At 43.3% G+C, this 288,358-nt stretch overlaps 4 protein-coding genes across 10 annotated transcripts; 3 read left to right on the forward strand and 1 right to left on the reverse strand.

Annotated features, from left to right (window-relative positions):
• Window positions 1-17,957: 17,957 nt before the first annotated feature.
• On the forward strand, window positions 17,958-43,931 carry SLC25A30 (solute carrier family 25 member 30). Of its 4 annotated transcripts, none has more exons than XM_032873996.1 (10): window positions 17,958-18,045; window positions 27,370-27,490; window positions 28,851-28,998; window positions 31,557-31,651; window positions 32,804-32,889; window positions 35,573-35,668; window positions 36,348-36,472; window positions 38,569-38,707; window positions 40,300-40,380; window positions 41,301-43,931. In XM_032873996.1, exons 2-10 carry the CDS (start codon window positions 27,427-27,429, stop codon window positions 41,340-41,342), a joined length of 876 nt encoding a protein of 291 aa, XP_032729887.1. In that variant the 5' UTR covers window positions 17,958-18,045; window positions 27,370-27,426; the 3' UTR covers window positions 41,343-43,931. The 4 variants fall into 4 exon arrangements, with proteins under 4 accessions (XP_032729887.1, XP_032729888.1, XP_032729885.1 ...); XM_032873994.1 differs by lacking the exon at window positions 17,958-18,045 and adding an exon at window positions 18,638-18,657; XM_032873995.1 differs by lacking the exon at window positions 17,958-18,045 and adding an exon at window positions 21,259-21,263.
• A 17,891-nt stretch (window positions 43,932-61,822) lies between these two features.
• COG3 (component of oligomeric golgi complex 3) lies at window positions 61,823-136,082 on the forward strand. 2 transcript variants are annotated; one of them, XM_032873998.1, is made up of 23 exons: window positions 61,823-62,131; window positions 73,501-73,647; window positions 75,372-75,433; window positions 76,443-76,608; window positions 77,459-77,533; window positions 78,801-78,893; window positions 79,611-79,736; window positions 81,457-81,537; window positions 91,934-91,977; window positions 92,426-92,552; window positions 93,206-93,297; window positions 94,382-94,521; window positions 95,773-95,933; window positions 104,848-104,953; window positions 109,205-109,329; window positions 112,556-112,645; window positions 115,910-116,030; window positions 118,850-118,938; window positions 119,048-119,182; window positions 124,554-124,629; window positions 129,310-129,437; window positions 130,481-130,579; window positions 134,128-136,082. In XM_032873998.1, the coding sequence occupies exons 1-23, from the start codon at window positions 61,958-61,960 to the stop codon at window positions 134,155-134,157; spliced, it is 2,487 nt and encodes an 828-aa protein (XP_032729889.1). In that variant the 5' UTR covers window positions 61,823-61,957; the 3' UTR covers window positions 134,158-136,082. The 2 variants fall into 2 exon arrangements, with proteins under 2 accessions (XP_032729889.1, XP_032729891.1); XM_032874000.1 differs by lacking the exon at window positions 73,501-73,647 and having other exon boundaries at window positions 61,824-62,131.
• A 4,222-nt stretch (window positions 136,083-140,304) lies between these two features.
• ERICH6B (glutamate rich 6B) lies at window positions 140,305-186,828 on the reverse strand. The gene is made up of 13 exons (XM_032873897.1): window positions 186,453-186,828; window positions 177,349-177,397; window positions 174,246-174,424; window positions 169,191-169,268; window positions 168,201-168,239; window positions 164,478-164,569; window positions 160,720-160,856; window positions 158,295-158,356; window positions 152,930-153,108; window positions 145,163-145,248; window positions 144,848-145,000; window positions 143,009-143,234; window positions 140,305-140,517 (listed from the first exon to the last, which is right to left on the reverse strand). Exons 1-13 carry the CDS (start codon window positions 186,781-186,783, stop codon window positions 140,305-140,307), a joined length of 1,824 nt encoding a protein of 607 aa, XP_032729788.1. The 5' UTR covers window positions 186,784-186,828.
• Window positions 186,829-237,522: 50,694 nt separating this feature from the next.
• On the forward strand, window positions 237,523-250,039 carry CBY2 (chibby family member 2). Of its 3 annotated transcripts, XM_032873899.1 has the most exons (3): window positions 237,523-237,685; window positions 237,988-238,068; window positions 248,628-250,039. In XM_032873899.1, exons 1-3 carry the CDS (start codon window positions 237,611-237,613, stop codon window positions 249,843-249,845), a joined length of 1,374 nt encoding a protein of 457 aa, XP_032729790.1. In that variant the 5' UTR covers window positions 237,523-237,610; the 3' UTR covers window positions 249,846-250,039. The 3 variants fall into 3 exon arrangements, with proteins under 3 accessions (XP_032729790.1, XP_032729791.1, XP_032729792.1); XM_032873900.1 differs by lacking the exon at window positions 237,988-238,068 and having other exon boundaries at window positions 237,524-237,685; XM_032873901.1 differs by lacking the exons at window positions 237,523-237,685; window positions 237,988-238,068 and adding an exon at window positions 238,629-238,714.
• The last annotated feature ends 38,319 nt before the right edge of the window (window positions 250,040-288,358 follow it).

Below are 288,358 nucleotides of genomic sequence, written 5' to 3' on the forward strand. Positions count from 1 at the left end.
TAGAAACCATGGGAAGTTATTGCCTCAGAACCAGTTGGGTCTAGCCAGCACAAAGGGAAGGAGAGATTGAACACCTATCCAGATAAAATTAGGGGGCATCTGACATCCAAACTGGCCAAATTATTTAGGTAATTGCCAAGTGTTTGTTTTATGCTGTGACAACCAAATGCAGTTAAACTCTCAAAGGCATCCTTTATTTAAGCAGTGAGAAAATGGGCTAGAATATCTGTCCAAATTATGAATTATGTTATACACTTGGCCTTTCATTTAAAAATGAAATGAGGGCCTGAAACTTTGGTAGAAATTAAGTCCTGAGGACTCTGCGAGGTAACTGTTTTGTCACACTCGGGGGTGAATTTATGGGGGCAGAGGGACTCATTGTGCTGCGCTAGGCTGAGTCATGGCCCCCACAGATATCCAGGTCTGAATTCCCAGAACTTGGGATGGTAACTTATGTGGCAAAAGAGACTTTGCCGTTGTGGTTAAAGGTCCTGAGATGGACAGTTATCCTGGATTATCTGGGCATGCCCACAGGGTCCTTGTAAGAGGGAGGCCAAGGGAGATTTGAAGGCGAAGTGACATGGAAGCAGAGATGAGAGTAATGGGCTTTGAAGAGGGAGGAGGGGCCGTAGGCCAGAGAGCAGAGGCCACCACTAGAAGCTGAAAAAGGCAGGCAAACAAAGTCAGCTCTCAGAGCCTGCAAGAGGCACCAGCCCTGCAAACAACTCGGTTCTGGCTCAGTGAAACTGATTTCAAACTTAGGACCTAAAGAACATTCACAGACTTTTGTGTTGCTCTAAGCCACTAAGCTGGCGATGACTTGTTACGGAAGCAACAGGAAACGAGGACCTATACTTGCTGAGAAGTCTTGGCTTCTTGCCCAGAGCATCTGAATGAGGAATGAGCTTCCTAGCTGTGATCTGTGTACCTTGGCTGCTGCCATAGCCTTATCTTCTAGAAACCAGAACCTGAGACAAAGGTTAGGATGCTCACTCTTTCTTCAGGTGTGCAAGCCTGGGGCAAGGATGGTGAAAGAAAAGGGACAGGAAGCAAGGAAAGATGCCCAGATTTGCTCTGAGATAGGCTGTTGCAGTGAGCAGTAAAGACACTCTTCAATGGCATATTGGCTCATGTAGAAGGTTCCAGAGAGGGGCCGTACCTCAGAGTAGTCCCGGAAACAGAAAGGAGGGAGGACGTACCTGTCTGCCTCCCTCCTGTTTCTCCTTTCCAACTGGTTGAGGTTCATCCGGGGTGGGGTTGTAATGCCCTGAACTTCTAGTTTATTCCACCCAGTTCCCCAAAGGCGGCTTAGGAAATCATACCCCAAAGTCTCACGTCGTGGTGTTTCATTTACAACCAGAAGTGAAGTTTAGGTTCACACAGTGGCTGGGTAAGTATCCAAGAGGGTGAATGTAAGCTGGAAGTCTCTTGAGTTTTAAGCTCAGAAACCACACAGTATGCTTCCAGAACATTCTAATGGTCAAAGCAAATCACAGGCCAGTTCAGCTTCAGTGGTTGTGGAAATAGATGCCAATGCTTGATCAGAGACACTGCAAGGGCATTTTGCAGGGGAAATGGATGTTAAGAGGGGAATGACTGGGGCAGTTTTTGCAAACAATCTACCACAGGTTGTTAGCAAAACAAAGCAGAAGAAGCACTGAGCACCAAGACGGGGAGGCATAGGAACTGCACAAGGGCAAACCTCTTCTTCTTTACCAGAGCCAAAGCTCAGTACGCCTTGGCGTGGAAAAGAGGGGCTGAAGCCAAGAGCTGGATGAACAAAGGCTTTGGGTGTCATACCCAGGCATTTGGACTTTGTTCTGAAGGCAGCAGGGAACCATGAAGGAGAGGGAGATGGGCAGGCTTTCTGTTTTGAAAGCCCTACTGACTGGGATACCGAGAATAGATGAGGTCATCTGGGCAGGCATTTGGGAGGTGATCAGGGCGTGACGATGGAGGCCTCGTGAATAAGATGAGTGCCCTTATAAATGGGCCCCCACAGAGCTGTCTTGCCCTCTTTCTGCCATGTGAGGACTCAGCCGGAAGATGGCTCTGCCAGCCCCCTGACCTTGGACTTCTTCTGGCCTCCAGAACTGGGAGAAATGAATTTCCGTTGTAAGCCACCTACCCAGTCTGTGGTGTTTTGTGATAGCAGCCCACACTGACCAAGACTTTTACCCAACTTGATTCTAAAGTAGCTCACAAAGACCGCACATAAAATAGAGGATGGTGAATGCTGTCAATCCAAGCTGTCCTGTAAAACCCTCCTCCGAGTAATATTTTCCCTCGCTATAGTGTTTGTATTCTTGGTCTCCCACCTTTAAAAGTATATGCTCTGGGGAGTGCCTGGGTGGCTCTGTGGGTTAGGCCTCTGCCTTCCGCTCAGGTCATGGTCTCAGGGTTCTAGGATCAAGCCCCACGTTGGGCTCTCTGCTCAGTGGGGAGCCTGCTTTCCCCCACCTTTCTGCCTGCCTTCCTGCCTTCGTGTGATCTCTGTCTCTCTCTGTCAAATAAATAAATAAAAATCTTTAAAAAGATGTATGCTCTGGGACATCTGGATGGCTCAGTCGGTTATACGTCTGCCTTCAGCTCAGGTCATGTTCTCAGGGTCCTGGGATCCAGCCCTGTCTCCCTCTGCCTCTCTCTTTCTCTCTCATCAATCAATAAAATCTTAAAAAAAAAAAAAAAAGAATAGCTTGATTAGATGGGTCCCACTATAGCTTTTGCATTTTACTGCCATTTTCAGCTCTAACTATGTCCTCTGTCAAGGTCACTTCCCAATTAATAGTGCCTCATGATTCAGTTCACAGTACAAAGTAGTTATTTGGCCTCGGGACTTTTTCGGCTTGGAAGAATTATTCTCAGCATGTTTGCTTCAGTCATTTGGAATGTTTTCCCAGGGAACTTAACTCCATTTAATTGCCCTCCATGAATCTTGCTGTTTTCTCTGACCATTCAGGGTTTTTCTGGAGAGGAGAAATTGTACTAGAGTGCAGTGTGTAGAGTCAGAGGGTAAACAGGTACAGAATAAGGATGAGCCCAGAGGGAGTCGAGGGGAAAGAAGCCCTTTGGCGAAACTCTGGATTCTCAGTCAAACGTCTACCAAGCAGCCATTATGTACACAATGTTGTGTGCGCTGATGCTAATGAGAAGCTTAAAGACACTAGATTTGGAAGATAAGGTATGTACCTGTGAAAAGTTGCATAATACAAGACAAATACCAAGATAGGTTGATTGTTAATGCTATTAATTAGTGAAGTAATAACATCAACAGAACCTTTTATGAGGTCAGAGTCATTCATTTCTAAGGTGCAACATCCAGGCAACCGGAATGTGGCAGTGAACAAGTCACTTAGGCTTCTTAGAGGACCTGGGTTTCAATTCTAACTCAAGAGAGGAAAGACAAAATGATGGTGTAAACAGAGACACCAAAATCCAGGAGAGATTTATGGGGCCGTGACTAAATCACCGGAATTATTTCTTCCAAAGCTATCAGCTGGTTGTGGTTCCCTTCAACAGCTGACATAAAAGGAAATTGTTAAGAGGCTTAATCTTTTTAAAAGATTTATTTATTTATTTGGGGGGGAGGGGCAAAGGGGCAGAGAAAGGGAGAGAGTCTCAAGCAGACTCCCCACCGAGCATGGAGCCCCGCTTGAGGCTCAATCCCACAACCCTGAGATCATGACCTGAGTGGAAATCAAGAGTCAGCCACTCAGCTGACTGGGCCACCCAGGTGCCCCAAGGCTTAGTTTTTGGTAGAGCTGCTCTGAGCTCTCCAAAATGAGATCTGTCACTTTCACTTTCTGGTTGGAAAGGCCCCTGTTGCGCTGGAACCTGGCATGACATAGGGGATAAAGGTCTGGGACAAGCTTGGGGCACAGTTACGAAAAGCCAAAAGGACTGTGGGAACAGATGTGCTTCTGCGTGAGCTAGACCCCTCTGCAGTGTTGCAGACCCACAGGCACGGGACCTGCGCCAGCATCCTGTCACCCTCTGGAGTGGCCGTGGCCCTGATGAGCAGGCACTTCCTGTTCTTTTTTTTTTTTTTTTAAGATCTTATTTTTTTATTTGTCAGAGAGAAAGAGAGTACAAGCAAGGGAGCAGCATGTAGAGGGAGAAGCAGGATCCCTGCTGAGCAAGGAGCCCAATGTGGGACTCGATCCCAGGACCCTGGGATCACGTGTGACCTGAACTGAAGGCAGACGCCTAACCGACTGAGCCACCCAGGTGCCCCGGCCCTTCCTGTTCTAACCAGGATGCCAGGAGCTCCAGCTCTTGTTAGGGGTGGGAGACCCCAGTGATCAGACTCATTGCACCCTCCAGCACACCTGGTATGACTCCATTGCCTGGGGCTCAGAAGGGGCCTTTGAGAAGGGACCAGAGAGAGGGCCCAGCACCATTTGAGTTATGGGAGCCCCTCTTCAAGGAAGAAGGAAACTTTGGCTTCCTTTACCCAGGTTCACCTCTTTGCTACAAGATGGTGGAATGCACAAGATCACCTGGCTTGTTAGTAACAGAGCCAGCCCAGATCTCTACCACACTTTTTGCCTTTTGTAGAAATGTGACGTTGTTGAACTCCTAAGCTAACGTGTGCCACATTCTAGGTGATCTCAACTTCCACATGTTGCTGACACGATAATTTGTCTTTTTCTTCCTCTTCAAATCGTGCCTCCTTTGGTCCTTCACTTTTTTTCACGGAAGAAAAGGTAGTATCCCCCACCCCTGAGTTTATCTCATTTGTCCCTTTGGCAAGTGACATGTCGGCCACTACCCCCCCTCCGGTCCTGCCTCCCAGCCGGCATCTCATGTGTTGGGTCCTTAGCCACTGCTCCCCTCCCCGACCCTAGAGATGTCAGCCAGATCTACAGACTCGCCTACTGCTCATGGAACTTCAGTCATCCAGCGTTCATTTCCAGCTCCTACCTATTTCCGGGGCTCTAGACCCTATAGCAAACTGACTCTTAGACACTCCCATGTGAAGGCTCTCAGACACTTTAAACGGGTATGTCTCAGAATCACCACCTTAATGTCTAACCCAGCTCCTTTCCAGCAGTCTCTGTGCTGTGAGTGGCACCACCAGATATGTTTTGGTATAAGCCAGGTATCTGCCTCACCCACGTCACCTCCAGCCCTGCGGCAGACCAGTCAGGTTCTCTGGATTCTACCTCCTTCATCTCTCTGGACTCTACTCTCCCCATTCCTTCTATCGCCATCTTAATTTAGCTCTTCGACTGAGAACCTATACTCCTGCTTCAAAACTTGTTCAGCTCAAGTGTCATCTCCCCCAGGAAGCCTTCCAAAAGTCTGTTCAGACTGTTCTGTAATTGATGGATTATCTTTTTTTTTTTCCTCTTCCACCAGACCATAAATCTCTAAAGGCAAAGACTCCCCCACCTTGTACCCAGCATGGCACTTAATCAGTGACAGTTAGTTGCATGAATGCAGAAATATACAAATGAATGAAGTGAGGTAATAATATTTATTTTCCACATGTGGGACTCAGTCAAATATGGGTATTTCCATTACAATTACCACACCCCACAGATTTTATCGGGTTTTTTCCCTGGGCATATTTTCTCTGGTTCTGTTTCCTTCTCTACCAAACACAAAAGGAAACCAGACTCAAAACTCAGGATATACACCAGCGGCTGGAAATTCAATCTAGTTTCCTGGACCAGGAAAGTAAGCAAAAAAGCGTTTTCAAAGGAAGTTAAATTTGTAAACTACAGCGGGCAAAATTAGCCATCGGAGATTCCATTGTCCTGCCTAGGAGAGTCATTTTACAACCCCCCCACCCCCATGGTTAGCTGTGGAAACACCACAGTCAGACACCTTATCTCCCTCCTGTTCTTACGGGAGAGTCAGCTGCTGTGGTTCATTTTAAGGTAAAGTGTTGTTAGTGGGTGAGCGCAAGTAATGAAGTACAAACTTGGAGACATTCATCATGGCATTCTCGGAAGGAAATGAAGGACAAGGAATCATTCTCAGCCTAATCTTATAAATTTCCAGGTTGTAAAATCCCAGATTACAATTCCTAACATTGAAAAAAAATCGTAACTTTGTAGAGTGACGGATGGTAACTAGACTTATTGTGGTGATCATTTCACGATGTATATACCTGTAACATCATTATGCTCTAAGCCTGAAACTAATATGTTGCATGTCCATTGCAATTCAGTTAAAAAACATTACCCAACACTTATTCAGCACTCATGGCATTTGTGCCATGGCATCTGGCCATCCCTCCAAGGTTTTTATCTTTAGAGCCTAAATGGAAAGAAGACAACGAATACCACATGCAAACCAATTTGCCAAATCATCCTAAGCCTTAATTTTTCTTTGAACTCTGATTAAGGGAAACGTATCTGGGGAAAGGGTCATCCTGTTTGTTTACGTAGGACTTTTTTTTTCTCAGCTTGCGAGAGATACCGTGTCAAAGTGTGGAGGGCATCCTCTTGAATAGATCAATATGCCCCAGCCAAAGTCTAGTTTTCCCTTTTTTGGGAAGCAGGTGAAAGGGTGTTGGTGGTAATGTGGGTCCTTACAGCTCTGGCTGTGGCATTTTTCCCAGGCTGCTGGAAATTCCGGATTAAGGGCAGGGCTCCTGGTCATATAGAGACCTCTGTCAATTCAAAACCCTTCCATGGTGTCAGTACAACATGCTTGTTGTTCTTGGCATTTCTCCCCTCTAAGAGGAATGCATGTTCACGTGACTCAAGCCATCAAGGGAGAACTGGCCTTGACCTATGGAGAAGGACAGTGGTGATAAAAGAAACCCAAACAGGACATTGTTATCAGTCCCCACACAAGCACGGGGTTGAAATATGGCTGCTACTTGTTCTCCCTTCTGCCAAGGAATTCATTAGTTAACCTGTATTCGCTGAGTGTCCGATTTGGAGCTGGTGTTACGTGAGTTAGCTAAGCATGTGCTCCTAAGCTCATGAATTTATTGAGCACTGGGGGAAAAGGTTTAGTATGTGTATGGCTGTGTATTTCTCCAAGAACCAACCACTTTATGTAGGGCTGCCTCGGTTCTACAATAACTGTGTCACAGAGCAGGGATGTAGTACACTTAATTGGGGATGTAACTCAGTTTTTCACATTCTTAGTGAGTGCATGAAACTCTGTTCAGCAACGGCGTCAGTGTGAAAGGAGGCACGGCCTCATACCAACCCTTCTCTTTTAGGTGCTGCGGCAAAGGCCAGGCACTGACCCATGTGGAGCTGGGGCCCTTGAGTTTCTCTCCTTAACAAAACCCAAAGTGATTTTTTAAATTGGAGATTTTATGAGAAGTAGGTGGAATGACCAGATTCTACTGTGGAATGACTACTGTGAGGCCTCCTGGAAAGTTGACTTAAGGAAATGATAGATCTGTAAGCCTTATTTTGTTGTCCATTTTACATGGACAGTGTTGTCGGTTAGGAAAACCTCAAGTAACAATACTCAAAGTGGTATTTTTTTCATAGAACAAGAAGTCTGGGGGCACTGGGGTGGCTCAGTCGGTTAAGTGTCTGCCTTCAGCTCAGGTCAGGATCCTGTCTAGAGGCAGGAAGCTGCTGGCCTTGGTTTAGCTGCCTGACAATGCCTTAAGGACTCTTTCTGTCTTTGTCTTTTGGTTCCGTCCTTCTTAGCATGGGGGGCTTTTGTTACACTGGCTGGTTTGTGATGGTAAGATGACTGTCACAGCTCTGGGCACCCCTCTCTGTACTATAGGTATGAGGATGGGAAGGGGCAGGGCCAGTGGCCACTACTCCTGGACCTGGCCCTTTTACATAGAAATAAAAGCTTCCCAGAGGTAACTCTCCTGGCCCCCAAGAGTTCCCTCTTTGTCTCATTGGCCAGAACTGGTCACGTGGTCATGCTTTGCTGCAGTGGGGCTGGGCAAGATGTATCTGACTTTCTCAGCTGGGTAGTGGAGGCCAGCAAAGCAGAAGAGGTTTAGGCATAAGCCGCCCTACCAATAGAGGAAGAGGAGTTACCACTCCTCCTTTAGGGAAGCAAGGAGTAGTCAGAATCCATTTGATGGCTCCCCTAGTGGCACTTTCATGTGAATTAGATTCTTCTCGGTTTCATGACATAGTCATCTGCTCTGGTTCTCCCACTATTAGGAGGGCTAGTTATAAGGCTGCAGAAAGAAAGAAAGGAGACAGGAGGTTGTCTCAGGCCACATGGTCCGACCTTTGTGGTCAGGCCATGTGGGACAGTCTGGACTGTGGTCAGTGCTCCAGCTCTGGGGACACTGTCACAACAGTACCCAGTAGGTAGCTCTTCAGAATCGGACACTTGTGGATGCCGTGACTCAGATCTTTTGTCTCTAAACCTATGGCTCCTGCCTTAACTGGCAGACTTTCTCTTTGTATCTTATAACAAATGTCCTGAGGGAGCATCTGTTGGATGGCCTTCCCTGTCCACTGGAGGTGCTGCTGTGGCGCAGGGCGCCAGCCAACAGCCACCCCAGGCCTCTGGCTGGCCTAGCAATGGCTTCCTTGGCCTATAAGTGTGAGCAGGGTGATGGGTCATGGACTCCCACTCTTGGTCACACCTGAATACATTCAGAAGGGCCGGGAGAACAGGTGAGGTAGGCTCCCTGAGGCAACAGAGGAAGTCATGAAACAGCATCCACTCCTGGATCCCTCTTTCCAGGCCATCTGCCGCGTGGTGTCAAACTGCCTATTTGGGGGAGGGGGTGGTGTGAGCTATTTTGCTCTTATCAAGGATTCTCTCATTTACTCAAAGTTAAAGCCCTGAAGGTTTTTTGCTTTGATGGTCCAGAATGCCAGAAAAGTAGAATAAAAAACCCCAAACCCCTACATTTTCATTGTTTTGGTGGTATGTGTTCCTATATATTGTTTTTTTTTCTTTTTTTGGTTTTGTTTCTGTTTTTTAGAAACTGAGGTAAAATTCACCTCAGATGGACTCATTTGAGGTTGTCTTCAGCTCATGAGTTCACCGACCATTGTAATACTGTGTAACTGTGTAACTGTCGCCTCTGTCCAGACCCAAATGACCTGTTTTTGAACAAGTGTGTGTGAGTGTCAGGATGAGCTGGTCCTCCGTGATGAAAAGAAAGATTGACCCCAGGAGCTATGGAGTTCACATAAGAAGACACCCTCCTGACTAGTGTTATGAGACAGCTCTCCCAGTTCTCAGAAACCTCCCTGCCCTCTCTCAAATATCCCTCAGCTGCAGAAGACACAGTGAGAAGCTTGTTGGCTGAGGATTTATTGTTTAATCATTTTATGGTGGCTTAGATAGCACTTAAGTTCACACAAAAGCAAACAAATGATGACCAAATGAGTCAGGTACAAGGTCGTGGGTGGCTTGGTTCTTACATGAAAATAGAGTCTCTCCTCCCATTCACTCACTGGGAGAGGAATTTTCCAAATTAAGGCCTCAGGATGACTTATCAGTGGGTCAGTCCACTATTCAACCTCAACAACAAGTTTTACAGCAGAGCCCTTTCCCCTCCTTGGCACGGACACAGAATCAGCTCGTTGGATCCTCACAACAGGCCCATGAAGGAGGCAGGCAGGTATGGCCATCATATGAGACCAGAGACTCTGAGGGCATTGCCTGCCTCTCTCCTGACCTCCCACCTCCTCTAACTGTACAAGGATAAAGGGGAGAGCCACACAGTTCCCTCCAATTACAGGATAGCTTGGATTTGACTTTTAACACTAGTGTTTTTTAAACTAATGTATTTCAATTTGGGGGCCTATGACGACAACAAATGAGAGAGAACAGAGGAATAAATATCAGAATACACGGTGCTGGTAGGAAGCATTTTCTCCTGGAATGTTTGCTTTAGTTGTGTGTGTGCGTGTGTGTGTGTGTGTGTGTGTGTGTGTGTGTACTGGGTCGTGAGGTAAAATGTGTTTCCTCGTGTAGGTTATAGTTTAACAAGTTTGAAAGCTACGGACATAAATGACTATGGTCCTGTCAAAACTGCTCACATTAGGCATGGGCAGCCTCAGGCCTCACTTGCTGCCCTGACCCTTCAAATACCAGGATGATAATGGGGGTGTTTAGAGTCCTTGCGCCAAGTTCATGGGCACTGTATCAGAGGCAAAACTGGAGCCTGACAGTCTGCCCTGAGGGCAAGTTGTAAGAACTGAGAACACAGCCCTCAGAGGGCTGTATAACTTTTCAACTTGTAGGAACAGGGTTGGCCCTGGCTTTGCTGTCCCCAGTTACTTTGAGAACGTACTTGAACATTCTAGGGCATTTCTGGAGCCACAGGCCAGGGTACTGACCTCCCTTACACTCCTAAGAAGCAGGCTGCAGAGTGCTCTGGCTAAAATTATCCCGCAGAAGCCACCTGTTTAGTTCCTTTTATACTTGTGCCTCTCAGCATTAGTTGTCCCAGATCACTTGTCCCAAATTCTTTTTCATGGAAAAAGCCACTATTCCATCTGGTGGAGTTTGTTGTTGTTGTTGTTGTTGTTGTTTTTAAAGATCGAATTATTTATTTTAAGGGGGGAGGGGCAGAGGGAGAGGAAGAGGGGAACTCAACGCTCAGTGCTGAGCCTGAGGTGGGGCTCGATCTCAGGACTCTGAGGTCACAACCTGAGCCAAAACCAAGAGTCAGACCCTTAACTGACTGTGCCACCCAGGTGCCCCTCCATTTGTTGGAATTATATTTTGCCTTTTTAAATTTTGTTTCAGATAAACTTAAATCTGGTCATTTTCTTAGGCAAGGTCTACATGAAGGTAACCCAGAAAATTAGAGGTAAAATATTTAGTCAAATGAATGACTATAAAAAAATGCAGACAATTCCAATCAAAGCTCGGCTTGATTTTTTTTTAACATGTCGAATTGGTTAATTTTCTTAGCGTCGCATAGATATAACTAGCCATTATAGCAAGTAAGTAACCATTTTGGTTTCTGTTCCTATTGTATTTTTAATTTTTTTTTAGAAAAGTAATCTCTACACCCAACCTGGGGCTTGAACCCACAATCCTGAGATGAAGAGTCGCCTGCTCTCCTGATTGAGCCCGCCAGTCATCCCATGTTCCTATTGTAGTTTTGAAACTGTATTACTCAATAAAAGTTCATTGAAAGTACTGAGTAGGAGCCTCGGGACAAAACCACTAGGAAATGTTAAAGGCTGGACTTTGAGACTCTTAACTATCTAGCAATACTGGTTTTACCTAAAGGCAGGGAGCCTTTTGTGTATAAGCTGCAAGAGAATATTCAGACAGATGGCGATTGTGATGACACTAAGGACAGTGGTGATAGCAATGTTCAGTATATGCTGAACCATACACTGGCACCATATTCATTATTTCATTTATTTCCTTTAATTACTCCAAAAATACTCTGAGGAAAGCATGACATTGATTTTACTTTTGAGGACACTGAGAATTATACAGAAGATATGTAACTCTTTCAGTTCTCACTAATAAGATGCCAGATCTTCAGGCACTCTCTGTGGAGGGAGAGGAGTTAGCCAAGAGGAGCCCTGTCAGCCATATTTCTGGTGGCGGGAGGGGACAGGTGTACCTTTTCTTCTCCCCTCCTGTGTGATCATGCTGCCCATCAGCTCAACAGGCGCAAATTAAGAGAAGGGGGTGGTGAAAACTCAACCTATTCCTGAGTGTTTACAGGGAGACCACAGGAAGTGAAGGTCAAGTTCCCAGGAGCACGCCCCGGGAGACCCAGGCAAGGGCCTGCCTGAGATGTGGGGCTGCCAGCGGAGAACTAGGGGCTTGTGTGAGAGAAGTTCGGTGCAGACCCAGTTAGGATAGCAGGGAGATGGGGCAGCCAGGGAGGCAGGGAGGTGCAATAGTGTCCTCTAGCTTCTAGAACAAAGGACCACGGACTCGGGGACCTAAAGCAGCACACATTTATTAGCTTGTAGCTCTAGAGGTCGGAAGTCTGAGATGGGACTCACTGTGCCAAAATAAGATGTTGGGCAGGGTGGTGCTTCTTTCTGGAGGCTCTGGAAGAGAATCCATTTCTGTGACTTTGCCAGCTCCTTTCATCTTCAAAGCCAACAATGGAGGGTTGAGTTCTTATATCAGATCCCTCTAAACTGTCTTCACAGTCTATCTCCTTCTCTGACTTTTCTGCCTCCTTTTTCCACTAATAAGGACTCCAGTGATTACATTGGGCCTTCTGGATAATCCAAGAGACCCCCCCGCCATCTAAAAGTCAGCTGGTTAGTAACATTAATTCCACATGTAATCTAATTCTCCTCTACTGTGTAACTTAACGTGTTCACAGATTCCAGGGATTAGGACATAGACCTTTTTCGGGGGTTATCGTTTTGCCCGTCACAGCGGCCTCTTAGAGAAAGGAAGGATTAGAAGAGACTTCCTGGAGGAGATGACCCCCAAGCTGAGGCTGGAAGGAGAAGAGGGAATGAGAAAGGGGAAGAGTTTAGCTCGTACAAGTTCCCAGCGGTGAAAGGGAGCCCTGGTGTGTTTGGGGAGCAGCAAGGGTCTCATACAAATAACCCCCATGGAAGCCAACCCCACAGATGTAGTTCTCAGAAAAGCTCCTGTGACCAAGAAAAACCTATGCCAAAAGCACAGTCCTACAAAACGGAATTTCTTAAACCTCAACGCTATTGCCATTTTGATGACTTTTTGTTGCTGGAGGGCTTTCCTGGGCATTGTAGGAAGTTTGGCAGCATCCTTGGTCCCTACCCAATAGATGCCAGTCACAACTGTGCAGTTGTAACAACCAGAAATGTCTCCAGACATTGCCGAGTGTCTCCTGAGGTGACAGAATCTGGTTGAGAACCAGTGGCATAAGATACAATGATAAAAGGGGAGCCTGGGTGGCTCAGTGGGTTCAAGCCTCTGCCTTTGGCTCAGGTCATGATCCCAGGGTCCTGGAATCAATCCCCGCATCAGGCTCTCTGCTCAGCCGGGAGCCTGCTTCCTCCTCTCTCTCTGCCTGCCTCTCTGCCTACTTGTGATCTCTGTCAAATAAATAAATAAAATCTTAAAAAAAAAAAAAAGATAAAACGATAAAGAATTGTACTGGCTCACTCCCTGTGTCCCAGCTGGGAACGCTTGCCGGTCCTGGTGTTCCTATTGGGAGGAGCATTACTGCTTCTCTTTGCAAAGACGGGTGGGGAGGTAACAAGATGTCTCAAATACAACCTCCCCCTCTTCCTCCTCCTCCTCCTCTCTGCCTCCCCCACAACACCCCCCTGCCGCCAACCACTGAAGGCTATCCCTAAAAATGGTTTGGTTTGGTGCCAAGCATGCAGAAGAAACTGGGAGACTCTTTCCTGACAAGATCTAAGGCCACAGAACAATGTCTCAGCGCCATTCTGATTATTCAGTGTCGTTGCACACACATTTGTTAAATTCCAGATGATTCTACAGCCTTTGTTCCTCATTAGGACACAGTGCAAACACAATTGCCAAGATGATGAGAAACACGATGTGGGTAGGAGATGGACCCTCCTGCCCGGCTCTTCATGGGGACTGGGACAGTCCCCTCATGGAGTGCCCTGCTGGCTTGGGAGCACCTTACTGCTCTGAACAGCGACAAACCCAGTGTGCTAATAAAAGTCCTAATTGGAAATAAGGATAAAAGTCCAGCTACTTAAGATGACTGGTTGGGAGGCAGGCAAACAGGTGAGGGGAAGGAGGAACCAGATTCCTGGACTGGCAAGCAGTGAGAACCACACAGTGAGGGGCCTCTGTGCCAGACTGAGGGTTTTGTCCTTAATCCTGAAGACTCTGGGGAGCTGAGAAGAGTTGTAAGCTGGTAAGTGACATAGCCAGATGAATTTAGAATATATTTCTAGAGCACTTACATTTTACAAAGTGCATCTGGAAACACTTCACCTCATTTAATGTTCTGCAGGTAGGGATTGTTTCCATTTGGCAAATAAAGACTTAGAGATGTTATTGATTAATCAAGGGCAGACAGCTAATAAAGTTGTGGCCGGGACTGAGTAGAACCTAGGTCTCCGTTTCCACACTGCCCTGTGGGTGTGTTTACTGTAGAGAGAAAAACACCGTCCACGAAGAGCTGGTAAGGGGAAGTGAAGGCAAAGAACAGAAGAAAAGTTAGTTGTGCACTGAGTAGTTAGTAGATTTTTTTCGAGGCTTACCACTTCTTTTTTTGCTATTCTTGTTTTTAGATGGTGGAGGAGGGGCAGTAAAGTAGCCTCAGAACTGAGAAGGCATTTTGCGATTGAATAACAAAGCAGGCAACTCCATGCAATTTACATAAGAGTTGTATTCAGGGTAACTTACTGATGGGGACATCAGGTGGGTGACAATCCAAACACTGTGCAGATGTTCTCCACCAAGTCCAGACTGTTATCTACAGATTGTATAGAGCAAGGGAATGTACAGAGGGCATTGTGATGAAGTCAGGGGGTCTGCATACACCTAAACTGATAATTAGCATTTAACAGACCTCGTGGTACTATCTGTGCATGGTGTGGGGATGGGGGTGGTGAGTTATATCATCTCTATTAGTTATCTAAACAACTCTAGGGAAGAACAGAAGAAGTCTTTCCACATTCTAGCCAGGGCATACATTAACCTCCAATGGATCTAGAACATGAAGCCCCAAGGGAGGTCATCACACGGACATGAACAAGATGGAGGGCCAAAGATGGAGTCAGTATTGTCAACACCGTATACTTGTTTCTAAACTAATCATAATTATGTAACCAAGTTACTGCTCTCCAGAGTAGTGATTTCCAACCTGTGGATCAAGACACTTTGGGGGACCCATGATTATTTGGAGGGTCCTCAAGTTCAGTGTGCATTTTCTTAATGGAAGCTGAAAATACTACCATCTATATGATAGGGACTCCAAAGTTTTTAAAAATTTAGTTTACTTGACAAAAGAATTCTTGGAAGGTTGGGAATTATGTACCACTAAATATTAAATATAAATTACTAGATGCTTTGTGTGTGTTTCTAAGGATTAGATGTGTATCAATAGAGGCTGATGGGGCATAGGGTAACAGTGGAGTTTGGGCTATAAAGATCACTACGAAGGGGGAAATCTGATAACTTTGTATTCAGATGCCATACAGTTGTGAGTCTGGAGGGACTAGACATGGTGAGATGCACGTGTGGGTAGCAAAAGTCATGCACTTCTTTCTCTGCCCTAGGAAAAAAAAGCATTTCAATGACTTTCCCCCACAGGCTGGGGACTTCATTTGATTTTATGTCAGGATTCAGGTGATACCTGAAGCATGTCCCAACTGTATCAGTAACAGAACTGTGTCTGGACAAAACTCCAAGGATTCATGTAGAGTTCAAGCTGGAGAGTAAAAAAAAGACTGTGTGAGCCTAAGCCTGGGGCTGCTGGAGAAACAGGAGAAGGGAAAGAGAGGCTGGTAGCCCTGGGCCCTGGCATATAAGCCAGTTACCTCTGGGAGTCTCATTCCCTCATCTGTAAATGGAAGTGATGCCTCTTTGGCCCGAATAAACCCATGAATGTAAAGATCGTTGCCAGGGCTCTTTGCAGCAATAAATAAAAGGAAAGACTTCTTCTGTTCTTCCCTAGAGTTGTTTAGATAACTAATAGAGATGATATAACTCACCACCCCCATCCCCACACCATGCACAGCAATAAATAAATGTACATACGTGTTTACTCTTTGACCCAATGATTTTCCCAGAAGTTTACCTTGAAGCTCTGTCTCCTCCAGTTAAAACAATACATGCAAAAGTTTATTCACTACACCTGCACGTCTTATGTATTCATTTTCTGTGGCTGCCTGATATATTTCTAGACATTTAGCTGAAAGCAACACCTCTTATTAGCTCATAACCATGTCCATCAGAAGCCTGACATGGTGGCTGAGTTCTCTGCTCAGGGTATCACAGGGCAAAATCAAGGTGTTTCTTGTGGCGGCAGGACCGAGGATCCCACTTCCTTGCTAGTGTCAGCCAGGGGCCACTCTCAGCTCCTCCAGGCAACCTCCATTTTTTGCCACACACCTCTTTCACCTTCAAACCAATCCATCAAATCCTTCTTGTGATTCGAAGCTCTCACGTTCCTTCTAAGAGTAGCTAGAGAAAACTCTGCTTTTTTTTTTTTTTTTAAGATTTTATCTATTTATTTGACAGACAGAGATCACAGGTAGGCAGAGCAGCAGGCAGAGAGAGAGGGGGAAGGAAGCAGGCTCCCTGCTGAGCAGAGAGCCCGACGCGGGGCCCGATTCCAGGACCCTGGGATCATGACCTGAGCCAAAGGCAGAGGCTTAACCCACTGAGCCACCCAGGCGCCCCGAGAAAACCCTGCTTTTAAAGGGCCTGAGTGATTAGCTCAGCCACCTGGACAATCTCACTATCATGGGATCAGCTGATTTGGGACTTTCTTTACATGCATGCAAAATCCTTTCACTGCCATACCTAGAGGAGTGTTTGATCAATCGGCTGGGAGAAGGTGTGTGTGTACCAGTGGCCAAGAATCCTGAAGCCCGTCTTAGGACCCTGCCCATCACACACAGGAAACTGAGTACATATGCTGTGTCCATCCACACGACAAAGAACGATGCTGTAATGAGGTGATGAGAGAGGCCTCTGTGAGCTACTCTAGCATGATTTCCAGGATACATTATATACTAGTACCTGAAAAAAGCAAGGTTAAATAAAGTGTGCTACCTTTCACATAAGGAAGAAGGGGAAATAGGAAAAACAATACATATATTGTGGAAGCCAGCCTTGAAGATAGTCCCCAGTGATCCTTGCCTCTTTTGTATAATCTTATATAATCTTTTCCCTTTGAGTCTGGTCTGGACTTAACAACTGGTTCCAGCAGACAGAATCTAGCAGAAGTGTTAAATTGGGTTCCAAAGAGATGATTGGCTTCCATCTTGGAGTCGATTCCCCTGACTCTTCCTGCTCTCTCCCTCTCCAGGGCAAAGCATGTTGTGAGTAGTTACATGGAGGGGCCACAATGCAAGAAACAGAATTCTGGCTCTTGCGGGTTGAATTGTGCCCTCCAGAAAGATATGTTGATGTCCTAACCCAACTGGTACCTATGAATATGATCATATTGGAAATAGGGTCTTTGCAGAGATAATCAAGGTTTTTTTTCCCATTTAAAAAAAAAAAAGATTTTATTTATTTATTTGACAGAGAAAGACACAGCAAGAGAGGGAACACAGGCAGGGGGAGTGGGAGAGGGAGAAGCAGGCTTCCTGCAGACCAGGGCTCTGTCCCAGGACCCCGGGATCATGACTTGAGTTGAAGACAGACACTTAATGACTCAGCCACCCAGGCGCCCCTCAGATATAATCAAGTTAAGATGAGGCCATGTTGGCTTAGGGTGGGCCCTATTCCCATGACTTATGTCAGTATAAGAAGGAAACTGGGAAGGCACCTTGGTGGCTCAGTTGGTTGAGCAACTGCCTTCGACTCAGGTCATGATCCCAGAGTCCTGGGATCGAGTCCCACATTGGACTCCCAGCTCTGTGGGGAGTCTGCTTCTCCCTCTGATCTTCTTCTACCCTCTCATGCTCTCTCTCTCTCTCTCTCTCTCAAATAAATAAATAAAATCTTAAAAAAAAAAAAAAGGAAACTGGGACACAGAGACACATACACCAACGGAAGAACATCATGTAAAAGTAGACGCAGAAACTGAAGTTATACAGTTGCAAGCCAGGGAATGCCAAGGGTGGCTGGCAATGGCTCAGAGTTAGGAGAGAGATAAGGAAGGACTTTCCTTTGGAGCCTGCAGAGAGAACATGGCCAGGCCTTCATCTCGATTTTGGATTCCTAGCCTTCAGAACTGTGAGAAAGAGAATGGATTCTTGTTTCTCAAAGCCATCTAGTTTCTGGTTTTCTGGTCATTTGTTATGGCAGCCCCAGGAAACAAATACACTGGCCAGTGGCCAGTGAGGACCTGAGGCCTGCCAATAGCCATGTGAGTGAGCTTGAAACAGGATCTCCTGAGGCCTGCCAACGGCCAGGCTGTGCGCACTCGGGAGCAGATTCTTCCTCAAGCCCTGATGTGCCTGGAGCCCCAGGTGCCACTCTGACTGCAATCTTGGGAGGCCTGGTACACTGCCTACGGGAGACCCTCTGGACTTTTGACCGACCGAAACTGTGAGCTGATATGTGCTTGTTGTTTTAAGCTGGCAAGCTTAGTTATACAGCAATAGAAAACTAACAAATACATATAGTTCTATTTATTTTTAACTTGGGGACAGTGGAAGAATATACTAGAAACTGAGGAACAGGGTTATCGCTAGGAGGTGAGTGGGACCAGAGTGTAGGGAATGGGGAGGGAGTTACACCTTTGTAAGATTTTATTTTGAACCATGTGGATGCTTTTTAAATTCAAAAAATGAAATTGAATAAAAAAAGATGAAAACAAAAATCTAAAATTGATGAAAATGACCAACCTGACAATACATCAAAGAGAGAACATAACTATAGCAAAAAGCAATGAATTCAAGTAAACTTTGAACACAGTGCTCTACCTGCACACTATTTAGAAGGATGTATGATCAAGATATGAGGAACTGCCAAGAAATCTTGAGTTTAGATGGTTTGTTGCGGTGGTAGTACTGGTATGTGATTCTCATCTGGTTTCTGTATATTATAGAATAAATGATCAAATACATTGATGCTATTGTGAACTAGGGTTTTCACTGAGGGAGAAGGAAGATATAAATATGGAAAGAAGACTCTCTGATATTGGATTTTGACATGGAGGTATGAATTCATGATTTAAAACTATATCTGGGTGAAAGGTATACTGTTTACTGTATTACATCTATATCTCCATAGATATATTTATGCAAATATATATATGCTTTGTCCACTGTAAGGGCCTGGAAGAATGACATCTCAGTGACAGTGAGCGCAAGAACGCTGATCTAATTTTCTAAGTGCCATTTCCTCCTAAAAGCAGCTAGGGTTTTCCTGCCAAGAGCAGAGAAGATTCAATGAAATGTTAGTAGGTCTTGGGTCAGAAAACAACGAAGAGCTCAAAGATTGATAGGGTATTATATAGGTAAGATCAAAGGAACCAGGTGAGGGGGCTTCTACTGATCAAATATCGGCAATTTGAGCACCAAAAGTAATAATAGTGATATAGTAATAGTAATAGTAATTATAGTAAGTGAATTAAGTTGGATTTTAAAATGCAGGAGTCCACGCTGAGTTGACACTGTTACTCAAAAAGGAGAAGGTCAGGAAGGGGAGCTGGGAAGGGAAGAAGGATGAGAAGCAGGGGGAAAAAAATGAGAAAAGGAGAAAAAAGGGGGTACTCTTCTTTAGATGAGTAGAAGAAAGATAGCATTAGAAAATCACCATTTTAGGGGTGCCTGGGTGGCTCAGTGGGTTAAGCCACTGCCTTCGGCTTAGGTCATGATCTCAAGGTCCTGAGATCAAGCCCCGCATCGGGCTCTCTGCTCAGCGGGGAGCCTGCTTCTCCCTCTCTCTCTGCCTGCCTCTCTGCCTACTTGTGATCTCTGTCTGTCAAATGAATAAATAAAATCTTAAAAAAAAATTAAAAAAAAAAAGAAAATCACCATTTTATAAACAATTCAATAAGCATTCATTGGTGTGTGCTTATACCCCTGGGGCAAAACAATTCATGTGGTTCAGCCTATCGCTACAGACAGCCTCTGCTGCAGTAGGAGAGAGGTATGGTTGAAATAAAAAAGAAAGGGAGGCCAGGCTTGAAAATTCTCTGAATGGACAAAAAAACCAAACCAAACCAAAACAAAACGAAAAAACAGTTTAATCATACAAAACTTAATTTGCAAGACTAACTTCACCTGGATAATGTCTTGCTTATGCCGATGAAAATCCTAAGCAAGGCTTGAGCTGTTTGTTAAGGTTGATATGAGGTAATCACTGACCAGCTCCCTGTTGTTTAAGAAAATTCTAATATTATAACCAGTCACTGTGAAGAATAGCCACCGCTTTCTGGCTATAGAAGCTGTTTATAACGTAATTCTGAGCCTCCTTCCGTGTTCTGGTTTGAGTGCTCCCAGTTTGCAAACTGTCTTTCTGATGTGTGCACAATAAACTTTTACTGATTACTGGCTTATGGATTCCTTGGTGTTACCTCTATCATTTCTGAGCTTCTGACAGTATCTTTGTGGAGACATTGGCCAGCCCAAGCCTTGATCAAGTGATCCAACTTGGTGGTACAGATGATGGGACAAAAGAACATGGAAATACACATCACCTCCCACTTCTACTAAAATGTTTAGTCTGAATCTGATCATAAGGGAGCAATTCAAAAGATCCAAAATGATGCAGTCTACAAGACATTTGGCCTGGACTTTTCAAATATGTGGAAGTTACGAAAGATTTTGACAAAGTGAAAGTCCTAGTAGATAAAAGGAGTTTCTAGAGAGGCACGGTGTTAAACGGAACGGGTGAATCTTGGGTAGATCCCGAGTGTGCAATTGTATGACATTTTGGGACAATAAAGGAAATTTAAATATAGACAGTATGTTGAATGATATGACAGAAATGGTATTAAATTTCGTATACATGATAATAGTGATATGTTTAGGGGTGAGGCAGGGTTGTGTGTGACTTTCCAAAGGTTGGGGGTGGCGCCTACATTGTGAGAGAGGACGCAAATGTGAAATGGTGGTCTTGAGTGAAGGTTATACGCTTCATAGTACTATTTTTGCAACTCTTTTAATTTTTTTAAAAGATTTTATTTATTTATTTGAAGACGGAAATTACAAGTAGACAGAGAGGCAGGCGGAGGGGGGAAGCAGGCTCCCCACTGAACAGAGAGTCCCATGCGGGGCTGGATCCCAGGACTCTGGGATCATGACCTGAGACAGAGGCAGAGGCTTTAACCCATTGAGCCACCCAGGCGCCCCTATTTTTGCAACTCTTCAGTCGGTCCGTAAATTTTCAAATTAAAAAACTGGGATTAAAAAAAAAAATTAGTGAGCTCTCCCTTTCTCCGACTGCTGAGGTTCACATAGGGAACCAGCACCGCAAGAAGCCTCCAGTTCCGAAGCTCCCGGTGCGTTCCCTAAAGTTTCTCTTGCACTGCGGAGTGGAGCCCGGAGGCCGTGGGAGTCACCGAGTTCCCACAGCTCCCCGCCTGGTCAGCCGGGAGCAGGCTACTCAGTGCCCGGTCCCTCCGTGGTCAGCCAGTCGCCGGCTGTCATGGGCGTGGCCGCGGCCCGAGCGGCCAATGGGAGCCGCGGCAGAGGGCGGGGCCGCGCGGGGTGGAATGGGCGGGGCCGCGCGCGGCTCCGGAGCCGCCTCCGTGGCTCGGGAGCTTTTTCTCCAGCTCCGGTGCGGGTTGGCTCCGCGCGCGCTTGAGCCGCCGCCGGGTAAGTGTCTGAGCACTGGGCTGCGGTCGCGCTGACCGCTCCGTGCCTGCTCCCGGTCGTCCCTTCACTGGCCCGTCCCTCTTTCGCCGCGGCGTCCTGAACCGGTCGGCGTGGGACTCCTGCCCGGCCGAGGGCGGTGCTGCCCCTCCGGTCGGCCTCGGCCAGGGCTGGGACTGGGGTCGGATTGCGGCCCGGGAGAGCGCCGACGGGGCCGGGCGTGCTCAGCGTCTGCCGCTGCTCCCCGGTTCGCTTGCGGAGCCCGGCTCCCTGGGGCTCGAGGTTCCGGGGCTGGGCCGCACTCTTCCGGCAGAGGCGCCGGCGGCGGGAGCGCCGGCTGCAGGGCCTCATCACTTGGCGGCGTGGGGTGACTTTGGCTCCCGCGTCATAGGTCCCAACTGTGCGGCCCGGTCCCCACGGTGTGTTTCTCCTGCCTCTGCATCCTTCCCACTCGCGGTTCACTCGGAGTGTGCGGCACCGGTGCCCGACAGCGTCCTACTCTGGGAGAGGGCACATTGGGCTTTTAATTGCTCCTGCAGGTTGGCTCACGTTTGTAGGGACGGGTGCAATTCATTTGCTTGGAAGGTTACTGTAGGTCTGGATCATAGAGTCTTTCTAAGTGTAAATTCGTGTAAAGGATTTGCGGTGTTCATCATTGCTGCTCCTGCGCCAGAAGAGCAGAACAGTGTTGGGACTGTCCTATAGATTCTAGTTTTCGTCTTCCTCTAGTTGAAAGGCCTGAACGGTGGTCTTGGCTTTGCCGCTGACAAATTTTGTGATCGTGGGTTCAGTTAATTCGTATGAAATGAGTAATGACTTCTAAGATTCCTTTTAAATTCCACGTTTCATAAGGCTGTGATGAGCTTATTTTCCATACTCTACCTTGAAAGAGAATGGGAAATGAGAGTCTATGAAAGGCAAACATATGAGGAACAAAGATTTAAGAGGGCACAGAAGTTTAGAGACTGATTCCAGTTTAAGACTGCAGACTGAAAAGGAAACCCAAGTAAATCTGAAAGAACTTATCCAGAATTATTATAAAACAGAAACTTGGAAAGCTTTCAGAAGTTCCAGAAGCAATTACTGTCGTATATTTTACCTCTTTTTGCAGCTGCGCAAATGAGGTAAGGAGAAAATAAGTACTAAGTAAGAGAGAATATAGGAGAGAGGATATAGTAATTTAGTACATATCTAAAGATTTGGAATCCTTAATTTGTGTAGGCATTTCCATTCAGGAAACACTTTAAAAAATAGGTGGAAAAGTTTGTATGTCTTTTGCAGAAAAATCATACATTTATTCTGATTGTGCAGAATTTCAGCACTGCCACCTGCTAATATTTTTTTAACAGCCTTTGGAAAATAACATCTGGCTTTGTAGTACAGAGAGGAGAAAGATCATGTGTTCTTCAGAGAGAACTTAGTTTGCATATTTGGTAGCTGTGTGACTAGGAAAACTCACTTTTCTGTCTGAGGCTGTCTTTCCTCAATTGTGAAATGTGGCTAACGTTCCCTATTTCATAGGGTTGTAAGGATTAAATGAAATTATTTGTGTGGAAAATCTATAGCAATGCCTGGCATGGAAGATACTCATTAAAGATGGCTGTGGTTATTAGCATGGTGTTTAAAACGCAGCAGAGAAGTGGTCCTGAGGTTTAGTCGGGCTAAAGGTATGCCCTAAAGAGGAGTGCAGAGTGGGAAGTGATCACAGGCACTGATATGCCCGACACTGGAGTTTTTCCAAAGTTGTAATCCCTTCCCTGGGTCTCAGGCTGAGATGTCGTCCAGACTCTAGTGACTGCTAAGGACAGAAGGCTCCCTGACTGTGCTGGCCTGTTGTGCTTGGGGCTTGAGTAGATTTGGGATTTTCGCAAAGAATTGTGCTAGGAAGTTAAGCAATGTATGTAAGAAAAACCCTTCCAAAGAGCGCTCCAAAACAAAGAAATGGTTCAGTTTACTGAAAAGAGATTTCAGCTTGAGATAGCCGCAACCCTGTCTCTGCCTGCGGTGGCCAGCACACTGTACTGGACATAATGTCTCCTATTCCAGCTTTAGCTAGAACCTTCTCTTGTTGGATCAACAACTGATACTCCCTGATTAGCCAAAGTAGTCTTTATTTTCTTTTCTTTTTTTTTAAGAGTCTATTTGCTTATTTGTCAGAGAGAGAGAACACAAGCAGGGGGAGCAGCAGGCAGAGGGAGAAGCAGTCTCCCTGCTAAGCAAGGAGCCCAATGCGGGACTCATCCCAGAACCCTGAGATCATGACCTGAGCCGAAGGCAGCTGCTTGACTGAGCCACCCAGGCATCCCTAAAGTATTCTTTCTTTGACACAGCAAACATTAACCTGGGAAGGCAGGCAGTAGGCTTAACTGCCCAGTAATCTAGTCCTAGCATTAGGAAAGTGAAAGAGAAGAGCCCGAAGGTAATTTTTACCCTATTCCTAGCTAACTTTTAAAAATTGTAACTGAATAGAAAGTAAGTGCTGTCTCAGAGTTTAACCTGGGGATGCAGGAATGGACACTCATTTGGGGAAGATGAGTTTATGGCCCAGGCGCATCTGAATGGGAACAGCTGGGTGTGTGCCCCGCCCACTTGATTCAAAACCCTGGAGAGGCACTTCTACAGCAGTTTTGAGTTCTAGTTGAGTATTTGCATTTGAACCCAGAGCTTTTGGGTTTTGATCTAACCGAAAAGTTAATATCAAAACTGACAGAAGATGGGGGGGGGGGGGGGGGGGGGGGGGGGCACCTGGGTGGCTTAGTTGGTAAAGCGTCTGGTTCGGCTCAGGTCGTGATCGTGATCCCTGCTCAGGTCCTGGTCCTGGCCCGGCTTCTGCTCAGCAGGGAGCCTGCTTCTTTTCCTCCTCTGCCCTCTGCCCCTCCCCTCTCCCCCACCCCAGCTCGTGCTTTCTTGCTCACTCACTTGCTCTCCCTCTCTCTCAAGTAAATAAAATGTTGGGAAAAAATGACGGAAGACAAAGTTGCTGAAAGTAGTCATTAAAACTAAGCTAGTAAAACAAATAAGTAGTGGTAGGAAACCAGAAGGTTAATCGGTGAGATGGCATGAGGCCATATGGCAATAGAGTCTTTAAAAATTTTTTTTTGTTTTGCTTCTAAATTCAAGATTAGTTATGATTCCATTTTCTATAAAGTTTTGCTGACAGTTTGCAGGAAACTTTCTACACATAAAAGAGTCGCTACTAAATAAGATGAGTAAGGGGGTGCCTGGGTGGCTCAGTCGTTAAGCGTCTGCCTTCCACTCAGGTCATGATCCCAGAGTCCTGGGATCGAGTCCCACATTGAGCTCCCTGCTCAGCAGGAAGCCTGCTTATCCCTCTCCCACTCCCTCTGCTTGTGTTCCCTCTGTGGCTGTCTCTCTGTCAAATAAGTAAATTAAAATAAATAAATAAAAGAGTAAGGAGGAGGATAAGCTCTAACATCATCACTGAGAATTAACTACGTAAAGTGGGCATTTAAGTGGTAAGTGTTCCAGGGTGCGAATTGGGCACCACGTATTTAACTCACTGATTTTCAGTAACAGCACAGATGCTTTGGATGTCCCCCACGTCCTCATTCCTTCTGTAGGTGGGGCCCCAGGGTCTGTACTTTTCAGAAACTCTGTAGTCAGCTTAGTAACTCCTAATAAGGAGTTCTGTGTGCCACACAGATGCTTACCGCATACACAGTATCACAGACCGAACCGGGGTGTTGGGGGGAGGGGCAGTGGGGATCAACTGGTTAATGGTTTTCTTTTCTGGGGATGAGATTTTGGAACTAGATAACCCCAGGCGCTCACCACCACCACCAGCATCCTGAATGTGTGACGTGCCTCTGAATTGTTCACCAAAATGGCTTATTTTATAGTGTGAGAATTTTCACCACCGTGAACAACTCCCAAAATTTATTTGAACACTATCTTCGTATACTGTGTATTGGGAAAAAAAAAAAAAACAAAAAACTATTGCTGTTTAGATTGCCTACCTTCTGAATATTATAGTCTCTCTTAAGACTTTTAATTTAAGCACATTTTGGTTTTTTATAAGATGCTGCTTAGCGTTATTTTCTCCTTAATTAAAACACCATCGCTCCTTTATGATTGCATACAGCCTCAAGTTGTAGCGGAAGGAATGCTGTATTTGGAATCAGAACCCTTGGGTTGGAGGCCCAATTCTACACCGTCAGCTGTGTGCCCTTGGGAAGGCATCTTGCTTGAGACTCTGTTTCCTAGTCTGTTTTTCTGTTCTTCCATCCCAAACTTGTTGGGGGATCCACTGATATCGTTTGTATCAGACACTTTTCTAATGGCAAATTATAGTGCTTCCGCGTGTCACTGTTACATAGTTACTGCTTTGTTTTTCTTAATTTGAATTCAGCAGAATCCTAGAATGGATTAAGAATGGTACTACTGGACTGTTAATGAGTTATTGAATTTATTATTAACGTGTTCTGACAGGGTATATAGTTTAGAGTATTAATCATTATATTATTAATATCATTAGGTTAAGAATTAGTTATGTACAGATATTATTAAATGTTTATAAGGATGATAGGGAGCTGAGATGAGCTTTTGTGGGCAGGACTTGTTCTTGGTCCTGAAACATAAAACAAATGATGATTTTTCAGGTTCCATGCTTATAGAGCCCTTTATCTTACTTTTTTTTTTTTTTTTTTTTTTTTTTTAAGATTTTACTTATTTAACAGAGAGAGAGACTGCAGGAGAGGGAACACAAGCAGGAGGAGTGGGAGTGGGAGAAGCAGGCTTCCCTTCTGACAATCAGAGAGCTCGATGTGGGACTCGATCCCAGAACCCTGGGATCATGCATGACCTGAGCCCAAGGCAGATGCTTAAGGACTGAGCCACCCAGGCGCCCCTATCTTACTCACTTGTAACCAGTCTGAATTCGGCTAATGTCTGTAAATGTAGATGTATTTAGAGTCTCCTTTGGGTTCCTTGTGCTTTTTCTTAGTTTAAGCAAGTCCCTGGGCCTTGTTGCAAACTGCCATTTTTGGCAATAATGACTTGTGGCAGGCCTTTCTTGAGAAATGTAGTCTTAGGAAACTTGTAAAACATGCAGAGTAAAAACCGTGGGCGTATCGCTCACCAATAATGACTATAATAAATTAGGAATTTTATTTCAAACCACAACAATTATGGCTGATGGTATACATGCAAATATGTGTTAATTTGCATGTTTCTCCTGTTACTGGCAGAGGCCAGATTTACCAACTGAAAGTTCATAAAACTGCAGAATGTGTAATGAATGTGTGTGGGACCGGGCATGGCAGGTGTGTAAATATGTATCACAGCGTGTGAGCACCTTTTAAGTGAAAGGAAGATGGAAGGCAACAATTGTTGACTGTATTTTTTGTGCTAGTTTGAAGGTGTATATTTATTCCCCACTATGGGAGTACAAGCTAGGCATTTTACTTAGCATAGACAATAAAAGTATGGGCCCCACCTCTAATTGGTTGTGTTCGCTGCTTGGAAGTTGATGACGTTGTTGAGGAAAAACCCTAGAGGTTAATAGGAACTTCCCTAGGAAGGATGATGTGTGACTCTGACCCCAGAATCCACCTCTTTCCTTCAAACCAAGACACCTCCCAGCTCTTAACGTGATACGGCTAAGAAAAGAAAACTAACATTTATGGAGTGTGAACTAGAAGTTCACTGTGGTACTTTGGAGTAATTGTCATTTTATCTTGGGACACTGGGTTGCAACATTTTTTTGCTCTAGTGGACCTAAGGGACTAAGACCGTGGCGACAAATGGCAAATGGTTGTTGAGTGAAAGTGAGTGGATTTTAGATAAAATGGACTACCCAAAAAATAGTCCCCCACGTGTTCCACTAAATACATTCACTATGTCGTGGGAACAGCACATTGCATTACTTAAGGCCTGAATGCGATTTAAGGCAACTGATAAAATGAGATTTGTAGGTAGCTGAGCTTCGCTTTCTGAAGGCGAGGCTGCCCTGAGCTACTGGGGTGGGGGTGGGGATGGAGGGGTGTGGTTCACATACAGCATCTGACGGCAATCTCCAGGTGGAACACAGGTTTAAAGAAGAAACTGCTTGTGCGTGGAGTTATGACTTTGACATGCCTTTTGTGTCCAGGGAAGACCCTATCGGAGGCTATGTTTCTCTGATCCAGGAGAAGGGACGGTGGTGAAGATGTCGGCCCTCAACTGGAAGCCCTTTGTGTACGGAGGGCTGGCCTCCATTACAGCGGAATGCGGTAAGGAAACCCCCAGGGTGGGGGGGCCCCTCAGGTCCCTTGCTTGCTGCTCTGTGTGGTTGATGGGACCTTAGTGCCAGCACAGCATGTGAGAGTATAAAACATTAATCTCCGATTTCAAAATGGCCTTCTTTCGGTATGTTATTCCGACACATGGTCATCTGGCTGCCGGGAGTTTAGAGTTCAGAGTTCAGTGTGGAGAAAGTGGAACTTGTTAATCAAACAGCAGATCTTATAAGTCATTTGTAGATTACATCTGTCTGGGTGTGCCTTGTCCTTCCCCACTGTGCCCCTGTGAGTGCCTGGGGCTAGCGACTGTGCTGAGCGCCCCTGGTCTTCCCCAAGCCCATTAGCCACACTGTGTCTGGGACTTCCTCCTCCGCTGAGCTCCACGTCACATCCTGGTTAGTGCCGTCTGCGTCCTGGCATAATTCAATCAGCATATCCTGAGCCGTTCCTGAGTGCCAGGTGCTGGGCTGGACACGTGGTTGGCTCCCAAGGTGTGGTTGCTGCTGTCCTGGGACAGGGGCTGCCCCTGAGGGGCCTGTGAGGACCAGGGCTGGGGGGTGAAGGTGTTTGAACCATCCGCCCACTTGGCTGCCTGTGTGGGCGGGCTCTCCCATGGCCACGGTGGGTCACCTTTGCTGAGAATGAGTGTTACATGTTTCCGTGGACTCTCCGTGGGGCACTGGGTTAAATTTTTTTTTTTAAGATTTTATTTATTTGACAAATGGAGATCACAAGAAGGCAGAGAGGCAGGCAGAGAGAGAGGGGGAAGCAGCTCCCTGCTGAGCAGAGAGCCCAATGCAAGGCTCAAGCCCAGGACCCTGAGATCATGAAGGCAGAGGCTTAACCCACTGAGCCACCCAGGCATCTCTGGGTTAAACATTTTTACCTGTGTGAAACAGATTGGCTTTTACACTACAGAACACAAAGTGAGATGTTCCTTTAGAAAGGAACTTCTCTCTCTTCATTCATATTGAACCCGATTTTAGCTTTTGGAGATGCAAAAAAATAGTAACATATTTTAAAATTTCCTGCTCGTGTAAATCATTCCGCGTACCTACCTTTCACAGCAGTGCAGCTTCTCAAATCCTAGGTCGAATAATATGGAAACTACATAAAAATGTAAAGAAAGGAAGGTATGTTTATGAATCTTTGAGGTCTTTCTTAATCTTTTGGTTCCTAGTTTTTTCCCCAAATAGAGAAAAGATTGCAGAGTATTTGCTATTTCTTAATTCTGTTTCTTTGTTTATGTTGTAGTCGAAATGTTTCCTCAGTAATAGGTCACCATGTATCCTTTATTGAGTGGAATTTCTTTTTATTGAGTGAAATATTCCTTTTTTAAAAAAATTTTAAGGTACTTTTCCAATTGACTTAACCAAGACCCGGCTCCAGATTCAAGGCCAGACGAATGATGCAAACTTCAAAGAAATCAGGTATCGAGGAATGTTGCACGCGTTAGTGCGGATAGGCAAAGAAGAAGGGCTGAAAGCTCTGTACTCAGGGTAAGTAGACTTCTGTACGTTTATATTTGACTATTGATCTTCCAAATGAAATAGACTGAAAAGTAAGATATCATAGAGAAAAAATAGAAATTTGAGATCTATTTGAAAAGAGCAAGTAGTTTGGGAGATTTTTCATGTTTCATTTCAATTTTATTTTCTGTGTGTCTCTTAAGTAGTGAACATTGTAGTGAAAGTGTGTTTTTATTATTTTCTTTTCCTTTTTTTTTTTTTTTAAGATTTTATTTACTTATTTGAGGGAGAATGAGTGAGAGAGAGCATGAGAGAGGAGAAGGTCAGAGGGAGAAGCAGACTCCCCAAGGAGCTGGGAGCCCGATGCGGGACTCGATCCTGGAAGTCCGGGATCATGACCTGAGCTGAAGGCAGTTGCTCAACCAACTGAGCCACCCAGGCGCCCTTTTTATTATTTTCAAATACAGATACTAATGCAAAAATTGCATTTGTTTCAAAAAAATTCCATAATTCAGTGTTTCACTCTGAGAAAAGCCCTTCCCCTTGGCTATTCTGAATTACCGAGGTTTTTGCTCTAAGGAAAATGATGGCGTGTTCTCTGTGGGTAAGGGTTGTGAACAACGTTTCTTTAGTCCAACATTTGGGGAACAGTGTGCTAAAGGCGTGGGATAGGAAAGTGAGTAAGACAGGTGCCTATGTCAGCCCGAGTTCTGGAGAAAACAGAATTCACTTGGGTGGTTTCGGTGAGGAGACTTTAATGGAGGGGCCACTTGAGGGTTAAGGGAACAAAAAGGAAGAATATTGAAGTACCTAGAAATGATCAAAGTGAGAAGTTGTTACCAACCCTAGGACCAAAAGGACAAGGACAGGAATGGTGTTAGCAGAGCCTGTTAGGACGAGAGCCTTGAAGGAGCAAACAGTAGTTGTGGGCGGATGGTGCTTCAGTAGCACCCAGGGAGAGGAGAATCCCTCTTCTTCCTGCTCCCTCCATCCCACTGTCTGCTGGTGGAATCCACCTGGAAGTCAGAGAGCCTGAATGACTCATCTGTGAGCACCTCCCTCTCAGGGTGCAGAGCATTACTGAGAAGGCTGAGACTGGATCTGGGAGCTCAGAAGGAGATCAGCAGCAACACACAGTCGAGAACGAGCTGTTGTTTAGTTGGGGCTGCAGATGTGTGAAGAGGGGGTATGATGGAGCCTGATAATGAGTACTGGGGTCTGGTAGAGGCAGGCCGTCAAGCCCAGACTACGAGGACAGGGGAGAGTGTGTTTTGGGAAGGCTGCTTGATCCAGGTAGCGCCCAGTGTGAACTTAAAGGATCAAGAAGAGTGCGTTAGCCTGGTGAAGTTATAAGGGAACTGTGTTTCTACAGAGCCGGTAGAATGTGCAAGAAAGCTTGGTACATTCAAGGAACTGCAAGTAAGGTGGGGTGGGTATGGTGTGGGAGGCAGTGAGCAGAAAGAGCTGGAGCCATAGTAAAGGGTCAGGGCGTGGACAGCCTCGGGATGGGCTAGGCATCCTGATTTCATCTGGTCCACCAGAGGGCCCAAATCCCTTCCCTGGTCCGGGAAATAGAGAGGAGAGCTGATCAGTTGGAGTGGAAGAACATTGAATCCACTGTGGGATTCTGGATCTGGAGATGGGCTGAGGGTAGGATGTGCACTGAGAAATCTGCGAAGTGGTTGGAAATGCATGGTTGGATCAGTGTTGGAAACAGGAATTAGGCATCCTGAGTCTGTATGGTGCTGGAAACGTGGGAGTAGATGAGATCACCCGGGGAGTGTGTGGAGCGGGGAGAGAAGAAAGCACAGGATGGAATTCTGGGGATCCCCCAGAGGACAGAAGTAGGAGGCAGTGGAGAAAAGGAAATAAACGAGAAGGGGACGCTGTGGAGCTCAGGGAGGAGACAGCTGCACGGAGGGCAAGGTGGACAGTAGCAGATACCACAGAGAGGTCATGTAAGGTACTGAGTGGAACACCTGATTAATTTAGTGGCAGAGATGTCAGCTGGTCACCTTGCTGAGGGCGGTTTTAATGGAGAGCGGAGAGGGAAGGGGGACTGCATTTTGAGGAGGAGCTGGGAAATTCAGGGACAGCTGGGGTGGACAACTGCCCCCGGGTGGTTCTGGGGTCCAGAAGGCTAAGAGAGGGAAAGGACTAGAACAGGGCCTCCAACGAGGTGGGAGAGGCGCTCCAGAGAAGCACTGAAGAATGCTGGCTGCTTGCAGAGGGTGGGTTTCACCAGGACGTTGGTCCCGAGAGAGGGGAGAGAGCCATTTCCCTTGAACACCTGTGAGCAAACAGAACTCCACGGTCACTTACCTTTTCAGGAAGGATAACTACAAGGGCTTGAGCTTTCACTTAGTGAACTAATAATTTGCACAAATTTAACTGAACACAACTATATTTTTGTTGGATTTTGAATTGTGAGAAACCTGGTTTAGTGTAGTTTGATTGTAGAAGGCAAACACATGGTTGCATCTGTGTGTGTGTGTGTGTGTGTGTGTGTGTGTGTCTAGTGTGTGTCTTCTAGAGGATTTAAAGTGATTTTTAGGATCTCTTTGTCCTTTTGTATGTTGGTTTGACAGGATTGCCCCTGCGATGTTACGCCAGGCTTCCTATGGCACTATCAAGATAGGCACTTACCAGAGCTTGAAGCGACTGTTTGTGGAACACCAAGAAGGTGAGTGGGGAGTCTTTTTTCCACTTGTGGATAGGAGTTAGGTGGGTTGTGTGTCTTTAGTCAAGGTGAGATCAGATTTTCTTGAGCCTAATTGTGACTCTACTACTGCTGAGGAAAACTCTGGGTGGAAAGTCTAAATGAACAGTGCTTAAAGCCAGTCTGTTCTTACCTGAACTTAGGGGAGTGATGGTTAAAAAAGGAGCAATCCTAACAAATTTTTAGTGGTCCTCATCTCCAAGACACCCAGACTAGAGGGTATGTTGTTGTAGTTAAAAATTTCCAAAATCAGGAGTTATTGCCGATTTTTCAGAAAAGCAGTGAATACCCCTCCTTAGTATCATGAACTGAATTCTAATACTCTATTGCTTGTTGACTCTGTGACTTTGCTTTAATCCATAGAACTTTTTCTGTTTTTTTTTTTTTTTTTTACGACTTTATCTTCTGGGTATCTTCTAGGAGTTTATTTATTTATTTTTTTTAAAGATTTATTTATTTACTTGAGAGAGAAAGAGTGTGTGCTCACATGCCCTAGTGGGGGAAGGGGCAGAGGGACAGGGAGAATCTCAAGCAGACTTTGCTCAGCTGAGCATGGAGCCTGACTTGGGGTTCGATCCAGGACCTTTAGATCATAACCTGAGCCGGAATCAAGAGTTGGATGCTTAACCAGCTGAACCACCTAGGGGCCCCAGGAATGTATCTTTTTTATTCTCCTATGAGATATATCTCATCTTAATTACTAGAGTGGTCTGCATTTAACACAAGAGTGTATTGGTATATGGTTGTCCACTTTGCATGAGAATTCACATTCCTTTTTTGGTATCAAGTCATTTTGCTAGGCAAAATCCCATTAAGCCAGCAAAATTCCTAATACTTTAAAAATTGCTCGATTCAGGGGCTACTGGCTGGCTCAGTCACTGGAACATGTGACTCTTGATCTTAGGGTCATAAGTTCAAGACCCACACTGGGTATAGAGATTCTTAAAAAAAAATTAAAAATCTTTAAAAAATTTGCTTTATTTGTAAAGCAGAAATTTTACTATTCTTTGAAGATGTACAAGCAGTATGTAAACGAGTTACACCTATATTTGAGCGACTGATACGAAGAGCTCTGTGTATAGGAAAAGCTGAATAATAATATGTGCTTGTTTATAGATGAAACTCTACTGATAAATGTGGTGTGTGGAATTCTCTCTGGAGTCATATCCTCAACCATCGCTAATCCAACTGATGTTTTGAAAGTAAGCAGTGCTATCCATTATCTTTTTTTTTTTAAGATTTTATTTATTTATTTGACAGAGATCACAAGTAGGCAGAGAGACAGGCAGAGACAGAGGAGAAAGCAGCTCTCTTCTGAGCCGAGAGCCTGATACTGGACTCGATCCCAGGACCCTGGGATCATGACCTGAGCTGAAGACGGAGGCTTTAACCCACTGAGCCACCCAGGTGCCCCGCAATCCATATCTTATGGGCATACTCCATGTTTTCTTATTGACAACAGTGTTCAGATAATGAAAAGCTGTGAATATAACATAATGTATGTGTGAACTTGTTTATAATTTAAATGCCATGAATATTGTAACTTCGAAATCTCCACTGGGTGGATTTCCCACTGATACAGAAGGAACTCAAAAGTAGAGCTCATGGAGACAAGGTTTTTGGTGATTAAGCAGAGAAAGAATTTGGGCTTGGATATATTTGAATTTCATTTTTCACCGAAAATCTTCCAGGTTTTATTGGTTCATTAAAAATGGATGGGCTGCAGGTTCTACACAAGTTGGCTCACTGATGACCATTTCTTTTTCTTTTTTTTTTTTAACATTTTTATTTATTTGAGAGAGACTGAGAGGAAGAGAGATCACAGAGGCAGAGGGAGAAGCAGGCTCCCCGCTGAGCAGAGAGCCCAATGTGGGGCTCGATCCCAGGACCCTGAGATCATGACCCGAGCTGAAGGCAGAGGCTTAACCCATTGAGCCACCCAGGCGCCCTGATGACCATTTCTGAATGTGTGATGTTATCCGTTAACTTGATTTCAGGAAATACGAATGGAAGTATTTCCTTATGGCAGTTAGACATTATGTATTGGTTGACCTTGTTGCCAACACCAGGGTACAGCCTCCTTAAATTCTTTCTGGAATAAGACGAGGGAATAAACTAGTTAAACAAAATAGAAATTTGTCAGGACTTCCTTTTTCTTTTCTTTTTTTTTTGATTTTTGTTTTTTGTTTTTTGTTTTTTTTTTTTAGGATTTTTATTTATTTGAGAGAAAGAGAGCATGAGCAGTGGGGAGAGGGAAAGGAAGGCTCCCCGCTGAGCCAAGAGCCTGATGCAGGGCTTGATCCCAGGACCCTGGGATCATGACCTGAGCCGAAGGCTGATGCTTAACCTGAGCCACCTAGGTGCCCCAGGACTTACTTTGTCAATGGTCTCAGGATGTTTGTCTTTGTCCCTCTCTCTCCTTTTTTGTTCCTATTAGCTAACCAGTGTTCACTGCTTCTGCCTTCTACTAGTTGACATACTACGTGCTTAGAATCCAAAATCAAATAAGATAAGGACCCTGCCCTCAGAGCCTTCACTCTAATTAGAGATTCTGATAGACATCAGAGTTTTGTGCAGCAGTGTGTAGAGTACAGCATGTGTGAAGGTGCTTTTGCTGGGATTTTGTTGGGAAAAAGTGGAGAGAAATATCTGTACGTCCCTTAATCTCTCAAACATATGTACGGGCTTATAGAAAGGCAGTTCCTGTATTTTGGTTTATTTTCCCATGTTAACATGGCAGTAACACTTTCCTTTAGAAGTTAGAGATAATTGCTGCCTAAACAAAAATAAGGAACAAGTTTTTAGTGGGAAATCCCTCTTAATTTTAAAAAAGTTTAGAGAGCTACATCAAACATTATTATTATTTTTTAAAAGATTATTATTATTATTTAAGATTTTATTTATTTATTTTGACAGACAGAGATCACAAGCAGGCAGAGAGGCAGGCAGAGAGAGAGAGGTGGAAGCAGGCTCCCTGCTGAGCAGAGAGCCCGATGTGGGGCTCGATCACAGGACCCTGGGACCATGACCTGAGCCGAAGGCAGAGGCTTTAACCCACTGAGCCAGCCAGGTGCCCCTAAAGATTATTTTTATTTATTTATTTGACAAGCAAAGATCATAAGTAGGCAGAGAGGCAGGCAGAGAGAGAGAGGGGGAAGCAGGCTCCCTGCTGAGCAGAGAGCCTGATGTGGGGCTCGATCCCAGGACCCTGGGATCATGACCTGAGCCAAAGGCAGAGGCTTTAACCCACTGAGCCACCCAGGAGCCCCTCAAACATTATTTTTATGTTGGAATCTTGGTCATACAAATTCTGTGGCTGTTGTCAAGGTTATTTGTACGTTCAAGTGTAACCGAGTGTGACGGGCATCATGTGGTCATCTCGTGCTCAGCTTGCTTGCATACCTTTTGGTTCAGCTGGTTGGAAATACTAGAGGCTTGAAGTAACTGATTTAAGAAATACCCTTGCCCGTGCTTAGTGTTGCCAAGTATGCTGGATACTCTTACCAGTTACATGAAATCTTAGCATACCGTCACATTTGCTTTCCTGTTCAGTAACTTATAAGAAAATAGGTCATTTTTTTTTCCTTTTCAAAAGACTACTTTCAAAAATCCATTTTTTGGGACACTTAATGAGCTCTGGACTCCACTCGAAATGGCATTTTGTTGATTCCAGAGTGTCTCAGAACCAATCCTTATGAATGTTAAATCCTCATAATTATAAATCCTTATAAATCCTACCGGGGCATTTTAAACTAGCATTACAGTCCTATGTATACTGCAGTTCTTTTAATGGTTAGTAAACAACAGATTGAGTGGTTTTGAGAAGTCTACATTTGGAGAGAAATGTGCTTTCCTTCTCATGTTCGTCTTTAAAATAATCTCCAGATTCGGATGCAGGCACAGAGCAGCACGATTCAAGGTGGAATGATAGGCAACTTCATTAACATTTACCAGCAAGAGGGAGCAAGGGGCCTGTGGAAGGTAAGTCCGTGAAACAGAGCCATCTTCCTTACTTAGTTCTTCCCTGTTTTCCTTCTTTGAATTTATTTTTCCTATTTCCATCCTCTTCTTTAATCCGCATGGCAAAATGACATATAGGAAGAAGAGTGACGTCTGCCCTCAAAATTACTTTCTTCCTTAATTTTATTGTCTGTAGAATGGGAATTACAAGGTATATGTCATAGTTTTAAAGTACCTTTTGAATAATTAATGGATAAGAAATTCTGTGAAGATGGAGCATTTTTTTGTTTGTTTACTTAAAAAAAAATTCTTATAGAGAAGGGTTTTCTAGGTTATAGTTACGATGGATTTTTTGATCTGTGTGATTTCTTGGTCCTTAAGTGAAGACCGTGAATGGGCAAGTGGTGGTATGGGCTGCTGCTCCCTGGTATTCTAGTGACCCGTCAGTTCACAGAGTAGACCCTAAAGGTCATCCAGTAGGGTTCTCGGTATGTACTTGGAAACCGGAGCCTCTGTGAGGCGACTTGACCTGGCCAAGTTCCGGCCAAAGTCGTATGGTTAGTGCCAGAATCAGAACCGGGCGTGGGACTTCTGACTTCTTTACTGTCTGGACTTTTCTACTGTGTCACTGTGTAGTTTTTTCCCAAAGCTGGTTCCACGGAGAGCGGTCTAAATCTTGGTTGTTCATATTTTTATGCAGGGCGTGTCCCTTACAGCCCAGAGGGCTGCCATCGTTGTTGGCGTGGAGCTGCCGGTCTATGACCTCACCAAGAAGCATCTGATTCTCTCGGGCCTCATGGGAGACACTGTGTATACCCACTTTCTGTATGTTTAGAGATTTTTTTTTTTTTTTAAGATTTTGTTTATTTATTTGACAGACAGAGATCACAAGTAGGCAGAGAAGCAGGCAGAGAGAGAGGAGGAAGCAGGCTCCCTGCTGAGCAGAGAGCCCGATCCAGGACCCTGGATCATGACCTGAGCTGAAGGCAGTGGCTTTAACCCACTGAGCCACTTAGGCCCCCTAGAGACTTTTTTTTAAAGTTTTTTTTTTTTTCTTTTAAGATTTTATTTATTTGAGAGAGAGAGAGAGAGCATGAGAGGGAAGGTCAGAGGGAGAAGCAGACTCCCCATGGAGCTGGGAGCCTGATATGGGACTCGATCCCAAGACTCCGGGATCATGACCTGAGCCAAAGGCAGTCGCTCAACCAACTGAGCCACCCAGGTGCCCCAGATGTTTTTTCTTGAAATGGTCTTTTAGGGATGCATTAATTCAGGGTGGCAGTTTGCTATAAATGTATAGAAATTTTAAAGAGGGTTTATGATAAAAGTATTTTATCCTCATATTTGAAAAGTTACAATTCAAAGTGAACCAAGAAAAAGTAAAAGTCCTTATTATCTGTTTACATAGGTAACCACGGTCAACAGCTTGGTTTTGAGGCACATGCAGATATGTCTATAAATGTATATCATGTGTACTTACTACACAAGCAAGATCATGCTTAGCATTCTCTTACTTTTTATTATTTTAATTTTTTAGCTTTATTAAGCTATAACTGACAAATCTGTGAGCTATTAAAAGCATATGACATAATGATTGATATGCATACACAATGTGAAAGGCTCTGCCCCCAGAGTTCATTGACATTATCTTACATGTTTATCCGTGTGTGTGTGTGTGTGAAAACATTTAACTTTTACTCTCCTGGCAAATTTCAGTTATATGATAGTGTTCTCAGCTATGGTCACCCTATTATATATTAGATCCTCAGACCTTGTGCATTTTTTTTTTTTTTTTAAAGATTTAAAACATCACAAGTAGGCAGAGAGGCAGGCAGGGAGAGAGAGGAGGAAGCAGGCTCCCTGCTGAGCAGAGAGCCTGATGCGGGGCTCGAACCCAGGACCCTGGGATCATGACCTGAGCCGAAGGCAGAGGCTTTAACCCACTGAGCCACCCAGGTGCCCCGACCTTGTTCATTTTAGAGCTGAAGATTATGCCCCTTCACCGGCCTCTCCCTATTTCCTCCATCCCTCGCCCCTTGCAACACTTTTCTACTCTGTTTCTAGGGTTCTATGTTTTTTGTTTGTTTGTAGATTCCACATATAAGTGGTACCATGCAGTATTTGCTGTTCTCCCTTTTTTAAATTTAATAATATGCTCTAATTATCTTTCCATATACGTACAGTCAGACTTCATGAATTTATAATAGCTGCAGGTTAGTATGGATGTATCATGGTTTCATCCACTGAGGGCTGATTTTGCCCCTCGAGGGACCTTTGGCCATTTCTGGAGACTGTTCAGATGGTTAGGATTAGGGAATACTGTTGGCATCTGCTTCATGGAGGCCAGGGAGCTGGTCAGCAGCTTACAGTGCACAGGACAGCCCCCCACGACACAGACTTGCCTGATCCCCAAAATGTCAGGTGTGTGGAAGTTGAGACACCCTGCCGTGAGTTGATTGATACCAAGTACGGTCTTAGTCTTGTGAGACGGAAAGTTTCATAGACCCGGAGACCACTTGGGGGTGGGGGTGGGGAGGCATTACAATGAGGACTTTTTCTCTGCTCTCCCAGAACGGTATGGTTATGATAGGGCTAAAATTACTTTGATGCCTGCTTATAGCAAACAGATGTGATAAATCATCATTGGAGGACATTCCTTCATGTTTCTATGATACTTTGACATTCCGGAACCTCAAAGGTATTCTTAGCTGGGGCCAGAATTTAGAAGCCACTATAGTCAGTGCCATATTTAAGAAGTTGATGCAGCGCTCTAGTGATAGGCCTCCTCCTGGGGACCTTGCCTCCTGTTACATGTCACTTTGGCGATGTTGGGGAGGAGGCTGTTTCCTGCCTCTGCTAGTGATGGTTGCGGCTCAGTGGTGGTGAACTGTTTGTTTTTCCATTGGTATCTTTTTTCACAGCTCAAGTTTCACCTGTGGTCTGGCCGGGGCCCTGGCCTCCAACCCCGTGGATGTTGTGAGAACACGTATGATGAATCAGAGAGTCCTTCGGGATGGCACGTGCTCTGGCTACACAGGTACCCTGGACTGCTTGTTACAGGTGAGAGTGGATGTGCCCTAGGGCAGGGTCATGTGGTCCTTGCATGGCTTATTAGCTTCCTTGCTCCCCTCTGAAGAGTTTTCTTATCACCATAAAAAAAACAAGGGTTAGGGGCTCCTGGGTGGCTCAGTGGGTTAAGCCTCTGCCTTCGGCTCAGGTTATGGTCTCAGGGTCCTGGGATCGAGCCCCACATCGGGCTCTCTGCTCAGCAGGGAGCCTGCTTCCCTTCCTCTCTCTCTCTGCCTGCCTCTCTGCCTAGTTGTGATCTCTGTCTGTCAAATAAATAAATAAATAATCTTAAAAAAAACAAACAAACAAGGGTTAGAGCAAGACAAACCTGTGGGTTGGTCACTTGTGACTGTCTGACTTTGGTGGAGATTCAGACTCTACCTCAGTTTCCTCATAAGTGAAATGGGACAATAATAGCATGTGTGTCATAGAGTTCTTGTAAAAATCATTGAGATGATGCCTACAAAATAGGACAGTGCCTGGATTCATGCGTAGTAGTAAGCCTTGTTAGTATAATTAATAATAATAAGGGACACTTATGAAATAAGCTAATCTATTTTACCTACTCTTTACTATTCTAGTGGTTTGTTTCGCTCATTGGAACTGCCCCCCAAATATGTGTGTGTATGTGTGTGTGTGTGTGTGTGTGTGTGAATATAGACCTACATATTCACACACACATATTTGCATACATGTGTTTAACTGAAGAAGTGACTAAATTTTGAGGGTGTTATAACGAACATGAATGATGCTCCAAAGCCCTGAGAAAGTGCCCAGTTTAGGCCACACTGGGGCTAATTTTATAAATACAAAATCTCGATGAATCTTTAGAAATGAAAGTTCATTTCCTTTATACCGCTGCTCTGCTGTAAAGGGAGAGAAAATAGTCAGATTTTCTGCCATCACAGTAGAACTGTGTCTCCCAAAGTGTGTATCCCTCCTCTCGAGTCCTGCTGGAATGAATATCCCGCATTCAGACATCTCTCAAAAGAACACGTCGCTCTTACTGTACTTTTCAGTGTGAACAGTGGGGCCTCCTGTTCACGAGAGGATGCAGGTTCGCAGCTGTCTCCCGACGAGATTGCCAGCAGCCCAGCATCCGGGCCTGCTTTGCTGTTCCTTTTCTCTGGCGTGACGCGGGCACAGCCTAGGCTTTGAGTGCTGCTGCAGCAGAGCAGAGATGCGTGTCTTTATCCACCTAGAGACGCGAAGTATCGGTGCTCTGAATTAGGTCTTTACCGCCATCGTTTCGCTTCTTTCTTTCCCACCTGCTCGTGAGCCCAGGTGGCCAGGGGACAGGAGACTCCAGCTGGGCCTCAGTCTCCCTTCTCCCTCCTCCAGCTGCTCTCTGCCTGCTGGGGCGTGGGCGAGTTTGACACAGAGCCTTCGTCTTCTCTGATGCAGAAGCCTTTAAAGAACAAAAAGGGGCAGAGGGCAGTGAGGTTTTAAACAGTCTTTTCGAACAGGATTTTATTTTTAAGAAAAATAGATCATTTGGTCTGGCTCCTAATGAATTATTAACACATTTGACCTAATTGGAAAGTTGGAAGTTAACTTGTTTTTCTCCCCCCTCCTTGTAACAGACATGGAAGAATGAAGGGTTTTTTGCTCTGTATAAAGGATTTTGGCCAAATTGGTTGAGACTTGGTCCTTGGAATATCATTGTATCCTTTTCTGTCACAGTACATCTGAAGAAAGATGGAGCTTGAAGAAGATTGTATAAACTGTCGTGTTATTCATGATAATTTAGAAGTGGCTTCTTTTGAGTTCCTCTGATTCTGAGAGCTAATGATTCAGTTTTTATCTCAGCAGGTATAAAATCTCTGGGCTGGGCTATATGAATCTTGATTTAGTGCTGGTATTATTGAAAGGGAATGACATCAATACAAATTTCTATTCAGACTCTGTTGTAGAAGCTGAGAATACTTACGAGTACAAGGAGAGACAGGGATTGACTTGATATCCCAAGCCACCCTGGGGAAGGATGTGATTTGACAGCGGTGTTCTAGAATGCTTAATTTTAGAGAGTGCCTGAGGATAAATGGGAATTAGCTCCTGAGTTATTGGGCCAATTAGCACTGTTTCCTGTATGCCAAGTGGGAGGCAGGTTCATCAGACAGGGAAGGGCAGAATTACAAAGAAGGGAATGTGGTTTTCACCATCCCATTTCTCTTTATCTGTGCCTCCCCCCTGCTGAAGGCCTGCCTCACCGTGACCCTTGAGGAGAGCTTCCCAGGGCTTGCTGTCTCTGTTCCACACAGAATTTACTATCCTAGAAAGTCTGCCCACCTCAGCGGTCGCCAGAGCTAGCCAGGGGGGATGTCATGTACAGAGGGGCTCTGGGAGCTGGTGCTAAGGGATTTGGATATCTCCGCTGTGGTGGTTCTGTTCCAGGCTGACCTTGGGGAGGCCAGTGGGACGACCTTATGGGATAGATAAGGGTGGAGTCCCTCATGTTCAATCCTGCCCATGGCACATGGTTTGCCCAGGCATATCTGTTAAAGGTGCTGTCTGTGAGCCTGTTTTTAGAGGTCCGGGTTGTTAAGATGGCGTCTCTTCTGTCAGCCTTAACCAGTAACCGCAGTTCTTTGTGACCTATGAGCAGTTGAAGAAATTGGACTTGTGACAAATCAAGGCTGCATGAGACAGCGCTCTGAAAACACTCCCTTTCGAAACAATAAAGCTTCCTGCGTGTCACGCTGCTTCTCACTGCTTGGTTCACCACAGATTCTGAAGCGTGAGCAACAGATGAAGATGGGGTTAGTTCAGATTGCTGTGTGTTGGCAGTGGACGCTGCGCATCGACTGTTTCATGCTAGAAACTAACATCCAAACACGAGTCCTTACCATGCAAGTGCCCTTCAACATCAAAGACCGCATGTGGAACATACGTTTCTTGATAAAAAGAACTTTCGAGAAGATCAGGAACTGTGTTGTTTTCTTCAGGGGAGAGCTGAGAATGCCAGGCTGCTCTAGAGAAGCTCATCAGAACCATGGAATAGAGCCTCCGAGAGGATGTTGTTATTCCTGAACTGGGGACTGTCCCTTCTCGTCAGCTGAAGGAACTTCACACGTGGAGACCTGGCCCTTTCAACTCCAGATGGAAACAGTGCAGGAAACAGAGCCCTGGAACATTGCCCTGCTTTATAATTTCCTATTTTGGCAGGATCCTTCACTTACAATAAGTGATTTTCAGCCTTCGAAGGCTTGACCTTTGTGAGGAATTGTTACGAAGTATTAATCTCTAAATCCATGACGGTGGGTTGTGTTGGCTTTTGAACATGGCAGGGTCCACGTTGATGGAAGATCTTTGAGGCAGCTGGGATTCAGTCTTAGGTAATGTTAGCAGTTTGCTCCGATTTTTAGCAAAGTTTATTATTTCTATAAAATGGGGATGATAACCTGTATTGATATGGAGGGTCAAATGACAAGAGTAGCTTCTAGTTGCCTGCCTGGTGGGGAGGCGATAGACCTCAGCCCTGCTATCGTCCCGCCAGAATCCCAGTATCAACAGGCTGGTGTAAAGAAGAGAGAGTGGTTTCATGACGGGACTCTCACTGGAATCCCTAGGAAAGCCCCTCGCCAAGGCCTTGTGAAAAGAGAGAACATGGTCTAAGTTACAGTTTTATTATGTTTTCCGTAGCAAGATGTTGGGAGGGAATCGGTTGATTTTTCCAGATTTCTCAGATTTTACTTTAGTTCAGGTTATCTATCAAGGTATGTCCTGTCTCAGACTTCCTGTTCAGTTTGGTTGGAAAACACTTGCTTGAAAATTTAGAAACTATCTCTTTAGTGCTGCACCTGTTTTCCAGTTTCTGAAAAAAGTATATAGTATCTTCCTTTCTTTCCCTAAGACAACAAAAATCGTTCTCCCTCTTCTTTCTCACCTTCATCTTGTTCTTTTCAAACTACAAAGTGACTCTGAGAACCCAAAGAACTTTACACTTCTAGAAGACAGCCCAGGGAAGGGGACGTATTTACTTGCGTACCTTCAGTTATTCCGTTCGAGAACATGACACACTGACGGGGGCTATGGGATGGACCCTGCTAAAGTATTTGCGGGGCAGGTTCTCAGTTTGTTCCCGCCCTGGGTCACCACCTTCCTTGAACCCAGCATTGAAGGTGTGTAGGTTTCTCTTGGGATGGGGCCGTTTTCCTGCCAATCACTTTCACGTTGCCTTCTCTATTAACGTTTACTTTGAAAAAGATTTCGTGAGGCAGAATTGCTATTTCCAAACTCGAGACAAAGTCATTAAGAAGAGAAGAAGTGGTGGAGTGGCGTGTAGGTGTTAATTGGTTAAAGACTTAGTTGAAAGTCCAGATCCCCTCGCCCATTCTAGACGTGACTGCAGAGCAAGTGCACGGGGCCCGGCTCCTGGTACTGAACCATTATCTTTAGACAGAGATTTTTTTTCTTCTTACCAAAACATTCCATTGACCTGGTCAGGGCTTTCTCAGAAAGGCTTTCACTTTTGGGTTCCTCTAGTTCAAAGGATTACTTTTTTAAGAACCGCTTTTTTTTTTTTTTTTAATGAAGAAAACATTGTATTTTTAAAGTGTACATTAAATTTCTAAAATAGTAGAAGCAAGTTCATTTTGAAGACCAAGAGTCAACGTCATGCAGTGTTGATTGTATCAATTTATTCAAATTATGTACATGTTCATACCAGGATGAAAAGAGACGGAAACCTCACCATAAAAGTCGAGCACATTTTTTAAGACAAAAATGAAGTATTTCTCCAGGGTAGATTTATAAAACACGTTACATAGAGCAGGATCTTCACCTGTTCTGGTTTTTGTGCTTCCTGAAGGAGTTCATGCAATCGTTAAGCTTCTAACCAAGAGAGAACTTAAGGACTTGGAGACTCAGTGCCCTTATTTTCAGGGGTGTGACTACCCCCAGCTCCCTTGGATATTGCTTAAATGTGGCAAAAGGATTTTTAGCTTTTATAACTAAAATGAAGATCATGGATTTTTTTTTTTTTTGTCTGCTCGTGGATTTGTATAATCATCAATGCTGAATGTTGCCGATGTGTGATATAAAAATGGCTCCTGTTCTCCATATTTATTCATGAGCTAGAAATAGTATGTATTATGTAAAGACTATACATTTTTCATAAGCCTTTATATCTCAAGCTTTTTATTTAAGCATTGTTGGAATATGTGGCATAAGCTTTGTTTCATTGTTTAATAAACTGGAATAATACATAACAATCTAAATGATTTGTGTTTATTTTGGATAAATAGAAACCTTTAAACAAAGATGAGAAGAGCTCCAAAGAGTTCAGAAGGTTGGAGTAAAAATAAATGGCACTTGTGAAAGTGGCTACAGACATTTCTCCTCATGGAGAAGTTGTTGGGGGTCATCTTTTTTTTTTTTTTTTTTTTAAATTTTTAAATTATCTCTACACTCAATGTGGGGCTTGAACTTACAACATGAGATCAAGAGTTTCACGCTCTTATCACGTGAGCCAGCCAGGTACCACAGGATCACTCTCTTTATTGCCTGAACATCTGTGCGACCTCCCACTATATGAAATCCTCTGTAGCCCAGCAGAGGCCAGTGACTTTGATTCATGGACTGGCTGGGTAAGGTCCCCTGGAGATGCGGAACACCAGGGTGATGGCATGGGTGCCTTGCGCCTTCAGGTACCCTCAGTCCTCCCGGCATTTGGCATTGGCTAGAGACAGGCTGGGATGTTTGATTAACTGTGGATCAGGCAAAGGCACCTGTGTTCGGCTTAGAAGAGCCATGCATTGGAACGCAAACCTAGTTCATTAAATTTTTCACCTAAAAATATTCTTAGGGCACCTGGCTGGTGCAGTCGGTGGAGCATGTGACTCTTGATCTCAGGGTCGTGAGTTCAGCCGCATGCTGGGCGTAAAGCTTACTTAAAAATAAAAATTAAAAAATAAAAAGACCTCTATAAGATTATAAAAAACATCACATGTATTTTTTTCTAGGTGCCTGTCTTACATTTGAATTAAAGATGGTGGTTTATTGAAAAAAAAATAGAGCCGGGAAAAATGGGCACTTTTTAGTTCTCTTACCTGAGAGATTAAATGACACACACAATTGACTTGATATGAAGGTTAGCGAGAACCACTGGCTGTTGGTGTTTCTCAAAGGCCTGTGGACAGTAGAACCGTCATGCGCATTATGGTACCTGTTAAGACATATTTGACTTTTAGGGGCTCCTGGGTGGATCAGTGGGTTAAAGCCTCTGCCTTCGGCTCGGGTCATGATCCCAGGGTCCTGAGATCGAGCCCCTCGTAGGACTCTCTGCTCAATGGGGAGCCTGCTTCCCTCTCTCTCTGCCTGCCTCCCTGCCTACTTATGATCTCTGCCAAATAAGTAAATAAAAATCTAAAAAAAAAAAAAAAGACCTATTTGGCTTTTAATCCAGACTATTTATTTCTAAATTGGCAACTGGGAAAAGAAGACACTAAATTTTTGGTAGAGTATAAGTAGATCCATTCTGAAGCAAAGCAGTAATACAAGACAAGTACAGTGTGTATAAATAGGTTTCTTGAAAGCTTGATGCAAATAATAGAATGAAGAGCAGAAAACCTGGGAACTTCTATGTCTGTATATCCTCTGCTTAAATAATAATCCATACAATGGCTTACTGTATTGCTCTTGAGAAGAATGAATTAGATCTCAGCTGGCTGACTTGGAAAGATATCCATGATACATTATTAAGTAGGAAAAACTTAAGGTGCTGCAGGCTCCTGTGTATACCATGAACTCACTTCTTAGGGAGAAAGCAAACTTAGGTTTGTAGGGAATGGATTTAAAGGGTATGTATTAGAGTTCTCCAGAGAAACAGAACCAACAGGGCGTGTGTGTCTATGTCTGTATGTGTATATACATGATTTATTTTAAGAGATAGGCTCATGCAACTGTGGGGGATTGCCAAGTCTGAAATCAGGAGGACAGGCCAGCAGACTGTGGTGATTGTACCATTTTAGTGGCATTTTAGCACAGTCAAGCAGACTGTGGTGATTGTACCATTTTAATGTTGCTACCAGTAGTGCACAAGGGTTCTAATTTCTCCAGATCCTGGCTAACGCTTGTTATTTTTTGTGTTTTTGAGATCAGCCATCCTACTGTGTATGAGGTGATATCTTCTTGTGGTTGTGATGTGCATTTCTCGGCCGATTAGTGACATTGAATATCATGGCTTGATGGCCATTTGCATACCCTCTTTGAAGAAATGTTTATTCAGGTCCTTTATTTTTGAATTATGTTGTTTTTTGTTGTGTTTTAGGAGTTCTTTATATATTCTGAATATTGTTCTATCAGGTACATGATTTGCAGGTATTTTCTCCCAATCTGTGAGTTGCCTTTTTGCTTTATTGCCAGTGTCTTTTGATACACAAAGTTTTAAAATTTTCATGAAATCTAATTTGGCTATTTTTATTGTTACCTGTGCCTTTGCTGTTCTATCTAAGAAATCATTTCTGAATCCAATGTGGTAAAGCTTTTGTACTTTTTTTAAAAATTTTTTTTTGTTTGTTTATTTATTTGACAGAGATCACAAGTAGGCAGAGAGGCAGGCGGGGGCGGGGGGGGGGGAAGCAGGCTCCCCGCTGACCCTGAGATCATGACCTGAGCCAAAGGCAGAGGCTTTAACCCACTGAGCCACCCAGGTGCCCCTGTACTGTTTCTTTTAAGAGTCTTACTGTTTTAGTCTTTATTGTGTTAGATTTAGGCCGGTGGTTCATTTTGAATTAATTTTTTAAATTTTATTATTATTCTTCTTGTTAAAAGATTTTATTAATTTATTTGACACAGAGAGAGACAGCAAGAGAGGAACACAAGCTGGGGGAGTGGGAGAGGGAGAAGCAGGCTTCCCGCAGAGTAGGGAGCCCAACACCAGGCTCAGTCCTAAGGTCCTGGGATCATGACCTGAGCCAAAGGCAGTTGCTTAACCAACTGAGCCACCCAGGTGCCCCTTAAATTTTATTTTTAAGCAATCTGTCCGCCCACTGTGGAGCTCAGACTTAACCCTGAGATCAAGAGTCGAATGTTCCAACAACTAAGCCAGGCTGGTGCCCCATTTTCTAGTCTCAGTTTCATTGATCTCTGCTGGAGTCTTTATTATTTCCTTCATTTTGCTAGCTTTGAGTTTAGTTCTTTCTTCTTTTTCTAGTTCTCTAAGTTATAAAGTTAGGTTGTTGATCTGAGATTTTTCTTGTTTTTGAATGTGTTTATAGCTATAAATTTCTCCTTTTGCACTGTTTTCACTGCAACCCATATGTTTTGGCAAATTGTATTTTCACTTTCATTTATCTCTAAGTCCTTCCCTTCCCCCATACTCCCTTCCTTTCTGCTTTTCTCCCTTCCTCCATCCCTTCTACCTTCCTTCCGTCCTTTTGAGAGAAAGAGTGAACGTGTGCACGAGCAGAGGGAGAGGAGCAAAAGAGAGGGGCAGAGGGAGAGAGAGAATCCAAAGCAGGCTCCCTGTCAGCATGGAGCCTGACACGGGGCTTGATCCCGTGACCCTGAGATCAGGACCTGAGCCGAAATCATGAGTCAGTTGCTTAACCGACTGAACCCTCATTTGTCTCTAAGTATTTCCAATTTCCTTTCTGATTTCTTTGATCCATTGGTTGCTTAAAAGTGTGTTGTTTAATTTCTATAATTTTGGGGAATTTTTCTGTTTTCCTTTCTTTCTTTCTTTTAAAAGATTTTATGTAGTCTCTACACTCAACCTGGGGATTGAATTTGCAGCTCTAACATCAAGAGTTACATGCTCCATTGACTAAGGCAGCCAGGCACCCCTTGTTATTGGTTTGTAATTTCATCCTACTATGGCCACTTATTTTTTTTAATCTATTGAGACTTAATTTGTGACTAACATGGTTTTCCTAGAAAATGTTTCATGTGCACTTAAATAGAATGTGTATTCTGTTGTTGGTTAGAGTGTTCTGTATATGCCTGTTAGATCTAGTGCTTTATTGTGTTATGTTCTTTATTTCCTTATTTATCTTCTGTTTAGTTGTTTTATCTATTATCATGAGTGGGGTATTGAAATCTCCAACTATTACTGGAGAACTCTCTCTTTCTCCCTTCAGTTCTGTCAGTTTTTGCTTCAAAAATTTTGATGGCTTGTCATTAGGTGTGTAAATGTTTATAATTGTTACGTATTGTCTCACTAAATTGAACCTTATATTAATATTCAATGTTTCTCTTTCTCTCTTGTAAGCTCTTCTGACTTAAGTCTATTTTGTCTGATGTTAGTACAGTTATTCTTGCTCTCTTGGTTACTATTCCTATGGAATGTCTTCTTCCTTTTATTTTCGGCTTGTTTGGTCTTTGGATCTCCATGAATCTCTTATATATAGCATATATTTGGATCTTGTGTGTGTGGTTTTTTTTTTTTTTAAAGATTTTATTTATTTATTTGACAGAGCAGGGGGAGCAGCATGCAGAGGCAGAGGGAGAAGCAGGCTCCCCGCTGACCAGGGAGCCTGATGCAGGACTCGATCCCAGAACCCTGGGATCATGACCTAAGCCAAAGGCAGATGCTTAACCACCTGAGCCAGGCAGGTGCCCTGGATCTTGTGTTTTCAATCCATTCTTCCAATCTTTGTCCTTTTCTTTTTTCTTAAAGATTTATTTATTTATTTATTTGAAAGAGAGAGAATGAGAGAGAGAGAGAGAGAGCACGAGAAGGGAAGGTTTGGAAGCAGAAGCAGACTCCCCACCAAGCAGGGAGCCCAATTCGGGACTCAATCCCGGGAACTCCAGGATCATGACCTGAGCTGAAGGCAGTCGCTTAACCAACTGAGCCACCCAGGTGTCCCTCTTCCAATCTTTGTCTTTTAAGTGGAGAGTTTAATCCATTTACATTTAAAGCAATTATTAATAAGGAAGGACTTCTGTCATTATGTTGTTTTCTGTATGCCTTATAATTTTTTGTCCCTCATTTCTCACATGACTGTCTTATGTTTACTTGACTTTTTGCAGTAATATGTTCAATTTCTTTTCTTGTTTCCTTTTCTGTATATTCTACAGAAATTTTCTTTGTGGTTACCATGGGGATTACATTTAACATTCTAAAATTACAACACTTTAATTTGAATTTGTACCAGCTTAAATTCAATAATGTACAAAAACTCTGCTTCTTTACAGCTCTGTCCTCAGCCTTTTGGTTGTTTATGTCACAAATTACTTTATACATTGTGTGGCCAAAACAAACTAAAGCTTTTTTTTTTTTTATTTTATTTTTAAGATTTTATTTATGTGTCAGAGAGAGAGAGCACACAAGCAAGGGGAGTAGCAGGCAGAGGGAGAAGCAGACTCCCCACTGAGTGAGGAGCCCAGTTCAAGACTTGATCCCAGGACCCTGAGATCATGAGCTGAGCCAAAGGCAGCTGCTTAACTGGCTGAGCCATCCAGGTGTCCCAGTAATTGCCATTTAAAAAAAAAAAAAAAAGATTCATTTATTTATTTGAGGCAGAAGGAGAATGAGTGGGGAGAGAGGCAGAGGGAGGGGGAGAAAGAATCCCAAGTAGACCCCCAGCTGAGTGTGGAGTCCCACATGGGGCTTGATCTAACCACTCTGAGATCATGACCTGATGAACTGATACCAAAAGTCAGACATTCAACCAACTGAGCCACCCAGGAACCCCTGGAAACCTGATTAAAAGACATTTTTTCAAATACAGCGTGACACAAGGAGATGGAAAAGATCTGGGGATACCAATGAAGACTAACCACCTGGGCTGTGGTCGTGGATTCAAGACCTCCAGGCCTGGTGGTACAGAGGTGCTGTTGGAAGTCTGAGCGGTCGGAAGATTTTCTTCCCCAGTTCTTTTCCAGCAACATTCCTGACTGGGGCCAACACACGGTAGCTATTCACTTCTAGCTGGTGCCTGTGTGTGGCTCAAAACCATCTATAAGCAGACCTAGGTCTTTCCTTCTTCTGGCCATAGGGAGATCCCAGTGATGCTGCAGGTGTGGCTTGAGGGGAAGGAAGCCATGCAGCAGAACCCCATGCCGCAGGAGTCTGAGCCACCTCCTCACACCTCCAGCAAGTGCCTGTGCTCGATCCTGTGGAAACCACAGTGCCCCCGTGTACTGCGTTCCACTGCCAGGCCCCCTGTCCTCCTGTCCATTTTACTTCACGCTCAGTGAAACCTCAAGCCCTGTGGATTTTATCCTAAAATGTCTTCTAGGCATCTGCCTTTCTCCACGGACTTTCCTGTATTCAGGTCTTCTAGACAACTGACAGTCTCTGCTGCGTCCCTACCTCCCGACTGGCCTCCTGTCATTGCATGTGTCCTTCTGTCCGGGACCCTTCCACATGGTGCATCTGGCAATGTCCTTCCTGCTCATTCTCTTCAGCGTAGAGGCCAGACTCCTTAGCATGACATCCAGGGTTTTATAGATTTGTCTCTATGCACTCCTTGGGCTTCATCTCTTGTCACTTTTCTAAACTCAACTCCATTTTCCCGCCATATTGGACAATTTGTGACTTCCTGAAAGTGTTCTATACTCTCGCTTCTGGGCATGAGCATGTGATGTTTCCTTTGTCTTGAAAGGGTTTCTCCTTCTCTGTTTGCCCCTATTGCCCTTCTGATACCAATTCATTCAAAATGCATTTATTGAGCATCTACTGTATGCCAAGCACGGTGCTTAGATGTTCTTTCCTGCAGGAAATAAACCTACCTTCCAAGAATGGATTAGATGCTTTTCTTCGGTGCCTTATATAATATCATCTCATGTTTACTCCAATGATATATTGGAATAATATATATGATCTATACAATCATATATTGTATTGAACTTTCCAGTACTTCTCTGTCTCTCTTACTAGATTGTAAGGTCCTTGAAGGCAGGGAATGTTCTTTAGTATTGACTACTCAGACTCACTAACACAACACCTGACACATAGTAGGTACACACTAAATGTTTAATAAGTGGTTGAGTTCATGAATGAATTGGTTATGGTTTGAGATCCCTAACACTATAACACACACCTATAAAACACCCACACAACCCACACACACATAAAAATATATAGGAGTAAATAATACATGCACACTGTGACAAATAATATACACATTTAACAATATTAAAAAACATAAAATACAAGTAAAATGGAAGCAGTTTAAAATGACTGTCTAATAGACCATCAAACAGGTTTACTATAGTTCTGACTTAAATTGCTTCCAAATGTTTGTTGGTGTCCCATGATGAACATCTTTGTATATAAAGATTTTTTTTTTAAATATTTAAGATTACCAGTTGTTTAAAAAGCCCAAAGAGGGACATCTGAGTGTCTCAGTCAGTTGGGCAGCTGCCTTTGGCTCAGGTCATGATCTTGGGGTCCTGGGAATGAGTCCCCACATCAGGTTCCCTGCTCAGTGAGGAGTCTGCTTCTCCCCCTGCCTGCTGCTCCCCCTACTTGTGCTATGACAAATAAATACATAAAATCTTTTAAAAAACACAAAAAACCCAGAAGAAGTAATTTAAAAAAACTGCCACTGACAGATGTTTCCAAAGATGTTTTATCAATGTTTATTCTCCTCACCAGCATGTGATAATGACTTTATTGCACTTGTTTTAATTTTATGACTAGCCAAGTTGCACCTCATAGGTTTTTGAGGTTGAAATATTGGAAGGCAATTATGTGTATCTTCAAATATGAATTGACTCTAAACATTGATTCTAAATTCTAAGCTGGGGGACCATTTGTCTGGTCCAGGACAGCAATTCTTCTCTTAGCATGAAATAAAGTCTTAGCTATGTTTAAATAAATTGTCAAAGTTTAAGGTGATTTGTCCAGTTCACTGATGTGTAAAAGAAATTGATAAAGTGAGTCAGCAAGGAAATAACTTGCAAAAGCAAGCAGATCTTCAAACACTTGATAAAACTACAAATACTAACCCAGGAGAAGTGGTTCTAGTGATTATACATGAAGAAATTCAGCAATTCCAAATTAACATGCTCTGAAAATTCAAGATGGAGTTGCAGGTGTGCATAAGAATATTTTCTTTTTAAATTATTCCATTTTGCAACTTTATGGTAAGTGAAGACGGCAAATGGAGCATGATCCGAGAAGCCTCCTGTTTTATCTTACCTCCTCTACGATGCCATGATTTAGTGTTTTGGGACTTGAACTACTCCTGCCTTATTATAGATAGAACAGAACATACCAAAGCTTTAAGCCCTTTCCTCCTGGAGGTGTTTCTTCGAATTTGTAACAGTCACCCTTAAGACCCATTCTTGCTAGAATGTCCCGTTACAGAAAAGGACTAACTGGTTCCAATGTACGTCCCTGTGTCACTCACTTTCCTACTGTTAGTGTAGAGGGGAGAGAGAAGGCCTTGTCGGGCATCCGAGTTCTAGTGATAATTCTGCCCTCTGCTGATCATTTGCTTAAGTAGGTCACAAACCTGCCTGGGGTTCAGTTCTTCATTCATTCACTAGGGATGGATGATATCCACCAACTCTTTCCTAGAGTTAAAGTGGGAAGCAGATGGGAGATACTTTGTAACTATAACATGGGCTAGTTTTGCAATGTTGCTTTATGAGCAGAGCCCTGAAGTGTTCGGATCTTAATAATTGAGTGGGGTTGACCAAGGTGAATTTTCACAGTACCCACTTTAAGAAGGTTTTTGGATCCCTATGTCCTATCTCTTCTGCTTTCCCACCATTTCCTGACCTGGTACAACCCTGCTGCTTTTCCCTTACACATTTTTCCATCACCAGTGCCCCATCCTAAGATCCTAATGGATGGAAAATCTTAAGAAGCAAAGGCATGGTTCTGGAATGTGGAGTTTCAGATTCTTGTAGCAGGTGACAGGGACTGTCTTTACCTGTAGGACAGCAGGACATGGTGCAGCATTTCTCAAACTAGAGTCTGTGAACAAAGTTTTAAAATGTGGGTTTTTTTTCATATATTTAGACAAGTATACACATATTCTGGATCACCAGCATGACTATCTTACAGCTTAGTATTGCCGCGTGATTTCAGCCTGCACCTTCCTTGTTTGTATATATAGATTATTATAGTTAAGCTACTAAAAAACGGGGTGCCTGGGTGGCTCCGTGTATGTTAAGCAGCTGCCTTCAGCTCAGGTCATGATTTCAGGGTCCTGGGATGTTGGGGGGCTCTGTTCAGTGGGGAGTCTACTTCTCCCTCTCACTCTCCCTCTATGGGTACTCTCTCTTTCTCTCTCTCTCTCTCAAATAAATAAATAAAATCTTTAAAAAAAAGGCTACTAAAAAAGAACAGGGATTCATTTTGTATGCACATGGTAGATCCAAGTCAGTTAATGGCAATATGGATATTAGGGATCTAGCCTGACTGAAGGCTTCTTGGTGATGCAAATGGCAGGGGAATGGAGCATGCGGCTGGTATGACATAAGCATGGGAACCCCAAAACAGCTGTGTGGCAGTGGTCCACACCATCTTCATGTTGCCAGTGGCAATTCTGTTTCGTAGTAAGACCATAGCGTCCCTCTCATTAGTGTTGTTACATGGACTGTTACCAGTTTTATACTTTTATTGGCATGAGACTGGTAAGTCTAATTTGATGTAAACACAAAGTTCATGTCAGGTTTTCTTCTTGTGCATACTTAAGAAACATCCCACAGATCTTTACATAAACGTTGGGAATCTAATTTTCTTTAAAGGGCTTTGCACATCACTTAACTTGGAGAAGCTCTGAGGTAGTATGAGACCATCAGCCGAACAAGTCAGGGTATCTGAGTTCTAGCTGGCCTTTGACATTAATCACCTGGAGGACTTTGGGCTCGTCATCTCACCTCTGTACACCTCGGTCTGCTCCTCTGTGGAACAGAGGGGTTTGATGATATCTTTAGACTCTCTTCCAGCTCTAACTTCTATTCTTTAAGAAGTCAAAGCCCTCATTTGGGAACACAGCCAAGTACTGGCTGGTGCTATTTGTACTCTGAGAATGAAGGCTGAAGTCACTATGCATTTAGCCAGAAACTGCGAAGACTGCCAGGAGGCTGCTTCGGGCTGCCCTGACCCCGTGGAGGAAGGAAGGCCTCCACCAGTGTTGCCGACTCAGGTGCAAGGCACTCACCTGGGATCACCCTGGTGTATGATGATGACTCCTTATGGGGAGGGGTGGTCGTCAAAATCAGGGCTTCCCTGTCTGGAGCCCTACCCTGCTTGAGAACCAGGTTGAAATAGACCTCTCCCCCCTCCCCACTTTTGCTTTTGGGACTGCATCAGCTCTCCCTGGGGTGTGACACAGAAGAATGCCTGGAAAGCAGCTGAGGAATTTATCCTTGGAATGTGCACAGTGCATTTCTGGAAGATGCTCACAGGCAGAGGTACAGCTGTGACCCTGTCCTGGAGGCTTTGGAGGGTCAGCCTAGAGAATTCCAGAGGGAATAAAATCTAAACAACTAGGCAGTTTCTCCTCCCTCCTCTCCTCCCTCTTCTCTTTCTTCTTCCTTTGCCTCTCCTCTCCCTTCTTCAGCAGCTAAATCTTACTAAGCACCTCCCATGTTTGATTCTAAGGCTTTCATATATATATATATATATATATATATATATATATATATATAATCTCCATATCCTAATTTCCTAAATTCCTGAGAGAGAGAGAGATATATATATATACATATATATATATATATATATATATTTTTTTTTTTAATTATTTTTATTTAGTGCACATTTTCCTACCAGGACACAGAGGCGCAGAGGTTCAATTTGCCCATATTCATGTGTAGAAGAGATCCAGGGTTCACCCTTGGGTGGTGGGGCTGTGAAGCATGGTGTGAGCACAGAGGCAAGGACAGGCAAAAGCTGGCGAACACCCCGGGCTGCAGACCCTGGGGTAGACCTGGCAGCTCTGAATGATAGCGCTCAAGCAGCAATCAGGATAAATAAAGAGACCCGAGGCCTGCGTTCTCTAGCAGGGAGCTGAGCGGTGGCTGCCTCGAATCTTCCAAGAATGGACAGGGGTGTCCCCAAGCAGCCCATTGCTGATTGGCAAGGGCTGTCTCGGCGCTCCTCACCCGGAGCTGGCAGGATTTCCCTGGACCGGAGTCGCAGCCCCGGTCCGGGGAGAGTGCGGGCTCTTTCCCGCAGCTGTCGCGAGTGGAAGGTCGGGCGGGCCGGGGCGCACAACCCCGGGCGCCCGAGGATCAGCAGCCGCCACCTGGGGGCGCCCCTGAGCGCAGCGGCCGCCGTCTCTGCCAGAGCAGCTAACCCCAAGTATGCGGAATTGGGGCTCAGGAGCGGGCGAGGGAGGGGAAGCCAGGACCCAGCACCGCAGACACAGCTGTTCACAGCAAGCTCACATCCCGGTAAGGAAGTGAAAATAAATACATAAAAAATTTAGAAAATGTTTCTCTCCTCCTTCCCCTGTTTAGGGTTGTCAGTTGTGTACAACAAAATGCCAGCCACACTTAATGAAATCTGCAGACGAAAATGTTAAAATACAGCCTAGAGATGAGGCTGGTCGCCTACCTGCCTGTTACGCCATGCTGCAATCGTGAAAGTTCTTTCATTCGAAAAAGAACACATATGTTTCTTGCTTTTTTTGTTGTGTTTTTATTCACACACACAAAATTCACATACCAGGCTTTAGTTTTAAAACTGAGAGCTCCAAGCCCAATCTTCACCCGGAGAAGGCCTTCACAGATCACCAGGACCTCCGGTCCCCACCGTCCCTGCTGATAGGAACAAGGAGGGGACCTCCTTTGGTGTGTGTTGGGGGAGGAGGGCCCCCCATTTCAGACCTTGGACCAGGGCTCATTTGTCTGAGATTTCCCACAGGTGCATGTGAACAACTTTTACAGATTTTATACTTGTAACCGCTCGGGGTCCTGGCAGTGGAAATGCAAGCTGAGTGAGTACTGTTTGCGGGATTAAGAGGAGCAGAGGCCACTGGAGATGGGTTTCCAGCACTTGGTCAGTCCCTCGAAGGCCTAACGTGCCTCCACTTCCCCAGCTGTCGCTGAATTCCCAGGCTGCCGTGATGTCTATGCCAACGTTCTTCATGTCAGAGGGCAGCCGTAGATCTCTTTTCCTCGACCCTTTTCTGAAAGGCTCCTCAAACCACTGAAAAATACATATTTTAATAACCATCAGGTGAACTCTTTCCTTATGATAGTTTTGCAATAATGGTTGCTCACAGGTTGTAGAACATTAGGGATGAACACAGCCCCCAGAACACAAATGAGGTAGCCTGAAAAGAGGCCCCAGCAGAGTGGAAAACAGGCATTGCCTCGCACCCTCTATTCACGTCAGAACAGCTGCTCCCAGCCGGCCAGCTGCAGGCGACTGCTTGTGCTCCCTGGCCCAGAGAGGCCCTCCTCCTCATGAGCTCGGCGATGGGAGACACGGGGAGTGGTTGTGTGATTTGGGTGGGTGTGGGTGTGAAGATTGGACTTGTTGGAGTATTGCTGTGAACAAGTACATGTTGTTTTAGGAAACGAAGATACGGGCTCAGAGCTAGTTAGCAGCAGAGCTCAAACTACAATTCACTTTTGTCTCATCCCCAGTGTATGTTCATTCTTTAACAGTTCTTTTTTTTTTTTTAAGATTTTATTTATTTATTTGACAGACAGAGATCACAAGTAGGCAGAGAGGCAGGCAGTGCGGGGCTGGGGGAAGCTGGCTCCCTGCTTGAGCAGGGAACCCCATGCGGGGCTCAATTCCAGGACTCTGGGATCCTGACCTGAGCCTAAGGCAGAGGCTTTAACCCACTGAGCCACCCAGATGCCCCTAACAATTCTTTTTCAAAAACAATCTTAAAGGGGCACCTGGGTGGCTCAGTGGGTTAAGTGTTTGCCTTTGGCTCAGGTCATGATCTCAGGGTCCTATCGAGACCCTCATTGGGCTTTCTGCTGGGTGGGGAATCTGCTTCTCCCTCTGCGGTCTATCTCTCTCAAATAAATAAATAAAATCTTAAGAAAAAAATCTTAGAATAATGAAGCCCTTGTCCTATATCCTTCTATCTGCTCTGCCAATCCAACTCATAGGGGATAGCTACTATATATATATATATATATATACACATATATAACTACTATATATATATAACATACATAGCTACTATATATATATATGTATACATACATATATATATATAACAAGTTGCTATACTTATCTTTTCAAACCTTTTTTTTCCTTCTGTGTACGTGTGTGATTTTTAAACTAAATGTGGGATTATATTTATATTGTTTCACAGCTTGCTTTCTTGCTTGCTTGGTTTCTTCCTTTTTTAGAGAGGGAGAGAGAAAGTGGATGGGGAGGGACAGAGGGAGAGAGAGAATCTTAAGCAGGTTCTATGCCCGGGGTAGAGCCCGACATGGGGCTCGATCTCAGAACCCTGAGATCACAGCCTGAGCTGACATCCAGAGTTGGATGTTTAATCGACTGAGCCACCCAAGTGCTCTGGAAGCTTGCGTTCTTCATTCAATAATATATGACGAATCTTCTTCCATGTCATTTCTTACGGATCTGCTTCATTCCCCCTCGCCCCAGTTTTACCGAGTTGTAATGAATGCGTTGCATGTGCAAACATATACTATTTAACTGCACAGTTTGACCTGTTCTGACCCATGTGTACAGTTGTGAGACCACGACCACCTCAGAGATGGGACATTTAATAGATACAAGATAAAATTTGATAAAACCAGGACATTTCCATCACTTTCAGAAGCTTCCTTGTGCCCCTAGGTAATCCCTAGGGTTGCATGGAAGCAGAATTGATAAAACATTTCATTCTTTTCAATGGTTACCAAATTTGGCCCCGTGTGGTAGATTCAGAATGCTGCCTGTTCTTTGCAACTCCTTCCACTAGGAAGTGGAATCATTTGCCTCCTAGATCTGGCATGCCCGTTGAGACTCTCCTGACAGAGTGCAGTGGAAGTGACCCATGACTTTGAAGGGGAGGTCAGAAGCCTCTGGGAACAGTCTCTCCAAGCCTCGAGCCGCTGTAAGAAGTCCAGATACTCTTCATGCTGGAGAAGGCCCATGGAGAGACCCGTGAGGGTGCAGAGATGTGCAGACAGCCCCCGGAGGTCCAGGCTGTAGCCATTCGAGTCACCCCAGCTGTGGTTCCAGATGTGGTGGGCAGACATGTGTCTTCTCTGCTGTGCCCTATAGACTTTTCTGATGCGTGCAATTATGAAAGATAACAAAATGGTGGGCTTTTTTAGGCCACAAAGTTTTGGTTTGGTCGGCTAGGTAGCAGTAGATAACAGGAGCAAGACTTCTTTTAACCGAAAAATATTTAGGTTGTGTCCATTTTCTCTCCATGTCTGCTTAGAGGTTCTCCCACTTTGCTCCCCGCTCCCACCCCCACTCTTGGGCACCTGCACTCTCTCTCTCTCAAATAAATAAATTAAAAAGAGAGAGAGAGATCTCTCTTCTTTCTCCCCATTTCTTCAGCTTTGATAGGAGTTGGCAAATTTCCCTCTAGAAAGAGCATATAAAAGTGGCCTTTTCCCTTCACCTCCCCAAATGTCGTTGACAACTTTCTTCACCATCTTGTGTGAAGTAAATGAGAGTAACTGCCATGCTGATTTACTCATAGGATTTTTGATCAAGAGATTAAAAGTGAAATCTGAAAAACACAAAATGTCATCTATTGTGATATGGGACCTTGATCATTTGGGTATGAAGCTCCTCTGATCTCATCTTTGTCATTTTCCCAAGATAGCCTATACAATCAATCCTGTCTATTTCCTCTTGCACACCAACACCCACACATGCACGCAGTATGTACACATATGTGTATCTTACATGTATATATGTACAGGTTTTTGCAATATGAGCTTTCATTATATCAGTTTGAATGATTTTATGGGAAAGGGTAGCAATCCTTGACTCAAATACATTGTAAGAATTATAGCAGAGAATTAAAACTAATTGTATTTGTCATGGCCTCTAGAGCTTCTGGGAATAAGTTAATCACCAGCTGAAAACAGGAGATAACTTGACTTGTAATACAAAGTATCAAAGTGGATTCATTTTAGGAAATTTGTACTTTTTTTGGTGGGGGGGGACCAGACAATACTTGTCCATACAGAAAAGAGCATTATTGCCTGAAGCAGAAGAATTAGTATATTGTACACCACATTTCTAGTATACCTAGAACAACCTAGAGCAACCTCTGCCTTGTTTGCAGGTATATATTTCTATGCCAGTGCTCCACAAGATTAAAATACCCCAGGCAAACTGCTGTTACTCTGTTTCCTTGTTCTTATCTCCCTCCCATCCTTGCAGGGCCAGCTGCTGACTGCTGGATCTCCCAGGCACTTCTTCCTTAGCTCTCTCAGTTCTTGGATTCCAGAACAGACCAGGCATTATTGTGTTGCATATCTATGGTCCTTTCCCCTCATTTGATCTCACAGCAGCTGGTTAAACATTCAGCCTTGACCCGAATCTTTGCCATGGGTACCATGACCCACATTGCATCCCTTTATGTCGGCTTGAAGCCTTGGAAATTCCCAGGTGAAATTAGAAACTGGCAGCCACACTTGGAAGGTAATGGAGAGACCGAAGAAGGTAGCAGGCCACTCCAATACAGAGGACTTCAGTGGGTTTAGTCATATATTCAGTCCAGATGGTCTCAACAACATATTATTCTCTCAAGGCTGTGTCCTTGAAAATAGCTCCCCCCAGCCCCCGTGGGAGCAGTGGGCAAAAGTTACATTCTAAGGACAGGAGAAGACGTGAGGAGGCTTGATGGTCCCAAGTCCAGCTCTCAGGTCAACTGGTGGTCTTGTCTTCTCAATGACCTCCTCCAACACTTTAGCATCACGAATCACCAGTTATTAAAAATATGTTAAGGAATTAGACATAATATTTAGAAGAAAGTAGACTGATTATGGATTTAGGAGAAGCTGCAATAGAAACACATTTGGGAGGGAAAAATGCTTATATTTGGATAAATATAAAAGGATGATGTTTGGTGAGGAATTGACATCACAAAACTCAACAGCATTAATTTTATTTCTGAGATTTTTGGAACTAGAGACCAGTCTGGCAAGAAGAGAAAGTGTTCTAAGTACTTGGTGGGTTTAGGTACTTTGACAAATAAATCCACATGTCTCTATGGATCTACAAGAAGACTTTTTTTTTTTTTTAAGATTTATTTGACAGAGAGAGAGATCACAAGTAGACAGAGAGGCAGGCAGAGAGAGAGGAAAGGAAGCAGGCTCCCCGCTGAGCAGAGAGCCCGATTCGGGGCTCCATCCCAGGACCCTGAGATCATGACCTGAGCTTAAGGCAGAGGCTTAATCCACTGAGCCACCCAGGTGCCCCTACAAGAAGACTTTCTTTAGGAAATAGCAGTGGAGTGGTTTGATGGGGAAACAATGCTCTGAAGCTGGGTTGAATGGTTAAAAAAAATACGAAAAGAAAATAAAACCATAATTAGTAATCCCAACCACCTACATTTAGGTAGATAAATGTTTTCTATAGCATGAGAGTTTTAACTCTTGACTTTGACGTAATTTTAGACTTCAGAAGAGTTGCAAAAGTAATACAGAGTTCAGGTGTGCCCTTTGTTCAGCTTCCTCCACTTTATCATCTTACAAAATCATGTACAAGAATCAAAATGGAAATTAACATTGGTATAATAGTATAATCTAAACTGCAGGCCTTATTCAAATATCTATATTTTATTCTATAGTTTTCCCTTTTTGTGTACCAGGATCTAACCCTGATTCCTGTACTGTATCTAGCTGTAACAGTTCTGTGGTTTTACCTTGTCTTTTATGATCTTAACACTTTTGAAGAATACTGGTCAGTTGCTGTATAGGATGTCCCTCAATTTGAGTTTGTCTAATGTTTCCTTACAATTAGAATGTAGTTTTGCATTTTTGTCAGGAATACCTGCATTATCACCACAGAAGTGATACTGTGTCCTTCTCAACTTATCATGTTGGGAGTTTCATGATGATGACATTGACCTCTGTGGCTTAGTTAAGGTGATACTTGTCAGGTTTCTCCACTGTAAAGTTAATATCCGCCTCCCTCATTGCTATTAATAAATACCTTGGGGAGATCATTTGATACAATGTGACTTTATCTCCTCAAACTTTCACCCACTAATTTTAGAATCCATTCTTAGATTTTGTCCATCAATTATTACTATTTTCCTCACTCTATTTATTTATTATTTTTTTTAAATTTAGTTTTATTTTTCAGTGCTCGTTCTATATTTATTGATTGGAACTCCTCTGTAGAATTATCCCTTCTCCCCCATTTACTTAATCATTTATTTATATCAGTATGGACTCACAGATATTTATTTATTCTGTAAGTTATAGAATATAGAACTTTTATTTTATAAATTATCCAATATAATTGTTTTTAATTATTTGTCAAAGCTACATGATTAAAACTGCAACATGATTTAAAAGAAGAGTATTTTTAAAAAATTTTTATGTATTTTAGAGAGGGAGAGTGCATGAAAGCAGGGGGGAGGGGTAGAGAGAGGGAGATAGAGAAGCCCAAACCTGGGTGAGCATGGAGCCCCACCCCTGGACCCTGAGATCACGACCCCAGCCGAATTCAAGGGTCTGCCGCTTGCAGGGGCTTAACGGACTGAGCCACCCTGGACAGAATAGGACCTTAATTACGTGTCAATGCCATGAATTAATCCAGTTCTTCAATGTTGGATATTTGTTTCCAGTTATTTAATATTAAGGATTTTTGATATACAGAAATCTTTGAAATTTTGTTTTCATAACTTGGTTTTCTAACAGCAGATTTACTGGACATTGGAAAAGTTTATACTGGTGGTTGTGATCTAGGCTCTGGAAACTGTCTACATGTCTACACGGAAATCACACGGTCCACGCACTCCACGCAGACTATTCAGCTGTGAGCAGAGGCAGGAGATCCTGTAGCTCAGGAGGACCCCTGCCGGCAGGGTCAGGTAGCTCAACTGTCAATAATCTGAAGAACACGTAAAAATAAAGTTATTGAAGTTGAGAAAGAGGCTTCCGGTAGGGGCATTTCTATTTCCGTCAGGGCCTGTCTTCTTCGCCCGCTTCTTCTATATCCTAACCGGAAATATTTGTACTCTGTTTAGAGCCACGTCTATCCTAGACTCGGTCCCGCCCACACACACTGGGGAAGCATTTCCGGGGTCAGGTTATTACGCTCCGCCCTGCCGCCGGTGCCTCGCTGGAAGCCCTGGCTCCCCCGGAAGTGGCCCGGGCCTCTCTGTCGGGGTCCCCACTACCCCGGTGTTGCTGAGGCCCACAGGGGCGGCGGCAATGGCAGAGGCGGCGCTCCTGCTGCCGCCTGAGGCGGCGGCAGAGCGGGACGCTCGGGAAAAGCTGGCTCTGTGGGATCGGCGACCCGACACGACGGCGCCGCTGACCGACAGGCAGATGGACTCGGTGTTGGAGCTGAAGGCGGCGGCAGAGAACCTGCCCATTCCGTTCGAGGTGAGGTGACCTGCTGGAACCGGGCTGGGGCGGCAAGGAGGCGGGACTGGGATGCTTCTCGGGCGCGCCTGCGAACCGCGGCCTTGCAGACTCCTGCATGGGGGCTTTCCTCGCTCCTCCCCAGCCATGGTGACGGCTTGGGTGGGAGAGGCCCCCTCACACTCCCGGGCTGTCAGGCCTTGCACTGCCGGCGACCGCCGACTCTACTCTCGCGCGGGGACGTCTGCGGGGGCGTCCAGTGGCTGGTGTTGGCTGGCACCCAGCACTCCGGGACGGTTGGCTCGGAGTCTTGCCCTGAGCGTCTTGCCCCCGGTGTCCCTGCTATCAGCTGAGACCCATTCCTGCTGCCCACCATCTCCCAGGAGAGGGCACCGAACCCGAAGAGCTTTGCTTCAGGACAACCTTCTTCCTACTGGTAATCGTTTACCACCGTGATGAGTAACCCAGCTTCCTTCTTCCACGGGGGCACTTGGAGAGACAAAACTTGATCCCGAGTGACGGTTTCATCCATCGCACATTGAGCAATAAGCTCTCCAAGTGCGGGTTATGGGAGATCGATTGATCTGACCTATAACGAAGCCATAAAAACGAATTTTCTTTGAAAGCTGGGTCAGTACCTTATTAGGTAACGCTGGTTTTCGGTGTTAGTGTCAACATTTTTAATCTTCATTAAAATATTATGTATATTACCGCTTGTGTGATTCAGTTCAAGTAGTTGCAATACCAAGAAGTACATCTTATGAATTGTCAGATGCTTGACAGACACAGACTTTTTTCTGGTTTCGAGGGCCAGGTTTGGGATTATCATTTTATTAATAATGATGGTTATTTTTTTATGTTGGAAGCACTCCTTGTACACGATTTGGAATTGTGTCCAAAGGCAGATTGTTATTAGAGACTTCAGGTTTTTCTTTTTTACCCTCAACTATTAGAGGTTGAGAACTTGGATTTGAAAGTTCACTTTCACTGTTATGTGCTGCTCGATAAAGTACAGGTGTTCTTTCTTGTATTCCTCTGTCCACCTATAGGATGCTGTGCTGTAATAAAGGAGGAAACAGGTGGAAATTTCTTTGGCTTGGCTATCAAAGTCTTTTATGCTCTGGATAATAGAAGTTGTTTGCTCTATAAATGTTCCAGTCTGTTTGTAATTGATTTGGCCTGTTACAGAAGCAGGATGCTTGGACATTGCCTCACCTGGGGGAACACAGTCCACAAGAATAGTAACCCAATTTGTTTTTATTATCTTAGCTTATAAACTGTTACTACTGAGCATGAAGGAAAGGGGTTTGGAGGAGGTAAATGGAATCTTTCATTTTCACCCCATTTTTTTTCATATTTATGCAGTATAATGCCCACATTCTCCTTATGCAGTCGTTTAATATATATTATGTGCCTTCTCTGGGCTAGGAATTGAGGCTAGAAGGGTAGGAAAATCAAGATCCTAGTCTCATGGAGGTGACATAATTGTGATCATGAACTTGTATAAAAGAATAAGGTAAGTTCAGACAGTGATCCATGATACAAGGAAAATAAAACAAGATAGTGTGACACAAAGGGATGAGATGTGCTCTGGACAAGGAAGGAAGCCTAATAAAGTGAGAGTCTAAGGTGAGAACTCATGGTGGAAAACAAGATGCCAGCCTTGCAAAGACTAGAGAAATAACCTTCCAGGTGGAGGAAAAAGCAATGCAAAGTCATGGGTAGGAGATGAGCTTGACAAGTTCAGGGATTCAGTGAAGGTGTTCTTGTACACAAAGCATAGATACCGGATTCCTACGAGAATGAAATGACCTTTATTTACCTGTCTGGGATCCTTCAGAGGGATCATTGTTTTGCAGCTCTCTACAGTCTTCATTTACCTTTACTAAAGTATTTATATGTCTGGTAGGAACATTGAAATTGAATTCTTTATCTCTTACCACTCTTAACACTGGTGCTGAAAAAGAATGCCTCAATTTTTATTTCATCAAGTGTTTCTGTAAAGGATTTTCTGTAGTGTTTCACAATTTTCATAAGATTAATTACTTCCTGAACAACTGGAACTAAGCAGGTTCGTTGAACAGCAAAAGACCAGGTAACGCTTCAGTAAATATCATAAAGCTGTTAACTTCTCTAGAAAATAGCTTTCTCTTTTATGAAGGGGAACTGGTCTTATCTTGGAAAGAAGTTTTATCTTTTTTTTTTTTTTTTTTTTTTTGGTGTTAGAGTTTGCAGTAGTTAGGTAGACTGTTTTTTTGTAGCCAGGGCAAATTTTTTAGTAGTGAGGGCCTTTTTCTTTTTGCTGAACTTAGTAGTTCTTGATAAATGCTACAATAATTGATCCTGAAATGTACTGCAACAGTGTTTTCCTAAAGGCTGTGTGTTCTTACATATTTAACCTGTTTTTTTTCTTTATAAAATGGGGATCATAATAGTACCTTACTTGTCTGATGGGGAATTGTGAGAATTCAGTGAAATCATGTATGTAAACTGCACACAGCAAGTGTCCTGGTAGTATTATATTTTATGCTTTTGTCCTCCAAATGATTAATAACTTGAGAGAATAGATTAGAATCTAATGATCCTGAGCTGGTACAGGTGTCATTCAGACCAAAGGTAAAAAAAAAGAAGAGGTTAAGTGCCTTGAGGAAGGTTCTGGGATTCCATCTATACCTCTTCAGTGATTTGCTCCAAAGAGAGAAAGTAACAGGGTTCCTTTAGGGAATGAAGTGTTTAGATTATGAAAGTGATATTGTCTAACCCAGAACTGTGCAAGAAGTAAAGTTTGGGCAAGAAAGGTGTACTTATTTATTTATTTTTCCTGGACCTGCTTAGCTGGTCAGGTAAGGTTGATAGTTTATTGTAATTATTATTTAAGATGTTAATGTACCATTTGCGTAAACTATACGGTAACTCTCCAGGACTGCCAATTAGGAACCTAGATCTGTGTTCTTCTCTCTCTGGTGGTAAATGTCAGTTCTCTCTAGCAGCCAATACAGTGTGAGTGAGCCAGAGGACTCAGGAGTGATTGAGAGCCAGTTTATTTATTTATTTATTTATTTATTTTTAAAGTAATTTCTACACCCAGTGTAGGACTCGAACTCACAGCTCCCAGATGCAGAGTTGCATGCCCTACTGACTGAGCCAGGAGTGAATGGGAGGTCAGAACAGGAAAGTTTGTGACCACCACACCTCTTCTTGATTTTCCTTTCTGTTCCAGGTGCTTTGAGAAAAGAAGACAGCTGAGCAAATGTACCTAATGGGGGCATTTTCTCACACTCTTTAAAAAGCAACTTGTTTTGTTTCTATTAAAAATTACTTCTTAGAAGTGGTCAGTGTGGCTTCTCTCTTGCTTGGTTTGAGAGAAATTGGTTTTGTGTTAGTGAGAACAAGGAAACAGGACAGGAAGCCTCCTTCTGTTTCTGGTATTTAAAAGTTCTTACGCAAGGCACCTGGGTGGCTCATTTGGCTCAGGTCATGATGTCAGGGTCCTAGGATTGAGCCCCACATGGGGCTCCCTGCTCAGCTGGGAGCCTGCTTCTCCTTCTCCCTCTGCCTGCCACTCCCTCTGCTTTTGCTCTGTTGAATAAATAAATAAAATCTTTAAAAATAAAATGAAAGTCCTTATGCATGAAAAGTAGTATTTGTACATAAAGTAATCACATAGAATGCTTTTTCATGTATTTAAGTTATCATGTTTACTCACAGCATCTAGACTATAGACTATATCTGGAATATCTGCATTACCTTCTCAAGTATCTAGAGTTTTTCATATGATTTTGTTTCTGGAGTAAATTAGAAGATAAATTTTTTTTTAGATTTTATTTATTTATTTGACACAGAGAGATCACAAGTAGGCAGACGGTGGGCAGAGAGAGAGGGGGGAAGCAGGCTCCCCGCTGAACAGAGAGCCCGATGCGGGGCTCGATCTCCGGACCCTGAGATCATGACCTGAGGCGATGGCAGAGGCTTAACCCACTGAGCCCCCCCAGGCGCTGCTAGAGGATAAATATTTTTTGGTTCAAGATGACAGAGTGGCCACATTTCTATGACACCTTCGGTCCTTTTGACATGACAGTAATATTTGTGGCACCCCAAGAAGAAAGACATTATCAGTGAACTTCTAGTTCTGGTAAATTTATGGAAGTCAGGAAGTATGTACATTTTAAAAATCTAAAGATTTAATTACAGAACAAAGTATAAATATTATTAATTTTGAAGAGCTAAAAAGAGACGATATAAATGACAGGATTTGAGATTAAACATAGAGGAAAATATTAGGGATACTCATTTCTTCGTTTTACTTAGTGGGAACCTCAGATTGTCAAATTGAGTGAAGACTTGTGTAAATCTGTTTAGAGTTATGGGATAACCATCAAAAATATTGAAAATGGTTAAATTGGCTAAAAGTGGGGATTGGGGGAAGGATCTTTTCTATTGTAATTCTTTTGATGATTTATTTATTTATTTATTTTTAAAGATTTTATTTGACAGACACAGCGAGAGAGGGAAGACAAGCAGGGGAAATGGAAGAAGGAGACAACAGGCTTTCTGCTGAGTAGGGAGCCAGATGTGGGACTCCATCCCAGGAATCTGGGATCATGACCTGAGCTGAAGGCAGATGCCTAATGACTGAGCCACCCAGGCACCCTTTTTTGATGATTTAGAATAAAATTATGTTTTTGTGTTTTGAATAATTTCTGTAAGGGAAGATTGATTAAAAATTGTAAATTATCTCTTTCATTCTTTCTTAAGTTCTTCATTCTGCCCTCAAATTCCTTAGCAGAATTTCTCGATTATAAACACTGGTATTGCCTTAGAGAAGAACAACTGGGAGGGCAGGAGAAGAAGACTTGATTTTTACTTAAATAATCATTCTGTACCCCTGACTTCTAAAATAATCGGCCTGTTACAGTTTAGTGACAGTTACGAATTTAAAGTGAGAGAGTGAAATCCATACTCTGTTGAAAAACAGTTGAAAATGATGCATATTAATTGGAAAAGGCAAAGTGTGTATAGCATACTATTATTCAGGTTACAAAGGTACACTTACCTTGTGTGTACATAGGCTATTGTAGGAGAGAGTCATGAGAAAATTGTAAAGAATAGCTTCTGAAGAAGGAACTGGATGGTTGAAGGATGGGTCCACAGGAAGGGGACTTTCACTAAATGTCCTTTAAATTTTGTACCATGTGAATTTATTATCTTTTCAAGTTACTATGTTTAAAAGGACTGCTATGGATATTATAAATGATTCTGGAACAAGTGGAATTTTACTTTTCATTTGTAATTTGTGATATATTGTCAAGTGGTGTCAAAATTATGTCATTTAAGACCTCATAAACTCTGATAAGAGAATATGACTACATTTTCATTTTGCAAAACCATGTATAACGTGTTTTCTGGTATCACAACCAGAATTTTGACATTGATTTATATGATTTTTAAAGATACATTTAAGATCTTTTTCTCAAAGGGATTGAATTAAAGGTGGATATAGGTCTTAGTGGTATTGAAAGACTGAATTTTGCTAGGTTCTCTATGGATTTTCTATATTTCAAATGATTGCCCTAGTGTTTACAACATATTTCTTTAATTAGGCACAGTCTACTTTTAAATACTATAGTACTTCATGTGCGAATAAGAACCTCATATGAGTATGCTCCCAATTCTTCCTTTTTCTCTTTTGTGCTATTGTTATGTATTTTACTTTTACATATGTTTTAAACCCATGATACATTGATACTATCTTTGCTTTTGACCTTTGAATCTTTGAGTGATTAAACATTTTAAAAATTGTCATATTTATCTTTATTTTACCCACTTCTGGAGAGCTTTAGTTTTTTGTTGTTTATTTGATTTTGTTTTTTTTTAAGATTGAGGTTCCCATCTGGTATTTATGTTCTGTCTGCTTTTGGAGAACTGCCTTTAACATTTCTTGTAGTACAGGTCTGCTAGAAATGCATTTTCTTAGCTTTGTTTAAACAGTCTCTATTTCCCTTTCATTTAAAAAAGATATTCTAGATAAAGAACTCTGGATCAAAAGGTTTTTCCTTTTATCACTTAAAAGATTTGCATAATTTATGATGAGAAGTCTGCTGTAATTCTTATCTTCATTCTTCTTCATGTGAAGTCTTTTCTCCTTGGTCTGCCAAGATTTTCTTTTTAATTTTGTTTTTCAGGAGTCTGAATTTCATGTGTCTAGATGTGCATTTGTGTGTGTGTGTATTCCATTTGGAATTCTCTGAGTTTAGAACTGAAGTTTGATGTCTTACTATTTTTGGAAAATTCTCAACTAAAATTTTTTTCTACCCTATTCGCTCTCCTTTTGGGATTCAAATTATGCATATACTAGATAATTTGATGTCATCCCACTGTTCTTGGATAGTGTGTTCAGTTTGTATTTTCTCACTCTCTTTTCCCTGGGTATGTTTACTGTTGGGTGATTGTATCGACTGTCTTTAATTTCACTGATTCTTTAGCTGTGTGGAGTCCACTATGAATCCACCGCAGCAGCCCTCTGTCCAGCTTTCTTTTACCTTAGCCTAGTATCCCTGTGCTTTTTAGTATGTTTTTCAAATCTGAGCCTGATCCACATCTCCCTCGGAGCCCTTTTCCCTTTTAGGTATCGTATGTTTTAATTTTTTTTAAAGATTTTATTTATTTGTCAGAGGAAAGAGAGCACATGAGGGAGCAGCAGAGTCCCCATAGATCAGGGAGCCTGATGTGGGACTTGATCTCAGGACTCTGGGATCACGACCAAAGCCGAAGGCAGACGCTTAACCCACTGAGCCACCCAGGCGTCCCGTATTTTTGAATTTTGTCACAGTCTGTTCATTTAGAGCTAAGTTTTACTCCTAATGAGGTATAATTTTATAAAAATAGCGTATGGACTGTTCTGTTCCCAAGAATTACTCCAGATTCTGATTTATAGATTTATGCTAAATACACCTAGTGTTGCCTCTGGTGGGTCACCTCCCCCTCTCCAAAGAGATTGGGCTGGTTCCACAGAGCAGGAGCAGTGTGGATGCACAGCTTCTCTGCCTCCAGACTCAAAACTGGAATTGAAATGAAGGAAGGCCCTTTACCCTTGGTGGCAGCACACAGTTGCTGGTGACGCTTCAGATTCAAGGTAGAGTCTCACTGGGTTTGAGAATCTTAGTGCTTACTGTGTCCTTTTGTACTGAGGTCTTATGTCACCATTCAGGAAGTTTCCATGAATTAGTGATGCTCTTAATAAGATGTATTTACATGTACCCACGACCTCCTGGCTCTTGAGTTAGACTCATTTGTGGGGAGAAGACAGATCAAGGACCTTCCTAAGCAGTTTTGTTTTTCTTTTTTGGCCTGCAGCTTCCCAGGAGTTTAAGAAGCCTGTTTTCCCACACCTGTGTTTTCTTTTTTTCACAATGGCTTCATGATAGAGATACAAGGGTTCTTTTTCTTTTCTTTTTTTTTTTTTTGAAGATTTAAAATTTTTTTTTAATTTATTATTAACATATAATGTATTATTAGCCCCAGGAGTACAGGTCTGTGAATTTCCAGGTTTACACACTTGACAGCACTCACCATAGTAGATACCCTTCCCAATGTCCATAACCCAACCACTGTCTCCCTGCCTTCCTCCCCCCAGACCCTCAGTTTGTTTTGTGAGATTAAGAGTCTCTTATGGTTTGTCTCCCTCCCAGTCCCATCTTGTTTCATTTTTTCCTCCCCTACCCACCAAACCCCCCACGTTGCCTCTCAAATTCTTCATACCAGGGAGACCATATGATAATTGTCTTTCTCTGATTGACTTATTTCACTCAGCATAATACCCTCTAGTTCCATCCACGTTGTTGAAAAAGGAAGATTTCATTTCTTTTGATGGCTGCATAGTATTCCATTGTATATACATACCACATTTTCTTTATTCATTCATCTGTTGATGGACATCTAGGTTCTTTCCATAGTTTGGCTGTTGTAGACATTGCTGCTATAAACATTCGGGTGCACGTGCCCCTTCAGATCACTACGTTTGTATCTTTAGGGTAAATACCCAGTAGTGTGATTGCTGGGTCGTAGGGTAGCTCTACTTTCAACTTTTTGAGGAACCTCCATGCTATTTTCCAGAGTGGCTGCACCAGCTTGCATTCCCACCAGCAGTGTAGAAGGGTTATACTCGCCAGCGTCTGTCATTTCCTGACTTGTTAATTTTAGCCATTCTGACTGGTGTGAGGTGGTATCTCATTGTGGTTTTGATTTGTATTTCCCTGATGCCAAGAGATGTGGAGCACTTTTTCATGTGTCGGTTGGCCATCTGGATGTCTTCTTTGCAGAAATGTCTGTTCATGTCCTCTGCCCATTTCTTGATTGGATTATTTTTTCTTTCGGTGTTGAGTTTGAGAAGTTCTTTATAGATTTTGGATACTAGCCCTTTATCTGATATGTCGTTTGCTAATATCTTCTCCCATTCTGTCATTTGTCTTTTGGTTTTGTTGGCTGTTTCCTTTGCTGTGCAAAAGCTTTTGATCTTGATGAAGTCCCAGTAGTTCATCTTTGCCCTTGCTTCCCTTGCGTTTGGCAGTGTTCCTAGGAAGAAGTTGCTGCGGCTGAGGTCGAGGCTGCTGCCTGTGTTCTCCTCAAGGATTTTGATGGATTTCTTTCTCACATTGAGGTCCTTCATCCATTTGGAGTCTATTTTTGTGTGTGGTGTAAGGAAATGGTCCATGTGGCTGTACAATTTCCCCAGCACCATTTGTTGAAGAGACTGTCTTTTCTCCATTGGACATTCTTTCCTGCTTTGTTGAAGATTAGTTGACCATAGAGTTGAGGGTCTATTTCTGGGCTCTCTATTCTGTTCCATTGATCTATGTGTCTGTTTTTGTGCCAGTACCATGCTGTCTTGATGATGACAGCTTTGTAATAGAGCTTGAAGTCTGGAATTGTGATGCCACCAACTTTGACTTTCTTTTTGAACATTCCTCTGGCTATTCGAGATCTTTTCTGGTTGCATATAAATTTTAGGATTATTTGTTCCATTTCTTTGAAAAAAATGGATGGTATTTTGATAGGGATTACATTAAACGTGTAGATTGCTTTAAGTAGCATAGACATTTTCACAATATTTGCTCTTCCAGTCCATGAACATGGAACATTTTTCCATTTCTTTGTGTCTTCCTCAATTTCTTTCATGAGTACTTTATGGTTTTCTGAGTACAGATTCTTTGCCTCTTTGGTTAGGTTTATTCTTAGGTATCTTATGGTTTTGGGTGCAGTTGTAAATGGGATTGACTCCTTAATTTCTCTTTCTTCTGTCTTGTTGTTGGTGTAGAGAAATGCAGCTGATTTCTGTGCATTGATTTTACATCCTAATACTTTACTGAATTCCTGTACAAGTTCTGGCAGATTTGGAGTGGAGTCTTTTGGGTTTTCCACATAAAGTATCATCTCATCTGCAGAGAGTGAGTTTGACTTCTTCTTTGCTGATTTGGATGTCTTTAATTTCTTTTTGTTGTCTGATTGCTGAGGCTAGGACTTCTAGTACTATGTTGAATAGCATTGGTGATAATGGACATCCCTGCCGTCTTCCTGACCTTATTGGAAAAGCTCTTAGTTTTTCTCCATTGAGAATGATATTTGCTGTGGGTTTTTCCATAGATGGCTTTGATGATATTGAGGTATGTACCCTCTATCCCTACACTTTGCAGAGTTTTGATCAAGAAAGGATGCTGTGCTTTGTCAAATGCTTTTTCAGCATCAATTAAGAGTATCCTATGGTTTTTATTCTTTCTTTTATTAATGTATTGAATCACATGGATTGATTTGTGGATGTTGAACCAACCTTGCAGCCCAGGAATAAATCCCACTTGGTTGTGGTGAATAATCCTTTGAATGTGCTGTTGGATCCTATAGGCTAGTATTTTGGTGAGAATTTTCGCATTTGTGTTCTTCAAGGATATTGGTCTGTAATTCTCTTTTTTGATGGGGTCTTTGTCTGGCTTTGGGATCAAGGTAATGCTGGCCTCATAAAATGAGTTTGGAAGTTTTCCTTCCATTTTTATTTCTTGGAACAGTTTCAGGAGAATAGGCATTAATTCTTCTTTAAATGTTTGGTAGAATTCCCCTGGGAAGCCATCTGTTTTTTAAAGATTTTATTTGAGAGAGAGCATGAGCCAGGGGAAGTGGCATGGGGGAGGGAGAAGCAGACTCACCACTGAGCCAGGAGCCCCATGTGGGGCTTAATCTCATGATCCTGAGATAATGACCTCAGCCAGAGGCAGACACATAACTGAGCCACCCAGGCGCCCTGATACTGTAATTTTTATTTTATAGAAAAAAAATTGAGGATATTTTACAGAAAAGAAATTGAGCATTAAGTAATTTGCCCATGGTCTCACAGCTTATACAGGATCAGGACAAACCAGGTGTCCTGCTGTAAGATGCTTTACTATACCAGAAGGTATCACTCAACTTGAACTCAGGTACAAAAAAGCCTATTTTTAAAGGGTTGTTTTTCTAAATTAGTGATGGTGCATTGTGCATCTAGCCTTTTTTTTTTTTTTAAAGCTTTGAAGATCAAAATCCTATCTTCAGATGAAAGTTTTATATCTAGAAAAACAGATGGGGACAATTTCCTAAAGCCCTGGGTCAAGGTTTTATATAAGTGGGCCTTAAATGTTGCGCCCTAAGGACTAAAAACTGGAACTGAAATGAAACAGCCCTGTTTACTTTACCCTGCATCCACACTCCATTTATTATAGGCCTAAAAATAGTATGTCTGTGTGACTATAGGAGAATTAGAAACTGCTGTAGGTCTGAGGGCGTCAAAGTGAGGCCTTCTAGGTGGGGCTCTTCTGAAACTGATGGGGAACTCTGAGATTCTTTCTACTCAGTTGAAATTTCAAAATAGTCACTAAGAAGGTGTGTGTGAAGTGTGCCAGGGGTAGACATGGCAGAAGGAGATAATTGATAATTGATAATTTTGATAGTTAATTCTTGGGTGTGATTTATTTTCTATTGGTGGATTAATCAGGCCAAGTTCTTTTGTTAGATCTGGGAAAGGCAAGCTACTTTCAACAACACACAGGTTTTTGCCTTTGGGGCCAGTTCACAAGATGTTCAAGTAAGAAAATGTGTATTGATTGTCATAGATTAATGGCCAGTTTTAGAAAGGTAACTCAACAGTCATACTTTACTAGTGGTGTGATACCAGTATCACGTTTATACTTTGAGACTAGCATTTACTAGAAAGAGCCTAGTTGTATTATTATATGGCATTTATTTACCTCTAATGATTTAACAGAAAACATTCCTTTCTCTTTCAAAACAGTGAGATGGAATAACTTGAGTTTAGAGAATTTTCAAGTTATTTAAACATTTTGGGGGCTCTTTTTTTTTTTTTTTTGAAGCTTCCGGTTGAAGATTTGTGTAGCATAACATCCCAGTCGCTGCCCGTTGTACAGACTTTGGTAGTACCTGAATCTACAGAAGACATTCTCTCCAAGGGTTTTACTTCCTTAGAAATGGAAGAAGAAAGAATTGAAACTGCGCAGCAGGTGAATGGTAGTGTTGTTTCTAAGGACGTTTGATTATTCTGAATATCTCAAGACAGGGCTAATAAAAATGTCCTAATTAAAAGTTCTGAACATTTGAAACTATAGTTAACATCAGATCTTCCTAGAACAATCTTGATTTGGTGTTAACTGTGGCTGTTTTGTAAGTGTTTTAAATTAACCTTTTGCCCAATTATACTTGAAATACAGATAAAGATATGATATTCCAAGTTTGGACGTTGATAGCTAGTCATTAGGGTTTTAATATTTCACGCACTTTTGACTTCCCCCAGTGTATGTTTATGTTAATGCCCCCAGCACGCGTGTGTGCGTGTGTGCGTGTGTGCGGGCACATACTCCCACATGTGCAGACACACCCTTTGCTTGTTGCTTTGTAATTTCTTTTTTTAAGAACTTAAGTATTCTCTTTAGATGAATCCTTATAGTTACTTTTCAGTAATTTACATGTGTAATCTTCCCTTGATTTTTATTTATTCCTAATTTTAAACCTAAATGTGCAGCAGTTTCTTCTGCTACTTCCTCTGGCTCTTCTTCCGCCTTGTAAAAATCAGAGCCTAGTCATTTACCAAGTAAAACAAAAAGGAAGCCTCCTGAATTACATATGTAGTAAGTAAATCAAGAGGCAGTGCTGCAGAGTGAAAAAGAGCTCCACATCTTAAGTCGGGCCAACCTGGATCTGAAAGTCTCCTCCATGACTTACCATCTTTGTGAGTTTAGCCAAATTACTTATATCTTAGGCTTTTTAGTTTTCTGATCTATAAAACAAGGATGATTGTATACCCATTCATGGGATTTTTCTGAAAATTAAGTAAGATAATGAATACAGTGTATGGCAGGCACACAGTCAATGTTCAATAAATGATAGCTAAGGTACTTGACAAGCCTTATATTTTGAGAGCATAAAGCATACCCTTGACTTCAAATCCCACTTGAGAATTATAGAAGATAATCTTGCACCGTGTCAATGAACTTATTTGGGCTGTTTAAAAAAAAAGTCATCTGGGCTAAATTTGTACTTATATCTCTCTCTTTAAGATAAAAAAACTAGTATATTGAGTTATAATTTATACCCAATAAAAAGTACTTGTTTTAAGTATATCACCTGATGAGTTTTGACAAGTGTAACTACCAGTATGATTGAGATATAAAACATTTTCATCATCCTTCATGTTTCCTTAAGGTCAGTCTTCTCCATCTTTTTTTAATAATAGATATTTTTCATGACATAAGTGGTAGGGCCAGAACTCAAACCCAGGTTTAGCTGTTAAAAAAATCCATGTTCTTAAGCCACTCTATTATATTATTTCAGTTTATATTTTTACGTTTCTTATTAGAAAACATCAATATTAACATTTACCCCAAAACCCTAAGTTACCTACTCAAATTGAGCAAAGTAGCAAATAGGCATTAGCCTCTTAGGAAAGAATATATATTTTTTACATATTGTATCTTTACTACTCCTCCTTGTTTGACTCTGGATATGGATATGGCCAGTGTTTTTAATATCCTTTGCTTTTCCTAGCATGTAGATAATGACTATGGAATTAAATTGTTATCTCTTGGTTAAAAGTAATTATTAATATCTTAGCCCCAAACAATAAGACTTAGATAGTGTCTACCCTTTTGACTTGCTGTTTAACATATAGCCACTTTGCATTTTGTCTGTTTTAGTTTTGTTGACAATATAATACTCTTTATTTTTCCAGTTTTTCTCATGGTTTGCAAAGCTACAGACTCAGATGGATCAGGATGAAGGAACTAAATACAGGTATGTGGTTCTTTAGTTTGTTGGCTATCCTGATTTTTAAATCACAGTCCTCTGCAGCATTTCATAATCTGTGTCTTCAAATAAAATTAAGGCACAAACAAAATTCCAACAGCAATATTTTCTTTAAAAAGAGCTAGAGAGAAATTGTGTGATTTAAAAAAAATAGTTATAATTAATAGGTGGAGAGGTACAGACATTAGTTTTTAGATAACCCTAGAAAGATTTGGGTCCAAGTGGGAATTTTACAGGCACTATAAGAGATATTTGTTGCTTTCTTTAGAAGTAGAGACCCAAGAGATTTTAGGAATGCTCCCCTAGACTGTATATAACCATGTTGTTCTGTTTGTGTGTATTGATAGCATGGAAGAAATGATGGTGCATAGTTTCCAGCTGATTTGGGGACTGTGGGTTGAATAACTGCATTTATTTAACATTTATTAAGTGACCGTTGTTGCTAGGCAATATGTTAGGCTCTTTGATAAATGATTCCACTTAATCTTTAGAGCAGCTGTGTGAAGAAAGGTATTATTTTTCCTATTTTACAAATGCGCAAACTGAGGCATAACTTGCCTAATGTGATAGAGACTTGGGCAGAGCTGGGACTTGTACTCAGGTCTTCTAATTCCAAGTCCAAAATTCTTTCCATGGCATCACACCATCATGGGATTTTTGGCATAAGTGACCCGAGGGATTGACCTCTTCCATACCTTGGAATGGCCCTAGTGTCCTAGTTTTTGAAAGTTGAGCTGTTGATTTGTTACCTTATATGTGAAAAGCCAGCTTGTGACTTCAAGGCTGATTCCTTTTGTTGTTTATAGTTGCAGTGATTTCCCTCTAAATTATTGAAAAAGGTGTTAACATAGTTTTTGCATATAATTAGCTTTAGTGAATGGTCAGACTTCTTTCCTGAAATTCAAGCATTTGGGGAAAAATGAGACTTTGTTGTTTATTGACTCTGCTTATTGGGGGAAAATATTATTGCCAATCCCCTTTTGGTTCTGTTTTCTAGACAGATGAGGGATTACTTGTCTGGGTTTCAGGAGCAGTGTGATGCTATATTGAATGATGTAAACAGTGCTCTTCAGCATCTGGAATCATTGCAGAAACAGTATCTCTTTGTGTCCAATAAGACAGGAACCCTTCATGAAGCCTGTGAACAGCTCCTAAAAGAACAGGTAATTTGGAGTATGGGAGAGGATTAGTGATCGTATTTAATATTTTATTTTTAAGTAGATAAATAGAATTTAATTGTAATTTCTTTAATTTCTCTAAGTATATATTGAACTGTGCTGTATGAGGCCTTGTGCTAAATAAGCATGCAAATTGTTACATTGTCAGACTGTTTTGTATTTTAAATAAGTTTACATGAGGGAACGGGGCAAAGCAAGCTTTCCTATGTTTTTGAGTTGTTATATCAGCACAATTTCAGAGTGAAGAGGGTACATTAGTTTGCTCTGTGTACTCTTTACTAATCACATTTTTCAAACAAGCTCAGTGATTGTAGTAATGGTGGGGTTTATGAAAAGATGATCTAATCTAGATTGCAGTTATATTTATGATTTAAAGATAGAACATTTAGGGGCGCCTGGGTGGCTCAGTGGGTTAAAGCCTCTGCTTTCGGCTCGAGTCATGATCTCAGGGTCCTGGAGTCAAGCCCCACATCGGGCTCTCTGCCTGCTTCCCCCTGTCTCTCTGCCTGCCTCTGCCTACTTGTGATCTCTCTCTGCCAAATAAATAAATAAAATCTTAAAAAAAAAGAACATTGAAGCTATTTTACTGTGTTTTCTCTGTGTCTGTTGTGTGTTTTTTAAAAAGGCATTTAATGTTTTATGAAAGAGCATATGTAAGTTGCTGTATTAATCATCGCTTTAGTCCATAATTACAGAAATCTTTGAGCATTAGTCTGAAATCTTATGTCAAACATAAACCTATCTGTCTGGTATAAATCTATTCAATGTAATTTTGAAACTGGAGTGTTGATTCTTATGTTCTTACACTGATTTTTTCTCTTTTAAAAAATGCAAGTCGGAACTTGTTGATCTGGCTGAAAACATTCAACAGAAGCTTTCCTATTTTAATGAATTGGAAACTATTAACACAGTAAGCATGGTTTTTTACTTTTTGTAAAGTTAATGACCTTATTTTATATTTCCCTTTTGAATATAATCTTTAGATTTCTAAATTAGACTGACTGATATTTGAACTTGATAGTTTGCTTGCTGATAGGTATTCCTCTTTGTACCTGATGGAGATATCACCAGTTCAGATTTTTTCAAATATGATTTAAGTAGTAGTTCTAAAATTATATTATTATTATTAAACTCTCTTTGTCAGTTACCACTTACAGTGTCTCATTTGTAAGCTGTGAAGATTGTAAGAAGGAATATTAAATTTTAAATCTTGCTGTGTTTGTGCTATTATTAGTAATCGAAATATTTTTTAAGTTAATCTCATGTTTAGTTTGAAGTATAATCCTTATAATGCATGCTTGTATCCCAAAATAATAGTCTCAGTTAAAACTGCTGTGTAAATTATATCCCTATGTCTTTCTGGCTCATAAATTCATCATACTTACTATATATAAGTTAGTAAACTTATTAAATTAATCATAATTATTGTGGTTTACTACAAAGATAAAAGCTAGGAGCTAGTTAACAGTGGAATATAAGGAAATTGTTCATTGCCAAGCTATCAAGATAAGAAATAATTGACTTTTTTTTTTACATTTTAACATAAATTATTTATATTTTTGTATAATTATATTAAAGATGTATGTTATATAGTTTTATATATTCTAATGTGTAATTTTATATATTAAGTATATATATAACATTTATGTTATATATATTTGTACTTACATTATTATATTTGTACTTACATTATTATTACTTGTATATATTTTTATATGTGTTTACTTATATTTTACTTATATATGTTTTACTTTTGTAATATGACTGCTAAACATGGTATGACTGCTAGTTAATCCTTTAACCTTAAGAAAATCACCAGTGTTTGAAAGTACAAAATTTGTGTATGTTACAAAGTACTAGAAAATGGGAAATCTAGGTAGTTGATGTGTTATTTTAGTATAACATTGTACAACGGGGTAATATAAATACTTGTTAATTTATGAAGAGCCCTCTTAAAGCTAATTAGGAATAAACTGAATTAAATCAGTATTTTTTTTTGTCCTTTCATTATTAATTCACATGGGCTATATTTGAGGATATTTTGGTGATTCTTAAAATGTAAAGATACTAGTATAACTGGGTTATAGCCCAATGAGAAATATGCTAATTCTAATACATAATTTTCAACTTTTGCCTGTATATTTTTTGTGAATTAAGTTTTTTTTCTTTCCTTAAAGAAATTGAATTCTCCTACATTGTCTGTTAATAGTGAAGGATTTATACCTATGCTGGCCAAGTTAGATGATTGTATAACCTATATCTCATCACATGTAAGTCATGGGATTTCTTTATGTTTTTAAGAAATCTTAACATCCCTGTTACATCATTTCTTATGCTATAAAGTTATTATTTCTTCTGAAGGGAAAAATAGATCTGTAATATACTTGAAGAAAGACTGTAGTAAATTCTTAGACATTGTCAGTAGTGATATAAAAAAGTACTTCAGTTGCTGAGGCAATCTCTGGAGTAGAAAGAGATCCTAGCTAACACTGCTATCCCACCTAAAAGGATGAGTGATTTTCAGGCTGTTGACTTCCTATTGTTTTAGATACTTCTTTGACAAACAAAAAATATTACTTGGGAGGAAATAAAGTAACAGGCCCTTTGATTTAATTAGCCTTTTCCTGTGCCCCAAGGATTTATAGCTGTTTAGGTTTCCCCCGTTGTATGAAAGTAGAATGTTCCTATGAAACCTTTTGTAAGCCAAAGTGGCATAAAGTGAAGAAGTAGTTACCATTTCAGAAAAGTGAAAATCCTCTGTGGATTTCTTTTGGTTAGTGAAAACAGGTACTATTGTAGGTCTTTTGTAAAAGCCATATGGCTTAAAGTGAACTTTGGGTTGGGCCGGTATGAGGGAAGGGGCAGTGTGTATTTGTCTTTGCCGAGCTTACGATCTGTATAAGACCATATAAAGGACAGGTTTGTTTTCATTGTTTACTTTGCCTGTGTTTGTTTCCTCTTTGTAAATCTTTCCCTTTCCTTTACAGCCAAATTTTAAAGATTATCCTGTATATTTGCTGAAGTTTAAGCAATGTCTTTCTAAAGCTTTGCACCTTATGAAGACATACACTGTGAACATACTACAAAACCTCACAAATCAGTTATTAAAAAGGGTGAGTTAACTGGTGAAGTGTTTTTTCTCTTCTTTTCCTTTTTAAATTCATTTATCTTTCATAATCTAAGTGTGAGATTAGTACTCAGTACTCTAAAAACATTTTGTTACCTTTGTTAAATAATATCTCTCAGTTTTATTTATAATAGAAAAAATGGCTGTATTATATCTGTCCATCAGAATCTTATTTTCAAAGAATATTTAGTAGTGTGAGAAGTACTCAGTACTGTATGGTAAATAATAAGATTTAAACTATTTGTCACTTAAAACATTTTCTTATCTAATTCATAAAAATATTGGAAGGAAATACACCAAAATGATAAAAAGTGGTTCTGTCTTAGAGGTGGGATTACATACGATGGAGACTTTGAATTTTTTTCTTTATGTATGATAGCTAATTTTCTGTGTTTAGTAAATATATTTTTATTGAGTAACTTCTCAAGGCTTGGCATTGTACTGGGAACCATACAGTAGCGAGAGGGAGCCAGCAAGGTCCCTGTGTTCATGGAGCTTATATTTGGGAGAAGTAATCAGTGAAGAAGGAAACAAACAAATTAGTCAATTACAGATGGAAGGAGCAAGCTAGGTGGAAATTGAGCAGAGTGTTATGTTAGAAAATTAAGAGTAGAGGGGCGTGGGGGTGGCTTGGTGGGTTAAGCCACTGCCTTCGGCTCAGATCATGAATTCAGGGTCCTGGGATCAAGCCCTACATCGGGCTCTCTGCTCAGCGGGGAGCCTGCTCCCCCCGCCCCATCTGCCTGCCTCTCTGCCTACTTGTGATCTCTCTCTCTGTCAAATAATTAAAATCTTAAAAAAAAAAAAAAGAATTAAGAGTAGAGCTGGTTAAGATGGTCATTAAACACATTTCTTTCATAAGAAAATAAAAACAAAGATTATGCATTCTATTTTTTAAGCTCACTTTCTAAAGAACATGTAATCTTTTCTTGAACTTTCAGTTCAAAGCCACTGATTTTGGGGTTGCAGTTTATAGTTCACATTGCTCTTAGCTGATATGAAGGCCAGACTATATAATTTTTCTATTTTGTAAAAATTTTAAAAAGTTTAGGAAATTAATACCTAATCAGTACTAGTACCTACTCTGTACTAGTAGCTAGTACTTTACTATTGAGCTGCATAAAACCTTTATGAATACACACACACACACACACACACACACATATACTTAAAGATTTTATTTATTTATTTGACAGAGCACAGCAGAGGGAGTGGGAGAGGTAGAAGCAGGCTCCCACTGAGCTGGGAGCCTGATGCAGGGCTCAATCCCAGGACCCTGGGATTATGACCTGAGCCGAAGGCAGACGCTTAACCACCTGAGCCACCCAGTAGCCCTTTATGAGTTTATATTATCACCATTTAATGGATGCACTGAATCTCAGAGAGGACCAGTAATTTGACCAATATCCTACTGTCAGCAAGTGACTGAGCATGAGTCTGAATTCAAGTCTGTTTACTACCAAAAATCATGGAACATCGGGTAGATTTTAATGATAAAGAGGAAGGAGGTGACAGCTCCACATAAGTATTTCTCATTTGTAGCAATAATACTAATATGTAATTTCTTTTTGAGATTTTTCTCTCTAAGCTTTTGGTTGGTATATAGGACAAGCAGTAGCTGTTTGGAATGTTTGATGTCACATTTTCTGAATAATTATTTGTTTGCTAATTATCTTCCTTCCTTCCCCTCCCCCATGTCTCTTTAGGATCCTGCATCCATACCTAGTGCAGACAATGCCTTCACATTATTTTATGTGAAATTTCGAGCTGCTGCTCCCAAAGTCAGAGTAAGTCTATTGACATAAATAGGATATTGCTATGAGGTTTATTTAGCCAGCCCTTTTGAAGTTCTACTGTATGTTAGACCCTTTGCTTATACCAGGAAATGAACACTAATGAAAGGTAGGCATTGCCCTTCTACAGTGTGATGTCTTAAGGGCACGGAGCAGGAAACACCTAGCTCTTCTATGATGCTTAGGGAAGGAGTCTAGATGGATGTGATATTTGAGCTTAAAAAGTTCAGATTTATAGTGGGCTTGAGGGGATTGATAAGGTGTTTTATACAGAGAGAACAATATGTATAGGGACAGTTGTAGACATGTATTTTGAGAGAACTTGTAACTTGTTATGATCAAAACACAGGACATTAATGGCATCCATTTGGGAAAAAAGACAGGAAAGACTGTAGACATTATTTCACAAGGGGTATCACATGTCATGCAAATTCAGGAAAAGTGGACAACTAGTGAAGTATTTTATTGTATTTATTTATTTATTTTAAAGATTTATTTAGTTAGAGTGAGCAGTCTGGGGGGTAGGGACAGAGGGGGAGAGAGTGTCCATCAGATTCCCTGCTGAGTGTGGAGCTTGATGTGGGTCTCCAATAAGTGAAAATTTTTAAACAGAATGATTTGGTCAGATTTACCATTTCTTTTGATTTAATGATGCGCTATGAAGAATAGATTATGGTGAAAAGAGTTTTGAGACAGGGAGGTCTGATGAACAAGGAAGATTTTTCAGTAGTCCATGGGAAATAGGGGTTGATCAGGCGTTGGTAGTGTGTTCTTGAGGCAGGGAACATGTGCCTTATTTATTCTCCTTAGCACAGTGCCTGGTACATAAAGGAATGCACTAAATATTTATCTTGATTGATTGGAAATGGAGGGTACAGAAAGTAGGTATATGTGTTAATATTTACACATTTAAGATATCCAAGATACAGCTGACTGGAGCTGGCACATTTATCTTTTTTCTACTCATTGTGAAGATACTAGAAAGAGTAGTCTACTTTTGTTGCTTCTGACTTTCTTGCTATTTCTCTCAAGAGTCAGTTGAAGGATTTTTTTTCTTTAATTTAAATTTTAGTTAACATATAGTGCAGTGTTGGTTTCTGGAGTAAAACTTACATATGTGCTCATCACAAGTGCCCTTTTTAATACCCATCACTTGCCTAGCTCTTTCCCCATCCACCTCCCTCCCATCAACTGTCTATTTGTTCTCTATCATTAAGAGTCTCTTATGTTTCCCTCTCTCTCTCTCTTTTCCCCCTTCCCATATATGCATCTGTTTTCTTTCTTCTATTCCACATATGAGTGAGATTATACAGTATTTGTCTTTCTCTGACTGACTGACTTCGCTTGGCATTATTTCACTCTAGCTCCAATCATGTCATTGTAAATGGCAAGATTTCATTTCTTTTGGTGGCTGAGTGGTACTCCATTGTATGTATATACCACATCTTCTTTATCCATTCATCAGTCGGTGGACATCTGGGCTCTTTCCATAGTTTGGCTATCGTTGATAATGCTGCTGTAAACATCAGGGTGCATGTATCCCTTTGAATCTGTATTTTTGTATCCTTTGGGTAAATACCCAATAGTGCAATTGCTGGATCGGAAGGTAGTTCTATTTTTAATTTTTTGAGGAACCTCCATACTACTCACCGAGTGGCTGTACCAGTTTGCATTCCCACCAACAGTGTAAGAGGGTTCCTCTTTCTCTACATCTTTGTGTCTCTTCGCCATCTGGGTGTCTTCTTTGGAAAAATGTCTGTTCATGTCTTCTGCCCATTTCTTATCTGGTTTATTGGTTTTTTTGTGTGTGTTGAGTTTGATAAGTTCTTTATAGATTTTGGAACTAACCCTTTGTCAGATACGTGGTTTACAAATGTCTTCTCCCATTCCATAGGCTGCCTTTTAGTTTTGTTGATTGTTTCCTTCACTGTGCAGAAGCTTTTTATCTTTTTTTTTTTTAAAGATTTTATTTTATATTTATTTGACAGAGAGAGAGTCGGCAAGAGAAGGAATACAGGCAGGGAATACAGGCGAGGGAGAAGCAGGCTCCCCACTGAGCAAGGAGTCAGATGTGGGGCTTGATTCTAGGACCCTGGGATCATGACCTGAGCCGAAACCAGACGCTTGACAACTGAGACACCCAGGTGCCCCCAGAAGCTTTTTATCTTAATGAAGTCCTATTAATTCATTTTTGCTTTTTTACCCCTTGTCTCCAGAGATGTATCTAGTAGGAAGTCGCTATGGCTGAGGTCAGGGAGGTTGCTGCCTGTGTTCTCCTCTAGGATTTTGATGGTTTCCTGTCTCACATTTAGGTCTTTCATCCATTTTGAATTTATTTTTCTGTATGATGTAAGAAAGTGGTCTACTTTCATTCTTCTGCATGTTGCTGTCCAGTTTTCCTAGCACCAATTGTTGTAGAGACTGTCTTTTATCCAGTAGATACTCTTTCCTGCTTTTTTGAAGATTAGTTGACCATAATAGTTATGGATCCAGTTCTGGGTTCTCTATTCTGTTCCATTGATCTATGTGTCTGTTTTTGTGCCAGTCCCATACTATCTTGATGACTACAGCTTTATAATATAGCTTGATCCAGAATTGTGATGCCTCCAGTTTTGTTTTTCAGAATTGCTTTGGCTATTTGGGGTCTTTGGTGATTTCATACAAATTTTAGGATTGTTTGTTCTAGCTCTGTGAAAAATGTTGTTGGAATTTTTTTTTTTTAAAGATTTTATTTATTTGACAGAGAGAGATCACAAGTAGACGGAGAGGTAGGCAGAGAGAGAGAGAGAGGGAAGCAGGCTCCCCGCTGAGCAGAGAGCCCGATTCGGGACTTGATCCCAGGACCCTGAGATCATGACCTGAGCCGAAGGCAGCGGCTTAACCCACTGAGCCACTCAGGTGCCCCTGATGTTGGAATTTTGATAGGGATTGCATTAAATGTGTAGATTCCTTTGGGTAGTAAAGATATTTTAGCAATGTTTTTTCTTCTAATCCATGAGAATGGAATGCTTTTCCATTTTTTGGTGTCCTCTTCGGTGTCTTTAGTAAGTGTTCTGTAGTTTTCAAAGTACAGATCTTTTACCTCTTTGTTTAGGTTTATTCCTAGGTATCTTACTGTTTATGGTACAGTTGCAAGTTGGATTGATCCTTGATTTCTTCTTCTGCTGTTTCATTAGTGGTGTATAAAAATGCAACAGATTTCTGCACATTGATTTTACATCCTGCAGCTTTGCTGAATTCATGTATACCTAGCAATTTTTTGGCGGTCTTTCAGGTTTTCTACGTAGGGTATCATGTTGTCTACAGATAGTGAAAGTTTGAGTTCTTCCTACTGATTTGGATGCCTTTTATTTCTTTTTGTTGTCTGATTGCTGAGACTAAGACTTCCTTTACTATGTAAGATAGTAATGGTGAGAGTGGACATCGTTGTCTTGTTCCTGATCATAGGGGGAAAGGCTCTCAGTTTTCCCCACTGAGGATGATATTAGCCGTGGGTCTTTCATGTACGGTCTTTATGATGTTGCGGTATATTCCATTTATTCCTGCTTGTTGAGGTTTTTATCAGGAAAGGATGCTATATTTTGTCAAATCTTTTTCAGGATCATATGGTTCTTATTCTTTGTTTCATTAATGTGGTGTATCACAATGATTCATTTGTGAATATTGAATCACTGCTGGAGCCCAGGAATAAATCCCACTTAATTGTGGTGAATAGTTCTTTTAATATACTGTTGAATTTGATTTGCTAGTATTTATTGAAATTTTTTACATCTGTGTTCATTAAGGATATTGGGATCATCAGGGATATTCTCCTTTTTAGTTGGGTATTTGTCTGGTTTAATATCACACTAATGCTGGCTTTGTAGAATGAGTTTGGAACTTTTCCTTCCATTTCTATTTTTGGAACAGTTTGAGAAGAATAGGTAGATATTAGCTTTTCTTCACATGCCTGGTAGGATTCCCCTGGGAAGCCATTTGGCCCAGGACTTTTGTTCGTTGGGAGATTTTTTTTTTTTTTAAGATTATTTATTTATTTATTTATTTGACAGACAGAGATCACAAGTAGGCAGAGAGGCAGGCAGAGAGAGAGGAGGAAGCAGGCTCCCCGCTGAGCAGAGAGCCCGATGTGGGGCTCGATCCCAGGACCCTGGGATCATGACCTGAGCCGAAGGCAGAGGCTTTAACCCACTGAGCCACTCAGGCACCACTGTTGGGAGATTTTTGATTACAGATTCAATTTCTTTGCTGGTTATGGGGTCTGTTCTAATTTTCTACTTCTTCCTGTTTCAGTTTACTAGTTTGTAAGTTTCCAGGAATTTACCCATTTCTTCCTGGTTGCCCGGGAAGATACTTTTTCATAGTATTCTCTTATAATTGTTTGTATTTATGTGGTGTTGGTTGCTATCTCTTCTCTTTCATTCATGATTTTATCTATTTGGTTTATTTCTGTCTCTCTTTTCTTTTTTTTTTTTTTTTTTTTTTGGTAAGTCTGGCTAGGGATTTATCAGTTTTCTTAATTAGGAACCAGTTCTTAATTTTGTCCATACATTCTACTGTTTTGTTTGTTTGTTTGTTTCTGTTGAATTATTTATTTCTGCTCCAGTCTCCTTATTACCCTTCTTCTGCTGGCTTTAGGCTTTATTTGCTGTTCCTTTTCTAGCTCCTTTGGGTGTAATATTAGGTTGTGTATTTGAGACTTCTCTTGCTTCTTGAGATAGGCCTGTATTGCATTGTACTTCCCTCTTAGGACTGCCTTTGCTGCTTCCCAAAGGTTTTGGACTGTTGTGTCTTCATTTTCATTTGCTTCTATGTGCTTTTTTATTTCTTATTTAATTTTCTGGGTAACACATTCATTCTTTAGTAGGATGTTCTTTAACCTCCATGTGTTTGAGGTCTTTCTAAATTTTTCCTTGTGGTTGACTTCATGTTTCATAGCTTTGTGGTCTGAAAATATGCATGGTATGATCTTGATTTTTTTGTACTTGTTGAGGGCTGATTTGTGGCTGAGTATGTGATCTGTTCTGGAGAATGTTCCATGTGTACTTGAAAAGAATGTGTACTCTGCTGCTTTAGGATGAAATGTTCTGAAACTGTCTGTTAAGTCCATCTGTCCAGTGTGTCATTCAAAGCCTTTGTTTCCTTGTTGATTTTCTGCTTAGATGATTAGTCCAATTCTGTAAATGGGTTGTTAAGTTCCCTACTCTTATTATATTATTATCAAAGAGTTTCTTTATATTTATCATTAATTGATTCATATATTTGGGTGCTCCCAAGTTGGGGGCATAAATATTTACAGTTGGTAGATCTTCTTGATGGATAGACCTCTTAATTATGATGTAACACCCTTCTTCATCTCTCATCATAGTTTTTATTGTAAAATCTACTTTGTTTGATGTAAGTATGGCTACTCTGGCTTTCTTTTGATGTCCATTAGCATGATAGAAGGTTCTCTATCCCCCTACTTTCAAACTGCAGGTATCTTTAGGTCTAAAATGAGTCTCTTGGAGACAGCATATAGATAGGTCTTGGTTATTTTTTTTTACCCATTCTGATACACTGTGTCTTTTGATTGGAGCATTTAGTCCATTTACATTCAGAGTGATCATTTTTTATTTTTTATTTATTTTTAAAGATTTTATTTATTTGAGAGAGAGAGAATAACCAGTATGGGGGGGCATAGGGAAATAGAGCAAGAGAGAGAGGCAGACTTCCTGCTAAGCAGGAAGCCTGACACGGGGCTTGATCCTAGGACCTGGAGATCATGACCCGAGCCCAATGCAAACACTAAACCGACTGAGCCACCCAGTGCCCCTAAATTCACAGTTATTATTGAAAGATAGGAATTTAATGCCATTGTGTTACTTGTAGAGTTGGTGTTTCTGGTGATGTTCTCTGGTCCTTTATAGAGTTTGTTGCTTTTGGTCTTCTTTTCCTCTACTCAAAGAGTCCCTTAAACTTTCTTGCAGGGCTGATTTATTGGTTATGAACTCCTTTAGTTTTTGTTTGCATGGGACACTCTTTATGTCTCCTATTGTGAATGACAGCCTTGTTGGATAAAGAATTCTTGGCTGCATATTTTTCCTATTTCAGCACATTGAATATTTTCTGCAACTCTTCTGGTCTGCTAAGTTTCTGTGGACAGATCTGCTATGAACTTGAGCTGTCCTCCCTTGTAGGTTAAGGATTTTTTTCCTGTTGCTGCTTTCAGGATTCTTTCCTTGTCTGTGTATTTTGTGAATTTGAGTATAATATACCTTGGCAATGGCCAGCTTTTGTTGAATTTAATGGGAGTTTTCTGTGCTGCTTAGATTTTGATGTCTGTGTCCTTCCCCAGATTAGGGAAGTTTTCAGCTATAATTTATTTGAATAAACATCCTCCTCTTTTTTCTCCCGCTTTGTCTTCTGGGACTCCTAGGATATGAATGTTAATATGTTTTAATAAGTTGCTGAATTTCCTCAGTCTGCCTTTCTTTCCTCCTTTTCAGCTTCATTATTTTTCATAATTTTTTTTTCTCTGTCACTGTGTCACTCCTCTGATTCGTCCATCCTTGTTTTTATCTTTTAATTTTAATTTTGGTCTGACTAGATTTTAGTTCTTTATTTCTGCAGGAAGGGATTCTCTGGTGTCTTCTATGCTTTTTTCAAGGGCAGCTGTATTCTTATAATCGTAGTTTTAAATTATAGTTCAAACATCTTACTTATATTTGTGTTGATTAAATCCTTGGCCTTGAGTTCTATTTCCTATTCTTTCTTTTGGAGTGGATTTCTCCATCTTGTCATTTTGTCCAGAAAAGAAAAGAAGAAAGGAAAAAAAAAAAAAAAAACCCAAACAAAGAAAAAAAACAAAAAAAACAAATAAACTAGATCCTGTGTGTGTTTTGGTCTGTTTGTAAAAGAATCTATGTCCCAAAATAAAAAAATAAAGAAAGTGAAAATAAACAAAAAATTAGAAATATATGTATAAATAAAAATTAAAAAATTAACAATAAAAGATAAGGACTTGAAAAAGAAAAGAAATGAAAAATAAATAAATAAAGAATAAAAGTGAAAAAAGAAGCGAGATTCTATTTCCGCAAGAGCTGAAGCTTTGCAGTCCTCTATGATCAGTAGACTTGGGCAGTGAGTTTGTGCTTGTCGTCTGGGGGTGGTGGGCCGGGGCCTCCTGCCCTGCTTCTCAAATGGACTTGTTTCAAAGGAAATGTGCATCCAGGGTGCAGGAGGCTTGGTGTATGCCGCTCCAGCCTCCTCTAGGTGTGCTATTTTGCTCCCTGAAGGCACTGATGGAAAGGATGAATACAGTGGTGCCGGGTCTTGGCTGAAAGTCTGTGCTCTTATTCTTCAGTGAGCCCTCACAGAAGAGTAGCCAGTCACCACTCTTTGTGTTTGGTTTCCCTCTGAACTCTGTGTTCACCATGCCTGTGTCTGAGCTTTTTTATCTCGGGAGTGTGACTCAGTTTCAAAACTCCAAAATTTTAAGAACTCTCCTGGTGTATACCTGTGCTGTTCTCCTGGGAGGGTCTTGCCCTGCTTTTGTCATTTGCTGGCAGGTCCCAAGAAAGTGGTCACATGACTGCGCAGTTGGTCACAGTTTATGGCAAAACAGAGTGGAAAGCTGATACCAAGACCCACTGCTCTTGCTCCTTTTCCTGGTAACAGTGGTGCCACCCCTTCTTCTTGTGACCCAGGCGATCTTCAGACCAAGATGTCACCACTGGGATTCTGCCCATTTTGCCACCTGAGCACCTTGAAGCCAGTCACGTCCCCCATGGTAGAGGACTTCTAAAAGTTCAGATTTTGTGCTGTGCTGCTTCTAATACTTTGCAGTAGGCACGGTAAACAGGCTCCCTCCTTACCAACAGCTGTATCTTCCCCAAGTCAACTCTCTGCACCTCCTGCCTTTCAAGAGGAGGTTGCTTTTCTTCTTGTAGATTTGCAGTGTTTGTTCTCTCAGACCTCCAGTTGATTTCTTGGGTGTTCAGAATGACTTGATGACTATTAAGCTGTGTTTGAGGGTTGAGACAAGCTTAGGGTCTCCCTACTCCTTAACATCTTGACATCTTAACTCCTCCCTCAGTTTTTTGTTTTTTTGAAATAAGAGACACTTGGTCTTATTTATAGAAGATACAGGAGAATAGTGGTTCATTGATGGTATAAGGTTTTAGCTTATGCCTGATTGGTGCTTTTGCTTAGTAGTCAAATACCAGTGATAAAAATTTGATTAGAAAAGAAGTGGTATAGATAAGTGTGATACAGCTCAGTGTGGTAGATGAATATAAAGTTATTATATAATTATCAGTGGCTTTCCTACGTGCCATTTACCAATGGTAGTCAATGAATACATGCAATGGAGTCCTATTTGTATTAGTGACAGCATGAAATACTTACCTAGAAATAACTCTACTGGAAATTCAAGCATGAAGAAAATGACAAAACTAGACAGAAAATTTTAAGAGATTGAATAAATGATAAGCTTCTCCTGTTCCTGATCAAGGAGACTTAATTTTTTTTTTTTAAGTTTTTATTTGTTTATTTGTCAGAGCGAGTGAGAGCAGGCGCAAGGAGGGGGAACCGCAGGCAGAGGGAGAAGCAGGCTCCCCCCTGATCAAGGAGCCCAATGAGGGGCTCGATCCCAGGGCCCTGGGATCATGACCTGAGCTGAAGGCAGAGGCTTAGCTGACTGAACCACCCAGGCATCCCGAGACTTAATTTTTTAAATGTCAGTTCCTCCTAATATAATTTATCATCAAATATAATCTTAACAGAAATTCCAGTGGAATTTCTTTCTGGATGTTGCAAAAATTTATCTGGTATACTAAATAAGCAAGACTAATTATACAAGTAAATTTGAAAAATACATTGATACTGATTCAAGAATTCATTGATGGATCATTGGGGTGAGAAATTCTACAACTTGATACAAAAAGAAATCAGTCTTAAAGAGGAAGGGTTAGAGTTTTCTACATAGTATTGAGAAGATTTGCTGAGTATTTGGGGGAAAAAAGTAAACTCTATAAATTTTATAACATTACCAAAATACATTCTAAGTGAACTAAAGAGTTAAATGTAAAAATTCGCAGGAAAAAAAAAAAAAAACCCTAGCAGAAATTACTGGGAAAAAATTAGAGTAAAAGATTCAGGATATAAAACTTACATTTTCTGAATTTTAGAAAGCCAAAGAAAAGCAGAAAGTAGGATGTTTGCAACAGATAAGTGAGAAGGTAAATATTTTTTAATGTACTAAGAGTACTTCTAACTCAGTAAGAAAGATGAATATCTGATATATAAACGACCAGATTTTGCAAAGAAAATGCAGATGGTTCATTAAATACGAGTGCATCTGTAGCCTCAGTGGAGAATGCGTGCAGTTTAAGGTTCAATGCCTTTTTTTTTTTTTTTTGGTCAAGACAATGGCAGATTAAGTTGTAGCAGTCAGTCCTTTTGAGGTTTTGGTGAGGGAGACAATACTGCGGACAGGGAGGTAAATCAATTCATTTTTCAAAAAACATTTTAGGAGAATGGAGCAAAAGCCCCTATAAGTATTTATCTCTTTTGTTGGGGATCCCCAGCTGGGAAGTGGGTACTGTTATTATACCTGCTTTATGTGGTATGAAGTGGCGCCTCAGAGAAGTGAGCCCACTCTCCTGGGCTCATACAGCTCCTGGGGAGCTGACACCCAGACTCTCTAGTTTCACTCCAGGCCCAGAGCTCCTAACCACTGGACTTTTCTTCTCAGGAAACAGTGTAGATGTCTAACACAATATTTGACTTATGGTACATTTGCCCAAGGGTTTATTATGTAGCCATTTAAAATAATGTTTTAAATAATAATAATAATAATAATAATAATAATAATAATAATAATTCATCAAGTGTTTACTAGGTGCCAGGCACTGTGCTGAGGCTTTCCATATGTTTTCATCTGATATTGAGTAGGATGATGTTTTGGAATGTAATTTTTTGAAAGCAGATAATCATGTTGAATGTATAATTCCAGGGTTTTTTTTTTTTTTAATATAGTAACTATAGTGTGTATACAAAAAACTGAAAGAATATTCTAAAATATTAGTTGTGGTTATTTTATGGTATTATAGGTGACTTTTTAAAAAAAAAAGATTTTATTTATTTATTTGACAGAGATCACAAGTAGGCAGAGAGGCAGGCAGAGAGAGGAGGAAGCCAGCTCCCTGCTGAGCGGAGAGCCCGATGCAGGACTCGATCCCAGGACCCTGGGATCATGCCCTGAGCTGAAAGCAGAGGCTTTAACCCACTGAGCCACCCAGGCGCCCCTGTATTTACAGGTTTTCCAACATTAGCATGTATTAATTAAAATCAGGAAGTAATTAAAAGTATAACTAAAACAGATATATTTTAATATACTTTTATTTTGCAGACTCTTATCGAACAAATAGAACAGCGATCTGAAAAAATACCTGAGTGAGTACCTAGAAGTTCTTCAAACTACCTTCTTCTTGATGTGGTCCTGATATTTTCTGAGCAATTATCTTTCATACTACGCAGGCTTTTTCTTGTAGCACATAACTTACTTTGGGGAAAGGTTGTAGACCTGACTTTGAGTTTGCAAGGCATCTTTTTTTTCCCCATAGCAGTATTTTCTTTTAATTTCAAAGTTGTAAGATCTTTCTGTACTCTTGGGAGATAAATCTTTCTTTAAAAAAATAAAAATTACAGTTTTTGAATCACACTTCATTATGTTTTGTTTTTTCTTTTCATACATAAATATTTCTAGTATTTAATGTGGGCAAATGAGAGGTGACCTTATCGCTTTAGAGTTTTTGAAATCTTTTCTGAAATTTAAGATCAGATATAATTTCCATACCTGAAATCAGAAATTTATACTCTAATCTCATTCACTTTTCATCAGATACCAACAACTGCTAAATGACATCCATCAGTGTTACCTTGACCAGCGGGAGCTCCTTTTGGGACCTAGCATCACTTGTACTGTAACAGAGTTAACAAGCCAGAATAACAGAGATCATTGTGCCTTGGTAAGCTTCAGCTAGTTTTGATTGATGTTAAACCTTCTTCTAAAATATTTTGGTCTTTGAAGCTGTATTTGGGTAGATAAGTTTGGATCCCATATCAACAAGCTTTTAGAGAATTTTTCTTTCAGTTATGAGGAATCCAGTAATTAGCATTCAGCTTATCAAGATATTCTCATTTTGATCTTGTTTTTGAAGAATGAAGATTCACGAACAAGTATTACTCCTTGAAAGATGAAGTTTCAGAGTTTGTGGATTTATACTGATGATTTAATTTAGCTTTTGCTGAAGAAGTGCTTTCACTTTTAATTTTCATTAAAATGAAAATTTTAATTAATTTAATTTAATTTAATTAGTGTTTTCAATTTTAATTCATACTATAGAAAAATACATAAAGATTGTTTTATTAAATACCCCCTCTTAAACTAGATGAGTATTTTCACTGTCAAAAGTTTAGAAAATAAAAGAAGAAAATAAAAATGAGCCATATTTACATTTTGCTGTAAACCATTGTAAACCAAGCAATTTCCGTTTATCAGTGGGTTGTTTTATGAATATATGTGCATAATCTCAGTTCAAATAGAGTATTTGTTTTATTCATAAATGCTGGAATCATTGTGTGTCTTTAACTGTAAGTAATGTGTGTTTATTTCCTGCAGATTCGCAGTGGCTGTGCCTTTATGGTCCATGTGTGCCAGGATGAGCACCAACTTTACAATGAATTTTTCACGAAGCCAACATCGAAATTAGAGTAGGTGGTACACAAACTCTTGTTTTTAAGATTTAATATGCTAATGATCATTGTGGCTTGTTATATTATAGGAGTATTTTAAAATTAACTGCAAAGTGTTTTAACTTTTATGAGTGTGTGAACAGAATATTATTGGATGGAACAGTGATTATTTTAAAATAAATGTGCAATTTAAAGGCCAACATGCTTTTATATTATTTATAATATATCTTTGGACACAATGTGGTATGATAGTAAGAAGCCTGTATTGGAAACTAAGTCTTGGCAATGTATATCCCTTTATCTCCAGCTAGTATTCTAATTCCTTATAGTTAAAAAATTGTTCTAATTAATGAAAGATACTTAAAAATACAGACACTATTTAATACCTTTTCCTTATTTTTCTCAAAGTGTCTCTTCAGCTCCTGTGTTAGTCACTTTTGATTTCTTCATGTTGGTGATTTTGACTCATAGAGAGATTCCAAGATTAGAACTTTTATAATGAAGAGTCAAGTGTATCTTATAGTTTTGATTAGGTTGATCATTTTTGATGAAATGCTATGTATAGAAGAGTACTATGGACAGTATGAAGAACATAGACAACTTAAGTCTTTCTTTTCAAATGTTTAAAATTGTCAAAAATACTTGTATGTCCAAGTACTTTGAGTTTTATCTAAGTCCAAGTATTAAAGAATTTTCAGTTCATCTTTCCTAGGGACAATGGTACATTTGATTCACAAATGATGTAGAACATAAAACGATAATTATATCAACCAAAATATTTGTTACTATGTTTTAAAGGACATATATAAAGTATGGCTGAAATAAGTAAAGTTGTAATAAATTGACATAAATTGATTTTTGGCCACAGCAGCTGCTTTGGAGTGGCTGCTGAAGACTGCTTATGGATTTTGCGCTTTTAAAGCAAAGAAAAATCTACAGTATTATTTTCACCCTTTGATTTCTCATTAAATAGTGTTCCCATGCATGATTTTCCAGTAGATTTTTATTTTTATTTGCTAGAAGAAATCAATGATGCCTTTTAAACCATTAGAAAAATCCTGAAGATTACTACTTATAACCATGTTTTATTCTTTCATTTTAGTGAACTTTTGGAGAAACTGTGTGTGTCATTGTATGATGTCTTCAGGCCATTGATCATTCATGTTATTCACTTAGAAACTCTGTCAGAACTTTGTGGGATTCTTAAAAATGAGGTGCTTGAAGATCATGTACAGAACAATGGTAAATAATTAGAAATGATAATTTCAAAAGTTTTAAAAATTATATCTGTGGCTCAATGAATTTCAAAACCCTCTATTCTTTATCCCATTCACCTATAGTAATTTATTATTTTTATAGCCTGGTTTGATGCCTTTTAAAATCAAGATACACCTTATTTTTTGACTAAAGGTTCAAATTAAATGGGAAAAGAATTTTAAGATCTGGGCAAAATTGGTAATAAAATTATAGTTCACTTTTCTTTCTGGCATCTGTCAGAGAGGACTGTCAGTTTTGAGCTAGACATTTCTAATACATTCTTACCAAAATACCTGAAGTCATTGACTATATTGCATACTCTTAATTTAGAAATGAGAATTATTTTAGTGTACGTACATAATAATGACTTATCTTTTTTGAAATTACAAATAAAATGAATTCTCTGGAAAACTCTAACCATCTGATACATTCTTTAATATTCGATTCGATTGTCATAGAAAACCTGACTTAAGTAACTTTAAAACCCTTCAAGTAATTATTTTACTGGCAGAAATTATTGTTCTCACTTTGACTTTCTTTAGGAGACACTAGGTTTGTTATGCTTCCAGAGTTTCTTATTCTGCTGCATTTAGTTCATTCTAAGATGTGTATTTTCTTACATATTAATGCCTCTGAATTAAATTAATTTGAATGTTTATTTTGTTATATCGTGTCTCCAACTCCCCAGCCCTTGGAAAGTTGTTACGGAATTAATGGTTTGTCTTACCACTGATGGCATCTTAGGAATGTAGACATTCTATATGAACTCATACTTTGTTTTAATTTTTTACTCATATTTCTTCGTGAAAACCTTAATAAGTCATTTAATATTTGTGGGACTCAATTTATTTGTAAAATTGGGATGATAACCCAACGAATAAGCTGCCCTAGCTGTCTCTCAGGATTGGTCTGAAGCTGAATGAGATAACTTTTAATAAGCACAAACACTTTAAAATTCAGACTTTATTATTCATGTTAATAATAAAAATAATATCACAGTGTGTCAGAAAAAAGGTATAAGGGCAAATTTATTTCCTAATTTTAAATTTGAGGAAATTGAAAGACATTTATTAAGTTTTTCTGAGGTCATTGAGTCATACTGAAATAGAATGCAACCACAGTCCCAGAGGCAAAAGTGCTTCCTACTACTGCTGGACACTTGAGTAATATTTTTGCTTGTTTATAGAAAATATTTTTCTAAATATAAAGGAATGGATGATTATACTTTTTTATCAGCTGAACAACTGGGAGCATTTGCAGCTGGAGTAAAGCAGATGTTAGAAGATGTACAAGAGCGCCTTGTCTATAGAACCCACATCTACATTCAGACAGACATCACGGGGTACAAACCTGCTCCTGGAGATCTGGCATATCCTGATAAGTTGGTGATGATGGAGGTAGGGTTCTCTTATTTGATCTTGATCTCTCCCATACACCTTTTGGATGTTTGGTACTAGTAAAAATAGGATTTTTCTTTTTAATTCTCATTCAAGATGTAAACTCAAGATCAACTTGCCATAAAGTCACAGGAAATAAAATTTTAAAAAATTGAACAGCATAATCTGTTAGGTTCTTTTTCCTTCAAGTTATTTTGTAATTCATTTCCCTCCCCTTTTGTAGGAAATATGTGTTCTCAGGTTTTTTTTTGGTTGTTTTTTGTTTTTAAGATTTATTTATTTACTTTAGAGAGAGAGAGAGTGTGTGCTCGTGCATGAGCATGGGGCAAAAGGGCAGAGGGAGAAGGAAAGGGAGAATCTCAAGCGGACTCCCTCCTGATCATGGAGCATGACATCAGGCTTAATCTCACGACTCTGAGGTCACAACCTGATTCGAAATCCAGAGACGGACACTTAACTGACTGAGCCACCCAGGTGTCTTGTGTTCTCAATTTTTTTTGTTTTTTAATTTTTTAATTTTTTTTTTTTTATAAACATATAATATATTTTTATCCCCAGGGATACAGGTCTGTGAATCACCAGGTTTACACACTTCACAGCACTCACCATAGCACATACCCTCCCCAGTGTCCATAACCCCACCCCCCTTCTCCCAACCCCCCTCCCCCCAGCAACCCTCAGTTTGTTTTGTGAGATTAAGAGTCACTTATGGTTTGTCATGTTCTCAGTTTTTAAATTGAATTTGTGCTCCCTGTGATTTCTCTTTTTTAAAATAAATGGCACAGAAGAGGGTCTTGATAACATAGGAGCCAGCATAGTTGATTGTCATAGAACCATGTGTCATGCTGTCTCATAAAAACCCTGCGGGCCATCTCCTCAAAATTCTGCAGTACTGATGTCCAGTTTATGGTTTGAAGAGCTAGAGTTACCTCACTGATCATTTAGCTCACTGATTCAGTTACATTGAATCTTTATTTTCTTTTAGTGCTGGACAGAGTTTAAATAATGCTGAGGGTATTAGTACTAAACCAGAATTAGAACCTAGAACCTTTTTTTCTTTTTAAGTAGGCTCCATTCCCAGTGTGGAGCTCAACATGGGGCTTGAATCAAGATCAAGATGGGCTCACATCAAGAGTCAGACACTTAACCACCTAGTTACCCAGGCACCCTAGAACCTAGAACTTTTTTAATCGAAGTTTCAAATATAAGCGAAAGGTAGAGGGAACTATATAATGACTCTTGCATATTATTACGACAGCTTCCTCATGGCCAGTCTTACTTCACTTAGAGCTCCATTACTCCCTTCCACACCATTAATTATTTTGGAGCAAATTCTAAACATTTCATCAGTAAATACTTTAGTATTTACTTTAGATTCAAAAGGTAAGGCACATTTTATTTTTTGTAGTGAAGTCTTTTTCTAGTTTTATTGAGAAATAATTGACATATATCAGTAAGTTTAAGGCATAGAGCATGATGATTTGATTTACATACATTATAAAATGATTACCACAATAGCTTTAGTTAATACCCATCATCTTATATAGATAACAATCCAAAGAAAGGAAATTTCTCTTTGTGACAAGCTCTTAGGATCTACCTCCGAACAACTTTCCTATCTGTATACAGTGTTTATTGTTAACTATAGTCATCATGTATATTACATTCCTAGTGTTTATCTTGTAACTGGAAGTTTGTATTTTTTTTTTTTTTTTTTTTTTTTAGATTCACATATAAGTGAACTCATACAGTATTTGTCTTTCCCTAACTTATGTCATTTAGCATAATGTCTTTAGGGTCCGACCATGTTTTTGGACATGGTAGGATTTCCTTGTTTTTTTTTTTTTTTTATGGCCAAATAATATTCCACTGTCTGTATATACCACAACTTGGTGGACACTTAGGTTGTTTTCATGTCTTAGCTATCGTGAGTAATGCTGCAGTGTACGTAAGGGTGCAGATATCCTTTGAGTTAGTGTTTTCATTTCCTTTGGATATATTCCCAGAAGTGGAATTGCTGGATCATATGGTAGTTCTATTTTTAATTTTTTGAAGATCCTCCATACTGTTTTCCAGAGTGGCTGCATCAATTTACAGTTCTGCCAATAGAGCACAAGGGTTCTCTTTTCTCCATGTCTTTGCCAACACTTGTTACCTTTTTTTTTAAAAAATATTTTGTCAGAGAGAGGGAGAGAGAGTACTTGCATGCATGAGTGGAGGAGGGGTAGAGGGAGAAGCAGGCTTCCTGCTGAGCAGGGAGCCTGATGTGGGACTCGATCCTAGGACCCTGGGATCATGACCTGGGCTAAAGGCAGACGCTTAACTGACTGAGCCATTCAGACGTCCCAACACTTGTTACCTCTTGTCTTTTAGTAGCCATTCTAATAGGCGTGAGATGGTATCTCATTATGTGCGTTTCCCTGATGATTATTGATGTTGAGCATTTTCATTACCTGTTGGCCATTTGTATATCCTCTTTGGAAAAAATGTTGATTCAGGTCCTTCGTCAATTTTAAATTGCATTGTTTGTTTTTTATGCTGTTGAGTTATATGATATGAGTTCTTTATACCCTTTGTATATGAATTCCTTATCATCAAGCTTTGTAGTTTGATGGTAGTCCTACTTTCTTATTTTGGTGAGGGCACTTTTCATTTTAACACAACCATGATATAGTTATCACATTTAAAAACATTATTATAGTTACTTAATATCACTGAATATTCAATTAAGTCTGGAATTTTTTCAGATTTACTAGTTGTTAGTGTTTTGTCCCACTTACTTTCTTTATGTGTATGTTTTATTGCTGAACCATTTGAAAGTAAATCATAGATATTGTGATACTTCATTTCTGAATACTTTAGTTCTTACTCCTAAGAATAAAACATTCTTCACATAATCACATGCCATTTTTTACATATATAAAAATTAATATTAATTCAGCATATTATTTATATGTAGGACATATTCAAATTTTTCCAGTTGTCCTTCAGCTATCTATAAAACAGGATCAGAAAGTTAAAAAGTGGGATCCAGTCAAGGTTACTGTTTCTCCCCACTTGTTTTTTTGTTTGTTTTTTGTTTTTATCACCTGGCTTTTTTGAAGAGACCAAACCAGTTTTATGAATATGCCACATTCTGGATTTGTCTGATTGTTTTTCTCACATTTAGATTCAGATTAAGCTTCTTTCTTTCTTTTTTCTTTTCTTTTCTTTCTCTCTTTTTTTCTTTCTTTCTTTCTTTCGGCAAGAATACTACACAGCTGATGTGTACTTACCTCATCACATCAAAGGCATGTAATGTCAGGATGTTCCACAATTGGTTAAGGTAGTAATTGCTAATTTTCTTCATTATAAAAGTATATTCCCTTCTTTGTATAGTGAGTACTGATGAAATGGTACTTTGGGATTATGTGAGTTGCCCAGCATCTTTTTACCCAGTGGTTATTACAACCATTAATGATCTGTGCCTGAACCAGTTATTATGTTGGGAGTAGCAAATTTCATACCTGCCATTTTCATATCTGCCTTTTCTTCTGCATTCATTAGTTGGCATTCTGCTGTAAAGAATTAATTTCTCCTTCTTCCTCCCTTTTGCCCATCTCTGACCTTAGTAGACTAGTGGAATTTTTAAAAAAGTCATTATAATCTATTGGCATTGCTCTTTTTGAAGCTCAGAATTGTCCCAGATTTGACTAGTGGAAGATGGCTTCTTTGTCCTTTAGATGGCTTCTTTGTCATTTTGACATGTCCCTGTAATCTTTGAGGACTTCTTTCTTTTTTCTTAAACAGTTTTATTGAGTTATAGTTTACAAACCCCACAATTCACCCATTTAGAGTTTATAATTTAGTGGTTTTTAATATATTCATGGATAGGTTCAGTCATCAGCACAGTTGGTTATAGACCATTTTCACCATCTCAGAAAGCAACCCTGGACCTTTAGCTGTCACTCTCTGACCCCAGTCTGAGGGGTCAGAGAACTTATAGAGAGTTCTGTGAACTCTATAAATGTGTCTATATATATGTCTATATAATGTATATGTATGTATATATATGTCTATAAAATATATATGTGTCTGTAAATTACCCAGTTTTAAACATTTCATATGAATAGAATTATATAACATGTGGTTTTTTGTGATGTCTTTCACGTAGCATGTTTTCACAGTTCATCCAAGTTATAGCATGTGTTAGACTTCTTTCCTTTTTATGCTGGGTAATATGCCATTGTATGGATATATCACATCTTGTTTATTTATTCTTCTGCTGATGGATACTTGGGTTGCTTACCCTGTTGGGTGTTATAAATAATAATGCTACAAACATTCACGTGTTTTTATTTCTCTTGTGTATATGCCTAGGATTGGAATTTTTGCACTGTATAATAACTCTATGTTTAATCATTTGAGGAACGGCCAGATTGTTTCCCAAAGTGGCTGTACCCGTTTACATTCTCACCAGCAGCATACGAGGGTTCTGATTTCTCCACCTACTTGCCAACTCTTGTTAATATTTGACTTTTTGACTTCAGGCATCTAGTGGGTATGGAGTGGTGTCTCATTGTGGTTTTAATGTGGATATTGTCCCTGCATCATTTGTTATCCCAGCATTCTGTCCAGTTGTCCCAGCATCATTTATTGAAAGGCTATTCTTTCCTGCTGGATGGTCTTGGCACCCTTGTTGAAGTCAGTTGCTAATAAATTTTTGGGTTTCCTCCCTCCCTCCCTTCCTTCCTTTCTTCTTTCCTCCCTTCCTTCCTTTCTTCTTTCCTTCCTTCCTTCCTGTTGATTTATTTGAGAGAGAGAGAACACGAGTGGGGGGAGAAGCCGAGGGAGAGAGAACATCCTTAAGCAGACTCCGTGCTGAGCACAGACCCTAACTCAGGGTTCAGTCCCAGGACCCTGAGATCATGACCTGAGTTGAAATCAAGAGTCACATGCTCAACTGACTGAGCCAGCCAGGCACCCCTGGGTTTGTTTCTGAACTCTCAGTTTTATTACATTGATCTTTATGTCTCTTTTTATGTCAATATCAGACTGATTTGATTGTTTTGTAATAAATTTTACAATCATGAAGTATGAATTCTAATTTCTTCTTCTTTTTTAAGATTGTTTTGTCTATTCTTGGTCCCTTGCAAGTCTATATGAATTTTAGAATCAGCTTGTCACTTTCTACAAAGAAGTCAGCTGGGATTTGTTAGGGATTATATCTGTTGATGAGTTTGGGGATCATTGCCATCTTAACAAATGTTAACCCTTCCAGTTCAAGAACATGGGATATTTTGAAATTCTTTAGATCTTTTTCGGTTTCTTTCAGTGATATATTGTAGTTTTCAGAGGATAAATTTTATACTTTTTTTTTTTTTTTAAAGATTTTATTTCTTTATTTGACAGAGAGAGATCACAAGTAGGCAGAGAGGGAGAGAGAGAGAGAGAGAGAGAGAGAGAGAGAGAAGCAGGCCCCCTGCTGAGCAGAGAGCCCGATGCGGGACTCGATCCCAGGACTCCGGGATCATGACCTGAGCTGAAGGCAGAGGCTTAACACACTGAGCCACCCAGGCGCCCTAAATTTTATACTTTTTAAAGTTCTTCCTAAGTATTTTATTCTTTTTGAAGCTAATGTAAATGGAACTATTTTCTTAATTCTGTTTTTTGATTGTTCATTGCAAGTGTATAGAAATATTTTTGATTTTTATATATTGATCTTCTATCCTGTTACCTTGTTGGGCTAGCTTATTCTAATAGATTTTAGTGGATTCCTTAGGATTTTCTATATGTGTAACTGTGTATGTATGCATGTATATAAGATCATGTTGTCTGCAAATAGAGATAGTTTTACTTTTTGATTTCCAATCTTTATGCCTTTTATGTATCTCTCTTGCCTAATTGCTTAGCTAGAAACTCTAAGACAATGTTGAATAGAAATGATGAGACCATATATCCTGTTTTATTCTGATATTAAGGGGAAAGCTTCTAGCCTTTCCTATTTAGTATGATGTTAACTGTGAGTTATTCATACAATGCCCTTTATCAGGTTGAAGAGGTTCCCATCTATTCCTGGTTTGTTGAGTGCTTTTATCATTAAACAATGTTGGTTTTTATTAGATGCTTTGTTTGCATCTATTGGGATGATCTAGTAAAATTTTGATTCTAGTGAATTTGAAAATATCCCCTGAAATAATTTTGCTAAGTCATTACATGTTTCTAATGTATTTTCAAAAATGTAGTCTAATTTTTTCAAGGTTGGCAAATTAGGCTTCCAGCAGGAATGCTGACTTAAATTTATTTGTCTATGAAAAATAGGTTTAAAGTCCATTTCTTCATAAGTGTATCCTATATTCATCAACATACCTTTTGATACCAAGTGGGAATCGCTTTTGTTAAGTTATAAATGTGGCTCAGATATTACCCAGTTTCTGTGTAGACTGCTTCTCCTGGATGTCACACATCCTGATTTTCTTTTCTTTCTTTTTTTTAAATAGATTTAATTTTTTGGAACAGTTTTAGATTTATAGAAAAATTGAGAAGGTCTTACAGAGAGTTCCTATGTACGCCACATCCAGTTTTCTCTGTTATTTAACATCTTATATTATTGTGGTGCAATTGTGGTGGTGAATGAGTCTCTAATGATGCATTGGTATTAACTAGAGGCCATAGTTTATTCACATTTCCTTAGTTTTTATATAATGTCTTTTCCTGTTCCAGGATCCCGTTATCCATTTGAAGTTACTACCTTGCATTTTTTTTTTTTTCTTCCATATCTTCTTAGGCTCTTCTTGGCTCTGAGAGTTTCTCAGACTTTCCTTGTTTTTGCTGATTTTAATTTAACATTTTTGAGGAGAATTTGTTAAGTATTTTATAGGGTGCCTCCCTATTGGGATTTGTTTGATGCTTTTCACATGGTTAGACTGGTATTACGTGTTTTTTGGAAGGAAACCCAAAAGTACCATATTTATCACATCATACCCAGGGTAGATACATCAATATGACTTACACTGACATAGATCACTTAGTTGAGGTGGCATTGTTAGGTTTCTTCATTGAAAAGTTGCTCTTTTCCCCCAAGCTATGCTACTTGCTTGAGACAAAGTATTTACATACATTATTTGGAATTTTTCTGCAAGGCAGATCTTTTTCCTTCTATATATGTAAGTATGTATGTATGTATGTATTCACTTATTGATATCAGTATGAACTCATGGATATTTATTTCATATTTATGGCTATTGCCCACTGTCTTATGAGCACTTCCTTATCTCTTGGTTCTGTAAGACATTTTAGGCTCATTTTGTCTATTTCCTGTCTTAGCCCTAGAATCAGCCATTTCTCCAAGGAGTCCTGGCTTCTTTTATTGGAGAATGGTATTAGAAAACAAGGTCTAGGTGCTAGGTGTGCTCATAGCTATGGAGTGTTCTTGATTTTGGTCCTCTCAGCTAACAGCAAAGAAGTATGTGTATGTATAACCTATTCCTGTTGCTACACCTCCTCACCAGCATTTTAACTTAACCTAACTTATTTTAGTTCCTGGACTGATAAACATGTTGTAATAGGTGTGTTTGTTTTAAAGCTAACAGGTTTGAAATACACCAGGCTGTGTAATTTACTGCCCTTATCTAAGAATGTTTTTCTCAACTTTCATCCTTCTCCTGTCTTCTATTTAAATTTATATTTTGGGTAGTTATATTAATTATTTGTATAGTACTTTAAAAAAATAATATGTAAAATCAACCTTGCTGGAATCAGGTATATGTAGGGCATATAGTTTGGGGGCTGTTTGTTTATTGCCCTGCTTTCATTATTCTGCAGGCTCATAGTAGGAATGTTGCTAATAATTCCAGGAAACAGATAGATAATCCATTTGCAGGAGTTACCTTGGATTTGAAGGCCACAAAGTGGGTATGATGAAGACAAGATCTATTTCTCAGTCCAGTCTAGGGAATTGTGTTCTCCTTCTTTCTTCCTTTTATTTCCTTAATTTCTTTATGAATATTGGTTTTATATTAGGTAGAATGCCTGTTTTAATAGTTCTGATAAGATGTTAGGTGATGAAGTTTACTGAATTCGCTCTCCCAGTATAATTTAGTGATATATTTAGTATGTTTATTTAGTCATCACATAGCCAGTGTCCTCGTGCCTTCTTGTGTGGACCTTTTGGTTTAAGGATACCACTTTCAGTAAATATGCTGGCTTTGCTTTTCTTTTGGTGAGGGGCACAGGGGCATCAGGTGATCCTGCTATGATGTCTGTGTGCCATTTAGGGGTTGGCTATACTTTCTGGTTTCTGCATGCAGAGTTAGGACTGGCCCAAGTGATATGGAGACTGACTGTCTCCCAAACGGTTCTCTGGGCCATTACTTTTGGCAGTAATTACATGTTTGTTAGTCCTTCATTTTTATTTCTACCTTTATAAAACTATAAATGTAAATTAGTGAGATCTTCATCACTAACTTAGTAGTTAGTGACTTGTGTATATTTGATGTTATTCTTTAGGCAGTGAAGAAGGCTTTCAAAAATAGCTTACCGTAGCTATTCTCACATAAAGAGAAAAGCAGTTGTTTAGATTGGCCGGTTACTTGATAAAAGCATTTCTGATATTCCGAATGTATCCTGTCCAATCTTAAATTTTGTTTCTAAACAGAAGTTGAAAATTAGCTTCCTAGAGGAGCCTTGTGTATTATATGAACCTTCAGCAGATACCTGGTAATGGTTCTGAAATTAGTGGTTCACGAAAGACTATGGATGTGTTTATGGGAGTAGGGACGCTCCATACTAATTTAACTTTTTCATTTCCATGGGTTGTTTTGGACCATTTATTTATTAACTAGTTTTTTTTTTAACTTTATAGAAAGAGTATGTTCATATTACAAACACAGCTGAAAACTACACTTTAATCTTTCTTCTGATTTCTTTATAATAGCAAATTGCACAGAGTTTAAAAGATGAACAGAAGAAGGTACCTTCAGAAGCTTCGTTTTCAGATGTTCGGTTAGAGGAAACGGAGTCTAACAATCTAAGAAAATCCGGTATGTTATGATGCTTAACTCCAAATTTATTCATTCGTTTAAACTTCTGTTGAGGACTTGTCATGTTCTGAGCATGAGAAACAACTTGTGCATTTGAAGAGCCCAGACTTGGGTGGGGGTAGATTGATAAGCCACAGATGTAACTGTGTGGCCATGTCCTAAAGGTATGGACAGTGCACTCTTGGACCATGGTAGAAAGGCATCAGAATTATGAAGGGAGGTGAGCTTTGAGTGCAGGAAGGTGGGTTCAGTGAGAGACGTGGTGTCTGAATCTATACTGTTTATAAAGGTGGGAATGAATGAGTCAAGTGAAGTAAGGTTGTTTAAGATAGAATTGCATGGAGGAGGCCAGGCAGGAATGTTAGACCATGCTTTGGGGAAGTCAAGTGGTTTGGTATGTTTGGGCATAGGTTATTTGGAGGGAGGAAGAGATAAAGCCGGCCAGATAGGCGATAGTCTCAGAGACTTTGAACTTCTTGCTAATACAGTGTATTGGAATAATTGTATTACCAGATTTGCATTTTGTAAATATATGGAGTGCCAGCGACCAGGGTAAGATAACGATAAAAATGTTTGGGCTGGGGTGCCTGGGTGGCTCAGTGGGTTGAGCCCCTGCCTTCGGCTCAGGTCATGATCTCAGGGTCCTGGGATCGAGTCCCGCATCGGGCTCTCTGCTCAGCGGGGAGCCTGCTTCTCTCTCTCTCTCTGCCTGCCTCTCTGCCTACTTGTGATCTCTGTCTGTCAAATAAATAAATAAAATCTTAAAAAAAAAATGTTTGGGCTGGCTTGGACTAGGGTACGTGTTATGCAAGGAGTGAAATTGTCCAAGAAGCATCCTGGATATTTATGAGTTATGTAGACAAAAAGCTAGATGGGAAACAGGGTATCCCCTTTCCTCTCCTCCTAGCTGTAAGGGAGACACTGAAGCTCAGGTTTTTGGGGAGCTGGGATTGGCTGGGAGTTGGGGTAGTGAGAATGGGAGGCTTTAAATAGCCCCAGTTGTCCCTAAGTCCCCATGCTTAGGGCATCTCCAGGAATTGTGTGTTACTGTATGAACAGTTGATACCTCAAACCCACACTGCCAAGCAAACTGGGTATTCCTTATCTGGCAAAGCCAATTTTATCACATTTGCTTCATAGGAAGATAGAGCCATAGGGGGTTAAAGTTTCCTCCTTTGAAATAGAACCTGTGCCATGTCTTTGTATACCTTTTGTTTCTAGTATATACCTTGGTCCTAATAAATCTCTTCAAGAGTTAGTGGAAAGACTAGAGTACTTTTCTGTCTTACTGACCCTGGTCTTACATTTTCCCTTTGCCCAGTAAAGTCTATTCTTTCACCCTTGCTTGACCTTAAAATAAATAAGGTATTGTTGGCAGAACTGTAGAGCCTAGTTAGGAGATGGTTTTGTTTTCCATTTGAAAGCTAAAGGTTTGAGCCAGGGTACTGACAGGGTATGGAGAAAACTGAATAGATGAGGCATCTGGTGCAAAGCTTGAATCAATAGAATTTGATGACACACTAGATGTGGGGCTGAGAAAGACTTAACAGCGTCCACATGGAACAACTGAGAAGATCGATGTATATTGATCTAGAGCTGTGCTGTTCAGTATGGTAGCCACCTGCCATCGAACAGGTGAAGTGCGGCTATCCGAATATGCTGTTAGCATCTAAAATACAAGTCAGATTTCAAAGACTTAATATGAAATAAAGAATGAAAAAACCTTATTAGTAATTTCTGTCTTGATTACATGTTAAAATGGTGGTATTTTAGATATATTAGGTTAAGTACATTAAAATTCATTCCACTTGTTTCTTCTTACCTTTTTTAATGGGGCATTTTAATGTGTTACACTTATGGCTCACATTGTATTTCTGTTGGACAGTACTGTTCTAGAGCTATAAAGTGGACTGATTTAGAGATAAAGATTGTAGAGTAATTGACGCTTTGGGCTTGTGTAGGGTCACCCTAGGACAGAGAGTACAGTGACAATAGCAGAAATGTGGGGAGAGAACCTCAGCAGATGCTGACATGAAAGAACAATGGAGGTAGAGGAGAGTCAACCTCATATAAAGTAGACATTTTGGTTTAAAGTGAGGCCTTATAGAAGAGCTTTTAAAATTACACAAATATCACATGCTTTTGAAAAGCAAAAAAAATAAGCTTACAGAATTATAGAGTGAAAGCACTAACCCACAGTGTTCTCTTCTTTCTTTTTCCCCATAAATCTGTACCATAAACTCTAAGCCTCCTTCTAAGCAGAGGCCGTTCTGGCTTTTTTTTTTTTTTTTTTTTTTTAAAAATTTTTTTTTTTTTGTTTGCTTTTTTTTTTTTTTTTTAAGTATTGGCTATTTCTTTTTTTTTTTTTTTTTAAGATTTTATTTATTCATTAGAGAGAGAGAGAGATTGCAAGTAGGCAGAGAGGCAGGCAGAGAGGTCGGGGGAAGCAGGCTCCCGCTGAGCAGAGAGCCTGATGCAGGGCTAGATCCCAGGACCCTGAGATCATGACCTGAGCCGAAGGCAGAGGCTTAGCCCACTGATCCACCCAGGTGCCCCTATGGAAAAAAGTTTCAAATACAAAGAAAAGTAGAAAGAATGATATGATGAACAGTGAACACCACTACCCACCATATGGATTTAAGACTTAACATTTTATCACATTATATATACATATATTCTTTGGCTAATCATTTTATTTTTATTTTTTTAAATTTATTTATTTATTAAGTAATCTCTACACCCAATGTGCGGCTCGAACTCACAACCCCAAGATTAAGAGCCACATGCTCCTCTGGTTGAGCCAGCCAGGCGCCTCAATCTTCTGCTAATCATTTTAAAATAAATTATTGACATCATTGCCAGTTTACTCTTGAGTATTTCATCATCTCTCCAAAATATAAGGACATCTCCTATATAACCCTAAAACCTATTGCACTAGGGGCGCCTGGGTGGCTCAGTGGGTTAAAGCCTCTGCCTTCGGCTCAGGTCATGATCTCAGGGTCCTGGGATCGAGCCCCGCATCGGGCTGTCTGCTCAGCGGGGAACCTGCTTCTTCCTCCCTCTCTGCCTGCTTCTCTGCCTACTTGTGATCTCTGTCTTTCAAATAAATAAATAAATAAATAATATTAAGAAAACTATTAAAACATTTAATAGAGTTTCCTAATGTCCTCTAATACCCAGTTCATATTTCACTATCCCCTCTTGTTCCAAAGTATTATCTTAGCTGTGATGTTGTGGCTCATTTGAACTCTTGTCCATTGAGCTGAAATGATCGTGCTTCCCTCACAGAGATGTCTTTGCTCAACCAAGCTCCTCACTTGCTCCTCCTCACCCTCACCAGAGTGTCTGCCCTGTCTCGGAGATTCCAATTGTCTTCACTTGGGAATTGGATAGACTGAGTAGGCCTATAAGTAATACAGCTAAGAGCATGGAAGGCAGGCAGTCAAGTAAACCAGCTTTGATTAATTTTCCTGTTTAGCATAGCTTTATTTTCTTGTCATTTCCTTACCTCCATTGGCTTCCACTAGCTTCCACACGACTACTTACAGATCTACCTCCTTATTGTATAAGGCGTATATACTATTTATTCATTCCATAAAGATTGTTTTGTTTTAAAGATTTTATCTATTTATTTATTTATGATTTTATTTATTTGAGAGGGAGTGAACGAGCAGTGGGGAGGGGCAGAGGGAGAGAGCAGGAGAAGCAGACTCCCCTCTGAGCAGGAAGCTTGATATGGGCTCCATCCCAAGACCTGGAGATCATGACCTGAGCTGAAGGCATATCCTTAACCAACTGAGTGACCCTGGCACCCCAGATTTTATTTATCTGAGAGAGAGAGAGAGAGAGAGAGAGACCATGAAGAGGGAGGCAGAGGGAGAGGCGGGAGCAGACTCCCTGCTGAGCAGGGAGCATGATGCAGGGCTTGATCCCAGGACCCTGGGACCACTGTCTGAGCCACCTAGGTAGACATTATTGATCACAGTTTTGGAATAGCTTTTGAATTAAGCATATATATATGAGGGTGGGATGTATGTATGTATTTATGTGTAGTCTCACTAATTGTGTTGAATATCAGCTGTCACAATTCCTGTGGGTTCCTGTGGCATTATTGATTAAAGGTGAAAATACTTGGGAAAAAAATGGATGCCTCTAGCTACTGATAACTAAAAGAACAGTTTATGTTTACCGTGCAAATAAGACAAACCTCCAGGTATGTGAAGTGTGTCTTTTTTCCATTTGGGTTTTTAGATTCAACAGAATCCCTCAATCCTAGACCACAGACCACAATTTCTCCAGCAGATCTTCATGGAATGTGGTATCCTACAGTTCGAAGAACTCTTGTGTGTCTCTCCAAATTGTACAGATGTATAGATGTATGTATATCAATTCTTCTATCTTTACTGTAAATTGCTTGCTCTTTCATGTGAAATTTTTAAAATTTAAATTTTATTTTAAGATCTTGGTGTAGTATTTTGTTTGGTATTTAATTAGAATCCTATGATTTTTAGATACAGAGGTAAGTTTAAGATCAGTCTAATTTAGGGATTTTTTTTTTTTAAAGATTTTATTTATTTATTTATTAGAGAGAGTGAAAGCATGAGCAGAGGGGAGGGGCAGAGGGAGAAGGAGATGCTGATTCTCTGCTGAGCAGGGAGCCCAATATGGGACTCTTGATCTCAGGACCCTGGGATCATGACCCAAGCCAAAGGCAGCTGCTTAATTGACTGAGCCACTCAAATGCCCTTAATGTAGGGATTCTTAACCTGTGCGTTCTGTAGAACCTTAGAATTCACTAGTGGCCTTTGGGGAGTCTATGGATACCTTGAAATTTTGAGTAAAATTGTGTTTGTATGTTTATATTTGTGTCTTTCTGAGAAGGATTAGAGCTTTTATTTCATTTACTATGACCACATAAAAGTTTAAATACTACTGGTTAATTCATCTGTTTTAGTTTATAGGTAAGGAAAAAGACATGCAGAAAAGTTAAGTGATAATGTCCAGTGTCACATGGCTATAGTACACATTTAGTATAAATTTGTTATTAAATGCATTTACTTTAGTTTCTTTTTTTTAACTTTAGTTTAGTTTTTTTTTTTTTTAAAAGGTTATTTATTTTAGAGAGAGGGTGCATGTATGGGATTGACGGGAGGGCCAGAGGGAGTGGGAGAGGAAGAGAATCTTAAGTAGACTCCCTGCTACGCCCAACATGGGGCTTGATGTTACAACCCTGAGATCATGACCTAAGGCAAACCTTAGGACATTTAAGTGACTGAACCACCTGGGCACCCCATTAATTTAGTTTTGTACTCCATTTTAATCAATATATTTTTTTAAAGATTTATTTATTTGAGAGCAAAATTGCAGGGTGGGGAGGCAGGGAGAAGGCCAGAGGGAGAGAGAGAATCTCAAGCAGACTCCGCACTGAGCACAGAGCTCATCATGGGGCTCTTTCCATCTCACAACCCTGAAATCATGACCTGAGCTGAAATTAAGAGTCGAATACTTAACTGACTGAGCCATCCAGGTGCCCCTAAGTCACTAAGAAACCATGGACTAATTTTAGTTATTGTTGAAATTGTAGTACCTTTTGTTTTGAAGCATGACTCTAAACATAATGTATTGATTTTAGGTCAGAGCTATTGTAAGCATTCAAGAATGTTTAATGATATGATTATCAATCTTGAAAGATTAGAGTTGTCTATACTTACTATTAGGAGTTTGCTGCTGAAATAGTTTATAAGATTAAATTTTTTAAAAAATTTATTTAAGTAATCTCTATACCCAACATGGGACTTGAACTTACAACCCCAAGATCAAGAGTGCTCCTCCAACAGAGCCAGCCAGGCGCCCCTGAAATTCAGTGAATTTAACTTAAAATTTGATTGTTACAACTTAAATAGCATATAAAATGTGACAAAATAATAACAGCAATGTAATTGTCCTGAAGCTGTTGTTTAAGAATAGAGACCAAAGGGGGTATGTGTATGTTCCCCAGCCCCCCACCGCCCCCTCACTCCCCCCCCACCACAGAGATGTTCTGTATCTCAGAGGCCTAGGGGCTGAACAAGGTGGCACAGTTTCATTGGTTCAGTAGAGTGCACAGTACTTAGTGTATCTATCTTAAGCTACATAGTTATCGGAGTTTGTACTTGGAGAGATTTTGAAATTTAACCGAAAATACCTTTTGGCCTGTTCTGGGACTTTTAGGATGCAGCCAGATCACCTCTACAGTTAGAGGTCTCAGCCTTTTTGCCCAGCTAATGAGCTGTCTTCTAGAGGGAAGTTTGGACTTTGGAATCTCCTCTTCCCCAGGTTCCCCAGCAGGTGTACTGAATGACGGTATGAGGCTAGGATTAGGAAGCTCCCTAGAGTAGAGCCGGGATCCCAGGGGGACACATGGGGGCATATTCCACATAGAACCCATTGTCATCACAGACCCTAGTGAAGCCTTTTCAGTGCTTAAGAGGGATTTGAGCCAAACAGTAGGGTAGACCTGAGGATGCAACTCTGCCTGTTTTTATTTTATCTCCTGGGACTGCCTGTTCTTTTTTTTAAACCTAGCTATGTCTGAATCTTATTCCTCTCTCTTTTAACCATCTAAGGTGAGGAAAGCCAAGTCTAGTGAAAAACGCATTAAAACTGAGCTGGGGAAGAGTGGGTCTTAGTCGAGGCTGCTGATCTTTAGTCTTCCTCAGGCAGGAGCAGTGACCTAGCAAGAGGCATCCCTAATCTTTTCTTACTACAGAAGCTGCATAGGAGACAACTGAGAGGGAAGCAGTACAAAAGGAGAACAGCATCAAGTAGAGATCAGGACCCAGGATTGTGGCCTCATAATAAATATTTTGCTCATATTCCTCCATGTTAATTCCATCTCCAGTGGAATGGAGGCAGGGAGGGAAGCAAGGGACCGGCAGGCGACCCTGCCCAGACTGACACGCCATACTTCTGACAAGATATAGAAATGACAGAATTAAGAATCATACTTCACATGCTGTTTATAACCCAATTATTTTGTTTTTACCTAATTATATTTTACAAAAATTTTACCACCTCCTTCGGCATTCCTATGTTTCATGCACAGTATCCTGTAATTTGGATTTACTAGTATTTTATTGCTTGACTCCCCCATCACTGAACATTTATTTGCTTTTTTTTTTTGCTGTTTTAAATAATGTAGTAAGATCCATGTGCATGAATTTTATATTATAATACTGATTATTTGGGATACATTTTTAGAAGTGGGTTTACTGAGGCTTTGTCTTAAAGTTGGTGAGGTCAGAACCACATCTGCCTTGTCCAACCACCACTGGGCATCCAGCATTTAGCACAGAGCCTAGCCTGAAATAGGTGCTAAGGAAATATTGTTGAAAGGTCACAGGAGAGTTTTGAGAGATGCAAATTACAGAACTATCTGTTGGTCTAGACAGGTTGCATGGGAATAGGAAACTCTAGGAGGAATGTTTGCCAGTAATATAAGTCCATCCAGTGGATGAGGGCAAGCAAGCATTCATTGTTGAATTGCTTGTACTCCGTTTATATAATTTCTCTGTTCCTGTGTTGTGAAGCACTTCAGTTAATGTTTTTCTTTTATTTCACCAGAGGGCAGTGTTCCAAGGATTATCACAGGAAGCCTTGTCTGCCTGTATTCAGTCGTTACTTGGAGCATCAGAGTCTATCAGCAAAAACAAGGTTTGATGAAGTGTTAGGTGAAATCTTGTTACCTATAATAATATTGTGGAATATAGCATTTATTTGTAGACACAGAAATTTAAAGCCATTTTGACGGTAGGATTTGTTTAATATGATTTAATTGAGGCCCTTTAAGAGAAGCTAAAACTGTTGACCCTTGAACAAGACAGGGGCTCAGATCCTTTCCCCCATAGTTTGAAATCCTTGTAGAACTTTTGATTCCTCGAATACTGAACTACTAATAGCCTGCTGTTGACTGAAAGCCTTACTGATAACATAAACAGTCAGTTAACACCTATTTTGTCTGTTATGTGTATTACGTACTATATTCTTACAATAAAGTAAGCTAGAGAAAGAAAATGTTATTAAGAAAATCACAGGGAAGAGAAAATACATTTATAGTACGATGCTATAAAAATTACCATACAAGTGGACCAGTGTAGTTCAAACCATGTTGTTGAAGGCTCAGTTGTATTTTATTATAGTGCTAAATAACGACCACACTGTATGAAGGAGTGCCAGCTTTGCTGAAAAGTACTGAAAATGCCACTTTGGTTCTAAATCCTATAGAGTAGAGGTCTCTTACTATAGCCTTAGCAGCTGGGAAGGTAGTAGACTCCTGTTTCCCTGAAAGACCAAAACAGTGTTTATAAGGGAACATAGCAATTTATAATCATCCCTTCAGTGATGGTTTTAAATAGTTGCATGGCCTCACTTGGAGGAAATCAGCCAAGTCAATTTAGAAGACAGGGAACTGTGGCCCATGGGTTGCATGACTAGAAGTAGTTGCCATGACTTCGTGACTTACAGTTTTTTAATCAAGAAGCGATCTGGGGCTGAACGCTGCTCCCGGGGGCCCTGAGAATTTTTTAATAGCATCATCAAAAATGTTGCTTCATTTAACTGTCCATTAATATGCCTGTCGCCTAAAGGGTCTAAGCTATCGGGGCTGTTTCCAGGGAAATTTTTTTTTGCTTGTTTGGCGTATTCAAACTTGTGAACCTTTCTGGACTTCCAGATTTATAAACTTGATTTCTTACTTCAAGGCTTTAGATAAATTAGGGTAAGACAAAAGAAAGCAAAAAAAAAAAAAAAATGACAAAAAAAACTTCCCTCAAAAGAATTTGGGATTCGTCGCTAGGAGAGCTGTACCCCTAATTGTGACTGCTGCATTCTCCCAGTCATGGAATGGAAGGTTGCAATGACATTTTTAGATGTTGGAAAGAAGATGGAAAGTTAGTTGTAGACAGGCAGATTTAATTTTTAAAAAGTATTTCTAAGCCTGAGCTCTCACATTTCTTACAATACATGAAATCAGGAAACATGTCTAATGTTAGGCAAATGGTTAAGTAAATTATGGCATACTTCATAAAGTAGACTATTACACAGGCATTGATTTTTTTAATGAAGCAGTAACATTTAACTTAAACATGTTAAGGCAAAAAAAAAAAAAAAAGGATACAAACCAGATATACATTATGACTTTATGTAATGAAAACACTCAATAAAACATTAACATTGAAAGCTTTTGGGTGAATTTGGATGATTTTCCCTTCTTTTCACTACACTCTTCTTTATTTTCCAGTTTTCTAGAATGAGCATGTAGTTCTTAGATGATAAGGAGGAAAAAAAAGACCTAATTTAAAAATAAGTTTATATGCTTATGTCTTCATGCACCACCTCCTTTTTTTAAAGGAAGGAGTGAAGGGCTTTTTGATTATTTCATCCTTACCCTATGAGGCTGTCCTATTTTATGTAACTCTGCTTCCTGCATATTAGAAGGGGTTTAAGTTTGTATGGGGAAGCCCTCGATTTGGCAAACATTAGCTCATTTATTTTTGTTGCTGAGTTTGTGTACTTTTGCCTTTCAAGAAAAAAGTGATTAATGAAAATGACCACTTAATGTCTTAGCTTCTTAAGGCAGGAAGTTGTTGCCATACTTAATTGAACACCTAATATGTTTGCTGGATTATAGCAGCTTTAGTAAAGTGAATCTATATTATACTGTTTTTTCCCCTTGGAGTTGTTAGTTTTTTTTTTTTTTTAAGATTTTATTTATTTATTTGACAGACAGAGATCACAAGTAGGCAGAGAGAGAGAGGAAGGGAAGCAGGCTCCCTGATGAGCAGAGAGCCCGACGCGGGGCTCGATCCTAGGACCCTGCAATCATGACCTGAGCCGAAGGCAGAGGCTTTAACCCACTGAGCCACCCAGGCGCCCCTGGAGTTGTTAGTTTTTTAAAAAATAGAGCAAGTATTTAAAATGTGTAGTGCTTCCTACTTATTTAATGTTCTATGTTCCAGAGTGCAAAGTGAGTTTCCATCAAATAAATCATACTTGCATATTGATTATTTATTTATTTAGAAGGAGGGAGGAGAGAGAGAGACACTAGAAAGGAGTTTGTTTAATAACCCCTTTAAAATTATTGCTGTGTACTGAAGGACAGTTTTACTCTTTTCCTAATATAGTATGATGTTACTAGAAATATTTTCAAAGTAAGATTCTGTCTTGATTCAGCAGCAAGAATGAGCAGATGCAACCTTGCTCTTGTTAATATACAGACTTTTTTGGAAGTGAAAGTTACAGTTATTCACTGTTTTAGGATTGGGTCAGAGCTTTGAGAACTAAACTTAAATCATAAGACTCTTGTAGATGGGTCCTGCCCGGGCAGATGCAAGTGTAGTGACTCAGGGTATAGACAGTCAGTGCTCTGTTGGTGGCAGGATGATCCAAAATGGTAACCCCAAATCATTTTTGGATTTGGAAGCTCCTTTTGTGTAAATATGAATATTTCTGATATTCTGGATATTGAAACCACTTTGGCCAAATAGAGCCATGGTACTTGAAGAGAAACTGAAAAAGGAGAGGTCAGAGTTGTGTTTATGCTTTGACCTTTTTTTTTATTTCCTGCTCTGTGCCAAGATTAGGTCACTTTATCTCTTCTGTTTCTAAATCAAGTTAAAAGAGATTTGATTTCTTTTTCTAAATGTGTTACTTTATAACCTTTTATCTGATTTACTTTCTTGGACTGACAAAGTGTGAGTGGGTGACAATGTTAGTAAGAGTTTGCAGCAAGATTTTTCCAGATAATTCTAACATGGGTAACGTGGGGAGAGTTCATTGCACCACAAGAGGAGTATTGGTACATACAGTTAGGTTAAGGGCCATACACCTCAGTAGATTAATGTTGATTAATAACACTGTATGTTTTACATGTTTTTATTTAATCTTTGATAATACCCATTTTTCTGTCTTATAATTTAGACTCAGATTGATGGACAACTTTTCTTAATTAAGCATCTTTTGATTCTTCGTGAACAAATTGCTCCATTTCATACTGAATTCACCATTAAGGAAATTTCCCTGGACCTCAAGAAAACTAGAGGTACTTCATTGTCCTGGCTGACACAGTTGGGTGTGTTTGACCTGTCCAAATGTGTCAGCAAAGGTTATAGGTTTATTTTATGTTCATCTGCAATTTTTTTTGCATGCTGTGCTTGCTAAGCATGTTACTTGTTCATACTGAGCTGAGTTTTCAGCGTCCTAATTACATCTAACTTCCTGTATTTTCTTTATGAAGGGAACTGTTTCTGAGCATTTCAATTTGTAATATAGCATTACTTCTCTTAGACTCTGCCACATATTACCATAACCAGTTAAAAAATGAAAAATCAGTGTAACAGCTACTTACAGTGTCAGCCAATTGGGGTGATTTTAAACATTGAGTAGAGTTTGTCAGTTCATGAAAATTCAGGAAGCCAGCTGGGTAAAATGGTAAAATGGGAGTACTTAGATATCTAAGAGTGAAAGATTTGGGTTCTGTTCCTGGCCCATCATTTCCTGGCTCTTGTGTGATCTTGGGTGGGTGTTTTAGTTTTCCTATCCCAGGTGAAATGAGCAGAATCAACTTGTCACGATAACTTCTCAATAACCAGGTTATTGAGATCATTAAGCATGAAAATGTACGTTGAAGAGCTTTGTGAGTGTTAGGTGCTCAACTAAGCCTAATTGGTATTATTAAATCAGCTGGTTGTTAAGTAATCATGTGGCTAGGATCTTTGAGTTGTTAATAGACACTGAATCATATCCGTCCTAATGATTTGCCTCTGACTGAATTAATAGATGATTTCTAAAATATCAGAATAGTTATTTTCTAAGATGTTGATTGTGAGCAGTTAAGGATACACTATGAATATACCTAGTTTCCCTTACTTACTTACAAATTTATCTAAACTTTATCTTTTCTTAACCATTTCTGAGAGAATTAAGCTCTAATGCCTTAAGCCATTGTTTATATAATGGAACTTCTCTCTGAGGTATTGGGGGAATTGAGAAAATAGTCACTCAAATTATTTCCTGTACTCTGGTTCAGAGGAACTCCAAATACGGTATTTCCAAGGGTAGCTGGTTATTAGTTCCCTAGTGACTGGGCTTGACTTAACTCACCTGAGAGGCATCATGAGTCATAATTAGAACAGTTTACTCTTTCTTTTCTTAATGCTGTCTTCTTTCTGCCAAGGAGAATACCTTTTGGTTCTGTTGGAATTTGAATAGTAAACCTGTATGTTACTCGTATTTTGTGATTTAAAAAAAAAGATTTTGTTTTATTTTAGAGGGTGGGGGAAGAGCAGGGTGGGAGCAAGAGGGACAAGGAGACTCCTTGCTGAGTGTGGAGCCTGAGAATGAGGGGCTAGGTTTGATCTCAGGACCCAGAGATCATGACCTGAGCTGAAACCAAGAGTCAGATGCTCAGCTGACTGTGCCTCCCAGGCGCCCTGTGATTTTTTTTTTTTTTTTAAACAGCAGCCACATATCCTGGTTTTTGCCTTTATAGAATGCATATATATTTTTTAAGCTTATTCTTATCAGAGGCTTCCATCCCCCAACCAGTCTAGTTGATTTCCTTCTGTCCTTTTGGTGTGAGGTGTGGGAGTAGTGCCCTAATCTTGAAGACTGCCAGAGGCTGATAGTCCTTAACTTTATTTACGTGATGGGACAAAGTAAGGCTGATCTACTTTCTTCCATTTTTTTCTAATTCATAATTTGTTGCTGCTTAGTTTTTTTTTTTTTTAATTTTATTTATTTATTTATTTATTTGACAGAAATCACAAATAGGCAGAGAGGCAGGCAGAGAGAGAGAGGAAGGGAAGCAGGCTCCCTGCTGAGCAGAGAGCCTGATGCGGGGCTCGATCCCAGGACCCTGAGACCATGATCTGAGCCGAAGGCAGAGGCCTAACCCACTGAGCCACCCAGGCGCCCCTGTTGCTGCTTACTTAGTTCTTATATAGATCCATCGAAGTGTGAGAAAATGAAATGCCCTAAAATTTTGGCAAATACTGGTTTAAAGTCTGTTTTCCCTAAAACATCATAAAGCCTGTATAATCCTACTGTATGCTGTCGCAGACAGTCTTTTAAGTTATCTTGTAGAAAAGACAGCAGAAACAAAGCTTTACTCTCAATACTGAGTCTGATAGGTGTTTTACAATAAGATCAGGGTCAAGGTAGTAAGTACTGTTGTGGTGTGTACTTGTAAAAACCAGGGTTGGAAGCATTTCATACTTGGCTTCTGCGGTGTGGCAAAGCAAAGAAATCGTCTTTTGTGACTATCACTTAAGAATACTTGCTCTCTGTACTTTTAAACCTCTAACCTCTCATAACTAACATTATATCTTAATTGCATTTGAACATCAATGAGACCTCAGTTAGTACTTTGTCTGGATTCTAGTTAGTCTGGAGGTTAAGGGGTAAATACGTCCTTTTGGTGTTTTCTTTCTGGCTGACACAGTAGTTTATTCATTCTGCTTCCAATGAATAAGTTTCTGTGCCAGCCAGGGACTCAACAAACGAAGCTGGGTAAGTATATGGATGTTTTTTGGAAAATCTATTTAGCAGCATAAAAATAAGGCAGTGAAATTTTCAGGTATCAGTTACCATTTATCTTTTTTTTTTTTCCTGTAAGTGGATAATTGAGATTAATAGTCATTTCTCAAGTCTGACTTCTAGAAAATAACTATGTGTGGGTACTACAGCCATGGTTGGCACTAATCCCACCCGCTTCCATTCATGGAGGTGAGTTGGTGGAAATGAAACCGCTTTTGCTTTTGTGGTAATAGGTAACTAGTGTACATTAACACACTGAAATGGTAACTCGTCTTTTCTTTTAAAACTGTACCTGTTCACTGGATGAGTAATTTTGTTTCACAGATGCAGCATTTAAAATCCTGAACCCTATGACTGTTCCAAGATTTTTTAGGCTGAATAGCAACAATGCCTTGATAGAGTTCTTGTTGGAGGTGAGAAGGAGTCTGTTTCATTGGTGGTGGGAGATAAACAGCATTCTTTACATGTCTGGTAATTTCTAGGCACATAAAAACAGGAGGAAAATGTCATCTTCTTTTTAAGGGTACTCCTGAGATAAGAGAACATTATCTCGACTCTAAAAAAGATGTGGACCGTCATCTGAAATCGGCCTGTGAGCAGTTTATTCAGCAGCAGACCAAGCTGTTTGTAGAGCAGCTGGAGGAGTTCCTGACAAAGGTATAGACCTTGGCGCATATTTGGTAAAGTAATTTTGAATTCTTCCTTAGTTTTCCTTTTGAACGAACCTCTTGTGAAAACTCTGGCAGGAGACAGTAAATAGTAAGCCCAAATCTTAATGATTCCATCTAGGAAATCACTGTGTTTCCTATAATGGAAGCTTTTTGATTTGGACTTTTAGATATGCTTGCACAGTTTTCAGTTTTTAAGAGAAAAAGTGCAGATATTGTCTCCTTGCTAAAATCCATCCAACTGGCTAATGCCAGCAATGCAAAAATGAGATCATAGCTATTTTGACTTTTCCGTTTCAACCTAATCTTTTTTTTTTTAAATGCTTAAGTACCATTGCTAAGGATTTTACTTCATAAAAATGTTTAAAAAGTCTTGAAATTAAAAAAAAAATTCTTGAAATTAGCTTTCATTTATTTAGACTCTACTGTCTGTCCAGAATTAGAGTACATTATAAAAAGAGTAAAAATATGACAGCCCTTTCTCTCAAATTTACTTACCCCTAACTGGGGAGACAAGCTGTATCTCTGAAATGACCAGGAGACAGCTAAGCAGATTATCTGTTAGTAATTTTTTGCTGGGGCCATTGATGCTGGTATGCCTGAAGCCTGTGATATTTGTTCAAAAGATAGAAGGTACTTGTTTCTGAAAATAGTAATAAATACCCAAAAAAGCAGATATAGAAATGTTAAAGCAGTCAAACTGCTCTTTTATTTATCACTGGCATATAGTACTTGTTTACTGGGTTGTAGTCCATTCAAACAAGATTTGGAGTGTGTGTGTTTTTTTTCCTCTGCCACATCAATTTAAAAGGGGGGAATGGTAGAAAGGTTTCTACTGGGTTTTGATTTTAAAAAATGGTGCAACTATTGATACTTTGTAATTTACAGATAAGCCCGGTTACAGTTTTTACTGAAATTGTCCTTACGGGAAGCCAGTCTGTAGATTGTAGTATGTATTTTTGGGAGAGCATCCACATTAGTACTGGTAGGAAATATTGTAGATGAGTATTCTGCAATAGCAGAGCTGCAGAATGAATCTTCTGACATAAGCAAGTTGATTATAGTGAAATCTAGGACTAAAGGCTTTTTCTGGAAAAGCACAGTCTTTGTAAAAGTCAAGAGAATGAAAATTCACTGATGTAGCTATCTAAATTGATGGTAGTGTTAGTTTGGTAAATCTGGTATAACTCTGTAATTGTGCATTTTGGAAGGCTCTGGACACTATGAGCATTTTTTAAAAAATTAGAGATACATGTAGGAAACATGTATTCCAAATCTGAATTATATAGTGGTTTTCCTTGGAATGCTACACCTGTGCACCGGAGACTCCTGTATAGCCAGTCATGCATCTCTCTTTCTACACTCCTCCCTGAGGGATCGGAGAGGGAAAGGCCCTGTCTCTTGACGTTATTGAGAAGTCAGTCCTGTCCTCCCTGCTTAGTCTGTGTAGTCTTTGCTCAGGTCATTCACTGTTGCCTCGTTTTCTTTTTTCAGCCTTGGTCCCTAAGTGTTCTCCAGAGTCTGTTCAAAATATTTAGTAGATAGTACAGCTGAGAGGGCTGTATCCTATTCCAAATTCAGTCCCTTCCCCCATCCCGTTGGAGTGGAGTGAGTCAGAGACAAAGATGCACGCGTGCACAGGGCATACAGCATAAGCACTAGAGTTCACACAGATAATATGTGATCGTTTAAGACATTGCTTGTTAGACTTTGTGGACCAGACATGTTTCACTTTTTATCTGGTGGATGTTACTAGTATTCTGAATAGCAGACACAGAATAAATGATTTTAAAACTTTAAATTGATTTTCTTTAAAGGTAAATCTGCAAGTGCAGAATCTTGTGCCTCTTTTATTATCGTTGGTGTCTTATAAGGCAGCCCGTGATTGTACCTTCATAAATGATTGCAAGAGAAGCAGCATCCATAGGTGCAGAAAGGGAACAGTATTTCATCTTCAATTTGGACGTATGCTTGTAGGTCTCAGTATTTTACCATTTGGATGTAAGCCTCATCAACAAATGTTCTCAGCTGAGAACAGTTTGGGCTGATTTTTAGAATACATGTGGGTTTGCATAAAAAAACAAACTGTGTGAGTGTAGAGAACATTCTTAGGCTCTTTGAAGACTTGTTTTTTTGGGTTTTTTTTTGTATTTTTTTTTAAATTTTTTATAAACATATAATATATTTTTATCCCCAGGGGTACAGGTCTGTAAATCGCCAGGTTTACACACTTCGCAGCACTCACCATAGCACAGACCCTCCCCAATGTCCATAACCCCACCCCCCCTCCCAACCCCCCTACCCCCAGCAACCCTCAGTTTGTTTTGTGAGATTAAGAGTCACTTATGGTTTGTCTCCCTCCCAATCCCATCTTGTTTCATTTATTTCAAGACTTGTTTTTGAGCGTAAAGATTTGGGGTGTGATTCTAGTCCTTTTTTTACTTGCTGTGAATTGGTCTTTTTTGTTATGTAGCTCCTTCCTTGACTCTCCTTGTTGAGATGCTTTGTTTTCATTAATTCTCATTACATCTTTGGCACCTAGAGTAAGTAAAACATCTTCATTTCACAGAATGAGAAACTGAAGTTATCCAGAGTGACCCAATATACATAAGACAATCATTTCTACAAACTTAATCTGACTAGTATAAACATCTTCCCTGATATTTTGGTACAACTAATGAAGTTTCTTAAGAAAAAGAAATAAATTCTAAAAGAACATATCCTATTTCCTGCTCCTTGAAAAATAATCTTTTCTCTAAGTATTTGGTGGCCCTAGGGAGTATAACACTGTTCTAAGTGTTGGGGGTAGAAGTTCATATGAAAATAATTTGGGTCAAATATCTTCTGTTAAACACAAAAACTGTTGATACTTCTTTTTCTTTCCTTTTTTTTTTTCCCCCAAAGTTTTTATTTATTTATTTGACAGAGAGAGAGAGAGCACGCACAAACTGGGGGTGGCGGGGGAGGGGGGAGAGGGAGAAGCAGACTCCCCACCGAGCAGGAAGGCCAAGGCAGGACTTGATCCCAGGACCCTGGGATCATGACCTGAGCCAAAGGCAGACACTTAATTCACTGAGCCACCCAGGCACACCAAAAAACTGTTGATACTTTCTGTTGTCTTAGAATTTCATTATACTGGATATTGCATGAAACGAACCCTTAAGTAGGGGTTCTGGACTGGTCATGGGTGTGGTAGAAAAAGCATAGAGTTTTGACTCCAGAAAGCTGAGCTCTAGCCCCGCTTTGTCACCTCCTGAGTAAAATGGTAGCAAGGTGTATTCTCCAAGCCTTGCTTTTCTAATCTCTTCAGCAGAGATAGCTACGGTATCCCTCTTCCCAACTTAAGGTTATTATAAGGACCAAAAGAAGATCATATATGTAATAGTACTTTAAATCCTGCAGAAATGTTACAGGAAAATACGACAAATTTGAAGTGCAGGTTTTGCTTCAGGAAAAATTCTGAATAAACGCATTTTAAAGGAAGTACATTTCAAGTTCATAACTAAGCTCAAAGTGTTTCCCCCTAGTGGGACCAGTTTTTGCTGAAAAACTCAAGACTTGTATTTAGCAATATTCATTTTTTCCCCAAGCAATTTATTGAAGTATTTCGAGTTTATTTGGGGGGAGGGGGTAGCAGGGCAGAGGGGAGAGAGACTCTCAAGCAGGCTCAGTGCTTAGTCTCACAACCCTGACATGACATGAGCCAAAAACCAAGAGTCAGACGCTTAACCATCTGAGCCACTCAGGTGCCCTACGAGTTTATTCTTAATATTCCCTCTGAAGTGTTATTAATTCCTCAGCAACACTGTAAATGTAATTTTTTTTTTCTTGATTGTAGTGCATGTAACAGAATTTGACCTATAAATTTAATTTTTGTTCTCAAGGACTTAATAACCTAATGGGAAATCAAGATAGAAAATATGTAAACATTATGAAGTGTAAAGCAGTGTCATGAGACTATGGGTCTGTGTTCATCTCGTAGGGTTTTTGAAAAAGATAGGGCTAGTTGGGGAAAACTTTTCAAGAAAATACTCCCTGCAGTTTGACTTAAAGGTAAGTATGTTACCTAGATAGTAAATAGAGTTGGATATGTAAGTTTGTCTTTGTCCTTAATATAAAAATAATACAGTCTAAACAGACAGCATATATATCATTCTGAACTTGGTTAAATTCTGGAACAATCAATGGAATAATAGGCAGCCATTACTAATAAAACATAACTGTTGGACACGGAAAAATGTCCAGAATTTAGAGTTAGGTGGGGAAAAAAGATGTCAGAACACTATGTTCCTGTTTTGTAAATGGAGACACGGTAGTATGTTTATTTATGTTGGAGAAGATTTCGGATAATACATACTAAATGAACATGTTTTTCTTTTAGCATTGTCTAATCTATAATATGTATGATTTGTTTTTTAAAGCTGCGTCTCACAATAAAAAAGTAAAGATATCAAGAGGGATAGATAGTAGGAAAGGGGTGATTTTATACACATGTACAGCATGAGCAAAGGCCTGTGAGCTTACTTAACTTTGTATTCTGTCTGTGCCTGTCTTCTGCCTAAATATTTTTGTGGCCTTCTTTAATCGAAAGTGTTGGTTCTCAGATTTTTCTAATGAGACTCTCTGGTGAGGCCAAGGTCACAGCCTGCACCTTTGGCACCTAACAATCCGTTTAAAAAAATGTTTTATGCAGTTTCTGTCTTCATCTTCCCCATTTACACCTTAGTTACCATATACCCCACCATGGTTTTCCATCTTGAGAACATCTTAAGAGCAGTCTTGTCTAAGCAGCCAAATGTACATTTTTTCGTTTGCTGCTCTGTACTAATGGCTGAGGAATTAAAGGGGCATGAACAAAGGGTGGGCATCTGAGTCTGCCTATAGCACTGGTTGGTCTGCCTCTAGCACTTTGATGCTATTTGAAAATCTTGTTTGTTTTCGTAACATTCTCTCTGCCTGAGATATAATAAAGAAAAGGAATCTCTAGGTATGTAAAGGAGATTTTGTCCTGCTGGGGTGACATTTTCCTAACAGCATACAATAATAATTAAATGTTGACATAACAGTTCACTTGAAGAGGGACCTGTTTTGTCCTCAGTTTTGTTTTCCTTCTCTAAAATGTTTCAGGCAGAATACCTCAGGACATCGGTGGTGTTTTTTTTTGCAAGACAGCAGATGCCTTGAAATCACAAAAGTTTTCTAAAATATGTTATTAGTTGGAAGGATTATGAGTTATGATGCAGTTTTTTAGGATTGCACATTTGACTATCATTATGTTTTAATACGTCCAGATGGTGTTGTATGTCCTCGGAGAGCCGTGAAATGAAAAGAAACGTTTTTCTTTTTGTCTTTTCTCACAGGTTTCAGCATTAAAGACGATGGCCAGTCAGGGAGGACCCAAGTATAGGCTTTCACAGCAGCCTTGGGCACAGCCAGGTATTCACGTTTTACTCCCGGGGATTTCTTTTTTTAGCTGTTGATTAATTTGCATTTATATAGTCTCTGACAGCTTGGAGTTGGTTTCCTACTTCTGCTGTGGTTTGTGTTGATGCTAGGTGCAGTTTGGAGCTGACAGGTCTTAATGGTCTAGCACTACTTGCATTTCAAAAAAGCATTTTCAAGGAAAGAAGAATTAAAAAGAAAAAATACATGCAGAGTTAGAAATAAAACGTGGTTTAGACGGAAACCCTTTGATTCTGTTCATCTGCTCTTTGTTGTTATTAGAGCTTTGATGAAAGTACCGTGTTTAATAGTCTGAAATTAGGGAGGGAATGCTGCTGTTCTCAAGTATTAGATGAAGGATGTTGGTCATTACTTTGTTTGACATTTTATGCAAGTTATATCCTCTGTTAACGTTTTTAGAGTGTTCAAAAAAATTATAAAAATTGTGGTGTCATTGGGGAGTTGGTAGACAGTATCCCTGTCTGATTGGCGGATGTGCTTGAGATGCTCCTAGTTTTACTCTTTCCTAAACGTAAATTTTTCTGTGCCAAAGGGTTTTTTCTTTTTTTTTTAATTTTTAGCATTAGACCTCAGACATTTAGAATCAGAACTTTGTGGGTTACTTTTGGTTCATTTTGTGGCATTTTAAGTTGCCGTTAAGCCAGAATAAATCATTGTAGAGGATTAGTATTTCTGGCTGGTCCCTGGCCTACATCAGGATAGAGATCTTTTGAAACCAAAAAGGGCAAAGTGGTGAAAGAATTCGTGTTTTAATTATGGATAAGCTGTGTTAAGTTGGTAGGGCAGCTTTTTGCTAAAAGTGAGAGAGATCCAAATTCAGGTTTAGCATCCATAAGAAATTGACTGTCTACAGGCACCCAATCTAGTATTAGGTTTTTTTTGTTTTTGTTTTTTTTTAAGATTGTATTTATTTATTTGAGAGTGAGAGAGAGAATGAGAGAGACACACCATGAGAGGGGAGAGGTCAGAGGGAGAAGCAGACTCCCCGCCGAGCAGGGAGCCTGATGTGGAACTCAATCCTGGGACTCCAGGTTCATGACCTGAACCGGAGGCTGTTGCTTAACCAACTGAGCCACACAGGTGCCGCTAGTGTTGGGATTTTAATATGATTGGTTTTCCTTATTGACAGAATGATATGTTTGTCAGGTACTTATTTCTTTTGGGGAAAAGAATTGAGGCCGTTCTAAAAATTTTTGGTTATTCTTAATAATGGCTCAGGATAATTTGAAGTTGAACTAGAACTGAGAAGCTAAAAGAGTAGCTGTGCATCTCGGAGGAGGATTTGTAAATATACTGAATTATCAGTTGTATTTGAATGGAAGAGAGGATTTTATTTCAACAGTTTGTCATAAGAACTTTGATGATGTCAATATGGGTTTGCATTGATTTGCTTTATTGCATATGAACTTTGTCAATGCTTTAGGTCTTTTGTTTACCTGTGATGGAGACAGTAACTGTTTCACTGTTTACAAGGGTTATTAAACCTTTGTATCATGTGAGATTGAAATAACATCTTACCAAACTGAGATCATACTTGATGCAGTAGTACATTCTGTCAGACGAAGGAAAAACAGTTTATTTTACTGATAACACTGGAAGTTCTTTTTAAAATGGATTTTATTTATTTTTAGAGAAAGAGTGCAAAAGCATGCGGGTAGAGAGGGGTGGTGGGGAGGGAGAGAGAGAGAGAATCTTGAGCAGGCTCCTCACGGAGCCGGACAGGCCTTGACCTCATGGCTCTGAGCCACCCAGGTGCCCCCACCCTGGAAACTCTAATCATAGTTGGCTGTGGTAGTAGCCGCGGGTTCTGACCTCTCACAGTCAGGAGCACACTTGTCACTCCATAACTCAGCACAATTCTAGAAGGAATTCTGACCACCTTTGGATTAATTGGGACTTTGGCTCAAGGTTTCAGTCTTTGATAGAACTTATGTAGAAATAGGAGCTGACTTTATTTTGAATGTTTATGTAAATGAAACTCTTGGGTGCAATAAATCTTTCTTAAAATAGGTAGAAACCAACAAACAGGCCTAGGTGTACTTAATACAGCTAAGCCCAGGGGCTTGATGCATTATTAATGTATTTTTCTTTCCTCTTTGGAAAGATCCCCTTTCACTCAAAACAGGGGCTGTCATTTTCTCAAGTGGGATCTGAGTGGAGCTCCCAGTGTTAGGTGTATTGTGCTCTCCAGCATTACAAGCGCAGTCATTAGTAAAGCAGGAGTGGATGAGAGGAAGCTGACGACAGGACAGATTGCAGCAGGGCTTGCTGCTTTGTCATTAACCCCTTCCCTGTCTTTCTAAGGGGGGAGGGCTTGGCAGAGAGAGCAGTGGCACTCCAGTTCACTCCATTCTTGTATCTTCTGTCCCGTGTAGTCACGAGGAGCTGTGGAGTTGCTTTTTCTTCATCTCTAGGACAAGACGCCCACACTGCAATGTCAGGGATGTCTGGGCCTTTGGGTGGGAGCATCAGGAACAACCTAGGGACTTGTCTAGGGCCCTAGAAACCCAAGGTGACTGGTTCATGCAGTCTTGATCAGGTTCCTGGGGATCATTTCATGATAAACTCAGAGGAAATTGAGTTGTAAGGTAGGGTGCTGATTTGTTAATTTACTCTGAGAAATATACCTTCATTAAGAGCCCTCAGAGGGCTGTGTTTGCTAGGCTTCACACCCACCATTTGGTGATCAAGGCCTCTGGAAACTGACTTAGGGATTCTTGAAGTGTGTTAGTGAGGATGGAACCAGAGCCCATGGAATTAAGTGCCCTAAAGAAGCTTTCATCTATTTTATGAAAAATAACTCCTTGTTTGTTCTTTCTTGAGAGCGTTGGTATTTTCTTACCCTGCTATACCACAACCCTTCTTAATTAAAAAAAAAAAAAAAAGTTTTTAATATAGTATAAAATTTGGGCTATGAAAAATTATAAAATTAAAAGTAAGTCTATTTTTCATCGCCAACCAGCCGTCTCAAAGGTAGCCACCATTAATAGTGTCTTTTCCCGAACTGGCATATCTGGACTTTAAAAATTTTGTACAGTTAAGATTAGACCATATTCCTTGTTGTTGTCGTTGTTTTTTTTTTTTTAACTTGGTGTCTTGGAGCCCTTTCTGTACTGGCATATCTGGCTCTCTGCATTCTCTTTAATGGTGCATGGCACGCATCACTCTAGCATAATTTCTTTATTTTATTTTTTTTTAAAGATTTTTTTTTTTTTGACAGACAGAGATCACAAGTAGGCAGAGACGCAGGCAGAGAGAGAGGAGGAAGCAGGCTCCCCGCTGAGCAGAAAGCCCAATGTGGGGCTCGATCCCAGAACCCTGGGATCATGACCTGAGCTGAAGGCAGAGGCTTTAACCCACTGAGCCACCCAGGCACCCCTCTAGCATAATTTCTTTAATAATTCTGTTAATCGTTAAAATATTTTTAGTTTTTTCCCCCCATCCATTATTTAATAGATGTCCCTGTATACATGTATTCAGGAAGTATTATCTGATAAGGCTTAGTTGGGTTGTGTTAGCCTGTGAATTATTGTGAATTGGTATTTTGTAAGTATATCTATAAGGTAAATTTCTAGCAGCGGCACTGTTAAGTGATAGAATATATTTGTAGTTTCAGTTTTGCTAAACATTGCCCGGTTTATACTCCAAGCAGCAGTGAGTGAGAAGGCCTATTTCTGCACACCCTTACCAAATGTGGGTACTCACAGTCTTAGTGATTTTTACCAATATGAAAATACCTCAGTTGTTTTAATATATATTTTTTTAACTATGAATGAAGTTGAAGGTCTTTGTAATTATGAATCAGTCTTTTTCTTCATAGCTTTCTAGGTAGTTTCCTCTTTTAAATGACCTCATAAAGATAACTATTCTTCTTTTCCATTTGTACTTCTTTTCAGACACTACACTTAGCCTACATAATTATTTCAGTTACAGTTTTCTGGAATTCTGTCCCCTTTCTAATAATACAGTGTAAGATTGTAACAGATGGGGGCACCTGGGTGGCTCAGTCAGTTAGTTGAGTGTGTGATCTTGGTTTTGGCCCAGGTCATGATCTCAGGGTCCTGGGATAGAGCCCTATGTTAGGCTCCACACTTAGCAGAGTCTCCTTGTCCCTCTCCCTCTCCTCCTCCCCTTACTCATGTGTGAGTGTGCGTGCTAGGTCTCTCAAATAAATAAATAAAATCTTAAAAAAAAAAAATGTAACAGATGGATTTTTAGTTACCGTTAAATATGTGTGGATGTTTCCAGAATCATCCAAGACAAGAGAGCATCTCTTGCTGTGAATCGGTTCTGTAAATGAATAAGCTCATTCATAATGAAGTGATTCTTACTGGTGTCTCTCTGTAGATAATTTTTTATTTTATCGTAACTATCTCTGAATTCCAAAGGCTCCACATTATAGCCCCTATGAATGTCCTGGAGGGTATTGGAGGAGTTCTTTTACTGCCTTACCCTTGGGGAGTAGAGTTTTGTATGTAGAAGATAATGAATGTTTATAGGACTTGTGAGTAAACAGGAAAAATGAAAGAAAATTTTGGGAGAAATTGAGTCCTTTCTTCTGCCGTTTTTCTCTCCCCTTATTCCCTTCTTAATGAAAATGGAAGTGTTTCTTCTCTTTTTCTTTGTAACACTAATGAGGTTTATTCTTTCCAGCAAAGGTTAGTGACCTTGTAGCAAATGCCTACAAGACAATAAAAGCGAAGCTGCCTCTGACTTTGAGAAGTATGTCATTGTACCTATCCAATAAAGACACAGAGTTCATCTTGTTTAAACCTGTGAGGGTGAGTATTGTGATATTTTACTTGAATGTTGTCCAGTCTCGTCAAGTTTTCATTTCTTGCCTTGTCTACCATTTTCCTCTTCCTGTAGACATTTAAAAGTGTTAGTATACTGTTCTAGTAAAGTTGGTTAATAATCACTGTAGTTCCTGAGAGGCTTACAAAGCCAGCACTGGCCTGATCATATCCGCCCCAGCCTTTGTCTTAAGGTCTTTATGTTACCTTTGGCGACAAGGTAATTTTGACCTTAAAGTACAAATTAGTAAATAAATAAGTCATCAGACCCTAACACTGAATGTGGCCCAGTACTTGAGAAAGCAGCATTTCAGGAATTATGCTTCATTTTACTGGTGAGTAGTGGAAATAAATGGCTTGCGGTGGCTGCCAAGGGATTAAATGTCAGAGCAGATTTAGTGCTCGTAACTTCCAGCTCCGTGTTGAGCTCACATCTTTACTGAAGGCACTGGTTGGTTTTTAAAGTACGTTTTATGTGTCTGGGAACTTTATTATCTTTTGTGTAAGAAATTGCTGCTGAAGGCTCTTATTATTCTCTGGGGGGCCAAGGCTTACTTGAGTTTAGCTTTTCCAGGAAGTATTCTCTGATAAGGCTTAGTTGGGTTGTGCTAGCATGTGAATTATTAAGTGTGAATTATATGTCTTTGGTAATCCAGTGAAAGATACATTTCCTCCACTTGTTTGGCAAATACCATTAAGATTTAACATTCTTAGAGAGAGAGAGAGGCAAACCAAGAAACAGACTCTTAACTATAGAGAATAAACTGATGATTACCAGAGGTGAGGTGGGTGGGGAGATGGATGAAATTGGTGATGGGGTTTAAGGAGGGCACTTGTGGTGAGCACCCACTAATGTATGAAAGTGCTAAATTACCATATTGTACACCTGAAACTAATATAACACTGTATGTTAACTAACTGGAATTTAAATGAAAACTTAAAAAAAGATTTAACAGTCTTAGTGCTTTATGTTTAAGATGACCACATATGTTTCTAGTAACTCATTTAATGGGATTGCCTTTTTTTCTAAGAATAATGTTCAGCAAGTCTTCCAGAAGTTCCATGTTTTGTTAAAGGAAGAGTTTAGCCCTGAAGATGTCCACATCATTGCTTGTCCTTCTATGGAACAGGTAATCCATCACCTGAAGATCCTTGTTACTTTTTATTCTTGGTTATTTGGTTATTTTACTTGAGTAGGTAATGTCTTTGTGTAACCATGTTTTTAATTTTAATTTTAAAATTGTACCTTATTTTATTCTGATGAGCAACAATTCAGACTTTGAATTGCTCTCTCAAATTTTTAGTGATGACTTTATAAATTTTGATTGCTTTTTTTAATCCTTTCTGATATTGAAAATTGCTGTGTTTAACATGAGTGAACTGTTTGTGAAAAGTTCAAATAATGGTGTTTAGGATGCTGAATAATTTTATTTACAGTATGCATGATAGGAGGCCCACATTGCACATGAAATAGAGTTACTTCACGGATTTGATGTTAGAAGTGTTTCTGTTTTCTCTCTTCTTCCTAAATTTGAAAAATGGAATATAGAGCTTAGTCTGTATTTATCATTCAGTACAGCCAGCAGGTTTTTTTGAGCATGTATTATGTATTAGGAGTAGGCTGGTGCTATGGAGGGTATTTTATTTCTGGTTTTAAGTTTGGTATAGCTTAGGAGTTTTATATATGTCAGGACTAGAGGGTGTGGGAGAGAGTAGTAAGGTATGGGAGCCTGAGCAGAGTGGGTGGAGAGTTGGGGAAGGGACTAGAGGCAGTGAGTGAGGGTGAGTCTTTGGGGGTTTTACCACTTTGGGAGAGAAAAGGTGTAGCTGGAAGGGAAATGGAGTCTTTTTTTTTTTTTTTTTTTTTTTTTAAAGATTTTATTTATTTATTTGACAGACAGAGATCACAAGTAGGCAGAGAAGCAGGCAGAGAGAGAGGAGGAAGCAGGTTCCCTGCTGAGCAGAGAGCCCGATGCGGGGCTCTATCCCAGGACTCTGGGATCATGACCTGAGCCGAAGGCAGAGGCTTTAACCCACTGAGCCACCCAGGTGCCCCATGGAGTCTTTTTTTAATTGACATAGAACTCATATGCCATAAAATTTCATTGGTTTTTAGTATATTCACTAAGTTGTGCAACATCACCACTATCTAATTCCAGAACATTTTTTTGCCCCACTCAAAAGAAACCTCATACCCTTTAGCAGGTTCCCCATTCCTCCATCTTCTGTAATTTACTTTTTGTCTCTATGGATTTGTTCACTGTGGACATTTCATTAAATGGAATCATATAATACATGGCCTTTTATGACTGGCTTCTTTCTCTTATCAGACTGTTTTTAAGGCTCTTCCATATTGTAGCATGAATCAGAATTTTATTCTTTTTTATGGCTTTATATATTCCTTTGTACGGATAGATGGTTCATACTTTAAAAAGATGTATTTGTGGTTCCAGGATTATAATTAAAATACTTTATTTATTTGTTTGTTTGTTTGTTTATTACAGAGAGGGGTAGCGAGAGAGGGAACACAAGCATAGGGGAGCTGGAGAGGGAGAAACTGGCTCCTCGCTGAGCAGCGAGCCCAGTATGGGATTTGATCCCAGGATGCTGGGATCATGACTTGAGCCCAAGGTAGACGCTTAACAATTGAGCCACCCAGGTGCCCCTAAAATGCTTTTTATAAGAGTCATTTGAAGTCATTGTATTCTCTGTGATTATACCACTAACTTGATATATAGTTAGGTTTGTTTCAGTGTTTAGAGACTTTTTCCCCACCATTTTGATTTAGTTTTTTTTTATATAAAGTATTAACATGCTTCCCAAGTCAGCATTCTAGAACAAGATAGAATTGGAGGTGTTTTGCTCTCTTTTCAGACCCCTCCAGCCTTTTCCTTCCTTTGTTATATAAATAACTATTACTTTTATTTGTTATTGGATTATCTTTCCTTTTTTTTTTTTCTTTTAAAGATAGGAGAAAATACATGTTTTTATATTCATGAGGAGGATCCAGAGAGAGGGAAAAATTGATGCTGGAAAATGATCTTGAGTAGCAAAGGGGGGATGGAATCTCAGGGGCAGTCGGAAGGAGGATGGAGCCTTTGTTAGGTGCATGTGTTCAGTTGCAAAAGGAAAGAAGGCCCAGTGTTTGGGCATGTGTATGGGGAGGTGGTGAACACGATAGGACAATAGAAGCTCTCATCTGATTGCTTCATGTCTGTGAGTGAAACAGGAAGAGGTCATCACAAAAACGGGGTGGGGGTACTAAAGATTTGGGGAGCAAGGCTCAGTTGAGTTCAGTGGTTATGAATCCAAGAGAGGCCAGTCAGCACGGTTGTCTGTTTTCTTCAGTCATATATAGTCAGTTGCAGGAGTGTAGACGTGGGGTAGCCAAGCAGGGCTTGCCAAGAACATGCAGAGTTCCTGGGCCCTGCTGGACTCCTGCCAGCAAGATACATGTTTTGTGTGTGTGTGTGTGTGTGTGTGTTTGTGTGTTTGTAACTTAAAAGTTTGACAGTAATCGGTCACATTGCGTATAACTCAGATTGCTCTGCTCTGCCTCTCTTCCCTGTTCACTTGATGAGCCAGTACATTGTTCTCATGACGCACCAGTGGGTCACAGCCTGTAGTTTGAAAACCAGTGACAGAGCCCGTCATTCTGTGCGGCTTGGTGTTTGTTTCGTCATGATTAGATTGAGGTTTTGTATTTTGGGCAGGAAAAACACAGAGGTGATGGTGTGTCCCTCTCATTGGGGATACAATTTTATAGAAGAGATGAGGGGGCAATTATTTTGATTACCAGAATAGTTTGTGCTGTGTCAAAGGGCTCCCTGCCAGGTTCATGTGGCTGCATGTCTTCTAGGGCTTGGGCTCCAGATTGGCCATGGGCAGACTGAGTTCCCCTGCTCTCTCCCAGGTGGGTTTCTCTGCTTCTCCTGGGGGCTGGCTCCATGTCCTGCCCTCCTTCACAAGTGGGCGGGGTCTCTAGGGCTCAGAGTTCGGGTTTGTGCTGAAATTCACTCTTCACGCCTGTTTTTATGCATCTAAAATGGTCATTCAAGGAATTCAGCACGCCTGTTTTTATGCATCTAAAATGGTCATTCAAGGAATTCAGCTTATACACGATTCTTCCACAACACACTCTGCACAGAAAAAGGTGAAATTGATAATTTAGATCTATTTCTGTCCCTTCTCAGTGTTGGTATGTAGTTTTTTTTTTTTTTTCTCCTGTTATTTTCATTGGATTCTAAATAAGTTGAGGGCGTCAATTCAGTGATAAGAGCGTGGCATCCTCCCCCTGCCACAGACCACCACAAAGCCCACTGCCCAATGGCCGTGTGGTGACTCAGACCAGCATTGCGGGTGCAGCTGTGTTCATTTGGCTTCTTAAAAAATCTTAGACTTTGGGATGCCTGGATAGCTCATTTGGTTGGGCCACTGCCTTTGGCTCAGGTCATGATCCTGGAGTCCTGGGATCGAGTCCCACATCGGGCTTCCCCTGTGTTGTGGGGAGCCTGCTTTTCCCTCCCCTCTCCCACTCCCCCTGCTTGTGCTCGCTCTCTCTCTGTCAAATAAATAAATAAAATCTTTAAAAAAAAATCGTAGACTTTTTCTATTCTTCTGTGTTTGAGGACTGGTATTCCACGGTAGAACTAACATAGCCCTTCACTTTGCTTTTCAGGTGAACCTCCTACTGTCCGTTTCTAAATAACCAGGCTGGCCGGGCTCTGCACGTCAGCGTCTGTGCAGTCGGAGTGGGCTGGGAGGTCCGGCAGCCTGCAGGACGCCGAGGAACCGTATGTGGGAGTGTCCTCGAGAGCCACCCCGGTGTGCTGCTCGGTGCTGACTGCAGCATGAAATACAAGCAAAGTGGAAGATTGGTGTTTCTCTTTTAAAAACATCAAAATGCCAAAGATTAATCTAGGAGTGTGAGAACTGCCTTCTTGAAAAGGTCACGAGAAATGTGAGTTTTTTAGAGGTAGCTATGGTGGGCATACAGGGAGATGGTTCTTAGCAAAAGATGTGCAATGAAACTAGGTTACAAGAAGTAGTGCAAAGAAGAGCTTTACACAGAAGCGCTGTTAATTAGAAAGCTTCTACGAGTACGGTTTGTTAAAGCGCGAAACACTACAACACTTTGAGCCACAGAGATTCCACGGGGGCTATTTTTGACTTCTAGAAATCTTACTCCTACACTCTATTTAATGTAATGTTTCTCCTAGCACTTTGAAGTTTCGTTTGGAGTAGATTGGGTGCATCTGAGAACACATTCTGCTTTCCTGGGAATATGGGGTGTTCTCTTTCTATGTGTTTGATGATGTGAGGTAGTTTGAAGATGGCAAGGACCCCGTGTAAGGTTCCAGCCTCTGTACTCCCTGAATTGCTTAGGTGCAGAATGTTCAAACGCAGGACCTAGAGCCTCCTCATAATAGATACGTGCGGTATGTTTAATGAGCATCTTCATGGTACAATAGTTCGTGTTTGTGAGTGGGAAGCACCAATTAGGTTGTTTTAAATCTGGCATGTAAGGGAGAGGAGGCAGCCTGCTGAATCGTGTATCTCACGTATGAAGGTGAGAGTTACCAGCTTTCTGTACACTGCCTTCGGTATGAATAGTTCTTTAAACAGTGAACACTTTCATGTCCCATGTATTCGTTCATTGGCTGTGCTATGTATCAGTGTCATGGAGGTGCAGCCCTGTCACAGCAGGATACATTTTACCAACAAAGGTGAGGAGGATGAAGATGGCCCACCCCTTAAAATCTACTGTATTATTCAGGGATCATCAGATAAATTATGCACATCTATGAGTTTTCCTACAAACAACTATTTTCTGAGCGGATGGGTTTTGCCTCACATAAGCTGCTTTTTTGGTTCAGAAGGAATTTTCAGTTATTCAAACACTATCCAGAGATGGAACACTGGAGAAGGTTCTGGAATGTAGCCAGCAGACCTCCTTCTACAGGACTTGTCCTGTTGCAGCAGACTCTTGTAGTGTGTAGTTAGGTTACATGTCCTGATGTCTCATTTTAAACAGGTCACTTGTTTTTCAACTCCATTTAAATTGGTGATGAATGTGGCTTGAGAGAGCTTAATAGTCTATTTTGGGAAGGTAGAAGGGAAAGAGGGTCCATATTCATTCTTTGACATGAAATGAATGAATCAGGAAGATTGTATTTACTTCCACTTAACTATTTTAAATACATGTTTAATGAAATAAACTGTAAAATATCCTGTTTTCTGTATTATATGTACATTTGATTTTTTTAATAGCCTTTCCAAAGAAATGAGGGCATGATTATTGTACAGTACTGTGACTGATTTAATTTGATGTACAGAGCAGGCTGCGTTCTTAAGGATAAAAATATTTGATGGCATTCATTCTTGTGTTTTGAATCTTTTCTTTCTGAAACACTCAAACATCTTACAAAGTGCTGAATAGGTGATAGTGATCCAACTTGTTGGCTAAATGAATATTTGTTTAAATCTGTACAGTTTCCGGTGTTTACTTATACAAAACGTGTACATACTTTCAAATAATTTAAAATGCTTTATATTATTTGGCTAGAAATTGCAGTTTTTAATAAATGTGAATTTTTTAAAAAATAAAGATTTTTGCTTCCTACTTTGTCCTCACATGTCTGTTGTATGGATTCTTTTTAAAAATAAATTTTTAATTGAAATTTTTATTGAGCTAGCTTGTGATTCACATGCGGTTGTCTAAGATGTAATACAGGGAGACTCTGTGTACCTTTCCCTGGATTTCTCCCAGTGGTAACATCTTGCGAAAGTAGAACCGGTTATCACAAGCAGGAAATGGACAAAAGTACACCCCACCAGTCTGTTCACACTTCCCCAGTTTTACCTGTACTGTGTGGATTTTTTTTTTTTTTTGGTAAGATAATTATTGTGGGAAGACATTTTTTGAAGCCTCTTAATGCTTCATTAGTTGAAAGATAATTTTTTCTTTGTTTGTAAAAACTGCCAATTTCCTGTGTACCTTCAGCACATAGTCGTGTTGAAATTTAATGTTATGTAAGTAGCAATAAAAATGAGTTTGTATTTTCCCCCTGGTTTAACAATCCCATATCTTTAAATTCTCTTCTGCAATTTATTACCTTACAAGAAAGAACAGTCAACCTTCATTTTTAAAAAGGGGCCATTTGTACTGGAAACCGTGGTGTGTTGGTGAAAGAATGGTGCTTCTCAGAAAGGAGAGGAGGAACTTAATTGTTCCCTCTTGGGAGCACTTTTCTCCTGGTGGTGGCTCGTCTTCCCACTTGTCCACCTTTTCTGACGGCAGGTGGGTCTCCTCGGCTCCTCCCTGCTCATCTCTCCCGGCCGGTCTGGGTCAGTGAGCGCATGCGCCAGATGACGTCACTGTCTCACGTGGGCAGGAAAGGGCTTTGTTGGAAGGAGATGGGGCACTGGCCAGGGACATACCAGAGGCTCCGGGAGCAGAGGGATAAGGGCAGAAAATACCACTGATGTAGCTATTCCTTCAACGCGGAAGGAGTGGGTGTGGACTCCGCTGCTGTGGTCCTGGACTGAGCGTCCCCACAACCGCGTTCATCTCGGGCAGCCTCGGAAGACAGTCTCTGTGCCAGGTACTGATTTATGGCCTCTCGGCTCCAAATCCTCCTTTTTGGGCCCTCCTTGGACACTCTGGAACTGGGCCCTGAGAATATTCCTCCTCCCCCAGCGGGTGCAAGGTTAGGCTTTGTGGGGTGCTGGAGGTACACTGCAAGGCGCAGGGGAAGGGGCCTCCTGTTGCTGGCCCGTCTGTTTTTCCTTCTACGTGGTTACCGTTGCAGTGTGGGGGGTTCTGGGGGGGGCTCTCCCTCTCTAGGGAGTTCTCCTGATCCGAGTGAAAGCTGGCAGCTCCCCAGCACTCCAGTGAAGTACCCCCACCCCCCCAAAGCCAGTGGACTGTGCTTCCATCCCTAGCTTTGGTGCTGGTGGGGGCTCTTCGAGGTTCTTCTTTCCCTTCCGAGCAGCCCAGCATGCGCCTTCACCCCCACGCTTCATTCCACAACCCCTTCCCTCTCACACAGGGTCCTTGCTGGGCTGGGCTCCTCCCCAAAGCCACAGTTGGATTGTTTTTGCTGTTGCTGGCTTCGCTGATCCCCAGTCTGTAACCCCCCCCCACGCCCCCGGGCGGGCAACCTGTACCTTCCTCTTCAGACCTTGAGCACATGGTGGAAGCTCAGTGTGTATTTGTTGGATGGCCTAATTAGTTACTGAATTTGTTAGTAATTTTGTGGGCACTGCACGAGGCCCCATGTGCCTTGGGGCAGTCACTGATTGTTACTCTTCAGGGGACCCTTGTGTGTAACTGAAGAGGTTGGTATTCATAAACAGCCCAGCTTCGTTCATTTTTGTTTCCAGGAGAAGCCAAGTCACTGAAGAGAGAATGGAGGTCAGGCAGGATTTGTCCCCTTAGGTAGGTGAGGGCCTGGCAAGGGCCCAGGGTGTGAGGCAGAGAGTGTTACAGGTTGAATTAGGCGCCCCCGTCTCTGCCCCACATTCCTGTGTTGGAGTCCTAACCCCCAGTGCCTAGAAATGTGACCTGGTTTGGAAATAGGCTGTTGGAGATGCAATTAGTCCAGATGAGGCCATACCAGCATAGAGCAGCTCCCATCCAATGTGATTGGTGTCCATATAAAAACGAGGACTGTGACTCAGAGACACACACCCACAGACAAGGCCGGGTGAGGCCTGGAGTGTGTTGTCTCAAGCCCAGGACCCAGAAGTCGGTCAGGGCTGGAACACACACTCCCCTCGGGCCTTTGGAGGGAAGCCCTTGATCTCGGCCTTCCAGGCTCTGGAAGTGTGGACAGTAAGTTTCTGCGGTGGACGGCACCCAGTGTCGGTGTCGGGGGGAGGGGTCCTTGATCTCTGCAGTTCCCGGCCATCTATCTGGTTGGCGACTTTACTTCCTTACCAGTCTGTGAGGTGATACACCTTCCCTCATGAGGACAGTCCCTGAGTCCAATCTCTGGTGACCATGGCACTGAGCCATGGTTCCCAGAGGACCAGGAACCCCGTGCAGCTATGTGAGATTTCTGGTCTTTTGAAAGATTGGCCAATGGGGCAGGACTGACTGGGCAAAACACCCCGGTGAGGCGGCCTGTTCACAAGCTCTGCGTGAGTAGCAGGATGATTGTGGGTTGGTGGGAAGTGGATGAGCAGGGACGGAGGGGAGTTGGCTGATGATGGTGGGAATCCACTCGGGAAGCAGGGAGCACAGTGTCTTCTCCATGCCACTGCCTCTGACCCCTGGCGTGTGGCTCTGTGAGGTGAGCTCCAGGACTGCCCTGCTATTCCAGGTGAGGAAACAGGGGCTCCCTGCTCTGGGGGGGACTTGCTTGTTGCTGAAACCCAATCAGAAGCTTCTGCCTCTTGTGGCGGGTGAGGAAAAGGGCTTCTGTGCGCTCAGCATGAGTGTGGAGCCCACAGGTGCACTGAAGCTCTGCCGTGGGCTTGTGAGGGTGGGCTGCTGTGGTGGTTATCTGTCATTTATGGCTCATGGCCTTGCCCCACAGTGACTGTTGTTCTAGCTGAGGACAGCAAGGTGTGGCAAACAGTGGGGGTGACTGTGGACACCCCACCCCCCACCCCCACTCCCTGCCTTCACCTCCAGGGCTCCCCCAGCTGCTGGGTTGTCATGGTTCGGGGTCATGATGACTTCCAGTGAGGTTTGGTCGCAGGCAGTGTGAGATCAGCAAGGGGGGAGGGCCACGAAGGTGGGACTCTGGTGTCATTGTCACAGCAGGGAATGGCCAGCTGCCAGGCTGGGCTGGCTGGCTGGAAGGGGTTTCCTATCCCATCTCAGTTTAGGCTGCAGTGGAGGTCATCCCAGGAAGTTGCCATGCCCTGGGGTCTATAAAAGGCACACTGGAGGGGGCTGCCCAGCTCCTGAGTCCTCCTTTTCTAGAAACTCCTGCCCCTCCCGGTGCATAGGCGTCAAGACATAGCTCGAACCTCCTTACCACATGGGGCTGCACCAAGAGTGGCCTCCCAATTAAGCCAGGCCAATCAGACACCTCTGGTGTCTTTTGAGACATGGGGAGGCAAAGCCACATGAAGTGAGGGGCATAGACCACAAGTCTTCAGGACATGAAGAATGTCACAGAGATGGGAACGGAAGTCATCTAGCTTCTGGGGACTTCCCATGCTCTGATCCTTTTCTGAGACCCACTGCACCTTCTGTCCATATGACTCATTTCCCTTTTTGCTTTACCTCCTTGAATTAGTGACTGTTACCAGAAGTGTCCCAGCTAGTGGTGGGGGTTTGAGTGTGTGTGCTTCCGGGCTCCCGATGGGCTCCTGGGTTAGGGGACCTGCAGCAGTCTGGCGTTGGGTCACTGTCTGGGTCTCCCTGTGTCTTGGCAGGCGTGGGAGATGGGTGTTTGTGATGACGTTAGGGTTAGTGAGAACTTCCCGGGTATCTAGACCCACTTTGCTGGCAAGGAAATTGAGGCATAAAGCGACTTGCCCCAGGTCACACAGCCAACGACAGGCAGAGGTATGCTTTGAGACCATCTCCGTACTGAGTCAACCCATGTACACAGGAAGGCTGCCGAAGGCCTGCATTCAGGTGACCAGTGAGGGCGCACGGGACGTTGACGGATATTGCCTACTGAAACAACTTGCTCCTCGTGCTGTTGGGTAGGGTTTTTCTGTGCCCAGCCACAGATTCTTTTTTCAAACCAAGGAGCTGTGGTAAGTCCCAAATGACAAATCAACTCTCAAGGGACATCCACAGGGCTCTGGGGTTTTCCTCGGCGCTCCTGGTAACTTTCCTGAGACAGTCCTCTGTGGCAGGAAAAGGCCCCGGCACGACATGGTGACCACCCTACTCTGGGAGGTGAGAGTTCTTCAGTTCCACGTTGTCGATTGGCAAGATCCTGGCATTATTGATGAAGTTTTCCAAATCAGGGATGGTCAGGAAATTCAGGATCCTACTCATTTTCCCCAGGAGGACCTGCATCTTCCGAGCTGTTGAAATAATTTCTACCTCCAGGATGGCCTTCTGCTTCATTTCAGTCAGCGCCTCTGGGGTTACGAACTGTGGGGATCCACAGAGAGCTCGGTGAGGATGAATGCTGCCCAGACACCATGCTTTCCACCCCAGGATTAGGCCCCTTGGACCAGGACCGAGTGTTCTCTGGAGACTTGCTCCAGGGCGAATTTGTGCTCCCAGCCTTGTTACTGGCAACACGTCCCTTTTATGGCCCAGGCCTGTGACCACACAGCCACAGGGATATAGGCTGAGACTGCACTCAAGCCTGACCCCAAACCAATGGGTTACCAGCTCGGGGGCCCTCGGGCAGCCTGCCTGGCCAAGGCTGTCTTCCTGGGGCTGTTCGGCTCCTCCCTATGGATTCCCACCATGGAAGTGGGGTTGGGGAGACAAGCTCTATCGCAGGTGGGAAACTCTCCACAGTGTCTCCCTGTCAGTCCCACTTCTGGCTCCAGCTCTCCTGAGTGGGTCTGGTTTTGCTGGGGGACGAGGCACTGTCCCAGGAAGCCAGCTCCAGGCCAGCTTCTGCCTTGGTTTGTAGCCTACAGAGGCTGAGTAAAGGGTCTCCCGGAGGGGGAAATAATAAAGGAGCATAGCAGTGTGTTCTGTTTCTGCGAGGTACCCAGCTTATGAAATGTTCTCACACTAGTACTTTATTTAAGCCTTACAACAATGTGGTGTCCCTTTTGCAGGCAATAACGGACACAGGAAGTACATGAGGCCTGCCTGGTGTCTCATGGCAAGTGGAGGGGCTAGTATGTTCTTCCTAGGGTGCCCTGGCTCCTGGCCTCGGTGGACCTGCTGACTAGTCACATGTGTGCTGATTTGCTTCATTTGCCCCTGACCCCCTGCCCCTGCACTGGCCCAGATACTGGGGCTGCCAGGCCTCTTGGGTTTTCTGCCTGCACCAGCCCTTCACCTGCCCTTCCTGGGCACTGGCTCCCTTTCCTGGCCCCCTCCATCAGTGGGACCCCACTGTCATCCAAAGTCCAGGGGCCCAGGGCCTCATACCCTCTCCACCCCAGCTGCTCCCTTAGCTCATCACTGCTGTGCAGGGGGAGGCTAGTGGATCATTGGGGATGGTGCTGTGTACCTACATTCCTCCTCTCTACTGGGTTGGCTGCTCCAGGGGATCCAGGGTAGGTAAGGAGGTTGGACGTGGTTACTTAGGATATAAAATGGCAGGCCTTGCTGGGCCAGGGGATCAGCTGTCCAGATCTGTTTGGAACTTTCCCAGTTTGAGCACTCAGAGTCATATGTCCAGGAAAACACCTCAGTCCTGGGTAGGCTGAACGTTCCATGTTCTCTATTTTCCTTCCCAGAATTTCATATGGCTTAATTTTGGCAGAGTCTGCTGTTTGGTTCTTGCCTCCATCAACCTACTTCTCCATCTGCTCACCTCCCAGGAAACATGTCTGTCTGTCTGTCTCCCAGATAGGCCATCCTACTTGCAGAGATCTTGAATACTTCTCTGGTGGGTCTGTAAACAGAGCCTTCCATGAACAGGAAAGGGGAGCCAGAGCAGGAGCAGGGTCTTTGGTGGGTCTCAAAGGGGGGCCAAGGACACCCTATTCCCCTCTTGAACTCTGGAGAGAGAAGGGTCTCAGGAGCCCACCTTCTTTCCCACTCACAGTCAGAACTCCAGGGTGCAGACTCCCCATTTTTAGGGGGTTGAACTGTGACCTCCAAAAGATATGTCTGACTCCTAATCCCTAGGACTTGTGATGGTCACTGTATTTGGAGAGAGGGTTTTAGCCGATATAATTAAGTGAACGATCTCAGGATGAGGTCATTCTGGACTTAGGGTGGGCTCTGAATCTGCTGTCTGGTGTCCTTACAAGAGAAGGGAGAGGGAGATTGGATACAGAGAAGGAGGCTGCATGAAGGTAGAAGATTGGAGGGATGCCGCCCCAAGCCAGGGGACACCCAGGGCCCCCAGAAGCTGGGAGAGGCAAGGAAGGATTCTCCCCCAAGCTCTTTGGAAGGAGTGTGGCCCTGCTGACGCCTGGAGTTCAGACTTCTAGCCTCCAGAGCTGTGAGAGCTGAAGTTTCTGTTTTACGCCAACCAGTTTGTGGTCATTTGTCATGGTAGCCATAGGACATGAACACACCTTTGCTACTTTCTTGCTCAGCCCAGGCTGAGCCCCCTGAAACTCTAGGTGCTCCTTGAGTGATTTGGGGGAGAAGAGGACACCAAGGGCAGGCGTGGGAACACAGATTTCCCCCATGGTTTCTGTCCCTGCCAACTGACAGGGTTGATGTGAGTGTCAGGTGAGAAGATGTATGTTGACATCTTCGCTTTATTGTCTGGCTTGTGTCTGGGCTCTTTGAGGCTGTCTGTTTCCTCAGCTGGGAATCTCTAGGTACTGGGAGTCCTGAGGGACTCGGAAGGTAAATGAACACCTCTGTCAAGCATCAGGTCAATAAAGGTGGCCAGGTTTCTCTCTGGGTCGCAGTGATGTAGAACATGGCCCAGAGAGAGGCCCGTGGCATGGCCCAGTGGGCACCTGCCTGGCGGAGGGAGTTGAGACCTTACCTTGTACTTGGTGCCCAGGTTTAAGCAGATTTGCTTCTTTTGGTGGCTGAAGCAGAAGATGATCTTATCCTGGCTCCTTATTTGTACCTTGATGTACTGGTTGATTTTCAAGGAGATGGACTGGAAAGGGGGTGCATGGACGTGGAGGCTCAGGTCCCACCAGTTCCAGGCCTTCTGGTGTTTGCCTTTGGGGAAGTAGTAGCCCAGGTTTTGGCTCAGGCTCACCCTAGACCAAGAAGGGATCAGACAACGCTTTTTAAAAAGATTTATTTATTTACTTATTTATTTGAGAGAGAGCACAAGTAGGGGGAGGGCAGACTCCCCACTGAGCAGGGAGCTCAATGCGGGACTTGATCCCAGGATTCTGGGATCATGACTTGAGCCCAAGATGATTAACTAACTGAGCCACCTAGGAGACCCTTTTGCCTGTAATTTTATGTATACTTTGGGTAAGTCACTTATATTCTCTAAGTTTCTTTGTCAAGAAAATAAAAGTTGTTCCTAGATTTCCCTAAGGTCTTTTCTGGCCCTAAAAGGAAGTGTCATTATGGAGAAGAGGCCCTACAGAAAGTAGCCAGATACTATTTGAAATAATTGGCTGAGTTTCTTGCCCACTGGCCACCTGGTACTTCTTACACCTTTCAGACATCAGTTTCTATACAAAAGGTCCTCAGGGCAGGGCAGGTACCTCTGAGAACAAAGTTGTCAATTAGGAAATAGCGTTTTAAAAAACTCAAAGAAAAAAAAGAAAAATTTAAGAAAAAAGCAAAAAACACACAAAATTAAAAACTCAGAGAATATTTAAGAAACTGTTCTTAAGGGGTGCCTGGGTGGCACAGCTGGTTAAGTGTCTGACCCTTGGATCCAGCTCAGGTCATGATTTCAGGGTTGTGGGATCAAGCCCTACGGCTTAAGACTCTCTTTTCCTCTGTCTTGCCCAGCCCTTCCTGCCGCTCTCAAAAAAATAAATCTTAAAAAAGAAAGAAAGAAAGAAAGAAAGAAAGAAAGAAAGAGAGAGAGAAAGAAAGAGAGAGAGAAAGAAAGAAAGAGAGAGAGAGAGAAAGAAAGAAAGAAAAAATAGTCTTAAAAACCAGGACTGGTGGAGTAAAAATATTTTTTTGGGATTAAAAGCCAAAGTCTGGTTTTGACTACCAAGAAGAAAGGAAGTAGAAAGTTGATATAAGATGGTAGGCCTTTCCTACTCCATGACCACTTAGTGGGGAAGGGAAGAGGGAAATCCTGAAAAAAACAAAAACCAAAAAATGGAGTACTTACCCTCAAAAGATGGAGAAAGATTCTGAAGTTTGATTTGGTAAGATGAAGTTTCCCACCATGGCCAGAGATGGGAACTTAAGAACTAAGTTCGAGTGATCATGAAATACTTAGAAGTTTGTTTTTTGGGCATGATAGATGTGTCTCCAAAGCCCTCACCACACCCTCCTCTCTGAGGCACCTGGGACAGAGGGGCCCTGGGTCCTTCTAAGCTAATTCTCACCGGGCTTGACTCTCAGGAGGTGTAGAGGACACGGAACCAAGAGAAGTAGTCACCGTGAGTCTCTGATGGCTATTTTACCCTTGGGAAAAGCTATGGCGACAAGGACAGAATGCCTTCCTGTAGGTCAGGGACCTGTCTTGCTGCCACCATGATACCCATCTCCCCATTTGCAACATGTGTGGGTCGGAGAAACAAATTCACAAGCGAATGAGGGAGAGAGAGAGAGAAAGAGAGACCGAGACCTAACCCAATGAGGGAGGATGGCTGTGTGGACTGGGAATCAACCCTTAACCACACTGCCTCTCTGTGGAGAGGTGTGTTTGGGACTCCCAACCCAAACTTACCAGATTTCTCTGTTTTCATCATAGAAGGTGGCATGGCCAGAGTTGTTGATAAGGGCCTGGACACACCTTTCTTCACTGTCTTCCAGAATGATGAATGTTAACTCCCTCTGTTTTGTACTGAGGATGAGCAGAGCCAGCTTTCCTGACGGATAGCTGCAAGACAGTTAAGGCACATGCAGCCCCTTGTGGTCCCCTGGGAAAGGCAGAGCCCTGCGGAGGACATGGGCCTCAGGAAGATCACACCCCAGCCCTGACCCACACACTTCTCAGGCCCCATGTGTGTCAATGTGAGTGGCCCTTCGCTTCGGTGGATACTGTATCTGGCCTGATCCATCAGGAAAGAGAATTTGGAAGATCGTCTCACTGGGGTAGAGGGTTAATTTTACATCATGGTGAGGCACCTGGGAAGAAGAGATGAGCTTATTATAAAAAGTGCACAGGGGCTGATTGTCCCCAATTCAGAGTCTGGTGTTGTCACTAGAGTGCTCGGGATTGGTTTACTCTCCGAATGTCCACATTGCCACTCCATCATCACTACCCCACCCATCACTACCGCCACCTTGCTGAGGATTCTGGGTAGGAAACCTCTCAGGGCCTCCTTGGTTTACTCATCTGTGTGACCAGGAGCCAGAGAGGGACCACTTTGTATGCTTGAATGTGCGCGTGCAGATTTTACTATCATTTCAATTCTCTGATGGTTCTTGGTTGTTTTTCTTTCTTTTTTCTTTAAGAGACTTTATTTATTTATCTGAGAGGGAGAGAGAACACAAACTGGGGGGAGAGGCGGGGAGAGGAGCAGATGGACAAGCAGACTCCCTGTTGACAGGGACACGAGACTTGATCCCAGGACCCCGAGATCATACCTGAGCCAAAGTCCAGACACTTAACCAACTGAGCCACCCAGGGGCCCTGGTTATTGGTTGTTTTAGTTATCTAGGGCTGCTGTAACAAAATAAACCAAGGATGCACCTTAAAACTACAGAAATTTATTTTCTTACAGAGGTGGAGGCCAGAAGTCTGAAATGAAGGTATCCACAGGGTTAGCTCTTTTTGGAGTCTCCAAGAAGAATTTCTTCTGTGCCTCTATCCTGGGTTGTGGTGATGACCTGCAATCCTTGTTCTGTGGCCTGTCTGTGCATGGTGGCAATGTCTACCTTTATCACCATGTGCCATCCTCCCTGCCTCTGTGTCTTCACATGGACATCTTCTTGAAAGAACACCCATCACACTGGATCAGGGGCCCACCTTGCTTCAGCATGACCTCGTCTTAACCACATCCTTAAAGACTAATTTTCCAAAGAAGGTTCTGTTCTGAGGCACCGGGGCTTAGGACTTAAATACATCTCTTTAGGGGGATGCAATTCAACCCATAACACTGGCAATATTCAGGGTTTTTAAAGTTTCTTCTTGATTCGGTTTTAGTGAATTCTATTTTTCTAGGACATTGTTCATTTTATTTATTTATTATTTATTATTTTTTAAAAGATTTTATCTATTTAGTTGCCACAGAGAGAGATCACAAGTAGGCAGAGAGGCAGTCAGAGAGAGAGGGGGAAGCAGGCTCCCCGCCCGGCAGAGAGCCCAATGTGGGGCTCGAACCCAGGATCGTGAGATCATGACCTGAGCTGAAGGCAGAGGCTCAAACCACCGAGCTACCCAGGTGCCCTTAGGACATTGTTCAATTTAGGTAAATTTTGAAATTTATTGTCCTAAAACTATTGTCATATGATATTTAAAAAAAAAAAACAAACCCTCTACTGTCTCCGTAGTTATGACTTTGTCTTCATTCTTTTTATCATGACTATCTTCTCTCTCTCTCTCTTTTTTTCCTGGATAAACCTCACCTGAAGATTTGCCTATTTTACTAGTATTTTCAGAGAGCTTGCTTTTGGTTTGTTTATTCTATTTGTTTCCCATTGTATCAATTTTTAGTCTTAATGTTATCATTTATATACTTGTACCTTCTGTAGTTTTTTATATTATTCTATTTTATAATTCCTTGAATTGAATATTGAGCTCATTGGTTTTCATCTTTCTTCTTCTCGATCCTCCTACTCTTTTTTTTTTTTTTAAGATTTTATTTATTTCTTTGACAGAGAGAGATCACAAGTAGGCAGAGAGGCAGGCAGAGAGAGAGAGAGAGAGGAGGAAGCAGGCTCCCTGCCAAGCAGAGAGCCCAATGCGGGACTCGATCCTAGGACCTTGAGATCATGACCTGAGCCACCCAGGAGCCCAGTCGTTCTTAACATATATTTTTATTATGTTATGTTAGTCACCATACAGTACATTATTAGTTTTTGATGTAGTGTTCCACGATTCAAGAGAACATATTTCATGGAACACCCAGTGCTCCATGCAATACATGCTCTCCTTAATACCCATCACCAGGCTTCATCAAGATAAAAAGCTTCTGCACAGCAAAGGAAACAGTCAACAAAACAAGAGACAACCCACAGACTGGGAGAAGATATTTGCAAATGACACTACAGATAAAGGGCTGGTATCCAAGATCTATAAAGAACTTCTCAAACTCAGCACCCAAAAAACAATCAAGTCAAAAAATGGGCAGAAGATATGAAGAGACACTTATCCAAAGAAGACATACAAATGGCTAACAGACACACGAAAAAATGTTCAACATCATTAGCCATCAGGGAAATTCGAATCAATGCTCCTTCTTAATATTAGCATTAAAAGTTATAGCACTGCTCTCAACATACCATTTTAGCTATTTCCCACGCAAATAGAAATGTTTACCTTTCATTCCATTCTAAATATTTCTGAATTACCAGTGCGATCTCTTCTTTGACACACAATTTATTTGCAAACGGGTTTTTAAATTTGCAAATGCATGGTGTGCATTTGGGTGATGTTATTATGACTAATTAAAACTCACTGGGCTGGGTGCATGGGTGGCTCAGTCGCGAGGCATCTGCCTTCGGCTCAGGTCATAATCCCAGAGTCCTGGGATCGAGTCCTGCATCGGGCTCCCCGCTCAGTGGGAGGCCTGCTTCTCCCTCTCCCATTCCTCCTGCTTGTGTTCCCTCTCTTGCTGCGTCTGTCAAAAAAGTGAAATCTTTAAAAAACAAAACAAAACAAAACACCCCACTGGGGTAAGAGGACATAGTCTATATGATATCAGCTGTTGAGCATTTGCTGAGGCTTGTTTTGTGGCCCAGGGTGTCCTCAGTTATTGGAGGTGTGTCACATGTGGCTATTTCCTTGTGAAGGACACATGTCCTTGTCTTGCGTTTCCATGTGGGCACGAACACCCAAGCCCCTGGCTAATTCGGATGAGCTGTTCTCCCACGTCTCGCCCTCCACTCCCAGCACACCGCCTCACCTCACCACCCCCTGCTCACACGCTCACTCCTCCGGTGTCTCGGTTTCTCTCTCCTGGTGTTGACTCTGCCTCTTGCTTTCTTACACACTCTTCTCTGTATTTCTGACACTTTTTATGTGTCATCTACATTTCCCAGATGTTTGCAGTAGCAAAGCTTTCCTGGTCATCTAGTGTCCCACATCGCTCTAAATGGGTCAGTGGTTCCCCAGCTATTATTTTTAACTGTTGAAGCCGCTTTGTTCAAGAAAGCTTACAGTGGAATGCCCAGATCCGAGATGATCAAAGACAAAGCTGCAGCTCACTGAGGAGCTTCGGGCATGCCTTGGAATGCCATAATCCGGGCATCCGGGTGAGAACCACTTGAGGTGACAAAGGTCTGCAAACTGACTCTATCCCTACACCCAGCACTGTGCCGACCACTTTCTTCCACAACACAAGGACCCTACTAGGTAGACATGATCATTGGCTCCCCTGAAGATGAGGGCAGATGACATACACAAAGCTGTCCGGTGAGGGGAGAGCCAGAGGCCTGCGACCTGCCCCTTGCCTACAGGCTCATCCATTGGAACACACTGCCTCCAACCATTCATCTCCCAGCTACTTCCCACATTCAGTCTACACATCACTGCTCTTTTCTGTTTTAACCTAAAAAAAGTGCTTTGTAAAGACACCCAGGGTTGGTTTGTTCCTGATGGCCCTGAAGGAGCTTCTAGCTGTTGCTCAGAAGAGGGTATTTGTATTTTAGGTCTTATTTTCATGCACCCCCTGAAAGTCTGACTTCCTTGAGATGCTGTCTGCCTGTCAAATTCAATTGTCATGGAATGATGTTTTCCTGCAAGGAGGACCCCACGGGCAAAGCAAAATCTCTGACCTGGAGGTGGACTTGTCACATTTTCTCTCACTGGGAATTATGTAATGTATAAGTGGCTTCTCTAAAAGCCGATGCCTCATCACAATTTGCGTGGGGACAGAGTCTGAGACTAGGAGCTACCTAGTCTTACCTAGTCTTACCTACCTAAGAGAGGAGGGACTACATCTCTGGCCCATCCTTCATTTCTGCTAGAGTGGAAACTCTGCCTATGGGGCCGGGCCCTGTGTTGTGAGAGATGTCTGTCTGGCCCTGAGTTCTCCCTGCCTGCTGGGTGGCTGCTGGCTTCTGGGGTGGCCAAGCTGCTCTCTGCTGGTAGGCTAGCACACACTTAGAAACAGGGCTGCCTGGAATTTAGTGCCCATTTGTAAAAACAAAAAACCACCCAATGTCCCACTCCTCACGAGCCTTTTGGTCAGTCCAAAGTGTGTGGTGGTTTAGGAAGGAACCCCAGCTTAGAGGTCTTGGTGAGAACCTTCCCTTGGCTGTAGGGAGGGCATTTAAGATTGGTCTGGGGGAGTGCCTGGGTGGCTCAGTGGGTTAAAGCCTCTGCCTTCGGCTCAGGTCATGATCCCACGGTCCTGGGATCAAGTCCCGAACTGGGCTGTCTGCTCAGCAGGGAGCCTGCTTCTCCTTCTCTCTCTCTGTGCCTGCCTCTCTGAGGCTTCCCACACCCTCACCATTCCATGTTTGGTACTGTTAGGGTCTGTGATCAAAGGAGCGAGACTGATACAAAGCGAAGGTCAAGCAAAGCTTTATTTCGCGCCAGCACCGAGAATCAAACTGACCGGTCGGGGCGCTCTCTTACAGAGAGGCGACCCCTCCCAGCCTCACAGACTAACTTTTATAGAGCAAAGGCCATGTGGTTGAGCCTGGCCACACACAGGTGGCCAATGAGATTGTAAAACACAGAGAGAGTTGCATAGTCATGCTAGGTCACACATGGGTGGCCAAGTGAATTACAGTTCACTCCATAGTAGCTATTTGAACTAGCCTATCACCTTGGTCAGGATTGGCACCTAAATTTGGTGCCCAAAAGGCGGGGCCCACATTCTTTGGTAGTTAGGGAGACAGTATGTGCTCTTAACTGATTGGATGTCTCCACCTGGCCTGACTCGTCCTTGTATTCTGTCTTTTACTGGTTTCCTGGACTTGCTTCTAAGTAAGTTCCTCTGGGGAGCCAGGGTCAGGTTAAGTTTTACTGCACAAACAACAAAATGGCTATTTAACTGAGATGGATTCGCTCTGGCTAAGTAGGCCCTTACAGTATAACCGAGAGAGTCCCTTGGCTTTCCCTTGATTTCTCCATCTACAGGAGTTCTGGCTGGTCCCCTGAATTCTCTTCTTCATGTAGGCCCAAGAGATGAAAGGATATTGAACTTTCCATTCCTTTCTGGAGTGTAAAAGACTCCTACCTTGGTTGAGAGTGTTGGTTTCTGGTTCTCTTCTATTTTGCCACAAGGTGAGGCCAGCCTCATCACTTTAAGATGTTTGGTTATTTTTCTGCTTAGTGCAAACTGTTTTTCATTTTCCTCTGGACATACAACAGAAATCCATTTCCCAGCTCTCTTGTATCTCGGTGGCATCATGTGACTTCTTTGGGTTGATAGGATTTAAGCCTAGACCATGACTTCACTTCCTGTCCATGTAGCAGGACACAAAGGACTCCAAGATGGCAGAGATCCCTAATGAAAGAACCCAGATCCCTAGGAGCCAGCCTCAAGGAGAGCCACTCCAGAGAGCCAGGAGACTCAAATCAGATGTGACATGAGCAAGAAACATACATCTGGTTATTAAGCTCCTTAGCTTTGGGAACTGTTTCAGAAGGAGGCTCTGTGTCTGTGTGGCAGTCATTTTTAAGATTTTTTGGGTCTCACTAGTAGAGATGGCAATATCATACTTATCCCATAAGATTGTTGGGAAAAGCTCAGCTTACGTGACACAGAGAAGTGCTTTATTACTTGCATGGTGTTACACAAATGTGGGGTTCCATGAGGCTTTCTTGTGTTCTTCAATTTAGTAAATAGTAATGTACATTTACTCAGCTGCCCAAGCCAAAAGTCTTAGATTTGTCCTTTCATCCTCTCTTTCTCTCACATGTATTCAGTGTAACATAAAGCCTTTTTGATTCTTCCTTCAAAAAATATCCCAAATCAGACTGCTTTCCACCACCTCTCCTGCCTTCGTCCTAGTTGAGATGTTCCTCATCTTTCACCTGAATCCATGCCCCGGCTCTCAGCTGACCTTCCCGCCTCCATTCTTGCCTCATTAAATCTATTCTCCCTACATAGCCAGAAACGTTCTTCTGCACATTAATCAGATGATGTTCCTCCCTTGCTCCAGATCCTCGTGGCTTCATCTCATCCTTAGGATAAAACCTAAAGTCTTCCTATGACCCACGAGGCTCTACCTGACCAGGGCAACTCAGCTCATTCCCTATCCTTCTCTCACTTGCCCACAGCTGTCCTTGAGCTCTTTGCTCCGGCCCTCATTTCATACATGCCTAGACTCAAAGGGCACTTCCCCACCTGCCCCGTGGGTATGAAAGCAACTCACACCCTCCTGGGCCAACAACTCGCGAGCCCCTCATGCTGCCTTATCCATGGTTCCTAAAAATACATGACGTGGCACTCAATAGTTTATTACACGTTGGCTGTCTCCTCACCTGGAATGTAAATTCTATGGGCACAGGGGATTTTTTGGTTCACCCTTGTATCTCCAGCCCCTAGATGAGGACCCGGGGCATAGTCGATTCTTACTTGATGTGTTCAGAAGCATAGAGCCCATCACACCTTCCTCATTCCCACTTCAGTGACTCTTTTTTGAGCTTCAGACCTGGTTGTTTGCTCACTCTGAATGACTCTCCTTTGAGAGGTGTTTACTTATGGATAGTATCCGAATACTATAATAAATATTTTTTAAATGTACCATGTGTGTGTGTTTTTTTTTAATAAGCTTTATTTTTTAGAGTAGATTGCAGCAAAATTGAGCAGACACTACAGAGATTTCCATATATCCTTTGTCCCTACACCCATGCACAGCCTCCCCCACATTCTACACCCTGCACCACAGTGTCCATTACACTCAAGGAGCGTACACTGACACATCATTATGCCCAGCGTCCATAGGTTACATTAAGGTCCCCTCTTGGTGTTACATATCTTATGGGTTTGGAAAATGTATAATGGCATGTGTCCACCATTACTGTATCATACAGACTATTTTTACTGCCCTAAAAATTCTCCATGCTCAACCTATTCATTCCTCCTTTACATTGTTTCTGTAGTTTTGTCTTATAGTTGGAGTGACTCTATAGTACTCATATAGTTGTGACTCTATAGTCACTACTATAGTGACTCTATAATAGTCATATAGTGACTTATATAGTAGGAACCCTACTGTATGTAGACTTTTCAGATTAGCCTCCTTGACGTAGTGATATGAAGTTAAGTCTCCTCCATGTCTTTCTATGGCTTGATAGCTCATTTCCTTTTAGCACTGGGTAATATTCTATTGGGTATACCAGTTTACCCATTTATTATGTGATTGATTTTTGATACAGATTTTTAATTTATTATGGGATGGAATTTATGTATTGTAATATATATTTCCCTTATTCTCCTCCCAATCCCATCCAGTTGCCTAAGTCAGGCCCTGCAGGGAGAGGAGTCTCAATGAACCCAAGTGAAAGCCCCACTTAATCTGCCCATAACCCGCACACTCAAGTGTGCCTCTCTATGTGGAGCACAGTTTTCTTGTTTGATTTCACGTTGCATGTTAATTCTGATGGCTCCCTGATGGTGTGTGTGTATGTCTCATCTGAGCAAAAACCCCACACAAAGCGAAAACCCCAAGGCACTGCCCTACCTACCTCAGTCTTGCTCTGTACCCATTCTGTATCTATTTCTAATTTCTTCTTAGGATGAACAACACGACGGCGTTTTTTTACTTCTGTCACAGACTCCTGGACTTCGGGTGGCTGATTCCATAATTGAAATGTGAAAGTTGAAATATCTGGGCCTGCTGCAGAGGTTTTGGGGTTGAGTAAGTCTGAGAGAGAAGAGAAAGAAAGTTTAGCTCAATCTTTCTCAGGGCACCAAAGAGAGGGCGAGGGTTTGAGATATTGACCCTATTTGCCCAAGTAACGAAGGCTGCCCGGTAAGTAGAAAGAGTAAACCTTTGGAGAGAAATGTAGGCGTTGAATTTCCAGCTTTCTCATTTTCTGCATTCATTCATTCAACATATATTTATCAAGACCTACCGTGTGCCAACCACACCGTGCTGAAGACCAACCAGGCCAGACCTGGGGATCCTGGGGGTGATATGCCAACCCCATGCCACTAACTGGACTGGCTGCTAAACTGTTCATTTAAAAAATAGGCGAAAGTGGGACATCATTAAAAAAAAAAGGGAAACATACTCTAAACATGCTATTTTACCTTAAAACCTAAGTGTGTATTAGCACGCCATTTTGAAATGAGGGCAAGGTCTTTCCTTTGTGGGTGGATCTGATGATGGGCTCTGTGGTCATTTTTGCCCAAAGCATGTTCATAATTTATTATCTATAATTTTCAGTTTTGGTAGTTTCTAAATAGTCTGAATGCAGAATCATGGACTTTTAAAAGTTCTAGCTATTCCTCAATCTTTTTTTTTTGTTGTTAAATCTTCATGCTTAGAAATTTCTGAACTTTTTTTTTTTTTTTTAGATTTTATTTATTTATTTGACAGAGAGAGATCACAAGCAGGCAGAGAGGCAGGCAGAGAGAGAGGAGGAAGCAGGCTCCCCGCTGAGCAGAGAGCCCGATGCGGGACTCGATCCCAGGACCCCGAGATCACGACCCGAGCCGAAGGCAGCGGCTTAACCCACTGAGCCACCCAGGCGCCCCAGCTGAACTTTTTTTTTTTAAAGGATTTTATCTACTTATTTTGACAGAGAGAGATCACAAGTAGGCAGAGAGGCAGGCAGAGAGAGAGGGGGAAGCAGGCTCCCTGCTGAGCAGAGAGCCCAATGTGGGGCTTGATCCCGGGACCCTGAGATCATGACCTGAGCCGAAGGCAGAGGCTTTAACCCACTGAACCACCCAGGCGCCCCTTTTTCTCAATCTTTAATGTATGTTTTGTCTATATCTAATTTAAATTTTTTTTTTATAAACATATATTTTTATCCCCAGGGGTACAGGTCTGTGAATCCCCAGGTTTACACACTTCACCGTGTCTACATCTAATTTAAAGCAGGTTTTTAAAAAAGCTATTTTCCTATTGAGGTTTTTTTTAAGCATTCAGCTTTTTTTTCACAGCATAAAGTTTCCTTTTATCATCATTTCTGTCCATTTTGATAACCGTTGAATTCTGGAACTAAATGAGGAGGGCCGCTGAGGAACAACCCCGCTCCCAGTGACTGTCCACAGGCATCAGACAAACAGCCAGAACTGAGGGGCCAGAGCGGCCCTGTTCCCTTGGCAGCTAACTGGGCCAGGGGGAGTGGGGGGGGTGTGTCAGTTAAGAGAGCTTCCTTGTCCCACCACTGGGGTCAGCACTGTTGGAGGAGGTCAATGGGAGCATGTGATCACCAGTTGACCTCTGACATAGAGCCAGGCAATCAGAAACTCCTCTTGGAATGTGCCTTCTGCCTGCCAGCCCTTCCCACAGCCAGAGCCATTTTCAAGGCTTTTCAAGGCCTTGAGAGAGCTGCATGGAGTTGAGACCCAGTGCAGGCCTCTAGGTCAACTTGCAAGATCCTGGCGGGCAGGTGTGGACATCTACTTGTCTCTCCGCTGCCCAAGATGAGCCTGAGAAGTAAGTTCTCTTGCTTATTGAGACGGCCACCGACCAGTCTGGAGAGGGCTTTCTTGAGTCCCTCCTTGGCCTCCCGTTTCTAATTTCACCCAGAGCCCTGCCAAGGTGTCCCCCAGGGGCCAGGAGCGCTCCCTGGAGGGGACCCAAGGAGGCCTGGAGGCTGAGGAGACAGCCAGGTAAGTAAGCTTCTGACAGGTGAGGGGAATTCACAGTATAAGCACAGTGCCGTGGACAGTTAGAGGTGACAGGTGACTCCAGGGAGTCAGGCAGGGCGTTCCCTTGATCACTCATTTAGTAAAGATCTGTGTACCTGGGGCCCAGAACTCTCCTTGGTATTGGGGATTGCTCTAGTCCCTGCTTTCCATTCTAGTAGAGGAGGTTGATGCTAAACAAGTGAGCAGATAAGCTTAACATGCCAAATGGCTGGGAGCGCTTTGAAGAAAAGTCAGGCGGGGTGAGAAGGGTGGAAAATGATGTGTGTGTGTGTGTGTGTGTGTGTGTGTGTGTGCAGGCGTGTAGGTGTATGCACACTGGCTTATAAAGGGTAGCCATGGAAACTATTTCTGAGAAGGTGACAGTTAAGCAGAGACCTGAATAAAGTGAGGGAGCAAGCCACAGGGATATTGGAGCCAAGAGTGCTCTAGACAGAGGAACAGCAAGTACAAAGGCCCTGTGGCAGGGGATGCCTGGCCCATTCCATGAAGAACAGAAAACCCAATGTGTCTGGAGAGGAAGAACTGAGGGCTTTCTAAGCCATATGAGGAAGGTGGGCATTTTCCTGGAGGCAATGGAGGGCCAATGAGGAGTTTTAAAAAGATTATTCAGAAAACAGTGCAAAGGAAGGACTAAGAGAGGAGAAGAAGGGAATCAGGGAGACTAGGGAGAGCTCCTTCCCAGGAGAGATGAAGGTTCTTGAGCTAGAGTCAGTGAGAATGGGGGGAGGGGTGGCTGGGGGATGGGAGGAGAATCTAGAACCATGGCATGTCTGAGGAACTAAAGTGCCCACCAAGTAAGCTCAGAGAGGCAGAAACAGGGGTGGCAGGGCAGGGTCATTTGGAGACCTGTGTAGGAAGTGTGGAAGCAGGTCTCGGTCTCCCTGTGAGGAGCACCTTCCTGCTCTAGTACCTGCTTACAAATGATAATGATTTGTCAGAGGGGAAAAGCGACGTGAGCCCAGCTGTGGTTCCTGAGTGTCCATTAGAAATTAATGGAAAGCATTTCAGAAAAAGGTGAAGGTAAAAGAAGACATTTATATGTTCATTTTGTTTCCCTGTCAGAATGCTAAAATCATGGACACTCTGGTCTGAGCTGTACTCCAGCTCTGCCATGATGAGGGCGAGGCTTTAGACCACCCTTCCGAGCCTCGGTTCCCTTAAAATAGGATGATGCTTTCTGTAGAACCTATGGAGTTGCTGTGAATATTGCCTGCTGGGCGCCAGCCGCCCGGGGAACGTCCATAGATCTGTGGACTTCACGCAGGAAGCTTTGAATTTTGACAGTTCATGAATCAGGCTGTATAGTACTCTCCCACCTCTTTTCCCAGATGAGATGGTTCTGAACAAGAAAGGCTACATAATTTGAGAGGCCCCATGCAAAATGAAAATGCAGGGGATTTTAGATTTTAATTTTTTAATTTTAATTTTTTAAATTTTAATTTTTTTAATTTAATTTTTAATTTTAGATTTTAACTTTTAGAACAAAATTCTTTGTTCTAAAATTATTAAGAATTTCAAGACAGTGATAGCAGCGGACATTAAACCAAGCATAGGGCATCTCTAAGTATGGGGCCCCAAGGGACTGATCACAGGTCCCACACCCATGCACCTAGCCTGGGCTCAGAAATCGGTGTGTACAGAGACTTGGGGCTGTGTGCCTACAATAGAAAGGGTCTGCCTACTGGAAGTAAATGAGTTTATATCTCAAAGAGGCTGGGAGGTTTCTTTGGAACTGGTTACAACAAGAGCATGAAGGGGTTGCCTTTTATCTATTTGAAATGTTGCTTTTTTTTTTTTTTTTTTTTTTTGGTCTAAAAAGCTCAAACCTTCTAGGCTTCAGCTATCCAGAGGAGCAGGGAGTGGGCAGGAGTGGTGGTGAGGCACTATGGGAATCCGGCCGTATCAAATCTCATTTGCCAGTTGGAAGTCCTACCCTGGCCATGTGACAATGGAGTATCCTGGTAGGCCTTAATTTCCCACAGGAACAGACAAACAAAATCATGCATGCCTACACCATCAAACAAAACACTTATTGAGTGCCTACTGTGTGCTTTGCTTGAAGGTGCCAAGGGATGAAAGACACAGTTGTCTGTAGCCCAGAGGGAACAGAGCTATGAGCAGTAGACAAGTATAGCATTGGAAGTGGAAGATTTTTGTTGTGTTTTGGCAGCTGAGCATCTGAACCCCCCTCCTTGTTTTGGGGGCACCCCACTGTGTGAGTCTTGGTGAAAGGCAGGGGCTTCTTACTAAAGAAATTGAAGGTAGCCACTCTTCTCCTTGCCTCCTAACCCCAGTGAGGAGATGAGAGCTAGGCTTAGAAGGCCCCCACTTTTTCTTCTCCAGACACACTGGCCTTTTGTTGTTCATTGAATATGCCAAGGGGATGAGCCCCAGGTTTGGCCTGAGAGGTCTTGGGCAGAATGTGGCTTGTGCCCACACAATGGCTGGATGATCTCAGGTTAAGTCTCCTCCTCACCTCCCTGAGCCTTAGCTGCTTTATCCTGCTTCACGTGGTTAGGAAGATTATTCGAATCATATGGAATACGTGAGAGAACCTAGTTCACAGCTGTTACTCCTGAAGAGTGAGGTCAGGGGCATAAATCGGTGTTGGGGGACGGGAACACAGTCTTGGGAAGGAATCTGAGGCCCAGTGAGAAACTGGTTAGGACTGGTTAGCTATGTCTGCCATGGGTATTCTTGCCATTTCCACGTTAGTTGTATCTAGTCATCTGAAAGGTAAGTGGTGGCTTTGAGTTTCTGAATGAAGTAGGCTCACAGCTTAGGCTCTTGGCCCAAGTTTTCACAATGAGACTTAAAGACATTGACAACCTCCATGATTGGCAAATCTTAACAGCTGGACATAGATGCATTCAGTATCTGATCTAGGTAGCCCCTCAAATCTAGGTTAAATCCTTTCCTATGGGCTGCATAGGCTCTTCTTCCCACTCTAGTACTTAACCCTTGCATATGTGAATGCCCCTGCTTTCTTATCTATCCTCATCCAGGCCCCCCAACCCACCCCAAAAAGGGTAAGCTAGCTCCAGACTGTGTCCATCTTGCTTGATGTTTTATCCCTGGCAGCTAGGACCTTGCAAACCCAGTAGGTGCTCAAGCTAGGCAAGGAGCATTTCTGCCTCCTTTAGGATACATGGCAGAAGGTGAGAGGCAGCCAGATTCCCACAGGAGAGCTGATCACAGGATGGAAAATGGGAGAGTGGTCCTTACTTTCACGTTTCTTCATAATCCAGAGGATCGTTGTTCTGTATTTTTCAAAATTTTTCTTCAACCTAAAAGGAATGTGAATTACCTTTAAAAGCTGGGACTATCAGGCTCTCTGCTCAGCAGGAAGCTTGCTTCCCTTTCTCTCTCTCTGCCTGCCTCTCTGCCTACTTGTGATCTCTGTCTGTCAAATGAATAAATAAAATCTTAAAAAAAAAAAAAGCTGGGACTAAACTCATGTGTTGTACATGTCATGCTATGCATTGTAGACAATGCTAGAGCCTCCCGGGTGTTTTTCATCGCTGAAAAATTGGGCCCATGGCTCTGCTTTCAGACTCTGTTTTTCTTCCAGTCGGGACTCAGGAATAAAGGGACAGCACATGGTATAGACTCAGTGCTTGCCTCCTGGACTCTAAGCTGACCCCCAAACCATTCATAATGAATTTAACAAGGGTCCTCAGGAGCTGGGACAGGGCTGGGAAGTCGAAATGCAAGGCTCTATGAGTTAAGCTCACACAGGTCTGATCTTTCAATGGCTTGTGCATACCCCAGGGAAGGTTACATTTGCAAATAGCTGGGAGGAACAGCCCTACAGAGTCACTCAAGACCCCTCTGCATGGAGTGGAAACATTTCCAATAATCTTATTCAAAATGACTTATCATGAAAGCCACACTGAGCTACAGCTCTTCAGAGTGATCAAGCCCTTACCCCCTTCGCGCGTCCATATACAAAGCAAGTCATCTTGGGACTGCAATGGCTGGGACTATTTTACTTCTAAATAAGGGTAGTCTCCAGGAGGTTTCCTGGTTCTCCGATCACAGCTCCTTTGAAAGGGAATGTGTTGGAAGGAGTGAGCTTCCCAGGCTTAACTGGATCTGAGAAAGAAGAAGGCTTTTGACAGGACAGATTTTAAGTTCTCAGTTTGGATTCCTCGAGGGGAGAGGAATAATTTAACCTCAAGTAACTCCAGGAAGCAAATGCCTTTTGCTGGGAAGGGCTGAGCTGCTTTCCCTGGCAGGGAACAGGTTTCCTGTTTGTACTTTGGAAGCAATGGTGGAACTTGAGAACGAGCTCTTCATGGCCCATTTGTATCGAACATTTTTTGTTTTATCTATGAGCACTTTGAGTGGAATTAAAGCAGTTACCTAGCCCGCCATCCTCTGTGGAAGAATAAGGACCGAACTGGGGGTGGGGTGAAGCCTGACGTACGGGCTGAGAGCAGGAGGCCAAAGGTATGCAAGAGTAAACTCCAGTGAGGGGACCCAGCCAGAGGCACCCAAGGCCCTCTGGGAGATGTTGCTCCCTTGGCTCCTCGCCCACCTTTCCAAGCTGATGGAATTCTTGCCAGCTAGCTCCTCAACAGCAGAGACTCTGAGATACACACTGCTCTATTGATCAGCATCCAGTAGATCAGCACGTAGTAGGTGCTCAGGAAATACGTGTTGAGTGCAGTAAGATTAGCATGAACCTTGGTTATGGACTTCAATGGGATGGAACTAGTTGGGGAAATGTCACATAGGAGGCAAGATAACTTACATGGAGGTTACTTTGCATTTGTTTTTGTAGCTGTGTAAGGATCTGAAAGCTTGGATGGTCCTTGTGTTTTGCTTCCTAGAGAAGCCTCAGGGGTCTCTGGCTCCAGGAGTCTACTGAACCCAAAGCAGAAGTCTTGGTCTTTGTGAAAGCTTCAACTCCTCAAGGAGGTTATGTGGGGCACCCTGTGTCCCTACAGCCTGTTCCTTGGTACCATTGCCAGAGTCTGAAATAGATGCACAGGAGGCCTGAATGTTCTTCTTGCTTGCTAAGGTTTCTGGTAGTTGAATAAATGAAAATTCAGGTTTCTACGCATCACAGACTGGAAGTACAAACAGAGTTTGGGAGCATTTTGTGACCTGGGACCATGAAAACTAGGAAGACTTGGTGCCAGGAAGTGTGGAATAACCTTATTTTTCCCCACTCTGGTTGGAGATTCTGGCCATGACTCCCACGTCGGTGCAGCTCATGGCTTTTCCCACTCCAGTGGGCATGGAAGAGCATTGGCTAACCTATGATGCAGATACCTTGATCCCCCATTGTCCCCTCTCTTACAAGGCCAGGTCTCTGAGCCTTGCTCCCTAGACTTCTGTATAAACTCATGGTCCCTCTAAGACTTTTCTAACCCTGGATTTCCATCTCCTGTCACTGCCAGCCTTTGATACTATCCTGAACCTTCCACACTTGTAAATTTCCTTGTTCTTGGCTTTTGGCAGCCAGATCATTCTGTTCCCCTGCCTGCTGAACTTGCCCTTGCTCTTGCGCCTGCTCTTTGACTCAGGGGACCCGCCTGGCCCTGCTCTTTTCTCTATGCTGGCCCAATTTAGACTTTCCCTGCTGCTACTGCCAGCCTGCCTGAACCCACAGACCCATAGCTTGATCCCTCCTGTCACTTACAGAATTCCCAGTTTCCTTCTGGTTTCACTCTCCAGAAGTCCGGTCAGGGGGACGTCAATATCCTCTTCCTGTTCTTTGCGAGCCGCCATTTCTTTGAGCATGGTCCTAAACACTGCCTGATAGGAGGTGCTGTGACGCTACAGAAAGGACAGAATGAAAGACCCAGAAAAGGGGAATTAGCTTATCAGTGAAGCCCTTTTCTGACTCCCAAAGGCGCCATGTGAGATTTCAACATGCTACTAGAAAAACGCGAACAGTGGGAGTAGTAGGGTGGTTGGCAAGATTTGTTTTAAAGAATATTTCCATTATCCTTAGACTCTTCACTCCCCAATTCACTCAAGGTTGGTTTGTTTGTTTTTCAACAACAGCATGCCAAGAAATCTTTTCAGAGCATAAAACTACCTTTTTTCCGAATGTGGAGATGGGTATAGAGCATAAAAACACCTTCGCGATTTAACAGTGTAACAGGCTTTCTGAGTCGCAGGAAAGGCCTGCCAGGAACGGTTCCTTCCCTAGGAAGGTTGGCAGTCTCGGGAAGGCGGGGTAGGATCTAGCATGTTCTAGAAGTGAACAATTCTGTATTTAGAGAGTCTTCCAAAGCAATGACGTTGCCAGCTGCCTTTTGATTTTGTAAATTGGAGCATTTTGTCCCAAGTCTGGGAAGCTACCGACCATGACTGACTCATAGGTGGGTCCTCACTGGAGTTTCTTTTCTGGATCCCTTTGGACAGAGGGGAAATCCAGCTCACTGTTGAAGAAAACCAGGGCGCTTTCATGTTGCCCTGCTCGCCTACAGGCTGAGGCTTTATGGTGGTTGGTCAACACTTGATCATGTATAGCAGACCATTAACTTATCAGCCTCCTGTCAGAAGCGGAAGGCAGACAGAGCCAAAATTGTGTGTGGGCTGGGACAAAGATAAGAAAGTAGCCTGTGGTTGACCAGATTATCTAGGTTCGGGGAAAAACTGAGGTGCCTCCGGTCTGGCTTGCCCAATTCCCAGCCTCTGCATGTGCCTCTCCCATCGCTGGTGTTAATTAAATTAGCAGGCTATTCCACAGAGGTGGCTCAAAGCGGCAGGGCCTAGGTGAGCAAACCAAACTCTTAGCCTACAGATGTCTCAATGTTATGAATCAAAACTTAAGGACAACCAATTCCAAGCAGCCAATTAGGTCTTAAGCAATGGCCAATCAAAAACGTACTTGCTCCACTTCTGCCACTTCTTGATAAACACTTCTCCCCCCAGCTCCTGCCAGTGGAGCACTCCTAACCACTTCCAGTTTGGGGATGCACAGTTCCGATCAATATATGCTCAATAAAAATGTTTTATATGCCTCAGTTTATCTTTTAACACTGGAGTCAGCGCTTCAGAGCAGGGCAAGTTTAAGGCCCAGGGTGCTAGTATGTCTGCCCCTAAACTCCTCATGGTTGACAACTCAGCCCATGGGATGGAAAGACTCCCTATTTGCCTAGACCAGTGATCTCTCACCATCCCCTTCGGATTCAAAATTTGAAAATATGATGAGAAAATATGATGCCCACCATGGTCCAGCAGGCAACAGACCCATTGGATGGGCCTCGTTGAAGTTCTCGTCCCATCTAGGCATTGCCACCCCATTCAATTTAGCCAGCACACATGGCATCTTCGAGGTTTGCCCCATTTGCGTCCCCTGCCTGTAGAGTAGAACTGTCCTCCTCATCATGGTAGGTGTATCGAGTACCCCAGTGATGAGTTCTCCAGGCCCAGAGACTCCTCCAGGGGGAATCTCTGGTTCTTAACAAAAAGCATTTGCACAACAAGGTTTGTGACACATGGGCATGTCATAGAACTAAAGCATGTATAGTGAACTAAAAAGAGCAAAGCCGTTGAACTGTCAGAATAACCCAAAGTATAGGTTGATAGCATCTATCCAAAGAGAAGGACTTCAGCTCCCTCTCTTTAGTTTGTACCTCCGTGGTTTCTGGTATTCCTCCAAAAGGGCCTCAAAAGGCCACGCAAACAAGTCGTTGAGCTGCAGGGACCATGTGGCATTTATTCCGATCTTTCTGTCCTGCTCTGGGCCCACTTGTCCACATCTGCCACCTATGATGTTTCTCGAAGTACTGCTTTCCAAGCTGGACAGCTGCCTATCATAAGAACGCCAGCATCTGGGCAGGGGGCTGTATAGCCCAGCGATCACTGAGCCCTCCCAGGGCACCATGTACAAGCACACAGGCCATGTCTCTCCTCTGCCTGGGACTGCAGCTCCGGCCGCCACAGCAAACCTCTGTTGACAGGCACGCTGACAGGTTCTGAATAATTTAAGTTTCTAATTAAAACAATTCCTTGAGATTTCAGCTCTTGCTGAACAACCTTTCGAAAATGCCTGAGCTTACTTTCCTATCTTAGTAAATCCAGTGAGGTGAACTTGAGTTCCAGAAATTGTTTTTTCTCCCTTTAATGTGGTTTTCCAGTATTTGAAAAACAATTCTTACTAATATGATGTATACAGAAGCAGCTGTGGACAACAAGAAATTTAGGGCTAAATACAAACTGAGACCAGAAATTTTCCTAATTAAAAAAAAAAAACCCAAATACCTGCCTTTTCTTTTCTTTTCTTTTCTTTTTCTATTGTAAATTTAGAAAAATAGATCTTCTCAATTTTGAGTTCCGTGGACACAAGATTTTACTCTTGTGATTGTAATTAATACTGAGAAATTTTCTCAGAGAAACTTTCCTGAGAAAGTTTCTTAGCCATAATGGAAAGGGTGCATATTAATGTTTCCGTCTGCATCAACATGCATTGTAAGTCTTAGAAGTAAGTTGACACAGGAAGTTAGAGCCACCAGGCTGCACCAGCAGATAAAATATTCATGCAGGAAAGACTGTGTAGCATGCTGTAGACATAAGGCTTATTTAAATTATTATGACTTCCCATCTCCCGTCTGGTTATGGGCTCCAGCTGGGGAAAGGACGTCCCTTGACGCTGGGGGATGGTTCTGCACCCCTCTGCAGGTGGTAGCGGCAGGTGACAGATCTGGGGAAGGTCATCTGCTGCTAGTTGCCGGGGTGTCCACTTGGGTGGCAGCGGCTGTTGTCTCCAGCGTCTGTCTTGCCAGGCTGCCCCATTCCTGGCTCTTTGGTCAGAGATAGTAGGTGTTTCTTGGGGCTTTTGTCGTCTGTGCCTGTTGGGGTTTCCGAGTTGCTGTCTTGCAGCTCTTCACTGCCGGGGAGAGATGAAGCAGAACGAAAACCCAGGGAACTCACTGCCATGTCATCCCTTGGGTCCTGCGGTTCCTAGCCAGTCTGATTTCTGTTCACTTTCCAGAAGCTTCTTCTCTTTGTTTTATAGGTAATGTCGCAGGGTTTTAAGCTGTGCTAAGTGGGAAAAGTACATCTATTGCCTCTTTCTGGAATTGAACTTCATTTTTACTGAGGGTTTCTACAAAGACGAATTTGCCTTGATAGCTAGATAAATTAAATGTTTTGTTTTGTGCTTTGCCACCTTCAGATATGATCTGGACAAACACACAGGAGTGTGTTTCTGTTATCAGGGAGGCTCTGGAAGTAGGGCTGTGGAATACTCCATTTGGTTTTCCTCTGACCCACTTTGATGTAATATGTATCATTTAAACTTACTTCTGTTTTAAGAAAAGCTCTCTTGGGCTGTGCTAATAACAGAGAGAAGCTAGGAATCCCTGTGCTCTTGGGACAGCTCCCGCCGGGCCTCAGGCCACCCTGCCCCATTTGGAGGATGGTGGTCTTGAGTTTTTGACTTACCTTCTCACCTGGAGCCTCAGCTTCCAATGAGTCAACGGGCTCATTTAATAAATCGTTCAAAAAGTTCTCTTTAGTAACAAAATCCAAGACTTCTGATTTTGGAAGGCACAGCAGAAAGAAAGGCATTTGGAAAAAGAATCACAACAAGAAACAGACAAAAACAAAACCAAAACGAAACAGAGTTATGGCATTTATCCTTGCCTGTTTAAATAAAAATGCATGCATCATTGTTAAGACTTGAAGTAAATTGACCAAATAACCCAAAATTTAATGGGGGGTGGTATTATTAAAATAGGAACAAAAGGGTCAGTTTCTGTGGCTGACTTTAGAAAATGTGTGTTCCTGATGGACGGCAAAGGTTCACCTGAGGAAGTAACATTTGAGTGGGTCCTGAATGAAGGAAAGCAATGAGCAAGGAGGCAGATAGCTGGGAAAGAATATTCCTGGCAGGGGGCTAGGAGGTGCAAAGTCCCAGTGGTGACAGTGGGTGGGAGTGTGGTTGACATAATTGACAAACTGTAAGAGGCAGAGTATTCCTGGAGAGGAGGGAGTGTGGAGAGTAGCAGGAGTGGAAATGGGATGAGGTATAGGGCCATCTGTAGTGTGGCAAAATCCCACCTTATACCTGCAGACGACCCCGCAGACTATGGGAAGGATTTTAGATTTATTATGGAAGAGGTCTATTCTGAGTGTGATTTTCTCTTGGAAATCCTGAGAAATTTTCCTATCTCTTGCCAGTTTTGTAAAAAATTGCCCATTTCTACACTTGCATATGGGTTCATAATTGTGAATTAAAGCATATGAGATATATTCTCAACCCAGTGAGCTCATGAAGAACCCTCCAGAGAGTAAATGCCTTTGTTCTCAAGGTCAGCTACAGCCTGCTATCTCTGGGCCAGGAGAGGGCCTTCGAGCCTCCAGAGTTGATGGGGTGCAAATTGAATCAAGGAGTTGATAATTACAACTTGGATCCCATCTCCTGCTCCCGGGAAGGTGTGGCTCCTGAGGCGGGAGCTCGAGGACTGGCTCTCATGCGGTAATGGGATCCCTGGGGAAATTTCATCTTTAGGATGACAGCAGCCCCTTCAAGCTGGCCCATCCAGATAGCCCTGAAAATCCACCAGGCTGGTGCAGGGCGGATGTATTCTTTCTGATTTTGTGTGTCCGTGACACCTTTGGAGGTAGAGAAGAGACATTCCTCAGGATCCCTCTACACGTGAACTTCGCGTTTGTCCCCAGTTTTGGTTCAGTAATAAAAACTCTGTTGGGATAGAGAACGCCACATGGCTAGATCTGCCTGCAGCCCCCTTACCCCAGCTTCGGTATGTCTCTGACAGAAACCTGACACTTCTGTGATAGACCCTGTGTGGGGAGAACCCTTCTGGCAATTCCTTCTGTTAGTTCTTGCATGCACACTGGGGTCCTCCGAGCTGGCGAGGCACCAGGGCCCTTTCATCTAGATTCCAAGAACACCGTGCGTCCCTGGACTGCCTGCCCTGGAAACAGCGGAGAAGAGTTTGGAAAAAACATCCGGGAAAACCTGACAAGAATCCTTGGGAATTCCAGTGAGCTCTGAGGAGGAAGCTCCTTTTGAGTGTCACCAGGGAGGAGAGGGGAAGGAACTGGGAGAACGGATCTGGACAGGCTGAGGGGCAGCACCTCCCATGTGAGATTTTTTCGAGTAAGGGCCTGCCCTCAATTGGGATCAAGAGTCTGGCTCTGGATCTAGTAGCTCAGCAGACCCCCATCATTTGTGATTGCCTGTCTTAATAGGCTTTATTGAATAATACATAGTTAATTGGAGGGAACCCAGACTAGGTGTTTTTCAAGGGAAGAAGGTGACCCAGCAGTCCTGGATACTGAAGAGCACCCGTGAGAAGTGTTTGATTCAACATCATGATTAACCTTATTACATCAGTGGGCACTGTCTACATGTTAAGACAAGCACAGTAAATATGCAGTAATTGTCATAACTGGGGCTGAACGAAAAGGAAAAGCTTTCTGCCTAATTAATTTTTCCTTTGGTGATTTCTCTCAACCTCTTCCTTTGTTCTAGTGAGATCGTTATCTTCCCATGAAGTGACTCTACAGGTGGGGGAAGTGACAGGCCCTTGAGTGGTGTCCCCCAGCCCCTTGGCACTCTGGGCCCCTTGTCTGTGTCATGGGAGCAGTCAGGCTCGTCTTCAGGGTGGCGCGCCAGAGCACTACCATAGGTAAACGCCAGGCGTCCCCCATTCCCTCTTATACAGTGTGTCTTCTCTGCATCTGATCAAGAACAAATCTTAAATTTTTCTCCATCCAATCAGTGCCTCTCTTCTAATGGTTCTTCCTGGCAGAACCGTAGTTCCCGAATTTGGGAGAGGTGTTTGAACAGTGTGTGTCAGCCCTGTGGGGCAGATAAGGAAAGGGCGGGGAGAGGGAGTATTGAACTGGCGTCAGGGCCAGCTCTGAAGAACGGGCAAGCCAGCGCCGTTGACAAATAGGCACACAGTGGCGACTGTCCGTTTCACCTCCTCCACCTTTCCTGTAGTAAATTCCTTTTTAGCCTCCACAGGTGGGTGGAAGTCTTGGCTGGTCTGGTGCTTGTTATGGACACAGATCTATTAAACTGTTCTCAAATCTTACTACTCAAATTGTGGTTCATGGTTCAGCAACAGTAGAAGCTGCTGCTGGGAGCTTGTGAGAAATGCAGACCTACTGAGTTAGAATCTGCATTTCAACAAGATCCCCAGGTGGTCATTCTTTTTTTTTTTAAGATTTTATTTATTTGTTTGAGAGAGAGAGAGCACAAGCAGAGCAAGCTGCAGGCAGGGGGAGAAGCAGAGAACCTGATGTGGGATTCGATCCCAGGACCCTGGGCTCATGACCTGAGCCAAAAACAGATGCTTAACCCACTGAGCCACCCAGGTGTCCCCCCTAGGTGATCATTCTATACATTAAAGTTTGAGCAGCATGGCTCTAAACTCTCCCTGGGAATGGGATAAGATGAAGAAAATTCTCTTGATGAGTTCCCATCTGGAGGTGGTGGGCACTGGGTGGGACGCATTATCTAGAATCTGAGAGCTCATTTATTCAGCCACCTGTGTGTGTGAGACTTGATCCTCCCCTTGGCTCCCACCATGCTGAAAGACAAGAGACAGTAGTCCCTAAGTTGTCTTCTAATAAGATGGGCCTGGTTTATCGTGCGGCTTTTGGTTTATGGAATGATAGGTGTAAGATGGGATTTTGCCACCATAAGGATTCTCTCTTTTCTTTTCATAGGATTCATTTAGGCCCTCCTTAATAAAGAATTAAAAGTCACTAAAGTGCCATTTGTAGAGGTGCCATTTTATTCCTTTCCAAGGTGCTGTTGGATAAGTCTGTGTGGAAGGGCCCTTGCATCCCAGTCAAGCCCTGTTGCCTAGACCTTAGGTAGCCCAGACCCTCTTCAAATGTGGGGCTCCCTAGACCAGAACTCTTGAATATAGAGATGGATTTCTGTCCCAGGTCATTCCGTCTTGCTCCAGAGACCCTCTCTCTTTCTTATCCTATCCCTCTTCTTCAGGAAAGGACAGCGAAGTGCATCCAAGTTCAGAGGCTACGTGCCCAGCACGTCCCTAATTCCTCTCTAGGACTCGGTGCGAGCTGGACCAGCAAGAGACCCACCCACCTGGGCCACTATCCCCAGCCCAGGACACTCTGCAGGGAACAGGGATCTTTGGATATATTATGTAGGGTGCTTACCATTTTCTTCCCTGTGAGACACGTCAGGGGTAACATACACTAAAAAATAATAAGAGCAATTATTAATAGGATATGGTATGGTGAAATTATGGGGACTCTTAAGAGTTTATTTATTTATTTGTCAGAGAGAAAGAGCACAAGTGGCGGGGGCGGAGGGCAGGGTGAGGGGCAGAGGGAGAGGGAGAAACAGGTTCCCTGCTGAGCAGGGAGCTCGATATGGGACTTAATCCCAGGACCCTGGGGCTCATGACCGAAGCAGAAGGCAGAGGCTCAACTGACTGAGCCACCCAGGCGCCCCTTATCTGAACCTTTTAGTGCCCAAGGGAATCAATTTAAAAAGGACGTCCTAAATAGTGGGGGGACAAGGTGGAGATCATGTATTTTGGGATAAGTAGCTTCCATAATCTTGAGCAGTCTGAGGCTTGTTGCTTAACACTCAACAAATATTGATTTCCCTCCTTTTGTTCATATTTCATCTTGCGCATTAGAATTTAAGTCTGAATACAACATAGGACTCTGTATGTTCTGCTCTGCTCACTACAGGCGTGGCTACCCTCTGTCAGATGGTATGATGGTTTTGTCCATCTTATGTTCTGCCCCATATGCAGTAGATGTACAATAAATGTCAGTAGGTATACAGTAAGTATACCTTGGAATAAACTGAGTATGGGTAACCTATTATCTTTCCTTCTATAATTCCAGTGGTGAATACTGTTTCCTCCTTCTCCAAAATTCAATTTTAATTCACATTTGAAAGCCCACTGACCCTTTGACTCAGTTTCTTCCCTGAGGCCTAAGCCCTGTGTGAAGCCCTGGAAATAATACCTTAACCACAGGCCTTAGTTAAGATGGCTTTAGTCTAAAATGGTCAAAAGGAGGTCTCTCTCTGGCTGGGAGCAGGCTGATTCTGTTTTGCTTACCTTCTCGTGGGTAGATCGGCAACTTTCACAAGTCATTTAAAATCATCATCAAATTATAAAATGTAAATACCTTCTGAACTGGACTTTAAAGAGGGGAACGTGGTTATTGACATTTCTTGTCCAGTTTTCGTTTTTGGTTTTACAGGTGCTGTTAGAAGACAGAAGAAGGAGCCCACTTAGCGATTTTAACCTCCCCTTTTCCAGGGGATTCATAGCAGACATTTTGGACCTGAGGGTCTTCCTTGGTGCCCAAGGCTGATCCACAGAGGCGAGGAGCACCTTAGAGGTCACCGAGGCCAAGTACTGGGTGGGTCCCTTGGCTTTCCTCTTTAGTTTTGTTAACTTACTGGAATTTTGTAGTCCTTGTTCCTTTCTGTACCTCCCCCCATTTCCCCCTCTCCCTAAATGCATGTGTGCACACACCCTAGGGACACCAGTCTTCAGAGCAGAGAGTGGCAGACCAGTGGTGAAAAAGCAGAGGCAAACCATGCCATCCTCTCCTGGGGGTGGCAGGATTCAAGCCTGGCCTGAGGTGCCCAGATGAGAATTCTCCCACACATGAGCTGTGTCATGGGCTGCTGGTTCCTCAGCTGGGGCTGAGCCCCATGCAGACAAGGAGCTTTCTGGCTTTTAAGAAGATTCATCCCACTGTGGCAGTAGGAACCATTTCATTTTCTTAACATAGTTCCCTGAAGGTGATGGTCTTAGTCTAACCATTTAGGACACACGCGGAAAGTCAGGTCTCATTTTCATGTGGCAGATCGTCAGCTACGTGAAGGCAGTCCTACCTCAGAGCCATGGATCTTCCAGGCTTACCATCCCTCCCCCACCCGCCCTAGCAGTGCCTGATTTATTCTCTAGGTTGCCTCCGCCACTCTCTCCCCCCTGAGCCCGCTCCCAACTCTCTGGAGCACAGCAGCCTCCACACTGACAGGTGTCCTGGGGCAGGCCTCCCAGTGCAGGCTAAAGCATGGATAGAACCTTTGAATTGTATCTGCTTACTTTAGCTTTTCTGGCACTCAGCTCAGTGATGCCACTGAGCTGTTGAGCTTGTGGATGGGTAAAGTATCTACAACAAACAGGGATTCCCTACCCTGTTCTTTTCTATCCTATTATTTGTGTGGGCCCAAGAACACGATCTAATAGAGGTTATCCTTGTCTTGTATCTAGCTAGTTCCTGTTCAGTGTTTCCGCCTGTCAAGATCTTCTAGGATCTGATGACATTATTCCCATCAACCAACAGCTTCAGGTCACCTGAAAATATAAATACTCCTCCTACGTCTGTGTCCAGGTCTATGGAAAAAAATGTTGTGCCGGACAGAGCCCTGGGTCTTCCCACTGGAAACAGCATTGACTCTGATCTTTCAGCAGCGTCTCTGGGTGGTTATTCAACAGTTATCCTTCTAGCATCTTCCACAAGCATCCACCTAATATTTCCCTATCTTGTCCACAGCAGCATCAGGAAGGCTTTGAAAATGAAACCCATTGTGGAATTTGGGTCTACTGGGTTATCACCGTTCCTTTATCTATGAACTTTGTCCAAAAAAGTGACCTAAAGCCAGTATGACTTGATTTGTTCTTATTGACCTTACACTGGTTTCTTGTGGCCCTTCTGCTCTCAATATTTGCCCCGAATTGGCCCCAGACTAATTTCCCAATTCCCCAGAAACCATGAACGTGGTTAAGCTTCTCTTGCTCTCTGGATACTCTGGTGGGTATTTTATCCAAGGCAGGACACAGCAGTTAACCATTCCCTTCTATCTTCTCATCAGTCTTTGGTTTTGGCTATTTCTTACCTAATTTAGTTGCACCCATTTTAGTCTGGAGATCATTTTCCTTCACAGTAAAGTCAAAATTAAATAGCAACCGGAGAACCTGACTTTCTCTGAATCATTCCTCTGCACTTTAAGATTTTATTTATTTATTTAGAGAGCGTGCATGAGCAGGGGGGAGGGGCAGAAGGAGAGGGAGAGAGAGAATCCCAAGCTGACTCCTGGCTGAGCTCGGAGCCTGCCTTGGGACCCCATCTCACAGCCCTGAGATCATGACCTGAACCAAAATCAAGAGTCGGATGCTTAACGGACTGAGTCACCCAGGTGCCCCTCTCCTGGCACTATTCTTAAGGTTTGAGCCATTTTCCTACCTTTATCACAGGTAACTTTATCATTTTTTTCTTAACTTCTGTGTGTGATCTTTTAAAATCCGAGTCCATGGCAGGAAACTGCATGAACATCAGTTTGCACTGTTGGGAGTCCTCCAACACTCTCCTCCATCTGGCCAGGTGACTCGAAGCAAACTGTGCCCCCGACAGCACTTCCTCCCTCTGTCTATCCTCACCAAATTTCTAGACATGTAGTGTCTCTTTGTGGGTGTATTTCTATACGCAGCCCTCTTCCCAACCAGACTTGGGAGTAGGATACGCCCTCTCATCCCCATGCCGATCTCGAATCCGATGACGGTTCAACAACAAGTTCACAAGTATTTAATAAATATTTATAGGCACTTACTATGTGCCCGGCACTGAGTCTTGAGGATTTTTACAGCCATGGGTAGAATGCTCTGTGTTAGAACTTCTGTAGTTCTTTATGACCCTGCTCTGTGCCTGGATAGGTAGACCCCTGAGGCCATAAATAGTCTTTCTGGTCCTCCTTCAGAAGACTTCCTTACGCAGGTCACGAGGTATTTCTGGTGCCTTTAGCATTCCTTCCGTATCAGAGCTGCCTCTCTGTATAGTAATAGGTTTCAAGGATTTATCTGGGTGTTTTCCCTCCAGATTCAGTTCAAAGTCTTATTGGTTGAGAAGGACGTTGCCATGTAAAATGCTGTTTCTGGCCCCCTGGGGTTGAACAATCCCATAATTTACAAATGCTTTAAAAATAAGACACCAAGGACCCATGAAATTCATCCTACACTCGAGGTTCTCTGGTTCTCCAACGTTCCTGTGCCTAGGAGTCCTCTGGGGATGGTATTAAGCATGTAGACAGGAGCCCTGGTAAGGCTGGAAATCTGCATCCTTACAGGCAATGAGGGTGCGCGGCAATATCTATGCCTACTCTCATCGCTGCTATTCTCACGGGCCCTCAACCCCCCACAGCCAGCGTCTTGGATTGCTTTTGCCTTGATTGTCTGTGTTTCTCCACCAAGTGGATGGGTTGCTTCTGCCCTGGGCTGAAAGCAGATTCCTTTTTGCATCTCTCCTGCTGGGAAATCTTCAGGGTTCTGTATTCCAGCTGCAGAAGGACTGGCTTTCCTCCATCCCCACCCCCCTTCATATCGCTTTCCCCACGTCCCCTTCGTCTCTCGCCTCTGGATGTGGTTTTGAGACCTTCTACCTTCCCGGAGCTCCATCCTTCCTGGGTTTTTCTCTTACAACTCTTTAACACTCAGATGGAAGTATCTTTGTCATCTGTTTGCCCCATTCTGTTGCCCAGACGCAATCATGTATATGTCAGAGGCAAGGTTTGCCCGACTATTACCAATGCCCTCCAAAGGACAGACTGCAAACCAAATGCAGAAAAGGAAAGAAAAACCTCCATGAATTTTAGAGAATTGTTTGTTTTTCCTTGTGTTTCAGTCTCTTCTCTACCCACCATCCCCTCACATAACTGCAGGACCCTGGGGTGTGACGGTGTCTCAGAGGCTCTGACAGAGCACACCTTCAGTCCAGGCCACCCCTGTCGCGATATTTGATCAGTAGGCATTTTCTGCGGGTGGCTAGACTTTTACTAAGCACTAACCATGTGTTGGCTCCAAGGAACTCAGGCCTAGAAAGACACTTAGCTGCAAAACACGCCCCCCCAGACCAAATATGCAGAGTGCTTAAAACCCCAGTGAGCTGCAGACATGACCTGCTTTGGAAATTAAGCTTAGGGACCAAAAGGATCGTGAACAAACAGGTCAAATGAAACTGACCGTTGGAGGCTGCCTCTCTGGAGGTGGGCCCACAGGGGGATAAATGGGCTCTGGGGCCCCCCATTCCCTCACTCCAGCCTTCTTCTCTCTATCCCCTCCCCTCCCACATCCTTTCAAGCTTAACACCAGCACTTTACAGGCTATTACCCGCTAAATGACTTTTAGAATCCTGCTTATGAATATTTAGATAAATGCTCGGATTTTTCCCAGCTGTCATGCTTATTGACTTTGAAATGGTTCCAGTTCTCAGGGCCCCACCGGAACGCACATGCTGACAAAAGTCCCACATGAACTGATTTCGCCTGTAAAGTCCTTCTCCTGGGCTGCCCATGCAGCTGAGCTCTGGGCTTGTGCGGGCCTGCCCTCTGCCTTTCCACCCTCCCTCATTGGGTTTCTGGCACCTAATTCCATGGAACCACATTCGAGCTACAAAATAGAGCAGGCACGGGTGTGGGCAGGGAAGTGAGTTGTTGCGGGGCACTCTAATTTACCGCTGCCATGACTACAGCTGTGAAATGAATCCGTGAACCCGTGATGGATCAATCTTACAAAGGCAGGATTTAAATTATTAATAATGGTAAGCAATGCTGCTCTGTCTTGCATCCCAGGGTCTGAGGGTGAGGGGACTTTGGGCTTAATTGGGGAGAGGACTAAGATTTTCAATGCAATCTTGCCACACTCTCTCTTGAGTGCCTCCCAGTTGTGGCTCCAAAAGTTCAAACTACAGATGGTTTTGGCCTGTTCGGAATCGGGGCCGGCTTTGACTGCCTGCTGAGACACAGTCCCGCTTGCAACCATCCACGTGACCATCTGGATACAGCCCATCACTCCAAGGAACCCGTCTGTAATCTGGGAAGGTAATGGCCTGTGTCCCTGAGGGAAATGGGGCCCATGTTCCCATAGAGCAGGAACAAGAAGACTAATGAAAAGAGAAGGAAAGACTGGAAAAGGTATTTGTTTCAGCCCTTTGCTGATGTTTCCCTGAGGGGGGCTCTGGGGTGGAGGAAGGGGGGAGCAGGGCTAGGAGAGGAGCTTAACTTCTTACCTAAAATACCACTTCGAATGGCACAGGAAGTCGTTGTATAGCATTAACATGAGAAGCAATAGACAAGCTGTGATATTTCACACCCATGGAATGCATCCCCCCCCCCCCCCCCCCCCCCCCCCCCCCATGTGATGGCCGGCAGGGTGTAGTTCCCCATCCCCCACTTACTTTCATAGATCCATTTTGTCTGCGTGCTCTGGTCTTGCCAGGCCAGAAGTTCTCTGTCTTGCTGCATGTACGAGGTAGAAGGCCTTGTGTCATCGTACGGAATCTCATAGGGAAGTTCAGAGATGGAAGGTGGGACAGAGAAGAGCATGGTCTCCTCGTAAGGGTTGGTTGCTGAGCTCCTGTCAGAGGTGAGCACATGGGTAGCTCAACTTCCAGGCAGGGACCAGGTTAGGCCCTGGGGCTCTGGGCTGTGGGGATGGTGGGGTGGCTACTCTCCAGCTCCTGCACTCTGCCTGCCCCAGATGGTGGATGTCATAGGTGAGAAGGGACTGCAAGTCTGGTGGTGAATAGGTCCCTGCGCCATTTCGGGCAGCAGAACCCCACATTGCCAACTGCCACTTCGTTTACTGGAAAAGGCTCTCTGGATGCCTTCAAAGGTCAATGGCCCAGGCTTCCATAACTGACAGTCTAATGTTCTGGAACATTCTCCATCCTTTGTGGTGCACGACCCTGCCCATCCCAGTGGCCCTTCCTACCTTACTGCTGCCTCAGGTAGAGTGGGAAAAATACCAGAGTAGATGGTGCAGCAGCTTAAAATCAAGCACCGAGGTCTGTCCCCTCTAGTCTGCCCACTACAAATACCACCGTTATCGAGAAAGGTTTCCACAGGGCCTGATGACAGAGTATTGGCTCTGAGGCAGACGCCCTGCCATCTGGTAGCTTAAGATCCAAAGGGACGACCCCAACACACAGACCCGCACTGTGTTCTTCTTCAGGAATTTCTGGCTTTTAGCTGGGGGCAAAAACCTGTCATTCAAAGGGATGAGAGCAGTCTTTGGGGTGTTTCAGCCCTGAAGTCCTCTCATGTAAACTGGCCGAAATGGCAGAGACAGGGTAAGGGAAAATGTCTGCCATATAAATGGGCACTGACTATGTTTGGTAGAAAAAACACAGACTTTGGTGTCAAGTGACACCAGCTGAAATCTTGGCTCCTGCACTGTAGAGGAGTAACTTTGGGTAACTGTTGAACGTTTCTGCACCTTTTTGATAATCATACCTCCCTTACAGGTCCCTGCCAGGGAGGACAAAGTGAGAGCGGGCAAGTGCATTCTTGGCTTCTGCTGTTCTTACTGGTGAGGGGAGCAGTGCAGTGGCCCTTCAGAGATGGGCCTGTTCCCTGCATGGGTCTCTGGGACCCAAAGAGGTCATGCAAGTCTCCATGAAAGGACTTTGAGAAGTCAGAGCTGCCAAACACACTGAGAGATCACATTTAAGGTAACAGTGGGCCTATCTGGTCATTGCCATCTTCATGCACATTTACTCAGCATCCTCCCCATCACATCTACCTTGGGCTGGTACATGGCGGGGTTTTCTGGGGGCACCTATGAAAGCAGGACTGGGGTTCTGGTCTACCTGGGCCAGGTTCCAACTCCCTGCCCCATCTGCAATGGAAGGGTGTGGGATCCTGGGGAGATTGGATGGTTCCAGGCCTGCTTCTTCAGCTGTTTCACAGAGGGGAAGGGGTCTGGTGTGTGCTGGGGGATCTTCTGTGCATGTGTGTGAGAGTGGGAGAGGGAGCCTTCCTGTTGATAAGGGACCCATGAAATGCTTGACCTGAACCTGTTCCCTTTTCCCGCTCCCTGCCTAACAAACAAATAGGAGTGTACACTTCTTGCCTAAAGTGGTTTGTAGGTTCAGTCTCTCAGCAACCTGGTGTCAGGAAAATCCAGGGCCTCTCTGATCCCCATGAACTCCTCCGTGACAGGAAAGCCACTCAGCTGGAATGTGGATAAAGGATTGGATGGGTGCCTACGTTTAGAATGAAGCCGACCTGGAATCATGACTCCTGTTCTCTGCCTACTAAGTTTCCATGTGGTGGCTTGCGGGGAGCAGGAAGCAGGAACGGGACTAACAGTGACCCACAGCATGTCTGAACCCCTGCTCTTAGGGAGCCCCACAAGCTAATACTCATCGAGTCCCCACCACAGCCTCATGAGGCTGAAACTCTTCCTGTCCCTGTTTCAGCAATGAAGAACCTGGGGCACAGAGAGTGTATGTGGCTGCCCGATGGCATGCCGCTGGCTGAGATTCAAACCCGAGTGGTCTGGCTCCCGAGCCCCTGTTCTCAGTCACGGACCTTCCCGCGCTCACGGCCTGTTGCTTCCTGTGCTGTGGGTGTCCATGACTGAGGTGAAGGGGCCTCCAGAGAGCCATTGCCTCTTATGTGTTGGCTCAGTGGGGGCAGTGCCATCTGATCCATGTTGCTGAGCCCTCAGGACTGTGAAGCATGGAGCTCAGGGGCTGGTGGAGAGCAGCGATGGGGGTTGGCCTCACCGGGCTGAGGGGTGGCCCTCAAGTAGTAGCCTGTCGCTTGCCTATGCAGCAGAGAAGGGATCTCATCCCATCTTCTCACCATAACCAAACTGGCCTTGTGCTTTCTTCATATCCAGTGCCAACCCGCCTCACCAGTGGATACAAATACTCCGCAGTCACTCTCAGGGGACGGATTGTAGGGGATGACACACAAGGATGAGGTCTGTGAGTTGGAAGTCTAGGGTACCGCTCACCTTGGTTTCTACAGAGCTGAGCACATAGGAGGCACTGACTCATTTACTCCATAGGTTTGTTAGTGACTGTCTTGCATGCACCAAACCCTGTATGAGTGCTCACTGAAGGGTGACTGAGACCTTGGGAACATAACTGAGTAAGGAAGATGGCAACTCTCCTTTGGGCATTCATCCCTCTGTTCACTGCGAGCATGGCCACAAGCCCCTTGCTCTCTTTCCCTGGTTGAGACCTTCTGTGCAGACTCAGATAGCTCTTATTCTTTCATCTCTATAGTCCTGGGTGCCCCAGACTTGGATCTTGGGACCTGTCCCTCACCCTGTGAGTAGCTGAGTGGCAGAGGGGACAATGGCAGGAGGTCCTTTCTGTGTGACTCCTGGAGATACCCCAACCTGAATCGCTCCTTCCTCAGGGAGCCTGAACCCTGTACCTCCACACCACCCACCCCCCTATTCCCATCCTGGGTCTGCAAAGGCTCCTGCAGCATCATCCTCAAGCATGGATTTCCACCTGATTTGTCAAAAAACGAAACCATTACCTTGAGATAAGATGAGGCAGGGTTTGATATGAAGAAGTAATCTTGAATTCTATTGGAAAAAGAACAGAAAGACAATATTGGGGGAAAAAAGAAGGTATCTTTTTTTTCTCTTTAAAAATATGTTGTTAAGTACGTGATGCTGGACTTGGGGTAGAGAGGCCCCAGTTTATAGAATTCCTTTATTTTTACTTTTTATTAGTGTTCTCTCTAGATGGTTTCCCTTAGAAATTACAAGGTTAAGTTTTATAAAGTCAACAAGAACTCAAGAGGTAATTTTTCATAAAATCATGGATTTTGGAAATTCAAGTTTGCTTTGTTAATCTTTGGGTTATCACAGAAGCCTTGCTGTGTCATGAGATGAAGAATATCTGTACAGAAGAGGTAACAGAGGTTCAGAGGATCTAAATATTTTTAAATGAGTTTTAATTTCAAAAACTCTGTTTGTGTCATTTAATCATCTATTTGCCTTGAATGATACATCAAGAATTTAATGTACATTTGGGAGAGAATAAGCCATCAATTCTAATAATAGAGCCCAGCCCAGTGGAAGTAGCCAAGAAATGAGAACCACAAATTGAAATTTGGAACTTAAATGTTCAACACTTATACTTATCCACAGTTTACCCATGACACAGAATATTATTGAGGAATATTACTTGGCTCTTAAAATGATATCTACAAAGGTTAACCAATATGGGCAAATATTGAAGTCACAATTCTGTTACAAAAGTAAAATACAGAAGATGGTGGAGGAGTAGGAGACCTAAATTTCGTCTGGTCCCAGGAGTTCAGCTAGATAGTTAACAAACCATTCTGAACACCTACAAACTCAACAGGAGATCAAAGAGAAGAATAGCAGCCATTCTGTGAACAAAAGTGACCACTCTCTGGAAGGTAGGATGTACAGAGAAGTGAATCTGAGGTGATATACCAGAAGATAGACTGCAGGGGGTAGAGCCTCCATGAGCCAGCTCCTGGCAATGGCTAGAGCAGCGGAGCACAAAATCAGAACTTTTAGAAGTCTTCTCCATGAAGGGACGTTGCTCCGGGGCTAAGTGGAGGGTGGAACCCTTGCTGGGACAGTGTGGTCTCAGGACCCTTGGAGTCACAAAAAAAGTAGGGGAGCCTGAGTGCGGCGGAGCTGCCACATTTTGGAGCAGGGAAGCTGGCTGCAGAGACGGAGCTGAGGAGTGGGCTCTCAGCTCAGGGTTACCATAGACTGTGATCTGAGGCACAGTCAACCACTGCTTTTTGATCCGGGACCCCACAACTGGCAGATCTGGGGAGACACCCCTCTTCTTTCACCAGAAGGAGTGGTGCAGGAGCATGCAGCAGGAATCTGCTGGGTTTGGAGACTCCAAACCGGGCCATGCATCAGAGATAGAAACGCTCAGTCACAGGCTGGGTGAGCTTGGAGTGTGGCTGGAGACCAGGGAGACAGGAGTGATTGACTGCTTTTCTCTGAGGGCATATTGAGGTGTGGGGCCCTGAGCTCTTGGCTCATATGGGCCAGAGATTGGGAGGCCACCATCTTCATTCCTATCCTCCAAAGCTCTATGGAAAGCATTCAGGGAACAAAAGCTTCTGAGAGAAAAACCGAGCAGATTACTTAGCCTGGCCCTTGGCAAGGGCGGTGCAATTCCTCCTCAGGCAAAGATACTTGAGAATCACTGCAAGAGCCCCTCACCCCAGAAGATCAGCAAGGACATCCAGCCAAGACCAAGTTCACTGATCAGCAAGGACATCCAGCCAAGACCAAGTTCACTGATCAATGAGAACTGTGGAATTCCAGAGCTAGAGGAATACAGCACATAGAATTCTTGCCTTTTTCCCATAATTCTTTAGTTTTTCAAAGTTAAATTTTTGAATTTTCTTTATGTTTTTCTTTTTCAATTTCTTTTGTTTTTCCTCTTTCCTATTTTAACCAATATCTTATCTTATCAATACCTTTTAAAAAATCTTTTTAATTTTCATTTTTATAGTCCTATTCTATCCCTTCATTGTATTTAACCTTATGTTTTATATATCTATAAGTTTTTCTTTCTTTAAAATTTTGGGATACAGTTTCTTCTAACAGACCAAAATATACCTAAATCTAGCATATGGCTCTGTTCTAGTCTCCTGCCTGGTCACATTCTGTTTTGTTGTTGTTTTTTGTTTGTTTATTTGCAGTTTCTTCTAACAGATCAAAATACACCCAAAATCTAGTGTGTGGCTCTGCCCTATTCATCAGCTTGATCATACTCTTTTTTCCCCATTTCTTTTCCCCCGGTTTTGGGTCTCTTCTGATTGGTTTAGTGTGTTTTTTCTGGGGTTGTTGTTACCCTTTTAGCATTTTGTGCTCTCATTCCTCTATTCTTCTCTGACAAAATGACAATATGGAAAAACTCACCTCAAAAAAAAAAAAAAAAAAAAAGAACAAGAACAAGAAGCAGTACCGACTGCCAGGAACCTAGTCAATATGGACATTAGTAAGATGTCAGAACTAGAGTTCAGAATGACAATTATAAAGATACGAGCTGGGCTTGAAAAAAGCATAGAAGACACTAGAGAATCCCTTTCTGGAGAAATAAAATCTGACCAAGTCGAAATCAGAAAGGCCATTAATAAGGTGCAATAAAAAATGGGAGGCTCTAAATGCTAGGATAAATGAGGCAGAAGAGAGAATTAGTGATATAGAAGACCAAATGATGGAGAATAAAGAAGCTGAGCAAAAGATAAACAACTACTGGATCATGAAGGGAGAATCTGAGAGATAAGTGATACTATAAGATAATACAATGTTAGAATAATTGAGATCCCAGAAGAAGAAGAAAGAGAGGGGGGCAGAAGGTATAATAGGACAAATTATAGTAGAGAACTTCCTTAATTTGGGGAAGGAAACAGGCATCAAAATCCAGGAGGCACAGAGAACCCCCCCCTCAAAATCAACAAAAGTAGGTCCACACCCTGTCATCTAATAGTAAAACTTACAAGTAAAACTTACAAGAGAAAATCCTGAAAGCAGCTCAGGACAAGAGGTCTGTAACATACAATGGTAGAAGTGTTAGATTGACAGCAGACTTGTCCACAGAGACCTGGCCAGCCAGAAAGGACTGGCATGATATATTCAGCACTAAATGTGAAAAATATGCAGCCAAGAATACTATATCCAGCTAGGCTGTCATTGAAAATAGAAGGAGAGATAAAAAATTTCCAGGACAAACAAAAACTAAAAGAATTTCCAAACACCAAACCAGCCCTACAGGAAGTATTGAAAGGGGTCCTCTAAGCAAAGAGAGACTCTAAAAGTAACATAGACAAGAAAAGAACAGAGACAATATACACTAACAGTCACCTTATAGGCAATACAATGGCACTAAATTCATATCTTTTAATAGTTACCCTGAATGTAAATGAGCTACTACTCCAATCAAAAGACACAGGGTAACAGATTGGATAAAAAAAACAAGAACCATTGATATGTTGTCTGCAAGAGACTCATTTTAGACCCAAAGACACCTCCAGATTTAAAGTGAAGGGGTGGAAAACCATTTACCATGCTAATGGACATCAAAAGAAAGCTGGGGTGGCAATCTTTATGTCAGATAAATTAGATTTTAAGCTGGTCTATAATAAGAGATGAGGAAGGACACTATATCATACTTAAAGGATCTGTCCAAGAAGAAGATCTAACAATTTTAAATATTTATGCCCCTAACATGGGAGCAGCCAATTATATAAACCAATAAATAACAAAATCAAAGAAGCACATAGACAATAATACGATAATAGGGGACTTTAACACCCCTCTCACTGAAATGGACAGATCATCTAAGCAAAAGATCAGCAAGGAAATAAGGGCTTTAAATGACACACAGGACCAGAGAGACATCACAGATATATTCAGAACATTCTATCCCAAAACAACAGAATACACATTCTTCTCTAGTGCATGTGGAACATTCTGCAGAATAGATCACATCCTGGGTCACAGATCAGGTCTCAACCAGTACCAAAAGCCTGGGATCATTTCCTGCATATTTTCAGACCACAGTACTTTGAAACTAGGACTCAACCACAAGAGGAAAGTTGGAAAGAGCTCAAATACATGGAGGCTAAAGGAATACTAAGGAATGAATGGTCAACCAGGAAATTAAAGAAGAATTTAAAAAATTCATGGAAACAAATGAAAATGAAAACACAACTGTTCAAAATCTTTGGTATGCAGCAAAGGCAGTCCTGAGAGGGAAGTATATAGCAATACAAACCTTTCTCAAATAACAAGAAGGGTCTCAAATATACAACCTAACCTTATACCTAAAGGAACTGCAGAAAGAACAGCAAAGAAAGCCTAAACCCAGCAGGAGAAGAGAAATGATAAAATTCAAAGCAGAAAGCAATGAAATAGAACCAAAAGAACAGTAGAACAGATCAATGAAACTAGGAGATGGTTCTTTGAAAGAATTGACAAGATTGATAAACCCCTGGCCAGACTTATCAAAAAAACAGAGAAAGGACTCTAATTAATAAAATCATGAATGAAAGAAGAGAGATCACAACCAACACCAAAGAAATACAAACAATTTAAGAACATATTATGAGCAACTATACACCAGCAAATTTGGCAGTCTGCAAGGAATGGATGCATTCCTAGAGACCTATAAACTACCAAAACTGAACCAGGAAGAAATAGAAAATCTGAACAGACCCATAACCAGTAAGGAGATTGAAGCAGTCATCAAAAAAATCTCCTAACAAACAAGAGCCCAGGGCTAGACAGCTTCCCAGGGGAATTCTACCAAACATTTAAAGAAGAATTAATATCTATTCTCCTGAAACTGTTCCAAAAAATAGAAATGGAAGGAAAACTTCCAAACTCATTTTATGAGGCCAGCATTACCTTGATCCCCAAACCAGAGACTCCAACAAAAAGGAGAATTACAGACCAATATCCCTGATGAATATGGATGCAAAAATTCTCACCAAAATACTAACCAGTAGGATCTAATAGCACATTAAAAGGATTATTCACCAAAACCAAGTGGGATTTATTTTTGGGCTGCAAGGTTGGTTCACCACCCAAAAATCAATTGATGTGATACAATACATTAATAAAAGAAAGAACAAGAACCATAAGATACTCTCAATAGATGCTGAAAAAGCATTTGAGAAAGTAGAGCATCCCTTTTTGATCAAAACTCTTCACAGTGTAGGGATAGAGGGTACATACCTCAAAATCATCAAAGGCATCTATGAAAAACCCACAGTGAATATCATTCTCATTGGGGAAAATTGAGAGCCTTTCTCCTAAGGTCAGGAACTCTCCTTAGGCAGGGCTATCCACTATCACCACTGCTATTCAACATAGTACTAGAAGTCCTAGCTTCAGCAATCAGACAAAAAAAGAAATAAAAGGCATCTGAATCAGCAAAGAAGTAGTCAGACTCTCTCTTTGTAGATGATATGATACGATACTTTATGTGGAAAAGTCAAAAGACTCCACTCCAAAACTGCTAGAACTCATACAAGAATTCAATAAAGTGTCAGGATATAAAATAAATATTTTATATTTCTATTTAATTATATTAAATTTATATTAAAAATTATTTTAAATATTAAATTAAATATTTATAAAATAAATTAAAAAACCAGCAACAAGACAGAAGAAAGAGAAATTAAGGAGTCAGTCCCATTTACAATCACACCCAAAACTATAAAATACCTCAGAATAAATCTAACCAAAGAGGCAAAGAATCTGTACTCAGAAAACTATAAAATACTCATGAAAGAAATTGAAGAAGACACAAAGAAATGGAAAAACGTTCTGTGCCTATGGATTGGAAGAACAAATATTGTGAAAATGTATATGTTGCCTAGAACAATCTACACATTTAATGCAATCCCTATCCAAATACCATCAACTTTTTCCCAAAGAAATGGAAAAAATAATCCTAAAATTTATATGGAACCAGAAAAGACCCCAAATAGCCAGAAGAATGTTGAGAAAGAAAACCAAAGTTGGCAGCATCACAACTCTAGACTTCAAGCTCTATTACAAAGCTGTAATCCTCAAGACAGTATGGTACTGGCACAAAAACAGATACATAGATCAATGGAATAGAAGAGAGAACCCAGAAATGGACCCTCAACTCTATGGTCAACTAATCTTCAACAAAGCAGGAAAGAATCTCCAATGGTAAAAGCAGTCTCTTCAACAAATGGTGTTGGGAAAACTGGACAGCCACATGCAGAAGAATGAAACTGGATCATTTCCTTATACTGTACACAAAAATAGACTCAACATAGATAAAAGACCTCAGTGTAAGACAGGAGTTCATCAAAATCCTTGAGGAGAACACAGGCAGCAACCTCTTCGACCTCAGCCGCAGCAACTTCTTCCTAGAAACATCGCCAAAGGCAAGGGAAGCAAGGGCAAAAATGAACTATTGGGACTTCATCAAGATCAAAAGTTTTGCACAACAAAGGAAACAGTCAACAAAACCAGAAGACAATAGACAGAATGGGAGAAGATATTTGCAAATGACATATCAGATAAAGGGCTAGTATCCAAAAATCTATAAAGAACTTCTCAAACTCAACACCCAAAGAACAAATCATCCAATCAAGAAATGTGCAGAAGACATGAACAGACATTTCCCTGATAGTTAAGAAAACCATGCAGAGGGGTTAAGTGACTTGACCAAGGTTGTGCCCTAAGAAGTGGGAGAGAAGTGACCCTCAAACTCAGGTAGGTAAGCTCCTGAGAGGGGAAGGAAAGAGTGTTCTTTGTGATATACTCACATCTACCTCCAAACAGACAAATACATGGCATTCCCGCTCCTCAGTCCCCATTTGATCCTGTGGCAGGCATCACTAGTTGCTCATGACTCTCTTTCTTGCTGAGGCGAAATTGGCCCTCAACAATCTTCCTTTATATAGTGCTCCCCCACTAGTCTCTAGCAATTAATCCATCAACCCAAGCAATAAAAGCCCATTTGTCATTTCTAGGGCCCATTTCCAATTAGTTCCTAAGAGATGTTTCTAAAAATAAATGCAGGTGCATGCATGCATGTGTGCATGTGTGCCTGACTTTATGAAATGAATGAAATTGAACTTGACTCCGTTTGCATGTCCTGAGCATTTGCTAGGGGTCAGGAAGTCACTCCTGTGCGCAGGGCTTAACAAATTTCAGTCTTAAACGTATTGGCAAAATGTTCCACATTAAGAAATCTTGATGTAAATTCTTTTAAAAATTTCCGAATCCTATTGTAGACCCCTTCTTAATTTAATACTTAATTTAATGTTTTGTGAAGTGTGGCTTGGTACCCTGGGTTTTCACATACCAAGACATTCTTCCGTGTGCCTTTAAAGGCATTTTAGCATTCCTCCACAGTTTTCTCAGTGCCTTTCCAAATTTTGCTAGCAGGGCATTTATTTTCAAAGCTTTTGCTTTATACACAGTTCCATTCACTTGACAGCATTGTATTTGTCCCACTGTCATGGGTAATATATTTACAAAGGCCCAGTGCATACAGGGGACATGTTAAGAATGCTTGATTCATACTGTGCAAAAGAAATGGCCCGAATGCTATTTTTCAGAATTAGAATTACACTTGGTATTTCAACAGCAGGGATACTAGGATTCTGAGAGGCAGCTTTATGGCAGAGGCACATACCAAAGAGAGTCTCCCAGCGATAGAGGCATTACCTCTCCAGTGCCCCAGCGAAACTTCCACAAGAGTAGGAAGAACCTTGGTTGATGTATCTGGTTTGAGGAAGAGGGGCGTAAACGCCTGTGTTGAGTGCTAAGAACAGACAGCTCTTAGGATGTAGGTGGTATGTAATGAGATTGGGATTTAAAAATTCAAGCTGCCTGAGTGGCTTGCAGGTGGTAATGGAATCAGATCCAGAAAAATAATGTTGTCCTATTTCTAGGTCAATGTCGAGATGATGCAGATGACCGGGATTTTTAACTTTCTGAACCTAGTTGGTTATGGCCCTGCAGTCATGTCAGCAAGGGAAGACACTACATGGACCTCAGAGAACGTGAGAATCAGCCACCTCTAACAACGGCACAAGGAGGCCACAGTCAAATAATAAAACCCAACTTCAGGAAAAGGTGGCAATCGCAGGAATGGTATTGGAAAAATGTCAGCCCTAGGGTGAGAGAAATCACTCCAAATACTCACAGCCAGGGAAAGATGAGGCCTGCCAGGGGCCTGGTGGGCACCGGGAGAAGCATGCTAGTGTTTATTGACCTAGCAACAGATTGCGGGATGGATTCTGGGAAATAATTAGAGGTCACTGATAAAATTGAGCCCTAAGGATGTTTAGCAAAGTGCTGTTTGAAAAAGTAACAAAAACCACATCAGAAACAATGAATGATTGATAATAATCAGGAATTGATTAACAATATTAGGGCTTGCAAATACAATACGGAGTGATGTAGCTATTAAAATGATCTGCAGAAAATTTAATAATATGAAATGTATTCCTATAAGTATGAATTCTTACATGTGTTCATGTAAGAATGTAATATATGTATTATATGTCAACTGCTTTTTATGATATATTTATTTATAGTTTTATGTATATATAAATTATTATATGTAAAGCATATATAAAAAGCAGGTGACTTTAAAGCCTAGGGAGGATATATATATGTATCTCCCCACATATATAAAGTGTGAAAGTGAATCCCCCTCTGGGTGGTAGTGATGGTTACTTTCTTCATTTTTCTTACATACAGTTTAGATAAACATGTATTACTTGTGCAGTAAGGAAAAGACACAAATTATAAGGTCTGTTCGGTTTGTTTTGTGCATGAGTAGGGGCTTTCTGTTCAGTGGGCCTCTCTGCTCTGTGGGTGCACTGCCTGGAGGCCTGGCCATTGAGGCTGGGCGGAGAGCTCAGTCAGTCCTGAGTGGGCCTACACCTTCCGCCGGGGGTTTGGCAGACTGAGCTGCGGCTTTATTCCAAGTTAGATCTTTGTTCTTGGGCGCTGCGGTGAACTAGAGTTGCTGTCTTTTAGGGCCCTCACCTCCCCAAGTCCCCTCCCTGACACTTTCCTCCATACACATCCTCTTTTCCTTTCAGGTACCCTCCCTCGTCCAGACACTCACCATCTTCCAGATACTCTTCCAACAGATCCTCTGTTTCTTTCAGATGCTTTTTCTTCCGCAGATGCTTTCTCTCCTTCAGAAACCCCGGAATCTCATACAGATAGGGGTTCTCTTTCAGAAACCTTTCCTCCTCTAGGTACTCCTCTTCCTCAGAATAGATTTCCTCTCCCAGATACTCACTGTCTTTGGGAGATAGATACTCTCTCTCTGAATTCTTATCCTCCTCGTTACCTCCTTCCTCGGAACTTAAGGTCTGTGTGGAGTACTGGGAGGTTGTGGGAAGGGAAAGAGGGGACGTTCCTCCCGAGGACTGATTATTTCCAGCAGACATTGGGGCAGCATTAAGCAGAAGAGACCCTTCAGCAAACAGCAGCAGGCAGTCACTTTACTGTCCTGGGAACCAAGAAAGGAATAGCATCCCATTAGTCGGTAATTCCCACCGCACATCGCTTTAAATCCATTTTTGTTCACTCATTTCAGTCAGTAGTGGTTGGAGGGCCCTTTGAGTGTGCAGACCAGCACATGGTGGCCCATGAGAAGGCACATACAAGCAGGAACAGGGTTTTACCCTCAAGGAGCTGGTAGGAGAGATCACACCCTACGACAACACCTTTGCAATTACTGCACAATATGAAACGAAGGAGTGATTGTGTGTCTGGTGGTAATGTCATCAGGGAAGACTTTAAGTGATCCTTCAAGAACGATTTATCGCCACAGTAAGCAAGACAGAGGATGTTTTGCAGGAGCTTGAAATCTGGCGTGCAAACAGGTTTCTAGCCACAAAATACCAGGCGCAGTGCGAGAGGTACCAGTGGGTGGTACAGGCACCGGGACCTGGGCCTCCGCGGGTGGTCAGCAAAGGGCCGCGTCGCTGGAGGTCTGCCAGGCGCATGCTCGAGGCCAAGCGGGCACCACCCTCACCCCCACCTCGCCCGAAGCCCCACCCACTGTTCGTTCCCTCGGCAAACGCTTATTTTTACTTCCCAGCTCCATACAGCTGGGAGTGCCTAGGCTTCCCCAGGAAGTCTTCTGCTCCACCCTAAGCTCCCTCTACACTCTATATTTTCAGGAAAGTTACTGTTTTGCGATATGACGTGGTTTGCTTGCACAACTGTCTTTCCAACAGAGTGTGAAGGTTCTGAGGGCCAGAAGGATGGATTCTTGTTTAAAAATACACTTGAATCTTTCTACTCTTCTCCATCGCCACTGACTACCCGCAGTGAGCCGTGTCATCAGCCAGCGGGATTCCTGCAGCCCTTTCCAGACTGGCCTTCCTGTGACCGTGGCTACCATGCCCCTAACATTCTCCATGGAGAGTGTTCATGGGAACTAGAAATCAGACCATGATCTCCCGTGCTTCAGCTTCCTCCAGTGGTTTTCTTCTGTACTTGGAATACACTGTAAACACCATTCCATGTCCCCATAGGCCCTGTGAGATCTGGCACGTGCCCAGGCTCTCTGACTTTATCTCCTGCCATCTCTCCTCTGTTCTCCCACCCCGTGAGTTTCTCTTGTAGCACTTACAGTATTCCTGATCATGTTTTTTGTTTACTCGTCCAGTCTTTCTTTTCTACAAGACTGTCAGTGTCTCAGTGACCGTGTCTCATGCTTAATAAATGTCCAATAAATTTATGTTTGGTGACTGAGCGAAGGGCAGAAGGAGTTGGCTCTAGAGCACTGGGTCCCAAAGTTTTAAAAAGGATGAAACTTAGTCTGCACAAGGGGATAGGTTGAAGAGGCTGCTCATTGTGGAGGCCAGTGGTCCAGAATCTTCCTGTTTGCTCCAAGGACTTCATGGGTCAATATCTTGGCCTGCCTTTTCTTTCAGATCTTAGACCAGGAAGCTGTTTTATGGAACTGGCCGGATGAGATCATAGGCTCTCTTGCCGTCATGTGGTCAACATGATGCCCAACGTGAGAAGTGTAAGGTGTGAAAACACTCACAGTGGGTCGGTGGGCTTATCTGTCCACCTGCAGCGCTGCTAGAACCCTTGGATTATCGGATTCTGATAGGATTAGCCTGGGGCAGTGTGGTGATCCGACGGGGTGCTGCCCAGCTGGGGAGACTGTGGTCTACAGACAGCCTCTAGCCACCAGTTCCTTCAGGAACTGCCCTGGCTGCAGAGCCACCTTCCAGAAGTTGTGCCCTTCTCAGGGCAGCCCGCATCTGGTGACTGAGCAAGGTGGGGCCGGGGGGCGGGGGGCTTTGGAGAGTGAAAGTCCGGCAGATTCAAGTAGGTCAGCTTTGACAGGCGGGTCTGCTGATCCTGTTCCATAAGACCCTTCTCTCTGCCAGTCCTTCCCCTCCTTTCTCAGGCCTTGGTCCCAAATCTGATATGCCACTGATGGCATGTCAAAGGTCTGCATTTGTGAGTCCATTTCCAGGCCACCCACCCTGTGACAGGCAGCGTCACAAAGCATAAACTGACTGTGGGATTGGGGAAGTGAAGGGGAAAGGCCTCAGAGGTAGTTTGGGGTTTTAGAAGGTGGGAGGCTGGGGAGTTAGCTGAGCTGCCTGGGGCAGGGTAGAATGTCCTGGCAGAGAGAGGACTAGGTGGGAAAAGTCAAGGCAGAGTCAGTGAGTGGAGCGCTATAGAACCCATTATGAAACATTTTGTGCTGGGTGCTGACTGGGGAGGTGAGAGGATTAAAAACTCCCCAGGAGGGGACTCTTGTAGCCATCTACCAGAAACAGCAGGGACCTCTGTCACTCACAGCTCTGGGGTCTGTGCATGTGTTTTTGGTAGGCTACCTCAAACGGAGCACTGTGAGCCGTAAATCCCACGCGTGAGGGGGAGGAGATCACTGGCGAGGCAAAGGGTGAGCTATGGGCAAGTGTGGGGGCCTACAGTTCTGTCTACGGGAGCCTCCTCTGCTTTAAAGGGGCCACTCCAGGCTTATTTTGACTTAAAATCTGAACGTGCCTGTTACTATAGCTGTCTACTCCTGATCCCCCACTCGCTCCTGAGCCTGGCTTCCTAAGCCACTGGGAGAAGGAAGGAGCTGGGGAAGATGGTCCTCCTCTGCTCTCACTATCCTCCCCCTTTGCGTTCTCTCTCCAGCCCTGCCCCGGGAACAGTGATAGCAGGGGTGGGCACAAGTCCTGCCATCAAAGGCATGCTTACACTTTAGGGTTCTCCTGTCTTTCATATTTTCTAGCTGCTTGAGATAAAAGGTCAGAATCCCTTGGTCCCTGGAACTTCCCTGAATGCATTTATCATCAGCACGCTGTCATTCAGTGTTAGGGACCATTTTTTTACCCCCGGTTTCTCACCAGGCCCTGTGAAAAGGCTTGGTCCGCTGCATTCTCATTTCAAAGATCAGAAAAGAAACTGCACTCTCGACATTCTCCCTTTAATTCTGCTAGACACTTGTGAGAAAAACCATCGGGCAGAAATAAATAAATATTAAGGCAACTTGATATCCAGTGTCTCGAGGAAACATCCAGGTTTTGTTTGACTTGTGATTCGGACCACGACTCATTTTGACCCTGCTTTCTGAGACATTGCGGCTCAATTTCTGTGGTCACAACAGGAAACACCCACTCAATAACGGCCGATTATAGGTCATTACATTTTAGGCTGACTTCACAAAATAGCTGCGTCAATCAAAGCCGGCTGGCAGACATTCTACTCAGCTTAAGTCATTTTAAAAAATTTAGAGTGAGTATTTAGAATTGGCAGAATTCACAAAAAAGCAAAGAATCCAACTTCTCCTGGAGACAGGACTCTCGGGCAACCCGGCACTGGCTTTCCCATGTGGAGACGGTGCTGCTGAGGCGAGGCTACCTTCCTCCAACGGGGCTGAATGTTCCATTTCTGCTTCCATCCCCACCACTACCTGTCATCTGCTCAGACACCAAGGCAGCCTCCTCCTAACGTAGGTCCTGTTGTTTTGTTTAGAGTAGAGCCATGGCTCTCTGTCTCTAGCAAAAGTTGGAAACTGGGGCACCTGGGTAGCTCAGTGGGTTAAGTCTCTGCCTTCGGCTTAGGTCATGATCTCAGGGTCCTGGGATCAAGGCCCACATCGGGCTCTCTGCTCAGCAAGCAGCCTGCTCCCCACCGCCCCGCCCTCGCCTGCCTCTCTGCCTACTTGTGTGCTCTGTGTCAAATAAATAAAATCTTGAAAACAAAACAAAACAAAACACAGAGTTCAGACTACATGAAGGTTTAACTGTAGCTTTGCCACCTTAAAAAAAAAAAAAGTTGGAAACCAAAAGATATACTAAAAGGACAGATGTTTCTCCCACTTTGCCTACTCAGGCACTGGCTTTATCTTTCTGGCCCCAGAGGGAGATGGGGTCTTTGCTCCAGGCTCTTTGGTGCCATCATTACACAGGTCAGCACCGAACGCCCTGCCTACCATGACTGGCATGTAATAGGCACTTCGTAATACTTGTTGAGTGAAGAAATGAAAGGGCAGAGCAAAGTCTTAATAATAGACTATGTGCTTTGCCAAGTATATTTACTGATTATGTGCATACGCTCATTTAATGAAGAGGGGTAGAACTTTATATCAGAGGTCACCGTAGGACCACAGTCTTGGAGACTTAGATCATCGTAACCCTTTCCACACTGCACTGTAAGTAAGAGGCCAGCTGATTTCTCTATAGTGATTTTTGGGGATCTCAGTTTTCCTTCTGAGAGGTTGAGGCCAGGATCCCCAAACATTCTTGGTTTGAAATATATGAGGAAGACGTAACTGGCTGATCTCATGAAAAATAACCACCACCTCTGGCTTCCAAGTGAGTGACCCAAAGAAAGGCTCTGTGTTCTGGTTCTGGTTCTTTAGATAAAGGGATTAGTAGGGTTTCCCCACTGGTTTCTAAGAGGGGAGGGTGGTGTTGCTCCTAAGTTGTTTTTTGTCCCTCTGCCTGGGGCCATGGCCCTACAGACTTGCTGCTGGTCTTCATGCTTTGGAAATCAAGTGCAAGCAAAGGAATTTGCCATTGGGTGGGAGCAAAGTCCTTGGGGCAGGAAAATGGGCTGCTCTGTGAGAATGAGCATATTTGCTTTGTACAGCTCTTGAGGCCCTATGTGATGGCCCTGGGCAGTGAGAGGATGGAAGGATATACTTGGACATGATTTTCCAGTTTGACCAACACAGGTCTCCTCCCCGCATGCCTCCTTCTGGTCCTCCTCTGCTCTCGGGACATCAGTACTGCGATGTTTCTGGGGAAGCCATCCAAGGACCTCAATGGACCCTTGGTCTGCTAGCACCAAATGGCGGTTCTTTGTCATCACTATCCTCCCCCTTTGCGTTCTCAAAATAAAGGAAGGCTCTGCCTTCTCTGACAGGGAAGGCAGTTGGAGGTCCAGGCGCCCTCTGGTCCCTGGACAGGGTCCCTAGAGGGACCTTGGTCCCAGTGTCCAGCTCCCTATCTCAGCCAGGTCTCCCTTGCCAGACCTCTCCTCCCCCAGGGTCCTGTGCACACCCGTGGATGGACCCTTCCAGGTCCAGCCCTGCCAGCCCCTCTGTACTCCAGCAGGGGGTGCAGCTTTATAGACTGGCCATTTCCTGGTCAAAGACTCAACACTGTTTTCCACAGAACTGCTGCAGAGGATCAGCAGAGGAGGGGTCTGAGTGGAAATGGAAAGGGAGAATTGAAGCAGGAATGAGAAACTTCTAGAAGAGCAGGGGGCATGGTGGTCAGGATCTGGGGCCAGGTTTCCTGGGGTCAAATCCAGCCTGGCCACTTACATGTGACTTCAAGTGAGTTTCTGAACTCTCCTCTGACATAATTTCCTAACCAGCACTGAATATAAGTGTGTGTGTGTGTGTGTGTGTGTGTGTGTGTGTGTGTGTGGTGTCCGTGCCTTATTTAGTTCGTGGTATTGGGAGAGAGTAAAGAGACTGCTTTCCGCTTCCCTACTCCCTGATAGTGACTGACAGCGAGAGGGTGGGGGATTAGAGTCTGTCTGTCGTTCAGTCCAGGTCCTGGCGTCTGGGCCCTGGAGGAAAGATGGCCGCACGCATTGCCAGAAGCACCCTTACCCTCCGAGGCTGGAACCCTTCCTGGAAGACTGCCTGGCCCATGGGAATTTTATGGTGATGTCTTTCTTGGCCAGGACATAACTTTCTGCGTTGTGCGTCAGTCCGCTTCCTGACTCTCAGCCCTGATCTCAGCAAGCTGTTATCTAGAAACAGGAGACGGCCTGGCCGAGGCTGCTCGTTGGGCTTTCACAGGGCTGTGATTCAGCAGGGCTCGGACTTCGTCGGGGCCTTTCCCACTCTGACTTCCACTCTGTCGTTCATCCTTTTCATCCCTGGGGGAGCCACAATGAAGGGTTCTCACTCCTCTTCCCCCTCGACGGCCTTTGAAGTGTATGGAGGTAGCAGGCAGACCTTTCTCCAGGGCCCCGGGCTCAGATCTCCCACTCCTTCTCGACATCTCTGCTTGACGTCAGCCAGACCACCCAGACTTGCTGGGCCCAACCTGCAATCCTGCTCTTCCTCCCTGGGCCCCTCAGCTGCCGACAGAGTCCTGGGGTCATCCCCTCTCTCCTCCTCACCCTGCAGCCTGGCCACCAAGAAGTGAGGCTGGCTCCTCCTTCAAAGGGTCTCCCACTTCCCACCCCCCCACCCCCGGGCTAATCAGCACCCCATCTTGCCTTAACTGCCCTAGCCCTCTGCTAGTGGCTGATTCTCTGCAGGTAAAACCACGGTCCCCTCACCTCACCGTCCGCATAAAACCCTGCAATTGCTCACATCTTGCACTGAAAGGCAAAGCCCTTTCAGGCCTGCAGGTCTTTCCCGCCTGGCCCCCATCACCTCTCCCACCTGCCTCCTCCTGCCCTCTCCCTCCTTCCATTCCTGCCACCCTGGTCTCAGTGTTGTCCCAAACATTGCCAGGCACTGTTCTACCCGAGGCCTTCTCTCTACTGTCCCCTAAGCCCCGTTCCCCGGGAACCCTGGCCCTTCTGCTCTTTCCTTACTTGCTCTAATTTTTTCTTTTTCTTCCAGAGCATTTATCACTTTCTAACATACTGAGAACTTGATTCATTAATATGCGCATTGCCTGTCTCTTCTCACTGAAATGTGAATTTCCTGAGGACAGGGATCTTTGTTTTTGTCACTGATTTGCCCAAGTGCCTTGAACTGTGCCCCACATGGAGTAAGGAAATAATAAACATTGAATGAATGTGCGAAGCCTGATCCCTCCCATTCCAGAGCCCAGGCCCAGTGTGAGCGTAGCCATCTCCCCGACACCATGTGCCATGCCTGAGAACACTTAGCCTGTGGCTCTGTTAGTGCATTCGGAGCTCTGACTCCAGTAGGATGATGGGTCCCTTTCCTCTCTTACCAGGACTTAACATCTTCTTCAGCTCCTTCCCGCTATTTTTTTTTTTTTTTTTGGACTGCCATTCATTTCTGAATTCTCCCAGCTTCCTAGTATGTGTGTCTTCATGAAATCATTGATACAAATGTCAAACCAGAGAGCCCCACGGACACCAGCCAAATCTGTCCTGCCATCTTCATCCATCAGTCAGGAGAGGTTGGGGGAAGGGAATGAACATCTCCACGTCAGCCACTGCTCTGACTCCTTAGTCTTCATAACAACCCCTAATGTAGGCACAGTCATCTCCTCTTTATAGATGGGTGAATGGGGCTCTGCGTTTAAGGGAATCACAAGGGCTTACAATCTTTAGAGGGTCACAGTGCCAAAATATAGTTTACAGAAAGAAATTGGTTTTTTTCCTGAGCATCAAAAATGAGCTGAAGTGGGGAGAAAGATCTTACTACATTGTTTGCTGGAGAAAAAAAAAAAAAAAAAGGAGAGCGAGAGAGAGGGCCTTTTTGAGGAATAAGGCAGCTTTCTCTCGGCAGCTGGCAGGACCTAGTCTTTGAGGCTCCTCCCCCCCCGCCCTGGGAGCCCACCTGCCTGAGGCTCCCCCCCTTGGCCCCCAGAGCCCCCCCCCCCCCCCCCCCCCCCCCCCCCCCGTGTTCCCTGAAGCTTACCCCCTCCTTCTTCTCTCTCTGACGCCCCTTTTCTCTCTACTTTCTTGAGGGGGGGGTCCTCTTCTTTGGCTCCCTGGGACTTGCCCTCCCTCAAGATTTCCCTACTGCGCTAAGGCATGGTCAGAGAAATCCAGTTCCATGTGACTTGCTCTTTAGAAATCCAGTTCCATGTGACTTGCTCTATCACCTCTCCCAAGTGCTTCCAAACTCGTACAGGAAATGTTCTAGAATTGTGCCCGGCATCAATATCAGACTCACTGGGACTTAATTTGCCACATCTGCCTTTTCTTCTCCTTTTGTCTACATCAGGACAATGTTCTCCTGTTTCTAGATTTGGGGTTCTACTTCCATTCTCTAAGCTCCAGCTATTTGTATAATCCTTTAATTATGCCAGTAAATGGGCCTGATTGAATTTGTTCATTATGGCATCCTTGAGAGACAAACACAATTATCACCATTTTACAGTCAATAGTCAGATTCTGAGAAATCAAATGATTTGGTTGGTTAAAGTCAGACAAGTAAAAAGTGAACAAACTAGCATCTGGACAAAGGTGTGCCATTGCGGAGTGGTCCCCCCCTCACCCCCCACCCACTATCTTGTGGGTTGAGGGACTGTGTTCTTGGGAGGGCAGCACTTCCTGGGGCACTGGCTTCAGTTCACAGCACCCTCCTACCACCCCAGGTTAAACAATCAAATTCTGTGATAAAGTATGCAGGATGAGGTGAGGGGGGGCAGGGGAAATAAGGTTTGTGTCATTACTGAGAATTTCCTATGTGCCTGAACAGAATAAGGTATTTTACTTTTTTATTTTTAAACTTAAAGATTCATAAAAATCAAGTAAAGTGTTACTATCCTAATTTTTTCAACTTAGAAAACCAGAACTCACATATTTGGGATTCCACCCTGTCGAATTCCAAGTCAAAACCATGCTGCAAAGAGGTGAGAAAGATATGTCATCTTTCCCGTCTTGACCACTCAACTTCTTAGTGATTCCCTTAAGCAGAGAGGCCCGAATGGCAATTATTTAGAAGACCCAAAAGATATTATTTAGGGTTTCTATTTGCTAAAGGAAAATTCATTTAGATGGGAAAACATCCCCAGTTACGAGTTTGCTGGACTAATCTTGAAGAGTCATAGAGAAGGCCTTTGAATTGACTTCCCTCAGATCTTCAAAATTATATGAAATGAAGTGGGATTATTGAGAACTGTTCTAATAGATGATATATTCATTTTCAGGTAGTTCAATTTAGGCTCTCAGTAGACGTGTATTTTGGGTGTGCCCTGTGGACACTAGCCGTGTACTGAGGTATTATGTTTTCAGCTCATGGGAGCGCCCATGGAGGCGCCTGACGGGGCGTGGGCAGCAGATGACAGGATATGTGACACTGTCTTAGTTGAACTTCAAGCTGAATGTGGGATTTTGAGTGTGTTCCCTGCGCCTCCCCCTTGTGTCTAGGCTTCTTGTCTCATTTGTAATCTCAGCGGGTTGACCTAGAAGGGCTCTGGTTTCCTTCTGGGCCTACAAATCTAAGGACTGTCTCTTATTTAAAACCCTTGGGGCAAGTTGGGTTGTGGCATTCAGGTTTGTTTCTGATTTAGGCTGTCCTTATGGTGATTGTGGCCTGAATACATGTCAACCCTAGAGGGGTCTGGGGCAGCACCCTGTGGTAAATCTTACTAGTATTTCTATAGCCAAACATGTACATTTTCACAGTAAGTGGGATAAAGAGAAACTTTAAATGGCTCCACATCAGTGTAGGTTGGATTTTGCTTTGAACCGAGTTCTAGCAGTTCAGGTTTTGTGGCCAAACGGGTTGGCCACAAACTTACCAAGAAGACTCTCAGTTGTCAGGAAAATCTTTTGGATTTCAAAATTGGTGGACATTTGGCTCTTGCATTTATATTTCTTATTGGTGGTCACATCTGGGAATTACCTAATGTAGTGTTCTTGATGGGAAATGCAAGGAGCTTAAAAATTACTGGAGGAAAATAAAATCCACTTTGTGGAGCTCCATTGTTATTTCTGGGATTACAGGGTGTCTAACTGGGAGGACAGTGTGAATTATTTGCAGTCATGACCATGCAGCCTTCAAGACCTGGGAACAACAGGGGTTATGACCAATTATGCTCATGGCTCCATACTTACGATGTCAGGGAGTGAACTGAGTCCAAGCCAAGAGATTTTTCAATAATAACAGCTGAAAGAAAAACGTTTTCTGGTTAGCTCTTAGTTATGCGAAAAATTAGCCAGAGAATACCTTAATCCCTAAGAATATTAGAAAATGGCTATTTTTCCTATGCTAATTTGGAATGGTTTACTTTTGTGTTACAGTGCATTTCTTCATTAACCTTCCTTGGTCAGTAGCTCTCCTTGAATGTTCACCATGGAAATCAAACCTAAGCAGGCCTCACTTACAGAACCTCCCTTTCCATCCCCCCGCTCCTCTCCATCTCTAAACGGTTCGACCCATCTGAGCACTGACGCTCCCTGGGCACTGCAGAGAACTCACAGGATGCTGTAGTAGATTTTAAATTTTTGAAGAAAATAGCAATACTCAACATCTGTTGGATAGTGTATGAAAACCTAATTTTTGATTATGCTGTCTTCCTTTTAATGATGGCATATTTTGCAAAGCTAGGTTTTTGGCAGTTGTTGAGATAAAAAGCAAGTAACACGCAGAAATCAGTGTGGAGTAGAAAATGAGGGTGGCCATGTGCAATCAGCTTCCAAGATTGGAGAAATCACGCAATGCCCAATGAGCACACACATTCTGTTAGAAGGTCATGTGGCTATTCAAGAATGAAATTAGAGTGTAATTTATTCTTTCAGCTTCTATAGTAAGTTGTGACATAAATCTGTGACATAAAGATGCAACACAGTATTTATTATTTAGATATAACTAATAAATGAAAACTGTACAGATTTCTTTGGGTGTAGGGGGGTGCCATGAAAAATTCACTGAGCCACTAAGGATGCCATGAACTGAGAAAGTTTGGGAACCTCTTATATAATTCATATACTTGCTCAGATATAGAAATTTGGAGTAATCCTTGATTCCTCCTTATTTCGTCCTCCCAAATCTACTAACCAATCATTAAGTTTTCTTGGCACTGTCTTCCAAAAAATGTTCTGAATCCTTCCTTCGGTCCTCTACTGCTGTACTCATCCTTGTCTAGCCCACCACTTCTACATCTACTTCTGTGCTTTGGTTCTTGCTCCCTGATAATCCGTTATTCAGAGGCAAGCTTATTATTATTTTTTTTTGGAAAAGATTTATTCATTTATTTTAGGGGGATAGAATGTGTTGCATGTGTGTAAGCAAGCGCTCATGGGGGAGGGGCAGAGGGAGAGAGAGAGAATCCCAAGCAGACTCCCTGCTGAGTGTGGAGCCTGACACGGGGGTCGATCTCACAACACTGAGATCATGACCTGAGCCGAAGTCAAGAGTTGGACATTTAACTGACGGAGTCACCCAGGCACCATTCTATTCCTGCCACCTAGAATGATGCCTGGCACATAGGAGGAGGTTAATAAATATTTGTTAAAGTGAATAAGTGGGTGATTATTTCACATAGTTGTAACTTTGGATCACTCACTGATGACTCTTAATGGAAGAGATCCAGAATTTGTGTCCAGAGCGAGGAAGTCAGTAATTTCATTTACTGATATGTTTGTATGTAAAAATACATTTATATACAAAATATATTTTGTATATATTTTACAAACCAGGTAATCTAATCAAGAATTTCCTATATTTTCCAGAAAGAGACAACTGATTGTTATCCTATATGAACTCCATTTTTCTTAGCGGTACTGATGGTTTATCATAAATTTATATGGAATTGGATAATTAATGAACAGCTCCATCATTTCATTTGTAATCTTTTGTAATAGGCAAGCTCCTCCTACCCCTTCTTTTTCTTTCCTCTTTTCAAATTAGGAAAATGAGATAGAGACGTATAAGGGAACATTTCTACAACGACAGCATTAAAAAAAAATTATTTGAGAGAGAGTGAGCAAGAGCACACATGCAGGGGGGAGAGGCAGAAGCATGTTCCCTGATGAGAGGGAGCCTCATGCAGGACTCCATCCCAGGACCCTGGGATCTTGACCTGAGCCGAAGGCAGACGCTTTAACCAACTAAACTACCCGGGTGCCCTCTATAATGACAGCGTTAAACAAAACATGGGAATGACATGATCTGGCCTACACCCACCAATGTGTTTTCTTAGACAACCCCAAATCCAGGAAGGGGGCACAGGCAGAGACAGCAGGATCAGGTGTGGAATTATTCAACATCTCTGGCAAACAGCAGTGGGATTAAACCGAGATTTCTTTAATGAGATTAATTCTGAAATACTAAGAGCAGTTTGGCATATCCCCCAAGGCACAAAGCATTTGTAGCTATATAAGATTAAAGGAGTTTTCACACAAAGCAATTTTCTTTTTCAACATCAAAGCGATGCTTCAGAGGGGTTGCTTGAAGGAGGCACACTGCAAGAAATGTGTTTCTTTATAAAAAAGATGGTTAGCTCAGCCAGGAATTGTATCTGAGGCTTTTGCTACCCGGGACAGACAGAGCATTGTTCTTCAAATCACAGGATTATGGAAAAAAGGAGACCAGGGGTTAGGAATCAGGTTGACAAACATCCCAGACAGGTGGTTACCCAGTGATAACCTTGGATTTCCAGGGATGGGAGCTCAGTGCTTCCCAGAGTTGGACAGCTCTTATAAATAATAAATAATGGCGATGATGCCAGTAATAATGATAAGAAAGATCACAGCCACCATTTCTATGTGTGAGATGGTGTATTTAGCACTTAACGCATTACACAGACTTCTGTTAAATCTTCCTCCCTTGGGCTTTCAACCAGCCTTCCCGGGTCTGTTCTCTGGAGCTACTCACAACAGATTTGCTCTACAGAGAGCTACAAATATCCAAAGGTAGCTCTTATGTACTGTACCTTTTGTTTTTTGGGGGGTTTTGTTGTTATCTGTTTTGTTTTGCTAAACTTATTTTTGAAACTGATAACCAGTATTCATGTGGGTCAGTATTAAATTTCATCTTGCTGGCCCCTGCCTCACCCTTCCAGGCTGCTCAAATATTTGTGAATCTGAGTCTATCATTCAGTGTATATTAATCAGACCTCATAAAATGTGCCAGTGAAAATGATAAGCTTGCAAGGATCCCTCCTATCCCTTTTTCCTTTCTTCTTTTCCTCTTTCTTCCACAAATAATCGACTTTGTACGTGCCACATACTGTCAGGCATTGGGACTGCAAGATTGCGTAACGCATATTTGTAGACCTCAAGATCTTGCTTAAGCAGGGAAACAAAAATAAAAGTACAGTATAGTATGATTATGTCATGAATGAAAACAGAGGAGGAGCATGTCAGTTGGACGAGTGTCTGTAAGGGGAGAGAATAGGGAGTGAGAAGGCCAGCACTATGCCTGGCTTCTAGGGTGTGGGGCCCGCGAGGGAAACAGGCAGTCCCCACTTAATTCAAAGTGAGCCAAAGGATGTTCTGGGGTTGGGAGTGCAGGGGGTAGGCTTTAGCCACCATAAAGACATGGAAAGAGGATTCTTTGTAGAGGGAGGAGGTGAGGGGAGCTTATTTATGAAGCGGCTATGCCACTACTGCTCAGCAATACAGACCCTTCTCTCTCCTACCTGCCTAACCAGGGTGTCTCCTCCCTTCCCCTGGTGGACCTCCCTACAAAATTAAGTTCAGCTGGCTTGGCTAGTGGGTCTAAGTTTTCACACGGTAGACTGGAGAAGCAGGGAGCATTCTAGATTTCAATGAGAGACCAGGGAGACACAATATGAAAGAGGAAGAGGGTCATTTGTGACCTGAAAATGCCGTTAGTCACTGGAAAAGCTGTTAAGACTGAGACCTAAGGGACTTTTTATTATGATTGCTTGTGGGGTTCTAACAAGAGTAATTACCCAATCATTTAGAATGTAACTATGAAGACTGAAATTCTCAGGAATCAAGTTCAGAGTCCAGGTGGTGCTGGGAGCCTGCAAGCTCCCAGGTGTTAGGAATTTTATAGGACAGAGAACAGGTGCCCTTGGCAGACCTATTATCCCATGTTGGCCTCTCGGCCTGTTTGAAGAGGGATACCTCTGAGACAGTGAGCCCTTTCTAAGGAAAGAAACCTCAGCAGCCAAGAGGCGATGAGGTCGCATGAATTAGTGGGTTCTGGCCATTGTTAGGTGCTGAATCTCTCCTCAGTGCCTCCTGGAATTACTGCAACTGTAGATGGTTGGTGGCCCAGATGGGTTTGATTAGGGCTGAGGAGCTCCACCTGTTGTCAGTTCAGAAAATTATGGCCTGGGTGAAGAGTGTCCGTAGTGTTAATTACCCGAGACGGTGTCTGTGAACACGGTTTGGTGTAGCTCTCCCGGCAGAGTGCAAGGCTGTAGGCGCACGCATAGACCTGAGCGCTAAAAGCATGGCTCAAAGCTGGGGACAGACATAGAGCTGAAGTTTATCACAGTCACTCCTGAAAACAGGACTCGGGGGTTTCAGTGGATTTGGAGCCCAGAAGGAAGTTCAGGACCTGGGGTGTGCTGCTTAAGCCTCCCTTTGTTCTAAAAAGGTAAAGGCATCAGTCAAGAAGGGGAAGGATCTTTGGAGTTGGGGGGGATGAAGTACCAAAAGGAAACAAACTCTTTGTTATTAGGCCAGCACGCCCTGGTTTTGGTGGGACGGGAAGAACAGAGGTAGGTTGTTTGTCCACTGGGAGATTCTAAGTCACACAACCTGAAGTGAAGAGGCCAGGTAAACCCTTAAGATCCCAGGAGAGGGCCAGCAAGTGCTAGATGAGGACTCATGGCTGCCAAGGCCTTGCCTAATTGTCTATTTCAGTCCAGCAGAGCAGAGTGGGGAGAGCTGGGCTTCACTCGTCTTACGGGGCAGGAGAAGCCTCGGGCTTTGGTAGACAGTTGTATGTGTTCCTTTCAAGAAGATAATGAAGAGAGATTTGATTTTAGAACAGTCCGGCTTATTCCGAGCACTCCCTGAAGGCTGGTGCATTTCCTGTCAATCCTCCATGTTCCTAGCAGGCGGCCCTGTTAACAGTGTTTTATTACTGAACATGAAGAATCAACTCTGGAGAAGGCCAGGGGTTTGGCTGGTCACGGAGTGTCCCTAGTCCCAGTGGGAGCGGCCAATATCTCAGGAGCTGGGACTGAGCGATCAGTCTAGTGACCTGTCCTCCTGGGCGGGGCGTCCTCCTGGGCGGGGCGTCCTCCTGGGCGGGGCGTCCTCCTGGGCGGGGCGTCCTCCTGGGCGGGGCGTCCTCCTGGGCGGGGCTTCTGTCTCCTCTTGGTTTTGTACTTCAGTATATTCATAGTCCCACTTTCTTTTCTGGAGGACGCGGTACACATTGACGCCAACTCGAACAGAGCGGGATTTCTTTTTGGGGGTTCTAGCTGGCTTTTGAATTTCCTAAAGCACGTTGAAGTCTGTTCATCCTCCAAAACCCAACTCCTTAAAGTCACCTCCTCTGTGAAGACGAGCAAGCTCCTCTGTAAGGACTGTAACCCCCTCCACGCCCCCCCCCCCCCAAGTTCTCTCATGCCCTTTCCTTCCCACACTGTTGGCGTTTGTGTGCAAGTCTGCCTCAGCCACGGGGTTGGCAGCCTCGCACAACTCCTGGCATGTGGCAGGATTTCCACAGAAGTCCATGGTTGGGATAGATGCTCCCTAGGAAGAAAAAGCACACAGGAGCCTGGGGGCACATGCAGTTTCTGGTTTGCAGCCTGGAGCTGGGCTGGGGGGGCGGGTGGCCGTGCTCAGACAGCAAAACCGCCGCTGTGGGAGAGAACGGAGTGGGTCATGGGAGCTTGGGTATGACTGGGGTGCTGCCCCCAGAGGCTCGGGAACTCTGGCTGCGGCCAGCGGAGAAGCCTCGTTTCTGTGAAGGAACCGGGCAAATGCAAGCCCTTTTGTTGCCGTGGCGGTTTCTAACCTCTCTAACTGGCAGGATTCTTGGCTGAAGGCAACTGCCTTCCCTCTTGGGGGAACAACTGGATGGCCCGCTTTGGTGAGTTCCGTGATGCCATGCCCAGGCTGATCTGGATCACATTTGAACATGCCAGGGGACAGGCACAGAAGTCAAACAAGTCTTTTGACCTCCTTTCGACCAATCAGCGCAATTTTTAGCAGTATAGACACCCCAGTGTACTCATTAAAACATCATTTCCTAAGGCCCTTTTTATAAATAGAATTTCAAATATATTCAGGTTTGAACTTGCAAGGAGGGTGGCCTCGAGCAGGCACTGGACGGAGAACACCTGTGGGACACCAGTCGGGGCCGTGCCTCACCATCTCCCTGCAAGGTTAGGACCACTGTTTCTCTCCCATTTTAGAGGTGGGGGAAGGGGACGCTGGGAAACCAAATGAATGGTTTGCTTTGGGCCACAGGAACAGGTTTGTGGGCAAGGCTGGATTTTTCTATCTCGGGAATTCTTTTTCTGTTTAGCTGGCCGGGCTATGCTGGCCGGAAAGGAAGAAGTTATACCATCCACAGCCATAGTTTTTCCTTAAAACGCAGAGCCAGAAGGCTCCTTGGAGTGGCAGGGGCCCAGTCCTCCTCTGTTTGTAGTAATATCAGGAGCCAACACCGCCCTTTACAGAGGGAGGAAAAGGGGAGCAGGGGCAGAAAGGCCAACGGAGGGAGGGGCAGAAAAAGGGGAGAGACACAAAGAAGGTTGCCTGTGGATGCTTCTTTGTTTTCCGGACCCCCTCCCCACTTCACACCGCTCCCAGTCCCCACCGGCCGGGCGGGGGCTGGAGGAGGGAGTCCGGGCTCCTACACACCCGTTGGCTAAGGTGCAAAGCCTTACCCAAGCCCGACAGCCGCGCAGATCCCCACAAAGTCCCGGGGCTGCTCGCGTTTGTTTTAGCTCCTGGTTACCATGGGAACGGTGCCCCCACGCCTCCCGGCGTGGGGGGAGGGAGGGCGGAGGGGGTGGTGGCGGGTTGGTTCCCAGCCTCTTGGCTTCCCTCTTCCAGCCTCTCTGCCCCTGGGGAGGTGCCCGGGCCACGGGGCAGTAGCTGGCCAGAAAGTTGTGCTCGTTATTTGCGCCAAGGCCCACTGCGTCAGGTGTCCCCCTAATGGAACATGCAGCCCACTAACGTTTGCGGGATGCTGGCGGCTGCCCTATTGCCAAAACACCCTGGGCTCCTGGGCCGGAGAGGGCCGGCAAGCACTGGGTGCAGTTTTCTTTTGTTGTGTTATTTATTTAATGGTACGTAACTTTTATAGCTTTGTTTTCCTAATTACAAAATCCATGCTGCATGGTTAACTTTCCTGAATCCTGGGGCCCAGGGCTGGGCTTGGTGGGCTGCTGTTTAGATGGAAGGAGGGATGGGACCGGGGAGTGGGAGGGTGGTCTGTGGCTCTCGGAGCTGACAGCTTTGAACTCAGGTCTGCCTGTGGGCTGCAGGGTGGGTTGGAGGGGAGGGCAGGTGGGCGTATTCCCAGGAGACACCCTGAGTAGATTCATCTGGGCTGGTCCCCAGGCCAAAGACCTCCAAGAAGCCTTGAGGACAGCAGCTCCTCTGCTCTCTCTGGGATACTTTTGGGAGGTCTGGTCTGGGGAGGTTGGTCACTATCTGAAGAGGACAGAGTCTGTAAGAGGAAGCCAGTGACGTTCACATGTTCTGGCCACTCTGAGTGGATTTGTGGGGAGTTGCAGAGTGGCCCAGTGGGGCAAGGAGGCCTGGTCAGTTGTCACAGACAGTTTGGAAGAAAAGGTCCTGGATCTTTGAAATGTTAGTTATTTCCTGTGATTTCTTTTCCCATTCTAAACAAATAATCACATTTGCGCCTACATTTATAATTTTAATTTCTTTTTTCGAAGAGGGTTCATCATATCATGTAAGTTCAGGTATCCCCAATCCTGAAGAATCATGAGCACCCCATGCATACCAGCTGTGTTGTGGGTTTCTTCCTGTGTTTTCGCAGGGGCCTGTGTCAGGCTTTTGGGAAGGAGGTGGGAATGACAGAAAAGGGGATTCCAGTGTGAGGGCTTGGTTGTTCTTGGTGGTTCAACCTCTGTTTGGTGGTTGCATAGGAGATAAACTTGTGAAAGGTGACCAGCTAATTATTTATGCCTCTCCTCTTCCGTGGTGGAGAAAGTTGGAGAAAAGCAGAGGAGAGGTCAAGTCCATACCAGTATTATGGGGTGACAGCAGGAGCCTCAGGGAGTTGGGGAAAAGTGTAGGAGAAACAGGAAGACAGAGGATGTTACTTAGGTGTCCAAAGAGTTCTTTGGATCTTCTGTTCCCAAGGATCTCTTGAAGCACAGAGGAAGAATTTGAGTCAAGGTTATACAACAGTTTTTAGTGAGGGAAGACTGGTCAAGGACTACTTCGGAGAGCTACACCTCTCAGTTTTCTCAGGACCAGTGTCAAAGGCTGGCTTGGGGGAACTTTTGTAGACCCCTGTAATGTCTACCTAGCTCACCTGAATCTAAGTAAAGAGCATACTTGGTTTTCAAACACAGCTTCAAGGCATTTTCCTAGCCCACTACTCCCAATAGTCCACAGCCCCTCAGGTTCTGTCACGGAAATTTCAGTGGCCTGCCCAGACTATAATCTTGGTGTCATGGTAAGGCCTTCCACAAGATGGCGCTCATAGGCTTGTTTTAATTTTTTGATGTTGACTGATTCATTACTTTGTCAGTATCTTATGAATGCCTACTATGTGCTGGTTTTGTTCTAGGACTTATTGGGAATACGGACTGAATCTCTGGTTTCAAGGAATTTAAAAAGGCTGTGATTTTTATACTTTAAGAGGTAAAACCCAACTGCGATATAGGTTTCCCATTTATGTTGCTGATACATGTTTTTGAAAGCTCTGCTACATTTCTGACAGTTGCACAACTTTTTTTTCCTCCAGACTACTGTGGCTTGGGGGAATTATAGACACTTTTATAATTTGGCTGGGGAAAGGATTAACTGATACCTGCCTGTGTAAGCTACAGTCTGAGATCCATCCTTTTGCCAGGAAAAACAGTACATCTTAACTTGGACAATACCAAATTGTTGCAAGCACCAGCTTCTCATTCTGAGGTCTCAGCTTGGGATTTGTCTGCCCATTTGAGTAAATATACAACTCCTTTAAAATAAAATTTTGAGTAGGTCTTTCAGGTATTCCGATGACCTGCCTACAAGTAAGAATGAGACAGGCTTTGATCTGGTAGGAATTTACCAGGCTCCTTTTTTGCTTTTCATAGCAAAACGTCAACCCTACCACTTAACCATCTACCCCAGAGAATAAGTAAAATCAAAGAGCTCGCTCTTTCCAAAGGCAAATCTGAAACACAGTTGAGAGAAAACATATAGCATCCATGTAAACTTTCTATTCCGACAGCTTCGGTAAAGCTGTATCTTTGTTCTAAGATTCCCAAAGGCAACATGTTTTAGGACATTTACTATACTAATTTGGCTGTTTCCAGAAATACTTTCACTTAGCTATGATTGAAGAATATGACCTTGATTTTTATCTCAGACTGAAAGAAAATGGTCATAAGACAAGTGTTTCTGTATTTCAGCAAAAACTAATTGTTAAATACCTTGCTCATTTTACCATTCCATATCCTTTATGTGAGGATTCATGAGGATCCCAGACTCATATCTGACCACCTGCCTAACTTGACATTTCTACCTGGGTGTCCAGTAGGTGTATCTTATTTAACAGAGCCCAAATCAAACTCCCAGTCTTCCTCTACCATCTGCTCTACCCTCAGTCATCTCAGTAAACAGCGACTCCACTGCTTGGATGAGCATCTTGGAACCTTCTTGGCCTTTCTCTTTCTCTCACTCAACCTCACATGTAACCAGTTATCAAATTCTGTTGCCTTTACCTTTAACACACACCCAGAATCTGGTCACTTCTCACTGCCCTCTCTTGTCTAGAAAATTCCACAGACTCTTTCGCTGGCCTCTGTACTTCTGCATATTGTTCCTCTACATCTATACTTGACATAGCATCCAGAATGATCCTTTAAAATATGTCAGGTCATGACCCTTCTCTGCTCAACATCATCCCATGACTTTCTGTCTTATTGGGAGGAAAAACCCAAGATCTCCACTTCCGGTCCCCCTCCCACCTTCCTATCTCTGACTTGATATTCTCATAATCTGTTCCTGATTCACCTCACGTGCTTCTGTATCGAGGCTTCTGTCTGGAGGGCTCCTCCCCAGAGAGCCGCATGATCCCTCCCTCTTCCCCTAATGTCTCATCTTTCCTTGGATGTTACCTTCTGCAGGGAAGAGGGGTGAGTGTTTCCTCTTAGAACTGCAGGCCCCTCCCTGACCTCTCTTTATTCTCTGTTCTGGATTCATTTCTCTCTATAGCACTTATTACTGTCTGATACACTGTATATTTTATTTATTGTCTGTTTTGCTCTTGGGAATGGAAGTTCCTTGAGGGCAGAGATTTTTGTCTCTCTGCTCTGTTTTATTCACTTCTGTATCTCACCACCTAGAACACTGCCTGGGACAAAGTAAGTACTCAATAGCTATTTACTGAATGAATGATTAAATTCTATAAGAATTAGTGTCAGAAGAAAAAGCATCTTTTTTTTTTTTTTTTTTTTTGGTCAAAGTCCTACTTCCTTAGGCGATGTGATTGATGTTATATATTGTAATTTACTTTTTGGTTTTACTGCTGGGAAGCTCAAAGTCAAATACAGAAGGAATTACAAGTACTGTTTCCCCCATAGTCTCTAGTGCAGTAACCTCCTCCGTGTGTTTTTCATTGCCCTCACTTTTAACTTTTATCTGAACAACTTTGTGCATATCTATCCCTTCGGGTAGTGTTTGTGGGACTTCAGGCTTCCACGAAATATTTGCCAAGTGAATGCATTGTATTCTGTTTTAATCCTTTTTGGAAGTAAGTGGGATATCCATAATAAATTATTCATGATGTCTGGGATGACTAAAAAGTAATGAGCTAGAGAGAAAGAGGTGATGATGAGGAGAGAGAAGAGGAGAGGACAAGAGAGGAGAGGCACTGCCCATGTCACCCTCTGGCTGGGGCAAGCACATGATGGGTCATCCATGCTGGGACCCCCTGTCAGTGAGAAGGGAGAGATGAATAATTTTGCCAGCACAACAGACATGAACTGGGCTGTCTGGGCAAATGAGGACAAATGGCCACTTTAGCAATGGTTAATATTTATTAAATAGTAAATATTTAATTTAGGTTCAGGTTCAGAAAAGCGCGCATCAGGAAAGTTGACTCCTTTGCCAGGATCCACAAAAGCCACCAGAAGTGTCACCAGCACCTAATGAAGACATGTTCCTGTGTGTTTGAAAAGAGTTAAATAAGCAGATTGAGTCTTTTTTTTTTTTCTTTTCAAGATTTCATTTATTTATTTGACGGAGAGAGATCACAAGTAGGCAGAGAGGCAGGCAGAGAGAGAGAGGAAGGGAAGCAGGCTCCCTGCTGAGCAGAGAGCCCGATTCGGGGCTCAATCCCAGGACCCTGAGACCATGACCTGAGCTGAAGGCAGAGGCTTAACCCACTGAGCCACCCAGGCACTCCAGCAGGTTAAGTCTTGTTGCTACTTCTCAACATGGGCTTTGACAGAGCAGTTCGAAACCCTGGAAAGGAGAAAGCAGTGAGTCCCTTAGGATTAAGGGGGACCATCCAGATGATACCAAAGAGAGTAGCTTACAGGGGCCCAGAGAAATCCTGCTGCTGTTCACCTCCCCTGAAGCAGGGATGGAGGTGAACGGGCCTCTCTTGCACCTGGTGGGGAGTCCCCTGCCTTGTGTCCCCTCCTCATCCCCAAAGCTGGGATTTCTGTCCTCTCCAGCTCCCAAGATCACCTATTCAAAGACCAGTTGCCTAGGTTGCTGGTGGCAATAAGAGCTCCCCGAGCCTAACTGAAGTTTCTGGAAATAACATCTACTGCTTTCTGGCATCTGCCTATCACTCTACCATGGAGCCACGTAAAGGCAGGCTGCTCATATACTTTTCACAAACCCATGCTGATGGTTTCTCTTTACCTCCCTTTGTTCCACGTGACTGCAGACGGACTCACAGAGAATCCATTTTAACATCTTTCCAGATAGTACAGTTGGATAGAACACAGTTCTATCTGTGTTGCCAAGACCGCCAAGGGCAGCTCTCCTTTATAAAGCCGGACACCACCTTTATCCCCTTTTAGAATCGAGGCACCCCGGAGCTTTGTTTCAACCCCCACCAGGGTCTTCACTCACTACCAGGTTCCAGCCATCCCATCCTAGTTAATGATACATAGCTGTCCTCAATTCTTCTTCTCATTTGGGTTTCTACCTTCTCGTTCTAAGAGTAACTGGCCTGACAGTTGAAACTCAGAGAGGTGTTTTTTGTTTTTTTTTTTTTCCCCCCGTAAAGGACAGCAATGAAAAATATTTTGAAAATCCTGCTTCTTCATGTACAATTGGCGTTTCTTCTCCTGGAGGTATGCTTCCCTGGTGTTGTCTCTGCCTGAAGACTGGAAGAACATTCTGCAGGTACGACAGCTCTGTTATGTATCTCTGTATGCATTCTAGCCATACAAACTGTACCCCAGGGGAACGGAGGGCAGGGGAAGGTCTCTGGGCCCGGAAATACAGGAAGAACAGATGAACCAGCACATGGCTAACTTGGCTGTACTGTACAGAGCCCTGAGCCACATTTGAGGGCGTCACAAGAAGGAAGTCATTGCTGAAGAATAGCTAAAGACAAGGGAAAAAAAAAAAGGGGGGAAAGAAAAAGAAATTAAACACCATGTGAGGGTCTCTCATGAGGGTTTATATTTGTTGTTGTATGGCAGATCTCATTGTACTGTAGACAGTGGCCCATTTGGAAGATTTTTCTTCTTGTTGTGTTATATCCTGCCTAGGAAAATTCAAATCTCTTAATAAAACTAGAAGGTAAAGAAGTATGCTCTAAACTCCTTTACCTTGTTTCTAGCAGGCAACCAGCTTACATTTGAAATACTCCTAAGTGTGGGGGGTTGCTCAGCAGGGAGCCAACAACATGTGTTCCTTGTAGATTGTGGGGACAAGGCCTCAGTCAAATACCCTACTGTGGATGTCAGTGACCCAGAACCCTGTGAATAGGACAGACAGATGTCAACTTCAAGAACACTAGCTCTCTGTAGACATATTCATAGGGGGCCAAGCTTGGCCATTGTCCCAGCCTACCAGCTCTCTGCCACCACCCTGGACGGGCCAAGCCCCTTCTAGATGACACTATGGTTGCCAAGGAAAGTCCTGAGCTGCCCCACTGCTGGGTGGCAGTTGGTAGTGAGACTTCCCCACAGTTCTTCCTGGATCTCTTTGGAAAAATCTACCTGGAAATTGTAGGGCTTCTGGTTCTCTGTAGTACTCAGTTGGAAGTAGGCCTCCTACCATCTACATTAACAGCACAACTGATAAAACTGCCTCCAGAAATTGAGAGACATTTTCAGAGATTTCCTTCCCTGGCAAAGCAGAGAAGACAGAATATTGTTGTTTAGCGATCAAGAAATATTTGTGCTTTGAAACCAAAGCTTTGCCGTAAGGAAAGGACAAGGTGTGCTTCCTGTAAAAATATATCTTCACTTTGGATTCAGCGTCAAGGGCATCTTTAGATGTAAAGATCACATCCTTCTATTTTGTGTTATCCTTGGATATAAAGTATGTTGAGCCTAAAGCAGAGCTCTGTTAAATTGAGGACACATCCATGGCTGGGTGCGGACCCAGATCTGAGGTTTGGTCTTCTTGAGGTAGAGGTAAATGGAAGGCCCAGTGGAACCTAGTAGCTCCATTTGTTGATGTGCACGCTTGGTTCACCTGGCTGGTTAGTGAGCCACAGGTAAAACAAAGAGTCTTTGAATTATTACCTCAACATGCAAACAGTTTTTATAACCTGTTCTAGGGGATGATGAACTCATCAAGGTGAGAAACCTGCCTGCTTTGAGAGAGCCGGGCTATGATTGGGTGCTGTGTTCCAGTGATTTATTGTCCCTTTTAATGCAGTTGGGATTGGGAGCGAAGGTCAGAGTGGGTCTTTTAGCAGATGTATGAGAGTGGATTTTAGATATAAATTATGCAATACTTGAAGTTCAACACAGATACAAATTGAGCAGCTCCTTCATGGTGTTTGGGGAGTTGTGACTGATTTGTGGTCTGCTTTTGAATGGGAGTAGGTCACCCTTCAGTTATGAAAATATTTTTCACATTAGGATACCCATAATTAATTAGGGGTTCATGTGGTGAGGTCATGGATGGAAATGCTTGGTGCTTTGACCCCCTAAATCTGTGTTCCTGCCCACAAGGCCTCAATGATAGATTTCCTTCATAGTTCACAAAGGAATTATGAGATCGTGTCTCCTAGTACAGCAGGAAACATTTTCATGGCACCATTAAATTGAAGCTCATTTAGGTTGCCACTAGGAAGCTGATTTTTCATAAGACAAATCATACAGAATATTTTATTTCAGTCCAAGATTTCGCTTTGAGACTCCTCAATCTTGATTTTACTTTCTAGATATTTTGGCTAAAATTGGTTTACTCTTCCATGAGAGGCTAAAAAAGAGTTCTAAACAACCCAGACTTCATCTTATTAATCAAATAATGGGAAACTTGAAGCTATACAGCAGCCAGAAATAATTTACCTCCCAGTTTAACTAATCCACGTCCCCTTTTGATGGTAGCATGCATGCCTGGAGCTTTGCTTTGAGTTGTTTCTGAAATACTAAAGGAAGCCCCAGGAGCCAAGCTTGTTATTTTTGCATGAAGTTTTTGATGCTAAACCTATACACCCTTGTGCTGAGCTCCTGAGAAAGCCAAGACTTTATTCTGAAGTCCCAGGGGTAGGCTCTCTACATCTCATTAAGAAGAAACCACGTCAGGGGCACCTGGGTGGCTCAGTGGTTAAGCCTTTGCCTTCAGCTCAGGTCATGATCTCAGGGTCCTGGGATCGAGTCCCACATCGGGCTCTCTGCTCTGCAGGGAGCCTGCTTCCTCCTCTCTCTCTCTCTCTCTCTGCTTGCCTCTCCGCCCACTTGTGATCTCTCTCTGTCAAATAAATAAAATCTTTAAAAAAAAAAAAAGAATGAGAAAGTTAAAAAAAAAAAAAAGAAGAAGAAGAAGAAACCACGTCAGAGGACACTATCCACCCTCACTTTCAGCTCCAAGCCTATAGGATAGGGTGCTGTCATACCTTAGAGAATTGTTCTTTCTAGATCTCGGAGTGGCGGTGCCCACTGGTTCGGCTCGTTTGTTCCTATAATGTGAGATGTTGTACTCAAGTGTCCCAGAGTGGACCAATATACAGAAGGGCACAATTATCTAGTCACATGGGATTACGTGATTTTTTTTTGGAGTCCTCTACAAAGGTTTGCAAGTTCAGGGAGATCTAAAGCTTTTAAATCAAGATGGCATCATCCATGTGGTTGTCCATGTTGTCTCTCAGGAAATGCTGTGGGACATTTTTTCCTCCTCAGGAGAGGATTTTCTCTGTTTCTTCTCTCTAGCCCACCCCATACCCTGGCTCTCTCCTTTTCTTGTTTCCTTGTTCTTCTTCACTGAATTCACAATTCTTTTGAGCACTTGATCCTATCTCTTCTACACAGTAGACATGGGCCACCTACTTACACATATTCTATCTCAGCTTTGCTGAACCGCTAAATGAACACCAGACCCTGTTTGCCTCCATATTGCTGGTGCAATCTACAATCAGGTTTTCTGCTACTTTCAGCCAAAGGCCTTCCTGACTTAATCAAAAGGAAGGGACCTAAAAATGACAAAGATCAGCTGTCAAAAACCAACAGCAAATATTAGTATGAATAATAAAGCAAAAAATAATTTCTATTAAAAGTAAGAACTGCACTGAGATGTCTCCTTCCTGCTATTATTAGTCAATAATTTTCTTAAAGGCTCTAGAATACCTCAAGGAATGCCATAAGGCCAATTAAAAACAAAGCAAGACAAAACACTGCAAGACAAAAACAGTAATACTAGTGCAACAAATGATGTCCTGAAAATTCAATTGTGCAGAGTTCTATATTGTATTTTGTACACTGTGGCGTTGGCTTTCTGTGTGTTAATCCATGAGATCAGTTGTATACTGACTGGGAATTTGGGGGTTAAGCTGTACTTTCTAAATAAATGATTTCCCAGTTGTAGTTTGATGCTGCTTGATAGAACTTAAGTGTTTCCACTTAAATATCTGTGGGCTGGACTTTCCAGGATATTGGTAATTATCCAGAAATTTCTCAGATATTTGGTTCCTGTTTCATTGGGTAAATTGGTCCAAGAGAATAGTGGGGATATGGGTACCCACTGTTACCTTCCCCATATCCTCCTCATCCCAGATAAAAAGTTATCTTCCTCCTATTTGAGCTTGATTGTTTATTGTCTTAAAGCAGCATTTCCATTGTTACAGGCTATATTGTTATTTTTATAATCAGAATAAGCAATGAGAAAAAAGAGAGAACTTTTTTTTACATATGATATGACTATTTTCTCTGAAAATCTACCAGAATAGAGAATTTGTTAAACCGTTTGAATACCAATTAAGTGTATAAAATCAGTAACTCTTCTCCATTTTAGCAACACCCAGGTAAAACCTAAATATGTCATTAACGCTAGTTATAAAATTCATAACATGCCAATAGAAAAAAATATATAAAGTATAAGAAAAGAAGTGTTACTTGAACAAATGAAAAGTCACACTATATTCTTGGAAGAGAAGACATGATTATTCTAAAAATGTCAGTTCCCCCAAATTATCATAAATATAATACAATTTCAGTTAGAAACCCAGCAGTGTTATCTTTATATGTTTGCTTGGTTCTAAATTGAATAATGTGATCTTAAAGTTAATTTGGGAGAATAGTTATATCTGAGGTTGCTAAAAAAAGTAGGAAAACATCGTAAGGTGGTCTTTTCCATACCAGATTTCAGAAAACATGCCAAAGCCACTGTAATAAAACCAACCTGATATAAGTATGATGACAAAGAGAAAGTGACACAAAGTAGAGAATCCAGAATGGATTCTACTCAGAGTGAAGAGCTTGATTTATTTAATCAAAGATGTTGGCCCAACTAGTTCTCCATCTGGAAGAAAATCAAGTTGGTATCCTAGCTCCTATCATAGTCTAGAACAAAATTCTGAATGGATTAACAAGTTAATATAAAAAGAGAACAACAAAGGGGCACCTAGGTGGCTCAGGTAGTTCAGCATCTGACTCTAGATTTTGGCATGGGTCATGATCTCAAGGTCATGAGATCAAGCTCTGCATTGAGCTCTGGGCTGAGTGTGGAGCCTGCTTAAGATTTTCTCTCCCTCTCTGCCCTTCCCCACTGCTTACGTGAGCATGCCCCCCTCTCTCTCTTCCAAAAAAAAAAAAAAAAAGAGAAAGAGAGAGAACAATAAAAATTACAAAAAAACCCACAAAAACCAACAAAACAAAACCCTGAGTTGGGTGCCTGGGTGGCTTAGTCAGGTGGGCATCTGCCTTCAGGTCAGGTCATGATCCTGGAGTCCTGGGATCGAGCCCCATCGCAGACTCTCTGCTCGGTAGGGAGTCCATTTCTCCCTCTGCTGCTCCCTCTGCTTGTGCTCTTTCTCTCTCTTTCTCTGTCAAACAAATAAATAAACAAATAAAACTTTTATAAAAAGTCTGGGAAAATGCAAATACACTCCAAGATTTGGAGAAACATTTGTCATTAAGACTGAAAACAGTATCTATAAAAGAAAGAAACTTGCTTGACTGTATGATATAGAGAACATACAGATTGAAAGTGTCTTTGATAGACAATGTATTAAAATCTATATATAGTGTAAATACAGCGATCCCTTACAGGTTTACCAGACCTTAAAGCAAAACAAAAAACTCAGGAGAAAAATGTGTAAATATGAGTGGACACTATGGACGCAAGCAGAGGCTTGTATGTGCACTGGGCTTACCCTCTTGGAATGCTGCCACCATATGAAGGAATCTGGACACACGTTGGCAAGCTGATAGCCAGCAGCAGCTGCTGACTTGTGAGTGAAGCCCTTTGAACTATTTAGATGCTAAACAGCTGTAGTCACATGAGTGACCCTAGAGCAGGAGGACAGTTGAACTGTCAGGCTGAGCCCCGTCTTGATTGCTAAGTTATAGAATCATGGGGAAATAAATGGTTGCTGTTTTAAGACAGGGGTTGGCAAAAAGTTTTTGGTGTTTTTTGGTTTTTTTTTTTAAAGATTTTATTTATTTGACAGACAGAGACCACAAGTAGACAGAGAGGCAGGCAGAGAGACAGAGGGAAGCAGGCTCCCTGCTGAGCAGAGAGCCCGATGCGGGACTCGATCCCAGGACCCTGAGATCATGACCCGAGCCGAAGGCAGTGGCTTAACCCACTGAGCCACCCAGGCGCCCCTTGGTGGTTTTTTTTTTTTTTTAAGATTTTATTTATATTTATTTGACACAGAGAGAGAGATCACAAGTAGGCAGAGAGGCAGGCAGAGGGGGAGGAGGAAGCAGGCTCCCTGCTGAGCAGAGAGCCTGATGTGGGCCTCGATCCCAGGACCCCGAGATCATGACCCGAGCTGAAGGCAGAGGCCCAACCCACTGAGCCACCCAGGCACCCTGGTGGTTTTTTTTTTAAGATTTTTTTTTTTAATTTGATAGAGTGAGTGAAAGTGAGAGAGAGAGAGAGAGAGCATGAGCAAGGGTAAAGGGAGAAGCAGACTCCTCACCTAGCAGGGAGACTAACACAGGGCTTGATCCTAGGCAGACCTTAACCACTGAGCCACCCAGGCACCCCTGTTGGCAATAAGTTTTTTAAAGGGTCAGATTGTCCATACTTTAGGCTTGTGGGCTATAGGATCATTATTACAATTAATTACCTCTTGTGTTGTGGGACACAAGCGGCCTCAGACAAGAGGGAAGTGAAGGGGTCTGCTGGGCTGCCATAAAACTTGTATTTGCAAAGACAGGTGTTCGGCTTACTGGCTGTAGTTTGGTAACCCTCACGAAATCAGTCAGTTACGCCGCAATGACTAACTGACAAAGGAGGGCAGCCACGGTTGTTGAGGGAAAAAGTCAAGTTGCCGAATAATGAGTACGATGTGATTTTTAAAAATCTTGGCCAAAAATCTCTATAAGCAAAAGCCAGAAAACCTCCACTGTATGTGCATGTCTGCCTGAGTACCTGTACATGAGGCCACAGAACACACCCTTGACTCCGGATTCCTCAGAGGAGTGGGTTATTGGGTGCACGTGTGGTGGAGGAGGGGCCTGTGGCAATGAATGCTGTTTTCAGAACCTTTTATGTCATTTCGTGTATCACAATGAGTGTATGACTTCTGAACTTTGAAAAACATTAAATAAGGGAAAAATGGAAAATAATTAAATGCCTCGAAATTTCTGTTGTATTCCACTGAAGACCACATAAAGCCAGTGATCTCACCCAAAGGCGCCACTGGATCCATCCATATCATCACAAGAGGGGGATGGGCATTTGCCAAGTGGCAGAAATGAGGTGGTTGGTGGTGGTGACAGGAAGATGGCCTACTGAGCAAGAGGAGCGAATTTTCTGTTTGAGTTGTTTTTGTGGGTTTGGATTTTCTGAAGACAGACAGAAGCCTGATAGTCATGCTCATTGCCTAGTGGGCTCAAGATCGAAGGACTGATAGAGGCCAGCAACTTCGATTCCTTGGGCTTTGTGTGGAGCCCCAGCTGTTGGCCCGTTGTCCTTAGGGCCTTGCCACAGAGCACCCCGCTATACCGGCTGGGCCTTCCTATGAGCTCTGTTTACTGTTCTTCCCGAGCTGTGGGAACCTCTGCTACAATTCGTGACAAGCTGTCCTCATTGGAATGTGAAATTTCTTCTTTTCTCTGCAGAAAACCTCTCTTGATCGATCATTCCAATTGTTGTGAGAAGGAAATCATTTACAAGAAAGATCACAGGATAGCATAGCAATTAAAAAAAAAAGTGCTTAATGGCTTCTGTCAGTAATTCCCAGGCCTGTCAGTGAGTCCACTGATGGTGAACCTGGGGTAAGCCCAAGTGGCAGGGGCTGGTGAACCATCTGGCTCTTTGATACTCAGCCATTGCCTCACAAAAAGGCCAGTAGAACCAACCAGAAAGAAATTGTTTTCTGGCCCAGACCACTGAGAATTTTTTTTTAAAGATTATATTTATTTATTTGACAGACAGAGATCACAAGTAGGCAGAGAGAGAGAGGGGGAAGCAGGCTCCCCGCTGAGCAGAGAGCCTGATGAAGGACTTGATCCCAGGACCCTGGGACTATGACCTGAACCGAAGGCAGAGGCTTTAACCTACTGAGCCACCCAGGCACTCCAACCACTGAGAATTTGAACATAGGTGAAAAATATGACCAATATAAATGGGTGGAAAAGATTTTTCTTGTGGGGGAGTTGAGAAAATTTTTTGACCAGTTCTAATTGTCCATCACCTAAATATACATAATACACAGGCATATATATGTACACATGTGTATATGGATCATGTATATATCTCATAACACACATAGCTCAGACTTGTGCACAGTATTTTAGCTTTATCAAAGTAGTTTGAGATCTGTTACTGCTTTCAAATCCTCATATAGGCTTACCAATAACTACGTAAGTCACATTTTGGTTTCGTTTAAGTTTATATGTGAAAATAATTTCATCAATTGATGATGCCACATTGACATGACAGTACATTTTGAAGAAGTTAATTTGGTCTCTGATTCCTGTGGCCCAACAAGAAGGGACAGAGGGACAGAGGTCACCAGAGGCCAGGCTGTGGGGGAGCCACAGACGTGTGAGTTTTCCAGATGCCTAAGTGGCCACCACGGTGGCCGGGGGGCAGGGCGCCACCCTCCCTTCTGCTCTCTGGGACCTGAACTGAAGCTAAGAAGTGGGAACAAAATCCATGGAAGGGGCTGACACTGTCAAATGCAGTCTCATTTTAAGGACATGGAGGAGCACTCCCTTTGAGGATTTACCTATTTGTAATTTTTTATCGCAAAAGATTTACTTATTTATTTAGAGGGCTCAGTGGGGATGAGCAGAGGGAGAGGGGGAGGGAGAGAATCTCAAGCAGCCACTGCACCCAGCATGGAGCCTGATGTGGGGCTCAATCCCATGACCCAGTAGATCGTGACCTGAGCAGAAACCAAGAATTGGATGCTCAACACACTGAGTCACTCAGGCGCCCCTGGTTTTTTATTTTAAAGGAAAAAAAAAAAAAAGAATACCACCACAAAACCAAAGAGGATTTGACACAACAAAACCAAACTTTAAGAATTGGTTTGGAAAAATTATCCCACTGTGTGGCAGGGGTTTGGAACAAATGGCCTTAAGCCCTTTTCCATGGTTTCTTTAATCAGTCACTGGTTGATGTGGCCTGTGTCAACAGAGTACTATTTACCTGATGTCAGTCAAGAGCCAGGACCCCTAGTTTCTGTGTGGGGTGGCCTTGGTACTACATCTCCACTGAGCTGCGGCTCGGCTCTAAGACTGGATTATGTACTTCCTCGGTGATCCAGGAGGAACTTCAGTTCTGGAAATTTGGACATAGAGGCACATTAGGGTGCATCTTCCTTCTCAGTGCTCTGCTAGGACAGGTGACAAAAACAGCAGCAAGAATGGGAGAAATGCAGACCCTGTTGTGGGAGCACTTGTATAGTTGTACAGGGGGTAGTGGAAAAGGAGGGAGAAAGGTGCTCATCTGGACAGGAAGACAGGTTTCCTAGGGTACTTGGCTCGTTCTTTGGTCTTCACTCCCCTTTGCCAGCATTTGATGGAGGATAGCCCAAGAGAGGGCCGAAAGGAGGTTGTGATGAGCTCATAAAATTTCTATTATAGGCACTTCTCCCGAACCTCAGTGTAGCCATCTGCCTCTGGATGTCACTGGCTCTGGGGAATCAGGGCCAGGAGGGGAGGCCTTTATTTCCATGCAGGAGCAGTGCGGGGTGAAGAGGCAGGAGCGTGGACCCAGACTCTCACTAGCTGCATGACCCTGGGCAAGTCACTTCCTGTGATTCGGTTTCTTCCTCTGTTAACAGGAGGCTAGTGAGATGCTCCTAGGGTTAGTGTGGTGATTCAGGGCTATCTTCAGACGAAATAGAACGGTAGAGTCATGTCATAATCTACGTATTTGATAAATCACTTCGTACATTTATTGCTTCTCATCACACATTTATTGAGCTGCTTTTGGGCTGCTGGTGTCAGATCAGGGCTAAGAGCCACCTCCCAAGAGGTCATGACCAGTAGTTCCAGTTTTTCTTTTCTTTCTTTCCTCCTCCCCCTCTTCCTCCTCCCCCTCCTCCTCCTCCTCCTTCTAAGATTTATTTATTTGAGAGAGAGAGAAAGAGAGGAAGAGAGCAGGAGCAGGGGTGGGAATAGAGCAGGGATCCTGATGTGGGACTCGATTCCAGGACCCCTGGGATCGTGATCTGAGTCAAAGGCAGATGCTTAACCGACTGAACTACCCAGGCACCCTCATTCCAGTTTCTCTTAAAGTATCTGGGAGAGCATTCATTGGAGTTGGGCTCCCAATTTAAGTAACTGGTTGTATTGGAATACACCAGAGCATCTGGGACAAGCAGGTGACAGTCCCTGAGGACAGGCCAAGGGATGGAAGCAACTAAGAGCCATGTCTTATTAGCCGACTGGTGCTCTAGAGCACGGAGCCAGTTCTCTTTGTTAGCGAGACTCGTACTTTCCACGCGAAGGTGTCGCTCGTCCATAACATTTATTCCACCATTATCCATCACAGACCTCTGGTGACAGTCCTTCATTAGTCCCCAGAGAGGGTTCTTCTTTGCCTCTAACCACATCGCAGAGAACTGGAACTGGGCTGCTGATTGGGGAAGGCAGACACACAATCACTCAGCTCTGTATTTGCACAGAGCGGGGAAAAGTGACAAGGCTGCAGTTCATGTTCTTACAGAGATGATGATCTGTCTCAAACCAGCAATTTGGCTAAAAAGGAGTCTACACGACTCCAAGTAAATTTGTCACTTTATGTTCCCTTCCTTTCTCCTAAGTGTTAATGCAAGTTTGCAGTTGAATTTCAGATATTCTGAAATTGCATTTCCTGGCATTCATTGATGCTACGGTGAAAGCAGAATGCTAAGTACAGTGTATTTTTCTTTTCCACCCAACTGAATCTTGGAACTGCACACATATGCATACATATATTTATGGTTTTTCCCTCCAATTCTTTTTGCTTTAGCTTTATAGTCTCTAGACCCAGACACCATCTCATTTCTTTCAATTCTAGAAGTTTTTGTTCAGCCATTGCTACTGTACCACCATTACTAGGAGAGTTGTACCCAGATTTTTATTTAAAAAAAAATTTTTTTTTTGTACCCAGATTTTTAAAATAGCAGGTAATCCTACATTTTCGGGAACCAAGTAAATGGATGTATGATGTTAGGATGTATCCTGATATTTTTTAGGGTCAGAAAAGACCTGGAAGGAAATATTCAAAACAGAGGGTCTTGAGATAAAGAATCAGAAGACACGTTTAAAAATATCGTCTGAGAATTGCTTTGGCTGCAAAGTTCGGATTAGGAATTGGAGCTGTCTGAAGCTGGGATGTGCCCGTGGAATTATCGCAGAGCTGAGAATGGTGTCCAGGGGCAGTGGTCAGATGAGAGAAAGGAGAGCAGTCATAGTCAGGAGGCAGGTGACAAAGTCATGGACTTGAGTCCTGGTACCTCCTTGAGAGAGAGAATACAGGCTTCCAGGAGAAGTAGTCTTAAAAGGGTCATAAAAAGCCTCGACAACTTGATGGATATGGACATCATCTACCTTTTTCTTTCTTTATTTTTTTTTCCAGTGTAAGGAATGGGAGCCTATAAAAGCTTTCCCTAACCAGGAAAAGGATTACCTTTGTGTAGACTAACTGAACGCATCCGGGCCCCGTGCCACCTGCCGCGGGCTGTCCTCACCATACACCCATTTACGCTCACGTACTGCTGGGTGTTTTGAGCTTCCTTTGAAGGGCAGCGGTGGTAATGTGTTGTTTTCAGCCTTCTTGGAACCTTTCTGCATTTTGAGATCTCTTTTATATCAGTTATTGGAGATGGCGGTAAGCATGCCCCTAGCAGCAGGCAAACTCGGTCTGTGCCCCAGCCTGCCTGCAGCTCCAGGAAAAGACTAGGCGGGTGCCCGAGCCGCGGCTGTTCCTTGAAAAGCCTACAGCAGTTCCTCGCTGCTGTCAATAATGGTAATTATAGTTATAGAGCGCCGTCCCCCGAGGAGCTCAGAGCACTTTATAGCCTCTGCTGCATTGATCCTCATAACATGAGTGTAACAGGGAGAAGGAGCAAGCATTGTTATCACTTTATAGATGGGGAAACTTAACAGAGATCGGCAGAGATGACTTTCTGTTTGTGTGGAGCAGGTAATGCCGTGGAGGTTTCATGAATTCTGATGTGTGTGCTAATCGCCTTGCAAAATCGCCACTGAAGATCAGCCTCTCTTAATAGGGATGTCAACTCAGGCGTATCGCAAAGATGGCACTCCATAATGAAAAGTCATTTAAAGATAATTCAGTTCTTTTATTTGTATTTTCACCAACCCCCCCCAAAACAAAACGAAACAAAACCCCCAAAACTGCAAGGTAGCTTATTGTAGAAGTTATTTCCAAGTAAGGATAAAAGAACAAAGGCCAAATATCACACCACGAACAGGAAGGAGGGGGCCGTGGTGGGGAAGGGGTGAGATATGGCGGTGGGGAGTGTGTGCTAAAGCCAGTTACCGCAACTGAGCATAGCATTCAGCTTTGAGATTCCTGGCAGTCAAGGCGAAAAGGAAAGCTAGATGGCTTATGAAGGTCTCTATCCATGAAAATACAGTATGTTGGGAAATAAGAGGAATTTAAGTGTGTGAGCTCAAGTTTACAAGTTAGCCTAGGAGCAAAGGTTTAATTTTGCATCTTCTGAAGGAGCATCCTAAGGCCAAGTGTCAGAGTGGCTGGGTGCTTGTCTCAAAACACCACACACGTGCACGCACACACACACACACACACACACACACACACACACACACTCCCACCCGTTCATCCTCACGTTCCAGTACTTTTAAGTTGAAGGTGAAATGTGGTCAAAATTAGCATCAAGGGCGGACTTAAAAGGCGCAATAGGAATCAAAAACTGTAGGTGGGCCCTGGGTGACTGACAGGTGGAAGGCAGTGGAAGGGACGTTTTTTCCAGGTATCAGCCTCTTCTGGCAATATATGATTCCTCTTATCCCAGTGATGTCTATGTCTTTCTTCCTGACTTACAATTTTGCTTGGGTGTTTACAATCTTCAACTGTGAATGAACTTGGGGGGTTATCTTGACTTTTACCCCAGGGGCAAACTGGGATCTCCAGATGAATACCAAATTCCAGAAAGAGCTCTTTGCTCCCTGTTGCTGCAAAATAACAGGTCTCCAAGCTCCCTGCAAACTGGGGGCTCTTTAAACAGTGTTTGAGGTAAGAGGCAACTGGCCAGATTGGTCTTTCTTGCTTATGCTTTTTACTCTAAACTGTCTGAGAATAACCTCAAGGGTTATGTTTTTAGAGGCTTGGCTTTTTTGGTTCTAGAAAATGGATTGAGGTTGTCACCAACTGCCCTAAACTTAAGCATTGCCCAAGACAAAATGTCGACATTCTAAAAGTGTTCAGGGATTGAGAACATTCTTTCATACACCGTCTTTATGAGCAATGTCTACTTCAGCTAAATCCTGCCCAACCTTATTTTCCTTCATGATGCGTGTGTAGGGAATTCGAACAGTTTAGGCATGAAGGCAGAAAAGAAAAGATTAGCAAATGTTGCCTTAGATAAATAGTGCCTCTCAAGCCCCTTGCTGCCTTTTTAACCAGGGGTAAAATACAACTTGATTTCAGTATTATTGATATTATTTCTGGCTCTTGAAGACCTATGAAATGAAAAGGAAGCTTTAAAAGCTTTGCAGTTAATTGCTGCTGAGTTAAGTGTTTTTTCTTTTCTTTTTTTTTTTTAACACCTTCGTGCTAACACATAATTTAGAAAATCAATCAGAGAGATGAGGAATAAAAATATGGGCCTAAAATACTCCTGGCTAATTAGAAAATGCTGTAATAAACTCTGAATGGCCCAGAGCACCACGGAGGGCCTGAGGCTCGGGTTGGGGACTACTGGACAGCTGGGTGTCACAAGGCAGGGGGGAGAACAGAGGGAGAGAATGAGGGTGGGCAGAAGAAAGGTCTGGAGCAGCTTGGAAGAAGGTGTTCCTTGTTAGTCAAAATCGGCCCTGGTATGGAACCTTCCTTTAGAGCCTGCCAAATTGCGGGGAAAAGCAGTCATTGTAGAAATCAAGGTGATATTTATGCTTTCGTAAATGGACGCTGCACCAGTAAATATGCTTAATTTTAAATCCAGCCCTTGACACTGTTAGAAAGGATATAAATGAGTCTCGGGTCCCCCTGCTCTGTCTCTGTCCTTTCCACCTGAGTGGCTCCTTCTTCCATCTAGCAGGCTCCCGGTTTTTCTACGTTTGACAGGGCATGCTCATAAACCATCACACCTATAAATGTACACAAAGGCCTCCATTCTCCCTCCTTGTGGTGGGGGGCAGTGATCACACTCCCAAGAGAACAGAAGTTTATTCTTGGGAGGCAAAAAAAAAAAAAAAATCTTACTATTTTTTTATGTATAAAGTACAGAGAAACATACAATGCACACACAGATACACAGAATCTATGTTTCTGTGGTATTAAAATGTCATAGGTGGGGAGCAATTAGGAAAAAGATGTCTGAGGACCCAGTGTGGTGGTGGGGGCACGTGGGAAACCCTCCCGTAGATTGAAGGGTTTTGGCCCAAGTTAAAGGAGCACAGAAGGCCAGATCTGCGGCAGGACTCTGCCAGCACCTCTTTTGGGGGTAAAGAGTTTGAAGGCACCAGCGCCTGGTCCCAGTTACCCATGGGTTAGGAATAAGGTGAAGATTTGAATTTATAGTGCCATGAGTCATTCCAACCCAGGAAAGGAGAGTTTTCAGAATTATGCAAAAGGCATTAGGAAAAAAACGAAGAAAGGGGAGGAGGAGGAAGGGAAGGAGGGAGGAAGAAAGGGGAGAACGGGAGGACAAGGAAGAAGAAGGAGGAAGGATTCTTTATCCCTGTTTCTTGGCTTGTTTTGGTGGAGTACATCTGACTGATGATGCTTCGAGCTGAACTCGAACACTGGTTTGGGAACCAAACCCAGGGAGGGAAATGCTCATCTTGTGTGGTCTCCCTTGTAGGAGTTCAGTCCCGTCCTTCCCCACTGCTGGGCAAAATCCAGCTTTGTGATGGTTCAGAGAATGCCCAGCTTCCTGTCCTTGCCTTTGGCATTTTCTGTCTATTTGGGTCTTTTATTTGTTCTTAGTCCTTTCTCGTGGCAGAATGAGCTTTTGGTGTCTGAACTTGTGTCTGACATCACTCAGGGACATATGGGCCGCCAGTGAGTTTTGCTAAGTCTTGCAGATAAATAACAATCTGCCAGCCATCGGGGCATCCCAGCAGCACGGCATTCTTACGAGGATTAAATTAGCACCAAACTTCCCGAAGTGAAGCAAAAAGCACACAGGAAATTGCTAACCCATAACTCTAATTCCCTACCTGGTAAATTGCTGAAGCAATCAATAGCACAGACAGTCTGGAGGCCCCCTTGGGAAGTAAAGGTGATAAATGTGTTGTAGTCCCATAATGGAGGGGATGGGGTCTGCAAATGGAGGCCCTTCTCAAGGGAGACATTGGGGGGCTGCCATGGTAACCTCAGCCGTGTGCTCCTTGTGTCTCACAAGTAGGTCTGGAATGTATGGGGCTAATTGGTTGAAACCAGCAAAAGGAAGGGTTCATTGTGGGGTTGTCCGAGGCTTTGCTGCAGTGGGTCACATGATCAGAAATCTATATGTATTGGGGCACATGAATTTTTCATTGATTATAATAGTCAGTTGGGAGAATCCCTGCAGGGCAAGTGAGTATCAGACCTGTTTCGAACATGAATCAGGTGCATTTAAGGCCTTATTCATATCTCCACTTTGGTCATTAGTCCTCTAGCGTCCCAAGGTTACGGTATGCTTTCAGTAATACTGGATATGTAGGACTCAAGTTTGCATGATTGATTACATTGAACTTGTTTTATACCAGCTAATTAATCCATGCCGGGTGGTGTGGCACCTGGCAGTGGTCAAGCATACAAGGATAATGGTGGACAGATGGTCAGGCCCCGTGGCCCATGCATTCATCACGAGGCTCAAACAATTTGTCGAGAACATTTTAATTTTTTTTCTCAGAATCTCAAGTAGGATATCCTTAGAGACAGGTAGGTTGCAATGAGTCATGCTCATATCTTACGTTGCATGGCTGGGCCCTTGGGGCTAGCAGATGAATGAGAGTTAGAGATCCCTTTGGGCACCCTGTCCATTGAGGAAGCGATAGGGTAGTGTCATCATCACTGCATTCAAAGCCAGAAAACCTGGCCTCAAACCTCAGCATGGCTGTATTCAATGTGAATGACCTTGGGCAAGTCCTTTGCATGTCTTTGACCTGAGTTTCCCCCTCTGTTAAATGCAGATAATTCTACCTCTCTTAAAAATGAGAGATTTGGGGGTGCCTGGGTGGCTCAGTGGTTAAAGCCTCTGCCTTCGGCTCGGGTCGTAATCCCGGGGTCCTGGGATCGAGCCCCGCATCGGGCTCTCTGCTCTGCAGGGAACCTGCTTCCCTTCCTCTCTCTCTGCCTGCCTCTCTGCCTGCTTGTGATCTGTGTCTGTCAAATAAATAAATAAAGTCTGGGGCACCTGGGTGGCTCAGTGGGTTAAAGCTTCTGCCTTCAGCTCAGGTCATGGTCCTGGGGTCCTGGGATCGAGCCCCACATTGGGCTCTCTACTCAGCGGGGAGCCTGCTTCTCCCTCTCCCTCTGCCTGACTCTCTGCCTACTTGTGATCTCTGTCTGTCAAATAAATAAATAAAATCTTTAAGAAAAAAATAAAATCTTTAAAAAAAAATGAGATTTTGTTTTTCTATGTGGGAGATCTTGGCGTATCATTGGCACTGAGTAGATGCTTAGTCAGATTTCTACAGAGGCATGTGCTTGGTCCCGGGCTAGGGAGTCAGCTACATGGGTCCTCAGGGAAGTATGGGACCCTAAAGGACTCACAAAAAAGGTCTGTTGCCTATTTTCTTGACTTAAACTGACTCTAGGAATTTCACCACTGAATGAGGCATCCTATTCAGTTCCTTGTCTTTCTAGGGACTGTGCAGAGGTGGTCCCAAGCAGCATGTGTCATTTCTACCCACATTCTTTTGGGCAGAACTCAGTGGCACGGCCTCAGCCTAGCTCATGGGGGCTTCGAGATACAGTCCCTCCCAGAGATATCTAGACTCTCTGCAGGGGAAGGAGTGCAACGCTTTGGTGATCGGTAAGCTGTCACAGACCCAGTAGTAAATGTAGAAGGTCCTAGCATGTGAAGAAGAAGGGGCATGAGTTAACAGGAATTAAAGGGATGGGAAAAATGTCGGTTAATCTACCAAAAACAGTTTCTTGCTACATTAAGAAAACAACTGTCTGTCTCTGGCACCTGGTCTCTTAGCCATTCCTATAGATGAGTGCTTTTAAAGTCAACTCCCGGAGAGCATCCAAAAATTACCACTTGACAACCATTTGATTTCTCATTCATTGTAAGTATTTCACTGCTATTTGGAACATCTCTCCTGGGTAGAGTAGGACATACCTGTAGAAAAAGAAGTTAGACCATGATAGGATTTCTAAGGAAGGCTTATTTTTATTTGCATTTATTCTGGTGGGAAATTGATAAGAGACCTTTAAGAGCCTTGGTTCAAGGTTACACGGCAGATTAATAGACTGTCAAGGAACAGGACCCAGGAGCCCAGCGATCCCAACCACAGCCCTTGGGACCCATTCACCACATGGATAAACCTAAGCTTTGCTTTCAGGCTCCCACTTTTGCAGGTCGATAAAGTCCTGTTGTTGCACTGGCCATGTTAGTCGATAAATGTCCCCCCACCTGCCTGTCAAACTTCTTTCAATGGTGGGCATGTTCATGGTGAAACTACCTTATGGAAAACCACTTGCCATTTAACAATGCTGTATGATTGGAAATTATGAGTGATTTCCTTCACTTAATGCCCTACGGAAATGAGCATCTGCTAGACCCAGAACCTGCAGTTTGAGGTGAGGGTAAGGTCTGGGTTGGGTGTCCACCCTGTTTCTGTTTCATCCAGGCCACACACTCCTCACATTCTGTATTCTTGGACTTAATAGTTTCCTTCATGACCTCCCTATTAAGAGTTGAGTTAAAATGGTATTTTCTTTAATGATAGTAGGTGAAAGCAGTTTCACAGAATCAATTTCAATTTTAAGAGCACCTTGAGGATTACTGGGAGTTTGTAAGTTTTATTAAATTGAATTGTGTTGTATTAATAGGCATTTCTGAAGCCAAGATTCTAGAGTTCAGAATGCCAAATTTTTTCCCTCTTGGCTTCACTTCAATGATTATAATGGAAAAAATGATCTTTAAGTGAGACTTCTGAGCAGCGTGCCTTGCCAGTGATGGTCCTCATGGAAATACAATCCCTTTAGCCCACTCAAGCCTGCTACCATTTAAAGTTGAGAGTCTGTATGTGTATGAAGAGTTTTCAAGGATTCAGGTCTTTCTTGTGGAGATATTACTTGTATTTTGTACTCAGGGGGTAAAAGGACAATAAAGTTCAAGTGTACAAATTGTATCCTTAGGCACAGCTATCCTCAGGATTAGTACTTGAGGGTGGAGAGTAAGACAGGCCTCTCTTTTTGACTGGTTAAGTGCTGCTCCAGTTGGGGGATATAGGTCAAGACGCAGTCCCTTTATAGAGCATTCTTAAGGTGATTTACCCCTGTTGGTTTGGACTGGTGGTGAGAAGGCACTATGTGACCTCTTTTGAAATCTTCAAGGTCATTTGTATGTCTTATAACATTAGGGTTTCCAAACTTAACTGTGCATTGGAATCACTTAAGGAATTTGAGGGGGAAGAAAAGTATTTAGGCTCTACCCCAGACATATATTTTTTTAAACTTTTATTTATTTATTTATTCACCCCAGACATATTAACTCTGAATTTTTTTTGGTGGGGGGGGGCTGGGGAATTCATATATTTTAAAAAATGTGCCTCACATAGATTTGGATGCAGTCAGTTCCTCCCATTTGGGAATTGTGCTGGTTATTTTGTTTGTTCCAAGCATGTAGTCTTCGCCCTTCTCTTTGCTCTGAGATGCTGGCTCCACTGGGAGTGCTCTTGCTCTCTGGCTTCTTGGACTTGATCAGAGGGAACCCAGGGCAGGAGGTAAGAGTGAGGAAGGTGTTGAGTTTGAGGGCACGGATTGCATGGAGCACTGGATGTGGTGCAAAAACAATGAATACTGTTATGCTGAAAATAAATTTTAAAAATTAAAAAAAAAAAAAGAGTGAGGAAGGTGGTACAGTCAGGCAACCTTCTCCTGACTCCACGCACCTCCCGGGGCCTGCCTCACTTCCTTGCGTGGGCTCTGGCCCTTTGACTTTAGACATTGCTTCTCTCCAAGTGGTACCATCTTCTTCTTTTCTTTTTATTGAGGTAAAATTGGCATATAGCATTTTATGTTTCAGGTGTGACAGCATCATACTCTGACATCTGTGTCCATAATGGAGTGATCGCCCCTAAGTCTGGTCACCATCCATCACCTCACAATTGACTCCCTTCCCCTCCAGGGAGTCATAGTCAGGTTCTTGCTGCAAAGCCAGAAGTGTGCAGCGAGATAGAAGAGATTATGGATGCAATTAATCTGATTTTAACAAGTGAGAAAGTTGTATAAAATGCCAGGACTTTTGCAGTACTTTGTACCAAGGTGGAGAATGACCATAAAAATCCTTTGTGCTGGAGGGAGTTTTGCAGTTCTCTCTTCTTACAAATAAACCAAGTGGTCCAAATTTGCTGACCCTTTCTTGGGGTGATCAATGACTGTTAACAGTGTGCTGTCCAGGAGCCATTTTAAAAAAGAAGAAAAACCACAGATATTTTTTTGTCTTCATGGAAAGGATGATGTTTTAACAATGAGTGAGAGAGTTTAGAGTTTTTTTTTTTTTTAAACAACAACAAAGCCAAACTTATTCAATGAAAAAAAGTCTTGAAAATGGATGCAAATTTTAGTAAAAAAATTTTGCATTATTTGGGGATAAGGCTGAATACTGAGTATTGGAAATTGCAGTCACTAATGTATTTTACCATTTGGATCTACGCTCTTTGTGAGGTACCCTACCCAGTGAGGTCAGCCATTAAATTTAAAATTCTGAGTCAGCTGAGTGTAGAACTTGACGTTGGGCTCACTGTGTTAAACTGAGATTTTGAGAAACAAGGGACCATATTTAGTTACACTGTGCTTCCTGAAAACATTATTGAGAATTTTTTGTGGGAGCAAAATATTTTTTGTATTATTGATGAGTCAGGTACAACAGTACTATTATAAAAACAATCACTTTATCTTCATTTATCTTGGAAAAATTTCAATTTGGGTATGTTTTAGAATATGCATACCCTAATCACATGTTTAAAAAAGCATTGCATTTGTAAATTAGGAAATACACCTGTGAGGGGTGACACTCAGAGTAATTGATCGGTAGGATTTACTAGGAAAAGACTTTGTAGCTCGCCAACTGTAGATTACCGATGATCAGGTGTAATTCTATGATACAGTGATTGAAATAGTGTGGGTCAGCTTTATGAAAGTCTGAAGCCTATTTAGAGCTTAGGTTTTATCTGGGGGATGCAAGGGGTCTTTAATTGATAGAAATTCTGGTTTATAAGCAGTGATGACAATGTAGAATCAGGTGTACCTAAACTTTTATTAGATAACTACAGCATGCCAGACACAACGCAGAACTCTCCTACTCGTCTTATTTTGTGATCACAACCAGCCATGCCTTGGGGACTGTTAACTCATTTTACAGATGAGGAGATCCTGGCTCTGAGGTGAAGGAATTATGTAGGGCTACAAAGATAGTATGGAAAATGCAAACTGGGGACTTCCAAGTCCAAGTCCAGGATCCTCCCTTGTTCCCCAATAGGCAGGCGATATTAAGGGTGCAGAATTGGAGCTCTATCGCAGCTCTGGTGCTTGCTGGGTGAGGAGAGGCAAATCACTTAGCTTTTTGGTACCTTGCTTTCCTTACCTGTAAAATGGGGATAAAATTAATAGGCACCTCTCTTCCCGAATTGTTGAGAAGATTAAATGGTACTTAAAGGGCTCAAATATTGCCTGGAATATAGTAAGCGCTCAATAAATATTAGCTGTTATCCTCCTAGCTCCTGTTTCCCCCAGTGCTGCTCTCTCATTCGATTACAGTCCTTTGGGGAGCAACAGATGGCCTCTGAATTCTTCTCCCCTTCTCCTTCCTTAGCTCCACTACCACGCACACTGTCTTGCTCAGAGATGATGCTCAAGCATTCGTTAATAAGGATTTCAGTTCTTCCGAACTTTACAATCAGTAAATGTTTATTGAGTGACAATGTGGGCGAAGCCTGTGCACCACTGTTTTGAAATTCTTCTGTCCTGTGTGGTCTCATTTAATCCTCATCACCACCTTAAAGTGTGAGAATGATCGTGGTCATTCTCTCTGCAAAGCAACTGAGACTCAGCAAAAGACAGCGGCAGGGTTACACAGCTAGCTGGGGCTGGAAACAGGATTCCAACACAGGTAGTCTGACTCAGAGTCTGCGCGCCTGTCCAGTGCCCAGTGTGGAGGCAAATGTCTCCTCCAATGCTCTCACTTTAAGAGGTGGTCCTTCTTCACAGTGATGCAAGCCCAATCTCAGACCCACTTTTTGGAGACTGAACACATTAAAACGCACTGAGAAGGGGTGTCTGGATGGCTCAGTCAGTTAAGCACCTGCCTTTGGCTCAGGTTATGATCCGAGGGTCCTGGGATCGAGCCCCACGTTAGGTTCCCCGCTCAGCAGAGTCTGCTTCTCTCTCTGCCTCTGCCTCTCCCTGTGCTGGTTTTCTCTCTCTCATGCTCTCTCCCTTTCTCTCAAATACATGAATAAAATCTTAAAAAAAAAAAACCAAACCTCACTAAGCAAACTGAACAAACGGAATCCTTGTTACTTCTTGAAAAAATGCTAAATCAATTTTTTTGAGCACTATTCAGAGATCACACGCTATTTGATAAGCATTCCATTATCATTAAGGAGTGACTAATGGATAATTAATTGAAGAGATTACACACAGAACTAATTTGATGATTGTTAAATTTTGGTTAGATTGAAATATACAGAAGCACATAAATCACAATTAGAGTTGTGCTAATAAACAAGACTCAATTTTGCCCCCGTTGGTCAGAAGCAGAGACCACCTGCCTCTTGGTTCAGAAGCGTCTGCTCCGATGGCTTCTGACCACCTGCGATGACAAGGCCAATTATTGTCTCTGACTGGGGCCAGAGCTCACGTAGTCACCGATTTTTGTTTTGTTTTGTTTTTGAGAGAGTGCATTCATGAGCAGGTGTTGGGGAGGGGAAAAGAGGGAGAGAGAATAAGCATCAGGCAGAGCCTGACACCAAACACCATCTCACCACCCTGAGATCACGACTTGAACCAAAACCAAGAGTTGATTGCTTAACTGACTGAGTCACTCAGGCGCCCCACACCTATTTTTTTTTTTAAACTATTGAAGTATAATTGATGTACAATTTACATTAGTTTTTGGTGTGACTTTTTCTAAGCTAAAGGAGAATTTCTTAGAGACTGAAAATCTTTTCCATAGGATTTCTTTTGATAGAGTCTCTCTCTCTTGGAGCAAGTGAACAAATGGTCTAATACCAGGAAAACGTCAGAACTTTTGGGGGAATTTCTTGCAGCTTCTGGGTTCAGAAGGAGAGCCTGGTTGTAAAGATGGCACACAGCTCTGGAGACCCCCAAGTTTTGAAATTACTTATGAGGATCAGTCTGGCACATGATCTCCTTCCTGACTTCAAGAAGGATTTACTTATCCTGATTCTGTTTGGAACTTTGGAATGCCAACTATCCTACTTTATAGGGCATTGTACCTCTGTTGTTTTCCTTTAGTATTCCCACACATGAGTGACTCTTCTAGCAGTAACAAACCATTCACTTCAGCCAGCTGTTCCTGATAGCTGTCATTTTTTCTACTTCCTTCCCTCTTAGATTTTTCCAGCTGTTGACCTTTATTTGTTGCCTGATAGACTGACCAGCAGCCTTTCTTGCACTTCCTGGCTGCCGCCTTCTGCTTCCTCAAAAGGTGAGGGCCCCCAGCTGTCCCTACAAGAGCTTGGCCTGAAGCCTTGCTACACTCAGGCTGCGTTTCCGGCACCAAAGTTGAGCTACCCTTCCCTAAGTAGCAAAAATAACACATTTGCAACCACGTCATGCAATTGGGAGACGACAGGCATCATGATAATTTACTACACGCATCCAACTTTCCATCTCCTTCTCCGCCAATGAGGAGAGAAAGGTCAGAAAGTACCTCCCCCCCTCCCTCCCACCTCTGACTCCTGAACCAACAGCTGCAGTTTCTATGACTCTTCAGAGAAGGGTGAGGGGCCCTGTGCTCTCTAATGGACCCTCCTGCTTGCTAAATTTTTCTCTGTGATTCATCATCTGACAGTTGCAGGTGAGGAAAGAAAGTCTGTAGAGTCTCAGATGCATGCTTTCGCTTTCCTTTGTCTCCACTCTACCTGTCTGTTTAGATTAGAAACCCATGAGGCATGTCTACCTCCATGTTCCGCGTAGCGTCCACCAACTGTGGTGTTCACAGAACGCGGATGATTGATGATGGTGCTAATCTGAGTAATAACAGGCATTTTGGGTGCAATCTCAAGGAAGCGTCTCAGTACTGGGTCACAGATACACGTATTCTGCCGAGGAAGAGGGAACCCAGCTAATGTGCAACTGTGGATGCCGGTACCAGGACAGCCCTGTTGGAAATGCTCCTCCCTTAAAAGCAAAAACCAACCAACCAAGCTACCAACCAATCAATCAATCAGGCAAACATAAAGCCTTCATGTAAGCTGTAGTATCAAGACTTTTTAACGGTAACACCAGTTGTGTGTCAGCTGCTTGAGATGGTAAGTCAAAGGGAGCAAGATGATTTGGTAGGAGGGCTCCCAGGCAGTGAGGATTTATTGAGAACTTGTTAAGGTCAGTTTCTTTATGTATGTTTTCTCAAATTATGTATGATTTCTTCCTTTTGGAGCTGAGGAAACTGAGCTTCTGAGAGGTGGGGTGACTTGCCCAACTCACATAGTGTAGAGACAGAATGTTTGTGTCCCTCCAGAAGTCATATGTTGAAGCCCTAATCCCCAGTGTGATAGTATTTGGAGGTTTGGCCTTTGGGAGGCCATTAGGTTTAGTGAAGTCTTGAGGACAGGCTTCCTGTCCTTAATACGAGAGGAAGAGAGACCAGAACACATACACACTCTCTCTCTCTCTCGCTGCCATGTGAGGACGCAGTGAGAAGGTGGCTGACTGCAAGCCAGGAAGCAGGTCTCGTCAGGAACCAAATCTGCTAACACCTTGATCTTGGACTTCCCAGTGCCCAGGACTGTGAGAAATAATTATTTGTTGTTCAAGTCACCCAGGCTGTGGCATAAGCTAAGACATATAGTAACTATTTCTTTGCCTCCAGATTTGCACACGGTCTGCTGAAGCCAGTGTCCATGACCTTGCTATTTGCATCCTCATTTCTTCTTCTTCTCCTCCTTTTCCTCCCCCTCCCCCCCTCCTCCTCATTCTTCTTTTAAGATTTATTCATTTATTTTAGAGGGAATGAATGAGTCCTGGGGTGAGGAAGGGCAGAGGGAGAGGGAGAGAGAGAATCCCAAGCAGACTCTATGCTGAATACCGAGCCTGACCATGGGGCTTGATCTCACAACTGTGGGATCACAACCTGAGCCAAAACCAAGAGCCAGATGCTTACCCAACTGTGCCACCCAGGTGCCCATCATTCTCATTTATTCTTATCCATGTCCTTCCTTTGGGGTCAATAAAAGAAGTTCTTTTTACACTGATGTGGTAGGACAGTCCATGTGTCCATTTGTTTTCTTCCCTTCCCCAGAGCACACCCCCTCTCAGGATGGGAGGGAGGGTCTGTGGTCAGATAACAGTGGGTAATGAGTCGCTGTCCTGCTTTGAGGGCCACCACTGTCAGCCACAGATCTGGTGGCTGCCTCTTAACCTGGAGCCAGGGCTCTGACCAGAGAAAGGCAAAGGACTAAGGCAGAGGTGAGGAGGGAGAGAGTCCACAGACAGAATGGTCCCCAGATACCCATCAGAGGAGGACTCTGCTGGACCACTTGGCACTGAAATGGAAAAAGGAAAGATTTACACCATCATCTGGACCTGGGAGTTTTTGTGATTATCCAATAGTAAGACTTCCTTTCTACGAATGAGCTATTCCTTAAGTTTCCCCTGAAATCATGAGTATAATTTTGGGCGGGTTGTCACAGTAGAAAGCCAAGAGGAACTAAATAGGGTGGGGTTTTTTTCTGCAGATACGGCCTCAGGACAGGGCTGGGGTAAGGATTTTACCTCACTGCATGGAACTAGGTGCCAAATGGCCAAAAGTGTGGAGAAGGCAGAGAGAACGAGAGCAGGCAAAAATCACACAATGAAAATAATAACCAATATAAATAATATGTAGTATGTACAATAGTAATAGAATACATCAGGCTTACTAGCAGATTCCTTTGTCCATGAGGAGCCTTGCAGGGAAGAGCTATGCTTTTTGGCACTAGAGTTATCTTCGGTGGGAGGAAGGGGTTCAACTGAACCTGTTGGAGATGGGCCAGGGCGATGGGCTTAGGGACCCCAAGGGTGGGTTCTCACTCTGGGAGGACTCGCATATGTCCCAGTGACTCTGATTAAATAGTACATATGAAGTATGTGGCACTGCTGGTGCTCATCTCCTTAATGTTATCTTCTGTTATGGGTTGGGTTGTATCCTGCAACCCCCAAAAGATACGTTGAAGTAAAAACCCCCCAAGTACTTCAGAATATGACCTCATTTGGAAATAGCGTCATTGCAGACGTGATTAAGATGAGGTTATACTAGAGTAGGGTGGACCCTTAATCCAGTGTGACTGGCATCTCTAGAAGGAGGGAGCACAGTTGTAGACACATGATGGGAGAAGGCCATGTGATGGTGAAGGCAGAGAGGTAAGTGGGGCAGGTGCAAATCGAGGAGGGACAGGGATTGTGAACAACCCTCAGAAGCCACGGGTGAGGCAAGGGAGGGTTCTCTCCTGTGGATTTGAGAGGGATTGTGGGCCTGCCAATGATTTTGACTTCTGGCCTCCAGAACTCGGAGACCAAAATTGCTATTTTTTAAAACCATTCATTTCATGGTCTTTTGTTGGGGCAGCCCTCAGAAATGAACACAGCGAGCTCCCTCTTTATTTAGTCTTCCCAGATCAGCCCCGAAGGGTGACATGCAGGTGCTTCTGTGAGATGCGTCTATAAGGGAAAACTGAACTGAGTTTTCTAATAGTACGAGATTGAACCTCTAGAGACCCATGGAGAGAGCACCAAATCCTAACCACTAGACCACCAGGGAGATTTAGAGACCCATGGAGAAACAGAAAACAAGTGTTGACAAGGATGTGGAAAACCTGGAACCCCCGTGAGCTGTTGGTGGGGATGTAAAAGGGTGACGTGGGAGCTATAGGAAAACAGTATGGAGGTTCTTCAAAAAATTAAAAATAAAACTGTATATAATCCAGCAATCCTACTTCTTGGTATATATCCAAAAGAATTTAAAGCAGGATCTTGAAGAGATACTTGCATACCCACTGCAACATTATTTGCAATAGCCAAGAGGTAGGGAACGACCCAAATGCTCATCAGTAGGTGAATGGGTAAAGAAAATCTATCAATACGAAAGAATATAATGCAGCCTTTAAAAAGGAGAGCCTGTCACAACATGGAGGAACTTTGAGGACATTATGCTAAGTAAAATAAACTAGTCATGAAAAGACGAATACAGTGTGATTCTACTCCTTCAAGGTATTTAACTTGGTCAAAGTTACAGAGATAGAAATTAGAAAGGTGGTTGCCAAGGGCTGGGAGGAGGTGGGAGGGGGAATTAGAGTTTCAATTTTTCAAGATGAAAAACTTCCAGAGATCTGTTTGCACAGTGATGTGAGTATAGTTAACACTACTGAATTGTATACTTAAAAATGCTTAAGATCATAAATTTAATGTTACATGTTTATGACCACAATTTAAAAAATGAAATGAAATTAAAAAAAGAAACACTTGGAGAAGTTCCCCTTAAAATGAAAGTAATAACAAATATGAATGATTTATTTTGTTTATATATATATTTATATGTGTATATATATATAATACTAATAAAACATATCAGGCTTACTGGCAGATTCCTTTCTCTGGAAAGAACCTTGCTTTGCAGGGCAGAGCTCATGCTCCTTGGCCCTAGAAGCATCTTCTGTGGGAGGAAGGGCCTCAACTGAACCTGCTGGAGGTGACCGATCCATTCTTTGATGATGTGATTAATTACCTTCTTGGTTTGGCCATGCATGTGTCTCTGCATTCTGTACACTGGATTTTCTTAAAGCAAGGCTTGCTTGCCATTTGGGTGTGGAAGATTCCAGGGCAGTTATGATATCCCTGGATCTGCTGAGCCTGAACCAGGACGGCATAATAATGTGGATTTGGAGATCTCTGCCTAATAAGAGGCTTAGGAAACAGAAGGTGGCTCTCACTTACAATCTGTAGAGGCAAATGATTGGACAGAATTGAGGCCAGGGGCTGGGCTCCCCCTTTCACGATGCCCAGGCATCAGGACTGTGGTCTTGATATTATACCCACTGTGGGATATAATAAAAACCCGTTTAGTTTTTGTTCCTAGTTCCTGGCATGGAGGTCCTTAAACCCCTGGAATTTCTTTTCCTTTTTTTTTTTTTTTAAATTTTATGTATTTATTTGAAAGAGAGAGAAAGAGAGAGAAGGAGAGATCATGAGGGGGGTAGGGGTAGAGGGAGAAGCAGACTCCCCACTGAGCAGGGAGCCCGATGCGGGACTCAGTCCTGGAACTCCAGGATCATGACCTGAGCAGAAGGCAGTTGCCTAACCAACTGAGCTACCCAGGTCCCTTGGAATTTCCTGAGTGATTGAAGTGCCTTTTTTTATTTGTAAGGAGCCTGGCTGGAACATACCTGAGTTCGTGCTCAAGCACTGACTCTTGGTGGCCTGTAGATGGCTTTAGGATGGGCACTGGTTGTGGGAGGAATCACCATGTGATTAGAGGGTTGGAACTTTCAGCATCCCACCCGTCCACCTCTGGGAAGGGAAAGGGTTGTACTGGAAATTTTCCATCCCACCAATGGCCAGTGATTTAATCAGTCACGACTAGGTAATGAAACCTCCATAAAAACCCTTGAGTGATAGGGTTAGGAGAGCTTCTGTGTTGAACACATGGAGAAGCTGGGAGGGGGGGTATGACATGTGAGGATGTGGAAGCTCCATGTTCTTCTCTCCCCATTTCTTGCTCTAAGCATCTTCCATTGGGCTGTTTCTGAGTTGTGTCTTTTATAATAAAACTAATTGTAAGTAAGGTGTTTTCCTGTGTTCTGTTAGCTGTCCTAGCAAGTTATTAAAGCTGAGGATGGGTTTGGGGGAACCCCTAATTCATAGCTGGTCAGTCAGAGACACTGGTGGCCTGGGAGTTGTGACTAGTGTCTGAAGTGGGGACAGTCTTGAGGGACTGAGCCCTTAAACTTAGCTGACCTGACACCAACTCCAGAGAGATTGTGTCAGAATTGAATGAGGCCATCCAGTTGGCCTCAGAGATCTGGAGGATTGGTTGGTGTCAGAAAATATCTCAGACTCTATATCTTCTCTTGGTCTGGAATGAGTTCAGTTTGGGTTTCTTCCTTCTTGAGTGATACAACTCCAAGTAGAAGATGCTAGCTCTAGAGAGAGGATAGGGATCTCAGGCCAGCCAGCAGTGAGGATGGGAATAGCAGCAAGGATGACCAAACAGGGGCTAATGTTTGGGTTATTGTGTGTCACACTGATCATGACCAGCCAGGTAGACACAACCAGGGTGAAATCTTCCTAATGGTCAGATGCCTCATTCCCACCTGTGATGCTCAGAGAGACCATGAGCCCTGAAAAACACCATATTGTTTTGTGATGTCACCTCTGGAATGTTCTGAGTGTTTTGGTGACCAACTCCTGCATAGGACCTATACCTGGCACCTAACACTGGTATGGCTTTTTCCTTGAGCTAAAAGTAATAATCTTAGAAAAGAGAGTAGGTGTGGGTATCTCTGTTCCAAGGACTTTCTAGAAGGTTTTTACACCAATTATAATAGATGTCTAAATTTCTGTCCAGAGAGAAGCATCTTGTCACATGCCATCTTCACATGCTCAGACTCAGATTTTCATAATGTACATAGTTGACAAGAGGGGTTAAGTGAGTAGAAATTCTTTTTTTTTTCAGGTTGAGTAACTGAGGCTCAGAGGATGGGCTGGGAAGCAGAAATCGTCTTATTTTCTCTTTTCCACAGCACTCGAGGCCAAATATTACAAGAAAAAGAGATACCAGACCTGAAAGCCTAGAAATCCCAATCAATGTGGTTCTGCCTCAGGTACGGAAAATCACAGAAGAGGTTAGCTTCCTTATAGCTCAAATAACCCTCTTCTTTTAAAACTGTAAGATACTGTAGAATGAGCAGAGTTCACTTAGCCCCTATGGGTCTTGGGTTTGTCATCCTACAAAGCAGGAAGGTGGGTCTGGTGACCTGGTAAGACCTTCAGGCCCTCATACCACTTAAAATTTCTATGACCCTCTGAAATAAACCACTCTTCCCAGGCTTTGATCTTGGTTCTTGCTGTTGGACAACCACTCCAGATTTCTGGGGGAGAATTAGAACTGGGACCTGGAACCAAATGCAGATGGCTGAATCCATGAGTAGAAAGCCGAAGGCCTGGACCAAAAGGTCCAGGAGAATTGAGGCCAGCTGTTTACCAAAGATAAGGGTGCAAGGGGGACTCAGAAGGGAGTCCGGTGAACAGATGAGGGCTGGACAGGCTGCAGAGTGTCAGGTCTTCTCCTCAGGTCTCCTAAGCAGCCGTTTCCTTGGTGGGGTTCTCCTGACTGGATTGTTCCTTCCGCGGCTATGTCACAAAGGAGGCAGCCTAATGCTTCTCCAGAGGCACCTAAGGCCCTGTTGGAAGATCATGGCCGTGCAGCCAGAGGGGCTGAAATGTAGGCTGGAGGAATCCAGTGCAGAGGTAACTACCTGAAAGCTAGATATGAGGTTGTGTAGGAACAGGATGGAGTGCCTGTGGGCCTCCTTTATATACATATTCATTTATGCTAACATGTATATTTAAATATATCTCCATATATAGTATATAACTACATAATGGTATATAATACATATAATCAAATTATTCATGTGTTTTCTAAAGTCTGCTCTTAAGGATTTTCCGAAGAACGGGATTACAAAGAAGACCTTCAGCATTCTTTTGATAGGTGGAGATAAGTGTAACAATCTCGGCAAGTATGTTCAGTAGGAGGGAAAAACAGGACCCCAGAACATTCTGGCTCTTTCTTTTCACATCATCCTTGTAACTTTGTAACAAGCAGCCACTTCATCTGTTTCAGCTCCCGAAGCCTAGCACATAAGCTGACTTTGTCCTGATGGTTGTACAGGAGGGCTTGCCTACAGGGATCCTACAGCTCTAGGAGCCTTCTTTTTAGGTCTGATTCTTGCCTCTGAAATGCCGTGTCATTCTGCAGGCCAGTACTCCCCTGAGGGGGGGTGTTGCTCCTATGGTTTGTTCACAGCCCACAAAGATCAATTTTGGCATCACTAAGGGACAAGAAAAAGGTGACAGCCTGGGGATGGGGGAGGGAATAGGATTAGAAATAGTGGTCCTGTGAGAGAGAGATCGGAGAAAGTCTTCTGTCTGCACCTGACACAGCTCTCCCAGCTGAGCTTCCAGTAGGCGGCCAGCATGGAGGAGGAGAGAAGGGGAACGGAACTGGGGAATGCTTTAAGAAGGCTCCAGCAGGCTCTGCCCCCTACCCCCCGGCCCCCACACTTCCTGCACAGAAGGACCTGGTGATGCTAGTGTGAGGTAGGGACTGTAGAGGCATGGGAACTGGGATGCCCAGCAGCCCCCTAAGGGCAGAGCTGAAGGGAGGGCCCACGCCCACTCTCTCCACTACACCCCTGCTGGGGCGGGGTCACATCCCTGCTCCCTCTGTTCTCTTGCCTTTAGGAAATAGTGCCTCCTCTTTCCGAATCCTTGCACGTATTTGCATGTGCTACTTTTTCTGGCATCGAGCCCATCCGTTCCCGTGTGTCCAGAAAGTGCCTCTGGCTTCCCAGCCCCCCAGTCACGCCGAGCTTGGGCTTCTCAACTACCCGGCACGTGCCTGTGCTTCACTCTGTGTTAGCATCCTCAGGTCTTCTCAGGTCTTATTGATTTTCAGTTTTTCTCACATTAAACATGTGTGTTTTCTGATCTATTTTCCAACAGTGCATTCACCTGCCAGCCCTCAAGGTTCGTTCCTGCCCCAGCTCGCTGACCTGGTTCCTTCTGCTCTCCCAGGATCCCTTCGCTCCCCAGTGAGTGCTCTCAGTGAGTCTCACGGAGGACTGTTTACGGCGGGATCCTTAGTGAAGGGTCCAGATCAGATGAGCTCCCACAGCACCCTCCAGGGTCCCTCTCGGGCCTCCCCTTCTCACTCTCCTTTGTTCAGGCTTGTTCTTCAAGAATGAGAAGCTATGGGATCTGCTGACACTCCCTGCCTCTCTCGCAGTTGGAGTAACTTCTAGGAGGAGGATGTCAGGAGATCCTGACACAGTTACCCAAAACTATCACATATGGTGACATTTTTATTGTTATTGCTGTTCATTTTATAATTCTCTTGGAATCAATCACACTGATCTGCCAATTATCCTCTTACCTTTTGCCCTAACCCCAGGAAGTAGACAGAGTGGCTAGCATTTATTAAAACCAACGTTGGCTGTATCATGGTACTAGGCATCTGAGTAATTTAACGGTGGGCTGGTGAGACTCAGCCTTGTCCCCTCATCTGAAATTTAGTAGCATACCCGGTTCTTCCTGCCAGCTTCACCTGTCTGGACAGTACCTCAGACGGCTGATGTTCTCTGATTGTAGCCCTCCATAAAGTTGGGAAAGGAGATGTTTAAAAAACTTGGTTCAAGAGGTTTGGAGTCTACTGGGGCATTTGGACATCTCCTCTGGTCTGTGTAGCCCTAGTTTTCTTGGTGTGGAGAGAACTTTCGAGCATGTCAGCTAAGCCTGTGTATTTAGTGTCCAGTCCTTTCTAAATGCTTTAGATGGCAGGCCACCAACCTCAGAACTCCATCCAACCTCAGAGCTCCACCCTGGAAGGTCCCACTCAGAGTGTCCTGTTCCTTAGAAACTCCACAGTACCTGTAAGAGACCTTGGTCTTATCACCTCCCCTTTGTTCCTTGCCGTGCCCCTCCTTCCCATTGACCATTCTTCCTCCATGCTCTCCATTTGCCACAAGGACAATGGGCAAAGGCACTCAGTAGTTGGTGATTTCAAGCATTTTCCTTGCAAGACCACTTATACTTAAAAAGGAGATGCTGGGGAGAGGGCCACACCTGATGCTAAGGAGGGATTCCCATCCACAGGTGGGATTCAGGCTCTGCAAGGGAAATGTCTTTCCCCCCTCTGGATCACTGACACCAAGGCATTTTAGGTTACAACAGTGAGCACGGTGCTCCTGAGGGCCGAGGATCTTGGTTGTCTTCCTAACAAGATGATGGAAAGGTGTGATGGCCAATGGTATTCCCCTTCCCACATCCATTCTCACAGGCATTCATCCTTTCATGAAGAAGCCAAGCTTTCCCTCTTTCCTCTACTGGGTCTCTATCCATGTAGGAGGGCATTTCCCACAGATCAGGGTAGAGACAATCTTTCCTCTATGGGAAATGGGGGCCATGTGTGTTCTGGGGGCTTGGATTATGTTGCCATAGGCTCTACCTCCCAGGCTTAGAAGAACCTTTCGAAGTTCTCCTGAAAGGCCCAGACGTCCTATCAGGCCTCAAGGACATCAAGGACAGATTCATTTAGCCCAGGAAGTGATACCACCGGCTGAAGAGGCCTACTGAGAAGGGACTGGCTTCAAACACAGAAGTCCTGGGTTTTGGACCTCATGTGTTTACCTACCTCAATATGTTCTCTCCTTGGAAAGCCCTTCGGTAGATAACTATATTTAGCATTTGCCATAGCACTTTAGGCCAGAAACATTGGTGTCTTACCAGCAGAACTGGTCATCCATTTGGTCTTTATGACTGCTTGCTTACCACTTTCTTGGCCTTTTGCCCTAACCCCAGGAAGTAGACAGAGTGGCTATATGTTTAGGTTCATTTCAGAGGTGGCATTTAGAGAATTGAAGTGATTCAAGAGTGCTCAAAAATGGGACTTACGAGTCCAAAGCTGCCAGGAATTTGGGGCCTCTACCCTCACTGGATTATAGTTTCCAGATGGGGACATGAAAACCAGCAGGCTTGGGCACAGGGGGTAACCTCGCTTAAGGATTACATAGACCTAGGGTTTTGTGGAATTCTCATGGGAAAGCCCACTGCTCTAGATTTTCCACCACACAGTCACAGCTGTGCAGTTTAAAAATATGAATTGAAATGAAGCTATAACTTCACGAAATCCACTAAATATATGGAGACATATGAAATCACAGCTTTTGTAGGCCATAGACGGTACAGCCTCAATGGTTTCACATCGTTCGATTGAATATCTCTTCCTCACCTTTCTGTAGTTTTTGGTTGATTAGTTCACTGGCAAGGACTCATTATACCTCCACTGTATGTGAAGCGTGCCTAGGCATGTCATAATTTACTAACTAACTAACTAACTAACTAACTAACTAACTAACTAAGGGACAGTTCACTTCCTTAGAGAACTGTTATTTACCATTTGTGGAGAAGATGGAACAGGGCAAAAGAGAACTACTGGGAAGGAATGATATCAACGCATGCAAAATGAACTCTCTGGGTGTTGTGAAGAGCATGAGGGAACGTGTGGTTGGAGGCAGAGATCCTATTTTAAACCCTCGTTCTTCCCCCTTGCTGGCTATGCAATCTTAGCTAAAACCTGATAGTTCTTCTTTGTAAGGTATTGCATGTGAATATGGAAATCAGTTAGTATATTATCACATAATAGTCATTAGTCATCATGTTAATTCCCTTTTCTTGTTCTATAAATCTTCCTCTAAGAAAATCTAAGCACATTCTCCTCTGAATCTGCAGTAATCATCTTTGTAGCTCTCTATAAACAAAGAAAATGTCACACATTCTCCTTTTTATTTTTGAACTCTACAACAAACTCCCTGAAAGAAAGAGGGCAGATGTTAGTAAGGTTGTGGTGGGTAGTTGCACAGGTTATGTACTGCAACAGTAGCTGTGACTGGCACCCTCTAAATTCAGTCATTGTACAAACATATGGAGTGGCTCTGAGTCATGTTTGCATCTCCATTTTCTAGACCTGGAAATGGAGACACAGAAAGAAATGATTCTGTAAAGTTCATGTCCTCATACAGTGTAGAGCCAGGACTCATTTTGGATTTTGTGATGCCTGGTCCCCTGATCCCCATATCTTAGAACCTACATTAATGCCGGCTGCTCTTTGACCTCCCTCATTTGCACCATGCAATAATGGGTGCTGTTCACTGAATTTTCAAATTGACTGGAAGTTCCCTGGAGGTAGGGTCTGAGACCAGATGCCACATTAATATTAGTTGATTCATCAACATAAATGTGAAGGAAGAACCGGTCCAAGAACATTCAGAGTGGAGATAGACTTAAAGTGGAGAGTTTTCACAAGGCCAAGAAGGAGCCTTTCTTTCTTTCTCTCTCTTTTTAAATCCTTATTAAATGTTATGTTTTAAAGATTTTATTTATTTTGAGCGAGCATAAGTGGGGGTGGGGGTGAAGGGACAGAGGGAGAGGGAGAAGCAGGCTCCCCGCTGAGCATGGAGCCTGATGTGGGACATGAGCCAAAGGCAATTGCTTAACCAACTGAGCCACCCAGGCATGCCCAAGAAGGAGCCTTTCTTGAAGGATTAAGTCCATCTCGGCCTGATTGGCATTGGGGAAAGAAAGAATTTGTCTTAACATTTTGTGTGGTCTTAGAGTTTAATCATGATTCCTGGCATCTCTGAAATGCCTGGATATTTGACATTTTTCTTTAAATCTCAGTTTCAGAAGAAGGTACTGATTTACTTTAGCCTCTTGATACGATCCAGAGGATTGTGGATTTGATGAAACAAACCCTTATATTCTCTAAACTTCAAAAAACTTTTTAAAGATTTTATTTATTTGAAACAGAGAATGAGAGAGAGAGAGAGAGAATGAGAGGAGAGAGGTCAGAGGGAGAAGACGACTCCCTACTGAGCAGGGAGCCTGATGCAGGACTCGGTCCTGGGACTCCGGGATCATGACCTGAGCTGAAGGCAATTGCTTAACCAACTGAGCCACCCAGGCGCCCCAAAATGTTTTTGGGTTCTATGAGGCAACATTGGACTTGACCCCCTCCTTGAACCTGTCTGGGGACCGGAGGGAAGATATAGGACTAATTACAAGAGAAGCACTGGGCTCTGGGGAAGGAATTAAAGTGGTCCTATTAGCCTGTAAGTGTTTTCTGGATCAAGTGCTGTGGGCATGTGACTGGGAAGGTACAGAGTCTGTGTGGGAAGCAGTGGCCATTTAAAGGAAGTGATAGGATGTTAACATTAGTAAAGAGGGTTTCTAGGGCCATAGTAGTGCCCACTTATAAACATAGATCCATTAGACCAGAGAAAGTTAGACCAAGAGAACATTTGGAGATCGTGTCACTAACCCCTCATTATACAGATGTGGAAACCAAGGTCAGTGGGTGAGAGGACAAGACCAAAGTCACCTGATGGCATGCATAAGGATAAGGGCCCAAGTACTCAGATTATTCATGGCTAGAGATCTGTCACCCACCGGTAAGGTTTTATTTAGTGCATTTCTGCTGAGGGGACAGTCAAAAGGTCTTTGGGTAACCAAGGCAGAATCAAAGCAGCTGGATATGGTGATTTAAAGACCTTCATGGATACTCTGAACAGTAATAAACAGTGGAAAGCACTAGTTTTTCTTTGGATGTTTAGCTAGATCAAGTTGCATATCTCTGATTGAAATGAAATAATCACAGGGGCACCTGGGTGGTTCAGTGGGTTAAAGCCTCTGCCTTCAGCTTGTGTCATGATCCCAGCGTCCTGGGGTCTAGCCCCACATCGGGCTCTCTGCTCCACGGGGAGCCTGCTTCCTCCTCTCTCTCTGCCTACTTGTGATCTCTGTCTGTCTGCCAAATTAAAAAAAAGAATCTTAAAAAAATGAAATAGTAATAAAATAGAAAAGACAACTGGGGAAATTTGAACACTGATTTAGTATTTGCCGATATGAAGTGATCATTGTTAATGGTATTGATGCTTTGTTGAGAAGATATGCATCAATGTATTTATGGGTAAAATAACATGATGTCTACACTTTGCTTTAAAAGAACGCGGTGGCGGGGGCGTGGTGGCGGTGTTGGGTGGCCGTACAGCTGAAAGGCACGTGGGTAGCCTGAACTTGGTAACTGCTAAAGCTGGGTGAGGGGTACATGGACGTTTACTGGGCCCTTCTCTCTCCCTCTCTGTGTATGTTTGACGTTTTCCATAATACAAAGTTAACACAAAACTATTTTCACCCCCTAACTATTGCAAGTGTTTTGTTAAATACACGGTGATTTCCTGGGTGTGCGCTTCACCCAAGTAAGCTCAGGCAGCTGGGACTGAGTTGGTGACTTTAAAGGGTGCAACTCACACTGGTTATTTAACTTCGACTCTGAGTTTGCTTCTCCATCTGTAAAATGGGAATAATGATAATAATACTTCATGAAGTCAGGGTTGCAAGGGTTAAATTAATTCAGTCCACAGGCATGGCACAAAATGGGAGCTCGATATTTGTTTCCTTCTTCCTTTTTCTTCTCAAGATTGGGATCCACACTATTGACTAAAGCCACCATTTCCATAGTAATGTTTTCTAGAGCGAGACCTTGCTGTGATCGAGGCCCGCATAGGAGGGAGAGGACCTCTCACGACATGCTCCTTAGTGATCGTGGCTAGTCTCCCCAGAAAACTGTGACCAAGGGACCTTAAGTAGGCTGGGCTGTCCACAGTGAAGTTCATTCTGGTCACAGGTTCAGCCACAAGAGCAAAGGGACTCTCCCAATTGAGAAAGGTGAAAACCACGGAGGCTGGATTTATTTAAAGTAAATAAGGTTCTGATTGCCCAATGCCCCTGGACCCTCACTATCTAGAAGATTAAGCACATCTTTATGAAGTTAATGACATGTGCTTATTGCAAAGTTAATAGCATAGAACTGAACCTCCTATTTATCTAGCTCTTTGGGTCTTAAAGAATTCACGCCAACATGATAGACCATGCAAATTATATTTTCTCTCCATACCCATATATATAATGCAGATAACCTGACTTGTTTTCTATCTTCTCTATCTGTAACATTGTGAAAATAACCTAAGAAATGAGGAATTGATATTTGGAGAGCATTGCAATGTACTTAAGATGAAAGCTTTTGCTGTATTTAAAAGTAGCTATCATGATCCTTATTTTTATTTAAATTCATCACTGTAACTGTTTTCTTTTCTCTAGGACACTTCCCACCTGTTCACCACTTTCTGAATACACCTCAGAATTCTTCCATTAGCGAAACCTACTTTTCTTGATAAGTAGCTTACATTTTGATGGCACTTGGCAGTTTTAAGAACACATTTGCAATCGTTATCTCATTCAGTCCTCACAATGGTATGGTGTACCATACAAGGCATATGTTTTCATTTCCATTTTACAGGTACATTTCACTGATTTTAAATGTTGGGAGGTGTCTTTTTCTTTAAAAAAAAAAAAGATTTATATATTTATTGTAGACAGAGAGAGACAGTGTGTGTGAGTGCGGGCAGAGGGAGAAAACCTTCAAGCAGATTCCGGCTGACTTTCGGAGCCCGACATGGGGCTCAATCCCACGAGCCATGAGATCACAACCTCAGTGGAAACCAAGAGTTGGATGCTCAACCAACTGAGACACCCGGGCCCCCCTTGAAGGTGCCTTTAAGATCAGGGAGTCTGGCTCTCCCTTTTTCACTAGCAAAAAATTGGGGTCTCAGAGAGAGTGAAAATTTCCAGTTTCACACTATCAGCGACAGAACCAGGATGAGAATTCTTGTGACCCCCAGTCTCGACACCTTGGCTTTTAACCGTGGTATAAGCTTCATCTAGGCAAACTGCACATTCTAGCTGATTCAGAGCTGTCCTAACCACCAGCAGCCAGAATCACTGAGGGAACTGGTTGGAAATGCAGGTTTCTAGACCATGACCCATACTGAGTAAATCCAGTCTTACAAGCAGGGAACTCAGAAATCTGAATTTAAGAGGCAGGTGTGTGGCTTAGTTGGTTAGGTATCTGCCTTTGGCTCAGGTCATGATCCCAGCCTCTCATCCAGTTCCCTGCTCAGTGGGGAGTCTGCTTCTTCCTCCCCTCTCATCCTCCCTCCCCATTCATGCTCTCTCCCTCTCTCTCAAATAAATAAAATCTTAAAAAAAAAAAAAAAGAAATCTGCATTTAAAACACACTCAGCTGATTATTCTATAATGGAAAGTGTAAAAGCCACTGGCTTATTGGATTTAAGCTCTGTAGCTCTGATCCCCTTTTACATATGGTGGTCTTGAAATGTACGGGTCACCATCATGAATTCCTCTTTATGAATTCCTTGGTGTCCTTTGCTGTCTTCATTACCACATGTTGACCTCTCACTGCTCAGTGATATGTCTGTGATGGTGTCCTTCTTTTCTAAAATTACATTCTGGATTCTGCTTTGAGTCTAACACTCTGTTGGTGGATGTGAAAGGGGCTGCTGGAAGGACAGACTTAGAGTGGCTAAGAGTAAAGGACGAGACTGAAGGGGACTGGGGAGCCGACTAGGTTGATGGACAGTACCGCCATTTTGGACACAGTGATTTGGGCGTCTGTTGGGGTGATTCCTGCTGCCCGTGTCCATTGTGGATACATATCTGCAGTGGGGATCAATTGAGAAGCGTGTTTGTTCCTCCTCTAAGGTGACAGAAGTGTGCCAGAGCCCACGTTTCATGCTTTCATACATCATCTCTTTTCATCCTAAAAAATAGCTCTGTGAGGAAAGGTAGTAGATAGAGTTATCCCAAGTTGAAAATGTGGAAACTGAAATGCAAATAACTTGCCATATTCTTGTAGACGACAAAATAGTGGGGCTGGGAATCACGATATTTGTTGACTCCAAGTCAATGCCTTCAACCTACACAATATATATGTGATGGCAAGTATTCTTGAATTCCCTATTTTTGTGTTTGCCCACTCACTGAAACCCATAACCACCCAATCAACCCCTGTGGCACTTTGTTGACCATTCACAGACGTGCACAAGGGTACAAAAAACTTAAGATTGCCCACATTCTAGATAAGGACGCTTGTTTCTGCTCCCACACTGTAAAATGATGTCCTTTGTACAGTTTATGGAGTGCCGCATTTTTGACAATTTTTGTGCTTTTTTGGGTGATTTTATGGTTTCAGATGGCCCCCCAGTATATTGAAGTGTCATCTAGCATTCCTAAATGAAAGAAGGCATGAAGTGCCTTATGGAGAAAACATGGGTTAGATATGCTCTGCTCAGGCATGAGAGACCACGCTGTTGGCTGAAAGTTCAATGTTAACGAATCAATAATCCATACTAAACATGTCTTTCAACAGAAACACATATAATACAAGGTTACGTATTGACCAGTTAACAGAACCGTGGGCTGGCAGGAACCTAGCCCTCCATTTCTCCTAGGAACAATGGTTTGGTATTCGTGACTTCGGTGTTTGCAGTCACTTTATGGAACAGAACTACTGCAAATAAATGAGGATCAGTTGTATTTCCTTGACAGGACTCCCCGAGGCCCAATGCAGAAGTGTCCTCTGTGGCCAACCAGGATTATCAGACTAAGCTAATTGTGGGCTACTGTGTGAGGCAGACGGGGTGTCAGCTCCTTCACTAAGTCTGGGTTTCCCTGTTCTCTCCCACAGAGGGGCACCGCCGAGCCTTTCCTGAGGCTCCACAACTTGTACCCCACCCCGCGCTGCGCCCGGCAGGCCACCCTGCCCCGGCTGAGCCGCAGAGTGGTCAGCCAGCACTCCTACCCGCTGAATCGCTTCTCCTCGGTGCCCTTGGACCCCATGGAGCGCCCCACCTCCCAGGCGGACCTCGAGCTGGATTACAACCCCCCACGGGTACAGCTCAGCGATGAGATGTTTGTCTTCCAGGATGGGCGGTGGGTAAACGAGAACTGCCGCCTCCAGTCCCCCTACTTCTCTCCATCCTCTTCTTTCCACCACAAGCTGCACCACAAGAGGCTGGCCAAGGAGTACCTGTTGCAGGAGGAGAACAAGGCGCTGCGGGAGGAGAACAAGGCGCTGCGGGAGGAGAACAAGACGCTGCGCAAGGAGAACAAGATCCTGCAGGTCTTCTGGGAGGAGCACAAGGCCACGCTAGGTCAGGATGAGAGCAGGGCCTCCTCGCCGCTGCTGCACAAGGACACCGTGGCCCTGGAAGTGGTGAAGAAGGACACAGCCTTGCAAATGCACCGCAGCAAGGAGAACAGCACCCTTCAGCTGCTCAGGGAGGAGAACAGGGCCCTGCAGCAGCTGCTGGAGCAGAGGAAGGCCTACTGGGTCCAGACGGAAGAGAAGGTGGGCCCCGGGGAGGAGGCCAAGCCCATCGCCTCGCCCCATGAGGAGCCCCACGTGCCTGGGCTGCTGCCAGACCAGAGCACAGGCCTCTCCTCTCCTTTCGAGGAGTCCAAGGGGCTCCCGACCCCCCAGGAGGACTCTAAGACACTCCGGGTCCTGCGCCAGATGGTCAGCAACCTGTCCGGCTCTTCTGGAGACGAGGAGGTTAAGGCTGCCTCCAGCCTGCCCGATGGGGGCCAGTCCCTGGAGCTGCTGAGAGAGATGAACCAGGCATTGCAGGCCCTGCGGGAGGAGAACCAGAGCCTGCAGATCCTCCGCGAGGAGAACCGGCTCCTGCAGGAGGAGAACAGGGCCCTGCATGTGCTGCGTGAGGAGCACAGGATCTTCCAGGAGGAGAACAAGGCCCTGTGGGAGAACAACAAGCTGAAGCTGCAGCAGAAGCTGGTCATCGACACGGTGACTGAGGTCACCGCCCGGATGGAGATGCTCATTGAGGAGCTCTATGCCTTCATGCCCGCCAAGAGCAAGGACCCCAAGAAGCCCAGCAGGGTCTGAAGCCTCCGAGGAGCACGGGGCACGGAGCACTCGGCCAAAGAAGAAGAACTGCCTTTTGTCCATCTCCCTTGCCATCAGCCGCCAGCTCGTGTCCACTGAGGAGCAGAACCACCACCTTTCCGAAACTCACGGAAGTAATAAAGGCGTGAGGAGGCTGGGGCCAGTTAACATCATCAGTGTGCTTCTCTGGCTTCTTTTTTTCCCTTTTCCAGCAGTTGTGGGTTCACAGTGAAATGGAGCCAGCAGTACAGATTGTTCCCATAGATCCCCGTCCCCATGTGTGCACGGCCTCCGCGGCGATCCCACCGAAGTGGGGCAGTGTCACCTCCGAGGAGCCTACGGCGGCACGCCGTTATCGCCCAGGGTTCTCAGTTTCAGCTAGGGTTCCCGCTCAGTATTGTGCCTTCCATGGGTTTGCACAAATGTATCATGACACGTGTCCACCATTATAGCAGAAGTGCATTTTCACTGCCCTAAAAATCCTCTGTGCTCTGCCTCTTCTCCCCTCCCTCCAAGCCCCTGGCAACCACAAAGCTTCCTACAGTGTCCAGTTTTGCCTCCTCCAGATGTCATCTACTGGAAACACACAGTATGGAGCCTTTTCAGGTTGGCTTCTTTCACTTAGTGATATGCTTGTAGGTTTCCTCTGTGTCTTTTCATGGCCTGATAGGTCATTTCTTTTTAGTGCTGAGTTGTATTCCATTGTCTGGCTGTGCCACTGTTTATCCATTCCCCAGCTGAAGGACAACTTGGTCTCTTCCAAGTTTTGGCAGCTAATGAATCTGCCTTCTTTCGTTCCCCAACCCCGGCCCCCCAACCCCAGTCTCTTCCTTCATTCTTGTCTGTTTATTCTCTCTCATTTTGTCCTATTTTTCCTTCTTTTTTCTCCTACTCCTGTGCTCTCTCTTTTGTCTTTTTCTTTAATCATCATCCATTTCTGAAGCTATGGCATGAATGGTGGCCTGTGGGAGAAGAAGTTCCTCTAGGCTAGGGCTTTTCAATTGCAGTGCTAGTGACACTTGGGGCAGGTAAATCAAGGTTGTGGGGGGGCTTTCCTGCATGTTGGATGTTTATCAGCACCCCTGGCCTTTGTCCACTGGATGCCAGTAACAGCTACCCAACCCCCAGCTGTGACGACCAAGGGTGTCTCCAGGTATTGCCAAATGTCCCTTACCCCCAACATTGTTCTAAGTTTCTCAAAGTATATTCTTTGAAACAACAGTCCTTGACATGCTCTGAGAAAATGAAGGTTTCCATGGGGAGAAATGTTAAAATCAATCCTCTCTGGCAGATTCGGAATCATACTCTAAGTTGAAGGATCTGAGAAGTCCTGCAATGAAGAAATCCCCTTAACTTTGGGGAACTCAGAATAGCTCAATTTTGTTTGATCTCGAAATCTCTTTTTATGTTATCCTGCTCTTCACCCAGTGTGGGAAGGGGTGCCTGTGCTCTCCCCAGCTCTCGGCTCACATCCCTATTCCCAGGTGCTTGCCCTCTGCTTACCCATGGTTCACATTTCCCAGTTGGATATAAGTGGTGGGGCAGATGACTGCCAGGCTTACTGGAGGGCAGCACAGAGGCTCAAAAATCTGGGCTTTGATTCCCATTTCAAAAGTTGGACAGAGTGGAGAAGCAAGAGGTTGAAAGGAACCCCTGGGTGACTACAGAGGGAGTTGGGCTGAGGTTCCCAAACCTTGCTGTATAGGGGAACCACCACAAGGGCTTTGAAAAATGCTGCTATTGCTGCTGCTGGAAACCACATTCTTTCTGATGAATGGGATTTTAAGCCCCTGGGCTGTTTGTAGTGCACAGAATGTCGGTCTATGGAGCTGCCCACCCGCTTCCTCCTTCACATGCAGGTCTTCTCCAGCTTGAGCTGTGATCAGTTTCTCTGGGTAAATAATTGTTTCCAGATTCCTTACTTTTCATGTTTAAAAGCTCCCCAGGTGTTCCAGTCTGCAACAAAGTTGAGGAACCAGGGTGGTGGTCCTTGAGCTAAGTGGACTGATTCTCAGTATCCTGCTCCACTCGCTAGCTTTGGGTCTCTACCAGGAGAGATGTGTGAGGGAAAGGAGGAGTTTACCCACTTTGCGGTTGGGACAGACAGGAGTTGGAGACTCCTCTAACCGCACTCTTAACTTGCTGTTCATGCTAGCTAGATTTCCGAGCTTTGAGTAAGCTCCAGAAATTGAGTCAAAGGCAGTTACCCAGCACTTGCCACTTGATGTGACCTCCGTAATCTTTGGTTCATGGGAGGCAGGTGATACTGTTTCTTCTCCAGCTAGAGAAACTGGGATGCCAAGAATTGTGAGAGGTTAGCCAGCTAGTAAGAGCCAAACTGGGACTTCAACACAGACTCCGTGACTGCAAATCTCAAACTCCTTTTAGATCACATTGCCAAATAAAGCTGGTGTCCAAAAGTTAAGTTTAAAAATGGTTTTGGGGCCTATTTTCCAGATTCGGGAAGTTGTTGAGTCCTATCCAGAATAGCATCAGAGATCCCAAATGAGGGAGAGCGATGATAGTATTTTTTCTTACCAGTTGGTGACTACATTTCTAGTCTATACATAGGAACAGAGGGGACACATGTCCACACAGAGGCTCAGTAATTCATTCCCCTGTTGCCACCCAAATCTGAGAAATAGGAAGTTGTTGCTAATGGACCTCAGGCCCTTGGCAGTTTTTTTTTTTTTTTCTCCATTTGGCAAATGCGTCATGCATGATGTTGTGGTACGCCGTACTCATTTAAGTCAATGTGATAACCCCAGGGGGTAGGATTTTTTCTTCATTTTTTTAATGAAACCAAATTGATTTCTGTGATTCCAGACAACTAGAAGACAAAAGGCAGGCTCTCCCCATGTTTGTGTTAGAAATATTTAACTTGGATTAATCTGCGTATCAGCAGTTGGGAGCTTTCTAGCCAGCTGAGGGAGCTCAGAGGACTTAATACTACTTAACAATGTCAACTTTCTCTGTCAAGCCAAATCTAAGTGAGTGACAAATTAGCAGGACAAGCCATAAAATGTCATTTTTTATGGAGTGGGGAAGATTTACTTCAAAACAACATTTCATTGTGTAGTGCAATCTGTGACAGATTAGCTAACATTCCGTGGGAGCTAACTTCTTGTAGAACGAGTGAATTTCACTCTTCAAGGAGCACTTCCTGTAAAGACCTCTGCTCCCTCGTTAGTTTGCCTCCTTGAGTCCCTCAGTAATGGCTGAGGCTGTTTTCTCTTCGCAGGGAAGGTTTGCCCTCAGAGAGCTAAGCATTCTCCCTCTGCCATTCGGCCCTTGGCCTGGCCAACTGGCGCCCTTGGTAGCTGGGGTCAACTGACCATTCCTACTGAATTGGCTGAATCCTGTCCTTAGGACTATGCAGCGCCCATTAATTAAGGGTCAGGTCAAATGGAGAATATTCACAATCTACAACAATTGGCTAGTTAATGGAAACTGAAGTTCCCCAGCATTAGCGCAGGGAAGGAATTCCAATGGGAAAATCCCCTATGTGAGGACAGTCATTCTGAGGTTAGCAGAGAGAGCCAATGTGAAGAACCAAAATCAAAACAACTCTGAAGAAAATCTTGCCAGCTTTGAATGCTCAGATTCTATTACTGAACTCTCCCCTTTTCTAAGGACTTTTCATAAAACGGAGTGACCTCTGTCTGCCTGTGGTGAATGCTTGCTGGAGTCCAGTGTGACTTCAGGGAGGCAGCTGGGAGGAGGGCACCTGAGGGCGAGGTGTCTGATGGAGGAAGGTGGACACCCGAAGTCCTCAATCACCATCAGCTTATTGTCCATGGAGTTGAATTTCTGATTCATCAGATGGGAAATGGCTCTTCCTGAAAGGCCAGGTCATTTTCAGAATATTCTGGATCTGCCAACACAGCTGCTGGAAACCATGTTCCTTCCAATGAATGCGATTTTGAGCCCCTGAGCCATTTGCGGACCACAGAATGTTTGTGTTTGGAGCTGCCCACCCCCTTCCTCATTCACATGCAAGTCTCCTCCAGCCTGAGCTCTTATCAGTTTCTCTGGGTAAGTAGTTCTTTCCAAATTCCTTCCCCTCTTTGTTCACTCACACAATGGCCTTTGTAACCAAGAACAAAGTTAGGAGCAGGTGACAGATTATTTTTAATGCTGCCAAGACAAGTGGCTGTTTAATTTTTGACATTTTCTCTCTCTAAGCCTGCCTTTATTCTTTGCAGATGGGGTGACTCAGAGCTCTCCATCAGAAATCCTCACACCATGGCAAGATTCAGTCCAAATCTTTTTCAGACACCGGTCAGTCCTCATGCGGGAACACTGTGTGGAGTAGAGTAGAATTGCTGGGTTGTAAGTTACTTGTTGTGGCCAATGATTGGGCTGTCCTTGCCTTTTTCCTCTCCTCCACTCATTTAATCCTTCACCAGGTCCTACCTCCTACCTCCAACACAGCCCTTGGATCCTTCTACTTCTCATGATTCCTATGAGCGTCACCCTAGTCCTGGCCACCGTCATCCTCTGGGTGACTGCTCCAGCTCTGCATTTACCTCTGGATCTTCAGTGTTTCTTTCAGCCCATTTTCCATGTAGCAGTCAGACTGATTTTCTTATATGTGGAGATATTCTCCCACTGTTTCCTTACTGAAAATACATCACTACCTTTCCATGGTGGGTCTTTTTGTGTTTTTAAGATTTTATTTATGGGTTACCTGGGTGGCTCAGTTGTTAAAAGTGTCTGCCTTTGGCTCAGCTCATGATCCCAGGGTCCTGGGATCGAGCCCTGCATCGGGCTCTCTGCTCGACAGGAAGTCTACTTCTCCCTCTCCCACTCCTCCTGCCTGTGTTCTCTCTTTTGCTGTCTCTCTCTCTCTCTCTCGCTGTCTCTCTCTCTCGCTTGCTGTCAAATGAATAAAATCTTTTTGTCAAATAATCTTTTTAAAAGATTTTATTTATTTGTCAGAGAGAGAGAAGAGCACAAGAAGGGGGAATAGCAGGCAGAGGGAGAAGCAGGCTCCCTGCTGAGCAGAGAGCCCGATATGGGACTCCATCCCTGGACTCTGGGATCATGACCTCAGCCAAAGGGAGACACTTAACCCAACTCACCCAAGTGTCCCTCCATGGTCTTTAGTATAAAATAAAACTTTATTATGGGTCTCTGACTTGAGTGTGTGGCTGCTACTTTATATTCTAGCTTTCTCAATTCTGTTACACATCACTGTTTCCCAAGGTCCCCACTGGGCTCCTTCAGAATTCAATATAATTTAACCAAATGATCTCCTTGTCGCTTGGAGATTGCATCCAGAGAGGAGAGATCCCACCTCCTGGGAAGAGCAGGCAGAGCGCTAGGGAAGATGTACTTGGCCTGGTGAAAAAGGATGGGGACACCTGTGTTGCCAGGTGGTTGGAAGGAAACTTCTCCGGTCACAATCAAGCTGTTGGGTGTCAGAACCCAAGAGCTTCCCACCTTGCCTTGTCTTTCGTGGAGATCTCCAATCTGAACAGCTTTGCACCAGCAGTGTGGAATTCAGAGGCAGACCTCTGGGTACCTATCTAAGCTCCACCACTCATTGTGAGACTTTGGGCAAGCCAACTCTCTCTGCCACAGTTTCCTTTTCTAGTGAAAACAAATGGCACCTGCCTACCTCAGTTAGCTGTTCTTGCATCATAAACCTGTTCTAAAACATAATGGCTTCTGAACCATTTATTTAGTTGGCTTGGATTCAACAGGGCAGTTCTGGTCATGGCAGGACCCGCTCCACCTGCGGTCAGCTGGCGGGTTGCAAGGTGGTTCTGATTCCAGTGGTTTGCTGGCAGTTAGGGCCCATCAGCTCTCCTCCATGTGGTCTCTCATCCTCCAGCCAGCTGCCCCAAGCTTAGTCCCATGGCAGAGGCAAGGGTGCAAGACAGAGAAAGAGCAGTAAGCAAGGTCTCTTGAAATCTAGGCTGGAACTGGTCTGTCCTTTTACTGACCACCTTCTAGAGGCAAAAACAAGTCACGAGGCCAGTTCAGATTTCGAAGGATGTGAAATGCACTCCACTGCCTCCTGGATATACAGCAGCCATTGATTAGGACCACCAATGCATTTAATCCATCATAGGATCTATGGGTTGTTGGTGAGGATTAGGCGAGAAAGTACGTGGGAAGTGCTTAGAACTGAGACTAGCACTTTGTAAGCACTCAAGAAGTTTTACTCATTTTTATCATAGTAATCCTTTTTTACATGCATCTTTAAGAAAAATGATAGAAATTAGAACAATTCACAGAAAACTTCTTGATAATTTTTTGGTGTATTTAGCTATAATAATCTTTTTTTGTGGTACTGGAAGGCTGTCTAAAGTTGGCATCTCAGCTCATTATGCTCTTAAATGCAGATTTATTGTGAGGATTGAATAAATTAATGTATGCAAAATGATTAACTCAGCATCTGGAATGTAATAAGCCCTAACGAATGGTGGCTATGATTATTCTATTATTGCAACAGGGTCAGTGACTTGGAAAAATCTGCCTTTTACCCAGGCTCACTTTGTTGCCCAAAACTAATACAGATTGGCTTCAAATGATGCTGAGAACTCAGATCTAACAGGTGGTTCATGCACAAAGTAGAAGAACAAAGCTTTAGGATGAAAATTTTCTCACACACATGTAAGTATAATGAGCCTCAATACCTTCATTATGCGGCTTCCCAAGATCAATCCATGGCCAGTCTTTTTTTATCCTCCCCTACTTCCTTTCTTTTGGTAGTTTTTGGACACAAATCCCAGATGTCACATAAATACTTCATTTTGTTTCATTTTAAGGAAACATAACCACCATATTATTGTCATGCCTGTATCCAAATTAATCCAATTCTTAAATACTATCTAATACCTAGTTCACAATAAAACTTCTCCCATTGTCCATTGGAGTCAAACTAGATGCATATATTGTGTAAGAAACCCAAGTGTGTTTTACAGGAGGAGAATTTTGTGCAATTCCTGGGGCAGCCAGAAAGGGCGGGTATTATGCGAAGTCCGGCCTGCCAAGGACATGAAATGGGCTGGACATACTTTATAGGTGCAAACCAGTGTGGTTTCCTGAGCCTTTTCTGCATCTTCCAGGGATTGTTAATGGTACCATTTGGTGTGTCCAAAGCCCCATTGATTTAGAGCTATTCAGAAAGGGGCTCACTAGAGTTGTGATGTGATGTCCCAATATTGGCCAATGGTTAGCTTTATCAATCTTAAGGTCATTTGAAAGAATTGAGACCCACAGCGTTATCTTGACACCTGAAGTCTTGGGAAGACTAGAAGCAAAGAAGATGCTTGTGCTGAGGAAGGCCCCATGCGGTGCTCTCAGATCGGCAGATGGTGAGCGGCCCCAGGCTAAGGAGAATTTAATGTCAGTCTGTCACACTGAAAATCAGATTTATTTCTTAACATTTTAAAAAATTGTGTCTCTGTAAGGGTTTGGCTCTGGTAGTCAGGACTGGGGAAAAGAAGAGCGGATGCCAAACAGCCTTCGTGTATGTTTGTCTGAAGGAGAGAATCTTAAAAACACAAACAAACTCTCTACTTCTGTATGTGTGGTATGATTAATGGGGAAAGATCTTGGTCTTTGGATAAAATAGATGTATGTATTTATACATTCATTCAATACCTAGGCTAGAAACCAGACAGCTATGCTGACTCCATTCCCCACCCCCCCCCACACACACATGTAATAAATCACCAAATTTGGCCAGTTTGATCTCCTCAAAGTTTCCTGAACTTGTCTGTTTTTCTTGATCTGTACAGCTAACGACCCACTTCCGGCTCTCAGCTCTTGCCTCATCTACCGTGGTCTCATCCTAGGTAAGTCCATTTACCATACTGCAGCCGGAGCTAGCCATTTAGAACACGACTCAAGACTATGTTACAACTCTCCTTTAAAGCTTTCATTGGCTCCTTCCTTCTTTTACAGACCTTCCCTACTAGCATGCTGGGTTGGGTTGTAGGTGTTCAGAAGTATCGATCCCTTTAGTTCAAAGGGTTGGGAGCAGCCTCATTTATTCCCCCCATACTCCCCGTATTCCATGCCATGATGGGAATATTCCCCATGTCCCCCCCATATTATGTGCCACGATGGGAAAAGGCTTATGGGATAAAATCCAAGCTGCTCAGACCTCTCTCCTCTCACCGGCTCTGCCTCCTGCAATTCCTGGCCTTGTGCGGTTACAATATGGAGCAGTCTTCAGCCTTCTGGGAGTCATTCTTTGCTCATGTGGTTCTTTGCATCTGAAACGTGTCTTGACCCCTTGTATTTCTTGCAACCGTTACTCATCCTCCAAGATTCAATTTAAGAATCATTTATTTTGGGAAGTGTTCCTAACCTTCAAGGTTAGGTCAAGGGTCCCTCTTTTGTGTCTTCCCTATTCCTAACTATGGCATATTCTTTTACCAGATCAACTCGCCATATTTGCCAAGTGGTGGTTTGTTTTTATATCTGTCCCTCCTCCCTCTCTTACAGTTCCTTGAGGACAAAGTTCATCATCTAGAAATTCTTACTGCCTGCTTGGCACAGTTGCCTGGCCCCCAGTAGGTGCTCAGTAGATAAAAAACACCAGGGACTCTATGGAGGACAGCTATGATAGTCCTCTGCTGGCAGTTTAGCTAAAAACCCTGTGCTTTCCTGCCCTTTGCTAATGGGGTCTGATCTAAACTGTCCACCAGCACTGGCTCATGAGGTCCAAAATATCAGGATCCTGAAGTCAGGATCATTAAAAACATATTTAAAAAATAAAAAATAAATAATGTTGTGATGTAGTAGAGAAATATAAAAATAAAAGTGCCTACGAAATACAAATGAGTTAAAATTGCCATTCCAGCTAAAAAACAAAACAAAACAAAACAAAACCCCCAAAACCTACAGTTGAACACTGCTCTCTCAGCAGTCTTACTGTTTTTAACAGCAGCGGATGAGAAGAAACACGACATCACAAGCAGGGAGACAGAGAAGGGAGAATTGCTCCACTAGAAAGGAAATTGTCCAACACCAGTGCACACCGTGGTTTACATCACCACCACTGCCGCCCTGGGGATTTAGTGTTATTTCAGTTGTTAGAGTTTGTAGGCTATTGGCTGGTAGAAAGCTACCATTTCCAAGATTATGTATGTATATAAAGAGACTGGTACAAAATCAAGATTAGAGAGTGATGCTGTCATTTGTAAAGACCAAAGGTTTGTAAAAATCTCACATCTTGATCTTGCAAATACACACATACATACACACTCATGAGTTTGGGGGCCATGCTCCCTTTAGAACCATGATTTGTGGGAGACCAATGACTGTAGAAGTGTTCACCTAAGATTCTGTGTTTAGAGGTCACTAAGATGGAAATGTCTTCCTTCGGTAACTCTAATAGGACACCATGGTTAGGTCACAATGGCCTATTTACCTCACTGATCATCGTTGGTGGGAGGGAGAGAAGCAGTGATGCCTCTGGATATTTGAGTGAGAAAGAGGACAGAGAAGTTACAGCAGTGATTTTGATAATGGGCCCTCTTGGTAGGGAAGAGTTAGCTTTGACTTGACGTGTGTTGTATACTGTGGGAAGGTGTAATCAAAGAGCATGTCTCTATCCCATCTGCTATGTACAACAGATCCTTACGGTGTTAGCAAGGGAAGACGTGATCATCACAGCCTAAGTCATTTGTTTGATTTCAGGGACTCAAGGGGTTTGCTAATGTTGGAACTAGCTAGGCTTTCTTCAAAATTAACTAATTTCAGTATCCAAGAACTGAAATGCTACAATACGCTGGAAAAAATATGTCTTAAATAGAGCAAGTGGATGGTGGCACTACAAAAAAAATATTATGGATATGATGGGTCACTTGACCCCAAACCTTATTCTAACCCTAAATCTTACTCCACACTACAGAATTCTGCTTTCTCCACGACTGGGTACTTGATAGAGATGGCCCAATGACTGTGGCTGACATCTTTCAAGATGGAAGAGTTTTGATGGTGTGTGTGTGTGCATGCTTAGCTATATTATCATTCATCACAAAGAGCTAGAGTACAGCTAGAGTACAGTGTAAATACACATATTGCCTATCCGTCTACCTAACATGTATACATACTTTACATATATATGTATATATACACATAATCTTATTTTTAAAGATTTTAAAAATTTATTTGACAGAGAGAGATAGAAAGCGAGCACAAGCAAGGGGAGCAACAGGCAGAGGAAGAGGGAGAAGCAAGGAGCCCAATGCGGAGCTTGATCTCAGGACCCTGGGATCATGACTTGAGCTGAAGGCAGACGGTTAACCACTGAGCCACCCAGGAGTCTCTATATATACATAATCTTAAGAAGATTCAAAACAAAGAAGAGTAATGCATCGAAACATATATCATGAAGTCATGAGTGAGAAAGGCATGCTAATGAGGCATATGCTAATAGGCTCCTCAATCATTTACCGTGTATTTTCTTAACACCTAACTGCGTTCCAGGCTTTGTTGTAGACACTTAGGTTCATTGAGGTTCAGGGCAGACATGGAGTTTACATTCTAGTAGGAGAGACAAACAATAACCAAGGAATCCTATCACAAGATGATCTTAGGTAATGCTAGAAGAAATAGGAAATGAGCCGCTAGACTGGAAAGTGTGTACAGTGGTTTTATATAGGACTTGGAGACTTCTTAAATAAGACCCAAGATGTGCAGTTCTTTAGTTATATTCCCCTGTTATTATACAAGATCCCCACTCATGTGATGGGAAGGTGTGGGACAGGAGAGTGTTCTGTAGTCTTAGTCCTTTGGTGAGCCTGTGGCTGTGACCTTCACGGGTGTCCCTTAGGTTTTCCTCACTTAGGTGGGGTAGAATGGTCAGAGGGGGCTGGAGTTGAGTATCTTCCTTCACTAAGGTGGGGTGGGCTCTGATAAAACCCCAGCAGGTTAGGCTCTGATGAAATAATTTCTCCTAAGACTGGCCTTGTTAGGAAGACTAGGGTGTTCTGAGGCCTTTCAAAATGGCTACTGTTTCCCCTCCCACTGCAGGAAGCATGGGGGGATTTTTCTCTGTTCTTCATTTTATGTATGCATGCATTTTTTTAAAAGATTTTATTTATTTATTTGAGAGAGAGAGAGCAGAGTGAGAGCACAAGCAGGAGGAGTGGCAGGTGGAGGAAGAAGTAGGCTCTGCCCTGAGCAGGGAGCACCGTGGGGGACCTGATCCCAGGACCCCAGAATCATGACCTCAGCCAAAGGTAGACACTTAACTGACTGAGCCACCCAGGTATCCCAAGGTTTTACATTTTAAATGGAAATAAGTTATTTACATTGGGGACAAAGACAAGATTAAACGGCATGCTCCCGATAACTTTGTACATACTACAGAGACAGAATATTTATGGTAAAAATTCTTCACATGTCACTGCCTTTTTGTATGTGGCTCTTAGCATGGTAACATGGGATGAGAGCAAACACGTTAGAAGAGGACCCTTATTTGCTGATGGGGATCCCTGCTCATGGGGAGCTTGTGCAAAGCCTCCCTGATTTGTGAGGCAGGCGAAGTGTATTCCCTGGGTAGGCTTTATCTATGAGGGCAGCGGGTCCTGAGTGCTGGGAGCATGGAGGACACCTCATCCTGCCTCCTTCTGCAGATGGCCCACCGTGGCCGTCGCAGGCTGGTTAGGTGGCCCCCAGGGATGGGTTCACTCAAGCAACCACATGGTTGCCCTCAGAATATTCTGCCTGCTGTGGGTTCTTAGCAGTCAGATCTTGGAGTCTGCTGAAATCATCTTTACGGTAATTTGGTTGTCCTACCGGTAGAGGATGCTTTCCTTACCTGACTAGGTACTCCTAGGAAAGCTGAAGTCCCTGAGAAACCTGCATTTGTACAAAGATGTAGACAAGCAATTGCCGGGTAAATTTGATTTGCACAAAGATCAAGTGCAGATTTCCAGATGAGAGCTCTGTTTTATCTCAAAGAGTAGTTTTCTTTTTCTTTCAGAGTTATGTGAACATGGTCTCAGTGATGCATTTCACTTCTCTGTTTGTATCCTGCAGACTGATTTAGCTTTAACGGTCCGAGTGACAAGTATTCCATCATCTACCTATAGAAGTCATTTTGCAGACTAATTTTAGTTCCTGCAGTCACGTATTTGTCTAAGTATGTCTTTTCTCATTTTAATTCCATTATTTCTTTATTCTATTATTCTTCTTTGTTATGTTAAACCTTCCTGTAACATTTTAGGAAATTATAATGTTCTTTCTTCAGCATGTTCTGGCATTATATATTTTTTTTCTCTGAGTTCTGTTCATGATCCACTACCCCAATTTGCAGTAAACGTAGGCATTGACTCCACATCTTCTTTCCAATGTAGGCCCATAATAGGGCTGGAGGGGACCCATGCCACACAGAATGTGGGGCTGCAACCTGACAGAGAGTCAGCTTCCATGATCATGACTAAACTCTGAAGGCTCAAGGGAAGAATCCCTCCTGGCTTCTTTAAGCTTCTGGTGGCTCCAGGCATTTCTTGCCTTGTGGTTATACCATTTCATTCTCGGCCTCCATCTTTGCATCCTGTGTTTGTGTCTTCCCTTTCCTCCCCTCCTTCCTTCCTTCCTAATATCCTTTCTCCCTCCTTTCCTTCCCGGCCCGGCCCTCCTTCCTTTCTTTTTCCTCCTTCCCTCCCTTCCTTTTTTTTTTTTCCTAAACTAGGCTCATGCCCAGCATGGAGTCCAATGCAGGGCTTGAACTCACGACCCCGAGATCAAGACCTGAGCTGAGATCAGGAGTCAGATGCCTAACCAACTGAGCTACCAGGCGCCCTGTGTCTTTTGTTTTTTTATAAGGGTACTTATCATTAGATTTAGGTCTCATTTGAGTAATTCAGGATGATTTCATTCTGAGATCCTAACTTAATCTATGAAGATATAGAAGGTCACCAAATAAGGTCACCTTTTTCTAAATAAGGTCACATTCACAATTTCTGGGGGTTAGACATGGACATATCTTTTGGGAGGCCATGATTCAACACACTACAGTGGTCATCTCTCTCCCAACTTGCAGTCTTGGCCCCAAACTGCTACCATGTAGAAACATAACTGAAATTTAATCACTATACCTCTAGTAGGCCCCTATTAAAAAGTCAGATATCTCTGAGAAAGGTCGTTTGAACATTTAGTGCCCATTAGTACAGGGTAGAGAGCAGGATCCTCGGGGAACGGGACAGACAAGGCCAATATCAGTAAAGCAATAAGAGGCAAGGATGGTCTGGTAATTTGGGTATTATGGGGTAAAGGACCAGGCTGTGTTCAGTTGAAGACCTTGTACCCCAGCAGAATGAACCCATGAAAGTGCACCCCCGTTGGGAGACAAAGGCAGAGTTTGACCCTTCCTAATTTTGCATCACAAATACATTTTTTGAAGTAGGCTCCATGCTGGCCCTAATTCAGACCCCAATATGGGGCTTGAATTCACAATCCAAAGATCAAGACCTGAGCTGAGATCAAGAGTCGGATGCTTAACCGACTGAGCCACTCAGGTGCCTCCTCAGGTGTCATATTTATGCTGTGCTCCCCTGCCTGGACTGACCACCTGACCAGGGAAACTGACCACATTTCTGCCCTCATGTCTTGGTTCCTGGAGCATCCCAGAGCAAGTGGGAAGCCTGCAATGGAACTGAATTGGGTCTTTAAGCATGAACAGGATGTCGATAGCCATTTATCCCATCATGAAACATAGGTCTGTGAGTTGAGAGTCCAGTGCCTAGCTAGTGGAAGAGTCTATGGGCTTCTAACTACCAGGTGAATGTTTCTCCTACTACCTTCGGTTATCTCTAATGATCTCAGTGAATTTTAGGAATAGGTTTCATGTTTATAAACCTTTTAGTCAGAATTGGACTTTCTTTCAACAAACAGTTGACATCACAAAATCCCACATTTGTAGAGATTCTGGTGGTGTACACTACTGCTTGCCCCCCAGGGGGTATGGCTTTGACCTCTCTTAGCAGATCCCATGTAAGATCTGATGTTAGCAAATAGCCCTGAGGAAGGGATGTCTCACTTAAGCCTCTTCTTACTGAGAAGTGGGAACCTCAGGTCTATTAAGAGAATTGTCCATGCAGTTTGCTCCATGAGACTGCGTAGAGCAGAGTGGGTAAGTTGTGTTCTGGAGCCAGACAGTCTAGGTTCCCATTCTGATTATTCCATTAATTCACTGGGGGGCTTGGGGGATAATTACTTAATTTATTTAGAACTCAGTTTTCTTATCTGTAAAAGGAGAGGGGAATAATAGTGCCATCTCTTAAGGCTGTCGAAAGAGTTCAAGAAAACTTGGAGAGTACGTTTTCAGGAAGTATTTGTTGTTACAGCTTCTGTCAGAAGCAATGCTTTTTGTAGAGAGTCGGTCAAGATCAGATGGGTTGGAAAGACAGGAAGTATATGGTCAATACCCTGCCTTCTGGGCTGGGGTAGGGATAAGGAGATGACAATTCTTTATTAAGGGTCCAATTTTGCAAACCTGGCTCTCCCCCTAAACATTTACTCCCTGTACCTCTCCAGGCTCTGAACCTGCCTCGCCGATGATCTGCTCTCCATGGAGCTTTGCTCTATATGCACAAGTATTACAATGAAATTCATCATTAGAAAGATTTCCTCCAGGCTCCCCAAGCACATGGTGTGGCAAGTTGGTAATTATGTGTGCTGTTTGGAGTGTGAGGTATTCTAAAATGAGAAATGTTGTCAACTTTTTAGAAGTGAGGGCTCGTGTGGAGATTACCCATGACTTTAATGGTTTCCAAATGCAAATTGAACATCTTTCTTTTGATCCTGAATGATGGCAAGAAGTGAACACGGATCTTTGATCCCATGCCAGTGTCTAGAGAAATTATGAGGTCTCCGGGATGGGATAATAGACCCTCATCAAGACTTCTAGCTTTAGGAAATTGTTTAATCTCTATTCTCAGTGGCTACAGCGTTGAGGCAGCTGTGACTGCAAGGTCCCAAGTGCTATTGAAAAGAGCTCATCAGTTCAGAACAAAGCTGATTATGCAAATTGTGCATTAAGATGTGGCTCCAATTTAATTTTACTCTGTAAATAAATATCCCATTAACATCCATCTGTTGAAAGTCAGGTAAGACACTCTCTAAGACTGTATGGCTAGAGTCCCAGCGAATGCCCGGTAAAAACTGACGGGGGCAGGGGGAGGGATTAAGACATACAAATTCACTATGTTGAACTTCAATTTTTTTTCCTTCTTTCAATGGCAAGTCAGCTATAAAATCAATTTAGAGCAAGAAGAAACTCTGATTGGCCAGAAAGACACTGCATCTATTTCTGGTCCTGCTCTTCTGAGGGCACACGAAAGCTTTCTCTGATTGCTGTCACAGAGATCAATAATAATTATGGTTCACCAATTCCCTCCCAAAATAAAAACATTTCAGCTGATGAGAAGCGCACACTAAATTAGCACCAGCTCTTTTTGCTGCAGGGCAATTTACACAGCCAGAAACGCCACTTGTAAGAGTTGTCTTTGCTGAATGGGTGCAGCTGGCCTCTTGGAGTCCGGCGTGGTGGAAAAACCCACCCAGCCTCTGGACGGAACCGGAACCGGAACTGGAACCACCAGTGGGATTTCAGGGAACGAGACAGGCTGCCTCCCCAGTGCTGCTATCTTCTCTCTGGTCAGACTGGTAACGAGTCATGGCCCAGCAGCTCTAGGAAGAGCTTTTGGTACTTCTACAGCAGCCTTTTAATATCAGTTGCTCCTAGAGGGCGAAATGCTTGGGTATTATTCGCTAAGATTTTGGTGGGGATGAATTGCCAGTCCGCTGCCCTGAGGTAAGAACCTGTTGTATTTTTGCGCGGTGCTGTTTGGTGGGGGTGATGGTATGAGAAAGACGCAAGGGGTGGGATTGGTAGGAGGTTAGGGACAGTTCAGGGACTGACCCATCATGGCTTATACACTGTGATCCTAAGGTGCTATTTTCTAAACTATTGGTCACGTTTCACTAGGACACCCCACTGGCTGGTGCCTCTTCTGCTGTCTGTTTTGACTTGACTCCATTCCTTGCTTGGCCAAGAAACGGGAGGCAGATAGGCCAAATATCACAGGATAGGACCCAGAAGGTGTGCCATATTATTTTTAGAAACAGAAACTTCTTGGAAGTGTGAGGTAAAATACTGATGAATTCGGATGACTGGGTAGGCCAGAGGCTGAGGTGCGGGAGCAGAGGAAAGGCCCTCATGGAGCAAAAGACGTTTTTGTTCATCCTTCTCATTTGCCAATACTGTTAGTTTCCTTTCTGGCTGCCTTGTTACTGGCGTCCCTGAGCTCCTCCCGGCCTTTCAGGACCCCACAGCTGGGAGCCCAGGAACAGGATGACTGCCCATTATGTCCTATAGAATATAAGGTGATATTTAGTTGCTAATGTTTTTTATACTGGAAGCTCTTGGAGGTCTGGACAACAACATATTTTTTTCCTGAATTTCTGTTACTATCTGGTTTATAGTAGATGCTGAGTAAATATCTGAATGAATGAATTTTGTGTTAACTTTGACAGAACTGTGTCGTGCGCTGTTCATCTTGTTAATGGCACTGAGACGGAGAGCAGAGCTGGCCCACATGCCAACTGGATGCTGCTGTTGACGGGCACTGGGAAGTCATCACCATGCCTCCGGGGAAGGACCCTTCAGGTAGTCAGTAGAACATGTACTTTGTAAAACGTCCATAACATGTGGATTTATATTGTTTTAAAATGTGCATTTTATTAATATTTGGGTATGGGGAGGCCAGTAGATAAGATGACCACCATTGAAAAGATAGCTTATGACTATCTTTTCACGGTTCCAAAGAGGAGGAGGCATGCCATGTCATATAGGGAGGGCCACCTGGGAGAACACCAGAGTGGGTCAGGCGACAAGAGGGCATGCAGGGAAGATGCGGGCAAAGCATTTTTATTGTGATTCCTGCAGGAAATACAAGGCAAGGCATAGTAAGCAGGCTTAGGATTGGCTAGTTTGAATAATTCCAGCTCGTCCTGGGGTACGGGCGCCATCCTTAGTCATCTGGTATATGGCCGTGTGGTGACTGGGACAAGGGGATAGTAGCTCCATGGAGAGAGTCTGAGAGAGGAGGCGGTGGGGGTATGGGCTTAGGATTGGTTGGTTTGCAGATAAAAGACACACCTGCAGAGGAGTCCTTTCCTGCCTCTGAGAATTGGCTAGCTGTGGGAGGGACAGTCCCTCTGGGGTCAGCAAAGCCCCAGATGTCAGAGCAACAGAAATACAGAAAATAAAAAGGCATTATTAATACATATATAAATGGTTCTACTGAGTTCAAAGGTGGCATTTCAGTCTCTCAGGGCTTAATAGAAAACTGAAATTATATGCCCTTTTAAGTTTTCTAAAGTGGTTCTTATCACTTGTCTGGATATTTGAAGGGCAAAAATGCAAGTGCAGAAGTTAGAGACCTGAGCTTTATTGTGGTTCTAAGTGAATCCCCTGGCATCTCCATCCTTGGAGAAGAAGTTTCTGAATTTTTGGGTTAAAAACAACAGAGATGTGTATGCCCCCAAAGCATAAAATTTTAAAAAGATTTTTATTTATTTATTTGAGAGAGAGAACTCACAAGAGAGTGAGCATGAGTGGGGTAAGGAGCAGAGAATGAAGCAGACTCCTTACCTTGCAGGGAGCGCAACACGGGGCTCGATCTCAGGAACCTGGGATCATGGTCTGAGATGAAGGCAGATGCTTAACCCATTTAGCCACCCAGGCGCCCCTCAAAAGCATAAATGTTTCTTGGAAAAGTTATACCTCAATCCATGTGACTTAAAAATATGTAGGTAAGCAGAACTGTCTTCAATTTTCCAGGGATGAAATTAGAGTTAATGTACTTTCTTCCTTTTTCACTCTAACTCATTGAGTAGACTCACATTAGGGTGAGGGGACAACAACTGGAGAAGCTGAGTGGGACAGAGGACATAGGGACAATTAGCTGCCAGAACTTTCCAGCATGGATCAGGCTTCCAGTGCTCCAGTTTTGAGTATCATATGATGGGTCCCTAGCACCTTGGAGAGTAATTGGAAGGCTAGCAAGGGAAGAGTGGTACTCTTGAAGCCTATGGTGTTCGTGAGCACACTGAGCTCCGGGAGTTCCTCCAAAGTGTTATGGGCTTTGGTGACAGTTACTTGGAAAGTCAAGGGGGACTGAGTGTCACCTGAAAAATGTTGATGTGCCATTTGGTGTGCCTTGAGCTTCCCTATTGAGCTTAAACCCATGGTCATTTGATAGAATGGAGCGCCGAGTCCAATCAGAAGTTTAAAAATTGTCTCCATTTCAAAATGTCTGAGTGTCTCAATATGTCTTATTGAATTGGGGGGCCTTGTATGCTATCCAGCAAGGAGAGCTCTTAAAATGATGGTGTGATGATGATAGCCATTCATGGCCAATTACCAATAGCTGATATTGGCTTTGTGAATCAGCAAGCACCAGGCAGATGCGTGTGTGCAGCTAGTGGTGACACAGTGCTTTATGGTGATGTCCTGCCAAGGTATTTTCATCTGAATGATTACAGCAGAAATGCTAGCAAATTCTTTGGGGCTGGAAAAAAATTGTATCTAAAATCTGTATTTTCATTTAAAAATATATATTTTTTACAGTTAGGAAAATCTTTTATGTGCTAACTCAGACTCACTTACCTAATAAAGAAGATATTCACTAATAGCTGGAAAAAGGCATTAATAATAATACTAACCATACATTGCCGATATGAATAACTGATACTTACTACGTGCCAGGCATTGGTCCATGGGACTTATACTGATTTGTTAATTTCTTACAACACCCCTAGGAGACATAGTATATCATATCCTCTTCACAGAGGAAAGCAACTGAGATTAAACAGTTTGCCCATAGGTCATGCAGCTAGTAAATGGTGGAACCCATGTGGTCTAGCCCAACTGTGTGCTCATAATCCTAGTGGGGAGCACAGTTGAGAGGACAGCACTATCATTGCCCCAGCTACTTACTTTTCAGACTATATTGAGGTCTACTGAGCACTTCTAAAGACAGATTTATTTATTTATTTACTTGAGAGCGAGCTGGGGGAGGGGCAGAGAGGGAGAGGAAGATAAGCAGACTCCTCACTGAGCAGGGACCCCGGTGCAGGGTTGGATCCCAGGACCCCAAGATCATGACCCGAGTCAAAGGCAGATGCTTAACTGACTGAGCCACCCGGGCTCCCCAGACCTAGTGCTCTGCAATTTCCTCTTAATTCCTGCAAAGCCTTCCTACAATTTCAAAGCTTCATTTCCTTGATTGTTCCTGGTTTAAAAGCTTTGTTTCTGAATCAGTCAGGATAGGCTAGCATGTGTTTCATAGCAAACATAGTATGTTGTATAGTATAACATTTTATAACAAAGGCTTTTCATGATACTTGCCCCTAGGTCCTAGGTGTGTAGAGAGATGCTTGCATGTTACATGCCTATCCCAGGTTCCCAAGTGGTGTCTGCTCATAAAAATCCTTCAAGGACTCAGGATGACAGAGCAGCCGCCATCTTAAAGATGGCAGTAGCTATGCCATAGGAAAGAATGCCCTGAAAGCTCTTACACCTGCAATTAAAGGTTCTGCCTGGAAGAAACACATAATTCATTGGCCAAAACTGGTCTTGTGGCCTCATCCAACCATAGGAGATCTGGAAGTGCAGTCCTTACATGTACCCAAAGAGGGGAGAACAAGCCATAGTTGGCAAACAGCATTAATGACCTCCACATGGCTCAGTGTGCACAACTATGAGAAAGAGGATTTTGGAAAGCTTGCAAGGTACTAATCAGAATCCACGGAGATCCTGGTAGTACACTAAACTGGGATCAGTGCCAAGCTTCATCGAGTCTGACTTAAATGTATTAGATTAGAGAGCACTCAATTGAGCTGGTTGTTTTCCTGATTTCAGTGACTGCTCCATCCATTTTCTCCTGCATGCCTCCTCCTCTCATCCCCCATCCACCTGCCAGTTCCCAGGATTATAATCGCGATGCTGTTCAATTGGCATGAGGCAAGGCTTCAGGACAGCCTTCATTCGTCGTGATTTCAAAGGTTGAATGAAAGCGGGATCACAAAGGGTAAAGAATAAGAATATATCTGTAAACATTTTATGCACCACCCACTGATTTTGTGTTCACAGATGGGGCTCCAGGAGACTCCCTCCCCACCCCTCGTGCAATAGAACCATTTAGTTCTGTCTCTACTGTTTCTCGTGTGTGTTCAATACAGGTTTTCACCCTGTAGGGACTCACCATCAAATCTGACTCTGGACTGACCTGGAGCAGAGGAGGTTTGAGATCTGTCACTATGTCTCGGTTTGGCTGATTGTGAGGAAAAGGCTGAACTGCAAACGTGGTAGATCTTGGTGGGTTTTCCACAGGTAAAAAGAGGAAAGGGAATGGATTCTGAAGTCCTACCGAGTTCAGATGTGAGCAGCACTGTGTATTAGCCTGTGATCTTGGACAGATCTGTTTCTTCATCCTTTGTAAACTATCAAAACTCAGTGCCAACAGCTGCTTCAGAAGTTCGTCTCTTTAAACAGACATAAAATAAGGAACGCAGTAGGCTGCCATGACCTTGTCTCTCATTCTCACATGTCAGGAACTATAGTAGTGTTATCATGGCAATGAACCCACGGGGCTCCTCTTAGGTCCCAATCACGAAGCCCAGAAGACACATGTCTACATGAACTTGTCACCCTCTCTCCTTCCAAGAAACGTAGTTAAATATTTCAGTGTGTGTTTCACACGGAGGGGATCAATAAGTAGAGATTATTTTTACACTAGTTAGAAGACCTTTCAAGAAGAGATATATCAAAATAGCCCAGGGCGGGGCGGTGGCGGGGGGGGGGGGGTTGCTGATATTGTCATGTTATTGACTAGAAGTAGCCTGACCTTTAAAATGACAACATCCAAATACATCAAAAGCAAGAAGGGAGAGAATCCAAGTAAAGGGGTTACTTTTATTGCTTTGTTATCAAAGAGAAGAATGCAGCAGTGTTGGGTGAATATCCTCTATTGTGTTTTCCAGAAGATAGATTTAAACCATATTTCTTGTTTTTTGTTTCATTAGAGTGAGAAGTAGGACGATGATATGTGGTCAAAACAGAGACTCATGAGTTCTGCAGTAAATCACGGAGAATCACAGACTTTTACCAAAACAAAGGGCCCTTACGTTCTGCGGACGGCCCTCTTCCCAAGTCTAATTCTGGGGGAACTGCCAGGTTTCCCTCTCATTCCCCTTGTGGCTGCAGTGATGGGTGACTAGAGCCTAGAAGCCCCTGACTGAAATTAACTTACTGAATCAAAATCCCTAGGGATGCAGTCCAGGACTCTTCATTTTTACAAGTTCTCAAAACACCAATGTTTGAAAACCACTGGCTGAATGTCCATATACGAAATGATTCCTGAACTCCATTATCAGCTCAGAGGAGCCTCACACCTTTTAAGGATTATAAAAACTGGGGAAGGAGTATGCTAGAGCCTAACCATGGGCAGAGAGCTTCTTGAAACCTGAGTAGTTATCAGCTTCCCCCAATTTTATACTCAAATCCCCAGTAAGTATGCTGAGTAGAATGCCATTTGCTGGGGATTTTCCTCCTTTTATTTTACATTAGTGACTTTCTTAAGATTTCTCCTTAAGTTTTCACAGCTTATGTCTTGCCCCTTTGACTACAGATCACTCTCTTGGTTGTGTCTTGGCACTTTTTGTTTCCTTTGCCCCCAGCACATCGTCTGAATTTTGGATTTCTATGTGTTCATTGATTTGGTGCAGCTCGATCAGTTCAAAGTTGAAAGATATCTTGAAAGAAACCTCTGTGTCTGAGGCTCCTGCTCCATCCCTCGTGCCTAGAACAGTGTTGTCACGTGGCTGGGGCCCGGAAGATGCCTGCTAATTGACTGAGTGACCTTAGACTTGATCTCCATTTTGACCAATGCCTTCATATCTTTAGGAAAATCTGCTCCTGCCGGCAGTTCCCTGTGAACATCCAGCAATCATTCCAGAAATGGCCGATTCTCAGGTGGTTCCTCCAGAAGTTAAGGCTAACACGCGCTACCTGCCTACTTGACATCTCCTCTTAGCTGTCTAGCGGACATCTCTAACTTCACACACCTCTCTCCATTCTCATTCTTCACCATCTTGTGCAGTGGCCACCCCATGCTTCCAGATGTTCAGGTCCAAAACTCTGGAGTCACCTTTCTTTCCACTCTTCCTCTTGCATCCCATATCCCGTCTGCAGTAAATTCCGTTCATGCTATCTTCAAAATAGATCCAGAATATGACTGCATCTCAGCACCTGCACTGCCCCCTCCCTGCACTTAGCCAGCATCCTCTGTTTCCTGCAGTGTTCTCCCCCTGTAATGGTCTCCTTGGTTCCCTCCTCATCCTCCTCTAGTTTACTTTCAATACAGCAGCTGGGGTAACCTCTGGAAAGTTAAGTTAGATTATGTGACTCTGCTGCTAAAACCCCTATAATTCCTTCTCCTTCCATTTAGCCAAGAATAAAAGCCCAAATCCATTAACTGGGCCCTCTCATATCTCTGTGACCTCATTTGTGACTCCATCTTGCTCAGTCAGCTTCAGGGACATTGCATGTCCCAGTCATGCCAGGCACCCCCGCCCCTCCCCAGGAGGTGGCCATTCTCTCTGAAAGGGCCCCACACAGAACCACCCCCTGCTTCATCCTCATCTTTGCTCAAGTGCCATCTTCACAGTGATTCCACACCCACCCTGGCCACTGAATTTAAAACTCTACCATCTCATGCCACACATAATCTTTTTGCACAGCCCTAATTTTCTCGTAGCGTTTACCACACTTTCTCACAAGGTATATGTTACTTGTTGATTGTGCTTACTGGTCATATATTTTCCCAACCAGAATGGAACCTAGGCAGAGGCTTTGATCTGTTCACTTCACTGATGTTTTCCCAGTGCCTAGACTGTCTAGTAAACTGTTAAGGAAGGAAGAAGAGAGGGAAGGAAGGAAAGAAAGATAAGAGGGAGGGAGGGGAGAAAGAAGGAAGGACTCCATTTTGTTGGAAGCCCTCAATATTACAAACCAAAGTTATTACGGCGAAAGCAACATAAATCCAAACTGAGTGGAGAGAAGAGCACCACATTTGTGAGAACCAGTAAAGGAGCCATTTCTCACATGTCAGTTGTTTCTGCCTGAACTCTGTATGAGTGGTCTGCAGCACCTGCTCAGATTGATTAAATGGCTTCCTGTCTAATCAACTCTGCATCAGTTATCATCTCTGGTGCTCACCCGTCAGCCATATTGAATGGTGAATGGCTCCCTCTGGCTCCTGGTCAAGATTTCACAGGTGGGGGGTTTGTGAGATAAGGTTCTGAGGAGGATGGAAGAAGACCCGCATCTAAGTAGAGGTGGACAGAATCTCCCTGTTGGTAGCCAAAGGTCCCCTTTGTAAGTGTCCCTTGGAAACCAAGGCTTTTGTGGGGATTCCGACTTATGCAAGCCTGAAGTGAAGCTTTTATCCCTTGCACCTCATCTAGGAGCCACTGCTGCCTGTGGTGAGGAGGCGGATCCAAGAAAGATGTGGATAGGTCGAAAGCTATCTCTGCATCAGTAGTATCCTCCGCATTAGCGTTCGACAGCAGCACAGGGTGTTCATGGGGTTGGATCTGAGGTCATATCAATTCCGTGGTTCCCTACACATGCGGTCCTTAGGGCATTCCCACAGGGTGGATTGGAGGTGAGCTCATCCTCTGATACCTCCTAGCCACTCAGGAACTCACCCTTCTGGGTGTGGACACAGTATACCTGCATTGTACTAGTTGAGGTCCTGGTGGGTTGGGTTATCGAATGGTTTCCCTGTGCTTTCCAAAGGCCAGGACTACACATGTGGCTGGTCCTTTGGGGTAAGAGTGATTGTGGTGGTTTTAAAATATGCTCCCCAGTTCTTTGACACATCTCGCATGGAGAGGTTGGGGTCTACGTCCCTTCTTCGGTCTGGGTGGGTTCTGTGATTACCGTGCACCAAGAGAGGAAGGGGAAGCGATGCGAGGTATGTGACTTCCAAGGTTAGGTCATTGATTGTCATGTAGCTTCTGTGTTGTTTGTGGAAACCCTCTCCCAGAGTCCTGATCCACCAGGTACAGAGTCTGATGATTGGAGACCATCACGCTGGAGAGGCCCCAGGGAGGTGCTCCAAGGGAAAGTCCCATCTGACCAAACTCAACCTTAAGTCCTCCTGACCCAGACACCAGGCCCATGAGTAATGGAGCCCCTTTGAAAGGGGATCCTTCAGGCACTGTGGAGCCACAGTGCCCTTTCCACATTTCTGACCTATAGAAGCTTTGAGCATAGACAGATGGGTATTGTTTTATGCCTCTGAATTTTGGGATACTTTCACACCAGCACATAGCTGGACCAGCAGGATATATATCCAGATACCAGTTTTGGAGTCAGTTGTAGATCAGTTCGAATGTCAGCTCCTACTTGGCTAGCTCGGTGACATGGGACAGGGTCTGATAGATCTTTCAAGTAGGGAAGATATCATGTGTGTTTCAGGTTGATGTAAAGGGTCAATGAGGTAGTAGATGTACAAGGCTTAATCATGTTTTAGGGATCTGAAAAAAAATCTTAATTTCCCTTGTCCTCCCTTCCCTTCTACCATAGAAGAAAAGAAAACAGTAGCCTGGCTTTGGCCATGCTGGAACCGTGAGTATGGCTGGTGTCTCTTGTGATCTCAGGATGGGCTACTCTGTATTTGAGCTGTATTTGAATTCTTGCAGTGCCCGCCCCCACCCGCTGCCTCCCCTGCTCCTTTAGGCAGGCTGTCTACAAGCTTAGAGCTTAATAACAGGTCTGGCCCACAATAGTTGCTCCATAAATGTTGTCAAATAAATGTGTTAAGATATGTATGCAAGCAGAGATCTGAACCTGCAGGTGTGGCTTCATGGTGGGTTAGGGGTATACAGGGAACTCTATTTCTAAGAATTAAACCTGATTTTTTAAAAGTCAGCTGTTAAAGAGATCCAGATTCTGGCATTTAACTGCCAAGGGTAAAATCCTGGCTCTTTCCTTATTGGCTGTGTGACCTTAGGCAAGGTGCATAACCTTTCTGTGCCCACATTTCTCCACCTACGAAAGGGGAGAAAAATAATGGCATGTAAGGAAGTGGTTTTTGGAACAAGCAAACACTAGGCAGAAAACGTGTATCACATGTATCTCATGGTAACCTTTAGTGTCGTTTCTCCAAGTATGGTGTATGGGACCAGGAACATTCATGCCACCTATGAACTTGGTATTTCTGCAGGACTCTCAGGCCACACCCCAGGCCAATCAGATCAGAATCTGCATTTTACCAAGATCCACAGGTGATGCATATGCCTGTTAAAACTTGAGAAAGACCGCTGTCATAAGCTTTAGAGATAATTATGGTGTAGAGGAGAATTGTCTTGTGTTTGGAAAAACTTCTTTCTAAAAATTTTGTGCAGCCCCAACATGCAAGGGTTTACAAAATGGGATGGCCTTGGGATTAGGCCCAATGATGGACAGTGCTGGGGGCTGCCATACACCTGCAGACAGCAGCCTCCTCTTCTCCTCCCGCTATGCTCTGTCCCCAGAATTTCCTCTCTTCTTACCTGTAGGCTAATGCACGCCTTGCCAGGGGGCTCCTACTTTTTTCCTGGACTTGAGCATTCTCTGAGGTTCAAGTACAGCTTACTGTCCAGTGCTCGCTCTGGGTAAAGCGAAACGGTGTTATCTGCTGTATCCCATGCCGTGGAAATCGGCTTGATATTTGTCAAAGGCTTCCTCTTTTGTTATGTGTGTAAGTGTTCCTGTAATTTTATCTCAGATGAAGGAAACATTAAAAAAATGTATTCCTTTGTGTAAAGCCTTAGACAGCCTCTCAGTTAACACCCTCCACCACTCTTATGCAAAAATAACCATTGTGGTCTCTTTGTGGCCTGGTTTTGTTAGTAATAGATACCTCTCTAACTCCGTGCATCACTGTGGAGATGGTTACTCAAAATGGTTTTTGGAATGAAGATAATCATTACTTTTTAAATTACTGCAATCTGACTTCTCATTAAAATTTCATTAATGCCTTTCCCGAGTGTGTCAAATGGGATACTTTTAAAAGCGTATTGCTCTATTATATTTCCATTAATACTGTCCACTATTTTAATAGCCCTGGAAGGTTTTAATACCTTTGTGCACTTAATGCAAGAAAAAAGCCTTGGAGAATGAACTAATGTAAACATCCTGACACTGTGTTCGGCACAGCCCTGTCCCATTCCTGCAGCTCTCTAGGACAACCTCTGTAGAACTCAGCAATAAAAGTGGCAATTCTCTTGGGGGATCCTGGGTGGCTCATCCAGCGAGCTCCAAGTCAGGCTCCCTGGCCAGCGGGGAGTCTGCTTCTCCTTTTGTCCCACACCACATGCTCTAATAAATAAAATATGGAAAAAAAAAAAAGAGTAGCCATTCTGGGACACTATCAGGAAATCAGTGGGTTCTGCTTTAGGAGTCTTTGGACTGCTGTGTTGTCATTTGACCAATAAGAGCCACCCAGCGCTGGGAATGCAGTGTTTTTGATGGTGCGCTGGTGACAGCTCGGGTCTCCTGTGGGTGCAGCAGGCAGGCTGCGGCCACCACTCAGCTCTCTGGACCATGTGACCAGGTCGGGGGGCATCTTCCACTCCTGCTTGGAGGGGCTCCAATGCCTCCCTGCTCCATGGAGTCCCCTTGCCCCCTCTGCCTTCAATGGCATAGCCTCCTAAGACACTGCAGATGCCAGAGATAAATGGTTTGGAACAAAAAAGGAAAGGAAGAAGCCACCGCCTCACCGCCTCACCCAGGCGCCTGCGTTCGTGCTGGCTTCTCCTCCTGCTGTGGTTTAATGATTCAGTTGTGGGCAAAGAAAGCTGCATGTCTTTATGTCCCCAAAGGGAGTCATTCACATTTGCAAAGCCTCCTTCCCAGCCTGCAGGAGTCCGAAGGTTTTCTGGACCAAATGATCTCTCCCAGTACAGATGTTATTGTTTTAATATAATGAAAAATGCAGTGACATCAAGGGCTCACAATAGCCCCCATCATTCATCCTTCCAAGCCATGCAAGTATATTTAGTAAACGGATAGAGTAATCAGGGAGCACAAGGCAGGCTGATCTATTATTCAGGTTATTACAGAATCGGCAATGTTTACTTTCTTATTATAGTTTTCCAATTAGTGGGAGAGCAATGACAATAACCCAGCTTGGGGTCTCCAGGGAGACGCCTGAAATTTTACATGCAACTTAAAGGGATAGAAGAAGTTATCAGGGCTGGGACACAGGCTAATCTTCCCTTTTCACCAAGGGATTAGGCAGAGAATTACGAATTTGCAGTTTTCATGGGAGGAGCTGCTGGAACTTTCATCAGGGCCTCTGAATGATGCCAGTGGCTCCTTCCGTCTCTGATAGAGCAGGTCACTGGATCCTTTGTGTGCAGGATCTAGGGTTATTAGGGTTTTTGGAGTTGGCGTCTGTGTGCTCAGCTCTTTCCGGTTCTGAGCACAACGAAACTTCCCTCCACTCCTGGCTCTGTGCTCCCGTGTCCCTTGGTCACAGGAGTGTGGTTGAGGATGCCATACTTCTCTGGGCATTTCTCCTGCTCCAGCCAGACTGGCCATTTGCCCTGCCTGTGCCCACGGCCTTTCCTGGAATGCTCTCCTCCCTTCTCATGGGCTACCATTCTTGGCTGGCTTTTTCAGCCCCGAGGACAGCATTCCCTGCCCACTTCCTTCCTCTCGGGGCTCTACTGGTCTGTAAATAAGCCCTTGTTTCTTAAAAAAAATATATACTACGCTAAGATCTAAGAGCAATTCATTTTAGAAAATGGTGGTAATAAAGAGGATAATGTAAACTAGCAAATAATCCCACTGCCCTTCAAGGTAATCACGTTTAGCTCTTTAGCGATGATTTTTATGCGTACATATTTAGTTACTTTCGTCACTTGACCGTATGCCAGGAGCTTGTTCTCACATCATTAACCATTTTTCTAACAGCATCATTTTAAAGGGCAGAATGGTATTTTATTATACAGGGATCTTGTTATTGTTTTAAAATCAATTCCTTATTTTGGGGCCATTTAAGTGGCTTCAAAAATTTCTCTCGTGCAAACTGGGCAATGATGAATGTCTTTGTGCACATCTGTTATTATTGCCTCCAGATAAATTCCTAGAAGTGGAATTGCTGATTTAAAGTGCCTGCCTATTTGAAGGGTTTGACCGATGTTGACATTTTATTCTCCATAATTATTGCGCCAACTTCTGTCGGCCCAGCAAGCAACTGTGTTGTTAACAACTCCTTCCTTGTTTCAGCGGGGCAAACGGGTGAGTTAATGAAGGGTAGGAGTCCTCTTTCCTCATTTTGTCTCTATACCAAATATAGGTCTCTTATCCATGTCCAGATAATCAAGGCTGGACCGGGTGAGTAGCTCGCACTCAGCGTTGTGCAAAGTGCAAGGTCAGAGCTGGTGTCTATTTATAATTCTGATTTTTTTTCTTCATGGATTTTTTTTTTTTTTGCATCAATTTTTTTAAAAATACTGCATTAAAGTATTTATTCATTATTGATTTGGGGGCACCTTCTTAAATTTGGCACCTGAAGTGAATACCTCATGGTCCTCACCCTATTCCTTGTCCTGTGCCAGCTAGAGAGGTCTTCTCTAACCCACTGCTACCTGCCTTGCAGGGCCTGGTCCCTGTGGTCCGGCCTGGGCTGACCAGCTGCTGGGCCCTCGGGCCTCAGCCGTGTCTCTCTGGTTCTCTTCCCACGACAATAAATGCATCCCAGTCCTTGCTGATGCTTGGGGAGGACAACAGTGGCTGAGGTTGAGGTGAACCTTTGCCCACGTGTTGCTTTCACTGGGGGTCGGTTGCTGGAGGAGGAGGAATAAGAGATTCAGGCAAGAGAATGGGGCTGGACTTTGCGTGAACAAAGATTTCATTCTGGCCAGATCCTCCCTCTCTCCTCCCGCTTTCTAAATCCCATGGGTTTCCTGCCTCGTGGTCTTAACAATTTAAGGGTCATAATAATAGACCCTGTTATCAGGCCCTTAGTGGATGCTCAGGAGAACACAGCCAGGAGGAGATAGAGTCCTACTTAAACTCATGCCACCCAGCCATAGCAAAGTAGTCACAGACTACTTTGGCTCTGCGTTCAGCCCTACTGCATTCAAAATCTAATTTGGCCATTTTCAAACTGGGTGACTGGGCCTGTTACTTCAGCCTCCTTAAGGAAGCCTGGGTTTCTTCAGCTGTGACGTGGGACTGACAGGAATGCCCATTTTATAGCGGGTGCTCTGCTGCCTCGTGCTTTGTACGTAGAAAGTGGGAAGCCCAGTGCTCAGCATGTGCCAAGTGAAGCTTCTGTGTTTGTGTGGCAGAGACAGTCGCTTTCCCTGCAGAAGCTGTTCTCTGCTTCTCATGTGGCACCCAGAGCTCCTGGTTTTTCTGGGCATGTGGCCATACAAGCAAGGACTCTTCTTCCCAGCCTCCACGAGTCAGTGTGGTGACCCTGGGTCCCACCCCTCAGAGAATCACAGGCTCAGTCCCAGCACTGAGCGGGCTCAGAAGTCATTTCGTTCATTACATAGTTTGTGAGCCGAGGCCCAGCAGCACGGCTGTCCCTCGGGGGGCTTGTCTGAAATGCTCAACCCGAGACACTCCCCAGCCCTATGGAATCAGAGCCCGGGTGTGTACAAGATTGTCCAGGTGATTCCCAGGGACCCTAATGTTTGAGAAGCGTGCATCTGTTCTGATTCTCAAATCTGGCTCTTTTTCTCCAGGTCACCGCGTCCCACATCTCTGCTCTTACCCCCTTATCCCCTTTGAGTATTAATGGTGGGTACTTTTTCCCTCTCCTTTCTTACTGATGCCCCTTTTCCCCATGGGGGAGAGAAATAGGACAACCTGATGTCATATTCTTGAAAAGATACTCGCCTTCTAATCTAGGCTCTCAAGATGCTCCTTCTTGGCCTCCCGTTCTGGACTCCCCCTGTCCATCAGGCTCGACTCTGACTTATATAGGAATGGTGAGAGCTCATGTGGAGCCCACACTTAAACCAGATTCTGTGGTGACTGCAGTATTCCCAGACCTGTGTGAGTAGGGAGCATATCCCTGATTGACCCCAGAAGGGGTTAATGTCAACATGGGTGGTGGATCTGGGGTTAGGTGTGGAGAGGGAGCACAGTGAACCAAAGTGCTAGGATGGTTGAATTGTACCAAGGTCACACCCGCCAATCCTCAAATCCAGTGACAGGGACCCAGTGTCAGAAAGGCCAGGAAAGGAGTCATGTGGAATTCTCTTTGCAGCGTTTGCTAAAGTCACGTTGCTCTTTGCTTTCTGTATTTCTCTGGACTTACCTTTTGGCACACAAGCCTTGAAAGTCAGCTTTATCAAAAGTAGCAAATGCTAATTGAGCTCCGACTAGATGGTGGGCCATGTGTAAGGGCTGAAGAAGTGGTGGTCCGTGCCTTGCTATTAACGAGGGCTGGAGACAGAGATATCTGTGAATGACAGGAAAGGAAGAGCAGCGGGATGGAGCTGTGATGCGCTGCAGGGGTGACAGGAGGGGAGTCTGGAGTGGGGGAGGGGCAGACACCTGGGCTCTCCGCCAAAAGGCCATCAGTCTTACTTCCTCCCAGCTACAATCGCCCTCATTTTGTGATTCCCCCATATTGGGTGATCATGGGCATCAAGGGAATTAGATCTTATGTAACTTTGACATCCTAAAGAGGTTAATGAAGAAAGGGAGGAGTATAACTTTTTCAAAAACGTCACTGGTGGAAGTAATCATATTCCGTTTTCATCTGTTTCTCTCTTAACATCCATCTCCTTCCACTGTAATATAAGGCCCTTGACAACAGGGATTCTGCCGTCTTGTTCACCCTGTTCAGGGCTGTTTTCCAACACTCTGGGAACCGTGTCAGGCATGTGGCATGTGGCAGAAATACGCAGACTCACCCAGGCAGACAACTCATTTCAGTTCAGCAAAGAGTTATGTTGCTTTTTCTCTTGTGTGCCAGACCCTGTGTCGGGCCCTGGGGTACTACGGTGAACAGACAAATCCGGGAAGAGACATGAGACGGTACTGGCAGAGTGATGAGTGTTATGTGGCAGGAGGATTTAAAGCAGTATGAGCTGGAGGGTGCCTGGGTGGCTCAGTCAATCAAGGGTCTCGGTTTTGGCTCAGGTCATGATCTCAGGGTTGTGAGATCAAGCCCCGTGCTGGGTGGGGAGTCTGAGAATCTCCATCTCCCTCTGTCCCTCTCCCCCATATGCTCTCTCTCTAAAATAAATCTTAACAAACAAACCAACCCGTGTGAGCTGTATGTTAAAACAGAGATGTCAAGTGTAACCCCCCACCCCCCGGGGGGACGAGAAGGAGTGAGAATTATTCAGATAAATGTGGCTGGGGTGGGGTGCAGGAGGGAGAGCATTCCAGACAGAGGCAACAGTGTGAGGACCCTGAAGATCGAGTATGTCATACGCGTCCAAGGGCCCGAAGGCTGTGGGAGAACAGAGTGAGGGAAGGCGGATGAATGGGGCTGGTGGAGAGAGCTGGATCAGCGCGGGTCAGGTGGACAGACCGGGCAGACAGAAGGGAGGGTAGACTGGGGACCTGCACTGGGAAGGATTCAGGTGGGGGTCAGGTGACCGTGGGTGGAGGCACACAGGTGAATGGCAGTGTGCATCATTACTGGTTAGAGCTGACTATGGGAAGCATTTTCCCCATGGGCACTCGCCTGAAGCCCACTGCTGAATGACTTCTGTGGACCCCACTTGTAGCCAGAAGAACATTGGCAGTAGAGTCCCCCGGACTCTGACAGTACCCCTGGGAGGGACATCCAGGGCAGAAATGGGGGTGGTGGGGGGGTTGCTCTGAAGCCAAGCTCTGGAAGTCGAATTGGCATTATAATATGGCCTCTCAGGAGAGTGCTGCATTTTTTTCTCCCTCGTTTTATTGACATGTGCTTTTAATTTCTGTTAAAATAACAGGATAGAAATGTCTGAGGCCTTTCCTGGGGGAACTCTAAGCCCTGAATTTAGCTCCATTAATAGAGCTATCAAGACTTCTCTTCCCTTAGGCTCGCCCAACTGGTCTTTCTCCAGAAATACTTTGAGCATAGCAGGATTGGCTGTTTCAACTCAACTCAGGAAGCATTTCTTGAACAGGAACTATGTCAAAGTGCTAGGCACAGAGGGAGACCCAGAAATGAATGGGACTGTCTTGGCTCACTCCGAAGACACACCCGTTAGGGAAGAGGTGTGTAAACAACTCAACTATGGTATAAGGAGGGATGAAGTAGGCTCTTGAATGGGGTTTAAGTAAAGCATTCAAGGAGAGTAGGGGATATGGGGGGGGCAGGGAGGCATCACTGAGGGGTGACTGTCATCTGGAAGCTTAGACACTTGATAGGAGAGAAGGGGAGTTCGAGGGGAGGGAGCAGCATAAGCAAAGGTCTAGAGGAGTAAGCTCATCTGGGGTATTGATGGGTAACATGTGGTGGGACACAGCCTGAAAGGTAGCGGGACCCATTGTGATGGCTACACATGAATCACCTCAGAACAGTGGGATGCCAGGACAGGCACCAAAGGAGCGACGTGGTCTGATAGGCGCTGGGTAGAGATCATCTTTCTGGCAGCGTAAAGGGCAGACTGGTGTCACCAGCAGCTGGACACACAGGGAACGGGGTAGGGGACGGATGATGGTATTAGAATCCAGGGAAGAACCTGGAAAGAAGTGGTGGGCCTGGGAAGGAAACATCAAATATGAGCCGTAAGCCAGCAGTATTTATCAACCCCATCTGAAATGAAGTTCATGGATAATATAACCAACGACCCTTGCAACTTCAGAAAGTATCCCGCACTAAGCGTAATATAAAGGCAAAACTGCAAGGAAGTCATTTACAGTCAATTAACATGCTTTTCCACATGAATAGTCAGATCTTTTCACCCATACTAAGATCACTGTGAAGGTGCCGCCTTGCAAATCTAACATGATATCCCGTGGGGCTTCTTGGGTGGGGATTTGCATACCTTGAGTGATACTGCCATTTGTGATGGAATTTTCTGAGATGTGGGACCAGACTTGGGGAGCCAGTGGGGTAAGGGAAGGATCAAGAGGATGATCCTTGATCTTTGATCCTTGGAGAAGCCTGCAGAGGAAAAGGGAAGGGTTTTAAGATGCCTCCAGGGCTTCTCATCCAGGCCACTGCGAGGAGAGCACAGCCTTTCCCAGGGCAGGGAACTCAAGAAGGACGCAACGTTTGCAGGGGATGCCCCCTACGGCAGGTAGAGGCAGGTCCGTGCTGACCTGGGTAAACTGTGTTTGAAGTGTCTAGAGGAGCTCCGTGTGTGGTGTTTAGGAATTTCCTGGAAATCCTGAACATCCACAGCGTCAAATGTGGCAGAGAGTTTGGGTACAACCAAGTTGAAAGAGGCGACTGTATTTGGCAGGAAAGTGGTAGCTTGTGACTTGGAAGCCGAGAACTGTAGTTGTGAGGGATGACATTGGAACGCAGAAAGGAAGATATTGGAAGTTAATGAAGTAGAAGTGACAGATTTTAAGAGTCTGGATCCTTGGAAAGAGTGGAGAGTGGGAAAGGAGCACGCGAACAGAATGTGTGCGTTCTCACGCTACTGCGCAGGCGCACATATTGGTGGGGAGCGGAGCTAGGGATAGAAAGTGACAATTCATGTGACTTGATTTCTATTTAGAACTTGTTGAATTAATTAAAAAAAAAAGGAATATTTTTCCTTAAGAAATTTAAAAGGCGTCTAGCCCAGTGTTCTTGGTCCACAGCATTGACGCTTTATTATTGTCAGTTAAATCTAGCCGTTGGTTGGCCTTGCAGTTAAATGGAGGTAACCTAAAGGATTCAGTGGCAATTTAATTATTGTTTTCCAGTGACTAGGCCAAAGGGTCTCTTGGTGGCTGAGGAGGCCTTTCTTGGGCTAAAGACTTCTCAAGGAGGCAGTGGCCAGGTGATAGAAATCATTTCTCCATTTGAATATGGACAAAGAAAAATATGTATGGTTTTGTTTTTTTGTTTGTTTGTTTAAGAAAATGGTCCATCACAGAGTACCAGCATTGAAATCCTTGTGGGGCTGAACCCTGAAATTAGAATACTTGTAGGCTCAGGTTGAGAGCTCATCCTCCACCCCCACAGCACAGTCCCTCAGACCCTCCCTCCAAGCCCACATAGGCAAGGGTGGGAGGGGTGGATTCGTCTGATTCCATTTTACATCTCTGACCTGCTGGGCTTATATTACCTTGCCTTTCTCCCATTCATCCAATTGGTTTGTACAACTGAATCAAGCTGACCTTTTGATAGTATGCTCCAAGATGGGGCAAGTTTTCAAATTTGGTGTCTTTTCCCCTAATACGGTTTTCATTCATTCAGAGAGTTACTCTCTTACAATTCCTAGGCAGGGGCAGGGACAGAGCCATTCTTCCCCGAGAGCAGGTGTGGAGAACACTCTCTTTGTACAAAGATGGCTTAGATTTCTTCCCAGCTTCCTCTCCTGCAGCAGCTCAGGAAGCATAAAGGGGTTGGGGGGATGGGACGTGTGTCGAAGGTAACTGTAATTTCAAAGCAACCAAACAAAATAGATCCTTCAGAATGATTTTATTTTCTGTGGAGACATAGTTGTGGGCACAAAATCTCCTCCTCTTCTTTAACCTGCATCTGTAGCCTTTTGCATTACCTCGTCACTAGCAGAAAATAGGATTTCTCACCTACAGATGGTGAAGAGAGAAGAGGCTAGCCTGAACATTAGGTAGAAATTACTTGTCAAGTTTGATCAATTCAGAGAAAATCCAAATCCCCTTTGAAAAGGCACAGTTGATATTCTGAGATTAGTGGGGATGTCCTTATAGATCCATTGTTTGGCTAAATTGTCTGCATATGCAGCGTGTTTGCTAAATGAATGATACATTTGCATCTAAATGGTCCATAAATAATTTGATTCTGCTCCAGACAGGGTAATAAACAAGCCCCCTCCCACCGTTGGACTTGTGAGTTGTGTGTGAGTGTGGACTCCTCTCTCATTGCTTTGACTGTGCTATTATTTGACAAGGCACTGGGGAAAGGAGTACATGAATCTATTAACGAGAACCAATCTCCATTATGAGCTGAGGTCTGAAGGAGCTGGCAGAGAAATCTTTCATAATGCACCGCTTTTGGCCTCTAGCTCTCTGGACAGAAATTTTTAAAAGGAAATCAGAGATCCGGGTTGCTGCCACTATAGAAATCCTGCTTTGTGTGTTGGGGACAGGGGGAGGCATTAATTACCATCTGCATGCTGCTTTTTATGAAAGCATTAAGTATCAATGTCTCCCATCCAGCACGTTGGTATTTATGGCGCACATGTGGGGCCCGAGATCTGCATGTGAGTTGGTACTCCCAAGGATTTTAGCTGCTGAGTGGACACTGCCAGGTATTCAAAAAGTCACGCAGAGCTTTCCTTCCATGTCCAAGCTGATGAGTTCCAGCTCTTAATTTGGAAGGCAGGGAGCTGACAATGGCATTGACAGTTGCCAGTTTCCATCTGCAGTTATGGCATGCCTGTTATGTCAAAACTGTGACTTTTTATGGCCTCCTTTCATGAGATTTGTGATGTTCCGTTCTTTTAAAGGTTCCAAGGGGATGGTATACCTTGATTTAAGAAAGCTCAATATATTCAATCTCACTTCACGTGAAAGAAATATAGAAGCACAGTTATTCACTTTGCAAAAGGATTCACAATGGGATTCTTTCAGTAATAAATATTATATGTGGCACTTAGAATGTGATTTCGTTCATTGTTTCAGGAATAGATCTATTGGCAAAATGCAGTCTACTTAAAGGGTTTTGGTGCTTCTTAGGGCAGATTATTAACCCCTTGATCCCCAGGGCCGCACCAGCATGGGAACAGTCCAGAACTCAGATGACCATTCCAGTGCTGCTGTGTATCACCAGTTTTGTTCCTGAAGCTCTGTCCTTCTTTACTGTGACATCTTTGGCTGATTTGCTTAGTGCAGACACCAGTCCCCTTTTCAGTTTGCCTTCTTGACCAAATCTGAGCCTGAAAGCTAAGACTTCTCCTTTGTAGCTTTCCTGGCGTTTAGGGCTCTTCGTATAGTTTAGGGATTTGATCTTTAGGCAGGCATGGAGGAAGGGACATCTGACTCTTGCAGGGGGAGGAAGAATCATTTTCCCTCTACCCGTCTGAGTTCTTAGCCGAGACCCTTGGAATAAAAGATGAACAAGAGAAAAGCAGTTCATTAATATGTACACCTCATGTCTCCCTGGGAGATACTCAGGAGGTATGAGTAAGCTGAAGAGACGGCTGTAGAATTCAGGGTTAAATACCATCTTCATAGGGAAAGGAAAGGAGGGATTAGGCCTCTTAGGAAAAGGGAATGATTTTTCATAAGGATGAATGGGCTTTTAGAAAAGTAGTAGGGAGGAGGGGCTCCTGGGTGGTACAGTCAGCTAAGAGTCCAACCCTTGGTTTTGGCTCAGGTCGTGATGTCAGGGTCGTCAGATTGAGCGTCGCCTCTGGCTCTGCCCTCAGCTGGGAATCTGCTTACGACTCTCTAACCCCCAACCCTCTTGCCCTCCCCTGCCCACGTTCTCTCCCTCTCTCTCTCTCTCTCTAAACTAATACATAAATCTTTAAAAAGTAGTAGGGAGTTATGATAGTTTGTGACGAAGTTTGTCTGAGTGCGGGGTTAACTTGAAGTCTCCTTTCCATGGTAAGAGTCAGTCTTCTCCCATTGTTGAAGCTCTCAGGGAGGACGTTTATGACAACAGAGTTCATTTTGGAGGACCTGTAAGGGAGTTCAGAGAAAGCCTTTCCCTGCATTTCATGTTTTTTAACCACCCACAGCTCAAAATATCAGTATACCAAGGTGATATTTTAGGGTGGCATGTCCTCAGCTCTTATAGGCATATTTTGGAGTGGCTTGTTCTGCTCCTCTTCCCTCTTCTGGGGCAGCTGTGACAGAGTTTCTGAGTCTAGTATTTGGTCCCTAGCGTTAAGGTGTCAAGCAGCAGAAGGCTACTACAGTGGTATTTCTGCTAGAAGAATTCTGTACTGTAGCCAAGAATTTTCTCTGGCTCTGTTTCTGACTGTGTGACTCCCTCTGAACCTTCCGTGAATTTCCTGCTTATTCTTCCTGCTTAAACTAGCTAAACTAGGTTCTACTGTCTGCAACATGGCTGATATAACCTCCCCTTTCCTATGTGTCCTGCATGGTTCACACTCAAGGCTGCTGTGTACAGCTGTTGAGATTGTACACTGCACAACTATGAAGGACACCATTCAAATAGGTTGAACAACATTTCCTTACAAATTGCTGTCTTCTTGAAAGCCTCTTGGCTATCACTCAGCTCTGCTGCTCCTACTACCTTGTTTGGTTCTCACTCCTCAATCTGTACATGAACCACCCATGTGTGAAGGGAGAATTTTCTACAAAGATACAATTCTTTCAGCCCACATGACCTTCTCCAAGAGATTACAGCTCTTTTAGTATGTACTTTCTTCTCTACAGACCCTTAGAAGAAAATTGTCCAGGGGCTGGGCATATTAATCATGTTTTTATTTTTTGCAGCTTAGGATGATTTGATACCTTGAGGTCTTGAGCACCTGGGGAGGTGAATGCCCCTCCCAAAGTCAGCTAATTCCTAGAGATAGCAAACAACTTGCCAATGAGCATGCCCTCAGCATGCAAACCAACCAATCCTGAATCCACATCCCAACCCTATTTCTTTTATCAGGCTTTTCAAGTCTGAGACTATCCCCCTGTCCTAAATCACCCCAGTACCAAATACCAGATAAATTCTAGAGGTTGTTTTCCTAGAGCTCACTGAAATGATTGAAACTACCCAATGCTAAACCTGCTCAGATGTTTACTTTGCCACATCCATTCCTTCCTATAAAAAACCCACATTCAAAACTCTTGCTCATGCTTTTCCATGACTCCTGTGTTCCAATCAGCCCTGGGGCTACCTTATTTGGCCCTGCATGGCATGGTGTGCCTCCTTCTCTTGGAAATTATAGGCAGTACATTTTTCTTTCAAAGGCAGTTGTCTCCAAGCCTGTCATTTCACCACACGTGATTAAAACAAATCCTGGTACCTCTTTAAAAATTGGGAAAGGAGGTATTTGAGCAGTATCACATACTGTCATATTCCAAAGCCTTTATGAGGAACTGGATTTCCCACAAGAGAACCTTTGTATCTTGACTGGTTTCTGCCTCAGGGAAGTTACTTGCGGAATTATCCATCATTGTATTTCCCTTATTGTTAGGATGAAGCTTAATCTCAGTGTTAGGGACAGGCCACTGACCATCAGATTCAAAGTCCCCTCCATCACTTATTTCAGGGGACCCAGTAGCTATCATATGAGCAAGGCTGCCTGAACCCTTCTAGAATCTTTTGGTTCTTCTAAAATCTTGGAGATGAATACATAAAAGTTCTAACAACACTCTAACTTCATCTTTACATTTGAGAGAA

This window comes from Lontra canadensis, unplaced genomic scaffold (genome assembly GCF_010015895.1).
Source record: "Lontra canadensis isolate GAN:19392208 unplaced genomic scaffold, GSC_riverotter_1.0 scaffold51, whole genome shotgun sequence".
Lineage (NCBI taxonomy): Eukaryota > Metazoa > Chordata > Mammalia > Carnivora > Mustelidae > Lontra > Lontra canadensis.

Bases quoted from the DNA above. Each gene is read 5' to 3' on its own strand.
- SLC25A30 (XM_032873994.1), top strand. The intron at 27,491-28,850 runs GTAAGGAAACCC...AAAAATTTTAAG, and splicing joins CTCCATTACAGCGGAATGCG to GTACTTTTCCAATTGACTTA. The intron at 36,473-38,568 runs GTATGTTTAGAG...CTTTTTTCACAG, and splicing joins ACTGTGTATACCCACTTTCT to CTCAAGTTTCACCTGTGGTC.
- COG3 (XM_032873998.1), top strand. From the start codon at position 61,958: ATGGCAGAGGCGGCGCTCCTGCTGCCGCCTGAGGCGGCGGCAGAGCGG. The intron at 104,954-109,204 runs GTATGTTATGAT...TTGGGTTTTTAG, and splicing joins TAACAATCTAAGAAAATCCG to ATTCAACAGAATCCCTCAAT. The intron at 116,031-118,849 runs GTACTTCATTGT...TTTGTTTCACAG, and splicing joins GGACCTCAAGAAAACTAGAG to ATGCAGCATTTAAAATCCTG.
- ERICH6B (XM_032873897.1), bottom strand. From the start codon at position 186,783: ATGTCTGCTGGAAATAATCAGTCCTCGGGAGGAACGTCCCCTCTTTCC. The intron at 145,001-145,162 runs GTATCCACCGAA...ACTGTCTTGCAG, and splicing joins GATGGATCAGGCCAGATACA to CTATCCGTCAGGAAAGCTGG. The intron at 143,235-144,847 runs GTAAGTTTGGGT...TTCTTGGTCTAG, and splicing joins GATGAAAACAGAGAAATCTG to GGTGAGCCTGAGCCAAAACC.
- CBY2 (XM_032873899.1), top strand. From the start codon at position 237,611: ATGTCACCTCTGGAATGTTCTGAGTGTTTTGGTGACCAACTCCTGCAT. The intron at 237,686-237,987 runs GTATGGCTTTTT...TCTTTTCCACAG, and splicing joins ATACCTGGCACCTAACACTG to CACTCGAGGCCAAATATTAC. The intron at 238,069-248,627 runs GTACGGAAAATC...TCTCTCCCACAG, and splicing joins TCAATGTGGTTCTGCCTCAG to AGGGGCACCGCCGAGCCTTT.